General features: G+C 42.7%; 4 protein-coding genes and 1 non-coding gene across 10 annotated transcripts; 3 read left to right on the forward strand and 2 right to left on the reverse strand.

The window, feature by feature from the left end:
* Positions 1–4,186: 4,186 nt before the first annotated feature.
* Positions 4,187–163,476, reverse strand: pik3r3b (phosphoinositide-3-kinase, regulatory subunit 3b (gamma)). 6 transcript variants are annotated; one of them, XM_070908307.1, is made up of 19 exons: positions 163,162–163,476; positions 145,307–145,348; positions 130,138–130,155; positions 123,008–123,014; positions 111,797–111,844; positions 111,456–111,536; positions 93,678–93,797; positions 85,468–85,660; positions 59,980–60,027; positions 44,301–44,326; positions 23,351–23,356; positions 8,610–8,745; positions 7,973–8,071; positions 7,442–7,622; positions 6,254–6,379; positions 5,818–6,137; positions 5,110–5,184; positions 4,742–4,912; positions 4,187–4,385 (listed from the first exon to the last, which is right to left on the reverse strand). In XM_070908307.1, the coding sequence occupies exons 1-19, from the start codon at positions 163,474–163,476 to the stop codon at positions 4,187–4,189; spliced, it is 2,211 nt and encodes a 736-aa protein (XP_070764408.1). The 6 variants fall into 6 exon arrangements, with proteins under 6 accessions (XP_070764408.1, XP_070764406.1, XP_070764407.1 ...); XM_070908305.1 differs by lacking the exons at positions 23,351–23,356; positions 44,301–44,326; positions 59,980–60,027; ... (1 more) ...; positions 130,138–130,155; positions 145,307–145,348 and adding exons at positions 82,943–83,028; positions 152,733–152,739 and having other exon boundaries at positions 93,678–93,809; positions 111,797–111,857; positions 163,097–163,476; XM_070908306.1 differs by lacking the exons at positions 23,351–23,356; positions 44,301–44,326; positions 59,980–60,027; ... (1 more) ...; positions 130,138–130,155; positions 145,307–145,348 and adding an exon at positions 82,943–83,028 and having other exon boundaries at positions 93,678–93,809; positions 111,797–111,871; positions 163,125–163,476.
* trnap-ugg (transfer RNA proline (anticodon UGG)) lies at positions 134,257–134,328 on the forward strand. The gene has a single exon. It is a non-coding gene; the product is annotated as a tRNA-Pro (tRNA).
* Positions 163,477–235,715: 72,239 nt separating the features above from the next.
* Positions 235,716–249,966, forward strand: LOC139288267 (tetraspanin-1). The gene is made up of 8 exons (XM_070909544.1): positions 235,716–235,787; positions 236,093–236,155; positions 240,038–240,244; positions 242,572–242,646; positions 246,912–247,010; positions 248,132–248,275; positions 249,490–249,573; positions 249,907–249,966. Exons 2-8 carry the CDS (start codon positions 236,099–236,101, stop codon positions 249,964–249,966), a joined length of 726 nt encoding a protein of 241 aa, XP_070765645.1. The 5' UTR covers positions 235,716–235,787; positions 236,093–236,098.
* A 6,362-nt stretch (positions 249,967–256,328) lies between these two features.
* On the reverse strand, positions 256,329–267,773 carry pomgnt1 (protein O-linked mannose N-acetylglucosaminyltransferase 1 (beta 1,2-)). Its single transcript, XM_070908543.1, has 21 exons — positions 267,654–267,773; positions 266,874–266,976; positions 266,195–266,310; positions 265,604–265,669; positions 265,173–265,286; positions 264,957–265,074; positions 263,978–264,076; positions 263,622–263,749; positions 262,601–262,671; positions 261,921–261,996; positions 261,550–261,633; positions 261,324–261,365; positions 261,020–261,078; positions 259,764–259,836; positions 259,316–259,444; positions 258,684–258,809; positions 258,389–258,453; positions 258,227–258,271; positions 257,981–258,116; positions 257,517–257,626; positions 256,329–256,442 (listed from the first exon to the last, which is right to left on the reverse strand). Exons 1-21 carry the CDS (start codon positions 267,771–267,773, stop codon positions 256,361–256,363), a joined length of 1,962 nt encoding a protein of 653 aa, XP_070764644.1. The 3' UTR covers positions 256,329–256,360.
* Positions 267,774–269,474: 1,701 nt separating this feature from the next.
* On the forward strand, positions 269,475–271,292 carry LOC139287687 (interferon-induced protein with tetratricopeptide repeats 5-like). Its single transcript, XM_070908851.1, has 2 exons — positions 269,475–269,479; positions 269,984–271,292. The coding sequence occupies exons 1-2, from the start codon at positions 269,475–269,477 to the stop codon at positions 271,290–271,292; spliced, it is 1,314 nt and encodes a 437-aa protein (XP_070764952.1).
* Positions 271,293–288,358: the final 17,066 nt, after the last annotated feature.

Genomic DNA, 288,358 nt, shown 5'->3' on the forward strand with positions numbered 1-288,358 from the left:
GACAGCAACAAAGCAAAGAGAAACGGTGACATTTATCTCGTGATCCCTATGATGAGCAATCGCTTTGTGTTTTTGACATTTCCTCTCTGAATCGGCTGTCGTACAGAGCTCAAACCTGTGTCTTTCGTCAACAGAAGTTTACAGAAATGAAGTCAAGTTTGGGTATACAATAAAAAAAACACAAACTTTTGTCCAAATTAGGAAAAACAAAAGTCACATTTCTCGGCTGAATTCCAAAGTGGCCCCTGAAATGGGACACAGCGTTCCGTCCAGCTGTGTTGATGCAGTCTCTTCTGTTCGTTCCTCCACACTTACTAAAACTGTTTCAGCTAAACTGGGACGGTAGAGAGGGACAGCTGGCAGTACGCTTCAAGCTAAATCCAATTTGGCCCGTCTCTCACAAAGCCAAACAACTGCTTTGTGGTGTTTGAGTTTGATTTCTTTCATTAACAATTTACTCCTACACAGTTATGCATATTTTCATGTAGCTTTGTTTACTTTTCGTTTTCAGGAACTTGCTATGCCTGTCCGTTCCAATCTCGTCTTGGCATGGAAGCAGTTACACAAAAGACCTGGAAGTCACAGTAAGTACTGGACTGGATGTTTCCATCCACCTTTTCAGGTGCATTTTGATCTGGCACATAATAGACCAAAATGGACCTTTCCTTCAATTTGAAAAGATGTCACCAAAATGTTTTTACTCTTGGCTGAGGTGGAAATGTTTCCATTGGCGTTATTTAAACCTCGTCTTTATCAACATGCCAACAGATTGTTTCTGAAAGAGACACTGACATGAAGCCAATTTAGCTTCTGCAAACGCTCAAAAATGTAGGATTACAGAGGCGGCGACGAACCACAGCTACCGGCGCGCTTTTAATTACATATATTCTCTGGAATATTTGTGTAATCCTAGTTGCTGGAAACACAAACTGATTTGCATTTTCTCTTGTCAAATTTTAAGAAATGTTTACATCATTGACGTTAACGCGGCTGGACAGCAGTCTGAAAACAGGCCAGATTGGATGAAGTACTGCCGGCTTCAGGACAAACTGATTCAGTGTCCAGTCAAATAAATGAAGGGGAGACTCGCGCTTACTGTCAATGGCTTTCAGCTCCACAAACCTGCCTCCCCCAACTCCTCCACCTAATGTGAGCAGACTATATGAAGGGCTGGGGTGTGTGGGGGGAGATAAGGGTTACTACACTGTAGGGTGTTGAGGAGGACATTGAGACGGGGGTATAGATAAACACATGGTGGGTACAACCAAGGTTGTATCATTCACTCACAATGACTCCTCTGCAGCTTCTCAAACAATGGCCCTCTTCCTACAACCTGATACACTCCTTCAGACGTACCTGTGTGTGTGTGTGAGTGTGTGTGTGTGTGTGTGTGTGTGTGTGTGTGTGTGTGTGTGTGTGTGTGTGTGTGTGTGTGTGTGTGTGTGTGTGTGTGTGTGTGTGTGTGTGTGTGTGTGTGGCCCATACACTCTGAGGCAGAGGGAGGGCGGTGCTTTGTCTGACTTTGTAACCAGCGTCGTCTTTTAAAAGTAAAAAGAGTTTCTTGGTAGACGTCCTCTCAAATATTATCCTGTAAAGAACAGAAGAAGGGGCTCGGGTCGAGCCGGTGTGTGTCTCAGTTTTAGAGAAAGGTGGGGGCTAATTGAGAACAGCTGCCTTTGTTTGCCATAAACCAGGGTCAAAAAAAATCCCCCCCGCTTCGCAGCACTGCCAACTTTCGCTTCTTAAAGTAACAGACAATCAGACAGGCAGCGACGGGGCGACTGTCTGGGGACACCAGGTCCCCCCCCCACCCCCGAGACACAACGCCGACCCCGTTAATCTCCTTAGAAATGTCTCCCAAATGGAACGGCCAATGGTTGAGCAGTATCTTCGTGACGACAGCCAATCAGTAGTACAGAATTTCAAATTTCTAGGAAGAATAGAATGCAACTTGGTTGTGTTTGTCTCTTCAGTTTTTCAAGATGGTTTTTATTGTGTGATGCTTCCACTGGTTATAAAGTCGAGCACCGGCAAGAAGTTCGGAGTTCAAAAAAAAAAAAAATCACAAAATAAAAGAGGAAACTAAGCAATCAGACAAACAAATAAAACTGAATTTCACTCCAAAAGCTTCACTGTGCACTTTGATTATCTCTTGGACTTTAGTGCATCTCACTCTCTGCTCGACTGCTGAACTACACAACGCTAGATTGCACGTTCTTTCAAGTTTTCAGTATTTTCTTCTAAAGCCTATGTCTTCAGCTCGGGACATCCCCTCCGTCTACCTCCTCTCTCTGTGTCACACATAAAACATTTTATCAAAGCTTATTATTTCTGAAGGTTTTGTAACAAAAACACAAACAGTCCCAGTTTTTCCTCCCACAGTCGTTAGCATATATTCATGCATCTCTCACTCTTTTTTTTTTTTAAACCACACATAAAAAGGGTTTCAGGTTCACATGGTCAGACTTTTTGTTTCCTTCGTGCTTTCCTTCCAAAGGATGATTTTGGTGAAACTGACCATTTGTGACCTTTTCTTGTCTGGTTTAAGTGTAGCAACATTTGTTACCTCAGCACTCTGGACGGTATGCTGTGATTTGGTCACATAGCGCTTCCTGTGCAAGTGTTTCAATTCCAACATTTCCACAAACTGACCCGACCGGCCGCAGTGTCAGCAGACTTAATGTATGTCCAGCGAAGAAGAGCAGAGTCCGTGGAAATATTGGATTCAAACATTTTATCAGTCCCGGCAGAAAAGCACCTCTGGAGATGAAACTGACAATTACTTTCTCAATCAATCAGTTACTCGTTTGATCTATAAAATGTCACAAATAATGAATAAAAACCCACTGAGATGTCACGTATGCTTAGATTGTGCTGGATTATTACTTAACTATCATATTATTCTTCCATGCATTGACTGACTGATGACTCCAGCTTTAGTTTTAGTACTAGTTAGCTGGGTGAATCACAGCGTAGCGTTCAGAGGGCCGAGGTCACAGATGGGACTCGTTTAAGTGCTTCTTACTCAGCCATCTGTACTTACAGACGGTCCTGTTTCTGTTTACGTACCATTTGGTTTTCCAAAAAGGCTATTTGGTGCACAAGCACGTGGCCCAAAACTCGGTTTTATGTGTGGTCTCAAACACACCATTCGTTTGCTTTTCTTCTCTTCTTTCTCCATTCACAAAAAGAAAGAAAAAACTAAGAAACACACTGGCTGACTCTCTGCCCTCCCCCTTCCCCTCCCTCTCCACACCAACTTTGGTCTCTGGTTCTGATCTGTGACGTTGCCATTTACACATTGGCAAAAAAAAACAAAAAACCCAAAAACTATGTTCCAGCAAAGCAAAAATAATAAAAAAAAAAACCCTCTACAGTTAGTATAAAAGCAAGCCTTTTGTCCTCCTTTCAAAACTACAAAACTGTTTTGTGTCGCTTGTGCCCCCCTCCCTCGACTCCCCCCTCCCCCTAAACCCTTCAGCAGCAGTCTACATGGAGGAACACTTCATAAAATAAGTGTCCGTTGTCTCGTTATGCTACATTATTTTGCTTTTCGTACGGAGAGGGACAGAACAGACACTTGACATCATCTCCTCTTTCATTTACCACAAAGGAAACATCTGACACATGAAAACCAGTCCAGACACAAACAAAAAGGTCGTAATATAATCATCTGAGGCGGAAAAGGAAAACAGGGACACAAACAAACAAAAGTTTAAAATGGGAATGTTTTGTTGTCGTCTTCGTCGTCATTCGTGGTTTTTGAGTTTCTGGTATAAAGTCTGAGCTGGAGTTTAGGTAGCAGCGGGGTCAACCTGAAACTCTGAAGTCTCCTACTCCATTTCCTTCCTTCCTTCCTTCCTTCCTTCAGTCACTTTTTTTTTTCACATTCACAAACATTTAAAACTTCCTTGTGCAAATCAAGCAGTCTTTAGAAAGAATGCCCTCCGAAATTGTTCTTGTAAAAATATATAACTCCAAGGTGGCTGACGTGTGTGTTGCAGCAAGTGTTTAATTTGTTTCTATCTTTATCGGGTCTGGTGTTGGGGTCGCTTTGTATTTCAACCAATCCCCCCTCCCTCCCTCCTTCCTTCCTTCCTTCACTCTCCCCGTTTTTTCCCTTCCCCAAGAGGGGGTTGGTTTGTCGTCCGTGTGGGGGTGTGGCCGGGAGGGGCGGGGGTGGGGTTCATCTGCGTCCGGAGGGCATCTGTGCGTAGACGGGGTATGCGAGGCGCACGTTGAGCGAGTCGTTGTGCTGCACCAGGGAGGTCTGGTGGTAGTGGAGCACCAGGTCCTTCAGGCTGCTGTACAGGTTGTAGGGCTCGGCGAAGCCGAAGCCGCGCGGTGTGCTGTAGATGACGCAGTGCTTCACTTCACCTTCAACGCTGAGGACACACAGAGAAGACGGGTTCAGTCCGGAGTTTACACGATCGCACGTAAAACGCTGTTTCAGTGTGTGAATGTTTTAGAAACGAGCCGCTATGCTTTTCTTGCTCGAAAAGATGTCATGTGCTAATAATTACATTTCCATCCTACTATGTCAAACCAACATACTGACTTACTTCTGTGTCAGTAAGATATACATGTTGTATTTCTGGTGTTTTGAGCAGTGTTACACAGAGCTACCAGTGTGTCAGACTGCTTGATTACACTTGACAGTAATGTTTGAGGCTTCTACACTCAAACCGTATATATTACCGTGTGTGTAATGTAACATCTCAGATGTCTTGTGTGTACTCACACTACAGAGCAGGCGTAGCAGCCCTTTTTGCTGCTTTCCCGGATGAGAAACGCTCCGTCAGGCTTCCCGAGGAGCAGCTCCTCCGACTGCGTCCTGTTCAGGTCCCCGACGAACCAGCTCTTCTCATCGCAGTGAGGCAAGTTCTCGTCCTCCTCACTCACAAAGTAGCCTCTGCACCCACACGTACATTACACAACAAGGGATACGCGGTGAACAGGGAGGACTTCATCACAGAGAGACAGTTTATATTCTCAGTACTTGAAATAAGGACACATTTAATTAACACCAGTTGCTCTGTGCACACAGACATATGTACAGTTACAGCGTTGACCCCATTTTTGTTATGTTCAGCCAAAGCAGAGACTCACTCATCAGTGTTCTCGTTCTTGATTCCCAGCCAGTCGTTAATTCGTTTCTGACGAACTCCTTTGTGATTGAGCCAGCTAGAGAGAGAGAGAGAGAGAGACATTACTACCACTAGGAATCAGTTGAAAAGGCTAATTTCATTTACAACATTGTTTATGGTGCAGTGAACAAGCATGAGACTGAACAGAAATCAAATTAGCGAGCCTCCAACAAATGCCTTCTCAGAATGAGGCCAGCTCTGCTGAAATGCTGTTCCACTTGTTCCTAGAAATAAAGCAGGAAATCTCCAGCTGAACCTTCAGTAAGATGAAGCAGGAGTTTCTCATCGAGCAGCCGGAGTCACGTTTGAGGGCGTAGCACGTACGGGATAGAAACTTTTTGTTTCTTCAGTTGGTGGATTGGTTTAAGAATTTATTCAGCACAGTGACCCAGCTGAAACAAGCCCCGACATTGTTCGAATACACAGCCCGAGTCTCATCCACAGGCGACTGGTAGCTATTCTAGTTTCAACAGAAAGTGTAAATAAACTATATCAACCTCCAGAACTGACTCCAGAAAAACAAGATCATATGAGACGCTTCTTCCCCCACGGACATGGTTCACCAATATATTTCACACTCTGTTTAATAAAGCGAGTGTTCAAACATGGGTTATACACCACTGAATAAACTGAGCGTGTCCTCTGACGTCCTCGAGTCTTCTGTACTTACACTAGATACTGGTCCCTGATCTTGCGGAGCTGTATGAGGTCGGGCTTCAAGCTGTTCATCTTTTTGTCAGTCTCGCGGTTGTCCATGGCTTGTGTCTTCAGGTCCTGCTCCAGCCGCACCTTGCTGTCGTGGATCTCTCCGAGCCGAGACTTGAGCTTCTCGTAGTTCATCATGATCCTCTCGATCTCCTTGTCGTTGCCCTCGCGGCGGAAGCGCTCGATGTAGTCTTTGCTGTAGCGCTCCTGCGTGTGGCACTGCTCCTCGAAGATCTTGATGGTCTCGTTGAAGGCTTCGATGGCCGTCCGCTTCATCTGGATCTCCTGAGGGAGGAGAGAAGAGCAGGTAAGCGAGTGGACAGGATGGGAAACATCAACCTTTTCTGTTAAAACCATAAAAACAACAATACTTCAGTCATAACACACAAGCATGTGCGAACCTGCGACGTCTTGGTGTATTCTTCGTACAGTCTGTCGTACTCTTTGCTCTTCTCCTGGTACTGATTGTGGTATTCCTGCAGCTTCTTCCCCACGGCGTCAATATTATCCTCCTTTACCAGCTGGTCCTGAGGAATCGAGGAGGAGAAATAAAAAGCATTAGAGAGCGAGCGGCGCTCAGAAACTCAAGACAGGATGAAGAAAAAAGAAAAGGGTGCATATGAGAGCCTGAGGCGTGAAAGAACGAAGAGCTATTTGGACGGAGGACAGAGTGCATGTGCATATTTGCTCTCTTCACCCCCGATTCTGCTTAGCGAGGGTGACTCCTGAACAGGCTCGTTAATAAACCACCCACAATGCCCTGGGTGTACGGCGAGGTGCGCACCCTCGGAGATATTGCATCGCTCCGGGTAATGACTCGCCTGGCAAACGAGTGCAGCGAGGGAGGAAGGGAATAAATGCAACAGCGGGTCTTTGACACCGCGGATGTGTGCAATATTTCAGCAAGCAGAGATCTTGCTGCCGCTGCAGTTTGGAGTGGAAACACCCAACACGAGCCACCGGGTACGGAGGAGGTGGGGGTGAGGGGTGGGGGTGAGGGGGTTAGAGGAAACTGGTTGGAAAGGCGTTTCATATGTAATACAAACTGAAAGATTAGTAAGAGGGAGTTTTAACCCCAAGACCAAGAAACAACAAAACATTTAAGGGGAAAAACATTTTTTTCTCCTATTATTTATAACCTATATTCCTAACATTGCTGTCTAAAATATTATTGCATGCTGTAGAATAAAGACAGTGGCTCCACACCTTTTGTGACCCCTCCGATTTATCCTCATCTGACCCCTAATGTTGGGGTCCACTGCATTAAGATTTCCCTCAGCTTAACTTGCATGCTTTTGGCCAAACAGCGAATACCAAGTAACTCAGATTAAAGCTGAACTAGAAAACTGTTCTAGCTTGTTTCAGCCACAGTTCTGCAACATACTGGATGTTTACTGCAGGTAGTTCAACGCCAAAAAACATTCAACTTCTAACTTAAATTCTGCTGTTTAGCTCACATCAACAAGTCCTTGTTTTTCTACAATAAAACTGAGATTAAAATAAGACCCAGGTTGTACGGACCTTTGTTGGATGGGTGTGTGTGTGTGTGTGCAGGTGTAATTATTATATGTATGTTATCTTGTGCTGACCTGCTGGAATCGGGAGATGGGGTACATGAGTTTGACGTCCAGCTTGGTGTTGTACTGAGCCAGAGACTCGTGTCTGTAGTGGCTGATGAGCTCCACCACCGAGCTGAACGTCAGGGGGTCGGAGAAGCCGTACTTCCCGTCCCGATGGTAGATCTTTATCAGCTTGTTGTTGCCCCCTTTCCTGAACACGAAAAGGAAAAAAACAAAAAGAGGATACAGGCGGGAAGATGAGTGCATATCTACACCAAATGAAACCTTTACAGTGAAGATGCTCCTTAATATTCACACTTCAACAGCTTCTAGCTCGGGGCTCGCTTCCCCTTCAAGCACTTTATTTCCAGGGCAGTGGGCAATTTGCTCCAATTTACCAGGATGCTGCGTAGACAAAATACTTCTCAACACATGATTTCCCTCAATCTGCAGTTAACTAGAAGGATGGCTGCATAAAAGTTATCTACCACACCTTCCAGCCTCCATAAATCCCCTTGTAGCTTTAAACACACTCGGGTGCAAACTAAACTAAGACTTTACCTCAGTGTGAGCGTGTAGTCGCCCTGCATTTTGGTAGAAGCGTCCCGAACCAGGAAGGTCCCATCAGGCATGTCTCTGAGCTTATCATTCACCTCCTCCCTGAGGACAAAACAGGACAGAAAAGACAGAAAAAAAACAGTGTTTGAGTTGGTTGAGTGATCTGATACAGATGGTGCAGCCACACACCTCAGAGTAAACAATTCATCAATGATACGACGCAGGGAGGGACTGGACAGACTGGTCCCAGCCACCAGCGCCTCTGGATGAGTGTGTGTGTTAAAGGTGGCAGACTGGCTGTCTGCACGGTAGGTGTGGTTATCATCTGAGTGTGTGTGGATTGTGGCTGAGAGCTAACCTGCACTTAGGAAGGTAAGGCAGTGACTAAGGCCTAAACAGCTAAGACTCATCACTTTTTACAGGTTTACACACAGAAAATTACAGGATTTCTTTTCCCAAACATCAAGAAGTTGTGCTGGGAGACATCCGAGGTAAAGCCCAACTGATACTAGCTAACTTTCATTTTAACGTTATTGGTCGGTAATTGTTCTTTGATGAGGATCTGTGATGAGATACAATCAGCCTGTAGTGTCAGTCACTATCTTCAGACACAGCATGTGTGTGTTTGAGTGTGTGTTACCTGGATATGTCGCCCCAGTACCACTCAGCCTCTTGCAGTGAGCCTCCTGCTCCTCCGTCCTTGGCGTCGTTGCTGCTGCCCCCTCCCACCCCGACCGAGGAGGGCTGCTGGGGCTTCGCTGGCTTTGGAGGAAGAGCTGGAGGAGAGAAAGAGAGAATATGTTACTGTTGAAAAAGAGTTGGTGTACACACACACACACACACACACACACACACACACACACACACACAGTGTAACTTGACCTCAGTCTTTTTGTGTTTTCTACAGTAAACTTCCACCATCCATGACTGCAGATGGAGGCGAAGCTACAAGTTAACGACCGTGTACACAAACAATTACACCAGAAAAAGACAGAGAATTTTTCCCTTCATTTCCAAACATGCACTCGTACTTCATATGCAAATGATAACACAGGAGCTGCATTTATCTCCACACAGATGCAGCCGCGGTGCAGTTGGTGACCGTATTGTTATTAATCACACTGGCAAACAGTGGCATGACAAACACAGCCCATACATCATCACAGTAATTATTCTGTGTGTCGTACACCACGCTCTTGTTTTCATAGAGTTCCTCCTGTCTTTGAACTCATCCTCCCGCTGAGCTGCTGTAGACAAACGTCCTGTTAATATTCTGTAGTTCTTATCACAGCAGATGATGTTAAACATCTGGCAGAAGCTTGATTTTTAGCTTCTTATTGTTTGGTTCACTCAGTACAGCCTAATGGAGGATTGTGTATAGCTAATTATTAAAGCCTCTTGTGTGGCTGTTTGTGTGTAGAAAAACATATCCCTCAAAGTAAGGCGGAGAACATTGTACCATGATCCTATCAAGACCAAAACTATAATTAAAAACAAAAAATCTGCTCTACTGACAGAGTGTGTTTGCTGCCATGCTGTGTGCCAAACAGAGCGAGCCTGAATATGACCCACAATACCAAAACACACACTTATTGGAGCAGTAACCCAGGCACATCTGGATACAGTTTAAGGAACAGCAGTGTAATTACTGGAGAGCTCCTACATCACAAATCAGTTTACACACACACACACACACACACACACACACACACACACAGGACTGATGTGGACGGCGTCCTTTAAAAAGGGGAAAGTACGCTGATGAATGAACCCTGAAATGCCACCGGAGGAGCGCTCTCCTTCAGCAGAGCGGCCGGAGCATCCCGGAAAAAACACTCCGGCCTCATAAATTACCAGACGACACGCACACATGGATGACAGACACAGACAGGGGAATTCCCACAATGCACAGGGAGAGCTGAATAAGGCTGGAGAAATGAGACGCAATATGACTTCTGTGTAGTGCAGTAACATTACTCACTGTCCCAACACACACACACACACACACACACACACACACACACACACACACACACACACACACACACACCTGACTCCTGTTCTGTGTTTACATTCTACAATTTGTAATTAAAGCTGTTTTCACTGTTTTCTTGGCCACTTGGGGGCAGCAGAACGAGCTAAAACACGATCTGACGTGTTATAAAAACTATGATAAAGTTATTACGGTGGAAAAGTTAGCAGACAGCTATTACTTCCACATGTAGCAGACAGAGCAACATCCCCATCAGATTATCATGTGAGTGTTTCTGTCCACCTGCTGGTTCACTCCGCTTTTAGACTAAACTAGCTAGTTTGCATGGTTGAACTGAGGCAATCAGCAAACTAAAAGGCTGCTTCAGAGGACCCAGAAATAGCTAATAAACAACGTGAAGTGTGGTCTACAACTTCTACGTAGGGCCACACAAAGGCTTTGGCCGGCCCTGGATGCTAATGCTCCTCTTTGTTGCCTGACCGATCTGCACCTACTATCTTATAACACGCGTGACAATGTGACACTACAGGTCATTGTGTGTTATGAGCCATGTGACACAGTGGCAGCTCTTCTTCTTCTCTAGTTCTCTTTGTTCTCCTCGCTGCTGTCCTTCTCACTTTTTCCTCTCCCTCACTCTTTCCTCCTTTCTCTCCTTCCCTTTCCTCCCTCCTCTTCCTCGTCACCGCAGCAGTCAGTTCGTCAGTCAGTTACTGCAGCCAAAGCTGTCATTCTGCAGCTGCACTGTTCCCCTCCGTCAGCACTTTATGGGATCACTCACACACACGTGTCCATGTGCGCCTACAAAGATGGACGGAGTGGAAATCCACTTCATATTTGAATAAAATTTAAAAACTTCAGGAAAAAATAAATAAATAAAAGACGTAACAAAGAAAAAGATAATATATTCAAACTTCTCTAACACAACTGAAACACACTGCACTAAGTGTATGTGAAAGTACATGGACCACACAGAAGAAATCTGTCATTTACAATGATATAAAAATGCATAAATACAGCAAATCCACACAGCTAAGGACCTAAAATCAGTGACAAGTTGGTGATTTTACCTGATAAATGACTAAAAGTGATGAATTGATCATTTCTTAAAATTGTCATCATAAAAATGTCATTACTTTTTGCCTATGGCTTCTCATTTCAGCACTATGAGAAACAGCAGGACAATGAACAGGACCAACACACACACACAGACACACACACACACACACACACACACACACACACACACACACAGTCCTTTGTTGCAAAGGTCCATTGGAAACTTGAAGCATTAAATCAAGCAGCGTCAGTGACTTCTGCAGCATCTCCGGAGCCCGACGCTCCGACACACTGATTTACACAACTCTGCTCTTTTCAACATCTGTCCTGAATAAAACAAGTCAAACTTACTGATGACAGTCGTCCTACCAAAGACAACAGGGTCAGAAAATGTCATAAATATGAAAACTGTTCATATTGCTGTAACTGTATTCTTCTAAATCTGAAAAAAAAAATCAGTCACAACTACTGCATACAATTCTGAGAGAGCAAGAAGGACGGTGAACAAAGGCGACCATCAGTGCAGCCTCCCTCCCCTCCTTCCTCCCCCCTCCCCCCTCCCCCTCACCAGACAAAGGAGCAGCGCTCAGCCACACACACACACACACTGCGATATCACTTGTCATCACACATGCAGGCAGAAACCCACCGCTCTCCTGAACAATGACTGTCATCACGGACTGACACACACGCGATAAACACTCACACTTGACAAACACACAAAGCATCAATACGAGCCTCACGTGTGTGTGTGTGTGTGCACACAGCTGATCGGTGGCACAGTCCAATTTCAGGGAAGTACAACAGTGACCGTACACACACCAGTCAAAGTGACTGCACACACTGCAAAAGCAGCGGACAACTCAAACATGTGGCATGAATTAACTGTTCCAAAGACATCTGCGTCTCAGTCGGTTTTATTTCCACAACTTTACATCTGGACAAAGTGAGGAGCTGCAGGTGGTGTGTGTGAGCATCTACAATATGTGGGTGTGTTTCAGCGTCACGGCTGTGAAAGAACACACACACACACACACACACACCTCTCACACATGGAGATGCTCGACAGCGTGAGACTCTTTAGAGACTCAATCCAAGTCCAGATTGCTGCAACATCAAAGCTGCAACGAACTGATTTTACATTTTTGTCAACAAGAAAGAAAATAGTGAAAGTCCCAACTTCCGAGAGCAACATCTTCAAATTTCTATTTTTGAATGAGCAACAGTCTAAAATGTAAAAAATATTAAAGTGACAATATATAAAACAAAGAAAAGCAGCAAATCCTCACATTTGAGAAGCTGGAACCAGAGAGTGTTAAGTGACTTTCTGTGGATCAACTGCATCATCACAGCACTAATTCCAGATGTTGTACAGTACGAAAGCACGCTAAGCAACAGAGAAAGAATGAAGACCAATGCGCACACACACACACACACACACACACACACGTGCTGCAAGAAGAATCAACAGCAACAAAAAAGAAATAAGAGAAAGAAAAACACAAAAAGACCAAATCTGTGCCAGTCGTCTCTTACCGTCCTCAACCATCGCACTCTCAGTTAGCTGCATGCTGCCACTCGTCTCTCAGCTGTTTCCCTCCTCCCTCCTTTCTCTCTCTCTCTCATTCACTCTCCCTCTGTCTGCTCCTCCTCTACCTCCTCCTCCACCGCCACTTCCTCCTCCTCCTCTCAGCTCTATCAGACTGAAGAAAAGAGCGAGCGAGGCTGATCCTAAAAGACAGACGACGCGCTAACAAATCCCCGCATGGAGGCCCGCCCCCTCGGCCAATCGGGACGCAGCGAGGGGGGGAGGGGGACGGACCACACGAGAGAAAGAAAGAAAGAAAGAAAGAAAGGAGTGAGGGGGAGTTACCCAGTGGTATATCCATTCCTTCTGGGACAGCACACACTCACAGCCGCGCAGCATCGAGCGCTAAATCAACAGGTCGTCTCCCACTGAACACAATGCGACTGGCAGCTGAATGTGTGTAAGAGACTCTTTATTCACTCGCTTCAGTCTTTTAAATCCACACTAAATATACTCTGTAATCTAACAGTTAGGTCTTCTATTTTATAATGAATCCATCAGTCTATCAAACGTCCGAGATGATGTCTTCAAATGTCTTGTTTTGTTCGACCAACAGTCCAAAACATATTAAATTGACAATAATATAAAACTGAGAAAAAAAGCAACAAATCTGCACATGTGAGAAGCTGCAACCAAAGAATGTTTTGGTATTTCTGCCTTTTTGCCACAAAATATGAACACACAGCCAAAAACATAAAACAGTGAACAATACTTCAACATTTTCCCCCTGAGAGCTCCACAGCTCCACTCAACATACTGGGATACAGATCAAATCTTCTTTCATGATCGTCACCATCAGATCCTAAGACAAAAACTCCCAACCTAAAGAGAGTGATGAATTGGATAATCATGTCAACAGATCCGTTTCCATGACAACTGAGCAAACTATAACCGCAGATGAAGGCGGCTGAAAGCTCCGGAAGAGGCAAGAAATGGTGTGTTTCCAAGATGAAGAGTGAACTCTGCTCTCCATCACGCTCCATAGTTGGGACCTGGAATGTGCTAAAGGTTGTAAATCCATCACAGTGACCACCATCTCTGTCTTTGACCACTTACTTAATAAAATTGAAAAATCTGTTTCTTCGGTGGAATTGTCCCTCTGCAGGTGAGTGCAGTCATGCAGAAAAACCTATCATAAGCTGGTCCTCATTTCATACCAATGTGGGGCTGGTTGATAGATCACAATATTTTTCCAACGTATGTCACAATAAGGCAAATTACATTTCAAAATATTTCAACTGACTTTCAAAGCAGTGACAAAAAAAACCCCCTTATGACTCATTTCATTTGGCTCTAAATCATTAATTTGGAGAACAGAATTTTGTAAAACAACATAAAATGATCATGTCGTCATGACAGGATTCCGCTGATTACTCAGCTAACGGCACAAAAGGCGGATCTGCTGGTTTTATTGTTGTCAAAGTTACATTACTGCGCTGCATGCTAATGCAGTGTACGGTGCAGATAGCAGCTAAAATCAAATACAGACCTGGTGTAAACTGAAGAGCCACATGAGAGCAGGTTTCAAGCCCGTGCAAGTTGATTTTCATGCTACAGAAACGGTGTGCAGCACACGGGAGCAAAGACATGCAAAGAACTATAGTGTGGTCCTTTAACAATAACGTCCCGGTGATTTTCCATCGAAAGACAAGACTCATCGTTCACCCCACACACACACACACACACACACACACAAAGTTGCCAGTGGAAACGCAGGCTTTGCCCTCCCCTGGGGGGGCAGTGGCGCTCCAGCTGTGCTAATCACCCCGCACACAAAGGCAACACACACACACACACACACACTCGCCTTTACACACAGATACACACACTATAACTGTCACTGAAGCTTTCACGTTTCAATTCCATGTAATAAATATTCTAATGAACATCTGTGGGACCCTTGTCTTCTATTCTCCCCCCGTCTCTCCTCGACCCTTCATCATCCCTCCTTCCTTCTCTGTCGTTCCTCACACTTTCCCTCCTCTTTCAGCCTCTTTGCCTCTGTAGCTCTCTGGATTACATGTCAGGTACGTTAGGACCAAAGACAAAGACACGCATACACGCTCCGCATAGGACGAGACAAAGACAAGCTGAGAGTCGGTAATATCTGTGCCCAAACACAGAGATGCAGAGAGGTTTAAGCTGGTCATGTGATTGATGACAGGATGAGCTCATTCAGGCAACTAGGTGAGACACACACACACACACACACACACACCAAAAAGACCTACAACACTGTACAACACACGGCTGTATGAGCTACAGAAAAACTCCCTCTGCTTTGTCAAGAAGCTTGAATCAACCTTGATTTTGCAGAAGTCTAAAATTCTGTCACTATTCATTATTATTATTCACTGCTTGGAATGAGAACAAATGGCAAAGTTTTTTTTCTTATCATTTCTATTTTACAGCAATGACAATGACATATTTTATGCATGAATGAACGAACGGCTCTGGATGCTACGAAAGCCAAGGTCCAGTGGCAGTTAAGTGTGTGAGTCACCAGCAAAGAGTCAGTGTGTTTCATTTACATCCCGACGCATTGAGGAGCACTGTCCATTCACTCGCCTGTAGCTCCGACACAATGCTTCTCACACGGAGAGAGAAAGATAATCAGTTCCTCTCTCGTTCAGCTAGAAGGACGCTTTAACTTTAAATGAGCAGAAAGAGGCAGGAGAGATCGCACCAGTCCACTTCACTTGGACTTCAATATGCCTCAAATGAAAGAATCCACATTGCACTTCAGGATACAAACGCAATTTTTGATATTTCTCTCATACTCTCCGACACAAACTTCACACGGGGAGAAAATACATCCGGAATATAGTTTAAATCAATATGATCTAAAAGGTTGAAATATTCAGATGAGCATCTGAACCTACAGGAGTATATTTTTTGTTGCATTATGTCTGCAACATGCCAAAGATAAGACATGATGCTGCACTTTATGGTGGCTGCAGAATGTACAGCACATCTCAATAGATGGAGGGAGGGAGGGAAAGGAGGGGAAGAAGGGACAGAGCTATCGGGCAAACTGCATTCAACAGCGCCTCCTGGAAACAACACAACGTCCCACATCTGCGCCATGATCCATTCAGCGCACCGAGGGGAGAAAAGAGGGGGGGGGGGTAGGAGTCAAATGACACTGGCACAATTGCCGAGGAATGAATGAATGAATGAATGAAGGAACGAATGAATGAAAAACATATTCAATTGTGCGTGACAGTTGGCCAGAAAGGGGCACAAAGACTTACAGATGCGTGTCAGTGAAGGATGTTATGATTATGAAATGCTCGGGACCTTTTAGTCCTGGTTTCGTTCATTATTCCGGTCCTCTCTGTTCTCTGTGTCCCATCCCCCCTTCCCGTTGTCGGCACCGGGCAGAGCTGATTTCGGGATGATCCGGATGGAGCCGTTTCGTTTCGACTTTGATTGTGGAGCAATCAACAGATACAAATGCAGGTAGTTGCAGGAATGAGTTGCTTGTTTTAAAAAGCAGCAAATTCGGCTACAAAGAACTGCGTTGGGTTGTTTCGTATTTTTGCCCAAATGTATTTGGGCTGCGATGTCTGCCATCTTTGCCATTCATTGATCACATCACATTAAATGCAGATGGTCACAGAAGGATTTCGGCTGCCTCTATGTATAGACTACATGGAACTATTGTCTCCAAAATGAGTCTTATGAGTGCAGCTTTGGAGAGCTGCAGCTACTGTCCAAAGCAGAAACCAGCGTGTACAAAGGAGCAGTGCACCGGAGAGTATAACGTGTTTACAGCGTTGTCACTGCTGATGGAAACTGTTATACAAAAATCCAAATACAAAATGTCGCCAAAACGTTTTAATCAAGCTCAAGTCGTCTGCTTCCCATAAAAAAACGCACTATGTTTGGCGAATGCACAATTTCAAGCGGATGTCCAAACTGTGGCAAAAATGATGCACTGCAAAAATATCACCAAAACTGAGCAGACACACGTGAAATCCCTCGAGAAACACGACCCACATATCGCTAAGGACAGCCGCAGGGGGGGTGGGGTGGGGGGGCGTTATGAGCAGCAGCAGGATGTGCGCTTTAAAACTTTCCACCAATTTGAACAGACACCAAACCAAACACCCCCTCTCCTCTCCCCCATGTCCGACACCAGCCCCTGCTGTCACAGGCCTCCTTACCTGGCGGTTGGTCCATTTCCAGATAAAAGATCAGCTCTGTGGAGTAGGGCATCATCACGTCCCTCCAGTCCCCCTCCTCGCCGGCTTTTTCCGTTGTCCAAACTGTGTTATACATTGCTTTCCTGACAATCTTTCTCTTAAAAAGCTTATAAAAAGCGAACGGATGAAAACGACAAAACAAAGCGCCGTATTAAACCCCCCCCCCCACTTGATTAGATAAGCTAATCTATCTATCTATCGACTTGGAAGTCTTCGATCTGAATTCCTGCTTCAGACTGGAATAAATAGACGGACTGTGTACAGCGTGCACCGGGCTGCTCCCTCCGACATAATAATAGTGTTAATAACTCGGGGCTCTTCATGAAGGCCCTCTGTATGTGTATATGTATATATATATATATATGTATATATATATATAAAAGCGTCCTTTCAGTGGGAGAGTAGATGCCAGCTCTACATTTCAGTCCCCTCTCCTTCTCCTCCGCAGGTGCCGCCGGCTCGCTAGCTTCATTTTAAGAAGAGCACTGACGAGAGGAGGCTGGCGGAGGCTGACAACGGCTGGGACAAACCACTCCGCCGCGGCTACAGGGGGGGACCAAACTCCCCCAACCGTGACACGCCGAAACGAAATACCAGTGCTTCCTTGCCGTGATGGATAATAACACACTCTGTGCAGACTACTCTTATTAAATCTAAGGAGAGGAAATTATTCCACTCTTTAATTCTGCCTGGACTTTATTTAATGCTGCGCACCCCTCGGTTAGCCCCCTTCTTTCCCCGGCCCACCGCCGACAGAGCCTCTGTGCTGGCTGTGCGCAAGCTCAGAAGCTGCATTTCAAAGCCAATAGGGAAATTACTTCAGCCTCTGAAGAGCAAGTTGCAAATTCTGTGGTTTTCCAGTAAGATTCACCCTCCTCCTGACTGTCTGCCTGTATGTCACTACAGACTACTGGCTGCTGCTGCTGCTGCAGACAGACTGGGACGTGACATAACAGGCTTCATGAATAATGAGCTACCCAACATTATTAAAAGGACCGTTTTGTATGTTTTAGGCCATTTATTGCAAATCACATATGCTTACATTTTCCAAAGCAGACCTGACCTGTTTTTTACATTTGTGAATGTGCTTTTCCTACACTACAGGTGTGGAAATCAAGACTTGCTTGAGTTATGTAATCCATCACAGTGAACTACTGTACCGTATTTTAAGTCAGTTATGTGAAAGGACAAGGCAATTTTCCTACTGTCAGCTAATCCCTCGAAAATACCCTGTCCAACAATAAATTGATCCTACTAACAAATATTGTTTGTATGTCAAACGCCTGAAAGGCTGTATCTTCTTCTTCCTCTGTGCCACAGAGCTCCATCGTTGTCCAAAATCTCTTATAAAGACATCAATGAGCCTCACTGTTGCACTGGGTGACATGTTCCTTCATTACTGTTAGGACACTCACTGTGACTCAGTCCCATATACACCATCCTGCTGCCCCAAATACTCAATAGAGCACCAAATGTGGATTCATCCTCCGCTGAAAATAGTCCCAAACGAATGCACTATTTCCTCCTGTTTGAGTAATGTTTGCTAAACAGTGCCCAGCTGTTTTAGGAAATTACTGGGCCTTTTTAAAAAATAAAACTATACATTTGTGAGCCAACCAGTAAGAACCAACAGGCCTTTTAGCTCTCAGCTGACAGGATAGAGAAGTTGGACAGAATTCAGAGAAGGACTGACACGTTTGGTTTTGGCCTTTTCATGGGATTTGTTGACAATAGGAAATTATAAAATAATGCTAACCTCATGTTTTTATACAGTGGAGACTTCCGAAATGAATCTACTCTTCCAGCTGTATGAGCATGCAAAGTGACAACAATGGTGGAATACACAAAGGTCTCTGTTTCAAGTTAATTTCCATACCGTAGTGAAATGAATTCAAACAATGGCTGAGAAAGGTAGGAAAAACACAAATCACTACAATGTGGTTTGGAAAAGTGTCTACATTAATGTCGAGTAGAAAAACACGCAATAAGACAGAGACTGCAGTGTCTCTGAGATTATAGATCATGTCCTCCAGACTGTGTCATGTATCTTGAGTTTAGGCACCCATGTCAGCTGTAGTGTGCTGATCCTGATCCTGATCCTTTAAAAGACCCCCGTCCCAATAACAGTGGAACATGTACCCTCCATGATCATAATGTCCTTTTCCACTGTAGTGATGTGTTTCGGAGCTATAGTTTGTTTCTTCAGTGGGCTTGTTTAACTCCAGTGGAGGAAAAAGTTTCATTTACAAGCCGCCTACAGTGAGGAAAGTACAGCTACAGTAAATGATATGGAAGCTTAAACATGAGCTTAGGGATGCTGAAGAGATGCAAACACGTATTTAGGAAGGCTATAATAGAGGGATTACTGCACACACACATCAAAATACACACCTGCTAAAATGGATATTATGGATTTACAGGATTGTGGGTTCAGGTCTGTTTCAGGACTTTCAGATTACATTTTCTTGCTGCCCCAAAAATCGTTTGATGCAGGTTTATGTAACATTTTGGAATGTTTAAGCACTTATTTTGACTATGATAAACAGTTAAATCAGTTCAAAACATCTCAAATTCACCTTTTGCTCATTCTCTGGACTTCACAGCTCCAGTCAGTTCCCAGAAACTGAGACCTGATCTGGGATCAGAATGAGAATGGGTCCAAATCATATTCAGATTCTGAGGATTCTGCTGCTCTTTTGGACTGTTTGTTCATTGGAGGAGGATTATCACCTATCTCTATTATTCTCTCTCTGTTTGGGTACATTTTATATCGGGTCTAATTATCCTCTGAACGGGTCTCTCTGTTCTTTAGATATATGTTTGCATGCTGGGTTTGGGTAGGTTTTTTCACAGGCCTGTTTTTTAATTGTTAAAACCTTTATTCTTTATGTGCAGAAGTATATTCTGGGGTGCTCTGTGTGTGCAAACATAAAATTTAAATGTCTGTTTAAGTTGGTTAAATATTTCCAAACAATCTGGGCATTTTCTGGTGAAAACTGGTGACAGAAAATAATTTAAAACTGTAAGCCTATTAATCCCTCTCTCTGCCTCTATTCCTGTGCCAAGAACAGAAAGTAGAGCACTTTTAAGATTAAAAAAAAAAGAACAATGGCCTCCTCATCATAATCAGCTGCCCCCAAAGCACACAGTGGAGACACAGACTGGCTCAGACCCCCAGTCATCCACATGGTAATCTCCTGTTCACAGCCTAATATCAATACAATATCTTTAGATGGGGGCTGCTGCCACCAGTAATTACAGCTGCTCTGTCTATCTATCTGTCTGCCTGGTGTCCTACTTCAGGGAGCAACAATAGATGAAAGGTCTGCTCCCCAATCTGCCATCCATCCATTCTGTCCTCCCTCTACATTCACCCACCCACACATCCATCCATCCGTCCATCCGTCCATCCCCTCCCTAAACTTGTGTGTCTCGTCTGTCCATCACAAGAGAAGAAGAGGAGGAGGAGGAGGAGGAGGATGGAGGATGGAGGGTCTTCTTGCCCAAATATGAAAAAAAAGAGGGGGGCTGGGGGAATGTGAGTGAATTCTATTTAATGCAGCAGACACACACACACACACACCATGATTGTGTGTGTGTGTGTGTGTGTATGGGTGGTTGATTCACAGATGGCTCGTGCCGGACACACAGCCCAAAGCTCGTCTCTGTCAAGTGTGTCAAACAGGTTTAATTGCTGCTGCCGCTCTGTGAGTGAGTGTGTGTGTGTGTGTGTGTGAGTGTGTGAGTGAGTGTGTGTGTGTGTGAGTGTGTGTGAGTGAGTGTGTGTGCGGCCGGGCAGATGGATCCCTAACAATGACACAGGAACTGACTCTGCCCCTCGTCATACAAAAGAGAAAGAGAGAGGAAGAAGGAGGGGCAGACGGAGGGAGGAGGATGATGGGAACAGCAGTATTAATCTGCACTGCTCACCATTTAACCTTCCCAACAATAGAGCCGAGTGGCATCAAGTGGCCTATTTGCATAGCGTATGCATAATCACATATGAAGCATAGTCACATATGACCACATATAACCAACTCCTCCCACGACTGCGGATAAAACTTCTAATTCCAGTTCTATACGTTTCCATCCACATGTTTTAGGTGCGTCTTGAAAAAACTGAAATGCCAGAAATAAACCGAAAAATGTCAAACAAAACTTCTCAACCTCGGCTGAGGAGGAGAGTGGAACCTTTCATTTTTGCAGCATTTTTGTTCCTCGCTCAAAAATGTGTACTGCAGTTGTACAGAGACGTACCTGATTATCTATCGGTGATCTACTTGGGGAGCTGATTAGTCCAGAAGTTGAACGTAAAAACTCATATTTATTCAGCAATTCTTTTGGACGGAGCCAGGCTAGCTGTTTCCCCCTGCTTCCAGTTTTTAAGCTATGCTAACCATGTTCTGACTCCAGCAAACAAGCACCCAGCTGAATAAGAAAGCAGTCGGACATGAGACCAGCTGGACCAGAAACGACATTAAAGATAATCACACATAGTTTAGCACTCAGGAAGGGACCAGAGTTCAGGAGTACTTTGCTTTGGATACTTAAGTTTTACTTAAAATACATCCGTTTATTACTTGAGGAGAGCATTGAATGTGGGTTTCTGCACATCTTTACACTGTAGTTTTGCCAGTTTTACTTCTAAATAATTCCTTATGTTTGTGTGTGTGCAGGTGTGTGTGAGGCACAGAGAGTTTGAGAAAAGAATCTGCATGTGTGTGTGTGTGTGTGAGAGAGAAGCTCAGGTGAGCTCCTGGGAATCAGGTGTTGAGTTTGCCATTTCTGTCGCCATAGAGACCAAAACGTCCAGTGAGGCGCTAACAATGTCTCTTTTAAGGGGCTTTAAGCACAGACAAAGGCGCTGTCTGGAAGCTCATATCATATGCCACCTACTGAGTTAAATGCAGCAGGGAAGCACAAATCCATGCACACATGATTTTTTAATCGTGAAGGCATGTCAAAGCTAAAGTAACATGCAACTTTGATTTTTCTATTAAATTGTATTCTTAAATAAATATTTTTTTCCACGTTGTGCAACATGACATAAATATCCTGCATCTGCTTGTTCCAACACTTCATCATTTTCACCATATAAATAAGAATAAAGTGAATCATTTCATACACATTTCCCCCAAATCCAACCAAACATAGATTTTGTGAAATTTAGGCATCTTTCCAAGTATTTAAAATGAAGTTGTTCGAGGCTGAACCGTGTTTGGCCATGAAGCATATATTTGAACTCATAGACCCCACAGACAGTATCATCGCAGAAGTGATGTCTGTCCCTGGAATTCTAAAAACGTCAACTGCTGCTGTCGCTCCTTAAGAACAAGCAGTTCAGTAAACTAGATGTAATCTGTGAGTTTCTACGTGTGTGTGTGTGTGTGTGTGTGTGTGCAGAGGTTTGCGCCTGTTTTAACTTGTTATGTGCGAATGTGTGAAAAACATTTAAGGTCACACACACCACCTGGGCCCAAAGCAACGGCTTCCAAAACCCACATCAGAACACAGTGTCATTTCCTACAGCCACAGCATATAATCATTTAGCTGGAGCGCTCTTTTATTAGCAGCTATTGTACTTTGTGTGAAATGAGATAGAAAGCCAGACGCCATCGTGACCCTCCAACACCTGTGAACCTCCAGCTTATCTGCATTATTGTGTGTGTGTGTGTGTGTGTGAGAGAGAGACACAAACTAATTGATCTTAAAGAAGAAAAGAACTTAATACAATATACTGTATGGCCAAAAGTATATGGACATGGGTGTCCACAAACATTTGGCCATATTGTGTATAATGACCAACGTATGATGGTCTGGGACTGTTCCTCGAATGGACGCTTAGTTCCAATGAATCAAATATTAACGCTGTAGCAGTATACAATGATATTCTAGACGTCCAGCTTCCAGAGGAAGAACTTGACTGGCCTGCCCGGAGTCCTGACCTCAACCCCATCCAACACCTTTGGGATGAATTGGAACTGGACCGTGAGCCAGACCTGATCACCCAACATCAGTGCTCTTGTGGCTGAACGGGTGGAAAGCCTTAAACCAGAAGAGTGACAGCTGTTACAGAAGCAGATTCAGGCCCTGGGAGTAATGTTTCTGTGTCCACACACTTTTGACCATGTTGTGTTGTCAGCGTGGGTATTAGTGTGACAATAGCTTAACGCACTAGATCAGAAAATTGCAATCCGATAAACATTTGACAAATATACCAGGAAACATCGTGTAAATAACTTGTGAAGCCACACTTTGAGCACAAGACAGAAGTTGTACCAAGTCATGTGATGAGAAGAGGAGCCACTCCTACAGTTTCCAAATGTAGGTTATTAAGAAATGTCTCTCTTTCTGACTGTGCTAGTGATCTGCATCCGTGTGCGCCACGTGTTGCACGTATGCACGATGCATTGCATTAGCCTGGCGGGCTAACGGTCACAAGTAAAGCCACAATTTACATATAAGGATCCCAGGTCGGGTTTGGGTCTCGAATATGCCAGTGCTGGTTGGGTTCAACTGGTTCGGGTCTTAGACACCAGGGGCTGAGTGGGTCTGACGGGACTACTGTAGAGACGCTACCCAGCTGGACCCATTGTTTTTGGAGTTTGACAAACTGTGCTAAGACTAAAAGTCAGGATATCTCGGCGCCTGCTGCTCCGATTTTGACCGTTCTTTAATTAATGTCTTCCTTTGAAGTCACTTTATGTAAATGCAATACAACATCAGTGTAGTGTCGCTTAGAGCAATTATTTGACTTAAAGAAACTGAGTTTTTCTTCCACTGCCTGTGTCAACAAATGGGCATATGTGCAGTTTTCAGTCGTGTGTTTTATACGTTTAATTGGTCCCCTGAGTGTGCATGTGTCTGTGTGACGCTGAGTGTGCGTGAGTGAGCTGTAACAAAGCAGTGATTCAGAAAGAGACACAGTAGTGTTGTATATCTCCCCGACATGTTCCCCGGTGTCAGGGAGCCACTACTGTACAATCTATCAGCCACTGAGCATGTGGTTAAACCTTCCCTTTTCTTTTAAAGGAAAAGCCTACAGATTGAGCATTTGCTGTCATGGGAGAAACAGAAGCAGAAGACTGAGGGAAGGATGGATGGAAGGAGGGTGGGGGGGGGGGAGAGAGAGATCCTAATCTGCCCGGCTGCAGTGCTAGACTGAAGCAAACGATGCAGGAGAGACAGAAAGAGGACGGCAAAGGAAGTCCTGAAGTTTTGGTCGGGACATGTTTGTCTCATGGATTTAGAAACAACAGTCCATAAATATATGAGTGTGTGGGGGCGGGGAGGGTGGGATGTTTGACTGTACAGTGATGATGAGGCTGTGGTTTGCTCACTGCCTGCTCTATTTCTGTGCTTATTATCTATGGCCCTCAGCGCTTTTCATATTTCGTCTGCCTCTGTAATAACTAGAGTGGAAAGTACAATTTAACTGTGGACACGAATAGGCTGCTAAACATAGACATCGGTGGAGTGGGGTCTGAGAGAGCACACACACACACACACACACACACACACACACAGACAACGGTTACGTAATATGGCGCGGCACTTTTGTATATATTATGCATAAGCGTTTTTGGAGGGTGCAGGGACGTACACAGTGTGTCATCCGCCTACGTCACCTTTTTGTTCCCTCGCTCTTTTCAACATTACATTTGCTGTTAATGTGGCATCGCTCACACTGCAAAGCCATACACAACCATTACATACTCATGTTCTGCAGACAGCCAGTCCAATCCAAAGACACCAAACATATCACACTCAATTTGGGGAAAACGTGTAGAAAATGATGCACAAAATATCTAGAATATTCATAACTGATCTGACGGTGCAGCCATGACTCGTGCTGGGTTTGAATAATGAACTCAACAAGTGGTAGAACAAGCAGATACATAAGATATAGTATGTGATATCATCATACAGCGTGGCAAATGTCTTCTTTCTTAAAAGGGACACTTCATATTTAGACAAATATTCAAACTCAACGGTCAAAAAACACTTGGCTTGCCTTAATAAGTAAAAAAGACAATCGGAGCTCAGGGTGTGTCTGTGTATTTCTACCTCTGTGAAGACCACTTTAAGTTTCAAAGTGAGGACATTTTGTCCGGCCTTCACTTCTCCAGAGGGAAGTGCGATTAGAGGCCACGAGGGTCCTCACAGGTATAGAATTATGTGTATGTGGGGAACATGCAGCCATGGTGTCAGTGGGATTGAGCCACTGCAGTGAGCCATGCAGAGAGGCCATCTTTCCTTGCATATGGCCAATGAAACACCGTGGGTGACAGAAACCCCCCCACACTGCCGCTGATACGCGAAGGACACAAATGTTCAGTGAGCGGACTAATGTCATGCTTCATAAAACTGGCATAAACTAGAAAATGAACTGGAAAAAAGAACAGTCTTAAATCTAGAATTTATAAAATTATAATAATGATACAAGCTTGGCCTGTTGGTGTCACAGCACGGCAATAAGCTTTCTTGTTGTCTATGAAGAAACCATCATGTAACGTAAGCATCCTGTGAGCGGTCTTTACCCACATCCTCTCATCATGAGCACAGTAGTTCACTGTTAACGTGTTCTTGTGGAAAAAAAGAGCGATTTCAGAAACATATATGCAGTTCCCAGGTGAGAAAAAAGACTCCCAGCTAAGTTACACATCCAGAACAAAGAAGTTCAGAAGACCCCTGCTGCATTTCGTCTGAGTGAATGAACATCTCTGGGGGTAAGACCAAGCTTAAACATCATGGACTAGACACTATGCTGTAGTTCACAGAGGCTGGTTTGATCAGGTCTTTTGATGCACCGCTGTCTCCGGTGGATCCTGCACATTGGATTTACATCGGCTGCTTTGGTCTTAGTGAGCTGTGCGCTGGCCGCGAGCCATGTGCGCTCCAACTCAAGCACGCCGATTAGCTTCGCTGTCTCAAACTTTCCAGCTCAGCTAATTCAATGAGGAGCTCTGCTCTTCTTTAGCTCTCCTGATCTATCCTCTGTCCAACGAACCAGTGGATTCATTACTATTCAGAGTGGATTCAGTTCCTTTGCTGGCATTGACTGATCCTGTCTCACGCAATGTAATTAGTAGAAAATGCTCCACCTGTGCAAACTGCAACCTGTCTCACACTGCAGGCAGACAGACAGAAGTCTCAAAGTAACTAAAAGGATTTATATTAATTATTGAAAACGCCCTGCTGAGAAGCTTGTGTCTGTGTCTTTTCAGTCTACTGTAAAGCAGCTGATTGTTACTATACATGAATTTAGAAAGTACAGCTTTAATAAATACATAATGGCTGATTGGGAACCCCACAGGATCCTTCAGACCTGCACCTTTCCTGTGATAGAGTGCTGGTACATCAAGTCTAATTACAGGATCAGGAGCCCCCCCCCCCCACTTTACGCTCCTGGCCCACATTCATTTTAAGTCACAGATCACTGTATGCCAGTATGTTAGTATGTGGGTGTGGTACGAACTATGAGTACTGAGTAATGATGCAGTAACGACTGAGTACTCACGGGTTGGAACGTCAACATGCTGCTGCGATCCCATCACGAGATGCTCTCTAGTCATGTATTAATTGAAATTATATTTATACCCATGGACTTCAGACAGAAGCTCTGGAAATAATTATATATAGTAACAGGATGGGGTAAATTTAACTGGACAGGGAGAAATACACCGAGCGAGAGAAGAAGAAAATTTCACTCTCGTGTCACCCTCCTGTGTACTAAAAATATGATTTCTACTGTTGCAGTGAAATGGGTTTTTGCTGTTGCAGTCAGAAATAGGGATGATGACTCTCAACCTGCTCCCTCTCTCTGTTTCTGGGTGCAGTGGACAGTCAGAGAGCCAAACAGGGATACAGCTTTAGAGCTTGGCAGGAGATAGATGACACACACACACACACACTAATACACACTTTCCAACTGAACCAAACCCAAATCTCTAACCCCCCCCCCCCCCCCTCCTCTTCTCTCTTTCAGATTGCTATATCATGCTGGCACATAAGGCTGAAACTCTCCACGAGCATCTGCGTCTTTTTTCCTTCCTTTCCTCCGTTTATGTCGGTCTGTTCGCCTGTCGATCTCGCTCTTTGACAGACAGACAGGCAGACAGACAGACAGGCAGACAGACAGACAGGCAGACAGAGCCAAGCAGACAAGAGCTGACTCTGTAACGGGTGATGTCATCCTGCAATGCGAGCGTCCCCCTGGTCCTGATCCCATGATGCAACACTCCGGTGACACTGTGAAACAGGTTGCTGCTGCTGCTGCAGGCTGCATCCAAAACTGCTGAGCTGCGTCTCCTCCTCCTTGTTCCTCTCTCTCCTTTCTGTTTCTTCTTGTGTTTTTCGGATGCCTCCTCTCTTTGCGTCTCCTCTCCATTTCTCTGCCCTAAATAAAGAATTCCCTGATTGCTCCCTCTCTCCAAATCGTTCCATCTCTTTTTCTCTGCCCTACATTTCCATTGTTTCAGTTTTTTCACTTGATCAGATCCCCCCCAGCACCATCCTTCCTGCCCCCCCCCCCCTCCTTTCTCTTTTCTATATTTGCTCTCTACCCACACAGACACCCCCCCCCCACACACACTCACCCACCCCTCCTCTCCCTCTCCTCGCTCTCCACCGGTTGTCAAGGCAGCAGGGCACCATGGCTCAGCATTATTCATGCAGTAGCAGTCAGCCAGCCGCTCAGACAGACAGACAGTCAGACAGACAGGCAGTCAGATGGGCAGAGAGCCAAGTAGGCAGGCTACAAGGCTGTCAACTGGTCCAGCAGAGTCAGGCAGACCTGCTTTGGAAAAACTTTAACTCTTTCCTCTCTCTCCGTCGTAAAGGATAATTCCAGTTTAGCTTTGGCTCTGTATGTAGCTCATTGCTCACCATTTTTACTTCACATCAACATGCCCTGGGACTGGAAATGAAAAAGCTATTTGACTGAATGCATTGTCCCTGATATGTTGATTTCATTTTTGTTAACGTCGTCCTATGTTTCAGGTAGCCGTAGGCTTCTATTCATTTCACCACAGACTGAATCTCTTTGCAGAGAATCAAAGTCAGTATGTTTTGGCTCCCATTGCTGTTGCAGCAGTTATGTTATTTTGCATGGTAACGTCATTTTAAGTGCAGATTAATTTGAAAAGTAATGTAAGTTTGACCGAAATAAAAGGAGGCTGTAATGGATTCTTATTTTAGCAGGTTTATATCTATTAAAATACAAGTCTATAAAAGTTGATTTTTTAGTTTAGGCTGCCCGAAAAACCACATTTAGAAAATCCCAAACACTATGGTATGCTTTGCAAAATGGTTGACAGCAATGTAAAGTACACACAATATGAGCTGTGTTAAAAAAAAAAGCACTAAAAGTGCAAAAACACTGAACTAACAATCTTTTTTAATGCCACAGGAATAAAAGCCTGATAAAGACTAATGCAAATAAATGCACATGAGCCCATTTGAGCTTCAGGGGAACTGTGTGTGTGTGTGTGTGTGTGTGTGTCTACTTCCCATTCAATCCTTTGAGGCCTTGTTTTATCAACAGCTAACGAACAATGATCAAGCCCTCGGACAGACAGCAGCACTGAGGCAGAGCAGCCCTGGACGAGATTACAGCAGAGAACAAACACTCCTTATCTGATTTCTAATACAGTACATCAGTCAGGAGGACGACCTCCCATCTTCCCCTGCTCCACCCGGACCTCTCCAATGACTCTTTCTCATTCTGCCTCCACCTATCTCTGTTATCTGTGGAGGGGCACAAGACAAGACAAAACTGGGTTTTTAAACCAACTGTGCAGCTACTAAACACATCAAACTGCAAAGCTTCCTCTCTACAGTATAATCTGATGGAACAATACAACATGTGTTACTGAGGACACATCTTTCACATCGTTTTATTCCATGTCTAACCCAATAGATTAATGTGGGCATTGTGCCAGACTGTCATGGTGAGGAGGCAGCTAAGCACAAAGGCGAAGCTCTCCATTTGCCAGTTCACTTCCGTTCCAACCCTCGCAGATAGTCATGAGCTTTGAGTAATGACCGGAAGAATGATATCATGGATACAAGCTACCGAAATTAGTTTTCTTTGCAGGGTGTCCGGACTCAGGCAGAGATGGGACAAATTCAGTCACAAGTCTCGGCTATTAAGTCAAATCAAGTCAAGTTTCAAGTCCTAAACGAGCCATTATGTGTAAGTGCACAGCTATGCAAAAAGCTAAGCACACTTCCAATACAGGCTGAAGACTGCAACTGTGAAACTGTGAAAACAGTATTGATTAGACACAATTAATTTAACGATAGTGATTAGAAATCAGAAAAACACAAGAGACCATAAACAGAGTCAGACCAAAGGTCTTATAGAGAGACCAGAAAACCTGCGGTGCTGAAGTATCGACCAGCTGACCCTCATGGCAGGATGACGTACAGCAACAAGTCAGTCCAACACAGTGATTCATAATGATTACTACTTATTTATTGAACATTTACAAGAGTGAAAATAGTAAAAGACATTTAGCCCAAGAGCTAGTTAGAAGTTACCTAGAATGTTAGCAACACGCTAGCCTCAAACAGATAGTACGCTGGCTAGCTTGATTAGCAGCAGGAACCCGAGGCTTGTGAGAACGCTGTCTTGGCCGCTTTGCTTACCCTAACAGAGAAAACCCGTAAGCCGGTTTAGGCCGAGGAGCAGCACAGTTAGAGCTGTGCCAGCGATTCGGGGGAATGGATGAAGAGAAGGAAGCTCTTGCTCGCTCGGGGTGTAAAAGCAAAACAGCAGGTCATTTGAATGGACAGTGAGAAAAGCAGCAGCAACCCCCCAGCAGCATTTACAGGATGTTTGTGTGTGTGTGTGTGTGTTGGGGTGGTGAGGGAAATCTGTGGCAGGTGTACAAACAGATTCACCCTGAGAGCCAAAAGGGACAGACAGAGCCTGTGTTTGTCACACTCACACACTCCCTGCTGTGGGGACAAAGGTGGAGGGTCACCGAGCATGCAGGGCCATAGCAACCACACACACACACACACACACACACACACACACACACACACACACACAGTTACTGTATTTCCACGACACCCACAGCTTACACTAAACTAAATGAAACACGTCAGAGCGAGCCAAGCTGACCGACGCCGCCTGACATGAGAGGGATTCCAACACCCCCAGGGCGGAAATGGAGGATTTGCAGCCGGCAGAAAGGAAAAGTAAAGAGGAGGAGAGGAGGAGAGGAGCATGTGGGGTAAACATGATGGTCTTGCGTTGGATAAAAGTATGCGGTAACGCTGCCAACAGGTCTGGAGCTGCTGGAGCTGCCGAGCTGTGGGTGTTTGAGATCAAGAGCAGACAACTCTGAGTGTGGGCATCGACTGAGCTGATACCCAGAATACACCGAGGGAAGTGATGTGTGAGCAGGAATCACTGCTGCGTCCCAGTTCCAGTTCAAGTTTACAGTTTGATTATGGTATAATAGTATAAGTATATTGTTTTTGCAGAGGATTACTGGGGAGCGCAAACACTGCGTTGGTCTGTTCAGTCAGTGCCAGCAGCACCTTCTCCATCCCATCACAAGTTGGCAAAAATGAAAATGTCCCTGCTTGTTTTCAAATAATACATATTAACATTTATTTGATATCTGTTTAATGGAAATATACAACCTTATGAATGCATTTGATGGCAGTGAAAAGGAAAAATATTTACAGATGCAAACATCAACCAGTGAGCTGAGTTCATCAAATGACTGTGATTCTAAGAAAGTTCAAAGTTATTTTTACCTTGAAGATAATTTAACAAAACAATCCCAACTTAAGGAACTTTAAACGTCATCACATGGTTTGCTCAGTTGTCATGGTGATGGATATCTTGACATGCAGATGTCAAGATGAAGATGTTATTTCATCCACAGGACCTTCGTCTGCTGCCATCTGCTTAAATAAAAGTGACCGAACTCTCACTTCCTGAAGGTTTGAAAAGCACAGTCTGCTGCGGCAGCTGTTAACTCTGTGTGAGAGCTGATGTAGCTCAGGTTAAAAGAATAAACCACTAAAAATCTATTTAACTATCAAATACTCACCGTCTGTATGCCTGAAAGGTGGCTCTGAACAGTTTGTGGCTTGCATCGGATGGCAGCCACTTTGATAATCAACATATCGTTTTTTGTCAAGTATTCAGTGGAAGAAGCAAGTGAGGTGAAGATCTTTAAACTTAAAAGGTGAAATCTTTCTCACATTCGACCATAAACAAATCTCCCTGTTTTGACTTCTGACTATTAAAGGTCCTGACTGGCCTGCTGTACTGGCCCTCAGAAACCATATGCCCCTCTACGTTAGTACAGTACACTAATAATCTGTTACTCGGCCTGGTCTGTAGCATGCGGCCCTGCGAAGAGTTAACTCCGGCATGCCAAACAGAGGGTGAACAGAATGTGTAACTGAGCATCTGAATATCATTGTGACAGCCAAAGGCCGAGATAAAACAGCAGCCGGCCTGCCGTCCCCTCTCCTCCATCACCAAACGCCCCAACTCGGAAAAAAAAAAATCCCCTGGCTCCCGCTGCGCTGATCAGGGGTGCTGCGTTTTAATGAAACCCATTGATCTTTTTTTTTTATTTTAAACTTTCTCACCTCATTACTCATCAAATGTCACAAGGGCCCTTTGGTTAAAGCAGAGCAGTTGGACTGTGAACCGCTGACAGTGAAGTTGAAATGACCTGAAATGACTTTTAGCCTTACTTAAAAAGGACCTTTGGTGTCAAGCACAAAACTGAGGCTGTTTTTTTCATGTCAGGAGTACCACGATGCTCGATGCGTGTGTTTGAATTGAATTGCGAGCACAGTGTGATCAGCTTGTGATCCACTACATATTATATTAGAGGTGTGGAAGGGTGGAAGCAGGAGGGGGAATATGGACAGAAAGGATTGCTTAGTAATGTGGAAACAGCACAGTGCCTCTTTTTTTTATCCCCTCTTTTACCTCATCTCCCCTTCTTCCCCTCAACTCTGCAGCCAGCGCAGCAGAACACACTGAAAAAAATACTTTAGAGCTTTACAGAGCAAGAAAACACATAAATGCATGGAGAAACAGTTGTGCAGATGTAAAGGAAGCTCGATGGGCCACAGAAAAAGCAAATCCAATCAAAGTTTTTGCACAAGTGGACCAAATAGAAGATATAAGGGAGACAGTGGGCAACCTCCACACGACTAAACACTTCATTACATTTCCTTTTCCCCATTTTGTGAAAGGCTGCTGGAGCAGATTTAGGCCCATAAGAGCAAAATAATGATTAAAAAACCCTGCTCACACAGTGGTTCCAGTTTCATATTAACTGCTGAAGCTGTTTCGGGTTTTGCTGGATCATGCTGTAAAGGCATCCACCACGTGGAGACAAAGTTGAAAAACAGCTGATTATTCCTTTAACCTGCCAACGCAATTACCACTGAATGCAATGTGACCAGCTCTTCTTCCTGTTGCCAAAAATGCCACTGGATGTTATATATGTGTGTCAGTGTGGTCAGTCGGTGATCTCTGGTGCTGACAGAGCTGCACAGGGCGGGGTGTTAGTCAGAGTATTAGTCGAGTCATTGAAAAAAGGACGTATTATAGAACTGCAATAGTTTTGTGTAAGAAATAATCTTCCTCAGCAAATAGGACCATTAGCTGATGAAGACTGTGAGACGCAGTCGAGGGTTAGTAAGTGGACCTTTGAGCGTAGACCATGTTACACAAACTGTTTTCAAAGGTCAAGAATGAAATTCTATGCTCAAATGCAGCAGTGATAATTAGTTAAGCTGCAAAGAAAACTAATAATTTACAGTTATGTGTACAGGTAAAAAAGCTGTATGCTAGCGGACTGCAGGTGAAATAAACGGGACAAAGGGGAAAAAAAAGGTCTCCTGTAGTTAATTACATCTCCAAATCCAAGAAGTAAAAAAGTCTATACTCCAAATGATCTCATATACAGGAACAAGGTGCCTACACAGTGTGAGCTAAGCATAAATTACACACACAGCGTATGCACATTTCATTTAACTAATTAAAAACAAAGGACTTTCTACCAGCAGTTGTGAATGACAGTACTGGTAAGAATCCCCCAGTTTGAGAACCACAGACACTCTAAATTAGTACAAACTCTGCTTTGACAGCATTGAAAGTTGTATTTTGACGCACATTTATTGTTTATTTATCATATTATTAATATGTACTAGAGTAGAAATAAACACAACAGTAAAAGAGGCAAAACTTAATTGTGATTTTGGAGAAGTCTCAGTCTCTGCGTTGTCACTTGTCTGGACGGAAAGGCAAGTCAACATGACCGACTGACAACATGACGGTAGTACATAGTGGATTAATGATCGTGTTCATTTCTTGTGAATATTTGCCCTTATGCGCTAAGAGTGAGTCAGTGTTTTATATTCTGTTGAAAACTTAAATGACTGTAAGAAAAGAAGGGAGAGCTGAGGAGCAGTAAATGGATGGTTTCGCTAACGGCCAAATGCAGCGGTCCACTCAACCAGGGAGCCCGGTTACATAAGGCCTCCATAAAAGTTAACAGAGCAACGTCAGAGCCTTAACATCGGCTCTCCTATGAAAAGGACTACAGTACCGATGTTGTATTCTACCATGTGGCGTATAAAAGAAAGGCCTTCTCTCAGAGGTGGCCTGGATTTCCACCCTGGTTCAGATCGGGACAGCACAGTTCCTCGCAAAGGTAATCCAGGTGAGCTTCTTAGCTCGGTTCACTTTAATGGAAATTTAATAGTGTATGTTGTCCATAAATGAATGAATGTGACACACAGGCACAGATACACTCCACAACACAGTCACAAACACACTGAGCTGGTGTAATGAGAGGCATTTATATCTAATGGGATTTTAAGTGTCTCCTCACTTAGTCTGATTAAGACCTTTTGGTGGAAAGCTGCTTGTCTGCAGGGTCCTCTTATCCTATCTTTATCTGGATTCAATTTGGAATGTGGTGAAACTTCATTAGCACCATGTTTTGATGCAAAAACATCTTGGCAAAGTGAACATAGCAAGAGTAAGGTAAATAATCATTTAATATAATGAAATGTCATCCGATGGTTTAGGCTTAGTGGCAGCAGAATGCACATACTAGATATCTCCATAATCTAAGGTACACTATATTGTCAAAAGTATTGGCTCACCTGCCTTGACTCGCATATGAACTTAAGTGACATCCCGTTCTGAATCCATAGCGTTTAATATGACGTCGGTCCACCCTTTGCAGCTATAACAGCTTCAACTCTTCTGGGAAGGCTTTCCACAAGGTTTAGGAGTGTGTTTATGGGAATTTTTGACCATTCTTCCAGAAGCGCATTTGTGAGGTCACACACTGATGTTGGACGAGAAGGCCTGGCTCTCAGTCTCCGCTCTAATTCATCCCAAAGGTGTTCTTTCGGGTTGAGGTCAGGACTCTGTGCAGGCCAGTCAAGTTCATCCACACCAAACTCTCTCGTCCATGTCTTTATGGACCTTGCTTTGTGCACTGGTGCACAGTCATGTTGGAACAGGAAGGGGCCATCCCCAAACTGTTCCCACAAAGTTGGGAATTGTCCAAAATCTCTTGGTATGCTGAAGCATTCAGAGTTCCTTTCACTGGAACTAAGGGGCCAAGCCCAGCTCCTGAAAAACAACCCCACACCATAATCCCCCCTCCACCAAATTTTACACTTGGCACAATGCAGTCAGACAAGTACCGTTCTCCTGGCAACCGCCAAACCCAGACTCGTCCATCAGATTGCCAGATGGTGAAGCGTGATTCGTCACTCCAGAGAACGCGTCTCCACTGCTCTAGAGTCCAGTGGCGGCGTGCTTTACACCACTGCATCCGACACTTTGCATTGCACTTGGTGATGTACGGCTTGGATGCAGCTGCTCGGCCATGGAAACCCATTCCATGAAGCTCTCTACGCACTGTTCTTGAGCTAATCTGAAGGCCACATGAAGTTTGGAGGTCTGTAGCGATTGACTCTACAGAAAGTTGGCGACCTCTGCGCACTATGCGCCTCAGCATCCGCTGACCCCATTTCCGTCATTTCCGTCACTTTACGAGTCACTAGCGAGGAAATTTCACGGCTGGACTTGTTGCACAGGTGGCATCCTATCACAGTACCACGCTGGAATTCACTGAGCTCCTGAGAGCGACCCATTCTTTCACTAATGTTTGTAGAAACAGTCTGCATGCCTTGGTGCATGATTTCATACACCTGTGGCCATGGAAGTGATTGGAACACCTGATTTCAATTATTTGGATGGGTGAGTGAATACTTTTGGCAATATAGTGTATATATATATATATACATATATATGTATAATGTTCGATTATATAATGTTTCCAAAAAGGAGAAACAAGCTCTGTTAGTCCAGGAGTCCAATGTGAATCATTAGCCATCGTAGCGGCGGGGCTTTAGGGGCATCACTGTGGGTCAGTTGATTGGTCACAGTGAAATGTCTATTAGTGTATTGCATTATATATATATATATATATATCTACCCACTATTATCATACAATGAGCTTTTGTTCGGCTATCAGTGTTTCCCACAGGATGAACTGTAATAACTTTGGTGACCCCCTGACTTTTTCTCTAGTGCCATCGTCAGGTATCAGTAGCATAAAAATGTATGTTTATGTTTGTTTTCACTTTATGTATAGATTTAACAACAGGCGACCTAATATGAATCTGTGTGGGACACGTTTATCAACAATTTGGTGATTTTGGTTGAAACTATCTCAACAGTCTAAAACTGCATCGCAACCAGCTGAAGGCACAATTATCAAAATCAATAGAAAGCAAATTATTTAACTACTTAAATGCTTAAATGTGGTGATTGACAGAACCAAAAGCCTTGGACGTATCCACAGAAACGGACTTAAAAAAACCGACTTATTGTTACCAAAAACACGTGCACAACCAGTTACGCCAATTTTGTGAATTTGTTTCAGTGACCTAATTCTCCTGCTGGCTGCTCTGGCTTCAAATTTAGACTAATATTATAAACCTATTAGTTTCTACTTGTGTATCTCAGAGTTGACACGGGGCTAACACCTCATCTTTCTTTACCATTGACCAGCTGTTACTTTAGCCCCGGTCATTAACTATGCCCTCAAGCCAATCAGGCTAAGAGGCTACATGTCACCAAGGAGACGGAGCAGATACAGTAAATATCAGAAGACACGGACCTGTTTGCTTTGTTTCATATACCGTTGTCTCTCTTCCTCCCCCCTCTCTCTGACATACATTCTGTCTCTCTTTTCAGGCGTCTCGTCTTGCTCTTTGTCTGTTCTGTACATGGGGACCAGGCGGGCGGCGTACTTCACTCCAATCTAGGCCACGCTGTCACCCACATGTTGTCTGCTGAATAATTATAGCCGGGACGTGGGCCGACAGTGACATCCACAAATCCTGAGCACAAATTAAAAAAGATGAATGTAAACCAGAGCACGCACCAGACAGGAACACAGGGGCAGGACTGCTTCATCTGCTCACTACTGTCCATTAATATTTCATGTCTTCAAAAACCTTTAAGGACCATAGTAGTGCTTCAGGCACGTTATAGCCTATTTGTATAATTTACATTCCTACCTGCCATTTCTGAAAGAATCCTGCTGTTATTTTATGTTTTGTAGGGTTCCATACGGCAAAAAAAGTCTTAGGAAGCAACTGGCCAGTCCAGTCTAGTCTATTATATTTCTACCCACTACACTACTAAATTGCTTCCTAAAAAAAGGTTTTCAGAATTCAAATAGAAAGAAATGACTCTGTAAGATAAAGACCTTTGCAGAGTGTCCTTCCCTAGAAGACCGAGAATCCTTTAATGGACTGTAGCTCGAAGGTCACGGAGCTGCAAAGCTGCTTTTAAGTTTTTGGGGATAAATCCATCTCAAGTATCAAGTTTGTCAGAGCAAGTCTAAAGACACGTCTCAAGTCCTTTAGGACGGGTTCAAGTGAAGTCTCACGTCTTCATAAGCAAATTGCATAACTGGCTCCAAGTCCTTTTAATGCACGCAGCAACATTAAAGCTTTGAGGCTATGCAAGACCTGCCAGCCGCCGTCTTTTTTTCTTTTCATTTTGTCAAATCCAAGTAAAACATCAAGTCAGGTCTACGGCTCTGTGGAGCAGTCCTGTCCATAAAAACAATGTGTAGTCCTTATAAGGTTTTGTGTTGTTATATGAAGTGTCGTAGGTGTCAAACTGTGCTGCGTTCAGGGAAGAGGAGAAGAGGAAATCTTATAAACATCAGTTACATTTCGAAACGCTGAAACAGTTGAAACTAAACGGAAATCTACTTTTAGATTCAATTCGTTGATGCTGCAGACTTTGGGCTGCAGTTAAAGTCACCTGCTGCAGTGATTTCATTTCACCTTGTGTGTGTTTCTATTGTTGTGGGTGTGTGTGCAGCGACAATAAGTTCACAGCTTCACTTTTACAGTGGTGTGTGTGTGTGTGTGTGTGTGTGTGTGTGTTGATGTTGAATGAGCAGGTTTAGCTTCTCTTCTTTGGGCAGATTGTGTAATAAGATTAGAGAGGTCAGCTGTAACATGTATTAATCAGGCTTTACATAGAGAGAGCGACGCCACGCACAGTGTGTGAGTGTGTGTGTGTGTGTGTGTGTGTGTGTGTGTGTGTGTGTGTGTGTGGGTCCTTCATGTGCACAATCAAATACACAAACTCACACAGCTCACACTAATTCGCTCCATCAGAAGATTGTTTTTGTTCTCTTTAATAATTGCTCATGTTCAGCTTTCCAACATAGTGAACTTTTTTTCTGATGTTGCTGTTTAGTTTGTTCTTAAATTTAAGTGGCTGTTTATTTTGATTTCAACACATGCTCACATCTCTGTACTGGACACACAGAGTTGAAACTGATATCCATCTTCTCATCGGAGTGAGAATTAGACGGCTAACACGACAACGTCCTAAAGTGTTCCTTTAACATACTCCTGTAAGCTACGTGAGCTATCGGCTGTGTGAAGGCAGGTTGCCTGAAGCTCTGTTACTCAGTGTGACGTCCGTTCAGCCCATCGGAGAACTGACTCTGAGCTCAGGACCAGGAGATGTGTTAATGTAGACACACATGATTTTAAATGGACTGTAACTGTGCGTATATGTGTCCAGGGGGTCTTATCAGGTTGAGCAGCTGTTTCCTGCTTAAACCCAGCGGGCAGCAACACCACACCACTGACTGGCCACAGGGCAGATTCATCATGTGTGTGAGAACAAGTAAAAAATATATATTTACATATTTCAGGTTCTGTGTAGGAAAATGTGAAGGTGGGTAGCTTTGAATGCAAGTGAATGTATTTGTACGTGTGTGTGTGTGTGTGTGTGTGTGTGTGTGTGTTTGTACAATGGGCACTTGTGTGTCCAAAATGATGGATTAGTGGCTGAGGTTTGGAGGATTGGTGGAAATGTAGCATGAAAGCTCTGCCCTGGGGCAGAGACGCTACCGGCAACTGGTGACCAGTGTGTGTGTGTGTGTGTGTGTGTGTGTGTGCGTGTGTGTGTGTTCTCTGTATCCAGATGAACAGCTACTTGAAAAACCTGGACACACACATACTTAAAAGATAGGCTGGTATTAGTCTATATGTTTGTTTTTGTCAAACAATCCCATGAAAAGACCAAAACCAACAACATGTTAGTGCGTCTCTCTATACTGTCTGACTTCCTGTCTGTGGCTCTCAGCTCCAAACACATTGGTTCCTACTGAAGATGTAAATCTTTAAAAACACCTCACACATATACAGGAGTTTCCTCAAACAAACAGGAGGAAACAGTGCATTTGTTGGGGACTATTTTCAGCGGTGGATGAATCCACATTTGGTGCTCTAGTGAATATTTGGGGCAGCAGGACGGTGTGTGTGGGACTGAGTCAGAACAAACTACATGTTGAAGAAGGAACATGTGACAGTGTGGCTCATTGAGACTTTGGATACAAAGACATTACATTCATAACAGGTTTGTGTCTGAAGATGAGATTTGTTGACAGACAAATGTAGAATATGTAATATTTTTACACATGTAGATGTATCTTTTATTGTAGTATGTATACTTTATTTTACTGACAATCAAAGAAATGTCCTCCAGGATGAATCGAGTTCTATCTGATCTTTCATTAGATGGTGTTTTGGGGTCCTTCCACATGTAAATAAGCCTGTTTGTGCAGGAGCTGATGGATGGTGGGATTCACCATTTATCATTGTGTACAGGTGTGCCTACGCATGTTAGTCAAATGCCAAATTTCCTGCGCATGTGGTTAGTTCTCAGGCACAGATTCAGAACCAGTTCTATTGACACTTTGATAAATGAGGACTCTGGAGAACCAGAATCAATCAATATTCTGTGGAACATTTGATGGTACAGACAAGCAGAAGGAAGTAATGAACTTACTTTGATTGTGTTTCTGAGGAAAGATAGACACGCAATCGAACCTGCACCTTCTCTTCAATCATTGTAAACAGGAATGTAAACGGCAACCTGAGCCAAACACACACACACACACACACACACACACACACACACAGGAATGACATTCACTCTGAATAAGATGCCATGTGTCGCTCTCTTTCTGTTGTTTCTGTCCCAAAACGCATTTTTGTGCAAATCTTTCAAAACACAATCCAATCCCAAAGTGGTTATGAGAGGAAATGGAAGTTAGCTTTTTCCACAAACCCTGGGGCTTTTTCATTTAGGTATTTTGTGGATTAATAAAGTTGTTTCTCTGTCAAATATTGAGTCCCAGGCTGCAGCCTAAAGATGCCGCAGGGAGGTTTTCCCATGTGATGACATGATTCCATAAGTTGGAACTTTTTAAAATTAAATTCTGAGTGTTTCGGGGCCATGCGTGCTTCATAGGTTCGAGCCACTGTGGCAGGTCTCTTCATGGCACATATCTGATCTTTTCATGGCTGTCTAAACTGGAAGAAACACCAAGGAATCAGGCTTTTCCCCGTCCAGACAGCCGTGAAGAGATCAGACATGAGCCCAGAACTCAGAACTCAGTCTAATTAGATTAGAGCTGGAGAATGTAGTGAGAGTGCAGATGTTATAGAGCTTTGAAAAGTGAAAATGGTCATGTGTAATGATGTGTAATTGTACTTAATCCATGTAATTTTTACTTGGCGGAGTAACGTGATGTTTATCTTCATGTAAATGAGCCTCTGAGAGGAACAGCCTCCCTCAGACCTTCAGTTCCTCCAATCACTCTTAAACTACAAACACTAACACAGAGAGAACTTTATCCCTTAGAAAGTGTACAGTGCATGAATAAGTGTTCGAACTGCACTGTGTGGCTTTCGGGGGCTAAGCCCTCCCCGACTCCCCCATTATTAACTAACACTACCTGAAATGATCGTTCTCCTCAGTTTATCCTCACTTCAATGATTAAACCACGTATATGCACGTACATTGGTTTAGAAACGCACATCGTCGGCATATGATGCTTGTCAAAACGTTCTCTGTAAGCCCGTCCTTTTCCCAGAGTCAGCAGGAGTCAACTAAAGCTGAAATAGTTGGCGTTGAATTGATTAGTTGAAAGAAAATCCATCAAAAGAGATTTCATCTGCAGCCATCAATTAATTAAAAGTCTTTTTGTTTCCTAAAATCTGCCGGTTTCAGTTTCTCAAATGTAAATATTTGCTGTTTTCTCTGTTGCTTATGACAGTGTACGAATAGTCTATTTCTTTTTGGACTCTTTGTCAGAGCAGCTTTAATATGCGCACATGAGGTTTAGAAAATTGTGACCTGCATTTTCACTATTTTCGGACATCTATTAGACCAAACAATTAATCAATTCATGGTCAGATTACTTGATAATAACGCTTAGCTCCAAGATTAGAGTCTTCTGTCTGTATGGTACTTTTTTAGTCTAAACTGCCCATCGTTAAACTAAAATCATATCTGGAGTATATCTATTTTTCACATCATTTATTTATTTTATTATTTTTATTTTTATTCTTATTTTACCTTTTATATTCTACTTATTTGTTATCAAAACAATAGCACCTTCAGACCACAGCAAATTCCTTGTAATGTATGTTACTTGGCAATAAACAGTTTCTGATTCTGATTCTGATTTCTTTACATTTTTAGTCCAATAAAAACAACCAAAAGTTGAGGTTAAATCCAGCCGTTTCTCTGTCTCTGTACGTCTCTCTCCGTCTGTTTGTATGTGTGTGTTCCCTGTCAGTTTGCCTCCCTGCACGTCACAAGCTTCAGCCCAACATTAATGACGATGACGAGCCGGTGACATCTCTCACTCTGACACTGGCCAGATGCACCAACGCCTGCAACATCAATGAATGACAACCGTGTGTGTGTGTGTGTGTGTGTGTGTGTGAGTGTGAGTGTGTGAGTGTGTGTGAGTGTGTGTGTGAGTGTGTGTGTGTGTGTGTGAGCGTCTCAGATCCCCTACTGTGCCCAAGCAGGAGAAAGAGAGGGATGACAGAAAGGAAGCAGAGTCGTCAGAGAGACAAATAGATAGAGAGGCGTGGAGACACAAGAGATGCCGGTAGGAGGAGGAGGAGGAGGAGGAGGAGGAGGGAGGTTAACATAAAGAAAAAGATGATATGGAGATTTGTCATTGAGAAGAGAGAGAAAAAGGGTAAGAGAAAAGAAAAAGAGAGCGACATCTGCTCCGGCTCCCTTCAAACCAATGTGACACATGAGGGAGGACGTCTGCCCGGCTGCCTGAATTTATTACACTAATAAGATTCTCCTCAGTGCTCAATGTGTGTTAAACGAACACTGTCGGAGCTGCTCAACAGAAATCCATTCTCCCAAACTTTGGACCAACATTATTTCAATGACTGCTTTCTTTTAATTACACCCTCAACGTTACTGAATATCATTTTTAATAACTTACTGAGAATTCTTGTCCCTTTTGTTCTTATATTGACTGTAAGTTTTTTCAACCTTACAATTTGGAAATGGATGGAGGGGGGTGTTAAGGGTTCAGTATGCTTGAAATGAACTATTTTGTATGACTTGTCACAACGCAAACAGGCAAAAGTGTTTCCTCCTGGACGTCCACGCTGGAAGGCAGAGCTCAAACCCAGCCGTCACATCCTCCTCCTGGCTGCGTCCCATTACCAAGACCTCTCTTTCTCTCCGCATGTCATTGTCGGTCACTCAGATGAAGTGAGATTGTCAGATTTTCTGTTTCACAAAAACTGTCAGACATAGCCCCCCACAAGTCCAAAGGTGGAAAGACGTTTAGATGGTGAGACAAGCACTTTGTGTGAAGCATACTGAGGCCTTCAGCATTTTCAGGGATATACAGTAAGAACCATGTTGATGTCATTATGAACGCAACCTGTGATTAAATGAAAAAAACACAATGAATTCAAAAAGCTTTTGCCTCTGAAAAACACAAGAACAAAAAGTTGGCGATCTACACCTTCATTGTTGGTTTGTCTGTTGTTGTGAAGTCATGAATGGCATCTTGTAACATAGAGGAGTTAAGGCCTCAGTATGCTTCAAACGAGCTGCTTGTTGGGAACAGCTTTTTAAACCCCCTCTCTGACAGCGGGGGCCGCATCCATCGCAGTCCAACGATCATGCCCACTTTACACAGTGACAGACCAGGTGTGTGGAGGTTTTTCACCCCACCTTCGAGGGTGGACAAAGGTATTAAACGTGGTTGGATGACAGGTCGTACAATCGAATTTGTTTTGAAGCACACTGAGGCCTTTACTCTCCCACAATCCCTCAAAGTTTTCTTTTTGGGAGCACCACTTCAGTTCTTGAGGCGACTCCAAAACACCCTCGGGAAGGTTAACGAGGAAACCTGGCAAAATGGCAACTACTGTACCCATCAGACATGTATGATCATCTTGCTTGACCACCATTCCCGAGCGGGATCAGCGATTCGATGAAGCCCATGCCCGTCCAGCTGACTCCTCCCCCTCACACTGTATCCAGTCACGGCCTTCTTCCCTCCTTTCCCGTTCCTGATTTTATCGTTACAGGCTAATTGATTGTCAACAGTATAGAAAGCAACATGCAAATGAAGCTAAACAGCTCATTGTGGTGGTGTGTGGATAATTAATGACGAGGAAGGAAAGAAGTAGAGGGGATATTAGAGAACAATGGAAATCCCCGGACGTACACAACACCAGGCGAGAGAGGAGAGAGAACAAAAGCAATAGTATAGAGAACGAGGTGAGGCATCAGCCGGGTGGGAGGGGGGGCAGGAGAGCGAGAGAGTGTGTGTGAAGAGATGAATGAGGAAAAATGGCGAGGGCTCGGGCATTAATAATTAAGAGTGCGAAACACACACACACACACAGGATGGGTAAGCCATGACACAGATAAAGGATAATGCCCCCCCCCCTTTCCCTTCTCCCCCCTGCATATTGCTATGACTATATTGGGCTTATCGCCTGGACACAGGGCACCATTCACCACCACAATATCATCATTATTTACACCCAGATGGAGAGGGCCTATTGTTAGCTGGACCCGTGTGTGTGTGTGTTGTAGATAGGGCGGGGGGGTTGAGTAGATGGTGGGGGGTTCGGGGGATGGATGGCGAGGCCACAGATTTATGTCCGCCCGTGTCTTGACCTTGTGCCCTCGTCATCCATGGGAAGCCTCCTCAGGTCTCTGTGAGGGGAGTGAGGCGGGGGTGTCTGGGGGGGGGGGGTGGCGAGCGCCACCGCTAACAACAGGACGGACAGTGAGAGAGAGAGGTCTGGAGATCACATATGGAGGCTTGAGGTGGGGGGTTGAGGTTGGGGTGCAGGGCAGGCAGACAGACAGAGTCCATGTTCAAAGTAATTGAAGGATCAACATTTGGCATTTTCAATTAGTGTTCTGACCTCAGTGTTCCAGTCTGCTGCTGTTCTTAGACATAAGAACCTCCTGATAGGAAAGCCTGGTCACAATTAAGGCCAGGCGGAGGCAGGTGTGAAGCGAGTAGTCAGCCCAGGAAGTTTAATAAGTGACATCTGCTGTAGAAGATGTGGATCAGCGAGGATTATTGATCAATCTCAGTTTAGAATAGTTGGATTGGAATCAGGGAATAAGATAACAATATATTAACAACACATTTCAGTTCAGAAAAGAACAAAATATGTACACATATATATATATATATATATATATATATATATATATATATATGTTTGAGATTTAGAATAAAACCTCATTATCTTTTGGTGCTGACCAAAGAGAATAGAAAGCTTTCAAGTTTCTAAAGCTGCTCAGATCAATACAATACTTCTTTTAGATCAAACTTTTATTTCATATGATTATATAGGCAAAGTTCATGTAAGGCTGCTTGTGTTAACATTTGAGAACTTTGTCTTCTTTTGTTGAATGAAAATAAGGTTTTGCAGAAAAACACAATATATATTTAACACATTTAAATGTATCTGACGTATATTCATCAGTAAGGAGGAGAAAGGTATCAGAGAAAGTATTGTTTTCATATTGATACCAAAAGTCAGGTATCACATCTTAACCAGCCCGATTTAGAAACAGTTCAGAGCTCAGTACTGTACATACCTCGGTCTTTAATAGCCAGATTTAAGGGATGCTTCTGAAAGATATTTTCAGTACGGCCTGTATCGTTCGGGCTCTAATCTGCAGGTGGAAAGCAAATGAAACCACAGATTTCCACCTGCACTCTACAGTTTGTTCACAGATTCAGAACAGTTATCATGTCCTATGAGGACATAGGAGAGCTACTAATGCCTGGGCTGCTGCACTGAGGCTCTCGATAAAATCACTATTTTACAGTCGTGTAATAATCTGAAACATATGTCAGCTGAGGAAAGACAGGTGCTCAGAGAGCCAATGCTGCCCAAACATGGAAATGTCTCATTTTAATTAGAAATCCTTCGTCTGCATCTCTTTCCACAAAGTCGTATTGAAATCTGTCACCAGATTTATGAGATTTCCAGCTAATTAACAGACAAACAAATAGGACGGAAAACATCCCTGACAGCGGTATCAACACCGGATGATGTTTCATGACAAAAAAAACAAGCAATCAGAGTTTTGTAAAAGGCTGGTTTTCGTAAAGCTCAGTCGTCCATATCAGCACTACAACTGTTTGTTTCGGGGAAGAAATATCAGGCCACATCTGTTGATACAAATTAGTGAGAAAGAATCTTTAACTTCTGCATCAAGTGGAAGTTTTTGTTCAACATCAACATGCATTATTAATTTCTTCACTATATCTATAAGTTACCACACAGGGAATATAGAAAATGTCCAATACATTCAAGTACAAGAGCAACTGCTCAAGGAGCTCTGATCAAATCAAATGAAAGGATCTTCAGTGTGACTGAAGAGACGCTGCATTCAAATCTCACCCTAAAGCTATGTTTTTATGCTGCGAGAGGCTGAATACTTTGGGGAGGTGATTTATGAATAAAAAGACCCCTGGAGGACCCTGGCAATCAAATGTGGGAGCCCTTTATCTGCCTGAGCACAAATCAAGTCCACATGTGCAAAATAAATGTTGGAATGAGAGCGAAGGGTTATCAGGCAGATCTGAGACAAGCAGAGGACTCTGGGAAAATTGGGAAAATCCCACAAAATTGTCTGCCGATTGCAACTTACTTCATCATGCACTCTCGTATATATATATATATATATATATATATATATATATATATATATATCAGCGTCCGGTGTTGACCCCGTCTACATTTACGAGTGCAGTCTGAGCAGGAGACACAAAAGAAATCTAGGGTTTAGGTACATGTAGGTACAGGTTTCAAGGGTACTATACCGAAACCCAAACAGTCTGTCTGGTTGTCTGACCAGCTGAATGTGCATGGGAGTGTTTCTGTGTCTGTCTGCCTACCAGTGAGCAGTGATGTGCACACTTGGCTGCTCTGATGGACAACCTCACTCTGACTGTAACAGCCTCTGTAATTTCCCTGAGACACAAGGTCAATAATGTAAATCTGAAAAACTTGACTCTGCACTCGAGTAAACGCGTTCAGAGAGCTCTGTGGGCTGCAAATGCTTGTGTTGAGTTGCAATTCGATTACACAGATTAGAGTTACACAATCCTGCCCTCAATAACAAAAGCAATTTTGATTTGGGAGCACAGAGGGGAAATGGAAAGAGAAGGAGGAATGTGAAAGAAAGTGCTCTGCAGAGGAGAGCCTGCAGGAACCAGGAGGAGGGAGGAGGTTCAGACGCACAGGGACAAACCCAGAACATAGAGCCAGTCTAGAATCATTTCTATTTATCCACGAGTGAGATGATGAAGGGACAGAAGAAGAGAAATGCCACAAAGAAAAAGCACAAAGAGTCCTGGAGCATCGGGTTCCATGAGATCCATAAATATGTCGATAGCTTTGTCTGCTGCTGCTCACCAGCCAGAGTGTGGACATGACTTTTGACCGGTTCAACCAAGAAAAGCATCTTTCCTTTTCAGATAGTTTAAGTGAAAGTCTGGGTTATTATATAACATTACTCCCTGTATTAAAACCAGTCCGTCCAGTCTCCCATAGCCAGACCTATCTGCACACTTTGGATTTGCCACCAAAGGGCTGCGTAAAATGTCTTCCTGCAGAACTCCAATGAGGGTATGCAGATGTAGTTGTGCAGTACTGTGTGTGTGTGTGTGTATTTCTCTTGCACGAGTGATGTAAATGAATAGAGATGAAGAACTGTGCAGACAGGAACATGAATGGCACCTGAGGTAGGGTGGAGGGTAAAAGCAGCTGAGTCAGCACATGTACACACGCTACATACATATACACGCAACACACACGTGTATCTGTTTCTTATGTGCATGCATGTACAATGTGTTTGTGTGTGTGTGTGTGTGTGTGTGTGTGTGAGACTGTCCAGATGGGCTGAGTACATGTGACACAGCATGAACCGACCTGAGAGGTCTGAGAGGTCAAAGGTCACGTGAGAGCTGAGACATATAAAACTCTTCCCTCTGAGGGTAAAGTCAGGGTTAAGAAGTGTTTAAACATGGCCCACTATGGTCTCACATCATATGTGAAATAATATTCCTGGAGATGATATAATCCTTGCCTTTGTGCTTCATGTGTCTGATGGTTTATATTTACAGGTCAGGTTTTATTCTTCTGCTATTTTAATTTACCTCAATACCTATCCTTTTTTTTCTGTACTCGGATCAGCAGTAGACCATCATTATATGGGATTAAATAATAACAATAAAATAAATAATAATAAATAACTTAAATCAGAAACAAAATAAACTATTAAATGAGAGATTGTAAGATGTAGTATTTTCAATGACACTTTCCGTTTTTAAATAGATTTTTCATGATCTTAATTTACCATTTAAATATAAAACGCCCTTTACATTCATCTCCTTTCTTTAATTTGATACATGTCTTTAGTGGCTTGAATATCCGAAGTAGTAGAGTAAAAAAATAATTCATTAAACCAAATAATCTATGAAACAAGTCTAATGCCGCATGCTTCTCTGTGGGTGAAACGTTCCTTGCTGAGCCTCTCTGACCTGCAGCTCAGTGTGAAATGATCTCAGCTCACAGACAGGGTTACATTTTAATCAGAGGACAGACGTAACGAGAAGGAGACAGGCTGTACATTTTAATTAGAGGCTCTTCAGTGAGACAGACACACAGACAGAGCTAATATTCCCCCTCAGGACCCCCAGCAGGCAGTTGGGGCTTATAGCCGACCGCCTCACTGCCTGATTGTCCATTTTATAGGCCTATTGATTCCCTATCACCTCCCCGCATCAATACACCTCTGCTCATCTCTCCCTCCTTAACATGCATGGAGGTCATGATAAAAGATCTAATGGATGGAAAAGCTATTAGAGGGAGAGAAGGATGGAGGGAGGGACAGACTGAGGCTGAGGTGGAGGAGGTTCTGGAGTTTTCTATTGTCTGCAGTCAAGCTGCTCGATACAAACTGAAAGGGTCAAAAGCACCACTTTAGTGTAAATAATGCCTAGTTTAGAGGATGTTACCTTGATCCAAAAGATCACACATCTTTACACAATGAGCTGTGGAAGCTGGCATCAAATCAATTTCCTTTGATGAGAACAATCTTCCAAAAATGCTCTTTATTTGTATTTTTCCACAAAGTTAAAGCTGGAATCTCCCCCAGAATTGAAGGAGTTATTTCTTGCATCCACGATGTAAAAGAACTGTTCATTTTCTCATAGACAATGTGCGGCGGCTGAAACATGAACAGCCACGTCAGGAAATATTGGATTCTTTGATATCAAGAATCTAAAGCTACGCTAATAACTCTGTGAGGCTGCGCTGGCACAGCGCTGCTATGAGCTAAAAGGTAAAATCAACATGACAACATGTTCACAGCGACAATACTAACATGCTGATGTTGAGCAGTTTAGGTTTACAGCTGAGGCTGATGGGAAATATATTAGTTTCTGCAGGTATTTCGTCACAAACCAACGTATAAAGGTCAGTGGATCATTTCTGGAGACAATGAATATCTGTTCCAAATTTACCAACTGAGCGACACTGCCATCCATAGAGCCAGCTATGCTAACATGGCTAAAACCTCAAAGGTACAAGCCTGTGGACATCCGAAGAAACATCCAATCACTGAGCTTAAAAATATGTCATGTGCACCGCTAAAGGGATCAAGATACAAGAGGACACTAAAGATCTGCACCTCGGCCTGGCGTCTCCATAGAAATGGCTGCTGAGGTACCTATTTATTTATTATTGTTTACAGCCCTGACTTGAAACTTGAAATAACGGACTTTCAAAAGGGAATGTACCGTGGAAACAAAGACTTCTGGAAGCAGCAAACTCCAAAGACGCCAAATGTTCTCCCAGCTCACTGTTGATATTGTGAAACTAATCTGTAAACTGTGATTTGGCCGCTAAAACAAAACCAGATTCTTTTCTCTAAATAAGTGCAGGTGCAGTAACATAAACAGCAGCAGAGTTTATTCTTCAACACTGAGGAAGACTGGATGATGACACTGCAAAGTACTTTGTAATCTGAGACATGTGAATGACTGTAAATGAAAGAATGACTTCATCATTTCCAACAAAACACACACACACACACACACACACACACCCTCCACCTCCGTCAGTGAGTTTGTCCATGAAAGGTTTTCAGTCAGTCATCAGTCAGAGGTTCGTTAATGGAGAGAAAGAAAGGGAAAAACAACGAGGATTTATCTGAGTGACGTTCCATTTGTGCCAAAAACATGTTAATATCTTTAATATCTTTGAAAATGATTTGTGAAAGCAAAACAATCAACTTCGTCATACTCACATTACTGTACACCTAATACACATGAAATACTTTACGTCCACATTGTGATCAGTTACCTTCAGTTCTGTGTTTAAAAGTAAACTTTATTTATGAGAGCAGAAGAGATGTATTCCAAGAGAAAACAACAACATTAAACCTGAATGTTTTCTGAGCCGGACTGGTGACTCACAAGGACATCATCGGTGCTGAATGCAGCTCTGATGTAGCCCACATTGATTTCTCTCCTGCGCTGCTTATAATTTTTCAGGAAACACAATGTTCACCTAATCTGCCAAACACACACACACACACACACACACACTAACATGAGCATTATCATTAGGATGAGGCCTTGACCATCTAGTTGGGGACCGTGGACCAACATGACTGAGATAAGGGTCCATCAATCTAACCTCCCCCAGCCCGGGTCCACCTCGCTCTCTCTCTCTCCATACATACATAAGATTCATGTCTTCCAGGCGAGATGGCTCCCCCGTGGCTTACCCTCCGCTAGTTAGCACTGTGGCTAATCCGTTAGCCGAGGCCTCGCGGTGTCGCTACCTTCGCAGAGGTTACAGTTCAACCTCATCATCACAGCGAACACACTCGCTCATTTCAGCCCCTCATCCTTCTTTCCTCTTTCGTTAGCATTGTAGCCGGGGGTCAAAGGTCAACGCCAAGGATTTTTCCCTAAAACTGGAAGATATGCTGAGTCATTACAGTCTCCTTTCCCTTTAACTTTCAGTTCCTTTTCTTTTGTTTTACTTCCTTCCCCCTCGTCTTCCTTCCTTTGCTTCTCTCCTGTCCCCTTCTCTTCTTCCTTTTTTGCTTTCCTTTCCTTCCATTTCTCCTCCTCTCTTTCCTTTTATTTCCTCTTGTTTCTTTTCCTTTCCTGCCCTTTAGTTTCCCGTCCTTCTCTCTTCCGTCCTCTCTTTCCTGTCCTTACCTGTCCTTTACTTTGCTCTCCTAATTTGTAGCTGAGGCCCGGCTGGCAGCATCATTACCTCTGCAGGGTTAAAGTTCAACACTATTGTCACTCTCTTCAGTGTACGCTGGGTATTTGTCTTGATCCTGCCATTAGTTTCCCCTTTTCTGTTTTTACCACCTCCTCTTATGCCCTTTCCTTCCTTCCGTCCTTCCCTCCACAGCTAATTTGCTCCGCCTGTAACGGAGCATCATTACCTCTGCTCAGGGTCAATGCTGAAGGGTCATTAACGGCAGCCTCTTCATCCAGATCACTCATCTCCACCATGATGCTATCTGTCTGTCTGGATGACAGCCACGACCCTTTACTTGTCTCTCTATTTCCATGACATCCCCTTTCCTTCTCACCCCCTCCCCCTTTCTCTTTGTAGGTTAACCCCTTGTCGACCGGGGGCCGAGTGTGTCGAGTCAGACAGCGGAGCTCAGATTAGACAAAGGCCAGACGGCATTATGCCGGACAGCTGAACTAAGCCCTATTAGAGAGAGTCATTACCCGTCTGTCTCGTCCTGCACGCACACATACACAGCAAATTATCTGTAAAAAGGAAGAAACCTCAATGAGTCCGAACTAAACTGTCTGAGATCGTGATCTGCACTCTGGTCTGAAATACTTCAACTGTTGGTTCATGTGGATACAAAAGAATTTTAAAAAGTAAACTTGAACAAGAGAAGACAGGAGGGAGGAAGGAAAAAGTGGAAGAAGGAAAGAAAAGAAGAAAGGAAGAAAGAAAGGAAGGGGGATCGCCTGACAATCGGACTGAACTCTCATTTTGTTTTCAGTTCACTATTCAGTCTGACATTATGCCTTTCAAACCTGTGAACATTCACAATCATTTCTTTTCTGTTTCCTGCCTCCTATAAGACTCAGACCAACCAATCAGCTTTCATTAGGCATTGGGAGCTTTTTGCTATGTATCTGTTTTACAAACATAAACGCATCCCATTTGTACGTATGTCAAGTATGCTTTAATCAAATAAAAACTACCCCCATATGGCCGCTAACCATAGAGGTGGCAGATTAGAAAACGCACATATTGGTCAAGTTTGGAGCAGTCATATGGATCCTGTTTCAGATGCTTTGGCATGAGCACAGAGAAATAACCAAAATGGCTGACATATTTTTGGCTAAACGAGTTTGATTGAGCCTTTTCTCACAAATCAGCACAAATGTGCAGGATTTGTTGATAATATTTAAATGACAGTAGGGGCGTCACAAATGTCGTAATCTTCTGTCAAACATGTGATAGATTCTGCGCACAAGAGGCGGTGAGTCTATCTCTTCTCGAGCACCACGATATTGAATGTACTTAAGGTTTTAAGCAAGGAGATATTGTGGTGCATTAGCAGCATTGTGCTAAGATGGTACATAACATACTGCACACACACACACACACACACACACAACCTGCTGGTTATGACGGGGTGAGGAGATGAGAAAATGGATCGATGAGTTGTGATGAAAAACCATCAATAAACTTTAATCCTGTAAAAGCTGAGCCTCCTCTGCTGCATCTCAACACCCGTCACTCACACATTCAGCCTTTATGGATCGTAGCAATTACTGCATTGTTCTGCATTGTGCCTTCATCACAGTAATGTGCAACTGGTCTGTCTGGTTCTGCGGCGCTCCACCGCTCTGTACTCACATCAACAACATACCGCGATCAGTGGATATTTAGATTTGTGCATCATAGTGATCTTTTCAAAATTCTGACATTTTCAAATATTACAATAACAACTTAAATAGTGGCTCTTTATGTTGGTAAACTAATATACTGGTTCCAGAAGTCCATTTATAATTTTGCTCTACGTGAGAGCTGAGACAGCTCAAAACAACGTGGTAGCTCAGGTGGTTAGTAGTCTGAATACCATAAAGTGTTATCATACTTCTTAAATATAGGACCAACATTTTTATAAAAGTGAAACCAAAACACAAGAATATATTTAACAATTGACAAAGCACCAATCTTCCGCTTCAGTTACGCTACGTCTGACAAATGTATGATGCGTATTTGATTATGACTGGGATGGCCCTGACATCCCAAGCCAGCGGTAGCACAGATCTCAGTGCAGTTTTGTTCAGCAGTGGTGTGTATTTGTTTGGTGCTTGCACCTGTTGCATCTCCTCACACCTCCAAACACACTCCCTAGACACAACGAGGTGTGTGGAGTGGTGCAGCTGCGGATGTGTTTATGCTGATCAGGCAATGCAATTTTGGAGCTTATTTTGGAATGAAATTGCACTTTTTTGATTTCAGCCTCCTCAGGCCAACTCTAATCACAAATGCAATGCTCTTAAACTGCAATTTAAACTGCAGAAATTACGTATGTTTTTGCTGCAAGTTTGTTCTCGCGCCCAATTTCAGAAGAAGCATAAAGTCGGTATAATAACACTGCCAACATGCCAATCATGAAAACGAACCATCGTCCTCCCAGGAAGTAAGCGCCCCCAAAAGCCATGACCACAATCGTTCCAAAACCTTAACCAACTGTTTATTATTGTAACCGTGACGACGGAGGTCCCCTAACCTTTCCGAAGTAGTCATTTTAACCTAAACCACGATGGTTCCCTAAACCTACCCGAGTCGCTTTTCAGAATCAGAATCAGACTCAGAAATGCTTTATTGATCCCTGGGGGGAAATTACACTTCTTTCATTTTTGTTCCTAAACCTAACCGTCGTTCTAGAGAGTTTTTAATTTGGAGGACTTGTTGTGCAAATGAACGCCTGTTCAAACACATTAAGTTGAAATGTTCAAATTCATAATTTAACATAAGTTTGTTTCCATAAAGGTTTTGTTTGATTTTGTTTTTGATGGCGTGCATTAAAATCAAGACTACAAACACTGTTTTAACTACACTTGAACATCACATGTTCTAAATCATCGGAAATAGCTTCCAGTCAATTTCTGTTTTCGGTCACATCCACTCCCAATTCTATGTGACGACAAGCACACATGCATGCACATGGTTTTCTTGAACAGATGAAAAGTGTGTCACTTGTGCACAGACTCACTCTCTCACCGCCACGTGTCATGTCCTGACTTCACCTTCTTAGAAATAAACCCAGCAGCACTTTCATCTGCTGATCTGCAGTGAGCTCCACTGACCCGCAGAATTAGGATGTATAGAAAACACACTTCCTGCTTCATCACAGTAATCTGCTTTGCTACAGATGGCTGCCATTAAACCCCGGCATCTTTGTTGTGGAAGTGGGTATTATTTCACGCATGAATGGTTCGTGAGTCTAAAGACAGTGTGGGATAAAACCCTCACTGGAGTTGATCGATTAGCTGATTCACAGCAAATTCATCTGCTACAATTCTGATAGCTGACTGCTGTTCATCATCTCAGTAGACTTGGAGAATCTCTGTAAAGGAGTACTGAAGCTGTCCTGGAGACTTTGGGTGGCTCAACATCTTACCGCGACACTTTATATGACTTTTTCCTTCCGTTTGTGAACGCAAAGAAAAGGTTAGAAGCGTTGTGGCAAGTGCAGGGGCTCCAGTAGGAAAAATATAATTAGGTAGAAAAATGTCTCACTGCCGTCATGTGCTCCACTCACACCACAGAAAGCTTTAAGTGCTGGCTGCAGTTCAGTTGGGGACACTGAGTGGCTGCTTGACTTGACCCCAAGTGTGAACATTTAATCAGCTTAGCATGGCATCCCCCGCAGCCCTCTGCTGCATCTAAAACCATTCAGCAAGGCTAAGCCATACCCACTGACCCACACTGATCTCTGCCTCTCACTCTCCCTCCGTTTACACTCACACTCAATGATGCACTCACAACATACTGCATATAATGTATCTGCACACACACACACATCCACCCGCACACAGACAGCTGACGCAGCTGAAAGCCTGCCGAGCTTATAGGGGCAGAAAACACGGCAGACACGCCGAATCCTATTTAGCCAATGCTTTTAGTAATGTAAAGTGCATGAGAGTGCACGTAAAAGCAGGGGTACGTGTAGCGCTGCGGGAGCTTAGGCGACGTTATGAAACCGAGCTTAGGTTAAAGTGCATTAGAGCGGAGAGATTCAGAGAGAACATAAGTCCACAAAGAGAGAGGCAGGTTTATTAATTCAAGTAATTGTGTGTGTGTGTGTGTGTGTGGCAATACATAAAGCCGGAGGAGTTATCTGTGTGTGTACAAGAGAAAGAAAGAGGGTGGTAAAAGTGGGAGATTCCCACTCTCACAGTACAGACAGCTCATCTATGGAACGTCTGCCTCCTTGATAGGTTGTTGGACTGTGAAAACATCAGGGACAACGATGGAAATGAGTCCTGACAAAGTTTGGTATGTTGTATTTCATAAATACACCTATAAACATTTAGAAAGTTGTCAATTAACCAAATAAAACCCAAACAAAACACTCCCTGTTCACGACTAAAACACTGAGTGAGTGCAGAGAGGAAAGTAGGCCAGTGGTCCAAAGCGTTTCTGTCAGACAGAATTTTCCCCCAGAAATGAGGAAAACCAGCTTTATCCTCGGATGCATTTGACACAGCGCTGGTGAAACACAACATTGTGGAACATAAAGGAAATGAATGACAGCGAAACTTTATAATCAATAGAGAAAACACAAACACAAACTGAAGACAGGTCTATGAATGGTACATGCACTACATGATGTCCTGATACAAGAAAATACTGCTGTTACACTATGGACATTTATTGTTGTTGGTCTGAAGTTTCCGTATGTTGCACTGTTCCATGAAACGACAAAACAAGAACAATACACAAACGTAGACCAACTTTCCTTCAAGTATAAGTCAGTCACTGATTGACAGGTTGAGTTTCTTCCCACACAAGTGAAGGAACAACCTGTCAAAACCCAGCCGAACACTTTAAGGCATTAAAATGCTTTAAAGTCTTAAGATGCCAGATTATAACCTGTTGAGATGCTACAATTTAGCATGCGAGACACACAGATCTGCCGAGATAGCGAGCACAAGGCTCTTTGTCCCCCTGTGGACGTACAGGTCCAACTGGTAGGAAACCGAGCAGGCGGTCAAATCCTTGTTTCACTTGCTTCTTTCACAACAAAGATGGAATTTCACGTACTTGATAAAAACATTCAACGTGTCCATTTCATGACATCACAGGAGTCAGGGTGGGATTTCTCAACCTACCTGGTCCAAGCTGAAGCGATTGTGGGTGAGTTTCAACTCTTGGTTGAGGCGAGGAAACTCAGCGTCCTCTTGTTGCCGAGACTTTCTTAAGGTTTTGTTAAGATGCATGAAATGCAAAATCGCTGCTTGGGAGACTCCACTGACGACCAGCTGCATGATAAAAACATTAAATAGCAGGGTGTACAATTTTGTCTCAGACTTGGTGCGCATTACTCATTTCTGAACACACTCTCTTGTTGGACATTCATTTTTCCATCTGAAATTCAGTTGAGACCTGGATCTTTTTTTCATGGTAATCAAAAGCTAATAAGCTGCGACTCAAACTCAGTACATTTTCTGGACGGAGGTGATTTGATGCTCTTTTCTACTGCAGCCTGATCGCAGAGATGTTTTCACACAGAACAGTCTCGACTACTGCCGTTTCAAGGGGGGAAAAAAAAGCAGAGAAGAAGAAGAAAGAGCTTCTAGGAGAAAGTTCAGCTCGGCTTCATCGACCTGTCCTCTCGTCTTGTTGTTTACTCGCTGTTTACGCTGCCGTGCACGCAGGCAGAGACGATCAATCTACATCCTGTGTCACGCAAAGAGCAATGTCAAGAGCTATCCCTCCGCTCGCCGCTGCCTCCACCTGACACAGCGAGAGGAGGACGACGGGGAGAGAGAGGTAGCGTGAGAGGGAGACGAAGAGGGCACGCAATCCCACCGCCACACACACACACACACACACACACACACACACACACACACACACTATATCAACCTCACTCTCTGTTGGAGAGAAAACTACTGAGAAGAAAATCACATGTGCTGAAGTGCTCTCAAGACATTTTTTTTTCAATAAGCTTTCAGCTTTACACAAACACACACACACACACACACACACACACACACACACACACACACACACACACAGAGTTTCCCATGTCCCTGTCTATCTCAAACACTCCTGTGAGGCTCCTGTGGGCCAATAAGAGATCTCAGAGCTGTCAAAACCAGCGGGGCCCCCGAGGGCCATCCGTCATGTGAGATGGAGAGAGGAAGATGGAGAGAGGAGGAGAAGAGAGGATGAACGAGGAAAGGGGGCAAGGAGATGATGAAGGAGAGGAGAAGAAGGAAGCGAAGAGAAGAGGAGAGGAGAGGAGAGGAAGAAGAGGAAGGAGACGTGGAGAGGGGAGGGGAGAAAGAAAAAGTAGAAGGGAAGAAAAGAGGAGGAGAAAGGGGAGGAAGAGGAGAGAAAGAAGGAGAAAAGAAGAGAGGAGAGAAGGGAAAGGGAGATAAAGGGAAGGGATGGGAAAATAGAAGAGGGGAGGAGAGGAGACTAAAAGAAGGAAGGAGGAGGAGGAGAGATAGAAAGATGGAACAGAGAGAAAGGAGGATCGGGGTGATGGAGAGGGGAGAGAGAGAAGAGATGGTGGATGGGGAGTTAAAGATGGAGGAGACTCCATCCTCTCCAGGGAGCATTGGATCCATGATGCATAACCAACACCACACTGGTCTGCTTTAGACACCACACACACACACGCACACGCACACACACACGCACACACACACACACACACACACACACACACACACACACTGGAGTGAGTGAACTACTCTAGCGAGAGAGCTGAAACATGTCAGGCTCTGTCACGCAACAACACGAGAGCCCACAGTGTGTGTGTGTGTGTGTGTGTGTGCGTGTGTGTGTGTGTGTGTGTGTGTGTGTGTGTGTGTGTGTGTGTGTGTGTGTGTGCTCAGAGGGACTGTGTGACAGACTAAACATTTTTTCAGAGATAGAAGGTGGCACATCTCTGACTGTTCGCGTGCTTCAGTTCATCACTCTGCAGAGTGTTGTGTGTGTGTGTGTGTGTGTGTGTGTGTGTGTGTGTGTGTGTGTGTGTGCGTGTGTGTGTGTGTGTGTGTGCGTGTGTGTGTGTGTGTGCATGAAAGCAGTCATCACTTGAGGTCAGTGTTTGCAGTCAGTCGCTCCTGGACATGTTTTTTACATACTTACACACTCAATGACACTTCATCACCTTCATCTCTCAGTACAGTCGTTATCCTGAGGTACTTAAAGGAACCTGAAGAACATCGACTGCAGCTCTCGTTCTGTTACCTTCACCCTGGTTCTGACACCTTCAACCTGGTTCTGATACCTTCAACCTGGTTCTGACACCTGGTTCTGACACCTTCAACCTGGTTCTGATACCTTCAACCTGGTTCTGACACCTTCAACCTGGTTCTGATACCTTCAACCTGATACCTTCAACCTGGTTTTGATACCTTCAACCTGGTTCTGACACCTGGTTCTGAGACCTTCAACCTGGTTCTGACACCTGGTTCTGATACCTGACACCTGGTTCTGATACCTGACACCTGGTTCTGATACCTTCAACCTGGTACCTTCAACCTGTTTCTGATACCTTCAACCTGGTTCTGACACCTTCAACCTGGTTCTGATACCTTCAGCCTGGTTCTGATACCTTTAACCTGGTTCTGACACCTTCAACCTGGTTCTGACACCTTCAACCTTCAACCTTCACCCTGGTTCTGATACCTTCAACCTGGTTCTGATACCTTCAACCTGGTTCTGACACCTGGTTCTGATACCTTCAACCTGGTTCTGATACCTTCAACCTGGTACCTTCAACCTGGTTCTGATACCTTCACCCTGGTTCTGACACCTTCACCCTGGTTCTGACACCTTCAACCTGATATCTTCAGCCTGGTTCTGATACCTTCACCCTGGTTCTGACACCTTCACCCTGGTTCTGACACCTTCAACCTGATATCTTCAACCTGGTTCTGACACCTTCAACCTGATACCTTCAGCCTGGTTCTGATACCTGGTTCTGATACCTTCAGCCTGGTTCTGATACCTTCACCCTGGTTCTGATACCTTCAACCTGGTTCTGACACCTTCAACCTGATACCTTCAGCCTGGTTCTGATACCTTCAGCCTGGTTCTGATACCTTCAGCCTGGTTCTGACACCTTCAACCTGATACCTTCAGCCTGGTTCTGATACCTGGTTCTGTTACCTTCAGCCTGGTTCTGATACCTGGTTCTGTTACCTTCAGCCTGGTTCTGATACCTTCACCCTGGTTCTGATACCTTCAACCTGGTTCTGACACCTTCAACCTGATACCTTCAGCCTGGTTCTGATACCTTCAGCCTGGTTCTGATACCTTCAGCCTGGTTCTGACACCTTCAACCTGATACCTTCAGCCTGGTTCTGATACCTTCAGCCTGGTTATGATACCTTCAACCTGGTTCTGATACCTTCACCCTGGTTCTGATACCTTCAACCTGATACCTTCAGCCTGGTTCTGATACCTTCAGCCTGGTTCTGATACCTTCAACCTGATACCTTCAGCCTGGTTCTGTCAAGGTTGGAGGTATGTGCCATGTATTATTTCATGTCAGTGGTACTGACAGTGTAAACCGAACAAACAACAAAACAGGCTAATTTTGCGGCATTTTGTCACTGCAATGATCTTTTTTCTTTTATTTAGATTTTTAGATGGATATGTTTTGGGTTTTTGCCGTCAGGGTTGTATGATGCTTTGGGTGATTGTAAATAGAAGGCGTAATGTTGCCGTGAGTATGCTGTAGGCTACACTTTAGCCCCACTTTAAAGCCTATATTTCTTTACATTTCGGTTAATCTGCATCATGAAAAGTCACTGCACTGTAACCATCAATACAAACAATCATTTGACTACTTTCGACATTGAAGAAGATTTCAATCGTCAGAGAAAAATAGTGGAAGATGTTAACATTTCTAGGATTGGCACTAAAATCACCTGTTCTTTGGTAAACTAACCAGAATCTCATTACAATTTGTGAACAAGGTTTTGAAATATTCTGCTAACAAACAAACACATAAAATGAAGACAGCTGAAAACAGAGCCCTCATCAGAAAAACAACAGCACTCGTTGTCTGTCGACACACTTACATTAGCTCTGTTTATGTTTTCCTGACAAGAGACGTCTTGTGGTCGAGCTAATACTGACTCACCTTCTGAGGAAGTTGTGACTCATGCCTCCTATAACGGTCACATTTTGGTTCCTTTCAGACCTTAACCAAGTACTTTTTGCCTAAACGTGGCCAGACCTTCACCATAGAGGTTGCAGATGAGAAAATGCTCAAATTTGTCATCATGATCTACTTTGTTGTTTGCATATAAAGACTTTAGGTCTGGAACATTCTTATATCCTGTCCGCCGTCCGGATGTCAACCTTTCAGTCTCTGCTGTTACTTCATGTTGACACAGTTCCACACTCAGCTGTGACCGAGGCCTCTGAGCACTTTATTATTATGCAGAGTTATTTTATGAGCTAATGACGGAGCGAGCCGCTGACACCGTGGAGAGATTAACGCCTCGTAACTGGTTTATGTATTTAGGTCAGAAAATGTGAACAGTGTGAAAATTCTGATGAGTGAGGAAAAGGATTTCACACGGTATTAAAATAAACTTCTGCCTGGAGAGGCCTGAGGCCCTGTGAAGACTATTGACACTGTGTGTGTGTGTGTGTGTGTTTAATATGTGCTAAATATGCATTTGTCTGCGTGAAGCTGCTTTTGAATCTGTCTGACGAAGATCTTCATCCAGCAGGCTGATTTTGGGAAACAGCTTGAAAACAAGGGTGGATTTAGAGAGCTGAAGTCAATTAATCAATGAGTTGATCAAATGAAAATTAATTAGCAACTGCTTTGATGATCCATTGATAGTTCCCTTGTTTCAGCTTCTTAAATGTGAATACTTTCGGTTTGTAGGTCTGCTATGATATTAAAACTTCATATCTTTGGGTTTTGGGCGGTTGATTGGACAAAACAAGCGATTTGATAATCTGGACTTTTGTGTTTAATTGTGACGAGCTTTTTCAACTATGTTCAAAAAGATGAATCGACTAATCAAGAAAATAATCGGCAGATTAATGAATAATGAAAACAATCAGTGGTTGCAGCCCCACATTACAGTTTTTCAGCCGCACTTTTATTTGAGAAATGGCCACTGTTTGAATGCCACCTTTTATAGGTGGCACAAAACTGTGGATAGCCAGGCGGCCGTCATGTATTCAGGCCAATACAGTACCCTTATGAAAAACTGTGAGTGCAGAGACTGAGAATGCGAAGCAGCAGCTGTGAAACAGGAAAGCTCCTCTGAGTTCATTGTGGTGACACAGTGACATAACAGACTCAGACATGTCCTGTCAAAATGTTTCCGTGCATGAGAGAAAAAAACAACAAAAGAGAATGAGACAATGAGGGAGAATATGTGTCTACATGAGTGAGATTATTTGGTGTGTGTGTGTGTGTGTGTGTGTCCATGTGTGGTTATTGACAGGTGGGTTTTTATTCTAAGAAATCCCTGGGTGACGCAGGTATAGTGGAATTAAGAGAAAAAGAGGACAATGTTTGGAGACAATCGCACACCGGCATGAGCCCTCAGGACCAGCCTGGAAACCCAGGCAATGTGTGTGTGTGTGTGTGTGTGTGTGTGTGTGTGTGTGTGTGTGTGTGTGTGTGTGTGTGTGTGTGTGTGTGAGAGTGGGGATATTGACAGATTTCCTCTTGTAAGAGAGAGAGAGAGAGAGAAAAAAGTGAAAGAAAAAGACATGAATCAGGTTCAATTCCACCCTATAAATAATACAAATCTTGCATATTCATGGCTGCAGTATGAAAGAGGACATGCTGGCGTGTGGGTGTCAGCCAGAGGGCAGCCTCAATGAGTTTGACATCAACAATACTGCGTCTCTGAAAGGATCTTTTCTTTTCTGAGTGAAGAGGCTCTGAACCGGTCCTTCTCCTATTGGTCCTGACCCAAACATCAGTGCTGCCAGCGCTCACAAAGACCACATTCACACACAGTTGGAGCAATAATGAATAATGAAAATGATGTAGCTCGCTTAGATCGTTACGGGTACAATTGTAATTTACAGATTTACGAAAGAAATAAAGGTAAAAGGATTATACTGCGTTGCACATAGAGAGATGTAGATATTGCAGCTAGGGTTGGTTCGGGATCTCAAAGGAAAACAGGAAAACAGAAGCAGACAAATCCAAATGAGTCAAGTGGAGAAGAGTTTTACAGCTTAATTCTTAACAAGACGAAGAGTCCGCAGCCATGCTGGCGGCTCTGCGTGTACTGAGGCACGGTGGTGGTTCGGGCTAAACGCTCCCGTCGGCATGCTAACAATGAGAAGGTTAACTGACAGTGATGCTGATGTTTAGTTCATGAGATTTATGCCCAAGGAAGGTTGTTAAGCTCCGCACTCTCAAATGGATATCAATATGTCTCCTGTACGAATATGCTCGTGTTGTATGTATGTGATACATTTTTGAATGTGGAAATATTTTAAATAAAATGTTCACACACTTTCATAAATGTCACGTTATTCAAAATCTTAAAAAATGCTAACAGTGAATCAATTATTTAATAAAAACTAATAAATATACTACGACTACCACTAAGAATGTTATCAAAGGTCAGTGCTAGAAAGTAAAGTGCTTAAATTCCCTCCCTGGCACTGACTGTGTGATATCCTCAGGCTCACCTTTGGCATCTGGGTAAAACCCATAATATCCTCAAATACAAGATGCGCAGCAGATCATCCATCAGCCATCTGCAGAACCATGATGGACCATATGAAAAGAGATACGATGGCCCAACCCTATCTTCAACTTCAGATCACACAACAAAGCGCTGCGGGCAGGATCCAGACTGTCACAAAGTTTGATCTGGCCTGCATACAAATGATGCTTGTGAATTCAGTCCGGCCCTTCTGGTTGCAATTAGTGGTAATCTGTACGTCTTAGCTGCCACACAGAGCACGCTATAGCCCGCTGCATGTCAAACAGCTGCAGCTCTCGCTCGCTCGCACACTGATACCAGGCGGCTCGGAGCTCAGAGGTCGGCTCAAAACGGATCAAAAAACAGAAGGAAGGTTGATGCTGGAGGCTGACGGTCTCACAGCAGATGATGTGTGCACAAAGCGAACACGCTCTGACAAGTTAGAGGACGGTTTCTCAGCTTTAGAGCTAAGAAATTCAGCTTGAAACTTTTTTACAAATCCACTTGCAGTCGACGAGAGCACGCCAGAACATTTCCAGGTGGAGCTGAATGAAATACAGCCCGGAGCGCTCTGAGCTCAGAGTTCCACTCTGATCAGGACGGGTGTGTTTGCTCATTTCAGCTCAGGATATTCAGAAGCACACTCACTGTTCAGCGACAAAGAGGACAAACCTTCCAGTCTTAGGCTTTGGTCCAGTTCTCTGCCTTAACCCGCTCCCTCAGTTTGGAGTTGCTTTTCTTAAATTACCACTCTCTTCATCTGTTTTAGAGCTACTAGGAAGGCAGGCCACGAAGAGCCCCCCGAGAGCCCCCCTCTGCTTTCAGCGATCTCTCTAAAAAGTTTCTAAAATCTGAAACATGTTTGTGGAGTTCTCATATATTCAAAGCTGAATGGGTTTACTGCACTACACCGTGCTGCCATGAGGCTTTGAGCACCTTTGTGGCTGACTTAAGGTGGAATGATAATAGTGTTTATAGTGCGATGAGGTATGAGACTGCGCCTCATGTCTGCTGGATGTGATGTGGTGGTGACATGTAGGTGAGTAGTGACCCAGCAGAGGACCGAGAGGTCTGCGCGGGTCAAACCTGCTGCTCTTAAAGCAGAGAGGGAAGTGGATGAACAGGTAATGCTGTAACACCCAGAAGTTCAGACGAGGATGGATGGCCGAAGCAGCCGTCAGAGCGATAGGAAGAGCAAGAGACGATGAGATAAGACGGCTCAGGTTAGAAGATTAGAGAAGATTCTCTCCAGTGAAGAAGAAGAGGAAACCTGCTCGCTGTTGGACTCATGACGTCACTGCAGTCATGTGCCTGAACACACTCAGCTCGTCCTGATGTGTTATTTCTCGAGTGTGTGTGTTAAATGTTGCCAGTACGTCAGTTAGGCCGTGCCTGGGAAAAGCTGCTACCGCAGAGGACGAGAGGACGAGAGAGAGACTGACAGGGACAGCATGCTCTCTCTTTTTCCTAGAGTGACCTCGCCCTGCTGAGGGCTCCAAAATAAAACAAAAAATGTAGGTTTCCATGTGGGGAAAATTCCCAGGATCCTGTCAATTTGTCAGCAGCTGCTGTGAAAACATGAACATGTGGGTAGAGAGAGAGAGAGAGAGAGAGAGAGAGGCTGGACATGTGTGTCACAGTCTGTGTTTGTGTGAATGAGGGTATGTGTTTGTTTGTTTGTTTGTTTGGCTGTAGCCAGGGAGCTGCGAACGTTTAAAGGACTATTCAGTTGTTTTCTGTCTTACGTGTTATTTTCATAGTTTTGGAAATTGTAATTCGCGATTGCTGAAATCTGGAGAACGACCACAGATTTTAAAACAGACAAAAGAACAAATGCATTGACTCTCAGTAGTCTGTCTCCAAATTAGGTTTTAAAACGGGCTTGTCCAACATCAGTGTGGGACAGTAAGAGTAACGCATTAAAGTCATGGAGTCAGGAGGTAGACCGGGTCCTGATCCTCAGCTCAGGTCCAGATCCTCAGCTCCTCCTCCTAACTTGTCTGTTAAGTTAGAAAAGCACTAAATAAGTGTCGTGCATTGACAGTAATGTGATTACTTTGATCAGTAACGATAAGTGTAAGGGCTCACAGTTTGAAATTCAGATAACAAATAACAGAGAGTGTGTCCGTTCAGAACAGGTGGAGCTGGAAGCTTTGTGATGGCAGCTCACCTATATGATGATACTCAGTCCTGTTGGACAGCTCTTAAAAAGCCCTCCACCAGGGAACGCACTTATTCCAGCAAAGGAGGAGAAACACACCTTCCAGTAAATCCAAAAGTGAGTAATTGATTATATGTTCCAAGTACACCCACTCCCAGACGTCAGCAACAAACGCTGTGAGTGAAATGTTCAGTATGTGAGGAAAGGTAAGGAAACGAAATAAAAAACCCAGAAACATTCGGTGCCCTTCGATCAGTCGACAAACTCACAGAAAGTTGCTTCAAAAACAGCATCTGTGCAAATTTGTAACCACACGCATTGTTTATTTCTGATTTTTCGTAATTCAAGCTCTGTTCTGAATAAATCACGGTGTGTGTTTGTCTTGTGTGTCTTCACATGTGTGTGTTTGTGTGTCCATGTGCGTGCGAAGAAGCAGAAAGATCTTTTTGCTCCACATTCCTCTTTGACAACATCATTAGCAGCCCGGCTGACCTGGCAGGGAGGGACGGGCTGGGCGAGACACTGGACGCGCACACACACACACACACACACACACACACACACACACACACACACACAGCCATGTTTCCACTGTAGGGACACAACCGAAGCTCTCTATGTGCTAACACACAAACCTTGTGCATGAAACAGACACACTGAACCCACCTTTGACCTTTCATACCAGAACGTGGCTCATGGCTCCGGTTGTCCCTGTTCTATATGTGAACACATCACTGAACTGACTGTACATACCTGTGGAGTTGAAGAGGGGCCGAAGCTGCACTTTTGGATGTCTGTTTTTTACTTTTTCTCTGTGGTAGCTGAGAAACTATGAAAACCATCCTTTCTCTTTATTCTTTGGTCTTTCTGATGGAGTGAAAATGGGACATGGATGCTTTTCTCTACAGAATATCAAGGTCCATCTAAAGAAAAACATTTCAATATTAGCTTTTATCACATTTTCTCTTCCACAATATGCCTTCGTTTCCACCTCAGTCATGCATAAAAGCTTTTCTGCAATACCTCTTTAAATTCCAGTGTTTCCACTTTGTATGTGCAAGTTGAAGCTCTAGTTTTATTCTAGAGAAGGTTAAAGATCCTGAAAATCTCTTTACCTCACTTTTTAATTTCCCCTTCATCTGTCTCTCTGAAAAGAAAAAAATAATAACGCTGTTTCCCTTCATCCATCATGTCTGTCTCTCTGCCTCCTCTTGAGTCACAATCCTCTCGCTCTCATTACTTCCAACAAAGTCGTACAGTCTAACAGTAATAAGGCTCGAAGAAAAGCTACTTGTTTTTTCTTTTCAGCTCCGAACATTATTAGAGCCGGAGGGAGGGGGATTCACCGGGCTCAATACGACACACACATAATCCCACCCGAGTTACTATGGCTGCAGTGTATATGCAAACATTAATGAGCAACAGTATAGTATAATAGATATTAGGTGGCAGATTTACAGCGCTGTAGAACTGTGGGAAGTCCAGCATGCTTCCAGTCGTAAAACACATGAAGACACAATGCAGACAGTAATACTCACTTCATTCAACTAATGCAAACCAGACCACTTCTGCAGGAATGACATCCTTTTTCTCCTTTTTTTCGTATGTGAAGGCTCAATATTCAACATATGATAGAAGATATTCAGGAACTATATGAGCCAAAGTGTGTGGACACCTTAACATTACACCTATATGTGATAATTCCAAACCGCGGGCATGAATCTGCTGCTATAACAGCCCCCACTCTCCTCTTTCCACCAGATGTTGGAATCTGGCTGCATTACGAGGCCTGGCTTGCAGTCAGTCCGGTGTAGTACTTTTGGTCAACATAGAAGTGCTGTCAAAGCGTCGTGGGAGCTGTAGTTGTTGAACGCTAACAATTGTTTTATCTTTGTTAAATTCTTTATTTTCATTGGCCAAAAGGTGACATGGGAGATTGTGTGTGAAGTAATTCATCTCCAAAACACAGACCTTGCCCAGTAAAATGAAGTGAACTAAAAGACAAAAATATGTTAAAATAGCTCCAGACGGACTGTTTTTTGTGTTTGAACTGTCACACACTCATTTATGGATTCGGTAATCTATTGGTCGCCACTTGTAAAACTAGAATGAATTCTTAATTCCTGAAGAGCAGACACCAGTTTTTCATTTACATAAATAAAAAGGAAATTAATAAAAAAAAAAAGGGGGCCCAGCAGAGAGACGCACCTCACTGATTATTTTAAGATATGACATTTCTAAAAGAATTAACAGGCACCTAATTGACATTGAGGAAAAAGGGGACGTAGACCCCTAATAGGAAAAGTCCCAGGTTATAACACACACACATAAACAACAGACTGCACGTGGGTCATGATAATTAACCCGTACAATCAAGACGCGGTCCTTCTGTTATCGCTCAGTAATTGCAGACTTCTAATCCTCATTTAGAGTAATTAATCATATGTGAACACAGAGCTGCTGCCAATTATGACACATAATGAGAGCTCATTTAGCATTCATACAACAGAGCCAATCATTTACACTCAGCTCTTCATCATCACCACCACCATTGTTCTCCTCCTCCTCCTCATCTCCATCATCATTATCATCACTGTTATCGTCATCATCACTATTTCCATCGTTATCGGTATCATTATCATTGTCACCATCATCATCCCTATTTTTATTGTCATCATCATCGCCATCGTCACCAGCAACATCATCATCACCAAATGAGGACAATAGAGTCGACTTCTTCATCACCATATTATCATCACAACCAAGATCATCATCATCATTGTCGTCTTCATCAACCTTATCCTCATTATCATCATTATTGTCATCATCAGTGTTGCCATCATGATAATCATCATCATCATCATCACCAAATGAGGACAATGTAGTTTATTGTCCACTTCATCACCACCATGATCATCATCATCTTCATCACCAACATCAGCATTGTTATCATCACAATCACCATTACGGCCATCGTCAAACCATCATGAACTTCCCTGTCACCATTATCATCCCATCATCATCCTCTCTGTCACCTTCATCGCCATCATGATTATGATTATGATCATCATCATCATCATCATCATCGTCAACACTATCACGATCATGATTGTTATTATCTGTATTTTCATGTCGTTGTTCCATGAAACTGCTTCACCTGAGTTGCACTGGCAAACTCGATTTATCTCTGGGGGGGTTTTGAGCAGTGGTGGGGCTTTAAAGGTCCCTGCATTGTTAGGCTGAATCCAAATGTCCACCTCCGGACTAACGGACAAGGTGATTGCTCAGAAAGTACATTTCTGAACTTTGATATTGACAAATTGATGATATTTATAAGCTGCTGAACACAATATTATCTTCACATTAAACCCTCGACATTCACTACGTAAATGGATTAAAACCAACCAAATTATTCAGCCTTCATATGTATATTATATTATCAAACCTCACATATTTACATCAAAACCATATTGTTGTGGATTATGGGAAATTATCTGAACAAAGTCTGAAGAAGTCTTCACCCCAAGTGGACTTTCTGGAAGTCTGCAGAAAGTCTGCATGAGGCTCCTTGTGGACTTGATTAGAATGAATTGTGGATTTGGACAGCTATGAATATGATATCAGATATGGATTATCTCTATAAGGAGGCCCGACCGCAGTCGTCGGCTGCCTCATCACTTATTAAAGAGCCTCGCTGTGGATCTCTGAGATGAAAGCCGACTACCTCAGAGACTCCGCGGCGGCCGGCTCGGTCAATTCTCAGCCTCAATCAATAGAAAAGTTCTTCAACTTTTGACTCAAGTACAATTCAATAGGAAGTATTGACGCTGAAGGAGCCAACAAAGCGCACAATAAGACAACAGAACAACATTTTTGGCCACCGAGGAGCCCCAGCGCTCGTGTCCAGGGGTGAAAACTGGCCCGTGCTTCACTTTGACACTCCTCTTTTTATTCCTTCACTGCTCTTCTTGAATAATAAATGTATACAGAAATAGTGTGGGCTGCCAGCCCCTCTTTACATAAAACATTGATGTGGTCTGCAGATTGAAACTAAAACAGTGACCATGTGAATCTTTACTGGTGCCCAAAGGATACAGCTTGTCTGGAACTGGCGAAGAAAACAGGAAAAACACAGTTTCCTTTGAGCCGTGACCCCGTCACCTGCAGGTTTTATTGACATCCAAATGAGGCCGCTTGGCTAAAACTGCGAACACCTACAAATTCATCCAAAAGCTTTAGCTCCCTGCCAACTTCTCTCCTCTCTAAGCCGCCCTCGTGGTTTTGACCTGCTGGGATCTGGACCAACAGGGACACCTTTAAGTGTATTATCAGCTGACCTGGGACAGCGTGACACCCTCAGAGATTTGGACGAACTGGTTTTACTGACTGATGTGAGGGAGTTTCTATTGTTTAACCGTTCATATTGTTCCTGCGCTGGTTTCCAGTCAGTACGACAGATTTCAAGACATGAGTCCTCAGATCCGATTCATCACTTCATGGCTATCACATTTACTCACTCTTCCTTCTGTAGCTTTGGACCAGAACTCATTGAACATTAACTGAGGCTTTAAAGCTCAGACTAAAATCTCTCTCTCCTGAACCTGTTCTTTCAGTTGTGCTAAATTGTAAAATTGATCTTTTTCTCTCTCAAATGTGTGCTTATGCTTGTTGTTTTCTCTTGACGTAAAGAGCCGCATTCCTCGAACAACAGGTGGTATTTAAATAAAGTTATTCTTTTTCTTTGTGTTAAACTTTAAGAATTGACACAAGGGATTGTACAGTAAAACAGGAGACACATGCATTTGCATTGCAAAGATATTCAAATGTTAAATTCAAAAACATTGATGTACAAACTCTGATAGTCTCACTTCACACTCCAAACCCACACACACAGAATACTTCAGCATATCATAAACTAATGTTCAACAGCTCCACCAGTTACTTCATCTGAATCACATGTAACTGCAGTTCATGAAGCGTGTGTAGCCTGGTTTGTCTTTGCGATGGAAACAACAAATAGTAATGGAGGCAGCCGCACCACACTAAGTGGGGATTTACGTATCACTACATTAAAACAGGTTGCACCACACAGACTAGTTACCACGTATTCAATGTTCGATGTCACTGAATATCTACACATACACATAACCACGATCTTCCCCTAACCATGTCGTCGTTGCCACGCACAGATGAAAATGTAAATGTACTTTGCATAAATGTAAGGTTCTGCATAATCAATTTCCACGTTCAGCGTTCTTGTCTGTGCACAGAAAAGCTTCACAGTTCTTTTGAAAGAATCTACCAGATTCCCACCGAGACTTTAATTCTTCAGTCGACGCAGCACTGCTGCAAACTACAGCCTGAAGTGACACCAGAGCCACATTAACACTCTCTCTCTCACACACACACACACACACACACACACACACACACACACACACACACACACACACACACAATCCACTTGTTTGATTCGATCAACAGCAGGAACATTTCCCACTTTTTGACTAATTGAGTAAAAAACTCCTTTAGCCCTCTGTTTGTCGATTTGTGTGTGTGTGAGTCGTCGTCTGTAGAAGTGTGTGTGTGTGTGAGATGTGTGTGTGTGGACGTGGAGGGGAATCCCTTTGGGTCGGGCGAGCGGGTCGAGCCAGAATGAAGCTAATGAGATTAGTCAGAAAGTCGGGAATTAAAGTGTGCACACTGAGCTCGTTGAAAAGCTAATTTAATCAGGTCCTTGAACGCGGCGTTGGGCTCGGGACAGATCAGCCGCTCTCAGGCGCCTGATAACTAGTCGCAGCACAATGAGGTCGTTCACTGAGGGCCAACTGAGGACACGTTTTGATTGGTTCACATGTCACAGAGCTGTTGAAGGAGTTTGGCATTGTTTTATGTTTATTGCCTAATGTGGAAACACCACCATGGTTGTTTTTCCAATGCTTCAAATGACCAGTTTACACGTTCCTGACAAGTAACCTCTTGCGATAATGTAAAGAATGCCTCTTTTCCCTCAGTAGAAGAGCAGGAAGTAGTGAGACATTGTTATGGCAGCACAAAACCACGATTCAGTTATTTGTGCATGCGTGACAAAAGATGGGACCGCATACGCTCGGAAGCCAGACTTAAGTGCAAAGCCGCTGCCTAAACTTAATCAAACCTCAACCACAGAGAAGGCCGATCATAAAACGCTCATATAACTCATTTTGGAAGGCTGACTGCGACAGTGGAAAAGGAGAGAAAGGAGAGGAGGGATGGGGGGATAACCAGCGAGGAAGACAAAGATAGAACGACAGAGAAGAAGAGGGAAAAAAAAACCCCATCAGAGCCGGGATGGAAGAGATAGAGAGAGAAGGAGAAAGAGGAGAAGGAAAGGACATCTGCCGTTAGCTGCAGGGTCTGAGTCCACGCCAGAGATGAGGTCAGAGCAGCCTGCCGGACCGCCAGGCTGAAGCACACAGGTGAGACTCCTCGCTCTACTGGTTCCACACACTTTCACTGGCAAAATACTGTGTGAGTGAGTCTTCAAGTGGAGAAAAATATAAAAGAGTTTCTGATTCTTCTGCAGCTCAGTCCCTCCAAGAAATGTAAAAAAAATACAATGAACAGCGAAAGTACAGAATGGTTACGCTCTATTTTGACATCAGGTTGCATCATTTCACATATTTTATTCTCTGTAATCACAAACAGATTCACACCAACATCAGAAAATATCACTGCATCACACAGGGATTTCACCTCTCTCACACACACACACTCTCTCGCTCTAACTCAGTGGCATTATGACCCGTGTTAATGATGCATTATATGCATCTGGCCCTTTTCAGCGATGCCAACCTATAATATTGAATACCCAGCCTCAGCCTTAAAACCTACTTTTAAATGTACTTTTTAATTTTTGTCACAAATGGCTTCACATTGCTGTTTGTCCGCTGCTTCTCAGGTCAGATAAGCTGCATTACATCACCTCTGTAAGGGAGGGATGTGTGCCAACACACTGTACCTTTCCAAGGTCGCTTATATAAGAAGGTGGAGCATTCCAGAAAGGCTGATGGTGATCAGTTGTATCATACCAATGTCTGCATGCTATATATATATATATATATATATATATATATATACATTTGTCTGTTTGTCTGAGACAATGATAAGGAGAGATATTTTCATTATTCTGTTGAAAATACAAAACTCATTACTCTTGATCCCTCAAAGGCACCACGAACGCATCAGAACATGTGGCCTGGTTTTGTGTGTGTGTGTGTGTGTGTGTGTGTGTGTGTGTGTGTAGCTACAGCACATATGCAGCCACATGTATGTGTGCCATGAGATGCAGCAGATTACAGTCACCTGTGGTCCTGCTGCCTCAAAGCTCGGCCTGTCAGCCACCAATTACAGCTCCCCGGCTGCCCATAAACCTCCCAGCATGAGAGGAAAGGTGAGATTGTCTCTTTGTAGGAACCTAAGGAGGGAAATGACTCTCTCTCTCTCTCTCTCTCTCTCTCTCTTATCCATCTCAGTCCTTATAAAATCAGGCAGATTTCATATCTTTTATATAAAGTGCCCTTGACCTTCAAGCAATATGAGGAGCTTGATAGAGCATCATAATGGGGCTCTATAACTTTCCGTGTGGTTGAGCAAGCGGAGCACTGCAGGCTAGCAGGGCAGCTTGCTACAGATTAGCTGTTAAAGTGTGTTGCCATAACTCGTCGAGCCCGTAAAACATATAAAACAAAGCAGGTCAGGTGCTGGAGGCTGCAAAGTCAGATTGCTGGAAAGAAAAATCCAAGTCACGTCTTCGTCTGTTGAATGTGAAGATGTTAAAAATGTGATTGTTCAAGGATAAGGTTGACGTAATTCTGTATTCTTATTATTGTCCACAATCCCATGAAAATACCCAAACCAATCTGGTGGGGACTATTTTCAGTAGCGGATTAATACATATTTGGTGTGTATTTTTAGGATTGAGTCAAAATAAACTACAGTGTGTGTGTTCATGGTAATGAAGGAACATGTCACCCAGTGCAACAGTGTGGCTCGCTGATGTTTTTAATATTTTTTGGACAACAATGGAGCTCTACGGCACACAAGAAGAAGATATATCACTGCCACTGACTGCTAGCGTGTTAGCCATACCGCCTTTATATGCATGTCAGGATAATGTGTCCGTCAACATGTTGCTGCACACCAATGGCCAAAGGAATAAATGGATCCAGCTTTAACATAATGTCAGTTGACTGAAGACAAACAGATTTTTTTCTTTGCAGAGAAGCTGGCCGTAGAGGATGTAGAGGGAGGGGGAAAAAAAGAGGACCTTACAAACACCTACCTATCCCTAGACGCTCCTCCATCAGTGTATTTCTAAACTTAGCATGAACAATTCGTCACCTAGGTTAGCTAACAGAGGTCTAATTCTGATCATCTGGAGTCGTGAAACCCCGGAGGCTGAATTCACAAAGCCTTCCAAGGCTGAGAGCTGCCCCAAACTGACCAATTTAGGAGTAAAATTCAACAACAGAAAAAGCAGGATGAAGTGCTTTGTGCATACTGATCAGCCCACTCTGTGGCCAGCTGTTCCCAGAGCTGCCCAGAGGTAAAGAAAACCGACTCATTAGTAATTCAAATCGGGCTGAGTCAGGAGGAGAAAACTGTAGGTCTGATTTAAAAACAGAATTATTACTGCTGAAGAACAACAGATCCCCAGTGAAACGAGGAGGGAGAGAGGAGAGAAGATGTTCAGACGTGAAGAGAGAAACATACATATGGATGCAAACTGATGCCATGACCCTGTGTTCAAAATACAGCATGTTTCCAAAAAAACACCGACCAACAGGGGACGCCGAACCTGACGTTGAGAGATTTCCTGTGAGAGTTAAAGTGATATTCCGCCCAAAGTCTCCTGTGAGCCATGAGCATGCATGTTAGAGTAAAGCTTCCGCATCTTTGGAAAATAAAACTGTTATGTGTCTCTGTGAGACATTTAAACCTTTATTGGAGCTATTGGCTAAACCTGTACTGATTCAAAGAGTCATTTGGATGTGTGGCTGTAGACTGAGCCCACTAAAACCGAATTGTTGCATTGCTGACTGTTCTTAAAGGCTTTTTGTCGCGATGGATGTGTGTCAGTCACATCCTCATGTCTAACACCTTGTCTACACAGGATGCTATTCAGCTGCCTGTTTCACATGCAACATGTGAATCAGTATACTTGTCTACACTAGCTGAAAACCCAAAGCATATTTCGATGATTCAAGCCTTTACCTCAGACTTGATTTGCATTGGACAGTGAATGCTACCAAAATCTTTCTATGACAAACCATCCACCCTGACCTCTTTACCAGGAGGTTGTGCAGCGCTAACAGTTCCATGTTGCCTCCACTTTTGCTACTGAGAGAGGACAGTCATCTTTATTTGACAAAAGCACAGGTTGCTTAAAGTTTTTGAACAATCGACTGATGCTGTTATGGGCAGCTGAGTAGGAAGTGGAACAAATGAGCTGCTTTCGTTGGAACCATTGAGTCACCATATCTGGATTTTTATTGTTAAGTACGTGTATTGTGTTGCCCCCTTTAGGACTCAGGTGTTTTAGCTCCACAGGGATGTTGAGAAGGAACAGTGCTGACAGGAGTTTGCAGTGCGGAGGCTAGGATTTAGGTATTATTTTACATAAACTACTGTATGTTTCTGGCTGAACTTGGTCCAACAGTCCTGTCATTCTGCGAGTCCTTTCTCGGTCTGAAGAAGACAGAACATATTTTTGAGAACACTGCTGCTCTGACTGCCTCTGGCCCCTTCAGGTGAAGTCAGAGAAAGAGAACGAGCGCTGAACAAAGACAGAGCTCGGAAGAAAGAGAGAGAGGTGGTGGCAAACAGAGACATAGACAGGAGGCAGCACATTGGTATTCACGGCTGGTTTCAGCTCACCCATCCGTCCCTGCCTCGTATTCTTTACATCACATTTGCCCTTCAGTGCGGCAAATGTCTCACACACAGCTGGTGGAAACCACACATCTGCTCGCAGGGCGGCTGGACAGTCGATCACATGCACACGTCTGTGCTAACATGTTATCCCGCCAAGCTGAAGAAAAAAACAAGCTTTTTTAATTGCTACATGAGAGGATCAGATGTTTCATTTTCATTTTATCACATATTTATGTGCATCATTATAACTTTGGGTCATAAGTTTGTGCATTATTGATGGCTTGTGTGGAGAAAAAGATATCATTTAACCATAAACTGCCAGTGAAATAATTGCAGCCACTCCTTGGAAGTCTTTGCAACATTTCCATATTATTATTCTGTTAATGTAATGTTCTTCTCTCAGTAGTAGATTGCCTCGACATCAGAGCTCCTTCGACCGAGCGTCCAGATACTAAAACGTCTGTAGGGTTCTCACTGGTGAGACATGATGCAACATGAGCAGAACTCTGTTTTAATGAGGCTGCAGCCCAAGACAAGGTCTGAACTTTTGGTCTTGAACAAAATATTGAATGTGAACTATAAGTCCACTTTATTTAACACACGAGTGAAGAGCAGGGTTGTCAGTTAACACACACACACACACACACACACACACACACAGTTATTTATGTTATTATTCAATAAAAACAATGTCTTGTGCTCCACTGTTATGCATTAAACCAGACGAAACTATCTGTAAGAATCTGTAAAATGATTAATTTTAACCTGCAGGATGATTGCACTGTGAAACTTCCATGGCCTGCTAGGACTAAGTCTTATAAAGTTATATAAAAGTTATAAGAATATGAACATGTAATATATGAGTGTTAAAGGGCTAGAAGAAACATGATAATAAGACTCTGAACTTCACAAAATCATCGGATGTTTTTGGAGAATGGTAACAAAAGTGGAAAAAGAGAGATGGAGGGAGGAAAGGATGGAGGGAGATGGGGGCAGTACATGGCATGAAGTCTAGCTTCTGTGACCTTATGATCCTTAAAATTACATATGAAGGGATAAACACGGGAGCCAGGGGCTGTTTGATGTTAATTCAAGCTTTACATGAGCACATTACAGCAGAATTTGGACATTAACCAGAGAAGAGCTTCTTCCCAGAATACATCATAAAACAACTCAACCAGAGAGCAGTGTGCTGGATGATGGGTATTATAAGATAATCTTCTAATAGAGACTGAGCTGAGGGATAAGGCTGTGTAGGGCTGAGGGATGGTGCTGTGTCGTGGGGAAGAGGACTATGCCGCAGAATTTTAACCTTTTAAATGTGGCACTTCTGTACCGTCGGGGGAGGTCTTAAACATCCTGTCCTGAAGGAAATATCTGAGTCAAAGGTTAAGAGAAGGGAGCAAAATATTATGACATTTTCATATGTTCATGGCTAAAGAAGAAATATGGTTTTCAGCATTATCTTGGTGTATGTCTAAAGTCTGCGTTAACCTACGGTGTTTGCTCTATGTGCTGCTGACATCTTTGCCAGGACACTGCTGTAAAATACATCATGATCTCAGCTAAGCCACTTCCCCGGTTAAATGAAGTTATAGTAATAATAAATGTAGGGTAAAGTCACGGTAAAGGCATGCTAACATGCTCACAATGACAAAGTTGACATGTCTAGCAGTTACGATATTGACCACGTTACTAGCTTGGTTTGATGCGTTGTCATGTTAACATTTGCTACTGCTGAGGCTGATGGGTTTAATTTAGCAGGTATTTGGTCTTAAACCAAAGTCCTGGTGAAGTCGACCTGATGATGGCGCAAGATGAAAAGTTAAGGGAACATCAGAGTTACAACAGTTCATCCTGAGGAGACCATGAATGTCGGAACCTAATTCCATGGCAACATATCCAATCCTTGTTGAGATATGTCAGTCTGGACCAGACAGACTGGCCAAATCCTTAGAACCACTCTGGTGACGTGTCTAAAAATGACTGTCTGGTTAGCTGGCCTGCTACCCTCAGAGGGCATGGCCCCGACTTTGTTTGAAAATTTAGCCAAATGAAGAAAAATAAGAAAACAAAGTGAGTTCCAGGACAATGACGTTCACCATGGAGCGAATGTCTATGCAGGACTCCATTTTGGGAAAGGGAATTCTGAATGGTTGTGACAAATGGGGCTGGAGTTCATATTCAAAAATAAAGAATGTGCTAACAGGAACGAGGCGGCGGTTGAGTCAGGCAAGTTCTTCCACAACAAACTTAGAAAACCATTTCTTTATGGACCTGGCTTTGTGAATGGGAGCATTGTGGGGTTGAAATGAGAAAGGGACAAACACAAACTGTTGACCAAAGGTTGGAAACCAACTGTCTAAAATCTAATTTCATGCTGTAGCATTAAGATTTTCCTTCACTGGAACTAAGGAATCTAAAACAAACCAACAGGGCTGTCCGCACTCCAAATATTATATATATATATATATATATATATATATATATATTTATATATATATAGTGCAAATTGATGACATCATTAACCTTATCAGGAACATTATCAGGAGGTACTCGTTCACATGAGGGCTTCCACGATTTCATGACCCCCTTAGATTGACAGCAGCGGCCCTGACTCTGTCTGTGTGTGTGAGTGTGTTATGACCCTCACCTCCCGACCTCCTATTGGGACTGACCGGGCCACATGTCTCTCTGCATCCAGCTAACAAAGTCATTTCAAAGGCCATTACCTTCATCTCACGCCATACTGTGACCCCTGACCTCATGATATGATGAAAGAAAGAAAGAAAGCGCGAGAGGGAAGATCTGCTCGAAGATCAGATTTGTCAAAGATCTAAAGTGGATCTCAGTAAACCCTGATACATAAAATCCAGGTGAATCTTAGTCGTCTCCAGACAGCGAGCCAGAGAACATCTGCTACTCGACCGCTACGAAACAAAGTGATTCAGGAACAACAAAATGACATCAAGGCGAATAACAGTTTGAGGGGTAATGAGCTTGAACTCGCAGTGGTCTGTCCATCCTTCATCTTTCAACAGGATACTGGTTTTGAAATGAAGAAGGTTACCTGTCCATCATCACACACTTTGCGACTTGATTACAATATCCAAATATTTTATCTACATAGTTCCACAAAAAAAAATGGCAAAGCTGTCAATATAAAAATGGCCTGTGGTGCAAAAGAAAAGGCGTTAGAAAGCATTATAACAATGAATCCCTCCCAGTGTAACCCTCCACACGGCGTGAGTGTGTGTGCATGTGTGTGTGTTATTAGCTGGTACACTGAGCCATGTAATTGTGTGCAGCTGACGGAGCACAGGCTGGACGGAGACCCACAAACATGCCAAACACTAATAAATACACGCTAAAAGCGTAGGACTCGCTTGACCTTAATCACATTATACAATCATGATCCCCTACACATATTCACACACTGATGTGTGTGTGTGTGTGTGTGTGTGTGTGTGTGTGTGTGCACTGTTGCTGACCCCATACAGTAGGATTATACTGAATGTTAAGCTGGCACTTTCCTCCCAATGGGATAGAGTCAGGACATGACTTAACTGTGAACCCTTCACACACACACACACACACACACACACACACACACACACACACACACACACACACACACACTCAAATGGCTGCTGAACTCTCACACACATACAGTTGTACGTATATATACCTGTACACACATGTAATATTTATGTATCTGACATGCAGTCACACTCTCACTCTAATCTCTCTCATACAAACAAGCTCATGGGTGATCTCAGATCTGTCCTTGGCAAAGTATGAGTGAGTGTGTGAGTGTGTGTGTGTGTGTGTGTGTGTGTGTGTGTGTGTGTGTTATGAGTTTAAGATAAGGTCAAGGTCATTCTCACATTAGCAGCTGAGGGGCTTTAGATTTCTGATTTCCCTTCATTTGTTTTTACATCAAAGTACTAGTCCAACATTTTGGGAAATATGCTGATTTGCTTTCTTTCCAAGAGTGAAATGGAAAGATGGATACAGAGGTGGAATCAGGATGTAGTTAGCCTAGCTTAGCATAAAGACTGGAAGCAGGGGGAAACAGCTAGCCTGGCTCTGTCCTACCATCAAGGGCTGCAACTATCCATCCATCCATCCGTCCATCCATCCATCTTCTTCTGCTTATTCAGAACCTGTTCGCAGTGGCAGCAGACTAAGGTAGTCCAGATGTCCTTTTTCCCAGCAACATTTTTCAGCTCCTCCTGGGGGATCCTGAGGTGTTCCCAGGCAAGATGAGATATATAATCCCTCCAGCATGTTCTGGGTCTACCCCAGGGTCTTCTACCAGTTGGACGTGACTGGAGAACCTCCAAGGGGAGGTGCCCAGGAGGATCCTGATCAGATGCAGGAACTATACCTCAGCTGGCTCCTTTTGATGTGAAGGAGCAGCAGCTCTACTCCCAGCTCCCACCGGATGTCTGCGCTCCTCTCCCAATCTCTAAGGGTGAGCCCAGACACCCTGCGGAGGCATTATGGGTCGAAACACCAATTTCTCAATTAATTGATGAATTCATGTGGTTTAAAAAATGTCAGCAAATACTGTAAAATGCCCAACACAAGTTCCCAGAGCCCATAACATCTGCAAATCTCTTTTGTCCGATCGAAAAACCAAATATACTCAATTTACTATCACGAAAAAACAATAAAAACAAAAAATATTGACATTTGAGAGGCTGGATAAACCCAGCGGGACACAGAAGGAAGAGATTGAACAGAGGACTATAATGATGTGAACAGAGGGAGACACTGACAGCCGTAACAGCAGCCAGCTTTGATGAAGCTGATGAAGTCTCCGAGCAGTAGATTTTACCACCAAACCCTCCTCGGCTACATTACCAGCCAAACAAATGGCCTGAGAGAGCAGAGAGAGAGAGAGAACCAGTGTGTGTGTTAATGTGTGTCGTATTCTTGCCAAGCTGCGGGCACGGTTTGCGTGCCTGGGAAGGAAAACAGCTCATAACAAAAGCAGAGAGAGAGGGCCAGAATGTGAATGGGTGTGTTTGGGAGTTTGCAATCCTCCCTTTTTTCCTACTGATTCTGGCCTGCTGGCTGACACATTGGCTGAACGAGACAGAGGCTTCACATGCGAGTGGTGTGCACACACACACACACACACACACACACACACACACACACACACACACACGCACACACACACATGCATACGTTGTGCAGAGATCGGAGTCGGAGCACTCAGGTGAAGCAGTACCGGTCGTATATTCAGACTCCATTTGGAGAACATGGCTCGGAGGGCAGCTCTCCTGAGAGGTCAATGGGCATCTGCACACACACACACACACACTCACAGTCACAAACCTCTGTTAAGGGGTTAACATACCGCCAACAGGCACTGTGGTGACCCTTGACCTCCACTAATGCTGTCTGCAGGGGTGGCAGGGGAGGTAATGGCTGAGAAAAATGCTCACACATGAACCTGACCTCCCTGTTTTAGCCTGCCCCGCTCTGTCTCCCTCTCTCTCTTTCTCTGCCGGCATTCATCAAACAAAGAGAAGCTCAGTCAGACAGGCAGTCACCCTGTCCGGCCACTGAAACAGCAACATGACCTGAACACACACACACACACACACACACACACACACACACACACACACACACACACACCATTAAATGACATGACGTCTCACTGTTAGTGCTGACAATGGAATAATCATACAGAGACTGCAGAATTATTGTGTTTCAGGGCAAAATATCATACAATTCAGAGTGCAGTGTGTATGAATCTGTCCCAAAGCTCTGCGACGCATCGAGTTGAGTGAAAGAGTTTATAAATACAGCCCAGTGTGTACTGTGTAGGCTACAGGGCATTATTATTATGCATCCTAGCATCTAAAAGCCTCTCAGTCACATCAGAGGTTGTGAGTGGTGACAGTAACTGTCTCATACGATCTCAGCACAGACGTGATTGGATCATTTACAGATCATTTAAAACGTTATTGACAGAGTTAATGTAATGAAATTGAAATTACCATTAAGAGGTTTTTTTTTTTAATTATTGATCACACGTCACACAGAGGGCTACATCTATACGGTTAACAATCTCAAATCATTTATATTACAACCCTGTCTCCTAAATTACATTGATATACAAAGAATTTCATCGATTCCACCGATTCATCCATCACTTCATGCAGCGATTGACCACATGTGAAAATACGTTCTCTCTTCTGTCGCTTTTCGTGTCCCTTCAGCTGCTCTTCATCTCCATTTGTACGACTCATCCGTGAGTCTATTAATGTCCTGGCTGAATTCACGCCTGCCCTTTTAAGCAGCTAATTCACATCCGGGAAAAAAAAACAAAAAAACCCCGGATGCTCGAGACTCGTGACTACATGTAAATAAAACACTGACACTGATCCTGAGAGCATAAATGAAGAATTGTGTAAGTGTGTTACATCAGTGCCGTATCCCACATCATTCCCCCTGATTACAAAGCAAAAAGAGAGTTCTGAGGCTTTATTCAGACACCCCACAGAGAGAGAGAGGATTGTGTAAGATATGTTACAAAAGACACACTTCACAGACAGCACAAAACAGCTCCCTCTGGTCCTTGTGTTTCTGTGATGTAAGCTAGTCTGCCAACACACACACACACACACACACACACACCTATAAGAGACACAAGTAATCACACACTCAGTTTTTCTCTCCTGCTTATTTTAAAAGTAGCTTACCGATTTCACACATAACTTTCTAAATATGCAGCGAGCATGCGTTCACATATGTTCGACACCACAATACCGTAAGTCCTCCCACGATGTGACACCCAGAGGAGAAGCCCGGTGAAATGTCAACTGTGTTTAGAAATCTTAAAATCGACCTGAGCGTGTTGAATGTTCTCGTGTGGACGCTACACTTTAACATTTGCATTTAATAGATATTCGGGATCAGGACAGCCCGACCCCTGATGTATCCATTCTCTCCCCCCGTCCAGCAGGACAAAGGTTTATTCCATGAATTATTGATCGTCCTCCAGACATCATCCTGTCTTTTTCTGTGTCACCCACAAAAAATGAAAATCGAACAAACGACACCGGAGTCTGATTTGTGGCTGTATGACTCGTGTGCTGTCTGTGATCGCCTGCTGCACTGCTTTGCAGTGAGTATTCACCACCATACCATACAGAGCAACTAAGGGTCAGCAGTCACTGGCTCCAAAACTTCTTCTGACTCGACAGCAGATTTAAAGTCAGTATTTCTTTCCACAAGCTCTCAATTGATAGTTTAGCTTCTTCTGATTTTTTGTGAATGGTTCAATAAGATTTCTTAGCTTGATAAGAAATATGTTTAAGGAAAAAGATTCTGTATATTTTCCTCAAATGACATTTGTCAAAGGAAGTTGCAAACTGTCTTATGCCCTTGCCTGGTCATGTTCAAACCATAAATCAGACTCTCATCTGATTATTAGTCCAGCACCTCACCAGCATCACCTCTGAATGAACCTCTGGCCCATATAAAGGAAACATAACCCCTGAGCAGCCACTATAATCACTGCTACAACCAATATGTCGACCCTGGCCTTAACACCATGGCCCTCGACAGACCAGTACAACCATATACACATACACACTGACCTACTGACATCTATACACACACTGACCCACACACGATGACCTCAGCAGACTGGCTTAGCCCTTGCAATCAGCCACACACCTGCTATCTGACCTTTGGTTCGTCCTCATGGAGCCTGATTGATCTCTCCACACCAAAGACTCACGAGCAGGTTCAAGCTACCCTGTGCAGGTTCTTCACAGCAGTCTCGACATGTTTAAGGCCTGATCTAAAAACAGGAACTGCGGTGAGCATCTTAGGACATTTCTTAGACCTCAGCATCAGTTCTCAGACTCATTCTAAATGGAATAAAGAGGTCAAGTCCAAGGTGTCGCACAACAGGACAAGCAGAGAAAAACCGGTTCAGATAAACGATATCAGCAAACAAGTAGACTTGTATCAGACCAAACAGCCTCATGTGAAGGTCAACCAGCTGACTTTGTAAATGTTCCACCAGAAGCAACAATGAGAGCGCTAAACACTGACTTAAAGACTTGTAAATCAGGCAAAAAACAGCAGATTGGATTCCTAAACTCCATAAGCATGTTGCTTACTTCAAGAGTTCAGCAGTTTTGGATCCAAACCCTTTCTTTGCATTTCTTTCAATCAGAGATGATACAGCTTTTCTCATAATGGACTTGCAACTGCAAAGAGCACAATGGCCAGCAGGTGAAATCATAAATGTGAAGTTCTGATGGCCTTGTAAAATCTTCTGACGTCCTGCTGGGCTCCTGCACGGGCAGCAGCTCGAGGACCACGGTGTCCAACGTTGTCAATGTGATGTTTTTACTGTTTTTGTGTGGGGCCAGTGATGAGCATGACAAGGGTCAGGTGACATCAGCAGGCTACTTTCGTCTTTCAGTTAGACATATCATACTTGAGATCGCTTCACCTCTGGCCCAAAACCTTTCAGCCTAAGAAAGGATGTTGTTTTTCTATGCTTTCGGAGAAATTATGCTGAGGTCTGAGAATTTTTCGAAAGTGTACACTTTACAGTCCATATACACTAAACCAGACGTGCCACGCTCTCATTCATTCCCTCACTCTCAGCTGTAACGGTCCAGCAAAGCAGGAATGCAAAAAGAAAAACATCACAAAACCGCCGTGTTTTGTTACCATAAACTCTGTACATCCAGACTGTAAACTAAACTAAAGGAGAGCAAAGTTAAAGCTGTTATTTCATGCTTCATGCCCAATTTATCACAGCAGCTTGGGCAAAAGATTTGTGTTTTCCACATATTTCATAAACCAAACGTGTGTTTTCCGCTGCAGTTTGTGGTACAGTGGGGAAGGGAAGGGAATGTCATGTTTCCAGTGTGAGAAATGTATGGTGCTACACTTGAGAAACAAACTTCAGCCATAAGCTTTGGTGTGATTGTTCAGTGTCACAAAAGAATCCAAGCCAAGCGAGATCACATTGCACACTATTATGACACAATATACTGTTACACACCTACAAACAAATATAAAGGTTGCCGAGAGAAAGAATAAAAGAGTGTATGGGAGAAGGTTTGTGTGCACATGCATGTTTATTATCCTACCTGGTGCAGCCTGCATCTCCATGAGACCTCCTGTTGCGATTAAAGCCTCCAAGATCCTGACGTGATGCTCCGGGTTCACGTCCGCACTGTTGATAAAAACACAAACATGAACAGAAATTGTGGTCAAATTGCAAAGGACACTACTGAACTATGTGTATCCACTCAGGCTTTGGATTCACACATTTTTCTTTTGGTCTTTTCATGAGACGTGTTGACAACAAGAAGCCCAAAGAATAGAATATGTGTGACTGTCTAAATGCTTGCAGACAGAACCATCTCGGACTAATCAACATTTCCACACACGCGAAATAAGCTAACATGGTTGAAATGGCATCGCATGCTATGATCCGCCGCCCCGCTCTTTATCCGCCTGTTGTGCACGTCAGAGGTGAATAGCTTGACCATGCTATGCAAACAATCACTGCCTCTGACTCACTGACTACCTCCCCAAATCCACTACATCTCCACCGCACACTACGCCACAAGGAGAAATTCCTCAGTAATTTCTGGAAAAACAGACGCAGGCGAGCTTGTGCAGGGTACAGAGAAACCAAACAATACCATCAGCCCTGTTAATGCCATTCTTTCAGAGTTCAGACATCCAGCTCTTAAACTGCAGGATGTTGATATTACAGCGGAGCCAAATATCAGGCTCGAGTTTTGCTGTTAGCAAGGGCAGAGCTTTTACTACAACAGTATCAGATCTTTGTGCTGGATCAAGACGATCTCGCTGAACTGATGAAATGAGCGGTGCTTGTTTTGTGGATGGATTTAAATAAAGTGCTTTCACTTTCAGCGTCCTACATTCAGCCCAAATGTTTGTTTAGTTCTTTGATTGGCTGATTCACAAATGTAGAAAGACATGCAAATACCCTCTCCGCCCAAATGCAGTTGCAAGAGAAGTGATTGTGTTTGGAGTAATCAATACTTTTTTTTAGGCAGATGCTATTTGCACCCGAGTCGGAATAGCCAACGTGGCACTTGCACTGGTATTTGTGGAACCTGACTAAACTGCAACCGTTTCACCACGTTAACCACGTTAACCACTGAATCCCCGCGGCCGACGCTGAACACCCGGTCAATAACCACCCTCGGTCTACACTCGCAGCATCATCATCCGCAGACGACGCTCACATCGGGTGTAAATAGGCGAATAGCTCCTGTGTAACTATTCAGGGTGCTAATAGACACAAGTTTTTCATGCAACAAATGGAAAGAAAAAATAAATGGTTGAAATGCAAAAAGAGCATAAATGACATTTCACTGTATGAGAGGCACTCTCATCGGTTCTATTTTCATCATTTGTGTCTTGATTTAAACTAAAACGACATACATTTACATAATTATTCAACGACCATGAAACATGCACCTATTGAAATGTGCAAAAAGGAGAATTTACAAGATAATTAGACTATTTTCCTACAAAATGGTATAAATAAAATACCATCTTAGCATAAAATAATGAATGATTTCCCCTTTCCTGCTACATTTGTGCTGTACTACACATCTCTAATGATAGAGGTGATGATCTGCCCACAGCTGCCCACCAGCGTCTATAGAGAAGCAATACGAGAAAGGTCATTTTAAGCATCCAGGGTTCCGGAAATAAAAGTCACGTTGGAGCACTTTAAGACTCAGGTGGACATGAAACTCTCACAGTTGAATCAGCAGGACAAACAATGAACAACACAGTTAGAAAATATCTGGTTCTTCGATCAAAACAAACCTGTGGACATAAAAACTGAGGGAAAGAAATCAACTATGGTTCCCAAGATGTATCACAGTTACAGAGGTTAAGATTCTGTTGCTTCTGCCACTAAAAGCGAGATGAAGCTAACGATTTGTAATCAGTTCAGTTTCAGATTCTGTGTCAGTTTTGGATGAATTCAGAATCGATTGGGTGGTGATTTCTTGACTAAGCATTGTGAACGTGCTACAGCTCTGACTCATGCCTCCGACTGGCTTCTTCTCCATATCTTTGCCAGCTGAAGCATCGCAGTGTTTGGAGCCATCTGCCATCGCAAACATGATTTCTCAAAAACAAGCTTGAAATCATTTAAACGGGCGGCCATTACAGAAACCTATTTCATCATTACATCATCTGGGAGCCTCCTGTGTTTCTAGGATGAGGAACATTTAGGGTTGAAAATGGTCACAACTCACAACATGAAGTCCTGATTTGTGGAGATAAAGAACTACTTACTTTGGTTTCCTTATATGAACATCTGGACACGTGTTACGTCTCTTACATGTTAAAGTGTAGTCAGCTTAGGTTACTTTCACTAATGGAGCCTGAAGCTTCAGTACTGTTGCTATGGTTACCTGCAATTTGATTGACCTTGAGCACCGATTAAGAATGAAGGTTAAAGTGTTTAACTATGTTTTAGCTGTACCGGCAGACGATTTCAATGGACACCTTCCAGCCAATCAGAAATGTGTATCCTCTGTGGCTGAAAACTGAACCAACAAGGTAACAAAGCGCACTCAGTTAATGTGTAAATGAACGAAGGGTGACGCCCGCGTACCTGAGAGGAGAGGGCTTGAAGATGGCCTCGGCAAAGGCCTGACCCAGCAGCCGGGGACCGGCCTGGCTGTGCTGGCAGACCCGGGCCAGGTGTCTGCTGAGGTGGACCAGGAGCTGGTGGTTGGCCTGAGGGATGCTGGGAGACTCCAGGATCCTCTTCAGTCTCTCCCCGCACTCCTCCACACTGGCACTCTCTACAAGACAAAAGCAACACCAGAGTGGTTTCTTTAGACCGTTAAACCAGAATTAAGTAATGTTTCAGCGAATGTTGTTCCACTGCACTGTCACAACTGACACAAGATATTTTGTACGCTACAGCAAACAAAATACAGCTGTATGCTGGAGCATTAAGATTTCCCTTCTTTGAGGCCAAGCCAGCCACAAAACCAAAGCTCCTTTTGGCTGTGCAGTGTTTGTTTTCCATCCAAATGTTAAGATTTCCCTGCTAACCAACCAAAGGAAATACAAATGTTTGTGTGAAGTCCTACAAGAATACTCAAACTACAGGGATCACGCGTGACCTACACTGAATACTGTGCCTGAACACATCCAAAGTAGACTCTGCTCTGCTAACTGTTGCTCTGCTAACTCTGCTAAAGTCTTTTTTTGCATCTATACGTGGAAAAAGTAACATAACCTTTAAAAACACTATTAAATGATTATAAGAGCAAAATCAAAAAGCACATGTAACAGATGGATGGACGGTCATTGTGAACTGAGTGTTGTTGGAAGGTTGATTTGTTCATGTTTGACGGAGCTAAGCTCACAGTTGTCCCCTGGTTCCAACATTACACCTTCAGATCAAGTGTTTTACAGAAGTTAAGAAAATAAAGTGCATGCATCTGTGTGTCTTAGTGCTCGGTGGAGATCTGAGCGGACACCCTGAATGCCACATGCACAAACATCTCTCGCATTAAAAATCATTTCACACATATACATTGAACACAGAGCAGACGTCCTGCTGCGCTGCACGGTGAGCAGCACCTCCATCAATATCCATCCGAGCACGTATCCTACTGCTCTCCTACTTTGAGGAGATGCATGGTCTTGGCAGGACATCAGTGATTTGAATTCAGATCCAGTCCAGCAGCCAGCTGCTAGCCAGCTAGCCTGACAGACGCTATGGAGAAAATCACAGGGGCTTCGTATATGGATGCTTGTAAAAATGACACAGCGGGAGGCGGCGCAGGGGATAATACGACTCCTTTTCTTGTATTAGCCCGGGGTTCAGACAATGGGCCGTGTTTGAAGAGGACCAGACGTATTGACGAGAGCTCTCACCACAGGTCCTTTACCACCGCAAACAAGCTGCAAACAAGAAAACATCTGTGCCCGAGCCTGCTGTGTGCTCGGTTTACGACGGGGGAAACTCAGTGGGAGAGCACAGATCTGCTACTGAACACCAGACTTATCAGATCCATTTATCTCTGTCTGCGCAGGGATTCCATTTGTAACCAAGTTCTTCTTTTAGATTCAGTATTTTTATCGTATAAATTTGGATTTATAGTCCAGCTTGTCCTCGTGAGATTGACTAATTGAGACTGAAGAGTGAAATTAAAGCCATAGGTTTCAAACCAAAACCTGATTTGGACTCATCTTTGGTAAAATCATGCACTCTATGTATGTGTTTTTAAATCTTATGTTACATTCACAGCAATGGAGGATACATGAGAAGCAACATTTCATCCACAACCAGAATGTACTGACTTCACTTTGACTTCGCAATGTCCTGATTTAAAAACATCTTCTGTTATTCAAAGGATTATGAATGCGAGTGAGGAAGAACTGTTATCTGTGTCTTTCCATGATGTGAACATTCGTAAAGTCGGCTGTTGTCTGGAGCTTTAAGCGCAGAAACCTGAGGTGCATAAGAATTAGCCTGATCATGATAAACATAAGCATGAATGACCTTGAATATTAACCTCATACAGTGTGGATCTTTTGCTTTGATTTTACAGTAACTACAGGATTATGTCTTTTATTTTAATTGCAAAAGCATGCAATAAGAAGGAAAGCTTGAGTAACACTGAAGGTTGTAGGTTTAAACACAAGAATGACTAAATTAAATGTTCAAAACGGAGTGAACAGAAAATAAAAACTTGCACAAGCCTTTCCTAACCTTCCCTTTAAGATTATACTGTGTTATCCAGCGTAGCCAAACGCTGCAGAGTACAGAGCACAGTGCAAAGGTCATGAAAGGTTTTCTTTTTCAGTTGTAGATAAATGTGTTTGTGGACAAAGACAAACTGGACTGCTGCTTGACACACACACACATATATATATATATATATGTATATATAGTACAGTGATTTGTGTGACGCAGTGCTCTGCATGTGTACATGCTGTATGTATCCCGGTGTTAGAAAGCTGATATGTATTGATTGACCATGTGAGGTATTGGTGTATTTGGTCCTCTGTGCAGGAACTTAAGTGTTCCAATCGATCCCAATAACTCAGAGTACCAACTGACTGTATATCTGACAGCTGACTGATTGGACAGATGGAGGAAGAAGGAGAGAAAGAGAGGAAGAGACGACTTGCAGTAAAACAGCTCCAGATTTTCACAGAAAAATCCAGCCCTAAAACACGACATAACATTATGACGTCCATTTTACTGTCTAAACAGGGAGGGTCACTTTTTTAAAATACAAAGTAATATCCTTTTTAACAAAATATATTTATCTTTTTAGTGGCCTATTACAAGCACCACTCCCCACAATCCCAAGGTCCTCCATGAATTAAATATCAATAATGAGTCTGGGAAAGATATTACAGCTAAAAAAGATGTTTTGCCATGAGCATGTGTTACTGTGTACAGTATATGTGAAGAACCTTCAAGCATGTCGGTGTATCTATCTTCCTATGTGTTACCATGTTAGTCTTAAGCAGTGTCCTCATTTAGGATCCTAGTGGCCTGAGGGTAGAGGGTCTTTCCCAGCCTCTCAGTGCCGGCCTGGTGTATCCAGAACCTTCTTCTCGACCGCAGCAGGAACAAAAGGCTGTTATGTGGGTGACTGAGATCCTGAACACTTCGCCTAGCCTTAGTCCTTTATGCAGGGTTCACGCCTGCAGGGAGTACGTAACATAACAAGTTTAGTTATTAAGTCATAATCCTTAAGATTTCAATCCTGGTTGGTTTGGCGACACGTGTGGTTATTGGTGGTAATGGTGTTTTATTAATCCAGGTCCCAGAACACACATGTGTTTCCCACCAGGGGCAGCAAACAAGGCTTGAGCTGCTTCTCTGTCAACCTGCTTTTAATTTTTGGAAAGTATTCATTACAGAAGGTTTCCAAACTTCCAAGTATCTAATGTCATTGTTGGTATTAATCGGAACACCCCGAAACCATATCTTCAAAAACTCTCATCTCTTATATGAGCTCAACTCTCGAGCATCATTTTTGTTTTTTTCTCTCTTTCTCTTTAATATTTACTCAACAAAATGTCTGACGTGTGACGTTTGTCTGTGTCTTTACTGTCGTGATGGACGACGAAAACTACCGTATCGAGAGGAAACTACAGAATGCCGATGGATTTCATGACGACCATAAACAGTATGACAAAATGAGGCTTGATATAATGGTTATCATAAGGACTATAAATGTAACATTTACATCAAATGTAAAAAAGTGCATTTCAAAAGGAGAAATGTTGACATTTTGGGAATGTGCAACATTTATGGGATCATTTTTGTTGCTGTCAAGGAGCGCTGGGGGGCTCATGGAAGTTCAGGGATACTTGAGGTGTGTGTGTGTGTGTGTGTGTGTGTGTGTTTTAGGTGGGCGGTGATGGATGGCTGACAATCTGCTGCAGCCTGATGGGGGTCATGGAAGTCACCTCTCTCTGTCTGACCACTACTGATCATAGACGACCACCACACACACACACACACACACACACACACACACACACACACACACACACACACACACACACACACACACACACACACAGTCCTCCTCCCTCTGTTATTATGGATTGTGGTTGACCCCACTGGTCAATAGAGGTCAAGGCTGGAGAGGGAACTTGGCCTGTCCATCTGGCCCCACGGGACTCTGGGAGACTGGACAACTGGATATTGGAGGCAGGGAGGGGGGGCCAAGGGGACTTGAGAAAGGCTTCTGCCGAATAAGTTCAACTTAATTGCATTACACGAATTCCATTTATATACATAGATGCTAAATAGATGATCCAATCAGATGATGACAGGAATTAGGTCAGTTGTTGCATGAAACAGCTTGAGGAAACAGGAATAGCCATCCATGAAATTAAATCAAAAATAATTTTCTTCTTTAAAAATCTAAAAATGGTAAAAACGGCAAATAAGTCAAACAGTCAAATTTGAGGGATTGGGTTTCATTTCAGCAGTTATACCGAGGATGGCTGGCCCTTCTGATTTAATTCAGATAAAACAGGATGCAAATTATATTACTGAACAATCTGCAAGTCAAAGCTTGAGGAGACAGATTCGTGAGCACACGAGTTCAAATAATTGTGAGTTATATAAAGACTTTTAGCCGTGCTCGAGGTGTGGCGTGAGGGACTGCACTGTTGGTCTGTTGGTCGTCAGCAGGTCCAATATCTCAGTAAGATTACAGCTCAACAACTTTGGACTTCATGGATTGCCAGTTATGGTTTGGTTATGACCAAATACCTGCAAAACGAACGAGCCTCAGCGGCACACACTAAACTGTGATGGTGACAATGTAAATGGGGGGGGGGGGGGGGGGCGTCAGGTCTGGGGTGAGTAAACACATAGTATGAAAAGATATCCAAAAAGGCAAATTACATTTTGAGAAATAGGGAATAATATAAAGGAAACGTCATCTAATCAGATTGATGAAAAGGTAAGTTGGAAATGTTGATCAGATCCTTATAGTGTCATTAAACACGTTTAACATCATCTGGTCTCATCCGTCTGCATCAGCGTCTCTCCTCTGAAGGTCCAGATGGACAGTGGTCAGTCAGTCTCAGCCAGCTGGCCTTTATCCTCACAGACGATGACCTCGTGAGACCATTAAGGTTAACAAACTCTCGCAAAACGAATGAATGAGAAAAGACAGGGAGAGGATAAATAATAGGCATGGGGTGAGGGAGGCAGGGGTGAGGAAAAGGAATGAATAAAAAAGAAAAAGGGCAGAGGGGAGGAAGTGTAGAAGGTCTCAGATTAAATTATTAAGATTAGTGACCACAGGAGGATGGGAAAGAATAAGGGAGGCGTGAACTATGACTTTTATATTTAGAAAATAAAAACGTTGGGTTTCAGGCTACAACGTCCTACTGACCTCAAAACAGCATCACAATCGTTCATCTCTCCTCTGCAGTCATCATTACTTTAAAGTGCTTTAAGGCGCTTTCGCACATGTGACAGCACCGCGACCCTCGCGCCTCTCTTTAAAAAAAGCTGGAAATAATAAAACAGAAATATGACACGGGCCTAATAACAAAAGGCTGATTGTTGCCAGAATGCTGCAGGAACAGATGAGAGGAGGATTACAGGAGGATTACGTCCATCTGATGGCAACACATGTAATTATTCTGTTACTGAAAAAACAACAACAGAATGAAGATTTCTCTGAAACAGAACATGATTGGACTAATTTGAGGGTTAAATGGAGTCATGACGCACATAAGACTAAATTTTTAGATTTAATTTAGCTTCGAAAAACATGTTTTGCTGCCAGATTTCATATTCAAATGGGATCTTTTTACACACATTTCTCCAAATTCACCACGGTCTCTTCAGAGACTGCGTGATCTTTTTTACTCTGACTTTTTTAGGGCAGTTTAGGGCAGAATTGTGTGGAATGACTGTGACACCTGTCCCACTGGTGGGTCAGTGGGGTTGAAGAGGTATTTGAAAATATCCCTTCCAACTCTAGACATTTTATCTTTATTTCTAACAGTGTGTGGGGGTTTCCCATGATGAGCCACTGACTGGAAAAATGGACGCAGATCAAACAGATGAAAGAATGACATGTCTCCCAGACAGCAGGACAGCCAGAGGAAAGGTAACAAATGAAAAGGAATGAGGGGGATTTTAAGTGTTACAACATCAACAGATCTCAGGGATTAGACTAAGATAGGCCAGACTGTGTCTTTATATGAGGCAAATCTTACTGATTCCATCCATGTGGATATAATCAAAGACACCCACTCAAAGTCCAGTATGAACAGATCAGGGCGTGTTGACTAGCTGACTGCTAACATCCAATCATATTAAAACACATGTTTATAGTATGGCCATCATAATCAGGCACTTCTTATTATTGCCACAGCCCCCTCCTCGTTTGCTTAACTTTTAGTATCGTTGACTTAACTTAGATGTGAATGTTCATTCTCAGTCTTCAGAGTCTTTTCCGCCTCATCTATCTGTATAACCAGTCGTTATGAACGTGACTGACGTGCTGGTAGGAGTAGCGATGAAACGATTAGTCTATTAATTAACAGCTATTTTGAGAATCACTTCATTGTTGAAGTAATTTATCCATCAAATATGCTTCTCTTTGGTTTGTATCATTTTAAAGTGAATGTCTTTGGGTTTTGTTTGGACTCTTGGTAAACTGGAGATGTCCCCTCGGGCATTATGATGAGCATTTTCCACTATTTTCTGCCATTTTTCAAGTGTCCATCACTGGCACATATTTCTATTATTACCACTATTATCGCCTCCGGTCTATGCAGCTACATGCTCACTGACGGACGTATCCAGCAGAAGCTCTGGTATGTAGACCTGAAGGCTGAGGGCTCACCCTTTGAGCATAATAGTTTATTTTTCAGGGATCTCTCAGTATTATTGCGTGACTTATCTGTACAAATGAACTGCTTCAGTCCTCAAAACCTGTTTTATAATACCCTCTGATTTCACAGAGGGAATCACTCTATGCTCTTCAAGCGACTCCTTCCCAAATAAGAAGTTCAATTTCAGTGGGCTTGACCTTGGACGACCTGCGCAAAACACTTGATGCATCCTTTCAAAGTGGTTTATCCTGACTTAAAATGTTTCCATGAATAAGTAAAATAAAAAAAGGGCTGTCACTTAACGGGAGGAGGACCGAGAGAGAGAGAGAGAGAGAGAAAAGCACTTGCATAATTGAGGGTTTTTTCAGTTGGAGATCATGTCGAGGATCTTAGCCAAGTAACATTTTGGGAGGAGGTTGCAGGGAAGCTGGTGCAAACTTCTGGCAAGCTCAGGCGATGCCACGGTCCTGACAAACACATGCTAATGTGCACAATGCTAATACACACTCGTCAGTCTGTTCATCTGTCTGTCCTTGACTCTTTTTTATTTCCACACACCGGCACGCACACCACCCACGCAAGGCACGAAACGCCTAATGTCAAGGTAGGGTTCATTAAAAATAGATAAGAGTGTGAGAGTCTCTAAAAGCCTGAGAGAGGAGGGCCTGCTGGGCGAGGTGGGCGGCAGGTGAAAGGGTGAACAGGCAGGTCAGCTGCACAGAATATGAGAAAAGAGAGAGAGGATGGCAGCGAGCCATGTTTCAGCTCAGAGTTTGCTTTTATATAATCCTGAAGCTGTCAGGAGATTAGAAGAAATTTGACGCTGACGAGAGGGTACAGCCTTGTCGTCTTTACATCCAGATATGGCAGAAGTCTGTCAGGTGTGACGAGTGTCGGCGCTCATGCCAAGTGACAGAGGCAAAAAAAAACCACCCTGAGCTCAGATTGAGCTCCAGAGTTTAAGCCTGCAGTGCGTGAGAGAGGAGAGCATATGACTGAGGATGCAGCCGGAGGCCTGAACTCACACCAGTCCCCATCCATGAAAATGCTGCTTATAGCTACAGGAAAACTCAAAGTTTTATGTAGGTCATAGTTGTGTTGGTAGTTTTGCTTCCCAAAAGTTTCCCAAAACTTCAACTTCGGCCTTACCTGGTTATGATTTTATTCATAAACACTTTTACTACTTGACTAATTAAAAAAAAAAAGACTTCCCATGCAGATGGTTTTGGTGTTTTTTGTCCAGGATTTAAGATCTCTGAGATTCTGATTTTGTATTGTTCTGGAGGCAGTAACAAAACCTGCCTGGACACCACTAGAGGTACGACAGTGCAACAACATGTTATTTTGTGATTTGACTGAACTGACCCTTTAATAGGTTTTTAGCCAGGGCTAACACTAGTGCAAACACTAGTGCTAACACTAGTGCTAACACTAGTGCACCGGTGTATGTCGCAGTGTACCACACTGTACCTTGAGCAGTGTAGACCAGCTCGCTGTAGAATGTGGCGGGGATGATGGGGGCTGGCAGGTCCTGCAGGAAACCTCTGAGAGCATCAGTCAGAGAAACCACATCATACTGGTCCAGGTCCACTGAGACTGGATCTGAGAGGACAAAAGACAGACAGGAAGAGAAGAAGTGTTAGAGATAACGTATATGATACATGGATGCCAGATCAAGGTTATTTCAAAATATAAAGTATATATAATAGAACATTTTCATAAACGTTTGCTGTAGATATTCATGGTCCCTTTGAGAGCCTGATAATCAGACTGACTTACTATTTCATTTCTTTTCATTTATTCATTCTGACACTGACGCAGAATTTTTCTAATTTTCTCTGGAAACCACTGTTACACTGAACACTACAGATTGGGAGCAAAATCAACTAAAGTCCCTGCACATATAGAACGATTCACTACCTGAAAGTGTGAATTCAGTGTTAAATTTAGTCTCTAAGTAGTGACCACATACTGTAAACTGACGGGGTGTTAACTAGCCAAAAACTCTACATAAACGTGGGACTGGGTCAGTGGTGATCTGACTCAAGTCTCACGGTCAGCTGTTTCTGGGAAAAGGGGGAACACTGTCACTCAGCCACAGATAAAAAGATGCTGAGATGTCCAACACATAAAGAGAATTTAGGAATCTCTCCTCCGGTAGACGAAACAACAGATAACAAGCCTGCGTGCGTCTGCGTGAGCGCTCCGGCAGATTAGCAAAGGACAAACCTCCATCTTTCACCTCAACCTTCCTCCTCTACTCCTCTCCACTTGTCCTTCCCCATTCCTGCTCTTAACCTTCCTCCCCCAGCTTCTCTTCTTCCTCTTCCTCCTTGACCTTTCCCCTGGTTGCCTTTTATCTTTCATCTTCCTACACAAGCTCCACTTGCTCCTCATTTTGGTCCCCCCCCCCTTGCTTCTCCTCTTTCTCTTCCATTTCCCTCCACTCTTCATCTTCCTCATCCCATCCTCCACCTCCAGCCCCCCTCCGCACTACATGCCCCCGACCCTCTGGAGTCAAAATGGCTGTTAAATCCCATTGATTTGCCCCTCTAACTAATGCCTGAATAAACTTAACCAATCACCACAGGCCAGTAAACCACCAGGCCATTAATATCAATGGATGACCTCTTCACACGGCAGAGCGGAGGCCTGTGTTATCGTGCAGTGATTTGTCTGGGGGATTCGATCATCCCAACACCCAGACAGAGCAAATTTGGTGTTGCCATGGGACCCAGGTTCATGAACAGATATTAATACTTTTTATTGTGTGTGTGTGTGTGTGTGTGTGTGTGAAGGGGTATTAGAGCATATTGTAATTTGTTAATTTGACAGTGCTATTTTTTATTAGGTTGGGATTTGTTTTGGTGACAATGACAAGGGTTATATCAGTCTGAGTTCAGGCACAAAAGATACTGGAAATGCTAATTATGATGCTTGCTGCAATTTCCACTGGGGAAATTATACAACCAAGCTCCTTTCTCCCCCACTCAGGTCTATAGCTGTTTGGGTGACTCATCTAGGTTACCTTTAACTGCACCTTGACTACTTCTTCTGTCTGTATGACATGTCCACTGTGTCCTGTAATCATCAGCTGACGTGCATGAAATGACGCAGCACTGTGTGTGTTCCACGGGGTTATGTTAGGATATGTGGAAATGTCCGTTTATGAATGGGCAGAGGAGAAAGTCAGTCTTCCAGGGATATAAGAACAATGTTGTTTGGACATTATGAGATTAAGTACTGTCAGAAATGTAGTGACAGTATAAGTATGATGTTACAATGGTCACCATATAAATAATGCTACTTTTTACTATTTGTATGGCATAGTGAAGGGGTCTTCAAATTAAACTGTGTTATCTGCTAGGTTAATATCAATATATATAGATGGAAATATGCTAAATGTTTTGATTATTATCTTGTCAAGTGAGAAATCAAACCGATCCCCTTTGATTTGTTTGTGAAGTTAAAAGCACAGGCACTCTGTACAAGGAGGGCTCTGTGTAACTACTTTGTGTCAGACAACAACAATATTTAGGTCTGCAAAACAGGAGTTTCAATAAAGCAGATATTGTATGTATGAATCAGACAATGTGTTGGCTGGTCATGAGTTAGTTATGACTTCAAAGAGTGGCGAGAGGCAGCAATGACAAAAACTTTTGCTGAGACATGACTGTCTGTCTTTCCCACGCTTAGCAAAATGGCACGATTGTTCTGAAGGAATGCACATGATTTTTGTTTGAAGTCATTGGGTTCATTATTTAGTGCTGTGAAGAATCAGACGAACATTATCTGGACACAAATAAATAAGATTTAACAAGAATTTACCATAGGCCTTTCACAGACTGTTAAGAATGACTATTTTTAATCCATGATGCAGACAGTTGCTTTGTGCAAAACAACAGCAGCTGTTTGTTTGTATCAGACACCAAGAAAATGAGTGTCTGATATCAGAAACCACCTGATAAATTGGTGGTCTCTTCTTTGTGGCCCTGATGTCACTACAGAGCTGTATGAGTGACCCAGCTGACCTTCTGACCACGAGGCCTTCAGCCTCCAGGCAGCCTGGTCAGGATGAACAAGGACATGCAAATTTATTTTGGTAGGCTACTTTCTCGCCTGTCCACACACACTGTTTTGATATACAGTGTGTGTGTGTGTGTGTGTGTGCGTGAGCCTGAAGAGTGTCTAAGCCCAGAGGAGTTAAGGAATCTACAGGCCTGTGTTATATGTTTTTCTGCCAAGGCGGAGAGTAAGTCTTTGTTAAAGAGAAGCAAGTGTCTGCTGACTTGTTTACTGCAGATGAGGACCAGACAACTGTTGTGATGCCAGCTAAGAGACAGATGTAGTCAGCATTAAAACCAGAGGTTCCCAGCAATGTTTCAGAAGTCCAGGAAGAGAACACATTTTATTCTGCTGATGACCTAAGAGCCCATTTTAATATCAATAATTTACCGTTTAATTCAGTGCTCTGATCAACCGTGTTTCAACCCGTAGAAGCAGCTGTTTTCTGCAAAAACAAAAGGAAGCTACGCAGCACCAAATGGCAGACAAAGACTAGCCGGTGAGGAAAGTGGAACGTCTAGCAGCTAAAGAGCCAGATCCTTTTCTCAGGAGTTGAAAGGAGAGTGAATACTGGACTTACATTCATCATGTGGACACAAACAGGACTCAAATTGAATGTTGCTTTCTGTCTGCTGGATGCATACGTAGGCATTTGTTTGCTAACAAGTTAGCCTTTAGAAGACGATAATAGCTTAAAAATGATGTTAAGACAAAAGCAACAGTAGGTAGCAGAGGCCTGGATCTGCTGGGCTGAGTTATGTCAGAGGGGTAAGGTGAGGTGTGCCGGGCAGGGAGGCCTAAGTCAGCACGGCAGCTTTAATCACACCTAATGAAATAGAGTCGTACTCTGGGACCACAGCCAATGCAGCATCATTACACTGCTCACTGAAGGTTTGGGAAAGAGAAATCCCCCACATCAATTCAATCCTCTCTCCCTCTTTCTGTCTCTCTATCCAAAGTTTAAGTCTTGGTTCTCTGTCTCATTCTCACCTTCTAGTTCCTCTGCAGCCTTCCCCCCAAAAACATCTACAACAACACTTTTTCATCATGTTGTGTCACAAATCTCCACCTTATCAAGTCATGTCTTTTTTCTTTAAAGAGACGAACACACAGAGTCGTGGGAATATGTCAACACACAGCAGGAAGACTGATAAGCTTCGGAGATTCAGGTAACATTCGTTTGCTGTTTAACATTCAACCAACGTGACCTGAAAACAGACGCGTCGAAATACACTCACACCCAAATAGGTCATTATTGATTATCACTTCATGTCTGGGTTGTGATGCAACATCTTTAACCGGTCACTTCACCTGCTGACAACATATCATTGACCATACGCTTACACACACACACACACACACACACACACACACACACACACACACACACACACACACACACACACACACACACACACACACACACACACGCGTGGCCAGTTTCCTGTCCATACTTGATCTGTCAGTCAAGCTAATCAAGGCTTTGTCTGACGCTGACTATGGATCAGTCGGCAGATGGGCAGATGAATGAAAGGATTAATGAATGAATGGATTAAAGCTGGGTCAATAGTGAAGAGCAGAGTCTAGTTATTGGATTGCTGCATCTTACACAGGATCCATTTGGCAGGAATGGTTGATTGGCTTGAATGAAACTGGGAGGAGTCTTGATGTACATGGATAATAGTTGGATAACAGAGCATCAAGAGCTAGCTTATCATTAGCCTCGGTGACAGCACGCGACAACATTTCAGAAGTCCTGTCCTCACCGTGGAGCTGCGGGGGTTCACACACCCTCCAACACTGAACCAAACCAAGTGGCTTCTGAACGTGGTCTTACCAGAAGCTGCAACGTTAGCGAGAAAGGTGAGAATACACAACATTTACATAAGACAACTGTGGAGTATCTAACATTATAGTATTTTATATGGTGCTAAACGTGGCTATCATAGCTTAGCTTCGTTGGCCAGTTATCAAAGACAATATCTTAACTGTTTGATATGCACCTTTCCCAAAACTCCATCTTAGCCCTCCTGGTCCCTGACACAAATGTTAGCATGCTAACAGGCTCATCCCACATTAATGTAACAAGGGAGTTAACATGAATATGTTTTTGACTTGTAATACCCTTCACATCAACATCCAAGTCTGGGAAACAATACAGATGTCAGCAAAAGTACGCTGCTCAAGATAATAACCGCCAATTGAATAGACAAAGTACGTTTTTTAACCCTCACACGACCCTCTCTATTTGTTAATCATGTGAATGCTCACGAGGCGTAACGATAGGAATCTTTTCTACGCTAACTTCTATCCCACACGAAGGCAGCATCTACACAGCATTTGCAATGACTACTGGGTATCGTAGTAGCATAAAAACAGTGTCAGTGTTTGAAATACAGGCAACACTGAAGGAGAGAAATGCAAGGCCTGTTTGATTTTTTTGAGATTATTGTTGAGGTCAGGGCAGCACACTGAGCGTGTCTCTGTTATCTGGAACCAGAATGTACAGGTACAGCAGATATTACAGAGGTCGTGTCAAAGACGTAAAAGGAGGCTCAATGACCCGGCGAAGGACCCCGTCTCTTTTGAACTAAAGGCTGCCTCGTACTGCGCGCCGTCCAAGGCCGTAACATCCAGAACTGACACAGAAGACAGACGCACTCTGGCTGAACTTGAATTTGAGCCACAGGAAATCTGAAGGACAAAATCAATCCTCTGTTCATACACAATGACGGCAGTATGGCTTAACACGATAAAGCTGCACTTTAATGTAATACAAAAAACCTGTGTTCAACTCTGCATTGTGTTTGCCTGTTAGGGAAGTGTGTGTGTGTGTGTGTGTGATAGAGTGTGTGCCCTTGCAGCAGCATTCCAATAAGAATCTCATTACACTACAAAAGCTGTGTGATCATCTGCTCTCACCAGCATTACGGCACTCTGATTCAGTCGAACAAGCAATTTTCAGACGAGAAGCTGCAACGGAATCCAGTGGATTCGTGGAAAAGTTGATCCGGGCTAATCCAATAGCAGTGATTAAACTAAAGCAGGGAGAGTTAGAGACTGATAGAGGCAGAACTAGCTGTCAAACAAAGAATTAGAGTACAAGAGAGACTCTCATTTCAATTCTCCTGGAAATAAACAACAGTAACATAACGCAGCTGAAAGTAAAGGAGGCATCATATGTTTTGTCTGTTTGCTGTGTCACATAATATTAAGCAGAGCTGCTTTCTGAGGTAGGTGGTACAACAGTAGAGAAATATACCATCTGAACATGACATGCAGTGTAGTAAACGTGTTAAATTAGATGCACCGATGGATGATTCCAAACTTTGATTGGATTAAACAGACAAAATGTTATAAAAATCAAACAAATCAGCAGGAATGACCAACAGCTCAGCTGCTGAACAACATGAGCAACACCGTGAACACGTCATTAGAAAACTGCAGCCTGATGTTGATTGATGCAAGAGTGAAACCAAAGTTCATTTTATGTTTCACTGTCCATTACATCAGGATTTACAGTACATGACATGAACTTTCAACTATTTGGGCTGAACCACATGAACTAAATGTTGAACTCCACCGCCGTACCCTCACTGCGAGTTGTTGACCACAGAAAAAAAGCTGACATGTTCAAAAAGAAATATAAGGCAGGATTTTCACGTCCTATAAATGTTTTGTGGCTTCGTGTTGTCGTCGGATCTCTGAGATGATCCTGTTTAACAGTAGAGCTTCTATTTCTTACGGCATCAACAACAAAACTTCACTGTGTCTTTTTATTGAACTAATTAATCTTCATCCTCCATCTCACACACTCACACAGAGAGAGAGACAGACAGAGAGAGTGAGACAGAGAGAGGGAGAGAGAGAGAGAGACAGAGACAGAGAGGTCAAGAAATGTTCAAGTTAAAGAAAGATGGAGAGAGAAAAACAGTCAGGAGGTTTTTGGTCGTATGACTACAGTTCATTATGCTTTCACATGTACACAAACACACATAAAGACACACAGAGGAGACGGACAGAGGAGACGGACAGAGGAGACGGACGCTGCAGAGGAAACACACCGACACACTAATCTACATCGGACACCAGTCGAGAACGCTGGAGGTGACAGATGACGGAGGATCCTCACTGTGATGAACTCGGCTGTTTTCAAGTATCACCACAAATCTAAAGCAGCTGAGCAATATTCAGCTGTGCATGAAACACACACACACACACACACACACACACACACACACACACACACACACACTTGAACTTCTAAAAACACAACATGGATAAACCTCTTAGACCGCGCTGACTCGTCAGAAAGCGCAGCCAAAATGTGTTCACATTTTTCTCTGAGCACTTTTCACGCACGTTGGCCTAAAGAGTTGCACTAAAACGCATCTACAACACCGTGACAACTCGGCAAACTCCATCTGCTGAGGAAGATCATGTGATGTGACCGAAAACTCCAGCTACAACTACTAAATAGATGTTGTCGTGAGAATATTTTGTCAACTGCTGTTTCCAAAGTCAAGAATAAAATCTGAATCTCGTGACTAAATGTGGAGATAAGTTCAACACTTAATACACATAATTACTAAATCAGAAATAGATTAACAGAACAAAATAAAAAGACAACTGCAGCCTTACGAGTTCTGGCAAAACATAATGAAGCTGTCATTTACAGTGGCCGGTGTGCTCTGTACCTGGTGCCTAAAGGCAAGAGGATGAAGTGAAGTAGGGCCCCACAGTTCATTTCTGCCCCGAGGCCTCCTACCGGCTTCATCCAGCCCTGGTCCTGACAGCGTAACACTGAGGATTTGAAACCGCCTCTGGGAATGAACATCTCCTGAATATTTTGATATTATTAATATTTGATTCCTCACTTGTTTCAGAGCCACAGAGACATGACTCTGCTTGAGATGAGTCCGTCACCAACATGTGAGGAAAAGACGTCAAAAAGTGATCATTAAAGCACAGAAGAACGTTTTACCACATACACCACATAAAAGCCTTCTTTCAACACATTATAATGCTGTAGTTCTTATGTAAGAAAGAATGCATATTTAAGTAGTCAGTTTCAGTAATTTCTCCACTAAAACACACAAGTTTGTGGAGCCTAAACACGGTAAAGAAGGCGAGATCTGCAGGATCACTGAGGAAACATTAAAAGTAACTGTTTGTGATGAATTTCCTGCTTAAATCTTTATTACACATTTTAATAGACCTGCAGATGCGTTTATGTACATACAGGCATGTTTGATTGCTTTTATGTGTATTTGCCCATTACAACTACTTCATATGTATTAGGGCCATATTTTCTTGTGTGTGTTCTTCCTCCGAAGAATTCCTGCTCTTTGAAGCAACTGAAAGGTGTATTTTTCCACTTTTAACTTTTGGCTCAACACATTGTAGACCCGTCTCTGTTCTGGACACACGGCTGAATATCTATCTGGTATCTATCTCCTGATGTGAGGAAGATGGAGAATAAAAGTGTTCCCTTAACGACTGGACGATGAAAAGGCCTTTGTATCATCTCAGTAAAAGGCCCGTTCACAGTGGAGAGCTTTCCCCTAATGTTCAACTTTGACCGATTGCAAAATGTCTCGACAGCGCTGACTTCTGACGGAGCGGACAGACAAAGAATCCAGACTCAAGACACGCAGCGTGGTCTGCAGTCAGTCATGAGACATGTCTCTTTAACACACTGTGTGATTCAGCTAGCTGGCTTGCTAATGACAGTTAGCTAACTGGTACAGAGCATACATATTAGCTTGCCAACTAACCCCCACCAAGCTTCCAGCACCACCTATTTTGTGAGGATGCAGAGATGTTGCTGTGCCACCTTCTGACAGGGGCCCATTACCCACTGTTGGTTATTTTGGTTATATTAGTTAGTTAGTTGGGAACCTAGTTGACCACAAGGAACACTTTCAAGTAGCTCAAAGGTGCTTTTGTTTTCATTTAAGCACAACATGTTGCTGTAGTGAGATCCAGGTAGATCCTGCTGCGGCACGAGTAATAAAAAACAAGTGTGCGTAAATGATCAGGGGGTATTTTTGGAATTTGAAAGGTGGTTTAAATGGCTTTCAACAGAATGGACCCTCCATAATAATCCTTCAGTGGGACTTACTGACTGGGAGGACATGAACAGTTCTATGTGTTTACTTTTCGTGTCATTTAGGGACATTTCTAACATTGTCCTTCTGCTCTGAGCAGCAGCTTGTCAAGAGAGAAACTATGGAGTAAAGAAAAAATGAGGGAGGGAGGGAAAAAAAGGGGGAAAAGAGAAGAAAATAGCGACAGAAACATTCATTCCTTACTGACCACAGGACAAAGTGTACAGGGTTCAGGGTGTGTGTGTGTGTGTGTGTTTGGTCCTCAGGGTGATAATCTCAGTTTGAACCCTCTAAACTTATTCTGTTTCTATACTGAATACAGTCAAATATTTCCCATCACAGGAGTTTGTGTGTGTGTGTGAACCCGCTCACCTCTCCGTCTACCCATCTGTCCTCGGCATTCTGCTCACACACACACTGATATCACAACATGGACTCAGAGAGATGCAACAGGAGGACGGAGAGACAGAAAGGAAAGAATCACATACAGAGAGAAAGAAAGGGAGGTGCAGAAACTCTCCAACGGGCAGACGGAACAAAGAGAAGTGAAAAAACTGAAACAGGCTGCAGAGGGAAGTTCATCCAAAGGCCGACATTTAATAATAGTTGAGAAAGAATCTGCATTAAAGGATATATCAGCTGCTCTGTAGAAAAAAAAGCACATTTCCCACACAGATCTGGTTTTTGTTTGAAAGTCTCACAGACGCAATATTCTGCATCCAACCAGAAACCTGTGTTTCACTTTTCACTTCAAATACTGTACGTCAGATGTGAAAAGCCATCAATCTGATCTGAGAGAAGTCTTGACATTTTTTGAGTTGAGGCAGAGTGTGAGAGTTTGGTCAAAGTGCAAAACTTGACTGAGTCAGGATTTAAGATTTATAAAAACCATCAGACCAAGAGCGCGTTTGTGCTTTAGATTTGAACAGAAATACGACTTTAAAGGGAAATTCTATTAAAAATGATCTGATCCATCTCTACTATATATTATTCAGTCTTCATGCGTTTGGATAGTCTGAAGTCTGGCACTAATGTTGATTAAATCATCCACACTCGACAAGTAATTAGTGAAAACATTAAGGAATTACCTGTGCTAACAGAAATACTTTACAATCACTTTGCTGCTTTTTTTAAACGTCTGTCACGTCAACATATCCTTCAGATGTTGTTTCAAATTAAAAGCCTACCAGGAGAGGGAGGGGTTATGTCTTTTGAGGGACCAGAGTAAAGCGGCTTAATAGTGAATGAATGAAAAAATGGCAAAGTAGAACTGACTCAAATTGAACAGTGAGGGAGGCAAATGAGACAGGATGAGACTGGGGGGCTTATTTCAGAGTTACTGCACCATCAGGCCACCGATCCCAGCCAAGGAGTCTGGATTTGTAAGCCTTAAAGGGAGATCTACCTGTCAGGTTAAACACAGGTAAATGCACCTTCTCTGCGACACACCGTGTGCTTGTGGGTTGGGACTGAGAGTGAGAGGAAAAGAGAATAAAAGATATCACTGTGTGTTTCTAACAGACGGTGAAGCCACAGGTATCGCTTTAGTCGTTCATGTTACGGGGCAACATATGGCAGAGATAAGAATCGGGAGACAGGAAGTGAGCATACAGAGACGGAGAGAAGAAGAAGACAGGTACATATGTGCGGTAGATATATATGCAGCTTATCAAGGCATTCACACACAGCAAATAAATCCACAGTGTTCGCAGTGTGTCAGCTTGTGTGTTGTCAGACGACACACCAACGCTGTGCGAGAGATGACATCATTGAATGGGATGCTGGGAGCTTGTTCAGTGTTCAGGGAGGAGGAGGAGGAGGAGGAGGAGGAGGAGGAGGAGGAGGACAGTGCTGGAGAGAATTTTCTGTGGGTGTGATGTACATTTCTGAATTTAGTCGACTTTGATTACTGCTACCAGAAGTTGTGTGTCATCATATGGTTGATATGATGGTTTTCTTATTCCACAGAAGTATACATTTGTGTTTAGACAACTGTTATTAGTATTCAAGCTTTCCGTTTATTTTGACCACACAGGAACAATGACTTAATTCTGGATTTATCAATCAGATATCTGCCATCTTGACTTTCATCACAGCACCCATTACAGTGAATCCTCAGTTAGGCAGCCGTCCAGCAGAAAAAAAGCTGAACCTGGATCAGTTTCTTGGTAGATTACTTTGTAACGTGAATTCATAGTTTAGCTGTTTACATGGCGATCATCGCGTCGTAAAAGCCTTTCTCATACTTTTATAAACAGCCGTGCAGCGTTGTGAACTTTGGTCTCCTGCGTGAAAGTTAGAGAAGCTACGCGCCCATCTAGCACCCCGACCTCGCTACATCAAGAACACACTACTTCCTGCATTTGCACTGAACATTGGCACTGGACGTGAATAGTCCAGGTAGGTAGAAAATTGTCAAATATGAACGTAATTCCTGTGGATACAGCTGCACATTTGCAGCTACAGTTCAACTCTACAGACAGATGAGTAACACACACACATGGATGTGCATCTCTACATCTTGTTTTCTCTCCCAGGTGATAAAAATGTGAAATATAACCACACAGACAAACAATAAAAGGCTGCTGAGAGGAGAGAAGAGGCAACTTGCTGCATCTGGGACACAAAACCACTCATCAATTTTACTAAATACTTCCTATGAAGACACACTGACACACCTCTGCAGCCAGAAGCTTTTATGTTTCCACCTCACGTCCGTTGTGCATCAGTGTGTTAGTGTATGAGTGTGTGTGTGGTTGCACTTCTTCGTTCCCCAGCTGACTGTAAAGACACCGGCTTCTAATAGGTTATTGACGGGCGCCAGAGGAAGATGATGACATCACCTCCGACCAATAGCAGGGCAAGGGCCGACAGACGAGAGGGAGGACGGACGTGGAGGATGGAGGGATGGAGACGGAAGAAAAGGACGGAGAGATGGAGCAGAGGAGCTCTTTTAATTTGTGTTTTGCTGAACTCAGCAGCTCCTGTCACCGAGGTAGGGAGGGGAGGAAAAGGGACGGTGATGAATGAGTGAATAAAAAAAAGGAGAGAAAGAGATAGAAGATGAGAAGGGAAGAGAGAGGGGGGAGATTGAAGAGTACATAAAGGAGGTGCAGTGAAATAAAATATTCTTTAATGGCTCCAGGACTGCAGATTGGTTGATCGGTTGTTAGCGGCGAGCAGTTAACAGATTGGACGGGAGGAAGAAAGAAAGTATGTCTCCATCTATCTGAACCAAGAGGTGGACGGAGAGGAGAGAGAGGATTCTCATTATGTCTCTTCAAGTTTGATTATTGTTTGTGTGAGCTGCAATATGTCTCTATATGTTTGTATGTACACTGTGTGTGTGTGTGTGTGTGTGTGTGTTGTGTATATCAGTGTACAGTTTGTATTGAAGTATATTCTGCTACAGTCTGAGCCTACATGAGTCATCGTTTCCAAAACAGAGACCGCCCACTCTGTGCCCGACCGGTTGGCACAGTGTGTGTCTGAGTGTGTGTGTGTGTGTGTTTGTGTGTGTGTGTGTGTGTCTGTGTGTGTGTGTGCGTGTTAGCACATCCATGTAATCATCATACAAACTCTAACTAGGTCAAAGTGTACAAACAGACACACAAGACACTGACACAAAAACACACAAACCCAGCAGTGATGAGAATGCCCACTTATTCATAAACACACACAGACATGTTTGTGCTTCCATACTTGTGAGGACACTCTTTGACATAATGTATTTCCTAACCGTCTAACCCTTCGCCTGAACCTCATTCTAACCTTAATCCAAAAACCAAGTCCAAACCCTCAAACAGCCCTTTGTAGGAGTGAGGACAGGTCCTTACTCTCCCCATTCCTTAAATGTCCCCTCTCTACAAAAAATAACCTCACTCTCCAAAAACTGATGTCACTTTGCAAAAATGTCCTCCCTGTCCAACAAATGCCCTTACCATCTAAAATGTCCACACTTTGCAAAGATGTCCCAACTTTCCCAAAGAATTCCCTTACTGTTCAGAAACGTCTTGAGAATAAATGCAAAATGTCTTTGCTTTTCAAACTAAATTCCTAATTTCCTGCAAATGCCCTGACAGTACAAACGTGTCTTCACTTTCAAAAATGGTTCCTACTTTCCAAGCTTGTCCTCACAGTTGAAACATGATTTCACTTTCTACAAATGTCCTCACTTTGTCCTCTTTTTTTGCTTTCCACAAGTGTTCCACATTTTCCAAAATGTCCTCAGTTTTGCAAAATGTCTCCATCTTCCGTACATGTGCATGCTTTACAAAATACTCTATACTCACTATCCAAAATGTTTTCACCTTTAAAAATGTCTTCACTTTAAAAAAATGTCCTCACTATCCAAAATGTTTTCACCTTTAAAAATGTCTTCACTTTAAAAAAAATGTCCTCACTATCCAAAATGTCTTCACTTTCCACAAATGTCGTCACCCGCGAGGTCTAAAACTCAGTCCGGTCCTCACAAAGATAGAAGTGCAGTCACACACACTCAGAGCTACTGGGCCAACACACTGAGCGATGTGTGGGCACGGCAGAACCAACCGGCTAAAAAAGGCTAGCTATCACCATGGCAACGTCCGGGCCGTGTACCAATCGGAGGTCAACTAGATGAGGTAATGTTCTAGAAAGCTTTCTGAGCCTGTGTGACTCTCTCTCTCTCTCTCTCACACACACACACACACACACACACACACTCACTTTGATAGGAAAATACTGTACATATGCAGCAACCAACAACATAGACAAATAAAACACACACACACAGATCAATTAGGCGGGATCTGAGGCTGTGGAATAACCTGAGAGCGCCTGTACAATGCAACAACTCCCTGTTACGTAACATTATTCCATAACTCATGCAGCACAAACACACAACAAAGAGAGGCAGAGCACTGCAGCAGCCCTGATACTCTCCCTGCAGAGTGATTGATGTTGCATCATGCTCTAATAATGATCCATGAAACACACCAAAACCAGTTCTGTGAAACGCTGATATCGGTCATTAACTGCAGCGTCTCACCTCATCCTACATGCTAACAAGAGATTCCATTTTCTTTTTGTTGTGGACATTATTCCTGTCAGTGAAGATGACACTGACGCTGAGAGGATCTGGTGAAACTGTCTGTTGTAAGTGTCCAGATGTGCAGGTCTCCTGGTTAACCTTTGACCTCTGTAGCTGAAGCTACATGTACTTTTAACCCCTCTGATGTCACTTAGATTGCAGCAATGAATTCAGAGAGAAGAAAATCATAACTGATGAGTATGATGGGCAAAACTATGAAAACAAGACATGTCCGAGATGTCAAGAACACAAAAACAAAACAAAATCCTTTATTACTTTAGAAGGCAGCTGCAAAAACGTGACGTACCACTCAGCTACCGGTGAGCTATGACAGCATTATTAAAGTATGAATCTTACACTTTTAACAGGGAAATCTTTAACTTTTAATGTTTTCCACACTTGTGTTAATTAGTTCATAGCTGTTCTACCTGTCTACTTCTCTTTGTATAAGATTCATGCTTTTTGGTCATAAAACTAAAACTAAAATCAGAGAATTATATCTATTAACCCTTCGAACCTGATGCCATTTGCACTAAAATGCCACACGTTCAACTCAGCGTCATAACTCACTCATTCAAAACACACAGACATATTGGTTGAATCAATAATCAGCTGACTCTTTCCAGTGACAGCAATAATGAATCTGCTTAGAAATAACAAAAAATGCTTCTTATATAAGATTTGAATGTCTGCACATCCATGGCCACAGGCAGGAACTGCTTATGGCTAATGCAGCATTTTTTATTGTGCAAATTCACTAGTGGAAAGAAATTATTATTTATTTATTAATTTAATACCACAGCTCTGCCATGACTTCCATCTTTATTACGCTTATAATGTTTATAATGAAACAAAAACAGCTCCTGCTAAAAAGGGCTCATTTATTTACTTGTGTTGAAGTAATCATCAGGTCTGACTGCACTGAAACCAAGACAGAGAGACACTTTACACACGGCCATTATTTACACATTTTTACATATCTTTCCTCTTTACTTTCATCTCATCTGCCTGCGCAACTCAGACAGACAACTCTGACGATGATAAAAGACAGAAAGAGATATTTCTAAATGTGACAACGAGGCAAAGAGAAAGAAATGTCTTTCTGTCTTTCTCTTTGCCCTCCCACTGTCCTTCCACATCACAGAGTCATCAGACCTCCAACATTCAAACCAAACTTTTCCTTCGTGTGTGTTCATGTAACTTCACAGCCACATGTCAACACAAATCTGCACACAAGCTACCGCTTTTCATATATATTCCATAGGATCTGTCCATGTCTATTAGACCACTTACTGTACATAAAGCCGGTGTGACTGCGGGATGTCAGCGGCTGCACTTCTCTGCATTTTCCACCATAACATGCGTAGGATTTCTCTCATGCAGCCCCCTTTCTGTCTCAACATATATGTGGGTGTGCGTGTCAAGCCTGCATGCTAAATTCCTCTGAGTGCCTACATGTCAGCTCCTTTCAGTCAATTACTTTGAGTATGTGCACATCTTTGGCCCCATGCTGACCTCCCTCCACTGCCCAAGAAGGCCAGGTGTGTGTGTGTGTGTGTGTGTGTGTGTGTGTGTGTGTGTGTGTGTGTGTGTGTGTGTGTCTTCTTCTACTCTACATCTATTCTTGATGCTCAATACACTGTATTGGGTTTGCAGAGTTGCTGACCTTTTCTGCAGAGAACAGGATGAGCACTGAGAAAGTCATTTATTCTCATTGAGGGTCTTTTGATCCTGACTGCTTAACTTAAAATGAAAGTAGACTTTTATCTTCTGGATAAAACATTTAAAGGGAAATTCCCTATTTCACACAACATCGACATCCCATGAGTTCAACTGCTACCTCTCACAGCTGCCAACAGGCTGATCATCTGCAGATTTAACTCAGTGTGTCAGGTTTCATACTCACTTGCATTTCATCAAGCTAAGAAATCTGTTTCTGAACAGCTACAACAGGACGACTCACTGCTCAATAAATCCTGTTGAATATCCACTTTGAATTCTGACAATCCAAACTTTTCTTTTACCTCAAAACTTGGGGCTGAGTTTGTTTAGACGACATTATATCCAAAGAAGTCAGCCGTATCTGGGCCCTCACCGAGGACAAACTCCTTGTTTCTACGACTCGACTGGATGCAGCAGTTTGTTAGTTGTACGCTGGATATTCTTCACAATGTTGTGGCAACGTTGCAAACCTGGGAGCAAGACAAATCTATCCCTCAGGGTGCTCTCAGAACCAACTCGTTTGGTTTGGGTCATTTAGGCTGGTGTGAAAACTGTAAACTCTGAAAAGGACGGTCTCAGTCTGCTTCCAAGTGACTCGTTCGTTGTGTGAAAGCAAACAGACCAGCCACAGATTTTATGATAATAGATATGTGTAGCATATTTAGCATGAACCAAATATCCAAGATCAATCAGACAGTGAAAAGACATTAAATCCATATTTTAGCAGTTCCTCCTCAAAAGGTAAGTGAAACATAGCGACCACATGACTACATCCCTGAATATGACAGTACAGGACATTTCTTGACATTCTGTTTCTACCTGTTAACACTCATAATCACTTATTGATGTTGTGTTGATTCCCCCCCTGGGGTCCGTGTAGCACTGATGATGTAGACCACCACACCACCAAAATAGTCCCATCAGTGAGACTCATCCAACCTTCTTGGTTTGATTGTAATAAGTCAGTATGAACACAAAACAGACTAAAAAGCAACAATGAATATTGTTTTTCCTCGGTCCGATTGAAGTGAACCGAACTACAGGTGTGAATGTGGCCTTCGCAGTCGAAAGTTACTTCTTATTGAACTGCAGAAAAAGCACAGGAGCAAATCAGACTAATGATTTCCTTTAGATGTGCCGGGTGAGTCAGCGTTAATAAGATCAAAGATCTATATTTCATATACGAGTCACACCATACAGGTAAGGACGAATGAAGTATCTGCACTAAATAACCCTTTTGCAATGACTAGCATCATACTGTCTGTGATGATACGTGTTTTTGTCCTCCCTCTCTCCCTCCTTCCTCTCCTCTCTCCTCCTCAGAGCAGAATCTAGAGTCTAGAGTTTGTGAGTTCCCCACCTCGCTCCCAAAATAAAGTACGGAGTCAGAGCACTCCCTGGTGGTGCCAAACCTGAACTTCAGCAACTCAAACTTGGCCAACTTTTTTGTGCGAGTGCCTTCAGCTCCATTCAGCCTCATCAGCCTGAAACGAGCCGGTACAGTCTCAGCAGGAGTTTGTGTTGGTGTAAATACAGAGAGGAGAGCAGGAGATCAGATTTGGGAGCTTTGCCTAATGGTGATGAGCCACTTGTTGCTTCTACATGTTACTGTGCAGAGATTCACAGCACTGTAGCTTTGTACCTGCAGATATCACACCACTACACATCTTTAAGGTCTGGCCTTTTCAGACACGGACTCTGTAACATCGCTGGTTGTGTTTATCTGTTCAAATAAAGCCTTATAGTCCTTCAGGGTTAGCTGTCTCTTGCGTAAATGTTCGTTACGACTCTAATCAAACATGACAGGGCAGTTACAGATGGAGCCACAATCTCACCTGATACATAAGACGGAGTGGTGGTATTGAGTTGTAATATTGATACGAGGGAAGAAGAGTGTTCTCTGTTCTCTCACAGGCTGCATCAATGATGGATACAACTTATTTCCCCACTGAACAACTGAATGTTTCTCTGCATGGCATAATTAATGACGATTATCATCATTAACGATGATTAATCACGTTTTGAGTGTGAAGGACACTCGTCCTGCATTTCACTGGTGGATTCAATCGTACACCTCTCTCTCTCTTTTGGTCTGTTTCCTCCCTCCTTTGTCTCCTATGGGAGGGCTCTCACCCCTTTCCTTGACCTGCCACACTTCATTGTACATTGTACATTTATTCTGAGTGTACGAGATGTGTACAGTTATAAACAAATAAAGCAAATCCTCACATTTGATAGAATTTCTGTTGTTCAATAATCGACTAATTTGAGAGCATGTACCTGAGTCCAGAGCCTGTCGCAGCTCTGCAGGTCCACTGGAGGCGACTGGAGGAGCTTGATACAGAGACTCGCTGTTCAAACCTGCAGAAACAAACAGAGGTAGAAGAAGAGAGAGGAAGTCAGCTGAGAAAGTTGCTGAGTGTCAACATGGTTATCCTTTAGGCAACTACTGACTGATGTACTATATTACACTTTACAAATGATGTTAAGTCTGCTGTTGAGGTTACATCCGGGGCTGGAGTCAGGATGTTGTTAGCTTAGCTTAGCATAAAGACATAAAGTATTTTCAAAAAATGTTGAACGCTCGCTGCACATCTGTGTTTATGTTTGTATTCTCTCACCGTTTTTCTCGATGGCCTCGATGAGTCTCAGAACAACCACAGGAGCCGCTTCAGACAGAAGCTCCGCCTCCACACCTGAGAGAGAGACGGGGGGGGGGGGGGACAGAGAGAGAGACTTTTTTATTTGGATTCATTAACATAAAACCAACCACGGCTCCCTTTATGATTTTCTTTCTTACGACACCCCAACTATTTATTTATTAATGATGGTCAATAAACTACAACTTATTCATTTTTAATGTGCCTGCTTTCTTTGCTTCGCATAAACAACTTTTTAACAACATATTTAGGAAAGAAAAACACTACTTTAGGTGCTATATGGTGATATATGTAGTGAAACAAAGGAGCAAAAAGCAAGAAATGTGCTGTTAAAGGCCACGATGAACAGCTTCAGAACAGGTCAAATACCTCCCTCAGCCAGTTATTAGACCAGCAATACCAAGAGCCTTTTCTTAGCCATTTCTGTAGTCCATCCATCAACAGATAACCCAGAAAATGTGTGTGACTGTCACACACACACACACACACACACACAGCAGGGTGAAGACCTTGTAAATGTCAGCATTGAGTTCATACTCAGGTCAAAACTTGGCATGTCACACATTCACACAGTCACACACACACACAGTCACACACATCTGCAGCTCGTTCTGCATCCTCTGAAAACTAGTATCCAGACATTTTTCCAGAGATCTACATGTTTGCGATGAAAATAATCAGATATCTACAAAAATGTAAATATTGTGCATGTGCTGCCTGACAGCAGCTAATCAGCTGGAGTGGATGTGAAAAGGTTAAGCAACATGTGGGATTTGATTAAAGCCCACAAGCCGCAGCAGCAGCTGTCATAACATCCACTATTGGGAATCAATTAGGTAGAAGAAAGAGAGGATTTTCCAATTAAGGATTCATATGCAAACTGCTCAGCTAATGCAGGATGTATTGTGATGGAGATGGAGGAGAACAGAGAAGGTGGAGATGAGGTGACGGAGGCATCAACAAACTCCACTGTCACAATCACACAGAAACTTTCCACTTAAAAATCTGAGGATACCATATCAGCGGGTCAACAAATCTGACATAAAAGAACCCCACACATTCGGTATTAATGGATGCCCATAGGCTGTTCTGTTCTTTATAGATATCTGATTATTTTGTAGATATCTGATTATTTTCATCGTAAACATATAGATCCCCCAGGTGGGATAAAGAACAGAACAAAGCAAGCAGAGAGAGAGTGGGACATCGTCGGCATACAGGGACATTTGGTTGTCCCGCACATTCTACAGAAATACAATACATTAAAATACCCAAAAAGTTGGGAGGCCAAATATGAATTAATATAGACATGAAGGGGGTGGAATTAACAATATGTATAGCTGAGGTATTATGACAAATGCCGTTGATTTTAGCCAACAATAAATGATGTAACAGTACAAAGCAAAGGTTATAGGGCTGGTTTTTGGCTGATTGAGAGCTTCTGCTTACAGGTCAGCGCCGACAGAGAACAGAGAGAGGCAGCAGGGTGAGACAGAGAGAAACTTGTATTCAGAAGGTATGCGGTTGTATTTTTCTGTTTAATAAGGAAAGTAGTTTTGTGAGTTTATTTATTAGACAAAAAGAAGCTAAGAGAGTTTGTGGAGCGTAGCGAACTCGCTGCTCGCACACATCTGTGGGGCTTGCCGGTGTTGTTTCCGGCTCGTTGCACAAACACACCTGCATCAATATCGGCTGTTGGGTTGACTTGTATATAACTAACGATTGCTGTCTACTAGCCGAGAGCGATGCAAGGCAGGAGTGGATAACTCTAACTGTAACCTGAGCTAAGGTAACGTTAGGTTTAGCCTGCTAGCTATAACAATGCTGACTACAGTTACGACGACTTTCTGAAACAGGACCTTTAAGCTGTCAATGAAACTCAACACTTTCTACAAATATTTCTCAATAAAGGCCTACCCGGAAAGGAAGGAACATCCATTATATACAAAATGTTTGGTGAATAATTAATGAACTAATTGTTTCCAGTCTAGATGGAAAGATTTTCATGTGAAACACAAATTTTATTGGCAGCAGAAGTGACAGAAAGTGAAGTGAAAGAATGGAATAATATGATCATTCCCACTTTAAATACTTTGTTTTCTACACATTTTGTTAAAAAAGCTAAACCTATGAACTCAATAAGGGAGTCAGTGAGGGATTCAAATGGATTTGAAAGTTTTGAAACTGAACCTTGTTCCTTCTGGCTTGATCTCTCTTTGTTGTACATTGTAATGAAAGCCTTCCAGTTAAGTCTAATCCATATCAGGGCACATACAACGTCTCTACCAGCGTACCGTTAATAATCTGTTCATGTCCTTTTTCCGTTGTTCTTCCTCTATTTCTTTCTTCTTTCATCCGTCCAGCCTCACTCACGCTTTCTCTTTTCCTCCCTCATTTCCTCCACAACCCGTTCTTTCATCCTCTTATTCATCATTTCTTCTGCTCATCATTTCCATCCCCGCTCACTCTCTTCTGCTCACTTACTCTTTCTCACCCTCATTTCCCGGCTCAGCTACTGCCTCGCTCTTTTGTTGTGCTGTTGACACTCGTGTCATATCACAGCGCGACGCACACGCAGCCGAGTGACAGTCGAGCCCTCTGATGCTCACGCACACTCGCATAAACACAAGGATCCAATAATCTCATTAATCTTTTCTGGAGGAAACAACAACAACAACAACAACAACAACACATATCTGTTGTGTTTACAGGTGTACAGACCTGTGTCTGCTGCACTGATTATTTTGTATTGTTTCAGGTGTGTGTGTGTGTGTGTGTGTGTGTGTGTGTGTGTGTGCGTAACGAGAAGCGGCAGAGGAATTTCCGGAGATATAGGTCGTTAAATGTACAGTGCTTCCATTAATGTCACTGTCACAACACATCACAGAGGCAATATCTCACCCAGAGCAGAGGGAGGGGAGGAGAGAATCAGGGAGGAGGAGAGACAAAAAGAGGACAAACAGAAGAGGACAGAAGAGAAGAGAGCAGGACACTGAGAAGAAGAGATGGGAGGGCAAAAGACGACAAGAACAAAGAAAGGAGAGAGGGAGACAACAGATAAGGGGACAGAAGAGAAGAGGACAAGGAGAGGGACCAAAGAAGAAGACAAAAGAAAAGAGGACAAAAAAGAAGAGGAGAACAAAGACAGAAGAGAACAAGAAAAGATAAGAAAAAAAGAAGAGACAGGGAGGGACAATAGAGATGAGGACAAAAGACACGAGATGAGAAAAAAGAAGAAGAACAGAACAAAAAAGAGCAAAGACGAGGAACAAAGGGATGAGAAGAAGAAAAGAAGACAAAAAAAACAAGGACAGCAGAAAAGCAAAGAGGACAAAGAAGAAAAGCAGAGGGCAAAGGAAAAGAGGAGGAGGGAAGAAGACAAAAGGGACAAGGACAAAACATAAGAGAAAAAAAAGAGGACAAAGACAAGAAGAGAACAAAGAGAGAACAGGACAAAAGAGTGAAGAGGAGGAAAAAAGAGGATTAAGAGAAGAAGAGAGGGAAGAGGACAAAAAAAGAAGAGAGGGAAAACAAAAGAAAGATCAGAAAAAGAGGAGAAAGGAGAAAAATGGAAAGAGAAGGACACAGAGAAGAAGAGACGGGAGGACAAAAGCAAAGAAGACAAAAGAAGACAAGAAGAGAGGAAGAAGAGAGGAAGACAACGGAAAGAGAAGAAGAGAAGAGGAGAAGAGAAGAGAAGAGGAGAAGAGAAGAGGAGAGAAGAAGAGGAGAGAAGAGAAGAAGAGAAGAGGAGAGAAGAAGAGGAGAGAAGAGAAGAAGAGAAGAGGAGAGAAGAAGAGAAGAGAAGAAGAAGAGAGGAGGAGAGAAGAAGAGAGGAGGAGAGAAGAAGAGAAGAGGAGAGGAGAGAAGAGGAGAAGAAGAGAGGAGGAGAGAAGAAGAGAAGAGAAGAAGAGAAGAAGAGAAGAGGAGAGAAGAGGAGGAGAGAAGAAGAGAAGAGGAGAGAAGAAGAGAAGAGAAGAGGAGAAGAGAAGAGGAGAGAAGAAGAGAAGAGGAGAAGAAGAGAAGAAGAGAAGAGGAGAGAAGAAGAGAAAAGGAGAAGAGAAGAAGAGAAGAGGAGAGAAGAAGAGAAAAGGAGAAGAGAAGAAGAGAGGAGGAGAGAAGAAGAGGAGGAGAAGAGAAGAAGAGAAGAAGAGAAGAGGAGAGAAGAAGAGAAGAAGAGAAGAAGAGAAGAAGAGAAGAGGAGAGAAGAAGAGAAGAGCGGCAGATAGGAACAATGAAGCTGAGCAGTCGTTCAGCTCTGCAGCAGATCAGCTTCATACCAGCTCCTATAGAGGACGTATGGAGCTGCACACAAAGACACAAAGACACAAAGACACAAAGACACCAACACACAGCAGGTAACACATTCACTGTGCAAGCCAGATAAACAGGCAGAGACACTCATACAGTAAATACTGTACATACACAGCTGTGACAGTGAGAGACAAAGAGAGGGGAATGCACAAAGACACGTGCGTGTGTGTGTGTGTGTGTTTGTGTGTGTGTGTGTGTGTGTGTGTGTGTGTGTGTGTGTGTGTGTGTGTGTGTGTGTGTGTGTGTGTGTGTGTGCGTGCGTGCATGCGTGTGTGTGCGTGCGTGCGTGTGTGTGCGTGCGTGCGTGTGTGTGCGTGCATGCGTGTGTGTGTGTGTGTGTGCGTGCGTGTGTGTGCGCGTGTGTGTGTGTGTGCGTGTGTGTCGGTCACTGAGGTGTTCTGTCATTAAAACATGCTCCATTGCTCTATGCTGCATAGCCCATATACTGCACTGGTATACACACACATAAACATACACACATACTCTCCTTCACTCGCTGTCATTCCCTTCCTGCTGCATGAACACAAAGACACACACACACACACACACACACACACACACACACACACACACACATCTGTGTTACCCTACAGACAGCTGTGTTCTTCGATCAGCAATGCTTGAAAATGATTTATTGATCCGTGTTGGCACCATGAAGTAGACTCTGAATCACTGTTCTTTTCAATTGGAACTGATAATACACACACACACACACACTTGTACAAAAGTATCTGAGTATGAAGATAAGAGCGTGGAGTTATAGATTGAGATGCCTATATTACACAGAGGCGTATGGTGCCTATGGGGTTGCAGATAACTCATACATTAGGATATTCTCTTGATGTGCAATGCATCACATTTAGGTCAAATACTTAAACACTGAGTATGAAAGGGGAAATTCATTTTTTTTTATGTTCACAGGAGATTATAAGTAAGTTTGATCTTTATCCGGAGTCCCTCTGCAGAGCTTCAAAGTCTCTGATCTTTCTGCTTTTTCTCCATCAGACAGGAGCGCAGCAGCAGGCAGGGTTCAGTCCTGCAGTAACATGCAGTGGCACCAGGGGGCAGCTGACTCCAGCCCTGGCTGGACAGTAAAGTGGCCTTTTCACTGGAAGCTGCTGCAGAGGGACGTCACAGTTAGCAGAGAGAGTTTCAGGAAGATAAAAGAAACATCTGCACTGAATGAAACAACTATGATGCCAAAATAAAGTTTGACCTGAAGGTAAACTGACTTTGACTTGTGGCACACACAGAATTGCTGAATCCATGTGCATGAAAACTGTTGCTGTTGTGAAGTATGAAGGGTTCAAGTTTATCTTTATTCAACCTTTTTTTAATTATGAACCTAAGTCAACTTAAATACTGACGTTGTTTGCGTTGTTTTCCCACTAGAAGAACATTTTGTGTCAGACTTGAATTTAAACGTAACCTATAAAATAACGGGGACAGTGGGAGCTTTACAGGTAGTGTTCATGGAGAGAGTTACCCCTCATCCTCTTGCTTCAGCTTGTCCCGGGTGTCCTGACCACATGCCCTCTGTGTGTCCCGTGTGGCCGCAAAGTCACAACCAAACACGAGTTTCCCCTCTCATTCTGTACTCAGCTCGTATTGTGATTTGCTGAAGGAACGCCAACACTCTTCTTCTTCTGCTGCAGCCAGACCTTCCTCCTGCTCTGCCTCAGCGTTACAATTAACTGCAGGTCTGGATGTGAGACAGATAGACAGGTAGGTAGAAAAAAAGAGATGAGGTGGAGAGCTGAGGTGACCTGCAGGCTGCTGGAGCGTGACGGTCGTATCCTGTTACCAATGTGAAGGCTTGAAACGACCATCTCCTCTGTACCGCTGCTCATATCATTTTTTCCCCCTTTCCTCCTCCTCCTCCTCCTCCTCCTCCTCCTCCTCCTCCTCCTCCTCAGGTTGCCATTTGCTCCGATTGCTCCATCTCTTACTCTTCTGCTGCTCGTCTTCCTCCTTGTTTCTTTGTTCTGTACTGTTCTTTGCTTCTGGGCTCTACGGTCCTTCCTCTTTTTAACTCTGTGTCTCCAGAGCAGGTCCAAGTATTTAAGCACCACGTTAACTGGGAAATGAGGAGGTGCTTTACGTTGTACTTCTTTAGATAAAACAAAAGCATCTTGCCATGCTCATGTTGAATGTTTGCTGTTTTTACTTGACATGAATGTCCTGCATGAGCTGAATCTGCAGCATTAAGACAACAGCTGGAGGCACCAAAGCACTACGCTGCAGAAAATATCTTTTCATGTTAGACCACCTTGCTCAATGCTCTTATTTTGGTGCAGTGATTACGTTTCACTGCACTACTGTAGTTTAACAAATGAGAGCAAGTTTAAGTGTGTACTGTAGTAGTGTGGTGACCCATGCTCAGCAGGCGCAGAATTTGCTGTCAGGAATCAATAAGTAGAATCAAAAATCCTGTTTCTTAAATGGTCAATTTCTCAACAGCCACATGACTTTCCAGACAGTCCTAATTAATCAATTCCTTTACGTCGCTATTGATTTCATTAATAGAAATTTGTTCCCATGAAAACTTTTCACCTTTAAAACGAGTGCTAGCTTTGCCTTTTTCATCCCAGTTGATGTAAACAGAAGATATTTCTTCCTCATATGTGTTGAATCTTAAACAGCACACAGGAAAGACCCTCTGCAGTGGTGATATCAGCAGCTAAGCCTCCGTAAAAAGCCCAGTGAAACCTTGATCCTCCATCTCCTCCTGACCAATCTCCCATGACAGCCTCCTGCTCCGAGGAAACCCCGCCTCCCTGCTCCCCAGGGACCCTGACAGACAACCAGGGCCACGAGGCCGGCACACACTCGCACAGCCTGTATGTGACACAGACATGGATCCACAGAGACGCATACATTACCACACATGCATACACATACACTCATATGCAGGCATGCAAACATGGACACTGCCTTTGTCTGGAAAATTCAACTTTAAAAAAACACTGATTTACATTCATGAAACTGAAAACAGTCAGACGCAAGCTAAATGCTACGGATGATGTCTCTCACACAAACAAATGCAAGTCATTTGTCTTGTTTCGTGGCCACGTGTACTGCTGTGTTAACATACCCGTACTCAATATGCATCTTAAATGCACATTATATCTGTCTTCTAGGCTGTACAGCACCATTTTCACTTTAATGTGAGGTTCCATTTGTGCTAAAAATATGTTGATGCATATTTTTATTTCAGTTTTCTTTGTTCACAGCTTCTGGCAAACAGAAACAACAACATTAGTCCTCATTAGCTGGTAAGGACGTCAGACAGATGCAGATACACAGCAGCACTGTAGGCATGAACAGAACCAGCATCAGTAATGCATGAGCCAAGGACAGTGTAAGAGTAGATGTTATCACTTCTGGCCCAAACAGAAGCTCATACATTAAATCATGCATTGAGCTCATGTACTTGAAGTTACTGTTGACCACATTTCAAATCCCATCGTGGAGTTTTGATGTATCGCAGGCAGCCATACATCATTCAGTGTTACTCACCAAAACACACTGTGTGTATCCTTGAGGTGCATTTCCTTCCTCATCTAAAACTGCCTTGCAGTATTTTAAACTCAGCATTGTTTACATCCAGGTGTACCAGCTAGCACTCTTCTTCTTCTCTGTCTTTGTTGGCGCATTGCAGCATATCTTTGGCGTGTCACTGCCACCTGTAGGTGAACTGTTCAGGTCTCTGCACGGTCAATTTCATGCCTTATGGAAGTTACATGAATGGCTGCTCTGAAAGACATTCAAACATTTAAGACATTGTTTTGACGTTGGGGATCAATGTTGCATACTGTCTCCTACCAATAATCAGTGTTTTCTTCTATCCATGACAACAATAATTCCCTTACCTTAACCAACTACTTGCCTAAACGTAACCAGCCGTTCACCACAGAGGCAGCAGATCAGGAAAGATAAGGCAATGGAAGGCAATGACAAACAACCTGTTGTTTATGTTGCAGCTGCGCCTCTGCACCCCCCCACCCCGTCAGTGATGTCATAGCAGGTGTTTTCAATCAGCTGTCAGAGGCAGAGCGATCGCTGTGACTCAGTGATTCTGTGTGAATCAGCCCAGTGAGATTTAAATTACTGCCGACTGTACGCCCAGCAGCCACTGGGCGCAGGACGTTCCAGTACGCTATAAAAACCAGCTGGCACAGAAAAGTAATTCATCGCAGTAATTCGTCACATTTATATAATTTGGTCAAAGTTATTGCTGTGTGAAAATGCATTAAGCAGTGACTGTTTTGAAAACATTCGGACATCTGAGATGAATAAGAGAATTCTTATTAATGCAAGAAACTATGAAAGACTGTGGATTCACTGCTTTTTGTCTAATATTTCTATTTCTAGAACAGCTAACCTAACTACAAGTAACAAGTCAAGTATTTCAGACCACGTGTATCAAACCAGTAAATACGGTTTCAGTCAGTAGTTTGATTAAAAGCCGACTGAAGGTTGAACACATTATATCTATTCTGAGCCCCTCTGTAACAGGCAAGGACCCTACAGAGAGTCCCTCTAATTCATCTTCATCCCTCTTTCTCCTTCCTCTCATTTATCACCTCTGATAGATCACCCACCTCCTGCTACTCATCATCATACTGGCATCATGTTACCAAACAACCCGACATTCTGCTCAACAGGGTCTCAAATGCATTATTAATGGCACATGTGAGGACATGCCACAGGTTCACATTCATCATCTAATAGACTTTTCTCACAGCAAACTAACTACTCTGCTGTTTGGTGCTGGGCAGGTAGTTTACTGCTGCTGCTGGAAAACCAAAACTAGGAGCTAAACGAGCTAAAAGAGGCTAAAAAGTACAGTAAAGTTTGTGCTTTAAGGATGGAGAAGATAACGGACGATTTCCACAGTCCGTGTTCTGTGAAAAAATGCATGAAAAGTTTAGCCGAAGCCAAAATGAGGCTACAGTAGTGGAGTAGAGTTCGCTAAATCAGTTATCCTGATAGTCGTGTGCCAGAAACGTCTTCGCTCTTCTAAATGTTCTGGTTTTATGTGATTGGTCCCCACAAACACACGAGGAGAAGAAATGACACAAAGACAGAACAAAGAAAAGATGCGCCGTCGCGTGCGTTTGTATCCTGATGCATTCGTTGCATTAAGCATGAAGCTGACTGGCACACTGACCTCTGACCTTCAGGGTGCGTTTGTGCATGCGTGATGTGTGTGTGTCACACTTCACTATTTACACGTATGTATGCATGCAAGCAGCAGCTGTCATACATTTGAATTCCTCTGTGCGAGCATGTGACATTTCGTACAACACACAGATCGTCGAAGTGTCCGGGACCGAACCCATCTCCAGCCTTCTGCGTAGGATTCACTTTATTTCTGCTCCAAGCTTTTGCCTTTGGCTGAACTCGTCTTATTTGGTAAACTCCCATCATGCCTCACTCTTTTTATTGGGCAACAACTGAGAGAACAAACTAGAACAAAGTGTCACAGCCAAACAGAGCGAGAGCCAAGAGGCCGAGCCCAGAGTGAGGGTGAAACACAGGGCAGAGGGTGTGTGTGTGTGTGTGTGTGTGTGTGTCACTGCAGTAATGATTTGCAAGCCATGAAAGATGCGAAAATTGGGCCACAGGTGTCATATACAAAAAAATTTATATATCAGGTCACCTCAAACACACCTGTGCTCAACCACTGTTTGACCTGCAGGTAACCATAGCAACAGTACTGATGATTCAGACTCCTTCAGAGGTTAACTGATCCTAACTATACATGAAACTGACTACTAACACTTTAAAGGGTTAAAATTTAAACACAGCTTTTTGGTTCCTGTGGTAACGTGATGGTATGAGAGACATGATGTTCTACAACATTAACTGTACTTATTTATACTTAAAATGTGTAAACATATGGGTGACCTCTGATTTGCAGTGTTTACTTTTTTTCTGAGAACTTCTTCCACCGTTAATGGTACACAAACAGAGGACAAAGCGAAAGGGAGAGGACTCTATACCTCCACTAATTGCCACAGTTCAGGATTAGAGTGCAGAGACCACAACCTTCCTACTAAATTATTCTTCCATAACACACAGTATACTGCAGAGTGTGTGTGTGTGTGTGTGTGTGTGCAAGTGCATTCACAATCATAGACCAGCTCCCGTACCATTTGTCTGTATTATACATTAATGAGAGCACAAGAGCCGGCGTGCATTCACAACTAAACACAAACACAGAAAAACGATATCTCAACACTTTTCCGCTCTTGAAAATACCCATCAGCAGATTACTGTTGTTTTCATGAATACAAATGCGCTCGGCGGCCATCAACCTTTAACCATTTTCACTCACCTTCTGCAGACACACAAAGCAAAAACACAATCACGCTCCGAGAGTCTAAAACAGCAAAAGACTTGTTCTTAAGTACACTGTGCAGGCTAGCCTTGCAGGAGAAATGAGCAGATTTTTGTAGTATTTCTCCAGAGCCTTTCTCTGAAAGTGCTCTGAATGTAAGATAATGTGCGCCAGACGCCTGGAGAGCGAACAAAGAGGAGATGAATGAAAAGAGAAAAAGAGAGGGGACAAAATGGAAAGATGAATCAAGTGAGAGAGAACTCTGATACTGAGTCTGGTCCCATTGATTAAATGTTGATTAAATGTGTATCTGACATATTGAAACAGCGGTAGCCTTTTAAATTTGGCACGCCATGTTTATCACAAGCTACCGGCTGCAGAGAGCTCTTTAACCAGACAACAGACAGGTGGTCAGGTGGTCTGTGCTGGCTAAAAATTAGAAGCTGCTAGTTGAACGTGCTATTTGCTATTTGCTAATGAGAAAGAGGGAGGAGAGATAACAGATGTTTTACTGTCGGGCTTAAGGAGTTTTTCAAACCTGGGTGTCAGAACAGAGTCAATCGCCAGAGCAACTACATTATTTGTTGACATTTTCACCTGGATATGCAGTGAAGTTAAGCAGAGCAGCGCTGCAACACCTGCAGGCTGAAGAGGATCAACACAGTAGAGTTCAGTAGAGATTTTAATAATAAGGTAAATGGAATATGCCCAGATTGGCCGTGATACGGCTTGCTAGGATCGGCTTGGGATATCGTTAGTCTTTATATTTGACACTTGTAGCACAAATGCAGTCACGATGCAATTTTCTTCAGGCGGTAGCCAATTTCTTTTTGTTTGGGCCTGTTTGGCAATTCCCAGGTTCTATACAAATGCACTCACACCGTGGCGGTTGGAGTGTATGCTGATCGGGCGGCGATGTGCAAATTCATTTTGTTATGAAACAGAAAACCACCTCGAGTACAATTTCCATCTCTGAAGAGCAGCGCAGGGACAGTCCCATGGTAACAGGACGAATGACAGACACCGACCGTAACGAAGGAGCGCGTCAGCTAGATCAAAGATGTGGCTCATTGATGTGGTTTTAATCCTTTTTGGAAACCATTGCACTCTGTGGCACAGAGGAAGACGCTACAGGACATGAGGCTTTAGACACACAGACAAAATTCACTGTTCATTGTTGATTTTTGTGTATTTCTGGAAACTAACACCAGACTTGTTCTTCACATCTTACAATAAAAACTTGTTCTTGTGATGAAGTCCGGCTACATGAGGGACACCAACTACAAAAAAAAACAGTAAAATAATGTATAAAGTATAATAAAAACGTATGATGATATGTCCATAAATAATTAAAATATAAACATAATAATAAAAATAAACCCAAATCAATGTTTCTAACAAAGAACACACAGGCTCAGTGGACACACAGTTAAAGTCTAAGTGTCAGCTGCCTACTGAAGTGTGTATAATCCCTATAGCGAGCTCGCCTATAATGCTGTCACAGTAATTGCAGAGAGGTAAACAGCAGCAGCTCGCTCAGTGCTGAGGGCTGATATTACACTGCATGTGACAAAGCTGTGGGCACCGACTCACATGAATATTTGACTAGGACTGTTGACATGCTACGAGCGCCTTTACTGGTCACACACACACGAACAGGGAGCCTCAGATCTTCATCACTCCAGGCAATCTGCCGTTCTTTATGTTGGAACAAAGCTCGTTAATGGAGGCAAAAACAAGACAAATCTCTGTCTAAGATAAATGAAGACAGTTATAGAGGCAGAAAGAAAACACACACACACACATATATATGCAGTATATACATATACATACACATTCTCCTTGAGGATAACTGCAGTCATTCCTTCAACTTATCCCTGAGTAGTCAGGCAGCTCCACCTCGGTACGGTGGAAGTGAATGGAACACGTGGTTCCCGACCGGCCGACGCTGTCTAAGAAGCTGCTTTATATTTCTTCTCTTTAGGAATCCATCCCAGGGAAGTGTCTCTAATTTCTTCTCTTCATATTAACGCGGTCCTCGTTTTCTCTGCCTCAGCAGGGCGGGACGGTGACAGATTGCTGTTGACCCCCATCACAGCTCTCTGACCCCCTCCAGTTTTCTGAAGGCAGAAGGAAAGCAGCAGAGACAGAGAGGTGGAGACGGCTGATCTCGGGAGGAATTTAAAATGGTTTATTTTATCTTTATTCAGTCCGTTGCCTCTCATGACTTTGTAGATTTCGAGTCCATTAACCATTCATTTACATACTCAGTCATTTTCTGACGCTGCCATTTTATGATGTCACATTTCCATCCAAATGTAGCACAAACTTTAACCGCTGCTATCACGAGATAAACAGTTGGTGGGGCTGATCCTCCAGCTGCAGCTGCAGACGCAACAAGGCGATAATTAGAAGAGCTCCAGTCAAAGCAATAATAATAATAACAATAATGTAATAATATTGTATGGAAATTGAAAATGTGCATAGAAACAGGTGGAACCACAATGATCTGCTTTTCCTCCAATTTGCTTAAAGTGTCCTGGTGCTCTCAGGACAGAGGGTATGTTGTACAGATTATAAATCCCATTGAGGACAATTTGCGATTTGTGATATTGAGCTATATAAATAAAATGGACTCACAGGCATCAGAGGACATTTGCATGAAGTCATAATGTCTTTTGAGTCTTGACAGTATGTGTGAATTTGTGTATTGAGGCTTAAAACTCATTGGCATCCTGTCACTGCTCCCTAACCCTAACCCTCTCTTTGTTTATTTTATTTTCTAGAGAGAACAATGCACGTTCAACATCACTGTGAACGTGCCAGCGATCGCCACGATGCTGATTTTTGACGGTTGTCCCTGTGACGGATGGATGGATGGGGGGCTTTCCCAGAATGCCGTTGGTGGATACTGTGAATGACAAAAGCAACTAAAGCCGCATTTCAACAAGCTTGAAGCTGCTTGAAAAAGCTGCAGCCACAGAAACAGAGAGATAAACAGAATAAAACGGCATCATTAACTACATGTTGTAAATAAACTCAATTCTTTTGTGTAAAAGTCAATGTCACAACGAACAGAATGAGCCTAAGTAGGAACAGAGTATCTGCACACACACACTCACACACACACACACACACACACTCTCTCTCGGAGGAAGCTGGAAATCAATTGTAATTATATGAATCGGTCAGAGTGAAACAAGGTTACAGTCAGAGCACAACCCTCCACACTGCAGTGGTCCGCTGATGTTATGTCACAGTTTGGACTCACACACAACCACAAATGAAAAGCACATAGCCTTCAGACACACACACACACACACACACACACACACACACACACACACACACACACACACACACAATTGGTTTTAATAATTCAGAGGAATCCCCGTCTTTCTCCAGAGTTAAACTCAAAACTAAACTGTGTCTTGCAAAAGTTTTAACGTGAAAACAAAAAAGCAGGAAAAGGAAGTCAAAGCGAATAAAAAAAATGCAATCTCTCATTTTGAGGGAGAATGTGGTATAAATACCGTTAATGAATTCCTACAGTGTTGGTAATAAACTTTGATGACCAGATCATAGACTGTAACACTGACAGCAGACAGGTCTTGATATGAGACAGTGGAGCCCCGGGCGGGAACAAAGCAGCAGCAGACAAAGAAGCTGTGCAGGATGTTTGTGTCATGGCGTCTTGGTAAGTATATACATGAATATTCATGCATACAGAACGTACATTAATATAAAGAGTGCTGGGAGGTGAAGGAACACTGTAGAAGGAGTGTGACGTTGTGTAGGCAGCAGTTTATAAATATACTGTACAGGGCTGTACTGTAAAATGGTGATAATAGTGGAGCCAGAACCCGTCGACCACACGAGCGTTTCTGTGAAATTAGCTTTGTGTTACAAGCTACAAAGGCAGAAAGCACCATGCCCACATACACCATGTCACCCAGGGGTGCAATGGAGCATAAACCTGCTAAACCTGAATGTATTCACTTTTGCAAAGCTGACACTTTTTCATGACGTGCGGTTAGAGAAGAAAACAGCAAGCAGCAGGAGGCTGATGCAACTTACGTAAACATGCAGGTCGATCAAGGTAATAATGTGACTCTTTATTGATCCCTGAAGGAAAATGCTATTTCCACTCACTCCCCTGTAGCGTGACAACTAGGAGCTGCCTGCAGAGTCGCACTGTTGTGGGTGGCAGCAATTCAGTGCCGGCACTTCGGCAGAGTAGATAGCTGTCAAGAGTTTCTCTGGTCTCTAAATACGTGACCTCATGCCGTATCATGTTGCCATGATTTGATCAACAACAACTACTGACAAACACACCCACTGTATAAAGCTGGAATAACAGTTCTGAGATGGTACACGAAAGGTCTTTTCTGATCTACACAGAGGGTGTTACCGATGACAACAGGCTGCAGGCGCTTCCAGAGGAGCTGACGTCCCTACAGGACGACTCTGAATCTGAAACTCCTCCAGACATCCTCCAGCTCCTCATGGGGGATCCCCCTGGTGATCCCGGGCCAGATGTTCGGGGTCTGCCTCTGGGTGTCCTCTGAATTGAATGTGCCTAGAATGCCCCCAAATGGAGGAGGGGGGGGCCTCTGGACCAGATGCAGAAAACCTCCACAGGCTCCTTTCAGCTGGTCTGGTCTGAGCTCACCTGTATCCAGGGTGGGGCCAGGTATTAAAACTCAATTATCTTTTGGTACAAACCTGTGTGTCATTATTGTTATACATTATTGATACCAGGTTTGAAAGGTACTTTTAACAAACGTCATTTTGTTATAGGCACCGACAACTCAGGTATCACATCGGCACTAGTGTTAAAAACGATTCCCAGCCTTAATCTGCGATCTCAAATCATTTTTACATTTCTTACCATCAGTGAAATTCACAGTGGAGTCATAAAAGGACAAACATGCCTCTCAACTGTGCTTGACATGTCATTAAGTTGAGGGAAGTCAGAGAGATTTTTACATTTACACTAGAATCGGTGCACTATAGAACATATCGCCCCTGCAGACTGATCATCATCATGTTTCACAGGCAGATGACTAACGAGGCAGTTCACAGGAAAATGAGGAGGCGACATCGGTTACTGTTTGTCAAGCTCATGGCGGTTTGAAAATATTCTAGACAGCTGATTGTTGAGCACAGAAATGGATCCTACTTCTGTGTAATTCCACTGAAACTGGATTCCGATCACCGACTAAAACTCTTGGGTGAAACTTCCACTTCCACCTGACAGAAATCCAGCATGTAGCCTGCGAAACAGCAGCGGGAGACCGTTACCCCCGCCCACTCCCCTGCTTCACTTCATTTACATGCTCCTTCTCTCCAACCTCATACAGTTAAAGAGCCCCAGCAGGTTTCCTGCAGGCTGAATCTCCCCCAGGCTGAGCTGTGGATTAATCTAGCCTTCTCTAGCCGGCCAATGGACCATTAAATTGAGAGTGAGATAAATAGAAAGATGTAGAGGAAGGAAAAGCTTCATTGTCCTCTCAGTGGGGAGGCAGCACTAACAGATGGAGTCATCTGGGCTTAGCTGTGTTATTTTATTATTTACTTATATTAGACATTAATAAATGCACACACACACACTGCACAACCAGAAAGCACTTGGAGAGCTCAAACATTCTCTAAATCTACAATCATTATTCAGTGAAGTAAGTGCAGCAGCTCATAAGAAAGAGATCCTTTAAAAATGACAGAAACGAAGCCAAAAAATAATCACTTGGTCTCACACGTGGTGGAACTTTATACGACATACAGCATAAGGCAAGTTTTTATAATATTAATAATATATTCTGCCGACTAACAAGGAAACATACAAAGCTTTATTTTATGGTTCCGCATAATAATTTCTTACGACATTTTCTGGAACAAATATATATAATTTAGTATAATTTATGGTAACATGATAGTAAACTGTATATCTGAATATACCAATAATTGATACATAATGAAAGAATATTTATTTGTGTTTAAAGACAAACGTAACAAATAACGTTCGTGAAAATGATAATTTATAGGAAATTATTAGAAAATGACAGACCCATAAGGAAGTGAGTCTATTGATAAATGTTTTTTTATTTTTCACCTTTGTTTACTCCTAAATTGGCTTTTTAAAGGCCTTTTTTAGTCCAGCTGAAGTTATATTGCATGTTCTTTTCCTGCTGTAGTGTCTTTGGAGGTTTCAGGTGGACTTTTAGACTCTCAGGTAATAAAAGCAGGCTCTGCTTTCCCCACTGAGATGATGAACCTCTTCGTGTCGCTCTCTCTTTCCCAGCCGTCTGTTCTCTCACCACATCATTTCTCTCCTGTAGTGGCTACTGAATGTAATTACCCTTTCTGTGTAGATTAGACCAAGTGCTCTAACCCTCTCCCTCCGTCCAGCTCTAACCTTGAGGATCAGAGGAGCGCTGGGCGTCCTCCCTCCCGGCTCCCCGGCTCTCATTAGCTAATTGAAATGGCTCTGGCTGGGAATGGGAGCAATATGTCGGCTTAACGAGGGAGCCGTTTAGAAGTGATTTGGGAGGCAGAGACCGTCCTTCGGAGGAACCAAGCCGGCCGTAAAAATGAAAGGATTCTCTGGAAACACATTTCAGATGCAGCCGATGACATTCACACTTCTTATAAAGAGCTAAATCCAGACCCTAATCCCGTCTTTCTTGGCTTAAAGTCCATTCAAAGGGGAGATAGTGAACTTCAACACAGCACACAATGCCAGATAAATCCTCTATGTAGGTTTTGTCACCTTTAAATCCTGGATTATTTATCGAACAGCTGAATATGAACTTTAAACTTGTTTACAACACAACAGCTTCCCATCTTTTTCATTATAATGCATCTAATGCGGAGAGGAAAGGACAACATAATGCATATCCATTATTACTATACTTGTAGGGACATTGTGTTGACTTGCACTCATAACTAAGAGCCATATTTTAATAAGAACATACTATACTATACTTTACTTTGTCATAACTTTGTCAGCCTGAATTTAACCTCTACTGTTCCCCAGATGCATCTGTGTCACGTTTCTGCTCCATTGTAGATGCAACAAATTGAAGTTTCTTGGTTTTTAATATTGTTTAGAGTTGTTTTGTCAACATTTTTATGTTTCAAAAGCATACTGAGTAGATGTTTGCAGCTCATCAGTAATCAATGTGCTAACACTTGTCATCAGTTACAGTTCACAGCACACCTTCTTCGTTCCCTGAACAGCAACAAAGCATCTTAAATACTTAAAGTAGAGAAACCAAGGGACATCTCACTGGAGTGCATGATCACTTGATCTTCCTCAGCAGATCAGTCCAGACCTGCGACTAACGATCATGTTGTCTTCATCATTTAATGTCGATATTTTCCTCTAGCCCTTCGTCTAGCCTAATGTTACAAAAACCATCTTCAGATTGCTTGTTTTGTCCGACAAACCAAAGGAGATCCAATTTTTAATTGTATAAAACAGGGAAAAGCAGCAAATCCTCACACTTCAGAAGGTGCAAATTCTTTTGCAGCCACGTCCAAGTGGTGGAAGACGCCGGGGTAGACCCAAAACACGCTGCAGAGATTATATATGTCATCTGGCTCGGGGAGCGCCTTGGGATCCCCCAGGGGGAGCTGGAACTGGACCACCTTGTTTAGCCTGCTGCCACCGCGACCCGGCCCCGGACAAGAGGCAGAACATGGATGTTGTTTCAGCACAACATTAGCTAGAAATACACAGCATACAAAATGAGTACAAATTTCCTGCACCGGAATATTTTGTGATGATCTGGTGGATGCCGTCTCACCACAGACCTCCAGAACAGTCACACACAAAGATCTTCATTGGCTCTGACTGCATTAATACAGTCCAGCGAGAAAAGACTTGACCACAACATGAATGAAATCACTGAAATCCTCTGCAGCAGCACTGGTGTGTGTGTGTGTGTGTGTGTGTGTGTGTTTTACACTTCCATGCTTACTGAGACAACAGACACTGAGGGATGGAATGAGGGAGAGCTGGAGGAAAGAGGAGGAAAAAGCAATTAAAGCATCATCTCTCATCCTCGCTGCTCACCTGGTCTCACGGGACGGAGCAAGCGCACACACACACACACACACACACACACACACACACACACACACACACACACACACACACACACACACACACACACACACACTCTCACACACACACACACACACACCCCGGGGAAAATGAGCTGATTAGGGGAGTCAGACAGGTTTATTAGGTCTGTGCGGACGAATGTGTGAGTCTGTCAGTGGTCAGCGTCAGACGGCCGCCGCACGGCGAGCAGCACAGCTGGGTCATCGTGTTTATAATTAAGATAAGACTAAGAGGCTGCTGCTATCGCTCCTCTTTAATTTCCATTCCTTTCCCCCTCCTCCTCTCTTTGTCTGCTACTTCTCCTCCTTCCCTCCCAGCGTTCCCATTTCTCCCAGTCTTCTCCCAGCGTTCACCCCCTCCCTTGTTCTCAGTACAGGAGGCTGATGGTGACAAGTTACAGGTTACCTCAGATAGGTTACAGCCACCTGCTCTCTCTCAGATCACCTGAGTGAAAACTGAGAAAACTTCCTCTAGAGAGGGAAAGAAGGCCCTGGTTGTCTATGAGGAGAGACAGAGACTGAGAGGAAAACAGAGAGAAAGACAGAAAAAGACAGAAAGACAGGATGAAAGACAAAGAAACAAAGAAAAATGGAAAGAGAAGAAAGAAGGAAAGAGATAAATTAAAGCAGGAATAGAAAAATAAATACATAAAATGACTGAAAGCAAAAGACAGAAAGACAAAGAAAGAAAGAGAAATAGAGACAAAAAGAACGACGAAGAGAAAACGAAGAACAATGAAATAAACAGAAAGACGATGACCAAGAAGAAAAGAAAGCAAGTAAGCGAGAAAGAAAAGACAGGAAGCTCATTTGCAGGTTAACAGCAGCTGCACAGTGATATCAGCTGCTGTGCCTGACTGTATGGGAGACAATAAGAACAAAGGGTCGGGAGAATGTGAGCAGCTGTATCAGCGCTGCTGTGGTGGTATTTGAGGAGGTGGTTCTCCGGCCTGAGCTAAGGGAGATGAGATCCCACCATGTGTTATATCTAAATGGTAATCTTAATGGTGTCCTCGAAACGCTCTGAGGCAGAGCTGGACTCTGAAAACCTGCAGAAAGCCTCAATGATGGCACTTAAACCTGCATAAATCATTATTTTTTGATACTGAAATTGGATAAAATGACTCTGTGTAATGTGAAATTTTCTGCTGTGTTTGCAGCATTTCTTGCCCCTGGTGTTGAAAAGAAAATCACAATGCAGCTTTTAAATAACCTGCACATTATTCTGTATGTCATACAACACAATTAAACACACTTGTAAATCTGTGGTAATGAGCATTTAGAGTTAAAGCGGAAAACCAGTCGACAGCCATGCTACCTGTGAGGCTGCAGGCACAGCAGTGTTTACCATGTTTACCATCTTTGTTTAGCATGTTAGCACTACACACTGAGGCTGATGGGAATGTCATTGGTTTTGCAGATATTTGATCCTAAACCTGAATGTCTAAACCAAACTTCAAGACAATCCATCCAGTAGATGTTGAGACATGTCACTCAAAAACCACCCAAATGTTGACCTCGCAGTGGTGCTACGGAAAGAGTCAGGTGATCATCAAAGTCAGGGGATTTATCTTCTGTGGAGCATCAACGTCTGGATGAAACGAACATTTCTCTGTAAAAACAGATTCTCATATCACATCGGGACTTTGGCAGAATCAGACCGGCACTAAGACCTGAAACTTAAAGACGAGGAAATATTCCAGCAAATATATTTCAGATGCATCTGATAGCATTCAGACATCTTATAAACTGATAAACCCAAATCCCGTCTATTTTTCCAGCCCAGTGGATACAGTCAATACAGACAAAGTGAACAGAAGCTCCTGTGTATTTCTTCAGCCCTGAAAGCTGCTCTTTGTCTGGTTAACAGGCAGGATTAAACTTTAAAATGTGTCACGGAGTCGCCAGATTAGTCAGATGCCTTGTATTAAACCAGAAGAAGAAGCACGTGAGTTTTGCGAGCATTTTAATTACAAGACACTTTAAATTCTTGTTGTAAATACCTGAACAACCTTTTGACACCGACATACACACTCGCAGTAATTGTCGTCAAAATGACATGAAGCTCTCACCGTTGACGCTGTAAGAGTTCTGTGAAGGATCTGTGAGATCAAAGCCGAACGCAACACGCTCCCGTTCCACTCCTCTCATCACCACGTAAACACTGCAGGGTTCAAACGGGCGGGTGAGTAAACGGAGCTGTTTGCCGCCGAGATGACTTCCCGGCTCGCTAATTGGCTCAACTTGTCCACGTTGAGAGCATAACTCACATAATTACTGCCAGGGCTTTTCAAGGGACGACAAAATGGAATTTATGATTGAACGTGATAATTCACTGGAAGCTCCGCAGCTATTTGACTGTGTCACTTTGCAGTTTTTTTTTTTATTTTTTGAAGTGTTCGTTTTACGTGGCGGCGCGCGTAAATCAGCCGCCGCTCGCCTCGACAAACAAAGAGAGGCCAAAGGAGCACGAGAGCGCTCTGTCCCCCTCCCGCCGCCTCCCTCTCCCTCCCTCTGCACACCTTTCAGCTGGGTGATTAATGAAACATGTAACTCATTTATCATCGCTAATGTCACTTTCCTTAAGACCTGATTTTAATGCTGACCTAGTGGAAAAGACATCTCAGTGGAAGAGAGAGGGAAAAAAAAAAAGTAGAGGGAGAAGCAGCTTGCAGCACAACCTTGAAATGTCTGTCCCTGTCATATGTGAATGAGTGTGTGTGTGTGTGTGTGTGTCTTAATGGGGTGATGTTGGACTATTAAAACCATTAGCGCTGATCCTCCTGTCACTGGCGTTCGTTCAACTCTACAGCGTTTGATTCACTTCAGAGGTCTCGTACTGAATCTTTTCCCCTCACACTCTCACTGCATGTGTGTGTGTTGCCCTTATTTACATATGCACATTTTGCTGAACACACATATGTTTTCACGAGGACACTTCACACTCACACCTGGACTTTCACGGCACTAATATCTTATCGTTGCGGTTGCCCTCACTGCTCAGACTTCTGCTGTGCCTCAGTGAACATACAGACTATCTTCTGCTTCACACTACAGCTGATCATTCTGCTGTGAGGCCTGTTTCTACTACGGAGTCTGCTGCTTATTTTATTCATTATGAGGACATTTTTAATGAATCTGCACTTAAAATGTATTGAGACATGTTGATATTGTAATATTTATCCATCAGAAGGAACACACTGAGCAACGAGCGCCCTCTTTTACACGTCTTACAAACAAGAGTGGACACAAAACTATTGCATGGAAAAGTAATGGAAGCAAACGGCTGCCCTGAGCAATAAGACCAACACGTCCAAAAGTCTTAAACTATATAGCATGCATTTGACAATGGTCAGCAAAAATGTAAATTATGAACGATTGGTTGTCTAGAAACTTTCCGAACTGAAGTACCATGATCACAATGCAAACTGTAATCCCTGTATTCTGCATTATATTTAGGTAAACAGGCTCGAAAGTAAGAGTGAATATTGAGAGAAGAATTGTTTTAAGGTGCTGCGTCAATGCTTCACATTGTTCTGTATCAGCTGAAAACCTTGTATCTCAAATACTGGAGCCTTTCATGTCTTTATATCAGTTAAATGACTCAATGATGAGTTGAACTGACATTTTTTGTGGCTCGTTGGTCTAGGGGTATGATTCTCGCTTTGGGTGCGAGAGGTCCCGGGTTCAAATCCCGGACGAGCCCTACCTTTGTGTGATTTTTTTTTCCCCCAAGGATCAATAAAGTATTTCTGATTGAGACACAATTTTCACTTGCTTATCACAAACTCTGAATCTTGAAAGTAACTCTTGCCATCAGATAAATGTAGTGGAGAAAAAAGAACAATATTTCATGTTACTGCAGTACATGTGAGTACAAATACTGAAGAGCATCGTAGCTTTGCTCTGTGGTGACATGTTGTTAGGATCCTGGTAATGGAGTCAGAGGGGGAACAGGTGTGTGAACAGGCACTGTAGCGCCCCCCCCCCCCCCCCCCCCCCCCCAGTAACCGATGTGTCTCGCTCTCCTTCACCCTCCCTGTGTGTGTGTGTTTGTCTGGTTATTAACCTGCTGTCAGCGGGAGGTACGGGGCTCCATCCATTAACCCTGAGCACCTCTGGGCCCCTGGCCACCCTCTGTATGTACACACACACACACACACACACACACACACACACAGGACCACAGGAAGTCTTGTGGTACATACGCTGCCCTGATGGAGGGCATTACTGCATTACTGAGGTCACTGTCCACCTGCTTGTGTGTCACAAACACACAACAGTATACTGTAGCAGTATACAGTATTACAAGTACAAGTACACACTGATGCATTTGTGCATGTACAGTATCAAGGTGACCGGGGCTGGTTGACAACGACTCTACAAATAAATGTATCTATTGAGTTTAAGATCAAGTCAGTCTTTTGGTAACTCTTTCACACTTAGATCCTTTGATTAACACCATTTTCTGTTACCTGAATTACATTTTTAGCTTCAAACCTTTGAGCCCGAGCCGACTATCTTATTAATTGTGTGTGTATGCCAGCCGCCATCTTGCAGGGCTGAATTAAATTGTATTAAACTGAACTTTATCCTCTGTGAAGTGGCCATTTTAGAACATCTCAAAATAAGCTTACAGGCTCAGCTCTACGTTTGTATGCTAGCTGTCTGCCTAACAAGCTATTAGCATGCTCACGGTTGTTAACAAATGTTAAATACTAACATGCAGCAATTACCATTTTGCATTTTAGCTTGTTAGCATGCTACGTTAGAATTATTCTCAAAGTACAGCCAAGTCTGACAGGAATGTAGTCTTTAGGTGTCATGAACTGGAATGTTAAACCTGTTGGTGGCACTAAATCAAAAGTCTGAGAATCATAAAAGTCATGAGATGTCATATTTCACTTTGGACCAAAATGACTGACGGACTGGCACTGACATGCCGAGAGCTAGCCACATCCGAAGCTAAAAATAAGGTTGACAAGAAGTACACTGTGACCAACTGCTGTGGTTGATGTCCAAGCTATGACCAGTCTTCTAAAGACAGCAGGGACGACCAACTCACAACAGAATGACTTTATGGATGGACTCTCACAAACAGTATTTGAAAAATACAACAAATACACTCACTCCCATGGAATACCCAAAGACTTACACATACGTCTCCTAAATGAAGTGACATTGCTAAAAACAATGATAGTAAGATCATTTCTAGCATCCCAAAATATGGCTGCAATAAGCACTGTGACATTGAACCCCCACACTTGTCTCAGTAACATGAGAGCACCACATTCTGACAGATGTTGGCTGTTACACAGTACGCCTATAACAGTTTTACTGCACTCATATGTGGTATTTCCACACACGCTGAAGTGTCCTTGTCTTTGTGTGAGAAAGAGCTGAAGGTCAAGTGACATAAAGCAGAGAGAGAGAGGGGGGGGGCGCAACATGTGACAAAGAAGAGCCGAGGCACAAGGTCCTGACAACACCTGGAGAGCACACACATCCACTGTACTGCACAAGGACAAATAGACCTGAGTGATACTGGTAGTATCCAATATCCCAATATTTATATTACTATATTTACTTCGATATTAATAAATCGACCGTATATTGGGACAACTGTAGATGCCTTGCAAAGCCTTGTTTCCACTGCGAGATACAAATCTGGAAAATATCCTGGGAGAGTTCATTCAGCTCTGCCGTCCAGAAAAGATTTAGATGCCAGTATGACGTATAAGTGTTTTCAAACACAATGTTCTACACCAGACACAAACAGAAGAGTCTGATGCAAGAGACGAAGACGGAAGCAGAGAGGCTGCTCAGTGACGAGAGCGAACAAAAAGCCTGGATCCAAACGTCTGAATCGCAGCAGTCGCGTTTATTGATGCTGTTTTGGAATAACAACTAGCCAATCAGAGCTTCAGAGGCGGGAGAGTGAGGACGTCGTCTTCCTGAAGATCTTATGGAAATCATAACTGGACATATTGTTCTGGTCTGAGTGGAACAGGATGTGTCCTTTTACACAGTGGTGGCTATGGAGTTTTAGCATTTAGGAAGTCCAGTTTACCCTTCGGGGGATGTTGTTGTTGCTACGTGTTTTGCTTCCACGTGGGAAATAAATTCTTGACAAGCGGAAAGTCTACAGACGTCTTTACAGAAGCAGACTCACAGCAGCATGTGAGTGATAAACACAACTGAGAGTTAGCTGCCTTCAGACAAGCTAACAGCAAGGCTTCTTATCTTTGGAACAAACAAATCGTGCTTTACTAGATTACACAACAATCATGGTCTTATTTCATCATGACAAACACCAACTCTCCTAGCTTCCACAGTGTTGACTGAAAATGATGACGACAAAACAAAAAACCCTAAAAAAAAAGGGTCCACAAACACTGTGTCGTCATTCTAGCATGAAATTATCTAACAATCCCTAAATTCTACAAGATATCTACTCAAAATATTGATTATTTAACAAGGAATGGCCGGGCCCGACACTCTCTCGCTCTGTCTACAAACAGGGACGTCGAATGTGACCACCTCTTTGTCTCTAAGGCATACAGACACTGAGGACGTGTGTGTGTGTGAGAGTGTGTTTGTGTGCAAGCTGGAATCTAATCACTGTGTGTGTGTATGTGTGTGTGTGGCAGTGAGGTCAACAGTGTTTTTGGAGGCAGAAGACCTCGGACATCAAACATTTATGGTGGTTGGCCGCGGCGTTGGGGGCTACATGTGTGACAGCGGCAGGCGAGGAGTCAGGAGGCGAGCAGCATGAAAAATGGATGAACTTCCACAGAAAAGGGACCATCTATTCTGAGACAGAGATAAGGAGGCCAGGAGGGGGTGGAGGCAGACAAGAGGGGGGGGGGTCACCTCGTATGTGTGTGTGTGTGTGAGCGCACACACGTGTGGGAGGATGTCAGTTGTCTACCCTTGTGAGAACCAGTAGGGAGTTTCAGACCTTTTGGAGTCAGAGGACGTTGTTGCAAAGTGAGGTCAAAGTGTTGGTACTGTAGGTACAAGCTGAGGGTCAGTGCACTTTCTCAAATCAGTCCTTTTATGAAAACGTCTGTGTTTTTTGTTCATATTTGAAGATAAATAACTATAATAGTACTGAATGGTAAAATCTGAACACGTCACTGCAACATGCATACTGCACTGAGATGTGTGGTATGCTAGCTGGAGCACTCTGATAGGAACCAGTTCTGCTCACATGTGCACGTAGTGGATGGTCAGAAAAGCCACAAAGAAGTGACAAAGGATGTCGATGATGTTCACGCTGACAGTGACTGTTCGAATTATGTACGCGATGAGTTGAATATCTAGGTTTCTCATGTTCCATATAATAAATATATTATCAGAACCACAACACTAGTGTGCATGTAAATCTATTTTGGAGTGTTCCAGGTAAGAAATTAAATTCTTAATTTGACCTTATAACCTTCTTTTGAAAAGTGGCATTTAAATAAAGTTTATTATAATTATTATTGTAATCATTCTGTCCCTTACAGAGTCAACAACGTGATCCTGTGAACGAAGTTTCATACTCAGGTCTGAGAAACTTCATGAGCAGTGTCAGTTTACAGGAAGGGGGGAGCAGAGTGCACTGAAGCTGAAATTGTCATTCAGCTGAGTATACGCAGGTGGATGGAAAGGTAAAGAGTAGGTGGGTGAGGGGGGAGGTGGTGTCGGTGGAGGAAGAGCTGGAGTTAAGTGGCATTAATGAGAAAAAAGGGGATCAGAGTGAGCGGGTTTGGCTTGGAGGCAGAGATAAGGAATTAGCACCAGAGCAGCAATCGTCTGAGCTGTCAACTGCAAATGGAGGAGAGTGTGTGTGTGTGTGAGTGTGTGTGTGAGTGTGAGTGTGTGTGTGTGAGTGTGTGTGTGTGTGTGTGTGAACGTACTGAGTAGGAGGACAGGGAGAGGGTGGCTGTGTTTGTGTTCGCTGGGTGCAATTAGTGTTGTTATCAGGTGTGCAGTACAGCCGTAATAAAAGCAGCTGTCTGGAATATTTAACAGGCTGGTTGACTGACACCTGGGTGGGGGGGTGGGGGTGGGGGGGTCATATTTAGAACATTACCATGATAATACGTGCTGTTGTCGTGTGATGGCTTTGGTCACTGGAGGAAAACTGAAGTTATTATTGAAGTTTATTTCAGTTCTCTTGTACAATGATGGATTATTTTCAAGACTTCAGGAGGCTTCACCTCCAGATCAACTGGTTTAGGTAATCTGGATAAACTGTTGTTTCTTTAAAACCTGTTGGATCATCTGCTGACTTTGTTGTGTTCACAGTTCTCTGACATGAGTCCCATGTTATCTCTATGGAACTTCTCATGGACAGTGCTTTTCAAGTTTAAAAGACTAAATGATTAATAACAACAGAATAAATAATATTGACCGTACAATCATCCTTCACTGAGCCCCTAAATTAAAAATTATATTCCCTTCCACCACGGTCTGAATTTAAGGTATATGTGCTTCTCTTGTTACGTCGACTGCACATATGTTGGTGTGTGGAAGCAGAAACAAACATGCGTGTCTCTGTGGACGGTATGTGCTCTTACTGTATGTGTATTTTTGAAAGGACGCCTGTGAAAATGTGTGAGCATCATCAGTTGTTGCATGTGCATGTTTGAGTAGCTAAATATCTCCAGGCTAGCTTCTCCAGCTGAGCCTCTCCTCTCAGCGGGGGTCTCTGTGTGCATCTGCGTCCTTTTTCCACTGTCACTTAAAAGACACAAACAGCTGAAACCTGGATGTTTTCACCCAATAAGATTTCATAAAGCCTTAAAAAGATGTGAATGATATCGTCTCCATCCACCTGTTCCTTCGAGTTTGGCAGAGGAAATGTCCAAACCTGGGATTATCTCGTGTATTATCATTACATTTACAGAGCGGAGCATCTGTTTCTCTACAAGATAAACCCCCCTGATAATCTTTGAAAAACTCGGAAGTATTTCTAGAATCCTCAGAGACTCTTCTGTCCATTATTTTCCTCATCCGAACAAAGATGACATTACTACACACGCAACAGCATTATTGTGTATAAAACCATAAAATCATTTAAACCAAAATTAATACAGACAAATAAAACGGGTTAAAATATTTTGTTTTATCATGAAGCCACATTTCTTGAACCAGATGGCCAGAAAAGGTCTGTCTGTTTTTCAAATATTGATGATTTTATTAAAAAAAGCACTGCTAAGCAATAATGTACAGTTTCCTTTTAAATTGTGGGGTGGGGGCATTAAATGAAATTCTGCTCTGGGCAAAAGAAAGGCTTTAGTCGGCCCTGCATCAGCCGGCAAGGTAGAGTTAATCGTATGTATTTGGCCTCTAATGAGTGAAACCTAATATGCAAACAGATTCTAAATGTCTCATTATCATTATTACTTGTGCTGCATGCAGAGACCAACCTGTCATTAAAATACAGTTCATGTGCCTGGAGACCAAGAAGGACGAGGACAGACAGGGAGAAAACTATGAAATGGTTCATTTTTATTTGTCTTTCTTTGTGTATTTAGATTTCCCTCTTTAACTTCATCGCTTGTTCAGCTGCATCACTGCTTCAAAACTGCTCGTCTAAACTATGAATTTACATCATTTAAAGATGATTCAAAACAAGGGCTGGACAAGGAGGTTGTCTTGGTTTAAGTGGGGGGGTGAGGAGAGGAAGAAGAGGGGAAGACATGAGAAAAATGAGAGATGATGAAGAAGATAAAAGTAGACCGGAAGAAGAACAGGAGGAATAAACACAAAGAGAGGAACAAAGAAAAACAGACGAGTAGGAGAAATAAAAATGGAGGGAAGAGGACAGAAGGTAAAGTCATTTATATGAAGACAAGTAACAGGCCTGATGATAACACACACACACACACACACACACGCGCGCACACACACACACACACACACACACACACACACACACACACACACACACACACACACACACGTCACCTTCCTTGACATCAAACCCACAGGGACGCCGCACACTAGCTGACGTCTTGGCGATTAATGTGTGTGTCCATGGCCAGTGCTGTACCTTATTTACATACATATTACATATATACATAGAAACACACACACACATTCATACACACATATATGTAATGCAGGCGGCGTACAGCACCGGCACAATTTCAGGAGGCATTTTTCAGCCGACGCTTAATGTGAGTTTGACATTCATGCTCCATCTTCTGTTTAAACATGCAGAGCGCGTGTGTGTGTGTGTGTGTGTGTGTGTGTGTGTGTGCGTGTGTGTGCGTGTGTGTGTCAGACAGGTGTTGCTGCCGGAGATAAACCAATAATAACTCAGACTTCATTGCTTATCTGTTTAGAAATGCTCCGAATGCAAATACACAAACACATGACACATGCTGACAGACTGATAAGCTCTCAGGCAACACTGCTGCCCTTCCAAAATTAAAAAGAAAAAAACATCAACACTATTCTGCATATTGATAAGTTCTACTAAGCCTTCACACTGCGTATCTCCCCCATAAAGACCATCACATTTCATGTCAGAACATCCCATCAGGATACACTGAAGATGCAGGAAACTATTGTCTCAATGCTGAATGCTAATGATGAAACCTCTTTTAGTAACAAAAAGGAGATAAAAACATCTCCGGGACCATCCCACAGGGCAGCAGGCCAACACTGACAAGGCATCAGTCTAGCGAGCTTGCTAACAAGTACTTTAGCAAGCTAACATGCTAGTGAGCAGACTAACTCGACGGGTAGTGAGCAAGCAAATGAACAGGTGGCTTTTAGCTAACTAGCGTTAGCTAGAGATTATCTACAGAGCCCATCAGGGGTTAAATAAAAGTACTAATAGTGCGTGCACACGGACTCACGGGTTAATAAAGCCAGGCAGCGTGGGATTGTAGGATATGTCAGTGTTGCAGTGTCAGCCCACGACCTGCATCAGCAGCTTTTATAAATAGAGCTTCCATTCATCAATCCAATCATTGATCCAATTAAAATGCAACAGCAGCAGGCTAAGCTGCACGAACACCAGGAAACTGGACGCCGAAGAGGACGCTAACATGTTAACTTTGCTGTGTTTGAGTGCTTGTAAGACCGCCACACTGCATACTATCCTGAACTTAAACTTGAAGCCTGACTTTAATTAGCCAGATGCATTCATTTTGAGAATGTCAGCCCGATGGAGCAGTTGTTTAAATACATACTGTGCATATTCCTGCCAATGGTTTCACACTATCCCACTGATCCACAGGAGGCAGTAATGCACCAAAATACGCAGCAATGTGCCAGCAAAGGCAGGGAGGAAGAAGAAGACATGGATATAAACAACGCAGGTTTCAAAATGTTAAAACAATCAACTGAAATGCATTCAACACATTTGTTATACCTCACCTTTGACTTCATCTCATGCTGCGTCTGAACTGAACACGCTTTGCAAGAACCAGGCCTCTATTTGAAACAGGCTTATATTTTATATTTTATCATGTTTTACTGAGACATCTCTGTTTTCTGATCTGCTGCTGTTTGATTTGCTGTTGATGAGGTTCTCACATTCTTTCCCTCAGTGATTAATTCCAATTACTTCTACTGAAACTTCCTGAACAGATATTTCACATTAAAGTCAAAGAGTCTCTCAGTCTTTTCTGTAAAAGAAAATCTCTTTTTCACTGATTGAGCAGATTTAGCGACCGGTCTTTTCTTGCTTGTGCCGTGTGTGTGTGTGTGTGTGTGTGTGTGTGTGTGTGTGTGTGTGTGTGTTTTGCAGTAAGATACAAACCACTGATCTGCTGCAGAGACGGACAGTTTTCCATCACCCAAAACTCTGCTGAGACAATGGCAATGACTCCTGTGTGTGTGTGTGTGTGTGTGTGTGTGTGTGTGTGTGTGTGTGTGTGTTAGGGAAGGATAATGTGGGATGCACAAGTGTGATAAACCAGGATTTTCAGAGATTTAGCTCAGCGCTAATACCTCGCTATCGCAATAGACAGATGGGAGTTACTAATCTCAGGTGATGTGTGAGTGAGGGAGCAACGTTAGCGCCATCAGATCCATGACAGCCGGGAGTGACACAGACTTTAAGTTCCAGTAACTTGAAGGCTCGTCACCTCCACAAAACACTGATTACAGAAGGTGATTCCCTTCATCTGGTTGTTGTTTTTTAATATTCAAAATAAATACAATACCTGTCAGCTCATAAATGCGTGTGCTCTTGTGTTTCTTCAATTTGAGTTTTAGACTCTGCAATTGACTTCATTTGTTTAAATTTAATCAACATTTATAAAAGCTAACACTAACAGTCACTCATCTACACTACAGCCTGTAGAGGTGAGATAAACCAGTACCTAAATATTAGCAAATGACTCATACTTTTATTCTTTATTTGTTGTTTCACCTTTTTGATATTCTTATTTTCTTCATTCATATTGTCATATTCTGGCATTTTATTTTGAATGGCGTGTGCTATACCTCACAATGTTTCACTATTGCTATATGTTTTTGACTTTGAGTAAAAGGTGCTTCAGAACATACATTTAGTTTGATGGCTTGAGTTGGATGAATTAATGAAATCCAACGAGCAGACTTCCGTATGAGGGACGCCACAAGTCCTTGCGTGCGACAAGGTGTCAACACTTAAATGAGATGAAGATTAATATGATAAACACTGTGAGATTAACACGAGAGGTGAGATTAGGATGCATGCGAGAGGGAGAGAGAGTTGGGATTGTACTTTAGGAAGGATGTCTTGGAAGAGGAAGCCCTTGATTTGGTTAAGCTTTGTTCTCTTTTTCTTGTCAAGGTTTAATATAAATTTTGATCTGATGGTGGGAATAGATGTAAAATCAGAGGATCACCAAGTTATTAATTTATCCTGAGAGGGAAATGAATGTCTGAACCAGATTTCACGACAATTCATCCAAAAGTTGTTGAGATATTTCAGTTTCCCCAGAGCTGCTAGTCTGGCTAAAACAAACGGTCAACATCAGTGAGAGATGTGGTCAACCTGAACCCATACCTGGAGGTTTGTAATGCAGGCTCTCCAAGTTTCCAAGCCAAGGCCACAGAGGTCAGCTGTTCACAGGCTGAGTGGCAATAACCATAAAAAGTTCAATCCCAGTTTCCTTTCAAGATTTACTGCACTGAACGATTGGGCTCGATCACCTCCCAAAAATGATGCTCACCATCCTTGGAGCAAATTCACATAATCATCTTTTCTTCTGTTTCTCCTCCTGTTTCTCTTTGAATTCCTCCACTTGTGATTCCTCAAAGGGTTTTATACTTTTATACTTCCTCCAAAAGTACCACATCGCTTCCCCTCATCCCCTTAAATCACATCTCTCTCTTCCCCTAAAGACATCCGTGGATGTAAGTAACATTGTGAATATCTGCCGCTGCGAATTAAACAAAAAATAATTTGGCTTCGCTCCTCCGTACGCCTCTGAAAGTTTTCTGGTCTGATTTCAATAAGAGAAGACAGAAATCCTCTGGGTACCAGGTTCCCCGTCTCCAAATGTCTAAATTTAAACGTACAATCCTAATCACTCCGCCATCCTCTCTCTCCCACGGGCTTAAAACTCAACACTGCACACACACACACTTTTAAACCTATGCCTGGAATCCCCCCCCCGCCTGCTGTTTCATGTACCCACCCCTCTCCCTCCTTGGCTCTTCTTGCCAGCACTGCAGGACTGAGCCAGTGTTTCTGTTTGATCTTTTTTCTGCAGCCAAGTTCTTTTTTTTGGGTGGGGTGGGGGGGTGGGGGGGGCTTCTGCTGCTGCTGTGAGATTCAGAGCTTTTAGTCACCAAAGACGACAGCAGAGTGTTTGTTTGTGTGCGGGGGAAGAAAAAGGAGCTGCAGGGATACATAAAGAGAATTATTAGGGTGGAGGACGAGGTTACATAACTCCTCACAGCTGGAAGGAGAGAGTGCAGAGTTTTTAAATTCAGAGTGGAACAAGTGGGAATAATAAATGTGAAGGAGTGAGGCAGTTAGCAGGAGAGCTGCAGGATGAAGAGAGCATCAAAGACATGAAACTAAAATCTAAAAATATTGTTCCTCAGTGAGTCGCTTTGTAAAACTGGCCAAAGAAACGTGTTTTCAGATGAGCTCTGAAAGGCTGAGGGGATTCTCTTTGGTTAGAAATCCTCTCCGAAAACATCATGAATTAATAAAAAAAAAAGAATTGTCATGAAGCTAAAAACAATGCTATGTTTATTATTTAACAGTTGACAATTTGGAGACACATACTACATATCAACATATGTATTGTAGCATTATCTGGGATTTATTTCTTCGTCTCAATTTAAACCAAATGGAAGAAGATCCAAAGGTGGTGCTCAGAAATGTTAGTAAATGTCAGAGTGATGGACTGAAATGTGTGATGAATGTGGAGCTAATTTCCACTATTTTACAAACTGTTGAACAGTTTAATCTATATTTATAAGATATAAGACAACTCTGAACTATAGCTGTTACATAAATGTAGTGAAACATAAAGTACAATATTTCCCTCCTCTGCAAAACAAGAGAAAAGGCCAGCACAGCCGACAGAGGCAGTATTTGCTGGTGAAAGTTGGACATTTTTAGAAATCTGCCACTCGCTGACTGTTTAATGACGGTAATCTCCCCCTGCAGCTCCCAGGCTGTGACACTTTCTGTCTTTATCACCCCGCTCTCTCTGTGACAGTGATTGCACTAAGCGGGGGTTCAGAAATCCCTCTGTCCTCTTTTTCTCACGCTCCTCTCGTCTCTCACTTGCTTACTCCAGTAATTGACGGCGATTGGCCCTTTGTGAAGAGCAGGAGCCGGGCGTTTCGAGTCAGTGATGAGTTTCTCTCACCTCGATCCTCTCTAATACCTTGCTCTTTTTCTTTGTCTCTCTCTGCAGCTGCTTTTCAGCGCTCTTTTGAGATAAACGCTGCTCTTAACTGTTTCTGGATTTGCAGAGATTTAGTGTTCGCTGGTTGATACAAGCACAGGGCTGCCAGAGCCGTCATCAGGACCATCAAGGCCGCTCCTCCCTGGACGGGAGGTTGTCAGGTTTCCAGCCTGATCTATCTGGGTCACTAAGGAAAACGCATGAGCTTCCATTTCAGAATTACCCACGGATCAAGGGCTCTGAAAGATGGATTTACAGATAGATTTACAATTCAGGAGACATGATGAATGATACGTGAGCCAGGGAGACGAATGGATGCCGCTTTTCTAGGGTTTAAAGTTGAGGGGAATCACACGGTTTGAGGTCGAAAAGATGGCTTTGGTTCAGGTATTGCTGCTGCTTTTTCCATTTCTAAAATCAAGTCAAACAGATCATTTTTCTTGGATTGGATACTGTGAAAAAACAGACAGAATTATGAACAAAAGAAGCACCAGAGGAAGAGGGAAGACAGAGAAGGGGGGGGGGGGGTTGCTTTAACAGACAAGTAATGAAATGATATATGGGAAGAATGAATTGCTGAATGCAAGATGTATAACAAAATTTTCCACAGAGGAGAGCGAAGATGGGCTGGAGGTAGGATTAGATAAGAGGCGAGGGAGGAATGGAGGAGAAAAAGATAAATGAGGAAGAGATTGTTTTAGAGGTAATGGTGTAGTGAAGTGGTGTTTTATTAAATGAGAAAAGTAAGTGATGGAGGGAGTGTTCGGGCGGAGGGGGGCGTGGGTGGATAACATGAACCGGAGCGCTTCAAAGTGTGTGTGCATGGACGTTTGTGTGTTCTAAAACAGCATGTAATTGAATCTCTCGCGGACGCAGTCGGCGGGCACGCAGCAGAAGATGCATGGGTCGGCTAATGCGGGGTGACAAATGCACTAATACGCATGCACACACATACAACAATTGCATGCTGCAAAAACGCATGTAATCAAAAAGACACCTCTCAAATTTAAATGTCATATTTAGCACACGTGGAGAGCACCGCGCGTTACGTTTGATACTCTGCGTTTTCAGTGTAGCAAGGAAATAAGCAAACAGAGCAGCCAAGGGGAAGTGCCCCGCTGAGCGAGGAGGAAAACAAAATGGGTTGGAGAGAGGAACCCCAGAGGGACTGAATAATTAGCAGAGGAGAGGAGAGTGACGGAGAGACGGCTGAACAGAAAGATGGAGGCAGTGAGTGAGAAGAGAGGGGGGAAGCCAGGGATGTGAGAAATGGGGTCACAGTGCACAAAATGAGAAATGATGGGGTGTGAAACAGAAGAGAGCGAGTCGTATAAAGCCTAGCAGACTCGTCTGTCAGTCTGGGGCTGAATACCACCAACTGATATCCTGGTATTTATAAAATCTACTCCCAGGCATGTGTGTGCATATACATTGCATGTGGTGAAACAAAGACACCTTCTCCAAACCTTCATAACACTAAAACAAAACTGTCATCGCTAAATACTGAAGCCCATAATTGACACTGTGAATACTTCCCTGAGCTCTAACTCGCTGATGGGGGACTGTTCATCGGATTAAAGCGCCTGTTGAACCACCTGCACAGTTTCCATTTACAGGTCTTTCTCCCTGTTTTGTTGAAACTCGCTCTAAACTAGACTTCAGCATTAAGATGTGACAGCTGTGTGGTAACATTAATGAGGTTCGGAGGAGGCGTCTTTGCTTCAGTACATATGATAGTCTTACGCAGAGGTCACACATGTACATGCTAACATAGGTATAATTTTTACCATGTTTGGGGTATTAGCTTAGCATACTGGCATGCTAACATTTGCTAATTAGCGCTAAACACAAAGTACGGTTGAGGCTGATGGGAATGTCATCAGTTTTGCAGGTATTTGGTCATAAATAAAAGTGTTGGCCAGATTGAAATTTTGACCTGATGATGGCGCTAGACCGACCAAAACTGACATGGCGAGGGCCATGACATGGGCACGCCACAAATTACGGGCTCCCACTGGTACTTTTCCTGGGAACAGGAAGTATGATCTGAGAACATTCGGTAAGAATAGTGGTTCAGCATCATACATCCAAGTTCGATAAAACACTTTCACCTGTGACGCTGATGGGAATCGCCTGGTAATCATCGGCTACCTTCTCCAGTCATGTGGAGGTGGACCAAGCCCCATAATGCACCAACATTGTGCAGTGAGAAACACTGATGAGGTGAAACACTGATGTAACTGATGCACTTCTATTTAAGACAAAGAGACAGTTTCACAACTGAAAATCAGTCCCTACGAAGGTCTTTGCAGATAGGCGTATTAAGTGTCTCTCCACACAGCTGCTAAAACATTTCTGCTACTCTAGAGTTTCAGGTAAAAAGCTCAAACTGGTCCATTAACAGTTGTTCTGGTTCCAGTCTGCTGTGGCACACTGCCCTCCCAATAAATCAAGAGAAATGTGCACTAAAGTCTTTTTCAGACCCGGCCAAGCTCTTTACTCTCAGCCATGATGGTAAAAATGTCCTTTCCACTGATTTGTCTTGGGTGACAGAGAAGAGAACAAATCCAAACTTTTGTTCCCACTTCTGTTTTCCTTCAACATTCAGGGCCTCAAATGGGCCGAGACTCGTCTTGGAGAGACTCCGGAACGTCCTGAAGTATAGCAGCTGATCTCCCCATGAGCCAGTCAGAGAGGCCTCCAGAATGCATTAAAGAAACACAAGGAGAACGGTTGACAGCCAGCTCTGCTCTGCTCTCGGTGTATTTCAACACTAATGCTGACGTGAAACTGGGTTTCTGTACCAATACTTGTTGAACAATAGTTCAATACTTTGAGGAATAGATGTTTTCCTTTTCCCTTGTTTTCCTTTAACAAAAGAAGTTCACAGATGTGTAATGTTGTCTAAACACAACTTCAAAGTCTGTTTACAGGTGTTGGAGACCCCTGTAGGGGGGGGCTAGAGGCTCCAGGCTACATTAGCTAACTAGACCTAGTTTAGATTTTATCAGTATCAGTAAAACTGTGAGATCCATTGTGAGATGACTCCATTGCCAATGAAAGGAGGTTAAGATAGGAGAGAAGATTGAAGATAGAAAGAGAGCTCATACAGGAATACATGGAAGATGAAGTATAGTCAAAATGGGAAGTAAAGGTGTGGGCTGCCCTGAAAGTCAAAGTCCAGGGCAGCAGTGGGACAAAAAGACAACATTATGGAACTCTACAACTTTCCTGACTTGACAATTAAAACGGAGGTCAAAGAAAAAGAGCACCCCCAGGTTTCGAGCAACAGGTACGTTGATGGGAGGACTGGGCAGAAAGAATAATCTAAAACTGAATGTTGGACACCTGATAAAAGATCAATAAAAGACTGACTGAGAGACGGAGAATCTGGCCAGATATTAGATGCCAACCTTCAGTACTTGGCTGTTTTTAGGGGGTTTTTTTGTGTTGCGTACACTTTTCCATCAGTAATCAACACCCAGCTCTGCTCCCAGCACGACATGGATCCTCGCTGGGATTACTGATATACATAAAGTCCCACTGGAGGAAAAGGCTCATGGGTTTTTCCTTTGTATCAACTCACCACAAAACTCTTCTGTTTTATTTGCACACAGTCTGCTGCCAAAGTGAGAAAAAGGGCGAGAAAGTCGTCCAATATTTCCCCACAGTGAACTGTTTATGTGTTTTATTTAAAGTGGTTTTAGCCGGAGCGCTGTGAAGCCAGAGGGGATGAACGAGGGGATGACAGGGGGAAATAGAAAGAGAACTAAATGACATTGAGATAACAAGAGAGAGAATGATGGGGGGGGGGGCAGAAGAGCAGAGATACGAGAGATACGAGCCAGACATCAATGGACCAAACCAAGCGAGCCAAGTGTGTGTGTGTGTGTCAGAAGTGGCGTGGTGAGTTCAGGGGCAGTTCAGCTCTACCCTGGAGTGCAGCAGCAGCGGTGACTTTAAACCAAGAAAAAATGAGATCACAACAAAATCCGCAGAGGGGACGAGAGGAGGAGAGGGAAGAGGAATGACTAATGACTGGACGGTAAATATGTCTCTCATCTGTGAGCGCCTGTATTAATAAAACATTAGACTGTCTCCACAGAATGTTACTTTTCATCTATAATTATCTCTCTGCTCCCCACGCTCTGTAGATCTAAAATCACCCCTTTTCTCTCCAGATTCGAACGGGTGTTGTGTTCACATGTTCGAGGAGGGAGAGATGGAATAATAATCAGGAGGATCGGGAACAGAAAGGTTGGAAGGTGAGATTTTGTATACAATTTAAGCGAGGAGAGAGCGAGAAAAAGAGGGAGAGAGCACCTTCCTGCCTGCATCGCAGATGAAGACAGTAAATACAGGTATTATCTCTTATCTGCTGCTGTAGGTGTTGCCTTGTCTCAGGCTTCGCAGGCTGATTGCAGAGCTGAAAGGTGACGTTTTTCCCACCGATTACAGAACGAGACTAAGACGAGTCCACAGACATGCAAGCTGTTTTGCAAAGGTCATTGTCAAGAAATCATGTTGTAAAATGGAAAAAAAAGGTTTGTTTTTGATCCTTAGTCCTTGGTTTTGGTGTCTAACCTAAAGTACTGGAATTTCAAATTGTCATTAAGATATACTGTCCTGGAAACATGAATATTTAAAACAATACATATTATATATAGATATTTCACAGAACAATTGAATATGTCGACCTGCTATCGGGGGCTCAGGGACAATGAACGTCTGACAGGATGTCATGACCGTCCGTCCAGTATTAGTCAAGGTATTTTAACAGCCCTTAAACAACACTACCAGTATGGGTTAAGCACATAGATGTAGTCTCTGTGATGTTCTAACAAAGCCTGACTGATGCCTATATCAATAGCTGGGGTACAAAAATATAATAACGATATAACTTTTTTTGTGTGCGTTTACATCCCAAATATGTTATATAATAAGCATTGTATGGCTTCAATGAAGAGACTGAACAAAACTACTACAGAGGTAAGATTTCTCCAACCTTAAAGCTACTCAAAGTGGAAAAAAAAGACTAAGAAACGTTTGAAAAGTGGTTAAGCCTTGATAGCTTCTTGAGGAAACAACACGTTTCTAGTTTGTGTGTTTACAGTTTCCTTTCTGCCGTCCCTGCACAAAATATCCCTCCGTTTCAAATACTGGTCTCCGAGTCGAGCGGCTTCAGAAAGCTCAGATTCTACGTTTGCAGTACTTTTCTTGCCATTTTAACCTTAAAAAACAGGGTTGTTCTTAAACTTAGACCGGGGACACGTGTTACACTGTGTGTTCGGATGCTTTCAGAAAGAGTCGTATTAATATTGTTCATGTGTTCTGTGAAAATGAGCGTGTTAAAACGCAGTCGCGCTACTCGCTGATTAATGCATTAATTAGTAAAATAAAGAGCATGTTAGCGTAACTGGTTATGTTTAATAAATGATGGTGATTCTGTGAGGACATCAGTCAGCTGCACAGTGTGAAAACAGCTGAGAGTCATTAAACTTCCATAAAGACGTCTTGTCTCCGCGTGACAGAGGGAATGATGACACTGAGTCAGCCAGTGGAGCAAACACACACCGACACACACCTGCCTCCATACATGCATCAGTGTAAAGCCACGCAGCGTGGCCAGGAAAAGGCAAGGTAAGGAATTCCAAAAGGCCAACAGGAAAATGTTTCCACTCAAATTACAAACGTGGCAGGAATGAGGAACAATGGATGGAGAGCGAGAGGCAGGCAGGAAAAAAAGAAATCAGTCAGGAGGAGCAAAACGCTGACCTTCAAAACCAAACAAATGTGTAACACCGCACCATCCGCCACGAGGCACCACTTGTGTTTATGCTTTGGTTTTCACAAACACACACGCTGATTCAGCCGACACAGCAGAACTGTCACAGGGAGGCTCCCACAACCTGCAGCATCTACAACTCAGATTCCCATGTTTCCAACCCACAAGTCAGATCAACCACTAAAAACAAACCCACTGAGTATTTATGATGCACGAGATCAGAAAAGATGAAGATAAATAACCAGCTGGGACACAAAGACAAGCTGAACCTCGTGATTAATGAAAGCGTGATGAAGTAAAACATGAGGTGACTCTGTGAAAAGCCACTTGTGAGATGATAGATGATGAAAATGGATTTTTTTGAGAAGCTCGGTAGAAATGAATAATCATATATTCTAAAGTGATGCATTTTGTTTGTTTTACTTTCAATTTCAGAAAAAGAGAAAATCCACTTTCATGCCGTTGTGTCAAGCTATAGAACATTTATTTGTTAAAGCAAGAAAATCACAAGTGTAATATCAGGCAATAGGTGTTGAGTGACGCCAGTGTTCCAGTTAGCCAGCGAGCAGCTAAATAGAATGCAGCCATTATTAGTGTTTGTAATGAAACCTGTGTTGGAAAACAACAGCCTCAACCTTCAGTCGGCTGGTTGTTGGTGATCCAGCAGGTCGGTCTCAGTCTCAATGAATCTATGAAGCCGAGTACTTTTAGTCTGTGTTTGCTGGACCACCGGCTGTCCTGGGATCTCTCCCACGTCGGTGCCTCATGTTTTGGATCTGGATCTTTGTCCTCCAGGAGATTCAGCCTCTCCTCTGTCTGTCCAGTCTGTCCGTCCCGGGAGAGGGATCCCTCCTCTGTTGGAGAGTTTTTTCTTTCTCCCAATCGAGCGTCTAAGGATAGAAGGTGTCGTATGCTGTATATACCTCCATGTTTATGGAGTGAAAAGCCCCTTGAGGCAAATTTGTGAGGCTGGGCTGCTGCTGATGTGAATAAAATTGACTTGAATTCGAACGAAGCGCACTGGCCCGATGTTGGGCTGACTGCTGCTCACTGGAAAGGACTATTTCCTCAAACTGGTCCAAAGTCCAGATGCCACATTTGGTCCTGCAGTCCAACAACCGATAAATGATATGCCGTGAAGCCAGTGAGGGATCATATCCTTGCTGCTACAGTAGCGCCTCCTACTGATTGGAAAAAGTCAGCAAAAATAAATTAAAAGAAACAAGCAGCATGCTGTGGCTGTGAGCTCCAGCATGAATTACATTATAAACAAATCCACTCAACAGTGACAGCAAACTGCCCGCTGTCATGTATCACTGCTTCAGTTTTATCTGAACATCCTGATGGATCACGAGGGCAGAGCTCAGCCACAGGCCGGTGATTTGTCATTTCAGCCATCAAACGAAGGCTCCCCCCTCCCCAGCCTCCAGCCACTGTCTCCTCCACACACACACACACACACTGACTGTGTAAACTCAGACCTGTGTGTTTAACCTCACCCGCCTCCACAAACGCACAGGTGTGTGGGTTCGCCATGGTAAAATGTGTCCTGTGTAAACAAACACACTTTCACTGTGTTTGAGTGTGTTCTCACATATTGGACGACCTGCTGGAAGGACTTGAGACACGTTCATGTCACGGTGGAGGGCAGCAGGAGATAAATGTTTGGAGGATGAAATAAACTGAGGCCTGAGGTGTGTGTGTGTGTGTGTGTGTGTGTGAAGATGAAAGCTGTCAGGAAGAAGAAAACAGTGTTTGACCTGTGGGCTCGATGTGGGCAGAACAGGACAAACTGCTGACCCCCTTTTCCTTCCGCACACAACATCTGCATTCTAATGATGAACAGAAACTGTTCTCCTGATCAAACCAGACAAACTACAGAGTCAAGATTTAGAAGATGCTCTCCGTTAGTGTGACCTGCCTGCACATTTACACTGTCGAGTATTCAAGATGCTTCGGAGGCTGAAACCAAACCCCAGCCAGTCCCTAACATCCACAATAAAGAAACTGACATTAACTGAACGGAACTCTACTGCAGCCTTTAGATAAGATGTCAGTCAGCTGTGTTTACATGCGGAGAGCCTTTTCTTCTAACTGTCATCAGAATGACAAACAGAATAGAGGTCCCTCCAGGAAACACCATTAAAGCTGAAAGAAAGAGGTAGTTTACAGCATGTAGAAGGGAAAGATGATTCGTTCTGTCACTCAGGATATCGTGAGACTGTCGGACCAGGTGTGATCGGACCCTGTCACGTTCAGTTCAGCGTCTGCAAAATAACTCTGAGAGTCACTGATCATATTTCTCACAACGTTTGAACTCATTTTAAAAATCTCAATGATCCGCCTGTAAAAGGCAGAAGCTTGTGTGTGTGTGTGTGTGTGTGTGTGTGTGTGGGGGGGGCACACATCTGGTTTAAAAGAGTCTCTTTTCACCTCAAAGCTCTCCAGTTGGCACCACAACTGAATCCCAACTGGCTTCTGTGGCTGACACAGACCCACCCCCCCGCCTTTCTCTCGGTGCACCAGTGGTGCCAAGCACTACAATGCTCTTCTCGTCAGCTCAAACACAAAACAATGGCTCCATTGAGAACAGACGATTGGTTTATGGATGGTGGATAAGCGTCACCACAAGGTGCAGTGCAGAGCGCAGTTCAGAGACAAAGTCTAACACACAGTCAGCTTGTGTCACCAACCTGCCCAGACAACAGGAGGGCACCTTTATCTGCCCCCCTCTGACTGTTCCAGTCTTCCTGCCCAGATCATGGTGCAATGTAAAGCTGATGTGGGGCAGTTACGGGCCTCCTTTCCCAAAAGCATCTGAAGGCTAAGAACTGCAACAAGGTTCGCTGTTCCAGCGTGTGAGAAGTGTCAGACATCCACAGCTCGACGGTCAGAACAACTTTAAACATGAAAATTAGATAAAAAGGAAAGTGAAACAGACTGAACCAGGTCAGGCTGCTTAAAGACAAAACATATTGGTGATGTACGTATGTTAACTCTGCCAACAATAACCTAAAATACTACAAACTGGGTTGATCAACATCCCATTCAGCACAGAGAGTACAAGCACTAACAGCATCGTACACCAGCCAACACAGCGAGAAGACTCTGGTACTTGACAAAAGCTGTTTCACAAGAAGAACCTTCCGTCCTATGACCTCAACAGTGTTTACATGAGTTAGTCCCACAGGAGCTTCAAAAGCTTGCAGCCTCTAGAGGGAGCTAGCGAAGCCTACTTCTCATGTTTTCTTATTGTCTTATGGTTACTATTAAGTAAGTATGCGGTGGTATTTTTGTGCAGTACTGTCTCTCTAATGTTAACGGTTCGACCGGAGCTGTGGGAAGAAAGAGTGAAATCTCCGCTCTGCTTTTTTACCTTTGGGACCAGAGTGCAGTTTGCAGTTTCACTCCACTGTCAACGCACAAACGTCTGCTTCAAACCTCAGAAATCATTTTTAGAGATGGCAGAAAAGTTGTTTGCCTTTGGCTTAAAGTTGAGAGTAAAATGATGGACTGAGTAAACTACAGAAAGATAAAAGTAGAAAACTAAACTATTAAATGTTGCTTTCAGGACATTTTGATTGAATACCCATCTAAAGTTTATTCCAGTGTTGCTAAAAGGTAAAGATTTAAGCACAAGCATGAATAATAAACAGACAAAAGATGTTTTCTCAACCCTTCACATATGCAGATCTTCTTTTTATTAAGACATTATGTTGTAATGTGTTGTAGCCCTTATAAACTGCTCATTAATACTAACATTGCGGTAACTTGCAGCTGCATAAATGTAATGTATCAAACCCCTGAAACGTGCGACTGCCTCCGAGACAAAAACGAGCTGCTTAAATTATTTTTACAACGCCTCCGACTGCTGAAATTAAAGCGGTCAAATGACTTGTACCCGAGTCTATCGAGAGACTTCAGAGGGCATTAAAATGCAGCGAAGGGGAGGAGGAGGCCGTAAAAAGCAGTGTGGTTTTATAGATGCCTATGAACAGGCTGCAGGACGGGGGGGATACGGGAGAGAAAGCAGATCTCCACTGGTCAGAGCCATTTCTTTCACTCCTTGATTCCTTTTTACACATAAAACCTGGTCCCGAGTCGCTGCACACGGATCAGGGTGGACGAGGATTTACAGGTCTCAGAGTCTCAGCTCCTGATGGCTCCGAGTAAATCTTCCAACTCTGCAGGAGGAGCAGGAACGCCACCGCTGAAGAAGTAGAAGTCGCGCCAGTCCAACAGTAAAAACCAGAAGACACTGAGGTCATGTCTTCAGTATTCTTCCTGGGGTTTTGGGGATTTAACAACTTGGGGGAGGTTAGAGTTCAAACAACGGCTGGTTTAATCGATTAAAAATTACTCTGCAATTACTTTGATAATCAATTAATCATTAAAGTTATATTTTGAAGGACGAATACCAAATAACCACTGGACTTATCTAGACTAAATATCTTTGGGTTTTGTTGGTTGGACCAAACATTTAATCAATTAATCAGGACAGTGATTGTCTGACGAAATTGATAATGAAAATAATTGTTAAATAATTGGTGGGCATTTTTCAAGTATTTTTATACTGAATACATGTAATACTTCTTTTAGGCCAACAACATAGTTTGTATGTGGAGAAAGCTTTAAAACAGATTACAGACCTTTACATTGAGAATTAAAATGGTAACAGCTTTAGTTTACAGGTTTTCTATTAATTTCCTCGAGGGTTTACTGGAGCTTTATCATCTGGTGCCAATTAACAGGAAACTGGTGCCAAGTCCTTCGGCAGTGACGTGCGTTACAATTGTGTTAGTTGAGTTTATAAGCAGCTGTTGTTTTGAGAAGATTTTTTTTTTTTAAAGAAAACTTCAATTTAAATAATAATTGCGAAAACATATATTCAAACAGCTAATTCAATAAATAATACATGAATAATAATAATAATAATGAGGCCCACTTAGCAGTTGTTCTAGAGCTTTCAGTCTTACCACATGTCACCATCAGTCATGATTAGTATCTTCACCTTCCCGTCTACACTGGATTAAAAGCTGAGGTGATGATGTGAACATCTACAACAGCACGACAACCCGGCAAACTCCATCTGCTGATGAAGACCATGTGATACAATCGAAAGCTCGTTTCCTCAACGGCTGTTTCTGAGGCCAAGAACGAACTTTGAGCCTCAGAAAGGTAGAAAAGAGAGACAGAGAGAGAGAAACAGGTTTGAATTCTATTTTTGTTTCCACAGAAATAAAAATCATTACGGCCCGTTTCTGTTTTGTGGGTGTGTTCGTGTTGTTGTGTGCTTATTCTTTTACTGCTGACAAGTAAATCCTCCTCAGCTCAGGAGGAGAAGCCTCTCGGCTCAGCGCAGTGATTCCAAGGCCAATTAGGCAGCCAGTAAAATAAAAGCTTTATTGACAACAGCTCTCCCCGACGGTCCGCCTCGCTGAGCTTCCTGCAGCTCTCCACTCTTTGACCTGAACCTCTCACAGATGTATTCCCAGAACAGCAGGCTGCAGTCGGGATCTGCAGTTTAACAGACTGTGCGGGTGGGTCACCGCCATGCAGCATCAAAGAATTAAAGTGCTGCATCCTCGCGGTCTCCCAGGATCCTCTGCTCCTGTTTTATTCATGGCTGTTTGCCGTGTTTATTTGTATCACCTTCTCCTTTCAGTGAGCGACTCAGCAGCTTCACCCCGGTCATCAATTTAACAGAGGCGCTGTGTGGACCTCCGTAATTGACTTTCAAAACAGGGACAATAAATCTCACCTCCTCCACAAACAATAGCACTTCAGAGATTAAAGACATTAGCATGCAGCGGTGGGTGTGGCAGGAAAAAAAAAAATACTCATGCTTTTAAAAGTAGTTATTGTAAAAGTACTTATTGTGAAGAAAAGTACATGAAAAAATATTTTTCATTTTCATGCTTTCAGATGAGCAAGGATGGAACGAAGGAAGAGAAAATACGTGTCATAAGAAAAAAAGAAAAACGAAAAATGAAGATGTGAAAGGGCTTTTATTTTGGAGGTGCACGTTCTTGTATAAATCACACCATCTGGTTGGCTGCTGCTTATTATTCACCACACTTGTCTATTTTCCATTCTTTTATTAGGACTTTTGTATAAAACCTGAGGCATTTACTTTTTGAAAGATATCTTGTTTATAAAAGTGCATGTTTGAAAAAAATAGTGCAACAATTTACTGTCAATATTACGTTCTTATATATATATATATGTATATATATATGTATACACACACATTCATCTCCCTGCACTATGTAAAGCTGATTATCTGTGTGTGACCTTTTCATTGGCAGCGTGTATTGTCAGTGTGTGTGTGTGTGTGTGTGTGTGATGGGGGTTATATTGACCATATTGAGTAAATTGCAGACTGCGTGTGCCGCAGCAGTTCGTTAAGACGCTCGTTACGACACCCTAATTGGCATGCAGCCCTGGCATCGCGCCGCATGGAGTCGCAGTGAGGGAGGCCCACTGACGCACTGCACCGCAAAGCACTGCTGTGCTGACTTTAAAACAGGAAGCAGGGCATCAGCGTGTCTGTGTGAATGTGTGTTACAGTCCAGTAACTCTTTTTCTTAAATGTCAACAGAATGAAATTATTTCAACCTGTTTCCAGTAAAAATCCACTTGTTTTAGCAATTCTGTAGAAGTTAGTGACTTTCCTGAAACCAGTGCTGTGATCAGACTCCAGCCACTGCATTCGAATCAAGAAAGCGGAGTAAGGAAGTGAGATTAGCGCATATAAAAACACACGAAATGACTTGTTCAGATGGAGGACTGAAGACGAGAATGAAATCAAAGACAGACAGGAAGAGAGAAGCAGCCAAAGGATGTTCTGCCAATTCACAACTGCACATTTCCACATGGGTGACACATGTCAACTCCAACAGAGAAAAAACCCCCACAAACAATCTGCCAGTAGTTTGAGATGATTCCACTTGTGAGAGTCAGTATATTGAATCAAGACCGAATGAAGAAGATGGAAATCCCTAAACAAGTGACATGCTGATTTGTTACGTTGGCTCCAAATGTGTGTTCAGATTTAAATACATTTCTTATTACATTTTAAGCTAAACTAGGTATCACAGAGACAAACAGACAGAAACACCACAAAGATTCCTCTCGTCTCACTTCATCTTCACACTGAGACATGAAGACATCTGTCCTTCAGGTGGCTACGTCTCTTTAGAATAACACTCACACTTCACTGCACAGCATTTACACACACACACACACACACTGAAGGCCATTAGAGTCTAACCAAACAGCTAAGAGTCGAGCTAAATATAAATCTACAAATGAGGCCGCTTAGCCCGGTTAGCTTGTTAGGCCGATGCTGCGATCGCCATCGATCCCCTGAACTCCTCGCACAGCAGCGAGCGCAGCGCTACACACACTTCCACTCTCGTCAGTACACAGCCACAGTGCAAGCCTGGCAATTACTGCTGTGTGTGTTTTGTTCGGTCGTCCCTCCCGCCTCTGTCTCTGTCTCCGTCTCCGTGTGTCTGATCTCTCAGTCATTATCCAGTGCAGCGGCGTTTCATCACCTGCCTGATCACATTGATCCGCTGCCCCGCTCGGCACCGACGCGCCTCTGAAGACACGGAGACACTCAAACTGCCTGGTGCTCAATTAAAAACTGTTATTGCTATTGACAACCTCTGTTTGATATGCATGTGTGTGTGTGCGTCAGGTGAAAAATGAGCCGACCAAACTGAAGGGAATGATGTGCTCTTTGTCGGGCCTCATCGCCTGCCATCTGTTATCTTTATCTTATTTACCTTCCTGCCTATATTTATCTTCAATATATCAGATAGATTTTCATATTATATGCATCCTTTATTATCCAACATGTTATCAGTTATGCAAATGTATTAATCTTACTCACAGACATGCTGTTTTTACACTGCGATTCATTCCAGTTGTTTCTTTGCCGCTTCGCTGTTTAAGCCACTGTCACTGAGACTCAACACTTCCTGTGCAGATGTTTCATATTAAAGTGTATGACATGACCTTGTTACTGTACTGATGAAATTAGAGCTTCGGAGCAACCTGTGTTATCTGAGACTCTGCATTCATTGAATACCAGCTTCTATTTGAGAACTTAGAGAAATAGTTATTTGTGGGTTCTTCAAGAAGTCTTCTTCCTGTGAGTGAAGGAAGGTCATTGAATGTCCCTTGAAGACGTCGAGAAAAGTTTTTTCCGGCGCTGGGAATTTCACTTTCAGGCTTCTCGTTTTTATGCGCTCAAAATTAAAATGGTTTCACAGATTTTCTCTGATTTCAGATGATTTTGGATCTCAGTGGTAAACTGGAGTTTTACAGACACAGCTCTGTTAAACTGACTGACTCTGTATTGGTAGAGTGACCACCTACACAGCTCATTATCTTCAACAGCACATTTTGACGTAAAACCAGAGTGCCAGAGTGCATGTGAGTGTTCTTGTACTTCTATCTTTGTGAGGACCTATTTGAGTGTTAGACCTTCAGCGTAAAAACACTTGGTCCAGTCCTCATCTTCAAAAAGCTGTTCGAGGGTTCAGACTTGGTTTCAAGGTTCAGGTTAGAAGGTGGCCTCTCAGTTCTTGTCCAACACTAAATCTCTCCGCCGTGATGAAATGGAGGATGTTGTGTTACATTTATTTGACTTGACCAAGCTCTTCTGATCAAAGCCTCTGAGCAGAACGTACCCATGACGTCTAGTCTTCTGGTTTACATCTAATTGCATCCCTCTTCACACAAAAGAGCAACAGGGCTCATCTGCAGTTAAAAGACGCGAGCTGCCTTATCACAGGAGAGCAGACGGCTGCATGCGATTAGTCCGTTATATTCAGCCTAAACATTTCTCTTATATACCTGCAGGTATACAGTGTCAAGGAGACCATCAGGGGATTCATTAGCTTACTGTCATAATTAATGTTGTATGGAGCCGGCAAACAGCCCCCCTCAGGGAAGGGTAAGGCGTCAGGTTGGTAAATGTAGGAGGGTGTTCACAATCGCACCGTGTCAGACAGTGTTACACATTGATTAGTGCTATGAGCCCCATTAGAGCTATTACATATCACACCTGATTCAATCAGTGCGGCAACCAGGAGGGAACTGAACTGTTCAGGACAGCAAGAGGAAGAGGAGGGAGGGGGAGACAGAGGGAGGAGAGGAAGAGAAACCAAGGATGTGGAGGTAAAGAGAGAATAAGGAAACAAGGGGAACAAAAAATGTTGCTCAACTTTGGGGTGAGAGCTGAGAGTCATTCGTCTTTAACTTTATATTCTTTGGTGCTGGGCAGGTAAACAGTCGGTGTATCAGAGCTTGTTTGATTCATTGTTAATATAAAAAGAAAATAGATTTGTACATCTCTACCACAAGTCAAGACAATCCTCGCTCTCACTTTGATCCCCAGTTTTCCAGCCGTAGCCACTATACAACATGCTGCACGCCTGCATGGCCGGATGTTGCACACTCACTGACTTACTGCATTATATATGACTTTGTCTGAATTGACCAGTGATCCCTGATCAATCCTGTTCCCGGAAAAAATATAAAACCCTCAGCAGTGTTGTTCCAGAGTGCTGAAAGAGAGCAGGGCGTGCCTGAGTGGGAGCAGTGATGGAGGCTGCAGATGAGTTAGCTTCCCTCTGCACAGGCCTCCCTGTGCTGCTGCTGCTGCTGCACAACTACTGCTACTGGTGATTTGTGACTGCAGGAATGTGGCATGTCAGGCCGACATCATTTATTTAGGACAAAGACATCCCTATGTGGCTACAGGATGCTGGATGGATGGATGGATGGATAGAGGGGCAGAAGGGAGGGACGAGCGGCTCAGCCAGCACACATGCTATAACTAAGAGCATCCACACAGCGAGCAGGGACATATGGAAATGAGAACAATATTTACCCAAGCCTAGAGCGGAGTGGATGTTATTTATATAAGACGCACTGAACCCACTCCCATAAAAAAGACGGACAACCAGACAATTAAAGAGAGCAGAGAGGCGGCAGAAGAAAGAGGAGAGAACATTGCTCTGCGTCTGACCTATTTAGCAAATGAAGAGCCATAAACACAGCAGATCTGAACTCACCCTGCAGCAGACAGCCAGGGCTAAAACAGAGCTAACCACCCCAACCCTGTAAAAATGCTAATCAAAGCCTGCAGGGTTCAGAATAGGTTTTTAAGTGGGGCAGCCTTTTTTTCGCGATGCCTTTTACATTCAAGTCCTCCTCGTCCTCGTTACCGCCTGTTTCTGCTCACTCCTAAATAAATCATCAAAAATCCAGCTGCACTGAACGAACACACAGAGCTTGCACGCTAGTGTACAGTATGCACTCAGAACTGGAGTCAATACCAAGAGATACTGTAAGAGACCATGAACACATACACAGTGGAGAGAGCTACTGGGGCACACTGGGAGTCAATGGTGAGCCACAACACGTCTGAATGCAATAAGAGCTTTTTCAACTTTGATCTTAGTTTTTAAGTTTTTGCAATCATGAAGTCAACATTATGCTATCAAGTCATTATCAACATTCTGTCAATTGACGTTTGGGCTGTATGCGTTCTTCCTCTTCTGCTCTCTCTAGCTCTGCCCAGGTGTGCTACATCATGGAGGTGCACCTGGCCAGGGCAAGATCTACTTCAAAGATCCTGAACCAGCATCAGAAAGGAGTCTTCTGGCGTGGATATTTTCAGGATATTTTCTTGGGGGACTAACACGCCCAGTATGGGCTGAACCCAGAGAAGAAGAGGCGATACTGAGGCCCGGTAGGTTTCACGCAGAGCTGGTATTTGACTGAGGGGTTTGGTTGGACTGGAGCTTAAAGATCTGGGTAGATCAACACAGCAGCAGGTTATCAGCTGATCATTCGCCCGATGGACAGGCCTGCAGGCAGTGAGGCTAGGAGGTGTACACTATGTACTAGTAGTGACAGTGCATGTTTGTGGTTTAAAGGGTCATTTCGCCCAAAGCATCTACCCAAAACTACCTCTAGTGGTCTAATGCTTCAACTGAGGTACTGACAGAATTGCAAAGTATATTTCATCTCTTTGAGCTCCCTCACTTCTGTTGTGCACGGCGTTGTGGAATAATAGAGTACGTCAAGACCAAACTTGAATAATTCTAGTTGCACTCCGGCATTGTAAGTACTCTAAATGTTGTGAATATTGAGTAAATGCATGTTGAGGTACGTTTGTGAATCCTACAGGGTCGAACAAGTATGGTGTTTGTTTTGATTAGTGGAACGTGTCACAATGACCTCGTGTTGCAAATCGCAGCAAGTATCTTGCACATTTTCTGAAATGGACCCCAGGACGGCGGCAAAGACGCACAAGGCAACCACCTCAGGCCTGGACCACCCTGACGCACACAGAGCTTTAGTGTCAGCATGATGGTTTTGTGAAGGTGATTGAGATGCGGGGGGGTCCTCCAAAGGAAAATCTCAGGAACACAGAGGCCAGCCCTGATAGGCCCACATACAACCACAGACAGTAAGAACGGACCTGCAGACTTTTCATTCCTCCAACCCTGAACTCAAGTTCATGCTACACAGTAATTTCTTACTCCGATCAAACAACTCCAGCAGGCAGAGTTCACAGTCTGCAAATCAAACAGCATCACCAACATGCTTCATAGCAACTGAACCAGACTCACACACACACACACAAAAATACTTGACACATATTGAAGTCCAACATCAGGTTTTACAGCCCAAACTGACTAAATGTTTTTGTCCTGTTGATTACAATCCAACTGATCAGCCACCAAAAAGATCCAAACAGAGAACCCAGAGAACCCAGAGAACCCATCCACATGAACTGTTCTATCCTGTTGGGGCAGCACTCACCTGAAGCAGCAGCTGCTCCAGGAGGCTGAGCCCCCACAGCGGTCTGTGGCCCCCCCGGGGTCGGTGGTACAGGCCTGGGCCAGGATTTAGCCGCAGGAGGGCTGATCCTAACCACCCCGACGTACTCCACAAAAGTCCCTGGAAAGTCTCCCTTCTCCTTGGTCCTCTCGTTGGTGCCGTGCAGCCAGCCCTTGGGGCTCCGCTCGTCCCCTTCCTGGTAGTCTAGCCCCGCCACCACCATCAGCGAGGCTTTGGGGACGGTGAGCAGGTCGCCCGGCTGGAGGCTGATGTCATCGCCGCGCTCCCGCTTGTACTCAAAGAGCGCCCGGTACTGGAAACTGTCAGATGTCATGGCAACAGAAGTTCACTTCTAAAGCCAAGAATACAAATGTTGCCTGAGATTTGCTTACTTAAAAGTGAAATCAACTTCTTGAAAAATACCAAACGGAAACTCTGTTAGTTCAAAATCCCTGAGGTGAAACTGGAACTCAACCTAAACCTGGGAAACCTGTACTGGTGCCTGAGATTTGCTGTGTCGTGCTGACTTGGATGACACAGTGGAAAATATAAAAATCTGATCCCTGAGGGTGAATTCGACACCTTCTTTAGTCCTACAAACCCCTGAAGAGCAGGTCCATTCTTCTTAATCCAAAAATATAAGTCCTCCAAGAGCAATGAAACTGAACTTATCGGTCAGCTGGTCTTTGCTTTAAAACTGCAGATTTGGTTAAATCTCCATGCATTTCTTTAAAGATCCACAGTATGAATCCACCCGTCAGTCACAGCTCTCCAGTCTGAGGCCTGCAGGCCTTTGTGATCCAAATGGACAGACAGACTAACCGGCCACCACACTGAGTCTGTGATGGGAAAAGAAAAGGAGGAGGAGATGGAGGGTGGAGGCTGGGTGGTCTGGAAATTGGAGGGTGGCACAGTTCTCTAGGACGGGGCGACCTCCAGACGATGCCCCAAAGCTTCTGCAGGTTCTTCCGTTGTACAGAGCTTAAACTGAGTGTACTGTCACGTCAGACACCCACGCACACACACACATATACACACTCACACTCACACACACACACACACACACCTGAGGAAATCCACTGCAGTGCAGAATTTGGCTTCTTATCGGAGCGCCCCTGTGTGCACTCTTCTGTATGAAATGCTGCTGCCTCGCCGGTCCTGTGTGTGCAGCTTCCTGACGCAGACAGAAGCTCCTGCAAACTTCAAATGGAGTTAAAATGTTAACATCACACACTTTTAACCACTTTCACATTCACATGTGAGAACATATTGATTCAGCTCAGGCCTGAAAGTCTTTCTAAGTAAATAAACATGATGCACATTTGAGAATATTATAACTCAAATGCACTCAAAGACACTGAGACTATCAGTAACACCAAGCGTGACGAGGCGAATATGAACTTCAGACAGACAGCGTGCCCGACTAAACTCGCCCTGCGCCAGTCTGCCCTGCTGTCTGCTGCCCGCAAACACGCCGCAAACTCACCGTTTGAACTGCACGGACGAGCTCTGGTCCTCCAGCGGCGCCTCGGTGCGCGAACTGTCCGCTTCGACACGACCTGAACCCCGCAGTGCGAGCCCAGACATCCGTAAAGCCCGTCAGGATAAATGGATGGCGTGGCTGGTCCCGCAGACAGGCAGCCTGTTCGGTGCTGTAGTGAGCGGCAGTGCTGATGTCAGTAAACCCCTCCTCCTCCTCCTCCTCCTCCTCCTCCTCCTGCCGTCTGCAAATTATGCCAGCGAGCGGCGGAGACGGGACGGGTCGGCGTGGCGCACCGCAGCTGCAGAAAAACACCGCGTGACCCGGTGATGATGATGATGGTCGTAGTTTGTGCTGCATTTGTGATTTCATCTTTTAACCCGAGCTGTTGTTATTAAGTTACAGAGGCGGGAGGGCGGGAGAGAGTACTGGATGTTCAGAAGCTGCAGAGAGGTGATGAATTATGGAACAACTCTGTGACCTGGAAAAGAGCCGCTGCATGTATCCCAGTGCCCGGGAGTCGCATTTTAGGACAAAACGAATGCATGGAATAAATAATATAGGGTGGAGGGATGATACTTGGAGGTGGGCGGTGGGAGAACAGTGCAGTCTGGGTCGCTGTCTCGTGCGCACATGACGCAGCAGCAGACAGAGGCAGACTGCTGCGTCATCGGGTGCGCACAGTTTGGAGCCGCAGAGCACATTTAGGTGCAGACTAAATTTAGCCGGAAGGAGAGGTGCAAGCCTCAACTGCTGTCTGACAAAACCAAAAGAGAATAGTGAGATATGATAACAATATGACAAGTTTCAGATAAAGAATGCTGGACCTTTCAAAATAAGGCTCCAATGTGCTCTATGATGCCCCTGTATTTGTTTGGTGGATAGTTGGTCTTTATGTCATTTATGCATCCTAATTTGTCAAAACACTTATATTTACTTTCTCACAATTGTCTTTCAGTTTTCCTGCTTATTCTGAATCTATTTGCTCAAATGAAAGTACTGATGATAAAATATGGCCGCCAACAGTCATGACCTCTCATCTTGGTTAGGTATTATATGCTGCCCATTATTTCTTTCTTTATTAATAAAACATTTTAAGGCCTCAAGATCAGGTAATAAAACAGGACGGCCTGGTCGGCCGGTCATGTCACTTCATACTGAGCATGTTCCCAGACTCCCAAACAAAGTTACAGTTGATCAAATTAATACAAACCAATGAAACTCTCGGGCCCAAATAAAGATGCTATTTTCATCTGGTACTTTTTTCATGATTAAACTCTCATGATGTTATTAGGAATGTGAACGTGCCCAGAATAAAAAGTATGAAATATTGTCTGGCAATTGTGCATAAAAAGACAAAATCAAAACCTTCTGAGGATTCATCTAAAGCTGACATTTAGCAAGCAAGTACTCTTAAAGTCTCATAGCTGAGGACGACATGTTAACAGCATGTAAATATAATGGCAGCTTTGGTTTGTCAACAAAATAGTTCCAACCTGTTGCTCTATTTCAACACCAGTTCAATAAAGACGGGACAGCATGCTAGCGAGACAGCTTAGGAGTGGAAGGAAGGTGTATTTTCTATCTTTTGATAGAGTGACACGAGCAGGCTCTTCCTGTCTTGACGTGAAGTGAAGATGTGTCCTCGATGTATCTCTGTTTGGGATGAAACTGTTATTTATCCTCTAACTGTGGAGAAGACGGTGAACACGAGGATTTCCTAGAATTTGACTGTTTCTCGACTGATGGAAGTGTACTTCTGGTATTTTCAGCTCGTATAACGATATAATTTACTTGTATAATAATGATCAAAACCAAACTTTAAAAGTGTTTCATATAAAACAACAAAACAGTACATCATAAAAGAAGAATCTAACATGTTCAGTATAGCAAACAAAATGAGGGATCAGGAATGAAAACTTTGATACCTTTAGCTTGAGGAGGCCTTTCAAGTAAAAACTGCTTCTGAATTATTGAATATAAAATCAGGCATAGCCACTGCATGTCTAAGCTAGCCTGGCATATATTGTTCAATAATATATGCCAGTTATACTCTACAAGTTATAGGACAGACTTTGTGAAAAGTTCCCTGTATGTCCATGTTTTCAAGCAAATATCTGTATATGAGTGAATACATGATGGTGTCAGTGCAGGGATACAAGATACATTCATTGGACATTTTTAGTTTTGTCTAAAATGTATTCATGGTGTATTATTTTCCTATTGTTGAATCCTTATGAATTCATATATTTTGAGATTTTGCGATGGTTTTTCTGAGCCATCATTTGCTCACAGTTTAAGTAAACTGGATTACTTTTGATACCGCAGAAAACATCTCAATTTGATTCTCAGCATCAATCTGGTTCGTGTGCGTCAAACTCCCAAAGGACTGTCATGGCAGCGTCGTCCACTAACACAGTAAATCTCTGTCATTCAGTCTGCAGAAATATATGCAAATGTAAAGTGACAGAAATCAACAAAGCACTAACTGAGAAATCGAGAAGATGTAATCAGGATAATACAGACGTTTAGTCATGCTTGTGTCTCAGTGTCAGACGGGGTTGATTGTCTTCTTTGTGGCTCTCGAGCTCACGTCTTCCTCTTTGTCTTATCTGTCATAGCCACGGGCCAATCAGAGGGAAGACGATCTTCACGAGAGGAAAGTGTGGCTTCCCAGAGGAGATGGAGGCTAGTTGTCCCAGATTAAATGTGTCAGATTATACAGGCATCATCCACCTCTATCTCAGTGAGAGTGTGCGGCTACTGCCACATGCAAATAGTCTGTGTACACACAGCAGGGTTCCCATGGAAGCACGAGAGAGTATTGGCTGTAGGCAAGGACAGAGTACACATCATGGCAGACAGATCAGTGTTTGTCCACACTCATGCTGGTTGACTGTTTCATACAGTGCTTGAGCATTTAATCAACATCACAACATTTTGAATGGGATGAGAAGGTCCAAGAAAGGGTTGAATAGTGGAAATTGATATTTGATATTTCAAGGGAATTCTCGCCTTCATATACCAGAATAATTCAGTACATGTAGCGCAGCATTCTGGATCAACTGCAAAGTCTTAAGGGACTTATTGGGGCAGCCTGATGATAAGGAATTGCATTAATCCAGTCTAGAAGATACACATTTCCTAATCAAAGATTACTCCGAGATAACCGTTCGCTGGTGCTGGAGGCCAGAATAATGCCGTCTAGAACTGTATCTTTAGGTAATGTGTTTCAGAGGTGTTCAGGGCCGAAGTAAAACAAAAAATATACAATATATTACCCAATGTATTATTATTACCCAGGAGAGAGGCACTGTTGCGCACAGGGTACCTTAAGCTTGTTGGTGTTTGAGGCCAAGTACAGTAACTTCAGCTTTGACGTCAGATAATTGCAGGTCATCCAGGTTTTTAAGTCCTTAAGGAACGCTTGAATCTTAGCTAACTGGTTGGTTTCATCTGGCTTGATCGATACATATAATTGGGTATCATCTGCATAACAATGAATGAGTGTTCCCTGATAATATCTATAGTACTGGTCCAAGCACAGAACGTTTGAACTCACTTTGGATTGCATGGACGGTTCATCGTTAATATGAACAAACTGAGATCGATGTGATTAATAGGATTTAAACCGGCTTGGAGCAGTTCCTTTAATTAAATGTTCCAGTCTCTGTAATAGGATGGGACCATCGTTGTCATGGCAACCTGATATGGTCAGAGTTCACTCACACAACCTCAGTGTGTGTGTGTGTGTGTGTGTGTGTTTGAGTGTGTGTGTGACAGCTGCACGTCTGAGTGGCCTTTTTCACCCGGCCGTGACCTTTGGTTTGATCCCGTCTGCATGTGGAAGCGTGTCCTCATCAGCGCATGTGAGCGCACGTCGCGACCTCGCTACAGCTGACGTTTGGCAACTATAACGAGATGCCTTCACAGAAGCAACAATGCCCTGCGGATCCACACACACACACACACACCTCATTTATATAACCCCCTCTCCGTGCTCTGTGTTAGGATGTGCTCCAGTGAGCAGCAGGGGTCAAGAGCTCATTGGTGGCCCAGGAGCGTTTGCTCCATCATGAACTCGCTCGGCATGTAGCTCCTCTGCCACGCCTGGAGAAACCCGCCAGATAAGACCTCGCTATGTTGTCAATTCAATTACTCCCCATATTACTGCAGGGAACATTTGTTTTCCTTATCATAGGCAAGCATGCGTTTTGAATTTGCAGAGAGTCGAAGGAAGGAGCAGGGAGGATGTAAATATACAGAAACACCTGGATTAGTGACCAACCTCAGGCCAAATTTGGTCACAATCTGAGACGAGCGGCGGGACGATTACAGAGTTTAATCTGTGGGATTGTGTGTACATTTTGCTGAAGGCTGTGAGTATCCAACTAGGTTTGCTCACAGAGACATGTTTTATACAGTCTTATTACAACCTGAACCTTATTTTTGTACTTTGGGCCATTATAACATTGCACTCATCATAGTAACTGTGAAGGTCTGGGAACATGGCGACATCCCTGCAGAAACAGGAGCAGGTTGGAAACAAATCAACAGTTTATCCAGATTACCTAAAGCACTAGGTGCGTTTCCATCCTCCTGTTTTAATGCACATTTTCAATTTGCACATAAAAAAACCTGACTGGAAATTCAAAAAAAAACAATTCGAACAAAATATTGCGTTCAGTAATTCACACTTTCTACTGATGATTTTCAGGAAATTCAGTTTAAGTGCTACATTTGGAAGGAAACCTGGCCACTTAAAATGAGAACAACTGAAGTGTTGTTAATTAATAATTGCACTCAATTATGGTACGCACGGGAGGTGAAGCACAGCTGAAGTCAGTCTGTAAACTGTGATAAAATAACTTTCTGTCGTTTGGTTTCATGAACTGTATGAGCTGCGCGTTTCATTTCAACATCGTTTACAACATATAATGGCTCTTGAAACCAATGCTGTTCAGTGAGGGTCTTTGGTCACTCTCCATGCGAACAGGTACACAAGTTATTCTGGGTGTCTTTTGTTGAATAACTTGGGTGGAACGACTGAAACAAAAACAGACATCCGCTCAAAGCTGGACTCCTGAGAGGAGCCACGTCTGCGCTCATCATACCAACCCTGCTCTCCATGTGATTTATGTCTGTAACATGAGATTAGACTGGCAGGTAAATGTCACTTCATATCAAATCTGCTTCCAGGTGACCCACTTACACAACATGATTGAAGTATCAGGAAGCAGGATGTATAGCTCTGCTGTCACGCAGAAACTTCATACATCCTCGAAGTGGAGGAAAACTGATTTTCTCCACGTATGGATACATACGTTTGATATTTCATTTAAATATGCAGCAGTTCTGCTCTGTTCCCAGAGGCTTGAAGTGTTCTCTACACCTGGTCGGCGACGCTGGATCTCAATTTTGAGGGAAAAGCACCTGCCTCTGGAGATCATCAACCATGTGAGGAGCGTTCAAGTGGAAAAACGAGTGGCAAGTGCTGCTTGAAATTGGCACAGATTCCCAACAGCATCACAATTTTCCTACCTCTTTAAATCCCTCACCCTCCTCCTCCTCCCTCATCAAATCCCAAACAGCAGTGTGAAAGATGTGCAGAGTGTGATCCTCTTCTGATTCACCGCCGACGGGAAAAACTGGAGAGAACAGATGGACGGAGAGCTGGAAGAAGGTGATGAGAGGGTGGAGAAGATGCAGATGATGGAAGGCGAGGAGAGAGATTGAGAGGGGTTTTTTTAAACTTCATTTTCCTTGAGTTGTCCTTTTATATCATTTTATCCTATTTATTTATTTTATAAAATTACCTTCAGAAGAAGGTGAACAGTGACAGCACTGAGTGTACTGAAAAAGCTTCGTTCAAACACCGTCGTCAGGCATTAAACTCACAATATGAGTAAAACAACGTCTCCGTGCAAAAAAAGCAGCTGAAAATGGGATCAATTCATACAAACCAGAGACATTTACACCATCCTTAATTGACAAACTTAGGTGAGCAATGTATCTCAAGATCCCCAGAATACAACAGAAACCTAAAGATATAAAATAGGTATAATAAGAGGAGGGGGGGGGGGGACCAGGACAACAACAAGCCAGGTATCCTGTCCAAACTACGACAAACACAAAAACAACTGAATGGAAGTTTACTGTCGTCTATATGTAGCTTGTATAGAGCCTGAGAGGTGTCACTTGCTTGTTATTAAGCTTATTGCTATCAACTATTGCTTAATAACTGTAAGCAACATGGATCATTCTATTAAGTGTGTGTGTGTGTGTGTGTGTGTGTGTGTGTGTGTGTGTGTGTGTTGGTTATGTGGATGAGACAGAACAGACTAAGCCAGAATTGTGTCATTTTTCCACGTATGAAATGTGATGAATGTGATCCATTTTTAAACTCACTTGTTTGATGAACGTGTAGGAAACAGGGACCTTTAAAGAATCCATCGATGTTCAGTCACCAACACATGCAGGAGGTGTGAAGAGTGTGATGATGAACAACATGTCCAGGCCGCCAACAGGAACACACGCTGAGTTTATCTGAATTCATCAGGGTCTTTGTCACGTGATGGACTCATGGTGAGTCGTGACCATCTGAACACCTGGAAAATATCACTTGGACAAATCATCAACATTTCATCCTTTAAATCTTGGCAAAAGAAGACGGACTGTGAGGACTTTGACATGCTTGGTCTTGTAATGCCCTCTTGGAAGGAGTCAGAGCCTGAATTAGGATGCAGCACGTACTGCATGTCCGGCCCTAATCCCATCAACAGTAAAGAATTCGGTATTTTACAGTAAACACTGTACAGGCTTCCTCTCTGTAAAGACCCTGAAAACTGAAGGATAACAGGATGGACAGGAGGGAGGGAGGGAGAAAACAGGCTGTTTATGTGCAGGATCACAGCAGGTGGAGGTGTCTGCCCCCACTACTGCATCTGAGAGGGAGGGACGTCAGCATCACAGCAGCCTGATCTTTGTCTAACCCCGACCCGGCGCTGCGACAGCCTCAACACAGAACCAGACAAGTTCATTAATGCTGCAGTTTCTACGACTGGGTGTTGTTTTGCAAGATTGGATAATTGGTGGAAAACAAATGAAAAGTGTTGTCGGTGAACATTTTATTGATACATTCAGTATCAACATCTTGCGACTTGCCACAATTGACCACATTTCCAAATTATGTTAATAGGAAGTCGGCCAGTTTCCTCCAAAACCTGTTTGCTGTCGCAGATCAGTTGGATATAAATGTTTTAGGAGAGGTCACAGAGTTCAAACCAGAGCTAAAAAGGAGAGTGAACAATGCACTTTCATTCATCACGTGGACACAAACACGAGTCCGATGGGATGATCGTGCTGCTCTGTGTCCGCTGGATGTCTACATACTGAACATGTGCTGCTTTTTATCACTGCTGTCGGAGATTATCCCCCGTCATGCTGCAGCTAACAGCTATATTCAGACAATAGTGTTCTTCCAACTTAATGGCAACACGTTGGAAAAGGCTCTTCCCTCTTTCAACATGACAATGGCCAACGGTTCTCCCAGTTTGGAGTCCGGTTCCAAAACCTGGTCTAAAGCTTAAAAGCAGAAGAGTGCAGGCCGCTAGCAGCATGTTCAGTTACCACATATGGGCGTAATGTTTGGGCGTCCACATACTTTTGGCGACGGCGTGTTGTATGTTAGAGATACTGTGAATGTGTGCAGTTACATCATGATGTTAACATGACACGGTGCTCATTATGAGCAATTACACAGTCTCCCATCAGTGGTGTCTGACACTCAGTACCAACACACTCATCTTCTCATCTTCCTGATCTTTTCCTTTGACTCCCTGCTGTTATTTCATCATGCTGCGCTTCCCCCCCCCCCCGTAAAAGTTCATTAACCACATAATTATTAACGCAGCACAAAATGAGCGAACAACTCTCATTTGAGAAATGAATTAGGGTAAGCTTAATAGTTAGTCGTGGCTGAAGAGACTTGAGCTCAGAGAGATTTGGAGAGAACATCTTGTTTTCTAAATGAGCAGTTTTCGTGGATGATTTGTGTCATAAATATGCTGTTTTTGTCTTGATCTTTTAACACTTTGCTGTATGTCTTGTCAGTTTTATACTCTGGTCCTGAGTACGTACAGTTTTATTTCATTTCAACTGTATTATTTACAGTTAAAATGACAAATAAACTTGAACTTAACGCTTCGCACTGAGTTACTGGTTGAACTCACTGAACTGTGGATTACACCGAACATTTTTAATGAATGGCCATGTTTGTTAGAAGCTCCTTTCTGTCTCTTTATAAAGGACAGATGTGAGTGTAACAAGTCACTTTTCAGTACTTCATGCTTGTTGTTTACACTGGCTTTTTGTTTTTCTTTCTTTCTGTGTTTCCGTTCTCTTTTACTTTCCCTTTCTCTCCTTTTTCTTCCTCCTGGCTTTCCTTCCCCCCTCTCTTCTTTCTTTCTGTCAAGCCCTCCTTCCTCCCTTGTTCTTTCATTCCTTCTATATTTTTTTCTTTACTTTGTTTCTTTCTGTCACTTTTAACAACTTTTGAATAAGCTAATGTTAACAATTTGTGGCGGTCCTACCACAAGTATTTTACTTTTCACTCCAGTATAATCTCTAAACACAATTTCTGGTTAAGCATGTTTCGTTGTATTCTGGTTTACAGTATGACATTATGTTGCCAGGTTGAGTGCACGCATTTTAGTTAATGATCAAAGGTTTGAAGAGAGGGTGGTTTGAAATGTGTTAATATAGTTTACCTGGTTTTCTTTGTTTCTCCACATGCTGCTGCTGAGTCGTCTGCCCAAAAGATGAGCTGAAGGTTCAGGAAGACTTTTATGCTGAAAACAGGAAGTGGGAGAAGCCAACTGTGGTGGGCGGGGGAGCTCTGGACTAGATATTCTTAAAGAATGGCAGCATGTGGATATTTATTTTGGGTTTTATTAGTATTACCATTTTCAGTATTTACAATTACTGTTAGTTTTATTGGTACTTTATTGGGTTTATTTTGGGTGTTTATAATTGTATTGAGTTTTGTTATCTAACCCCCTTGTGTTCATGTAGGCAAGCCTATGGGTATATATACCCCTCTTTTTTGTGTCATTTGTAAGGTCAGGTTTGTTAAGTTCAGACTTCTGTTGGATTATTGTTTTGTTGACCTCAGTCTAGTTAAACGGCCCAGCTTTAGTATTTGTGCTTATGTGTTTTAAACACTTGCAAATAAAGCCTTTACTTTCAAAAATGATCCTTGTGTCCCACAATTATTATCTCAATTCTAAATATCACAATTTCTCTACCTTCCTCTTCTGTTCTTTTAATCAGCTGAATACACACACACACACTCACACACACACACACACACACACACTCACACACACACACACTCACACACAGACCTGTCAGAGTGCTTGACCTTAATTTCTGTTTCTCAGAGAAGAGTAAACACGAGGAGAAGGCATTAATGTCTGGAATATTTTACATTCATGCCACATGTGTTGCAGCGTAAACACTCTGTACATATGGAACAGAACGATAACAGGGATGCACTTAGAGAAAAGCAGCAGCAGTGATGCTCTTATCTCTGCACAAAGTGACGGGAAAAGGCTCGAGGCAACTTGAAAAGTGTTTGGGGGCTCAGAGCTGAGAGGCGTGTATATCATGTAATTAGTGGAGGGAAAACACATTTGGTATGTACACACCATCCATATTTCACGGTATTCTCTCCTTCTGATAGCAGCACTCTTCACTTGAAATAACAGTGAATTAGCTGTGACACTGTAAGATCTCTCTCTATATGTCTGTGGCTGTAATTTGACAGGTGAAATCACATGAAGTTCATTAAAACTTTATGTGTGATAGAGCTGTTGGCTGCATCCTCTTTCTATAGGTTCAGCTTCGATTTGGCAGCATACAACTGCTGCACTGCTGCAGCTCCACACAGTGGGGAAAGTACATTTACTCAAGGAACTAAAGCTTTGAGGTTCTTGTATTGTAAGTATTTCCATTTTATTGTACATTAGAGTAGATTAGACTCAACTTTATTGTCATTCCACAGAGTACAAGTACTGAGAAAACTAAATTAAGTTTAGCATGCCAGTAGCATGTATATGTATAGAAGTATAAATATAATAAACAGTAAGGGGTAGATACAAATATTCTAAGATATGAACAGTATGAACAGAAGTTACAGTAGGCATTAAACTTCCACTTCCACATTTCAGGAGGAAATACTGTACTTTCTATTCTCTTTTATTGTCTTTTATTCAATAGATTTCATCTCATGAAACATGACGCAGGCCCTAGAGAGAGCTCTAAATCCTTTGGAGTCTGCAGAGCACTGCTTAAACATTTGTAGGACTCTGTGGGGGGGTGCAGCTCTATCACCAGACTAAAATATTGATTTTGGATTATTCTGCAAAAGTGATACTGCGCTGAGCCGGGGCAGAAGCATCTCCGCAGCAGACAGGAAGAGAGTGGAAGTGGCGAGGTCTCTCCCAGGATGCGTTCTGGACTCCACCGGGCAGATGGGACAGAGAAGGATAATGAACTCCTGGCCGTCATGGACCACACCTCCCCACCGTGACATTTTAAAAGATCAATAAAGTTGATCCTTTCTTACCTTCAACTACGTAACAGTTAATAAAGAAGTGAAAATCTCAACCAGCTGTAATGCACAAATGCTTGTTGCTCTTGCTAATATAAAAGATCCTCAATCATATGCTTTTCTATATTTTTACTATACTACTATTTTCTCTCCTCAGTTTGCAGTTAATGCAGTTCCACAAACAATTTCTGATTCCTCAGTTCCTCTGCTGCATGTGACGCTTGTTTACCGTTAGCAGGAATTAGTAATTCGAGGAAAACATTAGTGATTTGAGGCTATAGACCGTCAGAAGGTTTCCCTCCCGACACCTGCAGACGGAGGAGCAGCAAAGTCAGAAATCTTTCCAGGCAGCGTCGGTGCCGTATTAAAGCTTTTCACAGCGATTTATACATTCAAATGTATTGAAATGATGCTGCATGTCAGTAGGTGGGGGGCGAAACTGGAAATGCCGCACATAGAAGGGGAGAGATGACGTGATGGTGCTCAGCTTGGCCTCCCTCATTATTTGCTTTCAGCTCATTTTAGTGATGCTTCACTGGCTGTGCATTAAAATACAATTAAATATAAATCAAATAGGGTTGAGTTGTATTAATAAAGTGGCCGTCTCTCTCCCTGCGTCTCCATTTCAACTTTTTCCCTTTTCTGTCTCCTCTGAAAATGAATATATCATCCTTGGCATATGTCAAGGATGATATCGTCCCTCTTGTCTTCTTTCGCTCTCCTTGTTTCTCTCAAGTTCAAGTTTTTTAAGATGGTGGTGCACATAGGGTCCCAGTAAATGTATGATTTGATGTTAAGTTATGACTGAAAGATTTCTGCCACATGTGTATTTTTATATGGACCTCGTTGGAATGGCAATTAAATAAACGTGAACTTTCAAATGCTTTCTTTGCATGAAACGGTAGAAGCTGTTGTTGAAAAAGCAAGTATATAATAATATAACTTGACCGTAATATAATATAATATAATATAATTCAGAGAGAATACAAAACGAATTACCAAACAGAAATTAGTCAAATGGAAAATATCATACATAAATGTATATACAAACATTTACATATACATACATTTGTGAATACAGTCTCACGATACTTCTGTACACAGACGCCTTAGCTTCAGGGAAAGGAAATCTGAAAGCGACACCATACAATGATATTTTTCCATCTTTGTGTCGACAGTTTGTGTTCGTCCCTTTCCTGTTTCACCACGACAATGTGCACAAAGCCAGCTCCATAACGAAGAACTTGACTGGCCTGCGCAGAGCCCTCCTGACCTCAACACCTTTGGGATGAACTGGAATGTCGACCGTCAGCGAGACCTTATCAGCCAACATCGCTGTTGGACCTCGTTAATGGTCTTGTGTCTACATGGGAGTGAATCCCTGCGGCAGGTTCCAAGAATGGAGGCGGTTATGCAGCATATTAAGGCCCATGGTTCTGGAGTCAAATGTTAAACAATGATATATGGGTTTAATGTTTTTGAGATGATGGAGGCTCTACACATTCATCTGCATGTACGGTATTTATTTCACCCAAACAGAGACATCTGCTCTTTACTGCTTCATTCTTAAGATTTGGGATTTGGGAAATATCTGGTATCTGGTTTGTTTATATTTTTAGCAGCAGAGAAAAAAAACCTCGCTCTTGTGCACAAATGAAACAGATGTCAAAAACTGCTTCCCACGCGCCCAAAGCCTTTTAATCTAAGGGAACCCTCGCATGTTGTGACAGTCAGGCATCATGAAGACCTCTTTCTGACTCAGTGTCAGGATGAAAGCGCTCCGGTTGGTGTGAATTCTCCTCTTTGTCGCTTCGTCTTTCCCCTCGGCTCTTCATGACTTTCCTCCCGTTGCTCTTCCTCCTCTCCTCCCTGAGGGTTTCCTCTCTTTTACTGTCACACTAACAAGGACGCAGACTTGTTCTGCGTGTGGACATCAGGTAAGGCTGTGTGCTGTTATAAAGCTATGCATCTACTTTCTATGTCTACTATATGGAGCATGGGAGATGTACAGTCTCTGCTCGCAGATGATCATGCGCAGCAGGAAGCAGTGGTGTCCTGCAGAGAATCAGACTGGACAGATCGGACTCAGGCAGCAGCTGAATGATGGTCTTAGAATTCATTTGATTGGTGCACTTGTCACTGAAAATCAGGGTTGTTTTGGTTCATAAAACCCAGAGTGGATGCAGTCCGAGGAGGTTGTAACGTGCTGCACATCAGCATGTTACATTATTATACATTTTAGCCATGTATTTTACTACATCTCCTGCTTTTCATGTGAGTCTGTTCATTCATGAGCCTCTAAAGCATCAATTCAACATAATGTTTTGCAAGTGAGGAGATTTCAACCTTCCTAATATTTAAATCAGTGGCTTTCAAAATCACACACAGCATGAGCGCCCCTTAGATGACTCATATGACCATTTTCTGATGTGCCACCTGTATTGTTGTCTGGTCACGTTTAGGCAACTAAAACCACTTGGCTAAGATTCAGGAGCGTTCATAAATGGGATACGAATCATGTTCTCTGACGTCAAAGTCACACATTTTGCGGACACAACCATAAGAAGTTAAGTGAAGAAGTTTGTTTATCTCAGCTTTTGTTTCTGAGAGAGGACGGTCACTAATCAGGTTACAAGTCAGGACTCGTTACTGTTAGCAGAGCAGAGCTCAGGGTTCGGTGGTTTTGGGTCCAGCGGACACCTACAGTATCTAATATTTATAATCATATATATTTATACCAGAAGAAAAGAATAGAGGACACCAGCAGTAGTACTGTCTATGTGTTCCAGCTCTGTGGGGTCTGTAGCAGCGGATAGGATGTAGATAACCAGGAAGTCATTTGGGAGAGGCAGCAGATTTATCACAGGTGACCCAGGGGAGGAGAAGGACACCACTCTGCTGCACTGCTGCATCTTTATCTCTTTTCTCATTCCACCACGCTCACATTCACTCCTTTCATGCTGTCGGTGCAGCAAACATCCTGAACAAAGAAAGCATCCATCCTCATTGTTAAATATCTGAAAAGATCATTTTATCAACAAATCTTCAGTTTGGATTTTCTGCCTTCTGTTTAGGCAACCAGACAAAATGTCCGATAACATCCACAGTCGGTGCATAAATACGATTATTGTGATGGCAGATTAACAACAGTCTCGGCTGAATGGGATCGTAATGACAAACCACTCGACTACACACGCAAACACGTGTTTGTCCTGCGTACAGACAAAGCAACATCTCAGCACAGCACTGAAATCTGCAGACGAAGAGAGAAAGAGACGAGCATGAGGAGAGACATCAGGATAAAAATGATTGAGTGGAAGGAAGCTGGAAACACAAATTCTCCTCATGAAGACGTCATCGTTGTAAACTCACCGCTGCTGCCATCACTGAGGAACATTATTGCAATAAAATACTTGTTATATTTCCCCCAATTTCTGCATGCTGCGTTTTTATTGTTCCATTTGCATTAGGTATGGCACCTCGGGAAGCACTCAAATCGCATTTGAGCGCGCGGAAATGAAATCAGAGGCCACGTATTGATGTTTCCCCTGAAGCAATTAATTCTGATTTATGGCCTTATTGGATGAGAAAGCTGAGCGACGAACTCAGCACACACAGTCATAAATAATGTTCCTCTAAAATGAAGCAGCACTCCGTCAGCGTTATATGGTCTCACGTCACTAAATGAAGTTTTGTTCCAATCTGAGATTATTTGAAAAATACAAATGACAACATGAAGCTGAAATAAAGTCGGGTAATTTCTTAAATCTAATAATAATTAATTGTCAGAATGGTAATGCTGTTTTTAGACTTGATTCATTTTAATTTAGGGAATCAGATAAAGAGGTTAAGGAGTTGTGTATCCTCAGAAGTGAATTGAATGTTACAGCAAAGGAAAAAAAAGACTAAAGAGGTAAGAAACAGATAGGAGACATTTTTAAAATGTCATTTATCTAATATACATATGTAATATATAATACAAGAAATAGTATATATATCATATTGTGATTTAATATACAATAAAACATGAAAAATATCAGGCCTATAATATAATATATTGTGAAAAAATCAAAGAGTAATTGACAAAACAATCTCACCTCAAGGCCCATATCACACATGGCAAATGAACTCCATCAGCTGATGAGTGACATGGTCGAAAGCTCAAGAACAGCTACTAGATAGACCTGGAGGTGAGATTGTTTTGTCAACTGCTGTTTCCAAGATGAAGAATGAGTTAAGCTCTCTTGAGCGATGGGGTCGTACGGGAACGCCTTCGCCCCATCGATGAGTTCGAGATGTTTTCATTCCCTCTCAAAGCTTCCAGAGCGTAAACTAAGAATCAAACAGGTTTGCAGGATGGAATAATAATATTATGTGAAATGTAAATGGATCACTTCCGTGTAACACAAGTCCAGCACATGCAGTGCTACAGTACACAGCTTCAAGTGTGTCTGCACTGAATATAAACATAAAGCAGGCAAACATAAAACACAACAGTTTCTGAGAGATTGAGAACTGATTGGTTATTTGCTGATAGTGAGAAAGAGCGCCATGTTATCTTGTTCTCTTCCGCTTGATTTCCAGCTGAGATGTCAGAGCCGAATATCCGATTCTCCTTCTTCTACCCCTCAAACATCTCAATACCAGATAAGAGACTACAGAGAAACTGGGTTACAAGGAGGGGTGAGGAAGACACAGAGGGGGGGTTTGTTATTTTACTTTGAAGCAGCGGAAGTGATTGTACCCTGTGAGACTTTTCCTTTTCCCTACATGTGCTTTTTTTTTCCTCACTGATTCACTGAATCACTGATCTCTTTGACATCCAGCCGGTGGAAAGCATCAAATGTTGTCGGCTGCAGTGAATCTGCACCTCAGACAACGACAGCACGGAAAAGTCTGCAAATAATGTATGAGATAAGGAGACTGTGGGCAAAGTGCACAGTACTGGACAGGTACATCGCACATCTAACATCTAACAATCTACTACAGTACCTTATGTCTTTATGAAAGTATAGCTCTGACGCCAAGGAGCATCTCTGAGGTGAAAGAGGTCACAGTCTCCCCCCACGTACAAGCCACCTGTTATTATGTCATCAACGTCCCACACTTCAGTCAAGAGTACCGTCATTGTTTCTAACAAATATTCATGACATTTTCCACAAGACACTTTTTCAGAAAGCAGCAAACCAAACAAAAAAAAAACAAAACCAAAAATTCCCTCCCTTTCTTCCCACGTAGCTCTCTTTTTACACCTAAATAATTCAAAAATAATGGCATCAGTTTTTTCCTTTTCAAGCACTTCCATATTATTTAGTGCCACGTTAATGCCAGACATATTGGAGTAGGAGAAAAACCTAAGTTTCCCAGAATGTAATTTGGACTACAACTTCCATGGCATGAAACATTTCAAAAGCATCTACTACATATAAGAAATGTGTGTAAGATTATTTGTTAGTTGCCAGTTTGGGCTTCTGTCAGGTTCAGAACACAGGAGAAACAAACAGGTGCAGCTCTCCACCTCCTGCAGCTGCAGCGACCCGCCCGCAGCAGGCTGAAACACTGATTCAGCAGCGTCTGCACTCCCGCATCACCTCGGGGAAACGGCCAGAAATCCCGCTGCAATAACAGCACATCAGGTGCCTCAGCGGAGAGCAATCAATTAACAGCAAGCGGTCTGTGGCCGCTAATGCGTCCATCTTTTCTCTCTGTCGTACTGTAAAACCTCGCTCTGCTGTTCTCTCCATCCCTCATGTCTCTCTCTTTGTTTGAGGAGAGGACTTCAAAGCCAGCTGTGGTCACAGCAGCCGACTCACAGCTCGGGCATAAATATCCCATCAGCAGTGAAAAGCGCACGGCGTCCCGACTGAATACAGTAAGCTGCTCCGACACTTTCATTAAATATTTAGTGATCCAGGCAACTGTGGGTGCACAGCGTGTGTGTGTGTGTGTGTGTGTGTGTGGATGGGTGGGTTGCAAACAGAAAATGATTGTGTGTGTGTGTGTGTGTGTGTGTGTGTGTGCGTGACGGTGTTGGACTGTGGGAGTGTGATATGATGAATTAAAGACAGTTGGGGGTTGAAGAGATACAACAGCTATAAAACATCAGAACAACAGAGAGGAAATTAGAAAAATCTGAGTGTGTGTTTGTGTGTGTGTGTGTGTGTCTATGCTTCTACATATATCATAGTATCATAATCATTGTGTCCCCATTTACGCTCTGCAGCCAAACTAGCTGCTCTGTGAGGCTGCACTTGAGCTAAATGTTAGTTTAGCATGCTAATTAGCACCAATCACAAGGTGCAGTTGAGGCTGATGTGATTAGTTTTGCAGTTATTTGGTCATAAACCAAAGTATTGGACAATGTGACATATTGGCATTAAATGAAAAGCGAAAGGGGAGCTGCACTGATTGTACGTATCAAAGTGTGTTGGGGAGTATATATATACATATCTATATATATACATATCTATATATATATATATACGTATATACAGCCGTATACGAGAGCCCCAGAGGGAGCTGTGTGAAGTCTGATAAAAGTCCTTGAGTTGATGTCACTTGAGTCAGTGTTTGAAAATGAAAAACATCTTGGGTTGTGGAATTAGAAAGAGGAACACACCCCAGTCTCTGTGGTTTTGCTGAAGCAATTTTTAATCCTCAGTGTTACAGGAGTTCACTGCTAAATTGGTGAAGTACTCTTTTAAAGCATCCATCCTGTGGGTTTCATTAATATCTGTACCAATTTTAATGCCAAGCTGTCCAATAGCTGTTGAGACCACCGTGAACCCAAAATGTAAACCTAGTGGGATCAACAAAAGTCTGCAGGGTTCATCGCCTGGGAACCTTCGATGTCTGTGCAAGATGTTGCGCTAATCCTTCGAGTAGATGACGCGATATTTGGCTGGAAAAACTTGAATCACTTGATTGCGCTACAGGAAGAGCATCACCAAAGTAATTCATCCAGTAGTTGTTAAGATACTTCAGTCTGGACCAAAGCGGTGGACCGACCGACAAACAGGCCGACACTACATCCCCAGAGCCACGCATTCACAAAGACAACCAAAACAAGCATGTAGGAGAAACAGAGTGATGTTTGAGAGAGTGAATCATTTGTTGTGTGTGTGTGTGTGTGTGTCAGCGGTGATGAATGGCCGTGTGCTGCAGGACGTCTCGGGGCCGGTGGCCGTGATGATGGCAGAGCAGACTGTTCTAATGAAAACTGACTGCGAGGCTCAAGTTCAGCAGCAGCAGAGACTTCAGGCAATATTTCACTTCAGTATCACACTGTCACTTTTATAAAAACACTCTGCCGGCTCCGGATGAATCCACCTGCACTCAACCTCACACACTTTTTCCTCTTTTCTTTTGTTGTTTACAGATCTGTTGGAGTCCGTACAAGAGTGCAGGAGACTGATGAATTGTTCATTTTCCAACACATTTGATTGTCTGTGGGGTACGAACAGGTCAACGAAAGAGTGATTTCCCCCCAAAGTAATATAGTTGGATCATTTTCAGAAATCTGAGGAGGTCAAATTATTTACAAAGGAAACAGCAAAGATGACAGAAGTCTGTCTCTATATATATATATGTGTATTGTCATGTGTATAGACTCTATACATGTATCTACACACACACACACACACATATCCTTTCTTCTCTGTTTAAAAAAGCTTGTGAAATCAATGCTTTCACATGAACATGAAGCGTCTAATGACCTTAGGAGACTAACATGCATGTAATCATGAATCACGTTCATGTTAGAGAAACGTTTAACTAATGTTTCCAGTGCGAAATCCTATAATCAAAAACAAAAACCTGTTCTCAAGCTCGTCTGCTCTTCTTTCCACGTGAACCTGAGTGATCCGTGAGTTTACCTTCAATACAATCCTCCTTCTCTGGGATGCAATGGAAACGATTAAAAAGAGCTTTGAAACCAGTGTGTCAACAAACAGAAGGTAATCCTGAACAGGATGATTGCTGAGCGTCTGTGTGTGTGCATGACTTCACCCTCGTACGTCCAGCTATGAATCACTGTGTACAAGATCTTTTACGGACGTGCACCTGCTCACACTCTGCTTGTGAATGTGTCTATATGGTCCCCACTCATCTCGGCCAAGGGCACTGCAGTCGTTCCTCCTGACAGACGAGTCCCTCAGAGCCGAGAAGCTCCTCCCGCCCCCCTCCTGACAACATCTCCATCAGTCCTCTGTCTTCATCCGGCCATCTCCTGCTCGTGCCTCCTTCTCCCCCTCGTGTTTCCCTCTTCGAAGATGAAGAGGGGTAGACAGACGAGTATATGAGGCCCAGCATGGAGCCGTGGTAATGACGCCTGTGATGGAGACGATGTGCAGGACGAACGGATGGATGGATGGTGGAGGGAGGGGTGAGACAGCACAGCAGGAGGTCGAGGCAGAAAAGATGAGACGAAAGTTGAGCTCAGCACTGAGGGACTGATGGAAGAAGAGCAAGGCGGCACTTCAAAAAACATTATTTAAGACTGGACTTCATGTATCCTCCCCCCACCTCCCATTTCGCCTGCTCCCTCTTTGCCTTCCACTGCCAAATGATGAAATGCGCTATCAATAGTGAATGTGTGAATTCTGCATTTTTCAGGCACTCAGGCAACATAGAGAGCTGTACAGTAACTTCATATACGTGGTACATATGGGTGAGAAACGCACTCCTTCACGCCCACCAGGAGGCTGCCAGCCAGCGTTATCTAACTCCCACAGACGGCCAACGGCTGAAAAAAAACCAGACTCTGCTTGAAAATGGACTGAAATTGGGTCATGTTCTAATTTGCTGAGAGTGAGAGTGGAGAGAAGAGTGAAAGGCAAAGATCAGACTGACAAAAAGAGGAGAATGGAAGAATAAAGCTGCTTTCATTCAGCCCCATCAAAACACCCAAAAGCGAAGAATCTTCTTTCGCTCGAACTGTATTAGAGGATCTTTTTAATGAATGACCACAGGCTGAAGAGGGAGGCGTGGTGGGTTTTATTTCCTTCTTTTCTACATTTTGATCAACATTTTTCTTCACAGCAAATGATGAATATTACACTACGAAACAAGTTGCAGATGTCACGTGTTATTTCTTGACCCACATCTCAGTGTTTCACACGATGTGTCACTGCGGCTCTGCACCAGTTTTATTAACAGACATTTGGGAGGGAAAAAAAACAAAACCGTTCACACGTCACAGAGATTCATCAGCCATCTGTGAGCAGCTCGAGACAAAGAGTCACTTACAGAGCTGGCACCTTGTCATGATGACAGCTGGAAAAACAGAACATTTACAACACCATTTTTATGTTTTATGTTCGCTCCAGAGCTGAAATCATTAGTTGAGAATTCAATCAACAGAAAAATTGATTAGCAACTGTAATTAATGAATCGTTGAAGTCATTTTGTAAGCTGAAATGTCAATCGCTCCCTGGTTACATGTTATAAACAGTCAAGTTTTAGACCATTGGTTAGACAAAACACGGTATCTGAAGATGTCACCTGGAGCTCTGGAAACCAAATAATGAATTATTTAGGTCCAAACTTTTCTGTCTTCTCTGAGAACCGTGTCGTATTCTTCTTCGCATCACAGAACAACCGTGGGGTCAAATTAACAGCTGAATGGATTGTAAATGTCGAGAATACAACCTGACAGCAGGATACATGTAATGAGTGTGAGTGAGGGAATACAAAGAGTAATGTGTGAGAATGCAAAGGGTGTAGCCGCTGTAGCTTTTCTATTTGTGTCCTGCTCCTTTCTGCTGTAATCTGTCCACGAAAGCATGAACATGCTGCAAAAAACAGCTGCATATTCTGACTTTTAAAGAAGACAATCTCTCTCCTGCTGAGAGAATTTATTTGTATCTCAACAGGTTGAACGGTTCTGTAGATGAAGTGCATCGAAAGGGTTTTGCTGCATGTGCAAGAGACTGGACTGCTCATACGGAAACTTAATTAAGGTCCAAAGTTTGGGAATGTCGTTATTTTTTCAGGTTATAAAATGAGGAGGTGCCTCAATTTATGTTTTGACCTGATTAGAGGGGAAGTCAGGGGGTCTATCACGATTCATCCTGTAAGGACCATGAATGTCCAATTTCACTGAAATTCATGGCACGCACACACACACACACACACACACACACAAACTGTCAAAAGAAGGAAAGGAATAAAGTGCATAATCTCCCCCCCTGTCTCTCTCTCAGTGGTCATGAATAATTTCTCTGCACGGAGAAGAACAGATTTTCTTCCCAGGTAAGAAACATCTAGGCCAGAGCACTTCAAAGCTCATGTTTTCATAATGTGGAGTTACTGTGAGAGACACACAGAGAGAAGCTGCGTGGATCAAACACAGAGCATCATCATCATCATCATCATCATGGAGGAACAGGTCATATTCTGATTCAAACACACACACACACACACACAGCTGCTGACATTACAGTGTGTGAACTAGGTTTCAGTGTTTTCCCATGATTTTAAAATGACTACTTCACGCAAAAAACAGGATTTTACCCAATAAATACATTTTGATTTTAAGCACAGAACTGCAGATAATTAACCATAAAATAATGTTTTGTTTTCCACTTATTTCTTTGAAACACAACCATCTAGTATTGTCTGATCTTTTTTGACCTGTTTTAATACATCTTAGCATGCAGCCATTTCACAGCTTTGTTTTGGTGGTTTGGTTTATTGTTTTCCGTCATATTTAAGTAGAGTTTGTGAGTTGTTGTTTATTGTGTCATGCACATACAAGGGAGCATCACACGTGGCCTCAGGCTCTACCACTAAAACCTTCCACAAAAACGTCCTTCGTGTGTTTTATGATCATCCGACCAGAGGAAGTCATTAGAAAAGGACATTTTTATTAAAAAGTGTAGTCTTTCAATTATTATATAATGAGCAATAAGACTGAAATACATCTCATCCTCACTAAAGTCACATAACAAAGTTTTGTTCTTCTCAGAGACCATTAAACCGACTGGTAATGTCCCTGAATATGACTGTGGACAAGAGTGATGCCATGTGTTATTTCGGCTGTTTTAATCAGTGCTTTGAGCTTATTATTTGGTTTCAATGAAAAAAGAAAAAATCTGTAATAAAAAATGAGCAAAATAAATATAAATAAATGAATAAATTACATAAATAAATGATCCATAGAGACAAAAACCTGCTGGAAGAAGCAACAGGTTCCAGGCAGAGAAACGCACCAGAATCCCAGGGGAAATTTGGGAAACAGTGATGGCAACACCTCCCACCCAGACCTTTTTACACACACACACACACACACACACACACACACATTGTGGGCCCGGGGATGGCATCTGTTCATCTAACAGAGAGTGATCTGATTTGACAACAGGCATCTGTGCCCTGCAGACTCCCCTCACCTCAGAGATCTGCCACCTTCACTCTTATTTACCCAAACACACACACACACACACACACACCGACTCACCCGCTCCCTCTCTCTCCTCCATCACTTCCTCTTCCCTTCATTACATGCAGACCTCCCCTCCTCCTCCTCCTCCCCGCCTCCTGTCCTTCATCCTCCCATCATTTTCACTTCTCTGTAATTCAAAGTGAGGCAGCAGATCACAGGAAGAAGCTGAGGGCTGAACTGAGACGTGACTGTGAAGATAAGGTACTGTATAATGTTTCCGGGAGCTGTGCAATATGACACACTGTGTCTCCATCATGGATCGAGCTCTACAGTCAAGCTGATGTTGAGCTTATGAGGATTCATGTTCATTTCAGACTGAAGTCAACTCATTTAAGTGAAAGTGCCACGATGCCTGGGTGGGCTTTTGGAGGTTTTGAGTTCAACTTTGGTGAAAACTGGCAAAAGAACTCACACTGTTGACAAACTGATCAATCCAGCTAGCTTGCAAACTGTTGTGGCTGACTAGTGCTAGCATGTTTAGCGTTTCCTCCTTTTCAGAATGTCACGTGTGTCACTGTCGGTGTAGCCTCTTCACTTCGTTTTTCAGGTTTGAAACCTTGAAAATGGTGATCTGTTAACTGGTACGCATATGTTGGGAAATAAGCTTTGAAACTTACGTTTCAAAGGGGGAAATCTTTATTTTGAAACATGTACATTTGCACTCACATTGCTGACTGTTGAGTTTACAACACCCACTTTTCAGAGATCTGCCCATACAGCTGCGAGCTTGTGAGTCACATGCATTTTCTTTTCAGCTTACAAACAAACGTAAACATGCTGAATATTTTGAGTAGACCCTCTTTTGTCACTCCTCCAGTATGAACACAAAGCCTGTTTAGGATTAGTGTATGGAATTAGTTCAGAGCTTCAATGTCTCTCGGACTTACAGACTTCCAACAGCACCAAACACACTTTCTGCTCGTTCAAGCAAAGGGGGGAACTGCTAAATATCTCCGAGTGTAAACTCACACCAATACACAGTCAGGTGGACTGAGTTCAGTTGATTCGCAGGATTTGTTCCATACTTCACTCGGGGAAAATAAATAAATCAGCCCTAAAAAAATGTCACAAATAATTTCTTTAATGTCAAATTAAAGCTCTTTAAGCGTATCTGACACACACACACACACACACACACACACACACACACACACACACACACAGTGAGTAATGAACTCATATGATTACTTGTCACAGTTATAATTACCAATGAGTGGTCTTGTCACTAATTGCTAAATTATCAAAGCTGAATGCAGAAACAGAGTGAGGTGTAAGTGCAGTTATATAACAACTCTGTTTCACAAACTGTAGACACAGACTGGCACACACACACACACACACACACACACACACACACACACACACACACTCACACACACACACACACACACACACTCACACACACACACACACACACACACTCACACTCACACACACAGGAGCCACATGTTCTGTAATGGTGCTGCTGATGGGGATGTCACGGTGGGAAATTGACACCTGCAAGGAAGTGTGTGTGTGTGTGTGTGTGAGTGTGAGTGTGTGTGTGTGTGTGTGTGTGTGAGTGTGTGTGTGTGTGTGTGTGAGTGTGTGTGTGTGTGTGTGTGTGTGTGTGTGTGTGTGTGAGAGAGAGGCTGGCTCTCTTGTTAGATTAGTCAGTTACATGACATTTCATTTAGATATTAACTAACTTTGCCATCTTTATTCTAAATCTGACATGACATCACATCACAAAGACGTCATCACTCACATTTAATTTGGTTTGTATCTGTTGCTATGGGAAACAACAAGGGACACAATCCATAACATCTACCCTCCGTCCGTCAACACACACATAAACAGACACACGCACACAGTTCGATCTCAGCAAACATGTTAAAGCGACAGCTTAACCTCTCTTTTGTCAGCGTGTCTGATAGTCGGCCAGCTGCAGAGAGACGAAGCCTTTTGTCTCGTATAAAAGAAAATAAACCCGGCATTTGATCTCTTTCCAAGTAGAAGATTTGTGTTTTTTGGACAGATATTGCGTTCACACCTGCAATCTCAGCTCAATTCGGCATTTGTCGACAGCTTACTGCCTCCTTTCTTATGGGAATTACAACGAGACGAGGAAAACTGGAATTTGAAATGAAGATTTTCTCTCTAAAGTGGCAGCAAATGCCGCCTCTTGTCAATGTTGCACCTTGCATGAGATTTTAGAGCTTTACAAGCTTTACATTTTCTTATCTCGACCTGTTGTTACAAACTGATTTCGTTTAGTGTTTAATTGCACAACCCACACACGGACACACCATCTAAATACATGATCTTTCTCCTTTAGGGTCTCTGAAGAGGTAAACAAGCTTTGTGGTGTTCACCCACGTCTGGGCAACAAAAATCAATTCTACTGTTGATCAGTGTGCGGCTTCCTGCCCCCCAGGGACCACTGTCTAATCCTTCATTTAATCCTGAATACGAACCGGTCACTTTTGTTATAATGGAGATGTTTTTTTTAAACAAAACAAGAAGACAAATCTGGACATTTATCAGAAATGTATTTTGAACATTTACAGTGTTTTTGATTACTTTGAAAACACTGTATGCAGAATGTGATCTGGCGTGGGACCGGTCTATTGTCCACAGAGAGTGAGTACCGATGGCATCAATACTTTAGGCATGAATTTATTTCTTTGCCTTCTCTGACAACTTCTTTGACGTGCTCCAAGATGCAAAAATGTATGAATCCATGTGTGTGCACTGAATTGAATTATGATCTCCGAATCTGAACACAGTGACCATCTCAAAATACAAAACTATCTGTTGTCTGATTCTAGCATTAGTCCAAAGTCAACCAAGATGTCACCTGCAAATAACCAAATCTCTGGTCGCTTGGCTCATAAAAGTGGTGACGGTGAAACTTGTGATTTGAATTGTTTTATCAGATCAGCGGGAGGAAATTACACATTTTTCTGGACACTCCTGGGACCGCTGGAGAAGCTGGAATAGAGTTAGAATGAATGAGCGAACATCACGTTGACAGAGAAAGTGGAGGAAAAAGCATGTGTGTGTGTATTGATTGTGTTCAGCAAGAGGCCTGATTGTCTGAGCTGACAGAAGAGGAGGAGGAGAAGTGAAGGGCATCTCCTCCACCATAAGGTCCAATTTGTCCCCCATTCACCTGAAACTATGATACCATCAACCGCCTTCCTCACTGCTGATTGAAGACAAACGTGACCCACAGCAGTTCCACCACATGTTCACCAGCTGCAAACAAAACATGCAGCAAAAAAAAAAAGACAAAGCCTTCAAAATAACATCAAGCCATCAAATAAATTGTGATTTTTGAATATTTTTGATCACACTGTTGGTCACTTGTCCTCACTTTAGTTTCTCTGGATTCTTTGGTCACTTCTTAGTTTTTTTATCCTAAGCACCTTAGTTCAATTTGTTGTGGACGACAGTCAGTCCTGTAAGGTCCAATAGGAAAGCAGCGGGAAGTGCCTGTGCACTGTTCTTTAACGGAGGTGGGGAAGTTAACCCAGACATACACATGCCAAACTAACCAGTTACACCCACTGTTACTTACCGGCTGGTGAGAGCCGCTGCTTCCCAACAATTGCCAATTTCACACTTGAAAACACATTTTGACAAACGACACAAAGGTGAGATTTACGCTTTATCGGAAATGGGATTTTTTTGTGTTTTACCAGAGAAAAAGACTTCAGTGTCTAACTAACTGTCCCTCCTCCGTTAAAGAGTAGCACACAGCCACTTCCTGGAGCTTTTCTATGGGACTTTCCAGGACCGTCTCCCATGCATTGAATGAGACAGCCCTGTTAGTTTAATCACTGCGCGTGATATATTCAGCTAAATATAAAGCGTATTGGTTGTACATGAACATGTACGTGCAGTATTAGCAGACACAGACAAACAAAGACAGCCTGGTTGTTCTGAACATTTACTAGCTAACGTGTTAGCCTCTGTTATAACCCTTCTCATGTCCCAATCCACCTGTTTTCAATAAAGATGAGAAATTACACAATGAAATAGCCAACTCAGGGTGGGGGGAGGACTACGACTGTTGCTAACTTGCAAATGTTGGCCAGGAGACACAATCTTTGATAAATATCTTCTGAACAGCCTCAGCCTCATTAGTGCAGTATAGTGATAAACTCAATAGCATTTAATAAAAGAGCCACTCAACTGAATCCGTTAATTTTTAAAACCACTTAATTAATATGTTTCAAATGTAATTCGTTGACTATTGATGGGATTTCTGGCAACCATATCTAACACCTCAGAGGTCAATTAAGGATTAATTAGTGATGACCCTCTTAATCCCTTAACATACAAACTGGTAATTGAAGTCAAGTAGCCTATCTCTTAATATCTACTTCATTTGTTAGTTAAGTGGTTTTCAAATTAAGGTATTTTTAAAGGGTTAGGAAAATGAAGCGAAACACCTTGTTTCATTGCGATAACTTTACCATTTTCAGTGACTCATGTCCTTTGTTGCCTCATTCCTGCTACATCCTCCATTGTGTTCAGCCGGACAAAATGGGACTCCAACTTCTCCCCCTGCACCATCACTTTGATTTGAACTAATAAACTGTCAAGTCTCTGTCGAGGAAAAAAAAAACCTGGATTGGTTTTTTATTGAAGCTCAAGAAGGCAAACACCGCTCCACCGACCACAGATAATCCCTCATCACCACATCGCTCTCCTCCCTCTGCCATCCCTCCGTCCCTCCACCCACTTTAATGTTTTGAGCTTAGCTTCAGGACTCCACGCTCAAAATCAATACGATTACTTGAGCAGACCTGTGACCACACATTACACACAACACACACACACACACACACACACACACACACACACACAGGCACTCTGAGACAATTTGTAGCAGGAAAATACAGAATGAAGTATGTAGGCTCAGACTGGAGATAAGCAGACTTTGAATAGCTATCTGGCTTCTGGAGAGAGGGAACATGAAAAAAACTGTTAATGGCAATGACACACACACACACACACACACACACACTGATATACACCATGCTCTGTTTACTTAATTATGTGTCCTTCATGCTGATAAAAGTGTTTGTGAGGTCCAGAATCCATCACTGACACTATCGCCTTCTACTTACTGGAATTGTGTGATTGGAGGTTTCCCGGCAACGCTGTCGCCAATCGATATCAAGAGACTGCAGGAACTTATGCCGGACACACACAAACATCACACACACATGTACGTGCTTCAGGAGGTGCGGCAATATGTTTATAACCTATTTTTGTACAGATTTAAAGCGAGAGTCTCTGTTTTATCTTTTTTTATGTAGCTTTGTCTGTAACTTAACCTGCTTAAATATAAGCCAAGTAATAAAGTCAAAGTAGAAATCTAGCTAAGCTAATAATGCTAATACTAATCGCTCTACAATCCGACACACTTGACTGAAGCGTATTGTGTCCACAGCTGAAGGGTCGACGTACAAAGAGGAGAAAAATATAATTCAGGCTGAGTGAGACATTTCACAGCAAAAGACAAGATGTGCTGCACGGATGAAGATGAGGAGAAAGAAGGATGAAGTCAAATAAAGGTTTCACACACTCGTCCCTTTTCATCCAACACACTAATATCACCTCCCACACACACCCACACACACACACACACACACACACACACACACACACACACACACTTATGGTGTTGCTAGTAATGTTGTCCATTTGTCTCAGTGGCCGGTCCTGTCTTTGTGCCATCAGAGCGCTATCCCAGCATGCTCTGCTTTATTCTCTATTTGGCTTAATGTGGTTGGATGTGTGTGTGTGTGTGTGTGTGTGGGGGGGGGGGGGGGGGGGGGGGTCTTTGTGGTGGACAGGGTGAGAGGACTATGATGAAATGAGATACACTGGTCACTGCCTCATGCAGCACTCTTGGCCTCATCATCTTGTGTGAGTGTGTGAGTGTGTGTGTGTGAGTGTGTGTGTGTGTGTGTGTGTGTGTGTGTGAGTGTGTGTGTGAGAGATGGTTATTGCATGAGGACAGCAGGAATGAGGAAGTGGGGATGTGATCAGCTGTCACTGTGATGCAGGACAGGGCTCCTTCCTCTCTCTCACACACACACACACACACACACACACACTACGTTGGACTGTAAAGGACATGTTTCACTATTTTTTTTAAAAATTGTTTTGATTAAATTATTGGAACGAAGGATAAATGTACAGAAATGAATGATTTGAGTTTGTGATTATATTTATAATATTGCATAGCTCTATTAATCAAACTATTATAATGGTTCTGTGTATTGTTACTGAAATGTGTTTATTGCATGCAGTTTGTGAATGCCTGTATTTCTGAACGATGAGGTCATGTGGTGTTGACTTTGTTTTGTTGTGTGTTTCTAAAGTCAGGCTTTACGAACAGCTCAATGATGTTATGAGACGTAATGGACTGAAAGGTGCTGCTAGCAGGACTTTAGATTGTTCTCACATTAAGCCCATCACATTCAATGGTTTGATTATATTCACTTCAAGAGGAGGTATAATGTGAAGGTCTTGGTGTGTTTGCTTTGTGCATCTACAGTGTGCGCCTTCTCAGCGGATCTTTCGTAGTTTGAGACTATTTCTATGGTGTAGATCTGGTCCACTTCTTCCCCAGAGGCCAAGGTCAGTATTAATTATCACCAACATAATGATTCGGAGTTTTCTAACACGCCTTTGACCTTCGCTCTGCCAGTGAAATCTACACTGTCACATGATTTTTCCGCTTCGTCCATTAATGCTTGATTGGGGCCACAGAGGAGGCCTTGGCAGGGGGCTGACAGCGCTGTCACACTCTTTAAATCACAGCAGAACGACTCATCTCGTAGTCAAAGTGTAAGATTTATCTTAATACATGTAGAGGATTGAGATTAATACAATGACGACATTATTTGGTGGGATTTTTGACAGCTATTTTCAGTTATAAATTTAAAAAATCTCATTTGTTAACATTTTTCTGCTGCTATCTGTATATCCTCGGGGACCAAAGCTGCCATCTAATCCCTGTAATGGAAAATCTTTACAGGCGTCAAAGAGGTGTGATCACACACAGCTGCAAGAAACAGCCCAATGAAACTACAGAGCCTGATATCAAGTCTCACAGTGAGATCACACATCAGCAACAACTCAATGAATCCACAGAGAACGAACACACAAACACACGCGCAGTGTAACATGTCAGCTGTAAAAACCAGGCTGGGATTGGATTAGTTGTAACACAATCAGATTTCTGCCCACACTGACCACACTGTGAAATGATATCTAATCGGGGTTCCTGCCGAGGGACCCAAAGGTGAACGAAACACACACACCTCGCAAACACGCGCCTGGCCTTACCAACAAGGTAAGAAAAAAAGTGACATATGAAGGAAAGAACTACCTTCTCTCTCATAAAACATCTTTCTCACACTCTCACACATTCCCATTAGAGCTCTGCGTCTTCACTAGAGCTCCCATAATGTGCATGTGAATCCTATCATCAGCTCAACAATAATATACTACGTGTCTCCATTTGCGCCCTTTGGACCATTACACTCTGTGTGGGATTCAGCGTGGACAGAGCTCACACACACACACACACACACGTCTCAAGGAGGTTGATAATAGGCCTATGAATCACGCCGAATCCCATCAGCAGCCGAACAAAGCCGGGTCTCAATTTGCAACCTCTGGACCGTTCCATTCGGCAAGGATTCTGTAAGAGATGCGGAGGGTCAGCTCTCCATCAGCCCCGGCGCTGCAGACACGCCGCCTGCAGCTCATTCCCCACGGCCCTATTCCCTGTTTAATGGCAAATTCAAAAGGGATTCACAGCCGGGAGGTTCACAGCGAGCCGTGGCCTTGAATATGGTGTAATCTGACTGTCTGCGGTGCATCCTGAACAACCCAACGCTCCAAACTTAATGGATACCTGAATGGCTGAATATGAATTGTGAGTCTCTGAATGTGTGTGTCAGTGTTTGATGAGTGTGTGACCCCGCGTTGTAGTATCCTTCTAAAAGACTACTACTGCTGTGCATCACTACTGTATGGAACTCTTCTACTTCCACATTATCCGCCTGTACCATTTTCAAAAGAATACTGTATGTAGCTTAATTGAAGTGCTCATTAGTTAAAATGCCACAGAAAAAGCAGTATGAGATGTGATTTCAAGACTCATGAAGGATGTAACAAGATCATTAAAGTATAAGCTTTGTGCTGTTGTATATTTTTCCTTATTATCAACAAATCCCCTGAAAAGACCAAAACCAATAACGTGTTATTCATCCCTCAATACCGATGACTTCCCTATTGTCTGTGGCTCTCAGCTCAAAGCCCATTGGTTCCTACTGAAGGCCATGTTTTAAAAAAACAGTTCATTCGTTTTGTAAATTAGCTGGGCACTGCAGTTAGCAAACTAATGCATTTGTTTGGGACTATTTTCATTGGCGGATTAATCCACATTTGGTACTCTAGTGAGTATTTGGGGCAGCAGGACGGTGTGTGTGGGATTGAGTCAAAATAAACTACAGTGTGTGTGTGTGTGTGTTCATGGTGATGAAGGAGGATGTCACCCAGTGCAACAGTGTGGCTCATCGATGTGTTTTTAATAGTTTTTGGACAACAATGGAGCTCTGTGGCACACCGTTCTGCTGCCGAAAATACTCTCTAGAGCACCAAATGTGGATTCATCCACTGCTGAAAGTAGTCCCCAACAGGTTTTAAGAATCATTAAGCATAATATCGCACAGCAAAAACATAAATGTGTATAAATATTGACAGGCAAGAGAAGGAAACTCATCACTTGTTGTCCTCTTGCATTAATCTTTGCAGGACAAAAATCTGCCGACATATTTTACTCATGTCACAGGAGCTTGTGAGGGGCATTTTACTATTCCTATAACTCAGGGACGACATGGTCACAAATCCTGAAGGGGCTAAAGGGGCAAGTGTTCGTGTGTTGGTGTGTCCACATGTCTGAATCTAGTTGGTAAAATGAGGCCAGCGTGAAGCCAAGTCGATCTAGCATCAACTCGCTGTCATTTGTCACTGTCTGTCCCCAGCTGTCAATCATCATCTCCGTTTGATTGACAGGAGCAGAATAGAGGGTTCAAAATGCTCCGTTACGATGAACCAAACTACAGGCCAATGTGTGCGGACAGCAGGTCAGCTGACGCGGCCTGGCAGGTGATGCAGAAACACATGCAGGGGAGGCCGTGTGATAGATGATGTGAAGCTCCACACAGGTGTGCAGTCCTACAGGACACACCGGTCTGATGAAGGACATGTATCACAACACACAGGGAAGGTTTCATTAGACAGCCACCACTTCACAAACACATCCTCTGGATCCAAGATCATCACTCAACACCCGGTCTTCTTAACTTTCTGTTATCCTCACATGGCTTTCTTCAGGATTTATATTGTCTCTTGTTAAGTCTTTTATGTCCCATCTTGGTTTTCTACATCCCTCTGTGGTCTTCTGTTGCCCTCACGAAGCTTTCTACTGTCCCAACAATGCTCTCTAGTGTCCGATCCTGACAGTCCTATCGTGGCTTTCAGCTGTCTCATCATGGCTTTCCACTGTCCTCACAAGATTCATGGATCTCTACTGTCCTAAAATCATGAATGTCTACTGTCCTCGCAAAGCTACAGTGGCGTTGCCCTGTCTTGATGAGGCTTTCTACTGTCCCATCATGGCTACTGTCCTCACAAGGCTTTCTACAGTCCGATAATGATCTTCTACTGTCCCAACAATGATTCCCACTGTCCCATCGTAGCATTCTCCTGTGTCCTCACAAGGTTTTCTACTGTCCCATCCTGGCGTTACTACTGTCCTTACAGGATTTTCAAATGTGCCTAATGTGCTCACGAGCTTTCTACTGTTCCACCGCGGTTTTCTGTTGTCCTCGCGTGATTTCCTGTTGTCTTCATAAGGCTCTCAGGTTTTTGGTCATTTTCTACTGGGATCTTTCAGAATGTCATGGCTGCATTTATCAACGATACTGATGCCCCCTACACAGGCATTTGGGAAATAATTATTAGTAAACGCATTTGTTTGACGTAAGAACAGTATTGAATACACAGCCAGTTTTCCACAAATACCTTCATCGGGGCTCAGTCTCATGAAGAAGGAGCTGCCAGCTGTGACAAACAAACTAGAAACAATAACAGAACAAAGCACAGAGGAGCAGGAAGGGTAGAACACGACTGTCTGCACATGAAAAAGGAAGTTTGGGGGGTGAGATGAAGGGAGACACAGGGGGGTGGACATGAGGAGAGCTACTGCTGTCATAACTGACACAGATGTTAACAAGACCCACTGCATAATGCAACGTATGGGCTTCCTGCTCCTCTGTTCATGTACACACACAAACACACACACACATGCTTTTACACATGAGCACACACACACACACATGCGTCACTTCGAATGAATGTACATATGCAGAAAATGTATTCCCTCCTCCCTGTCTTTCTTTACGTACCGAGAGCCAGAACTCACTCTGCTCAGACAACAGAAAACAAGGCGGCGAGATGCCGGAGGAAGCAGTGCAGACTTTAAATTTGGTTGCTACTATTTTCTTCCCGCTCATGTGCGTGTCTGAAGTTGCTGTACAGTAGAGCTGATTTCCCCAGGGCTGGCTCAATATGCCGCTTTTATTGTTATGGCCTATTAAACCCCTGTGATAGAGGGGCTGAGCTCAGGGTGGCATCTGCTTACCACACAGACACGCACACACACACACACACACACACACAAACATATGGATCTCATGCCCCAGGTGCATTGTGGGGCTAAGTTAACCAAGGAGGACATTTGATGTGGAGCAAATAACATTCTCTAAAAAGGTCAGAGCAATTTAAGAGTCTTTTTATTGTTTCCTGTGATGGCCCACAGCTGTGGCAGGCAGAGTTTATGCAGCTTTTATGTGCTGCAAAGGTGAACTAGTAGTGCAGCGTATGCAGTATGTTGGACAGATACACAGAATCAGGAGGACTACATTAAGACTCTTTAAACCGACAGTCTGCTAAGGTCTTTTGACTGGTGCACGTATGGCAGATGGACGATAGACGTATGGATAGATGGATGTTGGAGGCCCCCGCTATGCCATAACAATGATTGCTATATGTAAATTTAAAAATGCACAACAAGGTGTTCCAATAAAAGAAAATGATGAATGAAGTGGAGGTGTGTTTTATTAAATGTGTTTAGTAATGATGTATTTGTGTTTTGTGTCAGTATGTGGAAACATAAATGTGTCCAGCCAAGACATTCAATCTGAGCAGCAAGCTTTTATGCAATTACAGTTGTTGCAGTGGTGAGCACTGTCGCACGGGAGGTCGAGCAGTGCAGAGCGCCACGACAGGACAGCACCTGTCAGAAAGGTGGAAGCCACGCTGGGGTTGTAGTTAGGCTGGTAGAGGACAGTAGAAGGCCAGAATGGACAATACAAAGCAATGACAGGACAGTAAAAAAGTCTTGTGAGGACACTAGAAATCCACGATTTGGCTGTGGAAAGCTTTGTGAGCAGCAGGAGGTCTTGTAAGGACAGAAAGCCACATTGTGAAGGTAGAAAGCCTCAATGGGACATTACAAAGCCTTGTAGAAAGCCTGGAAGACACATTAAGTAGCCGTCAGTAGAAAGGACAGTAGAAAGGCACAATGGGACTGCAAAGCCTTGTGAAGACAGACAAACGATGGGAGAGGAGGAAACCTTGAGAGGATTCCATTGTGGGGTTGCAGAAAGCTTTTAGAGGTCAATAAAAAGCCTTGAACAGGTATTTTCACAAGGTCAATCTCACTCCCTTTGAGTAGAATGTGTTTTTGAAGATAGGATCTTTCACATATTGAATATTTGATTTTTGTTTATGGAAAATGAGACAATCCAGGTGTAAATACAGCTTATGTCTCCTCGGGTCAGATCCCCCTGAGGTTGGCGGTGGCGTACATTGCTGAGTGTCACAGTGACTTTTCTAATACTACAAGTAGTCTAGTGTGTTAAATCCTTCACACAGAAACTGTAAGGTGTGGTTAGGTTCGGGAAACTAACCCTACAGTACTTCCTGTAAACACTCACAACACCACAACCATGAGAAATGATCCTCGGCTGGCTGAAATGAAAACCCACACTGTGGACTTCAATAAGATGACTGTAACAACATGTATGATATAATACATTTAAGCATTGACCGTGTTTAATAATAAATATTGTATAAAAATTGGAGATCCTGGCCCATTTCACATGGTATCAGCTTTAAACCAGATGTTCTAAAGTGTGCTTGTTAGGAGTTAAACCCAAGGCTAGGCTAGTTTTAACAGTCAGAGTTCACTGAGGGGTGAATAAAAGCTCTTTCCTTCGTGAATCTAATAGGATTTCTGTGTTTGACTGCAGAAAAGCTAAGAATACCCACGGAGGGGGCTGCTGTGTCTGCCTCTACACGACAGATGGCTGCTAAACTGGGAAAGCTCAGGATTAAATTTGGAAACACTCCACTCACATCTTGCGTTGTTAGTTATGTAAAACACTTTCCTCTGCTGGAGCAAAAGTCCATTCAAACAGAAAGTCCTCTTCCTCTCTGGTTATGTAAGAGACCAGCAGCAGGAGTTTATGTGAGGTGACCCGTCCTCGCACGTCTTCACACCAAATGAACCCATCAAGTCTACATAGTTAAGTCCCGCGTGGAGATTCAGTGATTCTCTTACATTCACTTGGGAAATGTACTCGTGCTGCATATACAGTATGTGTATTCATGCATACGTTACTCCACAAACTCCAACACCCTCAGTTACGACAGGTCAGGTCACTGCATTTTCAGGGTGTCTGCTGAGGTTGTTTTTTTTATAATTATTATTTACAATTGTTTTTGATTATTTTTTCATAGATATATTTATATTTGTCTTTATCTTTTCTGATGTATTTTCTTCATATTTTATTCTTTACAATCTGTTGTTGTTCAATTATTCATTTCTCTGTTGACTCTTATATCGATTTTTTTTAAAACTGTTTTCCTTCATTGTAACATATTTTAAAATGTGTGCAAATAAACACTTTAAATGCACCGCACCTCATTTCTCAAACACTCCAAACTCAGCTGTCTCTCCCCATTAATAAAGATGTGATATAAGTGATGATGACAGGGGCAGCTTGACAACTTTGTTCAGCTCAATGCATTTTTAATGTAGAGATGTGTGTTGAATCTGTACATGAAGGATAAGATCAATCTGTCATACATAAAGGAGGAGAGCGGGTAAAGGAGCCATAATTGCAGCTCATGTGAACGGACAAAGGCTGAGTGATTTGATCTACGTGACGTAATTTAAAGGGCGTCAGAAAGAGAGAGAGGATGGACTTCATTCGCCGACACGTCGACCAGCTCGGCTCACTGAGGAGAGAGAGAAGGAGGCGGCTAAACAAAGAGGCTGCTGTGAAGAGATGACAGAGAGTGGATGGATGGATGGATGGATGGATGGATGGATGTTGTCCACTTGAATGTGAGTCTTTATATGAACACATCGGCCTCTCATGTAACCACTGTTTTTATTTTTATTTTCTTTGACATTTAGGTCACAGAATAAAGCAGCTGTTGACGCCAAAACTTCAGAGACGTAAACACAAGCACAAAACTAATGAAGACATGTCTCCAATCTGCACAGTATCTTGAGGTCCTGCAGTGACATCGACATCTAGCACCAAATACCATATTGAAGGGCAGAGGCAAAGCACCGGGTCCATAAACAACAGTGGCTGATTCGTTGTTTATTCATGAATCACTTATTAAATGCGGGCAGTTTCCATCCTCTGACCTTTTGTCTAACGCAAGAGGTTCAGCGGTAAAGAGAGAGAACCACCGACCCAATCAAACACAGTGAGACATCTTTAAAACAACCAAAGCCATGGGATTCATTTCATGAAGACATACACAACCAAAACACCAAAGCAAGACAGCAAAAAGGCACAAAGTCAAAGCACGAAAGCTACTCAGAAATCACAGGCTGAGAGGCAGCAGGTCTAGCAGCCCCCTGCCAGAAGCTTCTCCCTTCTGATGCTGGTTAGGATCTTTTATGTGCTTCCATCTCCGGCCAGGTGCACCTTGTTGAGGAATTAGATGTTGCACCTGGGCAGAGCTGGAGAGCAGAAGGAAAACAGGGACACACACAGGGAAACAGTAACAAACATCTACAGATAATCCTGCATTAACTGCAGAACAAGCCGTAAACACAAAAGTCAATAGGGTGTACGTGTTAGCAAAGAGTTGCCAATTTACACGTCCAGCAGACAGAGTCGTGTTTCTGGGGAATGTAAACCCAAAGTTCACTTGCCTTTTAGTTTGGTAAGGTTTACAGCACCTCCTGTGAAGTATATCTGGGTCTTTAGCTGTTAAATGCTCCACTATGTTCACCAGCTAGTCTCTAACTTGGGTGCTGGCGGGCGGTGTGCAGAATCAGAATCAGAATCAGAAACTTGTTTATTGCCAAGTAACATACATTACAAGGAATTTGCTGTGGTCTGATGGTGCTATTGTTTTGATAACAAATAAGTAGAATATAAAAGCTGAAATAAGAATAAGAATAAAAATAAAAATAAGATAAACGGGTTCATTAGAGATTTCTTGCTGAAAACAGCTGCCTGATGCTGCTGGAGATGATGCTGATGAGAGTCGTAAAACCAAAACAATGAGCCGAAAGGTGTTAAAAGGCTCTGTAAACCTGACAAACTGCAGAGGTGTGTAATTAACCTCTATTGGTTTGTCACTACAAGCAACACCTCCCACATCATACATCATTTGAGCCATTGTTCATAAGAGAATGACTGAAAGAGGACTATTAAATAAACAATGACGTTGTCTTTAAAACAACGTTAGATCCCTTTTTAGATTGGCTGAGTGGACCACATGGCATAATGTTGAGCATGGTTATGTCGTAGGCTGAATCTTAAAAGTGATTTTAAATTAGGATTTCTCACCAACAAGTAAGCAGCTATCATTTCAGGGTGTCGTCTTTAATTTGGCTAGAGGAATCAAGACTTCACTAAACACCAGAGGAAGTGTGTTTTGTATCAGCAGGACAGACAAGTCTTTGAAAAGTGTGTGAGTCCATGAGAGGCACAAGCTGGGACCATGCAGGGTTAGATATTTGTGTGTGCATGTGACAGAGGGATGTACCCGGGTCGTTTCAGGTATGTTGCCACCTCCAGTTGGCTGTTTCCCTGCCGACTGTTCTCTGTCTCTATTTTTCTCCTGCTCTGGAGTGAACTGGGGTCAGTAATATTTCATTGAGCCCACCTGTCACTGCTGGGTCTTTGGAAACGATGTGGCATCATAAAATATCCAGAAACCTCAGACGCCTGTTTCCTTCAGAGCAATTTGACGATCCATTTTTTATTTTCCCACAAACCACCTTCTGTTCCAGACCCACTGCTTTAAACGTGTGTTGAAAATAGTGAGAGTTGTTGGCAATAATCACAGGGGATTTTTCTCTGGTGCCACACGGAGGGTGGAGGAATTAGAGAGGGACACATTCATATTTTTAATAATAAATTATAGAGGTAATATGTGGAAGGAAACCAGCTGGAAATATACCTCTCCCTATGTTTGTGTACTGTACTGTATGAATTATATGATTATATGTCACAATGTCAAGAAATCCTTAAATATAATTCTTGTAGCTGCTTTTTACACCAAAGTTCAATGGAAGGTTTGAGCAGTTATTGCATCTGCTGATGAAGATACGGCCAAAGGCTGTAGTTCATTATTACAGCGTTACGGTGGCGATATCAATGTGGAACCAACGCTGAACTATAAATCTATGCCGTAGGCTCTGTGCTTCACTGCTGAGATCTCTGACAGCTCTGCTTTAACTACGACAACCTGGAGATTAAGTTGTGGTGTTTGTGTCTCAGACGTCCCTGGGTGATGATGTCATGATGGTGTCTCCTAGAGAGCTATTGATCAGTTTGTCATCTCTGGAAACACGTGGTGGAGCTGAATCGAACAGTCCAACACTAGTGGAGGCTAATTGCTTTACCCGGCTGCTGTTGAATCTAATACAGCCGCTGTGTTTGTGCTGATGGGAGCGAGACGGTGAGACCTTGAGAGAAAGAGACAGATTGACCATATGAGCCTGTCTGGGATAATGTAATCTGTGTCGACTGGTGCTCAGGAACTCATCACAAGGGTCACATCACTCATGCTGCACCAGCGAGCTAATGGAGCCCTCCTCCATTTCAACAAGAAACCATTAGTGTTAGCATTGCTTAAAAGATTATTAATTCTCTCACTTCACCAAACATGTAAAGAATGGGTGGGTGGTTGGAGCTAGAGGTTATGGGAATGGGAGTCCTGAATCAGCGGCACCTTTTTGGAGGTGGTTTCACCCCGGGTCATAGCCAAAAACGCTCCATGAGCGAGGTCAAGCTGGGATTTGGGAATGCTTGCCTGTAAATGAGGCGTGATGTGCGGAGGGATCTGGCTGCCGTGTGGGTTCTGGTTGTGATAAAGGGAGAAAACAGAAGCCAGAGAACAGCTCACATCAGGACAGCATCAACATTCACAGGTTTGCAACCTCGGAGAGATCAGCTGGGCTGCTGCCGAGTAAACTCTGATGTGCCGTGATATCTAAACATAAATAAAAAGTCAAACGCAACTGCGTTCATTAAAAATCACTTTATGGGGTAATAAAATGCTTTGCAGGCAGTTGGAGCCAAACATAACACCCCATTAAGTTTGCTGAATCTCTTCTGTGTTCATAATGTTAAAGTCACTGTGTGATATTTTCAAGCAAACAGTAATTAGGTGTGCCATGAAATTTTTATTGTGCAACCAAAGCAGGCTGCACATGGGAGAAGTTAGCCCTGAGAGCGTTCTGCCAGGAAGTCTAACCAAGGAGTTTTGGTGCCTAAACCGAACCAAACTGCGATAGTTTCACAAGTGATAGAAAGATTTAGGACAAGATCATGGTTTGGTTTCAAATAACAAGTCAACATTGACTTTTAGTTTCACACAGGACACAAACAGCCGTCTCCTGGGTGAAAGTCCTATCCATCCACCCAACGTGCTCCCCGTGTGGACTTTGTCGCTCTTTAAACTACGTCATCTGAAGGGCTTTCTGGCAGAAAGGCACGAAGGCAAACTTCTCCCATGAGCAAGTCGGCCTCAGGCCACGAAAAACACACAGTAACATGCGCAGTGGTTTTGAGGGGCAGTGGCTCAGTTCAACCAAAGGCACCCCACCACGCCTCTCCATTGTCTGTCAGGTTGTTAAAGCACAACTCATGAAATATCTCACATGAAAGTTTTTAAAGGCGGGAACTGGACGCCTGGATTATGTTCAGAGGCATCGTTTTTGGAGTGACTACTGGAGTCACTGGGAGGTGGTCGGGGTGGGCGTACAAAGCGTAGGACTCTGACTATTATGTTAATAGAAAACTTCATCCTGTCTGCATTATGTTTCCTTCAAAATGAATTTGCTGTTGTATATGAATGTAACTTCTAGGAGACGGGGTTGCTTCACCACATCCTCCATCTCATCCAGATTCAGAATTATTCCTGTTTCTTTCCCTTTTTCCGTGCAAATTGCAGCGTACATTAGCAATGCAAACTGATGATGCCTATTTTGGTGTTGTTACAGGAACGCCGGAAAAATAGTATTCTTGCAGGATTTCAGCACTTTGTTTTTTAGAAATAGGCTCCAAACACTATAATACCCATGAGCCTCAGCTGCCGTTGCTTTGGAAAAGAACAAAGAAGCCAGTCAGAAGCATGAGTCAGAGTAATTAATTAAAATGCTAATTTATCCAAACTTGATCTAAAACAGAATCTGAAAGTGAACTGATTCAAACCTCTGAATATTTCTCAAAGCGCGATCTTCAGCTTCGGCTCGCTGTTAGTGGAGCACACAACAGAATTGTTAACTCGCTGTGATTGGATATTTCTTACCAAAATGCACTTTGGGAGTCGTAGTTGACTTCTCTCTCAAGGCAGACAATGAAAAAGGCTTATTTCAGGAACCCTGGATGCTCAGAATTACTACTTGATCTTCCCAACTCTGTAAAAGTTCCTGCGAACACTGACTGACGGTATGACCTCAGAGATAGTTTTGTTTAAAATCTGGATTTGTGAGGAACTTGACAAATGCAGTAAATATGGTTGTTTTTCACTTTTTCCCGTCTCACCCTCCTCTCCTCTTACGTGCCAGTATCTATGGTGCTGAGAAAATAAAATAAGGGTGGAGAGCTGTACACGTCTCGCAGCATTAGCTCGACTCACAGTCACAGTGCACAGACACTATCCGGAGCCCCGTGCACACACCCGGTGAACGCCCTGCCATGAGCGCAGCCAGACGTTAGCGTGACTGCAGTCAGAGTTCAGGAGTTGAGCAGCTGTGGCAGCACTTTAACGAGAGCGTGAGTCAGAGCTGCAGGAGGACGGAGGCTGGGCACAGGGCAACCTCACCACTCTACAGCAATTAATCCAGCTGTGGAGATCATACATGACATGAGGCCCCTTCACCAGATCCACATCTCACCACATAATGATCATTTATTCATGTATTATGAAGCAGCTCAGACAGCAGTTTGTTCTGGCCTTTCATGGAGGGAAGATTTCTGCAGTGAAGATGCAGAGCGAGGGCAGGGCACGTGATGGAAAAGTTTGGTCTTCATGACTAAATATATTTGGCGGTAAAACAGTCACTTGGTAGACATATATTAGCAGTGGCATTTTAAAGCTGGAGGCGTTTGACAAGAATCAAAACACATTCTTGTTCTTGGTTCTTTGCAATCTAAAATAAATAAATCTGTTTAGAGAGAAACTATTTCAATTATTTTCAACAACTTAAACTAGAGTGCAATTTCTATCTGATATCATCTGTTTTCCACAGATGCCTTCAGTGAAGTGTAGAAGTGTTGGATGAACACCAGAATAATGCACCAAGAAGCCAAGAAGGTCACTTTTTTTTTGCACATCCAGGATTTCTTTTAAAGAAATTGAAAACAATGCAAAGTATGTTCTCATTAAAGGGTATTTTCCGAATTTTTAAACCTGGGCCCTATTTTTGTTTTTCCATATTTTTGGGCCTAAATGACCAAAGTTACCAAACGTAGATCACCTTCTATATTGATGCAACTCCAGATGCATTTCCAATTTTAGCAATAATAATTCAAAAATAGTGAAGCCTTGGATTGTTATGAACTAAGTGACTTGTAGGAGAAGGAACTGCTTTTCATAATGTGGTCTGTGGACCACCCAGACTGTGACTAGGACACTGGTTTTGGAAAGAGATGTTGCAGTTGAATTCTTTAAATTCAACTTTTCATGACAAGTTGACATTTTAAAGTCAACTTAAATAAAGTGAAAAACACCTGTCGGGGTGAACCGTGCGAGTTTGGGGTTTATAAATTTAGCGTTAAGCCATGTTGGTGTTCACTTAAATCAGTCAGACACATTGCAACTGAAATACAGGCAAAAAAAATCTTATTGTCCTCAAAGGATTTAAATTGACTTGAGAAAAGATAAATCTGCACAGTGAAACAAGAAATGTACATTCAATATTACATTGCATTCATTTTGCATTAACATTTCCTTATTGAGTTTCCATGTTTAGTGGATCTCCTTATGGGTCGTCTGCAAAAAGGTTGCACAACATGAGCATGAATATTTCTTCTGTCACATTAACTTGGCTGTTTTCATGAAGCCAGTATTGTTGGATGATTAAAGGTTATTGTAATGGAATCAGATTTTATTTTGATTTGTGTTAAACTTGCAGAACAGCTGTCAAACCTCTGTCATGGATTAGACAAATCCGTCAATTCTATACATCAGCTCCCTCAAATAACCACACGGGAGAACAATCCTGTGAAAGCAATGAGACTAATTTACAATTGACCTTTTCCCCGGACGGCCGCAAATCTTTGAAATTGTTCAATTTTTCATGGTATAAGATGATGTGTCGGAACACAGAAATATGCAGCAGTAGCAAATATCTGTCATAATGAAATGGGTTGCAAAAGTCAATTGGCAATTTTACATATGTAAATTACACATTACATTCATATATTGTAACCAGAGTCATAATGCACGTTCACTGCTGCAGATCTGTTTTATTCAACGGGGACATTTACATTAATACCGAATGTTGGTGTTCAGATTGACGTGTGCAGTAATAACTCTGCTGTTCTGACCCTCTGAGGCTCCTGTAGGTAAGTGTAATGCAGTCAATGGCTTCCATAGAAATACAATAGACTCAATGTGACTGCTACTTTGTTTTACTTCATATTACTACTTCAGTGAGCAGGGTACAATAAAGGTTGGATTTGCATTTTTGCATGTGTTTAGTTTTGCTATTCTTCCTTCAGAATTTGTTCCTTATTTGAATTTATTTATTGATTGGGCTATGTTGATGTGGGGGTGTTGTTTCAGGCATATCAGAGATAAATGTTAGGCTGCCGGTGCTCTGAAAACAACAGGAAGTTCGTTTTTGTAGTTTGACCGCTTTGATTTGGCTGCTTATCGACATGGTCAGTAGTTGGAACTGCAGCAGAGTGTGCTGTAGTGTCTCATTTATACACTAAACATCCAGAAATCTGCTTAGAAATGATCCTTATAACTCCAGAACTTGCCTGAGAATCATCACATTTTTATATCAAAGTAATCCAGTGACAGCTGTCTGTACGTGGGTACAGGAACTGCTGACTGCTAATTTCGGCATACTTTTAATATTATCAATTGTCCAAAATGTAAACACACATAGTCTAAAAAACAGTTGAAGCCTGCAGCTAACTCACTGAATGTGTGGCAACAAGAGGTGTTGTCTTGGGGGGCACTTTTATACACTGCCTATTGTTCCATTGCGTTGCGGCTAGTTGAGCCAGGTTCAACTTTTTTGTGGGATGACCCTTTAATTGTCTGCAAAAGCGTGAACAGACAAACAACTGACAACATATCTAAAAGGTATCAGAACTAAACACACGTGTGTATTTAATGATACTAGAAGCCCACTGAAGCAGTCTCAGCCCTCCACCACCCGCCGTGCACACGAGCTGCCAAAGAGCACATCAATATTAGATCGACCTCCCAACACGTACAAACTTAGAAACCCAATGATTCTGCCAACACACACACACACACACACACACAGCCTGGTGTTAGAAACATGGAGCCCTGAGGTGATAGATTTCAGTGGACACTAACTCTGACACCATTAATATAACAGTTATCAATATAATCTCCTGGGGCAAATACTAGACTTCTGTGTGTGTGTGTGTGTGTGTGTGTGTGTGTGTGTGTGTGTGTGTGTGTATGTGTGTGTGTGTGTGTGTGTGTGTGTGTGTGTGTGTGTATGATGAGGTCAGGATCACACCAATCAAGCCTCTAACGACCCAGCAGAGTAATTAAGACTCTAACAGCTAACTGCCCTGCAGGAGCATGCACACACACACACACACACACACACACACACACACACACACACACACACACACACACAGGTTCCCACACTGTTAACTACTGTATTGAGATTAGACCAGCAAAGTCTAGACATGGTTAGCAAAGTCAAAGTCGTGTGTTTGGTTTCTGAAAAAGAAACTCATGTATAAATTGTTGAGTGTGATTTATTGATACAACAAAAACAAAACAAATTGAATACTGTATAAATTGTTGTATTAATCACTCACTAAATCTACTTAAAATCATATTTACTTTGATTAATAGAGACCTGATACAGTACTTAGAGTGCTGTCTGCAGATCTTCCTGCTTAGCACCAACAATGTCTCCCAACCTGCCTGACAGGTGAAACCCAGGGCAAAAAACGTCCGTGGTGTGGACCGTCTGTCCGAGGCAGCTCCCTCACCAAAACCAAGGTGTGCCCGGTTGAAAGAATTCCCTTAACTGCTCATTCATCTTAGCAGCGATCAAATTAAAGGAGTGGCACCATGTGTCTGTCAGGAACACACTGCCTTTAACTGTTTATCTTCAAGTGAGAAGAACAGAAGAAGGAAGGTTAATTGGACCATAATTTACTGCCAGGGAAGTAGAAGCAGAGCAAAAGTAGGAGTGAGGAAGAGGAGACAGGGATGGAGTGAGTGTGACAGGAAGAGGTGGAAGGTTCAGGCTGACGGAGGAAATACAAATCCATTGATTAATATATGTGGAGGCAAGAAAGACTACGGGCACTAAGGGCATGTTCTCAGTCTTTCTGCTGCGACTTTGGGGGGTTTTCACCACCTGAGATGGAGTTTAACAGTCTAACAATTTCTTCAACAAATTCTTTTGAAGTCTGATTTTATATATATATATATCTCAGAGACTAATAGAGGGAGGTGAAGGGAGTTTTATTTAAGCATTCGACATTTACATGCTTTAAGTTTTTCTTTTCACCTTTTTCATTATCGCCACCATCTGGTAAGAAGTCTGGTTGAACAGACAGACAAACATGGTTCATCCCAACATCCATCGCTACCTTCTTCTGTGTTTTCAGTGTTTCTGGGCTTGCATAGTTTTTGTGAAGCTTCTTTTTCAGGGAGACGTGCTGTGAGTGAGTAAAGACATCCAGAGACAAAAAATGCCGAGCATTGATAAAAAAGACAGAAGAGTACAGTAGGCGTGGACAGACAGAAGGAAAGACGGGATGTGCTGCTCTTTGAGTAATGTGATGTGGCGTGGTCCCCTGAGTCTCGTGGGTCGAGGAGAGAGAGATTAGCTGTCGAGTCAAACACAGAACCCCCCCCCCCGCCACCACCATCTGAACCTTCCTCCATCCTGACTCCATCTGTCAGACACCACAGAGACGTCCACCAGCCTAACAGCAGGATGTCCACACGCACCTGCATCTAAACAAACACACGAACGTGTTCTCCTGCATTTGTGAGGACATGCTAACGCTAAACCTACTGACATTAACCTCCTTCTGCCAAACAAAGAGATTTCATTCCCTCATAGTTCATAGTTCTGGTCAACTGTTTAACTACTGTTCCCAATCAGAACTCAGTGTATATTAAACTAGTAACCATAGCAACCGCACTGATGCTTCAGATTCCATTAGCAGTTAACTGACTTGTGAAACGAACCTAATCGTGAGTTAAATACGCTTTAAAACATCTCAGAACCGTGACTGTCTGCCGCACCAGAACATGGCAGACATTAAAGAGGGCACGGCGCTCTACTTTGTGTTTGAATGTTTTTTGTCTTGACCTCAAGATGCATGTTGTAAGTGAGCGGATATGAGTACGTTTAGGGGGTTTTGTGTGGTCGTGTGAATGTGTTGGAAATTGTTATTGATTGGATGGCTGGCCGCCGTATTGATTTTTCTGTAGTTTTATGGTAGTTTGTAATTATGGTGGATCAGCAGGGCTGTGAATTCACGATAAGTTCCCCCACAGGACCAGTAAAGTATTTCACCATATCACCCTGTCTATTATTTTGTTATGTTATTGTTGATATAAAGGAGTCACTATATATATCATATATATATATATATAGATGTATATATGAAACAGCTCCTCCTCCAGTTCAAGTTGTATTTCATTCGTAAAGAGTTACGTTACACTAAATCCATTTTTTCATATTTGGAATTGTAAGAAAGCGGAAACTGAAAAATCTTTAGGATGAAATGGCCTCTTATATATGAATATGCTGCAGCAATGTTGAACTTTAACACCAGTGACTTTATGGGTATGATCTTATCTTAAACTGCTCACTGCAGTTGTTTGGCTTTTGATTGTAGGATATGAAAACTTTGGCTTTATGTTCGACATTGCTTTAGTTGGCTGCAGCCGCAGGAACATCTAAATATGACCCACTGACTGAAGCAGGCATCCGTGGAGCTCAAACATGCTTTTACACAAACTTCAATACCCAATAAATGGAGCAATCATTTTCAAAAGCAGTACCAACACACACAGGAGAGGACTGAGATGTAATAAAAGTTTCTACCTTTTGAAAGATTTCTTAGCGCAGTATCTAGTGGCCACAGGTGGTAACACAGCTGAGGGCAATATGGCTGCTTCAGTCAAACACACACACACACACACACACACACACACACACACATCACTTCCTAAATTAAAACAAGGTCACACACCCCCACACCACTCAAGCCAAGGTCAAGGCTCAATCAATTTCACCTCAACACACCAATTTCCTTTTTTTTCCCTCAGAGGAGACTTTCATTTCTCTTCTGTATCTCTGCCTTTCTTTTCTATTACCTCTTGTCTGACCCCCCTCTTGTCTGACCCCCCCTCTTGTCTTGTACCTCAGGTGAGAATCTGAATGATCAGTACGTCTTCCTGTCAGGGAATCAGCACTAATGAGCTGTTTACAGCGGTTTTCATTTCACTGAGTACTCACCTGCACATACAAGCACAGAGACCCAGAGGACAGCAGCACGCTGCATGTCGGGCTTTCAGTCAGAAGCCAATAACGATTAGAGTGCTCCGAGAATATGATTCTATGAAATCGCTGAGCCAATAGTCCGTGGCTCGCCAATTATTGGGTCCTCTGCTGTATATCTGCTGCTCGGTGCAATATCTGCTGATGGATGCTGAGAGCCGCCTTTGACCACGAGGTGAAGCTGCATTTTGGAGGAAGAGTATTGTTTTATCACAGCGCTTTGTTCCCTGTCAGCCGTGTTATTCATCCAAGCGACCGATGGGGATCCCTGCTCAGGAGCACAGCATCGACACACTGTCTATATACTGTTGAAAACATACAAGATATACTTCACTGCGAATTCTATTGTGTGTCCTACCATCGCAGAATATAATATAAGGCCAATAATATCCAACAAGTTGTAATTCCATAATTATAATGGATATAAAATAATGTTTCACCTCTGGAACCAATTAAAATCGTGGAATGTACAACTGTGAGAGTATTATCTTGCTATGCTATAGACACTTCATTTGCTCATATATCAAATTGTTCATCTCACTTCTTTGTTATACATATTTGAGAAATATTTCTTAAAATTCTAGCATTTGACAATGGCCCTACGTCTGCCTACAGCTATCATCACCACATCTACCGACTGCCTTCTGATGTAGCTACAAGTGCGGAGTCACAGGCGACTGTGCTTGCTTTCGGTTCTAAAAGACGTTTTTCAAAAGGCTTCTTCAGTTAGCACTTCTAGACACTCAATGTACAAGAGTGGAGAATGTGCTGCATTCTGTTATTAACATGTGGTCCGGATGTCTTATCTGCATTAAGAAAAACACGTTAATGCAGATGTAAATGCATGCAGAACACGCTGCAATCAGATGTGTCTGACTCCCTTTGTGATCTGATCTCAGACAGGCGAATACACACAGCGACAACACATTCCAGCTCCGCAAAGGAAACATAATAGAGCCCACGTGATCAAAAGCAAATATTGTAAAATCTGAATCAGGATGCAGATCATATCGAGGTGTTTAACTCCATTACACACACATGCACACACACTCAGTTCTTCATTGCCATTGGGTAACCAAATCATGTGACAAATGCACAGTTGAACAAAGAGGAAAGAGATTTGTGCTCAAAGCAAACAAGAAGCATCACGACTATTTCCATATTGAAAAGCAAAGCTGGGGAAACACACACGCACACACACACACACACACACACACACACACATTATCAAGTTTGAAAGCTGAAGAAAATGTAGTGTTGAAATAAAATCTCGCCACAGGGCATCGCTGCATTAAAACACACACACACACACACACATATATATCTATATATCTATATATATAGATATATATATGCAGGCAGCCAACCCACATGAACACACACACACACACACACACACACACAAAGTGAGACACATACAGCGGGGAATGGGCTCTGTCAGAATGTACAATCCATTCTGCAGCCGTGGCCTGAGGCGGGGCTGTTAAGGAGACAAATGGAGGGAAATAGAGTCTCAACAGCCACTGCTCTGCCTTCATCCTTACACTCACACTCTTAATCACACACACACACACACACACATACACACACACACAGCTGCCTTCCATACATTACCTGGCCCCAGTGGTCCCATGCGTCCAGCAGCCTCTGCTCGTCCTGCAGAGCCATCACACTTCGGTTCACGTGAACTGCCACAAATTAACCAGTAGCCTCTTAACCTTTCCAGTGAAGGAAATACATCAAGGCTGCCCCCACCTCCCCTGGTCCCAGTCCCTTCTGCAGGGTCCTGTAGTCTGGCTAGTGGGCATACACATTGACGCTGTGTTACTTCACAGTACATGCAAAGAAAATAACATATGTAAGTATATACTGATTCTATCTGTGCGTTTGATCCCGTGTGTGCTACGAGTGTCGATGGACGAACGCCAGATGAAGCTATGCGACGCGATCTGTTTGTGTTTCACCAAAAGGATTTAAAGGGTTGGCTGGTCAAGGAGGACAAAGTGATGAGGAAGAGGCAAATAGCAAAGCAACAACCACCAGCAACTGAATTCCTACTTAAGGCCAAAAGACAGAAGAAAAGATGCACTTGGAAAATAATGCAGTTAAACTGAACTATGCTCTCTGTTCAGCGTGGTGGGTTAGCTGCTAATGAACATATTCCTAAACGCTACACAATACAACGCTATCTGAAGCCACTTTGTCCGAAACATCTTGTTTCTTCTGAAGAAGCTCTTCGTGCCTTTACATGCCAAGTTATTGCATCTTCAACAGGTAAAAATTCACCTCATCACCACGCCAACATGTGTGCTTCTGTCGGGCCTGCCGGCTTTAAAAGCAAGCGCTGACCGATGCCTGCGTGTTTGTCATGTGACCTCTTGCATGGTTCAGGATTTGGAAACCTTATTCCTCCTCTATCCTGTTCGCTCCTCTGATGCCCTCAGTTACGATGCTGAATGCTGGACTACCGTTGCTCCTCCACTGATGTCCAGATCACTGCTTTGACAGCAGCCACGCAGGAGATGCAAGTGATGTTCTGCAGGGAATGCATCGGTAACAATGCTGAATATTTAGACAACACACAAATACTCAAAGCATCGGCCCGAGTCGACAAATCAGAGTTGACATACAGCCCTACTCAAAATTGTACTTAAAGGGAAGATTTTTCTTGTGTTTTCAAGTGTATCTCAGTACATTAGTCACATGCCATACATATACTGAAAGAGTTATTAGTCACGATAATCATTCCTCCTCTCCACACTGCGATCCAGTCCTAATGCATGAACACTGTATGAGATAGGGGGCAATGTTCCCTCCCCTTGTTTCCACCGACATTGTTTCCTTCCTGTCTAACTCAGACTGCTGAAGTCTTAGATGAGCCTTTGCATTAGAAAAGTACTGTGGGTTTCATCCCCCATCTTTTACAGTGTAGTCTCCATAAAGAAATGGCCAGTCTGGAGAGGAGGAGTGAATCAATGAATGTTTAAATGTATATATGAATTGAAGAAATCTGAACACGTGCATTACGTACAGTACTTGAATACATATATTGATGCTTTATACTTATTTTCCACTATTGCCCACATTCACACGCAGCCTGGCCTCCACCATTGTTTCAAACCTTTATCTCCATCCCTTCATCCTCCCCCTCCGTCCTTTTCTTTTCATATTCTTCACACACTTTTCCATTTCTCAGCAGAGTTAAACTTGAGAGAGAGTGGGGAACAGAAAGAGAGAAGGGTTTTTTTTGGGGGGGGGGGGGGTTTGGGGGTGGCAGAGATTCTTCTTCATGCTTTGGAGATCCCTTCCAGGCATTTGTATGACAGAGGGGGGCTTTGAAAACAAATTAGGCTCTTTTTAGGCTTCATCGGGCACAAGCCTGTGTACTCCAAGGTCACATCTAATTTGATATGGAAGTGGTTTTAAATATTCATCCATGACCCCAGGTGCTCCCCTATGTACAGGCAGCGAATGCATGGAGCAGTGATGGGTACCACGAGCCCCCTTGTTAGCTGCTGTCACTGAAAACACAGTGTTTCCAACACTTGCTCCGGGCAATCAGGCAAGGAAGTGGAGGAAAAAACGCAACGCTCGACTTGAATTGCGTCGGGGGAAAATCCCGGTTGCATCCGAACAGGTGACATTTCTCAACCCATTGAACATGTTTTTTCTCCCTCCAAAGAAGTCATTTGCATGTAGATTTGTGGAGTTGCTTCACAGCCAATTAAAAACTTGCCCAAGGAGTGTGTTCTTTTATTAATAGTTTAACTGTAGGCAGGAGGGATTTACAAGTTCTGGCGGGCACTTGGCACATGCATGAACATCACAAAGGGTTTACAGCAGCCAACAATAATCTTAAAACTCAAAGTATCTCTCTATAAATCCTGCTGCATTATTCAAATTGATACTTCATTAGCTTGAGCTTTTTCTAACTGGTTTTCTTTGTCTTTGTTGGCGGATCATTTGGGCTTGGTTCTGCAGAATCAGTTTAACATTTCAGGGTAGATAAAAGCACTCGCCTACAGGTATGTAAGTATTTCGCTCCCACAAGCTTTATGGGGTCAGTTGGTCTGTTGCAAGATAAACAATTTTGACGTTGATGTTCATGCTTCATGAACAGTTGAAGCATTACAATATTCTGAAGTCAGTTCTTATTTATTTATATATCAAACCTACAAAACATAAACAGATCCTCACTAGCCTGAGGTCTCTCAGAAGTCAAGGAAATAATCCCCCAAAAGGCAAACGACATAACGAAACAAGAGTCTAACACTGACTAACATTATCAGTGAAGGAAAGGTAATTACAAAGAAATATGTATTAAGCTGTAAGAGAGCAACAATAGGATTGTTCATCCAGAACTGGGTCCACTACAGGTTCAGACAGTTTTCTAAATCTTATTAGATAACAGGTTCTATTTTCTTGCCAGTGCAAAGCGGATGATGGTACAAACACTCACAATGCAGTTTCCTTTGGGTAGTTGTAGTGGTTTGTTTCCTCCTGCTCAGACCACTTCTTATCACAGAGGCAAAGCAGAGTTTAGATTGACCCCCACAAACTCACAAAGCAGCTTTCATGTAGTACGTTTTGTAGTAGTTAGTTTGCACATATTCTGTTTCAAAATACAACAGTTTACACGATTAAGGCGGAGTCTGATACACTAGATTACCCACACCTGTCGTACAATGTTGGATCCCTTCTTTTCAGTCAGTTAAATACCTGCAGCCGTCACACAGGCGTAATAAGTGTGTTTCATCAGTTCATATGAACTGGACAGCAGCGCTAACTTCAGAGATTATATAAATCTGTGTGTATCGGTTGAACAAATGATCTCTGCTGTCGTCTTTCTGCTGAGGACAGTTTCACTAACTACAGCCGTCATGCCTTGTCACCAGAAGTGTTCAGTCGCTGGTACAGAAACAGAACAGCTCGTAACGCCTTCATTTTCTGTTTAATTGCATAACGACAGAGAACAGTGGAGTAATGCTGAATGTGTCGCTTTGAAATGTGGGAAAAGTAGAAAGTCTATAAAAAGGAAAGAGACTTCTCTAGAGACGGGACAGTGATACCAGGGACAGTGTGAGTACACTCCTATGAGCTCACTGACAAATGAACACATGCATCAACACACACATTCACACACTCACACACACTCACACACACACAGCACTCGGTGTGGCAGCCCCAGAGGGCAGTTTTGACAGATCTCTTTGATGTGTGTCGGTGAGATCACACAAATATTTAACAACGACAGCTAAATCACCAGCAACTACTGCTGCTTTATATCAAATGTTTTATTCAAAATGAGAAGCATAAATATGCACACATATACATGCATACAGGACATATCTGTGTGCACACATTTATATGTACATTTCAAAGAGTTTGCAAATATATTTGTGCTGTGTTATCGGTTGACAACAGTATTGAGGTTGATTTGTTGGCTTAATAATGCTGTCAAACACACACACAGCCTTTTTTGGTTTTTGCAGGGACGTGCAACTTCCATGTGAGCCGCAATAATCACATGCACACATCACACCGAGTGGGTTCAAGTACAATCATAATGTAACTGACGACTCCCCCGTTATGGCAGGATTTAGTCATCCATCAATAATATAATGCAAATAACATAATGCTCCGCTAAGGCCTTTTATGAGCAGGAAACATGAGGAGGGATGAGATTTAGACTCACTGATATCCTTTAGTATCCTCAGATGAGCAGAAGGCTTGAGTAATCAACCATGAGTTACACAGGCTTCAGTTGAAGTGAATGAGAGGGAGGGAATATTCAAAAAAGGTCCAGGTGCACCTTCAGCTGGGCCATGTTGTGCTCCTCCCCAAATGAAATGTTCTAAGCTCGCTGAGACCAAACTAATGGATTGTTAAGGGGCTTCTCAGTTTATTACCATGAAGTGAACTGGGACACACTGTACACTCTTGTCCACATCCTTCTGTTCTGCGGCTGTTTTCCCAGGTTTGGGCTCCTTAGTTCCAATGAAGGAAAGTCTAAATGCTGCGGCATACCATGATATTTTAGACAGTGTCCTTCCAGCTTTGTGTCAACAGTTTGTGTTTGTCTCTTTCCTGTTTCAACATGACATTTGTCCCGTGCTCAAAGTCAGCTCCATAAAGAAATAGTTTTCCCGTCTTGATGTGGAAGAACCTGACCGGCCTGCACAGAGCCCTGACCTCAAGCCAATCCACCTTAGGCATGAACTGGAACGCCAAGTGTGAGCCAGACCAGATTCCCCAACATCAGTGTTGGACCTCACTGATGCTCTCGAGCTGAATGGGAGAAACTCCCTGCAGCAGGTTCAACATCTGGAGGAAAGACTGAAAGCCACAAGAGTGGAGGCTGTTAGAGCCGCATGTTAATGAAACTGTCAGAATCACATGTTCGACTATCACATCTGGGTCGTTTACTTCCTTGTTATGTAGCCCAGTGAACATGTGTCTCTGTACCTAAACCCACGACCTGTTCCAACAGTGTCTAGGCTCTGGGAAAGATTTACTAATGGTTTAAAAACTTTCATACAAAGAGTAACAACGGACCTCGTATGCAGTTTGTGGTTTCGTGTCACAGAGATTTTTTTTCAATGGCGGTCTGTAAGAAAAATGTGTTTCTGGCTGCAGGTGAGTTTATTGCTGCAGTGCTGCCTTCGGCTGCTCCCTACATCATATCCAGTGTTCTTACAGGATAAGGATTGCGCTTAGTGAAGTCACTGCCTTTCTAATTCAACCAAAGCAAATAAGATCCGAGCTGTAATGAACCACAATTTAGATGCGTCAAAGGATTAAAGGGTTGAATACAGTGCATCCGGGGTTTGATGATACCAGAGATTATAGCACCGGTTGGGATGATTAACTTCAACACCATGTCAACAACATGTCTCCATAATTAATATCCAGCGCTGGCTTTTCATTAGTTAAGTTAATGTTCTCACCAGGTGACCAGCTGAACACAAACACCTGGAATTCACAATACAGTCATGTGATATTTCTATATTCTGATTCAGTCGACAAATGTGGACGTCGTGTGGACTGAGTCTTGTTTCGTAACTCTGCAGCTCTCTTTAACAATGAACCCAGCTGAACATACGGTTAGTCCTGCTGCACACACACACACACATGAGCTCAGTTACACAAAGCAGAGCACAACACCAGGATACACTGACGATGTCTTCACGCTATAAGTTCTTCATTCACCTTTACATTTATACATTTTCCTCTACTTACAGAACATTTATATGTGCCGTATGTTTTATAAATAAAGGACCATCTTCATGTATTTTCTTTCATGTTGTCATTTTCAAGGTAAACTCTTCTGGAGGATCTCCTCATTCTTCTCCTCCCATACATCCCTGCAGGGTTTTTTTTTTTTTAGCTCAAACAGCATGTAAACATGTCTCCATGAAAAGTGGAATCCTTTTCAGACATGATGCTCACACACATTACCGACTACAAAGGTGAATGTCCTGACAGTCTGTGCACAAAAGAGAGGAGAGAAAAAGATTTTTTTTTGTAGTTATTGTGCAATTCCCATACATGCTGCATTGGAACAAGGTTGTCCTTTTGTCTGACAATCTTTGCAAACTGAGAGACAACATTAAACTTTGAAGTTTGTCTCAACTCTCGAGAGGATGTTTTTCAGCAAAGAGATGTAATATGCAGTGAATGCAGTGGAATGGAAAAGAGTTTGAACACCTCTGCTTTTCTTTTGTTCTCTCCCTCTGCATCCTATAGGCTCTATAAGGAACTTCTCTGAGCTTCTTATCCTTTGTGTTCTGCAGAAAAATGTCCTACAGTGCCCCCTAGAGGCACTTTGGAGAAGTACACCCCCATTCAAGTGCGCTGGTGTGAACCAGTTTCTTTGTTCCAGCTGTTGGATTGAAATGAAGCTCTCTGCTAAGCATCGGATAACAAATTCAAATAGTTTCCAACACAACAAGGACAATAGAAGCAACAGAGGGAAAGACTTCTGGGAGGGGGGTGGATTCACATTTCCTTCCTCCTACAGGTACTTGCATAATCCCAAATTTCCCTGCATGAGGCACAAACACACAAACATTATGAACAAAGACACACACATCCACACAAAACCTCCATCTGTCACCTATTCAATGTTTTTCTCTCTCCGTGTCTCAGAGTTTAATTCTGTTTCGGTAATGAAAAAACATACACGCCTCCCCCCAAAGCCCCTGATCCCCAAACTAAACTCCACAGAAGATGAAAAAAAAAGCAACAACCAACAATGAGATTCTAATGTGAAATCATTAGATGTGTTTGGTTAAGACTTGATTCAGTGGGAGTTCGCAATTTTACAGTCAGTGAGCATGCAAATAGGCAGGTTGTGTTTCTGTGATGGGACAGAGAGGCAGGAGGGGGGTCTCTGTTGGTATGTATTAACACTGACACACACACACACACACACACAGCGGTACAACTGGTACATCCTCTTGATAGGTCAACCGTACAGAACCAGATCAGCGCACACACACAAACACACCCTGGGGCTCCTCACGTCTCACAATCACATTCAAATTGTTTATCTCGCAATCCATCCATGTTAATGACTCTGCTCTGTAACACGCTGATTATTCCAGCAGCACTGAGGCCAGAAGAGGCAGCACGTGTGTGTGTGTGTGAAGACGTTTTAGAGGGGGGGGACTGTTTCGGAAAATGAGGACATTTTGAAAAGTAAAGACATATTTTGGATAGTGCTTTTGGACAGCATGGACATGGAAAGGGAGGACATTTTGGGAAAAAGATGAACATTTTAATTAAGGACATTTTGAAAAGGAGAAAATTGTTTTTGACAGTGACAGCATTTTTGGAAAGTTAGGAAATTTTGTCCGGATATGTCTGGATGCAGCTTTCTGATTGGCTCGTGAACTTACATCATCTCTCAAGCAACATTTAACCCACGATTGTCTGTTAATCAAAGGTCGCATGAAACAGAGATATTAAGTAATCACTCACATTAGATTTTTTTTTTCATTAACACTATTGTCTCGACATACAGTACAGAGAGACCTGCATACTGTAATATCAATGTGATTTTGAACAAGGTGTTCTTCCTTATGGAACAGAACCCAGATGTTCCAGTTACCCTTTGACTCTCTATAACAGCATTTCAAAGTCTGACTTTAGTATTTAACAGTTGAACGTTAGTTTGGAGAAGTGATAGTCTTCAGTATGTCAGTGCACACATAAAAATGGGTCCCGCCAGTCTGGTTGTCGTTCAACAAGTGAATGTCCTCTGGGACATGTGACATCCTGTGTGTGTGGAGGCGGGGTCATATGTTGTATGTATTGCATCTCTATGGTCCATTTAGTCCTGTTTACAGAGGGATATCCAGCAAAATAAAGAACAATGTGAAGGTTGACACTCATTATCTATGTCACACACACACACAGGCAGGATCAACAGTGAAAGGGAATCTCCCTCTCAGGAGACAAACCAGGATCTACCTGCCTGAGAGACGTGGTCTTTCTTCTTCCCTCCTCTCTTTTCATCTCTCTTCTCCTGATTCGCTCCCTCAGCACTTCAGTGGCCTTTTCCATCCCCGCTGAGGTTTCCACAGTGAATCAAAACCTCATCTAATCCGGCTGTGCTGAATCCAGGGGGGATACACACACCAATACTGAGCAGTAAAACTTGGTTCTCTTCACAAGACGACAGAAACCTCGACTAACAGCCCTCCGGGGTCCAAGTCTTCGGGAAGAGGGAGGGGGGCGCCGCCGCTGCAGCATTATGACCAAAACAAACAAAGATAATTTGCGGGTCAACACACTGAACTTGTCTCTGCATTTGTGAACACAGAGAGTTTCATATCCTATTGACTATCGATTATTCACTCAGTTTTCACCTTATCAACTTTGATCCTCTCACTTTTCATTTAGCGCCATCATCAGGTGAACATCTTTTAATTTGTCCTATACTTTAAACACCCGCAAAACAGCTTTTCCATCACCCACATGAACAGTCAGAGCTTAGCAGGCTGTAGACTCTTGGTCTTGTTTTTTGAATAGTTGATTAGTTATTTGTTTGGTCTCCAAAATGTCCCAGAGCCTAAGATGACCGACCAATGGCCCAAAACCCAAAGATAAAACAGGAAACACAGCAGAGCACCAGAGAAATGAGTCACTTATACTTGATAAATTAATTATCATCTTAAGCGTCATTCAAAGGTTTGTGTTTCAGTTTCTTTCACTTTCTGTACATCACTGAATAAACGTGTGTTTGTGCAGAGCCAATAAAGCAAAAAAATACAAGACAAATTTCACACCAGCCACTATAAGAACAGACAAACATTAATAGACGGGCGGGTCGTGCAGCTCGTCATTTGATCAGAGGCAGAATGAAATGTGAGTCTCTTCTTACAGCTGCCCTTTGATTCTCTCAGTGTTGTGGTATAATAATAAAGACAGGCCTCTTGGGGATGCTTTGTTCGAGTGTCACATGGTGTATTTCCAACAAACGTTTGTGAAGGTAATCCTTTTTTTGTTTGTCTGTTTGTTTTAAAGTTGTATGTATGAAATGTGTAGAAAATAAAATGAATAAAAAACGTAACATCAGTTTGATGAATAAAGCCCCACCGTGAAACTAACAATAATCGACAGTGCAGTGACAGTAAATCAGGTGAAAGTGTTGAAAAAGCTGCATTGACAGTTGCTGGGAGAGTTATTTAAAGGATACGTCGATCACATTCATAGTTTCTCCATTTCTCCGGCACAGGAAGATGACGTCTCCATTCTTAATCCCTCCCACAAAGCTCTGATTGGCTCGGCTGTTTGTCAACGAGCGCAGCAGCAGAACTTTTAAATCGCTGAAAGAATTGAAGATGTGGCCCGTAATTCAGAGGCCTGGAACCAGGCGAAGCAGTTCTTACAAAGTTCAGTCTAACACTTGTAAGATATATTAAGTTATCATCTTTTTGTCTTCGTTGAAATGACAACTGTTCTAATTTCACTGTCTAGTAAAATATTAGATTCTAATTTTTCTTTCTAGTCAAAGCCAAGGACCATTTGTCTTCAGAGGGACGGATGAGAGAAAGACGCCCGTGGAGTTAGAGCTGGCTATGAGGAGGGGGCGGGGCCTCAGCTCTCTGTAGGATCCATATAAGTTTCCCTGAACAAAGAAAGCGACCCCTGCCACCTTGATTCCATTTCCTGTTGTCTAATAAAATCAGGGATGACCCTGGCTAGTCCCTTGTTAATGGTTATCATCTCCACTCCTCCTTCTCCTTTACCCCCCACCCCTACACTCAACACACATAACCCCCCATCATCCTCATATACAGCAGCCCAGAGGGACCGGCCCTGATATTTACACAAAGACAAGAAGACGCTGCTCGCCTGCTGCACCAGCTGCATTCTCGTGAAAAAAAAGGTACGTCAGTGCTGCGACTTTAAAGAGGGATGGGAGGTTACTCCCCTCCCATATTTAGAGCAGGTTATGGGACACAGAGGAAGGCTTAGAGAAAATGACTATCTCCCTACACACCATCCTCTGTCTTAGATTTGAGCAAATCACCCCCGAGTGGGCAATATTCTGGCTTTACTGAAAACAAGACGTGCCTTTTTCAAAGGGACTTTGATCAAAGGATAACAGTCCGAAAAGACAGAAGCCTGAGTGTAATGGTTTAACCCAAATCAGATTCAATCCTTTTAGTAAAGACTCAATGCATCATAAACTCTCAAATTCTTCCTACACTTTCTGTTAAATCTATTTGATTTCATTTATCTTTGTACTTATATATATATATATATATATATATAATAAAAAGCTTTGCAGATGTAAACTGAACTAAACTGCTTCTGCATACCAACACAGTTAACCCTTAAATGCATTCAGATGCATTGTTCAAACATCCCTACGTAACTCGGGTCTTTAGCGTACCGGTGCTAAGTGAGTAAGCTAAACACGTTTTCACCAACAGTGATCAAACTTTCAAACCTCGGGTCTCCAGTGACCCGATAAACTTTTTAGAGAAAGCATTGTTAGAAACAAATACTGTGAGGAATACCAGGAGATGACTTCACTGAATGAATATAGTGATATAATGTAATATAGTCCCGGGTTGCTAAAGACCAGCTGCATGCCTTTAAGGGTTAATACAGCTTTTCTTAATGGTTTCTTTTCCTAATGGGCAACTAGAGAGTTGTCTACTAGCCAAGTTGTCATGTTAAATGGTTAATTTAAACGTAGTCTCTTTGTTTTTCCACTGGTAAGTGGCCATGGTATGAGAGCCATAATGCACTGCCAGGTGCTTTAATATAAAAATTAATGGAATCATTTGCGTTCTAGTGCCTCCAGCTTGTCCATTAGGTTCAGCTTTGATGTCATTATACAATACAGGAAGGCACAATGAAATGCAGTTGTTGCCACTTCCACGCTACACACATGTACATGTATATACAGTATATAAATACATACATAAGCAAGCCTCTGAGTGGAAAGGGCCAGTGTACGTGTAGCGCAACACATAATAAGCAAAGTCAGCAAAAGACAAACAGCATTTTACTAGCAGGCGTGTTTAAGAATAAGGTTTAATACGTGTTATTAAGCTGTTCAATAAGCTTAAGTCCTAAGTGCAAGACTTTGACACGGTGATCAGGGTTCTCACCCTGATTCCTGTGTGTTCCTTTGTTTAGGAAACAGAAGCACTTTGATTACAGTTATGGCTTAAAATATACATTTTGTGCTTCAAGTGCAGTGAGAGCCTAAACACAAACATAATCATGTTTTTGATGCCACGAGCAGATATTGTATTGCAAGAGCAGATATTATAGAGAAAATGAATGAAATGTGATATAAAGGTACTTTCAGTATGAACAGTTTGCAACTCGGCAGACACGTTCATTAAAAACGTTCCCTCATTATGTTGACAAAAAACATAATTTGAGCAGCATTACATTCATTTCAAAACCCATTTGCTGTTGCAAATGAATCATTCATGAGTACAAATTTTATTAGTTAGAAAGTTAATTAAAGTTAAGTTACGGCTTAAAGTCTGAAGCTCCTTCTGTCTCTTGTCTGTGCCACTGTCAGCCATGGCAGGGCGGTGATTGGCTACTGCTTTAATAATAGTATTCTGGCAGGTTAAATCACAGACAGGGAGCGAAACTGGATCCTAAAAGCTATAAAACATGAATGTCTCCTATTTGGGAACTGATGTTTTTGATTTAATAAGGCTCAGGACATGTAGGCTAATTAGCAAAGCAGACCTGCAGACCTGTATGCTGTAGCAGAAAAAACATACAAGTTCAGGTGGACTTTAATCATCCCCAAATGCCATTTACGCAGTTGGGTCTACAACCCCCATCTGTCTATACATGTGACAACGCTGCTTTTTGGGATCTTTCTCTCTCAACAGCAGCTCGGCATTGTGTGCTTTGTTGAGCAGACGGACCAACTCTGTGGACATGAAGACGCGACTCGGTTTCTCCAGTTCAGCGTGGACCCTTCAGAGCCGAGAGCAGCTTGATGAATGGAGCATCGTGCGTGACTACAGTCCCATTCTTTGAGACAAGTTACGCTCCGCACTGAAGCATTCATAATGAGGCATATGTTGTGTATGCGTTCGGACAAACACACGATCTCTCTACATATACAGCCCGGACAGGCAGGTCGGCAGCTGCAACAAGCATCTGCTTCTTGTGGAAGACACACGGCACTGATTGGCTGAGTCAGCACAACCCTTTGACAGATACATGGATAGCTGTCTGCCAGCTAATACACACACACACACACACACACACACACACACACACACACACACATATATATATGCAGACAAAGTCGTGTACAGCAAAATAAAGCAATGATACATGCACCTACTCAGAATAAACACATTTTTGATTGTGCATGCACATATGATGCACATATACAGTGTGCAGATGCATAGAAGCACACATACACACAAAGGCAGTGATGGAATACTCATCTCTCACTGCTACATAGAAGGTCAGGAGGAAGTAATGAAGTAAAAAGTTCAAGGGGAAAGGCAGCAAGAGGCAGATGTATTGCTTGTTACCGGAGATGGACAGATATGTAACAAAAAGTAGGAGTGAGTCAGAGAGATGCAGGAAATGAGACATGAAGGATTTCAAGAGCAAATGAGAGGAGAAGGTGGGAAAAAGAAGAACAAAGAAGAGGACAAAGAGAAGGTGTCTGAGCACAGATGGAGAGTATGAACCCATCAAGGTCAGCTGATGTGATGTAACTCGTCAGAAAGGAATAGTCTCCTCCGTCCATCCTTCCTGGCACTGCCATGCTTTCATGCCATCCTTTTGGCGCTCACACGCACATATTTCAGGCGTGATGAGAACCATTCATTAAGGGGCGAGGGCTTTCGTATGCAGCGGCGCTACCTTGCAATCACCTCCGTGGCATCCCAATTACCTCCGGTCTAATTGATGTTAGATTTATTAAAGTTAATGAGCCAACTGGCCATCTGTTGAGCAGCCCAAGCAGCACAGGGGACGGTCGGCGGCGAGGGCAGAAGACGCACGACAAAAAAGCTGCAAGAGCAGATCTCGCTCGCTCAGGGGGGGGGGGGGGGGGGGAAGCTGAGAGGAGAGACAAAGAGATTCACTGCCAACTCCTTTCCTCCCTCCCTCCCTCCCTCCTTTCCTCCCTCCCTCCCTGCAATCAAAGACAAGCTCTCACATCACACAGTGTTTTTTTCACTCTCCCATACGTCTTGCATCCTTTTTATGGTGTTCATATTTCAACTATATGGCTCTATATATGGCGGGTATATATATGGCATATGATTAACAGCCCTCAACCGGCTCTGTATGTCCAATAAATCATAAATATATATATTTTACAGACTTATATACTTCTCGGAGCCGGAGATGAAATTTTAATTTTAGATAGCGGTTCTGCTGCTGGCCAGTGTGTATTTTATTTTTTCTCACAGGCCCGGTGGCGGACTGTTGGGGCTCCTCTTAACTCCCTTTGTTGTGGCTTCATCCTCTAGTGGCTTTTAAAAGGCTTCAGAGACTCCGGAGGGCACAAATCGCACTGTATTTGCGTGTGTATATATTTCTTTGTAAGTGTATATTTGTCACATGCATGCGTTTCAATAAACAGAGTCCTCGTTCTCATAGTAAGTTTATTGTATGTGTGTGCAACCTGCTGCCTGCAGGAGCCACTACACTATTTAGATACCGTTATTAATCCCTGTCAGGTGCAAGTATATGAAAATCTGTATGACAGGTGTGTGTTGCAACAGATTATCCATTTTGTCACATTTATCTTCCATCCAAATATAGCAGCTACCTCTTCACCATCTTCTTCTTTCCAACACCACCCCACGTCCAAAAAAAAGAAAAAAAAAACCCATCTGGGCTGAGAACCCGCAGTAGTTATAAATTATCGCCTGCAGCAGTTTTTTTTCCCGCGCACGTGGATCCAATCTTGTCCAAGTCTCAAGGTCAGAAAGTTGAAGGATTTGGAGTAGAAATGTGAAATTTGGTGTGACAGTTTGAGCTATTTTGTCATGTCATTTCGAGCTCCCTGCTGTGTAATTATAACTACAGCAGACCACATTTGGCTCCAGCGTCAGTTTGGGCTCCATGGATTTAATAAATAAATCCCCACTGGGAAAATTTGAAGAGCTAATGGCCCTGGTAAGTAAATATCCTCTCAAGAGTCCAATATCATCCTCACTAGGTGCCTTCATTCTGTAGGAGCTGCTACAGGAGTGTATGTGCACATATTATTTGTTTTTTCATTGGGTTAAATTAAATACGTGTATCCACCGGCTCCCATTCAGTCTTTGTGTTGGGAGCACCATCCTCCACTTGCCTGTAGGGTTGAAATTAAAAGAGCCATTTCTATGTTATTATAATGCATCTGGGGCTCATTATTTTCAGGTTATAATTTTAAATAAAGTCTCTGAACACAGGCAATGCAACGTGATTATGTGCTCAAAAAATCTGCTGACTTTTGAGGGAATTTTGAGGTTTCATTTTTATAACTCTGCTCTGTCTCCAGACAGTCATTAATCAGGACTCGATGGTAAAAATGTGTCTCCTGAACTGTTAACTTATTGTCCAGATAATGGCCAACCGAGTTAGCTTAAATGGCTGGCTGGTGCTAGCATGTTCCATTTACCAGCTAGCCCTGCACATTACACGTAGTAATGCCTAAATGTATTGCTGTGGCTAAAACAACCCACTGTCATGTTGTTCTGAGACGGGAAGAGACAGCCAAGCTCTGGTGTCCACGTCGTACATATTACCATCACTTTTCGTCACGCTACGTAAATGTCACACTGCTTCCTGCGTTGGCACTAAATTAACATTTGACATAAATCGTCCTGCAGATCCGGTATGAACATAACTCCCAGGTAGGCCGGGCTGCACTGAGCCTCACCAGCATGAAATGAGGAATTATGACATATTTTGCATGGTTTCTGACCACTTTCTAAGATGCAGAATATGAATGTATCTAGTAAATATGTATGGTATTTATTTCAATGCAGTCATTATTTGAGACTGTTTCACTTAATTCTTATTTTTATTAGGTGGATTGAGACTATAGATTACTATAACACACCTCGTCACATGACATTGTTGCAGGATTGCGGTTCCTTCGGGGGTCCACGTGCTGTTCATGTGTGTTGACACGTGTGTTCACTGGAGCTGAGATGTTCTGCGGCGTCCTGCACCTCTGAACTGGTACTGTAGTGAGCAGCAGTACTGTACGTGGGTGATTATCTGCCCTGAGGCGGTTTATACAGAAAGTCTCCTATGTGACAGTCAGCCGCCATTTGCTCCAGATGAAAAACATGAGCACACGCTGTCACTGTAACGTCCATCTTAACCTGTTTATTTCTTCAAACCAGTGAAACGACCTGACGATGAAACAAATTCTCTTGTTTCTAATACGGCATGTTTTTGGACTTTTCTAGATGTGTGCGTGTGTTGTCTTTTACAAGTGCGGTGAACTATCAACATGTTTTGAGAAAGGTTGAAGGTCACTTGAAGGTTGAATATACTGTAAGTCTGTCTATAAATCAAAGCACACCTGAGACTATCTTAACTATAAAAACGTTTTCGTTTGGTTAATTTACTTTAAATGACTAAAACTTATGTTAACCTTTTGTTGACAAGTGACTTCTTGTGGCCAATAATGATGGTCATCTCTGAGAAACAAAGGTGGAAGTGGTGTACTGTTAGATGTGGTTCTTTGACTAAAATAAGCGTCTAACTTAAACATCGGAGACCACTGTTCTCGTATCCTGCAAACAGCCACCAATGAGGTCCATCAGCCATGACCAGGATCTTACCCTAACCATCACAAAGTCATTTTAGTTGACGTTCTGTCGTTGGAGGACGGGTAATAATCATTTCATATACCTTCACTCCAGTTCACTCTAAACAGTGAAGGGAAACAGAAACATGCCTCAAACCACTGAGCCACCCAGACGGCAGCTTTTAGTGCTCAAAGAGTTGAGGGGTCATTGCTTTATGGAGGGCGACATGGGGACGCCATCTACTAAAGCTGGGCCTAATGATAACCATGTGAGCGTATGAAAGTCATTCTACTCTTCTTTGACCAGCCGAAATGATTCCCCACTGTAGCCCCACGGTGTAAATTGTGGTCGAAGGTACACCCTGAAAGCCCTCCCTAATGTGGGACAAAGCCATAAAGGACGCCACAGGGATGAGATGTCAGTCTCATCACCTTTGAACTCGTGTTTGGGTAACAAAAGAGAAAATGGAAAAATGAAGATAAAGTGAACTGCGAGGGTGAAGGGGGAGCGAGAAAATGAGGACGGCAAAGATAGAAAGAAGGAGGAAAATTAGAATGATTGAGGGAAGTGACAGGATGCTGCAGACGAGCGGAGGTGGAGGAGGAAAAGAGGGGAGGCAGCCGATCAAATTTTATGGTTGACTTCTCCCTTTCACAGCCCCTTGAAATAGCCAAACAATTTACAATCATCCAAAGCATTAACCTTTCACGAGCCAGAGGGACTCATTGTCCATGATGCCGCGATGAGACGCTTTGCATGCCTGATGAAACGACGTGGGGAAATAACTCATCTAGCGGGCAAAACAAAGAAATGAAGAGGAAGAGAAGGAGTAGGAAAGGGAGACTAAAATAAGGAGGGGTAGATCAGCAGAGGAGTGATGTTTTGGAGAGCCTTTTGTTAGGGATTGGCTCATGCATCAGGGTGAAGGATGGCAGGGAGGCTTCGCAGTGGCTTCGCTGCCCTCCACGGTCCATATTTAACGTTTTTTCAAGTGAAGAGGTGGGAGGGGGTCGAGAGTTACAGTGAAAGAGGGGAGAAGAGGGGAAGCGTTAAAAGCACAAGAAGCACGCTTGATTCCCATCTCGTGGCGGGGAGCCAATGTCCATGCTATTTACTGCATGACAGCCTCCCATATCTCCATCAATCCCCTGCACAAGCCGGGAAACAGAAAGGGGGGCTGAAGGGCAGAGAGGGACAGTGTGTGTGTGTGTGTGTGTGTAAATGAGGAAAAAGGAAAAGAAGAAGAAAAGAAAGACGGAAAGGAGGGAATGCAAACTAAGAAGTGGTAGGAAGAGGGGAGGGTGCATAATCAGACAAAGAAGAAAAGAGGTCTTCACAGGTCCAGCATTTTGGACCTGATCAGTTCAAAAGCGGACTCTTTCACTTATACCAATAGTCTGCCCTTAATGTGATCAGAGCTGATCACAAGTCTGCTCGGATCCACTTGGGTGTGCCCGAGGTCGACAGCATTAAAACGTGACCCTATGCAGACCAGATTAGATTTGACTCTGGTCTCAGGCCAGGTCTTGGTCACTAGGAACTGAGCGGACCAGGAAGACCTGTATCTCTTAATCGGTTTAAAAATGAACCCTAAGTTTTGTTAGTCCTCCTACAGAGGAGACATGTCACAGATTAGAAGGCGTCACTTCTTCAAGTAGATAGAGGCATTGAGGAGGAGGAAATGAAAGTTTCTGAACTCTAATCTGTTAGCGCTAACAGCCAAATTATTAGACTTGAGTTACGCTAATTATTAGACCAGATACAATTACAGTCGGGGAGACAAATTGAGATAAGGATGGGGGGGTGGGTGGGGGGTGGATTGATAACAGAGAGAGAAAAAGAGACAGAGACTAAGAGAGAGACGGGAGATAAAGAGAGAGAAGCTGCATACAAATGACCCCTTTTAGCTAATTAGCAGCGCTGCTAAGAGCCCTGTGAGAATTGGCCCCTATATGCTGCTGCTGCTCAGTGGCCCTATAGGTGGTGAGATCGAGCCCGTGGCCACAGGGGCTCATAAGCAATGTGTGTCATCGCCGAATACCATCAGTCATAGAACAAAGGAGGCGCAGGGGTCAAAGGCAGCGACACACCGCTGCACACTGCTGCTCCTCTCTTCCTCCTCTTTTTCCTGTCCTTCACTTAATTTTTCATTAACCCCTTCCTCTTCATCCCCTTTTCTTCATCTCTTCTCCCCCTCCTCCTATCTCTCCCCATCTTCTTCACAGCCGCCCTGTTCCTTTGTGTGCGAGTCAATTAGCCAGCCCTTTAGTTTTGATTTATAGACCGCGGACCTCCTATGGCCTAATGGATTGCTGTGAATTAATATGCAATGCTTATGTATGTGTGTGATAAATTAAAGAGCAGGAGACACAATAGAGGTCACAGAGGTATCACTTTCCACACCGACGGCGTTTAAATCGGCGGCACTCCGACTCCTGATCTTCATCCCTCACTTGAAAGAAATGATCAATTTGTAATGTCGACGTAATGGATTACGAACAATAATAAAGTGACTGCTGTGCTCGTTTAGATGAAGTCTCTTGATATCATTTGCCATGTGGAAATAATTAGGCACTTCATAAAGACTGGGACCAGTGATTGTTATTCTGTGAACAAAAGGCATTATGGGATGTCAGAGCGACGCGTTCGGAGACGATTCATCAGCTCGTTTTTTTTATTCCATTTGTTGACCGAGGACAACGACACGAAGATTAGAGACACATCCTGCTTGGGGGGGTTATAGAGAGGAGAGGTCAGGGTAGGTTCAAGTATACATCACCATCATCGCCCTCATCATCATCATCTGACTTTTGTAACAAACATGACCAGAGGCTATTTACACCAGTCCAAAGCCATGAGGCCCCGTACTGGTGGCTTATAGTTCATGGGGTCATGAACTCTGTGGTCTATATCAGAAAATGTCTGACAGAGGTTCTGTCACACACACACACACACACACACACACACACACACACACACACACACACACACATGCTGGCAGTGTATCATCCCGGTCAGGTGAAAACCTTTCATCTCCAAAATGTCAGCTTTTCAGGAGCAAACGAAGAAAAACAACCATGTTTTTTTACAGGGCTATGAGAGGGTTTCAGCTCAGGGGGGAATCTTTTACGACCGTGCCTTCATCTTTTTTAAAATCACATAATAAGGAAACATTTTTAAAGAACTTATCTGCAACGGTTTCCTACAATATCCACTAAAGCATGGTTAACATTTTTTGTGGTTATGTTCACCAAAGATCTTGAGAAATATCATCAAGACGATGAAGTAATTAAAAACTTCCCTAACTATAACCAAAGTGTCTTGTAGTTTAAATCCAGTGGTTGCCAAGCTTTCTTTTGCTTGCGACCCCTTAATGTGACCCCTTGCGACCCCTCATGATAGGATGCATGTCTTTGGTGTCGGGTGTCAGCAGTTCAATCCAAGGGTGAAACAAAACTCTCTGTGGACTGGAAAAAACCTTGTAGGTGAACATAATCTATGCAGCAATTATAGCTCCTTCAAACAATATCAGTCAAAACTATTGAGCAGAATATAAACTTCATTTTTAGGAGACTGGGATTAGATGACGCGAGTGTAAAACACACTGGCCAAGTCACAGAGTGTTGTGTCCTTGATGCACTGGACGTGTACGGAGGAGGTGCTGTTTTACTGGAGAGATGAAGCGTGTCAGTTCTGATGACTTGACACCACAGACTGTATATAAAGATGGACGACGCGTCTCCACTTCCTCCCACTGTACAAAATCTTGCACTGAGTCTGCACAGTGGTGATCGGGCGTGGAGCCGCTGTGCGAGGTCCCGCCCATACACCCGCCCGACCCAATCGTGGTCACACCACAGTCAATCTCAGCTGTCAATCATGACGTTTAACCCCGTTTTTATAGCATGAAATAACTGATTAAAAGCAAACACTTGGACAAACATCAGCGTGATAAGAACTACCTAAAATGACAGAAACCATCCAGTTATTTGACTGACTAACATGGAGGGGGCGGGGTTTATGACCAAACTGCAGCCAGCCACCAGGGGGCGATAGAGATGTTTTGGCTCCACTTTTGGGGAGCTGTCATATCGTCCATATTTATATACAGTCTATTGCGCAATTTAATTTGAGGCTATCATTTGGACTTTTACTAAACGGAGTGCAGTGAACAAACACAGAGTTCTAAGAGATTTTCATGTGTCACCAGCTGCTGTGTGATAAACTAAATGATTCCTCATTCCCAGGCTGATTACCATGAGTCACAGAAACCTTACCAAGGATCCTGAGAGCTTTTAATGAGCATTAGGACCATTAAAGCAGCTGAGCACATACTGTATGATATTATATCAACCTTAGAACCATGAATCAATGCTCATATGGGATTTACAAGGTAGGCTATACATGTCATGGCAACAGCCCGGCAACAGTAGATGTATAATGGTGGCAGCTGCCCTGGAGGGCCACTGATAATACTCAATCTAACAGACCTCATTAAAGGGACCCTTGTTTTTTGCCTTCTCCATCTCGCCCGAGATCTCTGCGGCCCGTCACTGCTTTCATCAGAGGTGATGAAAAAGCACCCGTCTAATCATTTCTTTTTCCATGCGCCGCGGCCGCAGAGTGTGTGCGTGCCTGGACGCGGGCAGAGATTATTAACGGTTTAATGGCTAACGAAGCCTGACAGGTGCTCCTCTTGCTGAGATTAAGGACCGGTGGGTTAATGACGGTGTGGGTGAGATTGTCATAACTCACAATAAGGCCATTAAAGTGATATTACTGAGAAAGACTTCAGCTGATATGAGTTCAACTCTCCAACAAGGTGGCATTGGGCGGAGGGCTTCTGCCATTTTTCAAAGAGTTTTTTTTCTCTCGCCTGCAGCTCAGCGTAAATGGGCTTCAACTCAAGAAGAATCTGAGGAGGAAACAAGTGATGAGACAAAGGAAGACACTGTAAGCTCCCGCTGCAGCATTCACCCATCAGATACTATTTCATGTAAGGACGCAGAAAAACTGTCAACGCATGCAACATCAACATCAAATATTTAATACTTTAGATTGCTATTACTTAGACAATCTACTGCTGATTGGCTTTGAAATGTGACTTAAATTTACCTTTGAATCAACAGCATCATGAGGTGGTGACGACAAGTAAACATAAAGAACAACACAGCACTTTATTACTTCTTTTCTTTCCCTTCTTCGTGGACAAAGAAGAGCACATTCCTCCACTGAGAGAAAGGCCGATCACCAGTTGAAGCTGCAGGACAACAATGTCGAGAGGAGGCTCTGACAGCTGTCTCTGCGGTTCACTACTCCCCTCTGGTGGTCAGCAGGGGCCGCTGCAGTGTTCAGGAGCCAGAGGAACAAAGGAAGGAGAGGTGAACAAAAGAGTCGACAGCAATAAGCGACAACAGACCCACAGAGCAAAGGCAAAGGTCCAAGGTGGGTGCTGTTGCAGTATTTCCTGTGTACTGTCTTTTAATAAGTTAAACCACGAGCTCACACATTTAATATCAAGTACTGTACCTTATATCTCAATAATCTACTAAAAACAACTAAGAGGTTATATTTGAAAATAGGCCCGCAGAATACATAAGATAGATATGCAATATGAATGTGCAATAATTGAGATAAATTTTTTATGTCTTACTGTTACAGTTGTTCTGGTTAATGTCTTGCATGCCATGTATTTGATTTGGATGTCTGGTTAATAAAGCCTACATACACCTGTGTGAATATGATTACACTGGGGAACACAGTTTTTGTTGAGTTAGGTCTGACAGCTGTTTTTAACAAATTTTTGGGTGCGGAATCCAAAACTGATCTCAGTTTTTCTCTATCACGTCAAGTTTTTGAACTATAGGCTTAAAAAATATGAAAAATACTGCACTTAACAGATATGTGTGTGATAGTACTGACCTACTGGGAGCTGCACACACCTCTCACCGCACCGTCTCAGTTGTGACTGCACAAACAAGTTGCCACGTAGCTGTAGATGAGTCCAATCGTAATCAGCTGGCAAGTCTTACTACAGCTAATCAGTGGAGTTTTGCTTATCTGGGGGGTAAGCTGTGGATAAAAAACTTGACGTGCTAGAAAAAAACTGACTGCAATTTTGGAATCAGCATGCCAATTTTAGTTTTAATCAGCATAAAAATCTAACTCAAATTGTTCCCCAGTGTTATCATTTGCTGACAACTACTACTTTACTATTTACTGCCACAATGACTGCATTATGATTTTAAAATAAAAAGATGACAGTGCGACATTGTACGTAACATTGGGAAATCACCATATTCATGCCCAGTAAAGCTCATTACACACCAGTTAGCATAGCACTAACACAGTTCACAGCAGAGAATGCTAACATTAGCATGTAATTAGCATCGCCAGACCAATCCACAAATGCAAATTTCTCTGGAACCTCTACGTTCATTTTTGATTTCCAAGGGGCGCAGACCAAAATGCCTCTGGACGCTACAGCCAATCAGAGCGCGCATGAAGCGTGTGACGTAGCGCCCGGCTGCTAGGCTAGGTAGCTAGTTCCAACATCCATCATGTCTTCTAGTTCAACATAATACGCAGACATGATTTAGAAGCCAACACTTGCTTGTCTGCTGAATGTGTGTAAATGCGACTGTTTGCTAGCATAACAACAACCATAACGTTAAGCTAATAAGGTGTCAAGTTTCTTCTGTGCCCTAGTGGCCAAACCCCCCCCCCCCCCCCCCCAAAACAAAAAACAAACAAACTATAAGACACATTTATGGGGAACACTGAAGGCATAGGCTGGTTTTAAACAATATGACACCGTTGTAAGAAATGACAACCAAGCTTGACAGACTCAGCCTAAGAGGTTGAGACTACAGCTTCATCAACATTATGCAACATATTACTTCACCTCTCACTCTTCATATCACTCTCCAGTCTCAAGTTTTGAGGATTATTTTTGTCTTTTCAGAGTCTACAGCAGAGACACTGTAGACGTTCATCTTTTCACACCTCAAATCCTGGAAAAGGTGATCCTGTTCTGTGAATCTGGGTCACAGTGTACCTGCAGGAGTCTGAGCTGCCACTGAAGCCTCTGTACCTGCACCTGAACAACATTCACCTGTCACCTGTATCCTCAGGGACCACACCCAGTCCTCTGCTCCCTTCACCAGCAAGCCTCAGGAAAAGCACTCATTAGATTTCTGATCTCTGCCACAGGCTTGTAGCTACGTGGACATCATCGCGATACGGATATATTTAGATAGTCGTCTTTGCACTCACGTCGGCTCACCTGGAAACACCTGAGCTGGACGAAGAAACAAAACGGCATCTCTTTAAAATTGTTTTGCTGCTTTTTTTTTTAGGTTCGTTTTGCTTTCAGAAACCTGGGACACCGACTCTTAAACTGGTTTAAATCTGCTTTACTTTGGATATAAAGACATATTAGCACATTAAAGGGTAAGATTTGTATTTTCTTAATGTAAACACTTAAATGGCTTTCCCTCTCCTATAGATCTCCCATTAACAGATATCTTCCTCACAGCTGTGTGTGTGTTAGCATTAAGACTCATTGTCAGCGTGTAATTTTCACAGTAATTTCACTGGGATGTGGGCTGAATAGCACAGCATGTGAAGATTGACCAAGTCGACTTTGTTGCCCTGTGTGTGTGTGTGTGTGTGTGTGTGTGTGTGTGAATGAGAGATAGGAGGTCTCGGCTGATGAAAGAAGAAATGCAATAATTTATCTTCTCCTTTTATTACAGATTAAAATGGGCTGCTTCACATTCATCAAATTGATGATGGTCTTGTTCAACTTGTTTATCTTTGTGAGTATGTCCCCGCTTTGAATGAATGCTCATATAGGAGGAGGAGGTTGGGGAGGGAGGAGGAGGGTTTTGGGGGGGTCGGGGGGGGGGGTGTTCAATGATTGTGTGAAATCTTTACATGAAAAGTGACGTGTGAAGTAAAAAAACAAACAATAGCTTTCATCACAACGCATAGAAAACCATTTTGCACGTTACGTAAACATTTCAGATCCCTGAGACAGAAGACCTGAGTGATGCTTCTTTCTCCCCACCGAAGCAATTTTCACCTCATTAACTTCAAAGGCTCTAATTTTGCCACCAACATCTTCGGCTTAATGTTGATAACTAATGTGGTTTGTGAAATGGAGAGAAACTTTGGCAAGGGTAAGCTGAATGTGCCCGCCGAGTCGGGCCCACCTGGGCTCCCACTGTCACAGATGAAGCTCCCAGCACAAGTCATCATTTTCCTCACATTTCCCATTTCTGCCTGAGTGCTGCTGCTTGATAAATCTGGTGCGGCAGCTCTAAAAGTCACAGTAGCACACTGATTGTGATGTCCCTCTGAAATGTTAGCCAGCAGAGCAGAATGATAAAATGATTCTCTTCAGCTCGTAAAGACAATGCTTTAATGCGAACGCTCAGCCACTGCAGCCGCATTTCAAGTTCCGTGTTGCAACTTCATCAGAGGAGTCGTCTCCAGTGGAGATCTGCATTTGGAGAATCCTCATCTTTTGAGGAAATAATGCCTGTTGTCTATAGGGGGAGGGGAAAAAATCTATTCACGTAAGAATCAATATTCTTATGTTAGTCAATTCATAAGTTCCAAACCTTGATTCTTGCACATTAATATACGTTAATAACAATGAAAAAGCAATGAACTTTAATATTGTTGAGTCTATAGGTGCCTTTAGAGACGGTCGTCACGACTGCACCATAACCTGGCAGTTAAGATGACTGGAGTTAAACAAAGTTGTTGTCAGATTGAAAGGAGGTGTCATGAAGCACGCGGATTTTCTCAGTTCAGTTCAGGATCTCAGTTCCATTAACAATTAATTATTTTTTAAATACCTGAAAATAAAACATAGCTAAACAACACCCATCAGAGACGGAGTGAAAAATGAGTTTGTGCGATTTTAGTTCCAAACGTCTTTCCTCTGTCATGAGGCTTGGGCTCGCCGTCGCCCTGGGGAGGATCTAAATGCATTGGAAATTAGAAGCGTCTCTGTGTATGTTCTATGTGTGCAGATCTATGGTGGAGTGTCGGGAGTTAATCAGATTGTCTGTTCGCGGTAATATGACCCATGAAGATGGGTTTTATACTCTGACGTCTTTCTCATTCCAGCCCTTTCAAAGAGAACCAATTCCATTTCAATTGTGGTGGGACGGCCCGTTCTCTTTTCTGCTCCCTCTGTATCTTTCTATCTCTTCTCTCCATTCACCTCCCCCCCTCTGGAGGCCGAGGCCTCCTATTCTGCAGCCTGTTATTCATCCCCTCTCCTCTAACCCTAATAGGCTATATTTCCCATCTCTATAGATGGGAAGATGTTTCTTCTTTCCCCTCCTCTCTTTCAAAAACCTGATTTACTTCCAGTCCTTTTGCCATGTGGATGTTCAACTGACAGGGCATCCACCTGCACATGGCACACCATCAAAGGGATTAGCCATCTTAAAAAAAGAAAAAAGACAGCGTGCCAGCTATAATTATACTTGGTGAGGGATGATGGTGGCACACACCGAGTTAGAGGGGGAATATGCTTGTCGCATCACATTTAGCCAACGGTGCAATAATGGCACAGAACAGGTTCAAAAGACAAGAAAAGAACCCCAGACTGAAAGGTGGGGAGAGGCAGGAAAAATGAAGGAGGGTAACAAATAGATAGGAAGAGCGGTTGGAAAAGGTAGAGACAAAGGAAAGAAGGGGGAGATGATCCCATGCGGGAGATGTCAGCATCTGACAGGAGATTTGGAGTGTCGGGGCCTGATGGGGAGCAGAGGGGGCCCCCTGACTGCAACGAGTCTGATGAAGCCTGACAGACAATATCAGGTTTCAAACATGGTTTCTGCAGAGGAGGAAAGAGGAAATCACTCAGTGCGAGAAGTGCAGGGTGAAATACACAAAGGGGGTGGAGGAGGATAAAAGGGTGGAAGAGAAGAGGAAGAGGAGGTCAGAGGTGGAGGGATGAGGAGGGAGAGAGAGAGAGGAGAGATAATGACAGTGAGATCAGGTGATTTCCAGACTGTAATGTGAAACATGTGACATAGTTCTGATTTTGTTTGTTATAAGCAGGTTTTACAGGTTTTGAGTCAATAGATCACTATGAATGCACTTCAGCGTCCCCTCATGAAGGGACTGCTCATGGTCAGAGATCACCAAGCAAGTTCAATTACTGTGAAATATATAACTTCACTGCAGTGGAGTGTTATATTAGAGACAGACCTTTATTTCATTTTTTTAATGAGCATTATTCCTAATTTCTGATTCAATTTTAATTTGCTTTTCATGCAAATTTAAAATTATCTCGACCTGTTTTCTTGATACTTTTATTTTTTTTAATTTTATATCTACACAACACTAATTCAATCAATTCTTTCTGCACAAATATTTCACATTAAAAGCCTTCCAGTGGCTCAAAGGGCACAATCCTTCCTTGGAGGAAACATTTGCAGGAAGTGTTTCATTCAAATGAGTGGAATTACTGTAACACTTCACGCAGTGTAAAGTAGTACAATCGCGTAGTATTACACAACTAAACAACCACACCCCCATCTCGGGTTTTGAGGATTATATTCGTCTTTTCAGAGTCTCATCGGGAAGTCGTGTTGAATTCACGGCTCTGGGATGGGACCCAAAACAAGCCTTCCAGCTCACAATGCGTGTTTTATTTTTGCCTCCTGAGTGAGACTATAGGCGGGGAAACGCATTGCAATTATTGGGCCGTTTATAGTTATGATTTGGGCATCATGACTGATGGCACCAAGCTGGAGTCTGTCTGTTCTAGTCTGGGTCAGTCGGTGTTGACAGAAAGGAAATTAAATCATACAGGGACACCTGATTGTTGTCCCGACGATCAACAATCTGGCTGCTGAACAATCTGGTGGTTCTCTGGCCTGACTCACATTCTGTCCGGCTGTCTTGAAGGTTGTGCGCCTGGTTTGATTTCCCACAAGGCTGCAGCAAACAGATCTGTTGTAAATAAAACAGTGTGCACAGCCTATACCAGTGGAAATCATACCAGTGGTTACATATGGGATGTCTAGTCCAGCTTAAACTGTCCGAATTTAGTTAAAAAGCTGAAGAAAGAATCACCAAAGGCATGTGTCTTTAGAGGACAGTAAACGTCTCCCCCCTTGATGTCCGTGCCATAATCCCATAGCATACTTTTGTGCACCCCAAGGCTGCATTTATCCACTGGCACAAGATGATCACTAAATGGATTTCTGTCCATTATGCCTGTGTGATGTGAGTGAGATAAAGGCAGCCATGAAAAAGGGCAGCCATTTCGCGTAGAAAGGTAAAAAGGGGCCAAGTTGTTGCTCGGCCTCGATACATAATGGGAAGCCTGAGGCAGCACCCCTCTCTGTCTCACAAAAGGAATCCTCCCCTCTGAAAGGAGTGAGCGATATTGAGGTGTCATGGTGTCACTGAGAGGCAGTAGTAAGAGAGGGTTAGTGATGTCAGATGGCCTCTCATTTCCAAAACCTATTACCGCCTCAAGAGCTGTTGACCCCACCCTGAATGACTGCCAGGCAAACAAATGATTGACGTTTTCTTCGCTGTTGTTAAGTTTCGATTACATCCTCCAGAAAGATAACTGGTCTCACTTTCATGAGGGATTTGTGTCCCGTCCACACGCACTTGCATAGAATGTATGCTGATCATGTTTTTCCTGGATCCTCCTGCAGCTGGGCGGCCTGACCCTGCTGGCCATGGGGATCTGGGTGAGCGTAGACGGGGGCTCCTTTCTCCAGCTGCTGGGGCCGTTCTCCAGCCAAGCCATGCAGTTCGTCAATGTGGGATTTTTCTGCATCGCCGTCGGGGCCGTGCTGGTGCTGCTGGGGCTCCTGGGCTGTTGCGCCGCCCAAAAGGAAAGCAAGTGTCTGCTGCTCACGGTAAGAGTAAAAGACGTGGTGCAGAGGCAAGCTGAAGATGTAGTGGAGGTTTACTTCACCAACGTGCCCATGATAGCAGGAAAGCACTATTCTTTACTTCCTGCCAACCTCTGAAAGAATTTAAGGTTATGATGCATCGTTCTGGAAACTCTGAAACAAAGACGTCGACCCTTTTCTCAAATCGCTTTCAGGTAACGTCACAGCTGCCGTCTCATTGGTTGCCAAAGGTCACAACAAACATGGTCAAAGTTGAAACGGATTGAACTTTGAGCAGCGAGATGTAAAATCACTGCACCGAAGTTCAGTGTCCTCCCCGTCACTCGTCCTGTGTAGGTGTGCTCCCACTGAACACAAATGTGATGATAATGTTGTTCTGTGCCTGCCGGATGTTTCATTGTGCTCCATGTATTCTAACAGGGATGATTTCTCGAGGTGTCTCCCAGACTCAACATGGTAAAACTGAATAGGAAAACCAGCCGTGTGAAGCCGATAGTGAGACGTTTCAGCCGTCTTCTCGTGTGTTGTGTCTCATTGCCCTTAAAAAAAGAGTTGAATGGTCACTTGTATAACCGTCACGGCGCCTTACAGTTAAGTCTCATTCACCCATTCACACACCGATGGCGACCAAGCTGCCATGCAAGGTGCTGGCTTCCAACCCCCAACCCTCTCCACCCTGCTGTAGCTCCCGTGTGACATCGACACTGTGATGTAAAACACCCCATGTGTGGGTTCACGAGGTGCTTTTGCATCCAGTTGCTCCACATTCAGTATCTCACCCATCGCTGCATTTATCTGCCCCTCCTGCCTCATTCAAAATCAGCAGCACCACCAACCCCCGAACTGCACAGTGTACATTATTATGCTCATTAACGGCAGGGCTAACTACCTCTTAGTCCACTGCAGTGAGTCTAATGAGGAGCACAGGCAGCACCCCCCCCGTAGAGCCCTCATCATGTCCACATCTCCCATTGAGTTGAATGATGACGGTGCAGCCGATCCTGCGCAGGACGCAGCGCATGTCTGCAATGGATGAGTTGATAGAAGGATGATTCAGGCTCTGTGTCTCCTCATTGTCCGCCGGTGTGATCAGCCACGCTTTATCAATCTGTCTGTGATTGTTTGGATATTATATATTCAAGTTGGTGGTTACAAACCTCAGAATCAGCTTTTTTGAGTTTAATTTATTAATTTATTCTTTTTTATTATTATTTTACCAGAGTTTTGTTTTTGAGAGAGGCTCCACACTCGTAGGTCCAATACAGTATTTCATAAAAAAGCTTACGTTTCAGTTTATCTAATTGTATTCTGGTCCAGGGCTGCAACTAACCAGCAGTTTCATTACTTTTGATTAACCTGCCTATTAGGTCATTAGATCAATTGTTTGTTGTGTAGAATGTGATACGATATGCGGTGACATCTTCATCTTCTTTATCAACATTTCATTTAAACAGAGAAAAGCAGCAAATCATCACATTTGAGGAGGTGGAACAGCTCTAATCTGGTGCAGTTTATTGCCTGTAACTAGCTTTGATCATTTTGTCCATCGTTCATCATCAGTAGTAATAATGTTGTACTTAGTTAATAGCTGAGATCTGGGAACATGTGACAACTCTCTTCACCCAAACTGTCTGTGGTAAACATCCATCACAGTTTACTGACTGACTTCCTGCTTTAACTCTGACTGACTGTGCAGCTCTCTCCTGTGTGATGAGGGGTAACTTTCAGTTTGACCTCCAAACAAACTGTTTCCATGCTGTCTGATCGTCTGACTGACGAGGATTTGCTGCTTTTCTCTGCTGTCATTTGAATGTTATGGAGTTTTGGACAGATGGGTCAGATGAAACAAGACGTTTGAAGACGTCACCTTGGGCTCTGGGATGGGTATCTTTTACTTTGGCACGTTATTAGACAAAACAAATAATTGATTAGTCAAGAAAATAATGAGTCACAGCACTAATGTTATCATAAACCCAACCTGTAATAAACCAGAATAGTTTCTTTTCTTCATCGATCTTAATCTGCTGATTATTGTCTCCACTAATCAACGAATGGTTCAATAAGGTCGTATTCAGATTGCCTGGTTTATTCGAGAGCCATTCCATTTAGTATTGAACATGATGAACAGCGAACAGTTTGGCATCATTGCTTAATGAATTACTAAAAAACTATGAATTGATTATCATAATAATTGCATATTTATTTTCTTTTGATCTGCTAATCAATTAATCAACAAGTCATTGCAGTTCTAGACTTGTCTTTGGAGGATTTTCAATTATTTTTAAACAATTAAAAACACTTTTCCTCCTCCTCTTCTTCCCTGGCTGCAGTTCTTCTCCATCATCCTCATCATATTCATCGCTGAAGTGGCAGCTGGAGTCGTGGCTCTGGCCTACTCTTCATTTGTAAGTTCTCCACTTCACCTCATCCCCTCTCTTTTCATACACTGCCTCATCACCCCCCCTCCCTTCTCCCGTCCCTCTTTCTCTTCCTCCACTCCTCCTCTTCACTCCCTTTCCTTTGTCTCTTAATTCTTCTGGTCCCTCTCACTCTTTCTCTGTCACCCTCTCACCTCCTCGTCCCACTCCCTGGATTTTATCTCCATGTAAATTCTCCATTATAGCCGTGGCCATCATTGAATTACTGGCTTTATGTCCGCCTCACTACATTCGGCTACTTAATGACTCCGGGATAGCCCGGGGCGTGAGCGCTGTCTCTAACTTTGAGCAATTTATTATTCTGGAATATTGAAGCTAAAGCATTTTATATGCAAAACAGCCTATTTACATATGTGTCCCCCTCACACACACATGCACACACACGTGCCCCATTTCCATTTAGTGGCACGTATAATAATTACAAGGACTTCAAATGAGCTATGTAAAAGGAGGTTAGTGAAGACTGAGATCCTAATAAAGAAAATACAAATGGAGCTTTTTTATCCAATCAGAGGATGTATCTGAGTCCCTAGGAGCAAGAGAGGTAATCTAACAAACATCCATCTGCAGGGAGGAGCTGATGAGCGGAGGAGAGTGGACTCTGACTGGGAATCTCATTTGTCAGTGCTGGTGTTGTTGGTAAACCAGTTTGAGCTGCACACTGCAAAAAATCTTAGATGGTCCCAAATCTTCTTTTGGGAGCATCAATTCAGTGTTTGTAGAAACTGTTTAAATTTACAGACACTCCTGAAAGTTGATTTCTGTTGGAGACGGGTGCAAATATTTTCACTGCTGCAGCAAATGTTTTAATAAAGTAAAGTTTTTAGGACTCAACGAGAGACACAAATGATGTGACTGGGTTTTTTTTTTTGCAGCGTACAGATCTGCCTTTAACTTCTCCCTCTCTCTGTTATCAAATGTATTCTGGTCCTGTCCAACCCTGAGTGTGCCTGCTCTCACACAAAGAAGCTAAGCAAGTCTGTGCGTGTGTGTGTGTGTGTGTGTGTGTGTGTGTGTGTGCATGTGTCCTTGGAGGCTGAGCTGGGAGCGCTGCTGCTGCTGCTGCTGCTGCTGCTGCTGCTGCTCAGGCGGTTTTGTTGAGATAAATCTGCTCCATCTCTCGCCTGTCATTTACAAGAGCTGAGCTAACCAAGGCGAGCGATGTAAACGGCATCTGGCGAGAGGGGACTCGACAACTGCCAGCATGCTGGTGTAGAGAGAGAGAGACAGAGAGACAGAGAGGTGTGACCCATTGTCTAAAGCTCAATGAAATGCAAGCCATAACTCATAGATTTGTCTTCCTTAGGGCGTTAAATTGACTCTAAACCGTATCTATGATCTCCTTGTGTGTTAGCTTTAGCATCATCCGTTCATTACAAACACAAAGGCCATTGTCAGTTCCATCACGGATATGAGTGTGTGAGAGCAGCTGTCCATCTCCTGCTTTTGATAAGACACAGTAAACACAATAGCATCAGAATAATGAATATGGGCAATATCCATCTAATATGCATATATATAGCCGCCTGTGTCAATAAGTAAGAGACAGAGGCGTAGACAATGAAAGGAGACGATAAATAAAGCGTTGATCTATTCTGTTCTACTTATCTGCGGCATAAATCTGCCTTTTGGCCACAGGGCCTCTGCAGCTCATCTAACCCAAGAGCCAATAACCTTCAGGTGGTCGGAATAACTGAGATTTAATAAGCAATTCCAGCAGGCATTATGAGAGGCCGTCAGTGGTCATGGTTGTTCTTTCTCCGCCAAGTGATTCGGAAGTGACCAGGGTGGAGATTTATTACCGGGGCTGATATGGACTTCACAGTGGATGAATTAAATAGATGTGATGTGGCATTTAATGAATCACACCGACCTCCATGAACAGTGAAGGAATGTGCTCTCAAAACGTAATCCAATACAGATTGCTGTTCGGGGGAAATATTAGCCGGAGTTAATAATGTAAGGTGATTAACTTCAATTACTTCTGCTTTAAAGCTGCACCAATCAATGTCTCCATATTATCAATGGGAAAACAATGAGTTTTATAATCAGTCTGAAGTGATCGGGTTCAGGTTCAGTGTTTCCTGGTGACTAGCTAGTGAACATACTGAAGCACTTAGCAGCTAAATGCTTTTCAGGAGTTGGTGGAGACCAAACCAGAGCTAAAAGAAATGCTAACGCTGCTCTGTGTCTGCTGGATGTGTAGAAAGGCCGTTGTTTGCTAATAATAAAAGATTTCTAACTTAAGTTGCAGATCTAATATGAACAAACCGATTTGTACAATGTGAACCAAATTAAAAACCTCCTATCTTAACTTTACTACTGTTATACTATACTAACTTTACATTACATTTTGTCATTTCATGGGCCAAACCAGCTACTTGGGAAACGTTAGAAATCTTTTACATTGTGCGGGAGATGGAATATTTCTTTTATCCAGATAGTTAGAAGAGTCTTTAAGGATTCTGGAAATTCCTTCAGAGCAGCACTAAAGATCATCAGGCAATGTTAATAAATAAGGGGCACAAACTATTATTATTTTCAAATCATATTTAAGCATACAAACACATGGATGGAAATGTACCTTATGACTGATGCCACCAAGCATTGCCTTTGATTATAACAAAGCAACTCTCTACAGAAGGTTTTCATTTATTGCTTTCCCTCTTAAAATAACCAATTAGCAGCCGGCGAGTCACTGCAGTAAAAGATATCAACGATTATTACAAAAACAGCAACACACTGTAAAGCAACAAGAGATCTATAACACGTGAAGCTGAAGCTTTTTTATCGGGTGTGTAGAAGGTGTTCATTCTACTGTATTGATAGATGTGTTATCGTCCCCCGTCTCACTGTGCTGTGTGTTACTATAGGCTTTGTCCTGCCTGTCCACCGTGTGTGTGTGTGTGTGTCAGCATGTAAGTGAGTGTGAGTGTGAGTGTGTGTGTGTGTGTGTGTGTGTGTGTGTGTGTCAGCATGTAAGTGAGTGTGAGTGTGTGTGTGTGTGTGTGTGTGTGTTTAACGGGATGTGGTGAGGCACGCGGCCGAGTGACAGTGATGAATTAGCCGGCTGGTAATAACCCTCTCTGATCTCAGCCGCTCTCCCAGCTTCTTGGGGGGCACTTTTAATTGTGGCATGTATCCCAGCATCCCCTCGGGCATCTCATATGCCTGCCCCCTTCACTGTACACATGCTCACACACGTCCACGCACACACACACACACAGAACGGGGGGGGGGGGGATGCACTTTCACATACACAAACCTGACAGACACGGTCGCACGTGGCCACATGCACGTACAGTAAACCACACACTCTCCCTCCTCATCAAATGGGTCTTTGGGGGACCGGACGCGACGGGATTATTAATCAAAATGGAAAAAACAGACTGAGGAAGGGAGGGGGGGGCGTGAAAGAAGGCTAACCTGTGTGTTTGTGAAGGAATTCCTTCATAACAAAAGACTCTCCTCCTGCCTGAAACATAACCTGCCTTTTTTCCCCACTTTGGATAAACACAAACAGCAGACAAAATGTGTCCTGACCAAAGCCATCAGGAGCATCAATATATATGTAAATGTCCCCCCGTTTACGGCCGTAAAAAGGAGAAGAAGAGTGGAGAATAATGGCTCGGTCAATTTTTGATTTATTTTCATTTTTTTCCAGGTGCCAGGCCCGGGCTGTTTATTTCCCAAGTGCTTTGTGTGAGAGAAGATTTATTTAATTTCTGATGAATAGGTGACTCCCAGAGAATTACCTTTCCTGCCCGTGAAATCAGCTGCAGTATTTTATTTTCAGGGGCTTCCACAGTCTGTTGTGTGCGAGACTGTTGAGAGATTTCAGACAGAGGACATGTTTGTACAATATGAACATACTTGGAAAGTGAAGTAATTTTTTAAAAGGAGAAAGGGACAGTTTTTGCAAATAATGACTAATTCAGCAAGTATGACATTTTTGGAATATGTGGACATTTTAGAAAGCGAAGATGTATTAAAAAAAAGGGGGGATAGTTTTGGAAATTCAGTAAAATATGAACATTTTGGAAAGTGGGGATAGTTTTGGCGGAAAATCTAAGAAAAGTGAGTTTCCTCTTTTGCAAGTGGGGACTTTTTGCCCTGTCCTCACTTTCAAATGTGTTAAAGGGGATGAAGCGTTAGTTTTGGGGCTAAAGTTAGAATTGGCTTCACTTGAAGGTTAATGTCAACGAGAGTCCTTACATGTGTGTTTTCCTCAGGCTGAGGGGATCCTCAGAGCGTGGGCGACCCCTGCTTTACAGAAAGATTACGGCAGTGACCCTGTGGTCACTAAGATCTGGAACACTACCATGACGGAGGTAAAGTATCTCTGGAGACATGTGCACGTTTAGAGCTTCAAGGAAGGTTCTGGTTTTGCACGTCTTAGCTCTTACTGACAAACTACATATGTATGAATACTTAATATTCATATTCTGTAGCATACACTACAGTATAATGTTGTCAGTGCAGTGTTTAGTCAGTTAGTATACCAGAAATATATTTAACTATTTTGTAATTACACAACATGTGCGCCAACGTGTGTCAATGAAACTACAACTTTGGAAAACTACTGCCAGTTTATCATTTAAAAAATGTACAAATAGCAACCAAAATATTAGCGGGGCCCTGGTGGCATTTTATACGTAGTGTGAACATAGTAAATACTTGAAAATGTTTAGAATTACTGTGGTAAATAATGGAACATGCAGGGTTTCACTGACTTAATTGAACTGACTAGTTCAATGTCTGTAACACTGCTCCGCTGTGTCCTTCACTGAGCTGAACTAAAGTACAAAACTCTGCACTGTGCATGATATCTGCCTACTTTTGTCAGCTCACCTCAGCTCACCTGCACACAATAGCGTCAGTCAAGGTAACTCAGGGAGCTTCCATCTCTTATCTTAACTCAAGGAAAAGAAGCTGTTATTCTCACTAGTGCGACAGCTTAACAATGGTAAGCAAAGTATAATAAAACTGTCAAGCAATGTCAGACCTTGTGTTGTGCAAAAAACATAACCACGTTCACCTCATTGTATGCAGCCGATTGTTTCGGTTTTATTATTTATTTATTTTAGGTGAATGGAATTTAGTTCACAGCACTCAAAGCCTCTAAAAGTGGCATTTGTAAAACTAAACATCCGTAAAAGCAAGGTGGTGCCTCAGAAACGATGTCATGGTTACTTCAGACAACAAACAGACGTTACTGTTAACAGTTTTTAATGGTTGAACACTTTCTGTGCACACGACGCAGTAAATCCTGATCTGCTCTGAATGTTAATGCACAAAAATACAGAGCAGCAGCTGAACTGACAACATGAACTCACGCAGCAGCTCTTCCTAAACTTTAACTGACAAAAGTTTACTTACAAGAATGCACAACGGGGATGGATAACGCTTTTTCCTGCTGTGTGATGATGCTCGGTTTTCCTCCCTCTCCCAGCTGAAGTGCTGCGGTTTCACCAACTACACAGACTTTGTGGGCTCTAAGTTTGAAAAGGAGAACAGAGGCAGCCTGCCGCCCAGCTGCTGCTGGACCAACAGCGCCCCCTGCAGCCCGGGGGAGGCAGAGCGCAGCGCTGTGCAGGTGAGATTGAAAACACCCCTGTAATTTAGTATCAAAACATAGAAAGTATAGGCACATAAGGAAAGTATATTTAGTGTACCCTCATTGTATTGTATTTTAATAGCGTTTATTAGACAGCAGTTTTACCCAGGTGCACAGAATGAAGAGGCAACTGAGTGTAGAGTGTCACCAGTGTTACTCTTGTGTTAAGTAATCTATTCAGTCACAAGACCAAGGCTGTATTAAAAACCGCCTACTACATACTACTGACAAATGCAGTATGCAGTACACACAGCATACTGCTCTTCATATCAGTATGCAGTATGAAACTTTCAAATTGATTTATTTTGCAGGTATTCTGCCCCCGCCTTACTGCTTATTTATCGCCTCAACAGATTTTGGTGGACTGCTATGGTGAAATAAGTGAAGGTTTACGTGAAAGTGGTTTATGGCAAACGCGCTTTGCATTGTGGTGCACAGTATGCGTAGACTGGTGCGATGCATATTGGAGATGTTTTCATCCGGGTGTTTTTGACATACTCCAAATCAGTACGTACTGCTAGCATAGTGGGCAGTTTTGAATACAGCCTAAGAGTCTGCAGCCCTCTGAGAGACTGAACTTAGGCACAGCAGTGCTTTGAGCTAAATGCTAATGTCAGCACGCTAACATGCTCACAATGACAGGTATAGGGGCCTGATGGAGGATACTGGCCCCTTCAGGTTTTCCATATTCATATCTCAGTTAAGTGTGTATGCTGACATTTGCTACGTAGCACTAAACACAAAGTACAGCTGAGGCTGAATGTCATTAGTTTTGTAGATATTTGCAAATGAAGTGAATGAATAAAGCAAATGATGAGTCAGAGGATCACCAAAGTTATTACAATTCATCATAGGGTGAACAGAAGCGGTGAACAGGCCAACGTTGCCATCCCTTCAGCCCCGTCACTCGCTAAAAACTACCAGTCAGTTTGTGGACTGCTTCTCAGATGAAATTAAAAATTAAAGGACATAATTTTGAGCCTGAAAACGGGTGATTTTTCATGATTTTTTAACATATTAAATATGGCCAATTGATTCATTAAAAAGCATTCGATACATTAACTGGATTAGCTGTATTAGCTACTGTATATTAGTCAAACCAGCTCTAATTTGCATACACTGAAAATTGGTGTTACATTGCAACATAGTGAATGTCTTACTTTTGGCCACTGGGCCAACACTTTCCTCCTCAGGGCTGTTTCAAATATATCCTGGAGGCCCTCAAAGAGCACGCCAACATTGTGGGAGGCATCGCGGCAGGAATAGGAGTCATAGAGGTAAAGTAACATGAAAAGGAGCACGCATGCAAGCAAGAGGGGATTCGAACCCCAGACACAGAGTTTAATTAGCTAAACACACCATGAGAGCTGGATAGTCTTGTGAGAGCAGTTATGACGGAAACATTATTACTATTCAAGAAGTATAAAGTGTGCATGAGATACAGCAGTTTCTCTGCTCGTGAGTTAAGGGTTAGAGCTCCAAATCTGTAACTTTTGTTTCATGTTTACGTTTTTAAGAGAAAGGATGCATGTTATAACTGTTTTGGTGTCTGGTTTTAGTAGATATGATGCAAAAAACAGATTAACATTTGCATTATCTTGTTTCCTCAGATTGCTGCCATGATAGTGGCCATGTACTTATACTGCCACCTGGACAACAGAGTCAGCTGAGACTCCTTCAGGGAAAACATGACAGGAATGACACGGACGGATCACACGTTATTTAGTTTTCTGCATTATTTAACAACCGATCACTGAGGATAGTCTCTTTTCTTTCTGGTTCCCTACTTTTTTTTTCAGGGAGATTTCTAACTTTACTATAAAGTCATGTTCATGTGTTTAAGTGATTGAATTTTATATTGAGCAAAAAGTTTTATAGCAACAAATCATGACAGAGGTCATCTATAAAATATACCAAACGGCATTCACTGGGTGCTGACTGCACTTACTTGATTGTTCCCTGTGAATTTCAATCAATCAACCTATCAATCAATCAACCAACCAATCAAGTTTATTCGTCACATGTAATCATATATCGTACAATCACAGTGAAATGTAATCCTGGCAGTTCCTTCAATTTGTGCATTAAAAATAGTTAAAAAAAAAAAAAAAGACAAGTAATAAATATATGTGTATGATTTTTTTTGGGGGGGGGCTGAGGGTAGAAGCTCCTCCTTGGTGTATGTAGGCCAGGCTTGTGAACATCTTTTGTACTGTTTATTCCTACCATTGAAGACTGCATGCATTGTGACACGAGGCTGAATAAATATTGACCAATAAGAGGCCTGACAATAGACAAGAGGCGGGACATTGTTCGGCCGTGCAGCAGGTTATCTATCACTCCTGAATTAGCGCTTTCATCACAAATCCTCAACCAGCAGGTTTCGTTCAACTGTTTCTGTATGACAGAAGAGAAAACTGCAACGAGTCATGCTAATAAAGCTCCTTTAAATTTGAAATGAGGGAGAAAGAAAAGAGAACACAAAGGGGGTGATACCAAAAGTACAATACAAAGACAAGACATGCTATCTATTAAACAAAACTGGCTCAGGTATATTTTATTTTTCATAATGATGGTTTGAATTTTTCTGAAATTTCTACAGTTTTCTTCTTTATATATGTTTATTATACAACAATATAAAATAACCTTTGTCAAGGCCATAAGCTAATGTGTGTCATGACAATGAGGCTTGTTGAAATGGAGGGACAGGGAGAGGGAGCGAGAAGACAAACCATGTTCGTTCTTCCATCCAATTATACACCCGCGAGGTATTTAGAGTTAAATCTGTCATCATCTCACTGCTGCTGAGCTCCATGTTTAACAATAACCCCCGGCTCCCTCTCTCACACACAAAATCAATATTCCATCTACATCTCAGCCATCAGCCTCTGAGCTCGGCTCATCAGGATGCTCAATAGGTCAAAAATGACATTTAAAAGGCGGCAAACACACACACACACACACACACAGACACAGACACAGACACCGATACGAACCAGCAACTTCTGACTGACAGGCACAAATGACCAGGTTTGGAGCTGGTGATGACAGAGTGAGACAGGGTGTGTGTGTGTGTGTGTGTGTGTGTGTGTGTGGACAATCAAACAAACGCCTCATGTGGAAAAAAAAAAAAAAAAAAAAAAGAAAAAGCTACACGACCCTGTTGACACTGTGTTAGTGCATAACACACACACACGCAGTGACGCACACATCTGCACATTCAGTCTGAAACTTAATTAGACCCGATGCAAAAGTGTTCCAACAGACACAAACACATGAACACTGGCCTGGTCCCTGTTGATGAGAAAGATAAAATGGATGAAATGAGTTTGGCAAACATTGTTTACTGCCTGTCCGCTCGGGTTTCTTGACCAGTAGCAATATAATATTCCTGTATTAATATATAGTGTTATCATGACCAATAGAAGCGCAAATCTATCGGTCACTGGTCAGGAACAAAACTACAAAAATAAGACCCACATTTTAAATAAACCAGACCACACCATTCACCTGAGTGCATGACGATTTGGCATACTCAAAGCCCTTTTATTTCTCGGGTAGCTCATCCCAGCCAAAAGTCAAAACGGATGCAGCAGAAGCAACGATATCCTGACTTTCAGTCCGAAAACCGTGATCCTACACTTCCCATGATGCAACTCGATAGCGTAGCTTGTTTAGATGCTCATTGCCTTGTAAAAGGCTTTTCAACTCCTCCCTCTCAGACTTCCTGGTACACATTTTCTCAGGTTGCCGGTTCCCCCAGAGACAACATGACAACTATTTTCACATGCTGACTAGTATTTACTGTTACTGGTAAGTAAAAATAGTGCATTTTCTCCTGAAAGTCACAAACTTGATGTCAAGACTTACATTAGATTTGACTCCCTAAAATATTTGAAAGCAAAAACCTCAAATTTTAACCTGGTAAATAAAAACTCTGAACAATAAAATAAGACTGATGGGCCATGCATTGCTTGAACATTTAATTATTAGATGCCGGTGTGGAAAGAACTTAGTCTCAAGTTTTGAGTTTTGAAAGGAAAATGTTTAGACGCGGTCTATTCTAAAGATTAAAGATGGAAATGAACGGAACGTTTTCCCCATAATTAGACTTTCACCGCCATCAGGGGATACTGTACGTGGTCAAATCTTTTCCGGCTGATTGCATCACAGGTTTTGAAAGTCAAAGCTCAAAAGGGCAGGAAGCCACATTTGTCCTTGGTAGACCACAGAAACCCACCGGGCCCTGAGGATTTGCATACTCTTTGCCTGGAGCTCTCCTGGGAAATCTGCAGGTGGCACAAGGCTACACACAAACACAAATCTGAGCTAAAAACAACAATAGCTCCAAGTTTATTTCATGAAAAATATGCACTAATAAGAAATTATTCTGTATGAATGATTTCAACAACATACAGTATGGCCTCAAAAAAAACAAAAACGCATCACTGTGAAACCTCAGTAAAAAACATCTTTATTCATTTCCATGATAGAAGATAAAGAAACTCATACATGTCAAACTGCATCAGAAATCCATGGATCCTCATCGTCACACATACAACGTACCTTCCAGTATTTTCCAAATAACCTCACAGCATTCGACAAAATCAACTGTATTGCTGAGGAGACAATGATTTGGATCCAACAAAGAGAAGCACACGCAACACTACAAAAATTAGAGTGAAATGAAAAAATGAAAAAGTAACTTAAAAAGTGGGCAGATTCCACTTCTTCATGTGACACAAATGAACATTAATTAAGTCACAACACGGGCTGTAATACTGCTGAATAAGTGGTACTGGCCGATGTCAGATAGTAAATATGTGAACACACAAATACACACATTAAATCAAACAACTCTCTCAAATACTGATGGAGCTGCACTGAAACGTGATTGACACACTCATTCATTTAGTCGGTACAGTGTTACGTCAGCTGGAATCACTGAAAAGCCACGGTGAAGACATGAAAACACTCTTCTTCTACTCGAAATGGTCAGAACACCGCTGGGATGGGCACTGAAAGGATGAATCAATTCTGATTTCTGTAATAGTAATAATGTATTTGTCTTCTCCATGAGGCATCTGTAACTAGCGTATAAACAGATAATGACAACGATACTGCGGCTATGGGGCACATTGATTCTTCTTTCAAAGGAGGAGGAACTGTCATAACCCACATTGCGTTGCATGTTCAATTAGTAATTTAATTTAAGCCCTGTCCCCATTCGTCAGACAGAAAGACCACCGTGTTGCTCATTTTGCGGAAGTGGAAGCTAGCAAGCTAGGCTAATCAGTCAGAAGGTGGAAGCTAGTTAGCCTAGCCTAATCATTGCTAACGTTAGCCCTGATTCCCACCACATGTTACTTTTAGTTCTTTTTATTTCAACGCCTGCTGAGTAATTGGCAGCTCCTGCACATTCAGTGGGGAGGGGGGCAAGCGAGTGTTAGCTGTACCTCTGTTATGGGTCTACGATGTTGTGATTCAAATCAGGAGGAAACACACAGAGTAACATACGGAGCTCAAATCATCCATCAGCCACGTCAGCACACAGCTGGTTAACTGTCCACCTGGGCGTTAAAATGCTGGACCAATCAAAGTACAGCACCAACAACACTAACATTCATAAACCTGACTGTGAATGATTTGAACTTGTATATTAAGAGCTAATAAATGCTTTACAACACACAGTGAGAAGCTGTTCATGTGTGTAATCACACGTCATCACATGTGATTACAGCTATGTCGCTATGTGTGTTCATCATCTGTTTATACACCAGTTAGAGATGCTTCATAAGAGTTATGAGTGTTGACATATATTCATTTAAAAAATGGCCCTATGTTTGCTTATAGCTAATTATAAACTGCTTAATGTTCGGATTTTATTACTGATTCTGCTCGTCAATCCCTTTATGATAAACTGTGAAGAAAAATAATGAATCCAGATTATATTGTATGATTTTAGTGTTGTTTGATCTTTAGTGTACGGAACATATTGCAAGTGTGGTCAATTAACTAGTATCTAAATATTACGGATTCATTATTATAATTATGAGTCTCTTATCACCAGATAACAAGATAAAGTTATGTCTCACTGAGATAACAGGAAAAAGTTTTTAAAATTCAACGTGAGAACCACAGAAACATCATTTATCTCATAAAAATAAGATGTTAAGTCTAAACAACGACAAAAACTGCTTGTTATTTTGGAAGAAAGTTGTGATCTTGAAATAATGAACATAATATAATAGCAGCAACTACTCTTAGCCTCCATGTAAAGATTTAAACCGTTTCATATTCACATCTTGGAGTTGACAAGAGTTGACAAGGTGTCCTTCATCCCACCACACGATGAAGGACACAAAGAATATAAAATAGCTCCTTCACACCGTTGGATGTGTTAATGCTGCTGTTTTCTGGTCAGTGACGGCAGTTGTTTTAAGTCATAAAATAGATTCGGTCTGTCTCTTCTGTGACGCGGCAGCTCCTTCAGATTTCAGCGATGTTATCTGCAGCATGATAACCCCGACGGCCTTTCTGTATTCTGTCTATATGACGAGTGTATGATGTGGCTGAAGACGCTACGCTCTGATCAAGCGTTCTATGGTGGCTGAGGGAGGCCAAAACTGTGCACACTGAGAGAACGAGCACATTTTCCACCGATTTCACACATACACTGCCTTTAGGAGCATGCAGCAAAATTCAACACTGCAACACAATGAAATGAGCATTTCTAAAAGAAAAAGCAAATAATGAAGCAAGAAAATGCAGCTACAATTTAATCTGGGAACTCAAATTATAATCTGAATTTAATATACAACTTTAGTTTTTAAATGTTTATAATTTTCCACTTTTATTTAGTAGTGTAAATATTAGGGCTAGGCATTGTTTGAAAATATTTGATGCTTGAGCTGATGACGGACTTTCAATACAGACACCGAAACAATATTTTTCCTGATACCTAACTTTAAGAAATATATTTTTTTCTTCATTTAACAAAAGGAGCCACATTTCTGTTCTGTGCCTTCGGTGTAAATGCAAGTAGCTCTGCAAGAACTTTTTATATCTAGTCAAAAACTGGATTTATTGAATTTAAATCAGGAACTATTGGCTCAAATATATACAATATAAATACCCAGCAAGTCTTTTTTTGCTGTTAGGTTTCTAATTGGAGTGTATGCAGCTGATCTGTGAATATTTTCAAATTTTTGTCTCTTTCAACCACCATTGTGTTTTCCTCATGAAACCGAGGCAACTGATCAAAGCAGTCAATAATAGTAAAAACCCACAGGGCTGTTATCAACTCTTTCACTCAAACTCAGTATCTGATGCTGAAAAATATGCTGACCCTTTAAATTTTTCCATCAAAAAATATATATAGGCATGTATATACATTATCATTTCATTATCTGTAAACGTTAGGCTCTTAAAAAAATGCTTTTATCTTGATAAAAGTGGATCTTTTTTTTAAAAAATGCAAACAAACCACTAAACTCCTTTTTGATTGATAGATGTAAAATAAATAGAGATAAGTTAAAACGTATGTACAAAATGGTCAAAGCACTCAGTAGTTAAAAAACACAACAAACTAAGAGAAAGATTCTGGTAAGTGTGTTTGTGTCATTTGCACCGTTTTTGCTGAAAAGTCACAACTTGAATTGAAATTTAACAGACAACCCACAGTTGTCACGGAAACCGTTTTGGTTGTACAGTCTTGTTTAAACCGCTCTAGTGTCACCGTTCCTCCTCAAGCTGCTGGGCGGATTTAGTGGTGCAGTTTGTAGTGTTAATCCCTCTTTCGTTCATGTATAGTATAAAAAAAAAAACAAAAGCACAAAAAAAGTCAGGACTCCATTTCCCAGGTATCCTCTCGTACACAAGCTCAACATCTAGGAAAAGTCTGTTTTGTGGATGTGGATCCCAGGCTGGATTATTAGTGGTTGTTGATGAGGGGAGAAGAAGAGTTAAGGCCTGGGCTCTGTGTGTGTGTGTGTGTGTGTGTGTGTGTGTGTGTGTGTGTGTGTGTGTGTGTGTGTGTGTGTGTGTGTGTGTGTAACATCAGGTCTACATCTGCTCCACCGGTGCTCCTTCTTCTTTGGGCGGAGGCTCTAGGTGAATGGGGGTGACATTGGCTGGTTTCTTCACACTGGTCATGAGACAGAGAGTGGACAGAGAGGACAGAGTGGACAGAGAGGACAGAGACAGAGTGGACAGAGACAGAGTGGACAGGCAGTGGTAAAAGATAAGAAAGGGTAGTAGTGACATATTCGTTGTGTTTGCTGCTGGGGATGGGGATTGTCATCTTTTCTATTCTCCTCAAATTCTTTGTGAATAAAAGATGTTCTGAGACATTTTATTTTTTATCTATTGCAGAAATAACAAAAACAAATATTCAAGATCAAGAATTGTGGACGATGCTTTACTACAAATAAGAGAAAAGGCCACGAGGAAGCTCAGGCAAATGACACAGTAAATCTCTTCTACAGAGTTTCAGGCTGCGGTCATTAAACTATAATGTATAACTTGGCGATAACTATAATGAGTTCATCTCAGTGAAATGGGAAGTGCTATGCTTAAAAAGAGCAACCTTAGGATTTCAGGTGCTTCTGTTTTTGTACAGTAGCTTAAACATTTTATAACAGTTATATAAGTATACAAGCCAAGCTGAAAACAGGAGGAATGCGCGTTGGGTCAAGTTTGATGTTGGGTTGTTGCTAATGTGTCTGTCGTCCTCCACATGTGGCACAATAAATTCATGACTCAAATTGTCCTCTTCAAATTTAATCATTACAGCTGTCAGTGACTCCTGTACCTAGAAGACCTTTTTTGGGGGGAAATTTATCTTCAGGGTGAGATATGGCAAAATATTTTTAAACAACTGAACTAAATTAAACCAAACTTTATCTATAATTACCTGTAAAAAGTAAACCAAACTGTACAAGTGTAGCTGCCATGTGTATGGTGTTGTGTTGATTGTGTATTGGGCTGTGAGTGCTGCTATAACACTTGTAGTACACAGCCGAGCTGTAGCCATGTAAGCGCATTCAGTGTAGATACTGACGGAGGACTGCAGCTGCGACTGCTAGCATGCTGCTTTCACTACACAGACAGTGTAGACGCTAGCCTTCTGGTCTGCACGCCAACATTTTACGAGCAATTTACGTCAAGCGGACCGGCGCATCTCTGCGAACGCACAAACTACAATTTGAGCTTTACTTACGAGTATGGGGAGATTGGCACGGCCACCACGAGGACATGATTCCTTTTTCTGAAGAGCCGCCAGAGGCCTCTATGGTATCCCCGAACATCCAGGTCCCAAACATGGAGGCACTGAGCAGAAGACCGAGAGAGTCAAGAATGCTTTGAATGATCCTGTTCCTTATGGCAGGCTCGGGTTCATTTCATTAGCCAAAATATGAAACATACTTGTCAATAACTTTTTTTTTTCAGTGACAAAGACGAAACGTTGACGAGACGTTGATGAGACAATATCCTTACTATTAGCAAAACTGCCATGTAAAGATGTAGTGCTGAATGGACCGACGAGGAGGAGTTTACAAATACACCTACCTCACGATCACAACGTAACTATGACAAAATATAAAGCCTAAATCTAAATCAATCTAAAAACCGATGGTATGACATGGACCACTTAAAAAAGGTCCACCAACCAGTGACGAGTACCTTGGCGAGCTCTGTCCAGGTGGATGTGTCTGTCTCTGTCTCCATTTTAATGAACATGACGTAGGTCTTCCCCTCAGAGTCTGGCAGGAACGAGTCCTCACATGGGTTCTTAGTGTGGTCCAGCACCTCTGCTTCCCTGGATCACACACACACACACACACCATAAATAGTGTAACATCTATCTAAACCTCATAATGTAATCTGAAACCATCTACAGGCTCAGTGTCTCTTCTGTATTTAACTCACTTAAGCAGGTTTTGGATCTCCACTTCATAAGCATCTTTCTTTAAGCTGTGAGGAACAAGCACAAGAACACCAAGATGATTTTCCACATACAGTTCAGGAACTCATGGTATGAAAAACAGCAGTGTTCAGTGACCAGAAATCACAAAACCTGGCTGTGCTCACCTATCAACACTCTTCAGCTGCACATTGGGGACAGTGTTGAACTTGTGTTTCTTGAAATATACCTCCTATGAGACAGAAAAGACAGGCAGAAAATATAATCAGAGATGTCTCTTGACCTTTGCATGGCAACTGTTTTACTACAAGAAAAGACTTCAATTAGACATTATGTTAATGTCAATTCAAGTGTTTCACCTTGAAAATGAAGAAAAAAAAACTGAAATAAAAACAGGCTGATAAAGACGCTCTCCTTTGTTGTTTTAAATAAAATGATAGGATTATAGTGAACAGATCTTACATGGAAATAGCCGTTCATGTTGAGGCCGATGATGCCGAAGTGGTAAGAGCGGGACACGTCGGGGATGATGCACTCTCTGCCTTTCCTCTGCTCTGGCATTCGCATCCACATGTCCCAGTCCCACAGCTACGAGACACAAACATACACACAGTTTATAACATCATCAATACAATCTCACCCACACTTAAAGGACCATGCATTTGGCTTTAGTCGACCATTTTCCAAATTATACCATCATCCTTTAGACTGATTCCTTTCAGACAGCCGCTGGTTTCAGTTCATTCTATGAAAATCAATTTGCTGATATTAAAAACATGCTGCAGGTAGACAGAACATCCAACATCAAAATTCACAACATCTGTGTTTGGTTCCACTTTCTTTAGTAGCTTGTTTCTAACTTTGCCTGCAAAAGTCAATACATGAATAAATTAATAATAAAATGTGATCAAATGACTGTGATGGACTTAAGAGTCATTTGTAATTTGAGAAATGAACTGAAACCAGACTGGAAGATTGGAACTCGATCTGGGGTGATTTGGAAAATGGTAAAAACACATCAACACATCAGTGTAGGAAAACCTCTAAAAGCTCTGGTTAGGGTTCTTTAAACACAGAAAAGATCAATCCTGCACCTTCTCAGGTGTCGGCCACTTTGGCTCCAGTTCGTCCTTGTAGAGGCTCTTCTTCAGCACCCAGCCCAGGCCGGGCATACTCTCCACTCTGTACAGCAGTGCTGGGTCCTCCGCTGTGTGCTCATAGCCCTGCACAACAACAACAACAACAGCTGTCGGTGACACATGCTAATTTTCTGTGGGCATCAAGTCTTTCTGCAGGTCATTCAGTGGGTGGGAAATGAAACAGGCCACAGGGAGGAAAAAGAAATGAGGAGAGCAAACAAAGGAACATAGAAGAAGATAAACACATCCTGTGGTGTCCCCACAATGTTAAGTTACACCCTCAGGTTAGAAGAAAACTGATTTTTGAATAGACCAGTCACAGAAAAGAGATGGACAGAGTGGAGGCTTAAGGACGAAGGGCAGGTATAACATGAGCAGCTGAGGCAGTTGTTGAGGCATTCACCTGGTCGTTCCAGGCTGAGATACAGTACAGGCTGTCATCCTCATCCAACAGGTGGACGGTCTGACTCAGGAAACTGCAGGAAAAACAGAAAAGCAACAGCAACACTGTAAACTCAGGGAGGATAGATTAATAGTTTATAAAACACCTTTTTAAGACAAAGCCTTAAGTCGCAAAAAAGGCAAAGTGACATTTTTCTCAAACCTAAACCACAGAAATGTTGTAGTTTGTTGAGAGGGGCAAACTTAAGATCTTACATTGTATATCTAAACTGCAGGGCCAAACATAAGTACGAGCAGCACGTCAGTATAAAGTCAGTAAATTCGTTTTTTGTAATTGAGGGAAGCATTAGGTTAAGGTGAAGAAAGGTAATTCTGACAAAGAAATCAAAAACCAACTCATTCAAATCTAAGACTTTTTACAGATTTCCAGCGTCTGATATTTATAAAATTGAATTCAGGACTTTGTAAGGACTCCCAGACAACCTGGAGAAGCAAAGTTTATAGAAATAAACAAAAAATAACAGGCTTGTTTTTGTCGACAGGAAGGCACACTTTGGTTTTCACCGCCCTCGTTTCACCGGCATTAAAACTGAGTGAGATGACGGCTACGAGCGCTATTTTAACTATTTGAAGTTGACGCCTGAAACAGGTCGGTCAGCCCAGGAGGGGAGCTGGAGCTTTTACAGCAGCAAACACACCGTTCAAAGCCACGTCTGTCCAACTAAGAAGGACGGGGTTTCTGGCAAAGCTGACAGCAGCTTCATTACTGTGGATCTACTGCCACCTAGTGGTGATTCCGGCAGCTGGGAGGGTTTATGGGCCTTTTCTGCTGATCCAGAACCTGTTCTTATATCATAATATAATTAATTAATTATTAAGTCTAATAAAGGAAGGCTGCAGAAAAGCATTACTAACTAAAATTACACACCTGCTGATATAAAGCTATATTAGTATATCTTCTTGTCCTTATTTTAGATACTTGTCAAGCATCAAAAGATAATTCATTTCTATAAAATGTAAAAAAACAAAAAAAAACATTATAATTTCCCAGAGCCAGACATAATTTACTATCATGTAAGCGATCGGCCAAATAAATGACTGAAACAATTAACGGAGCATTAAAATGGTTGTTGATTACTGTTTTGCGCATCACCTCATTGATAAGTTCACTTATTGTTTCCGCTTAACTCACATACATGATAATTACTCAGTTATCGGTCTATCTTCGGTAGTGGTTGTACATACTGGAGGACGTACCTGAAGAAGTCGATGGAGATATCCAGGTCTTCTTCTAGGACAATGGCAAAGTTGGCATCCTGATGAAAACAGAAAATAACACGTGCTGGGTCAGTGCAGAGATCTACTGTAGTCAGCAAAACTCACAAGCCAAGCGACACCTGACAGTTATAATCAATGAATAAATGGACCAATAATACAATAAATGAATTAAGAGATAACCTAAAAAAAAAAAGCCACCCTTCTTTTACAGCCCCCTTTACAGCCTGAGTGTTTGACACTGAAAAGATTTTGGGTGGAGCGTCACTTAAACCAAAGTACTCACTGGGTGAAGGTTGAAGGTTGCAGTCAGACTCGCCTTGTAGTGCTGCGACAGAGAGCGGAGACACACTGTTGACTTTCACAACAGAAACAAAAAAAAAACAGCTGGAGGTCTTAGTTACTTTAATGCCTTGAAACAGGGCTGAACCTCAAAACACTCCTGTGATCTCATTGATGTGAATTACTCTGCGTTAACCCTTCAACGAGTAGTGTTTAAGGGTGCCGTTTACCTGGGACACTCTGGCGTTCTTGATGCTGATGGGTGTGTGCTGGACTCCCTTCAGTCCAAACAGCTCTACAACATCCATAGGCTCCTGGGTGGAAAACACACACAAAAATGTATGAGCGGTTGATCGAGCCACCAGGGGAATATGACGCAGCGATAAGGCGAACACCAAAATAATACTTTTTATTCAATAATACTTTTATGTCTAAAAGTAAGGTATCACATTGTATAGTAACACAAGCATAGTCCTGGTATCAGTACTGGAACTCTGGTATTGTATCAACACTATTACACCCATTGTGTTAGTGTAAGTGGAGCACTGACTGGGTGGATGTGATGTGAGAAATAACAAAAGAGGAAACAAAAACCTGGCACCTCATAATATCCATCGATGAAGACTGTGACCATCTGCGGGTTGACGCCGTGAGCTGAAAGAAGTGACCTCAGCATCCTGAAAACAGACGACGAAAGCGGTCGTAATTTTGTTTTAGGCACAAAAGACGAATGAGGGCAATTTACTTTTTGGTTCTGTATCGCTGTATGAATGTGATTTGTTCCAATTTAACAAAAAGTGGACAGCTAGATTGTAATTTCCCCTCATATTAATATCAAATGTTATTCTGAGGGAGGGGCCCCCCCATCTGTCTTCATCCTGCTTTCACAACAGCAGCTTATTGCAGCTGTCACATCGTTTATAAACTATTTTCTGTACGATGCATTTAAAATGTCAAGTAGAGCAAGCAATTTACTTCTAGGACTATTTACAGTCCGTACGACTCATTTATCTTCATTTGTTTAAGGGTAAAACTCGGAGACGCTGAAATGCAGCTCATCTATGAAATACCAACAAATCAGCACAAATATTTTTATAGATGACAAGTAAAAATCAAAGGCGTAACCTCCTCTCTACTCACTGTGTGTGATGGGAAAAAGAGTGCTGAGTAACTCAAATTCAAATCTGGCTTTCTGAGGCAATTTGTGGATTCTGTTTCTGCTTCCTTTCATAGAAAGAGCACCGAAGAAAATCAGTCATGTCATTTATTTTCACATCTTACCTGTAGAGATAGTTGGGTCTGTTCCCTGCTATGACGGCCACGGGGACATTGAAGACGTTACTGTTGGGAAGCTGGAGAAAGAAAATATGGTGAGTAAAACAAACTCACCGTCAGTTTGACACTGTGACGTCCTCAAGCAGAGTTTTATTTTGACGATAAAGTGTAGTGTGAAATTTACTGTGGAGCTGATGACCTTTGTGGGAAGACATAAGGAAGTGTCGGATATCGAACTTCTGTAGTATCAGAGACTATTCTAATCTTCAACTACAAAAAGTATATATATTGTCTCCAATACTCCAGAGGCTTTCACAGTGAGTGAGTCACTTTAGGAGGAATACATTTTGGAAAATATGCTTCTTTGCTTTCTGGCAAAGGGTTAGAAGAGATGATCGATACGACTCTCACGTCTGTACGGTAAATATGAAGCTACCGCCAGCAGCCGGTTAGCTTAGCATAAAGAATGGAAAGCATGGCTCCGTCAAACAGTGGCAAAATCCACCTACCAACACCTTTAAGGCTCACTAATTTATATCTGGTTTGGTTACAGGATAGGTTCACAGCTTTTCTTCTGTCTTAAAACAATAGTTAGGTGCCCGTATGAACACTGGAACAGGTCTGACTTGATATAATCATTCCTCCTGTTCATTCTGACAATTGGGAGATCCCTTCATAATGTGCTTCCAATGCAAGTGACGCGGGATAAAATCCAAAATACTTCTGTGCGACAATACCGTTTGCCAACTCTCTGCCAGAAAGCAAATAGGCATATTTCCCAAAATGTCAAACAATGTCTTAGTGCAGCTGTAAAATATCATGCCAACTAACTAAACTGAAGAGGTCTTTACCAAAAATGTCTTTAATGTCATGTTGAAAAATGATATCAGACTCAAAAATCCCAAATGAGTCGGGCTTAGCTTCTTAGTTTTTAGGCTCTTCTGTCCTTCTCTATTATGTGCAGCTCAATACGCTGGTCTGAAAGACGATCTCACAGTGAAGTAAAGAGTTCTGCTGTGTGTCTTACAGGGTCAGGGTTGAACTCGATGGGCGCTGGGTCTTTGCAGCTGCAGATGCTGCCGTATCCTTCCACTTTGCTGCAGAAGATCTTCCTCCTCCTGTTTAGCTCGGTGTCTGCCCAGTGGCACTCTGCCTCTGCAGGTCGGAGGATCACATTCAGTTTGTTAGACACTAATAAGAAATCTTCACCAAGTAATTTAAAACATAATGCCAAAACTGGCCGGCAGGTGTAGCTCTGATTTAAGACCTTTTTACAATCTGGATCTTTTGGGTTGGTTAGGTTTTGGCCATCAATGAGGCATTGTAACATGATCAGTTAGACATATTTGACACTTTTCCAAACATACAAGAACTGTATCTTACCTTCAGAGGCGGTGAGCTGTACCTCAGTCTTCAGCAGCACCGGGTCTCCCCATGTGGACAGGGCTGGAGACTTTGAGTGCTTTTCTCCATACACCTGACCTGGAACCCCAAACACACATCCAGCGGGTCAAAACAGGTAATCTCACAAAGCAGGCTTTATTAGTTAATTCAAACTTATTGTGAAGTCTAACTTATTCCTAACCTGCCCCCACCCAATGAGCTCTTACTATCTCCTCTTTTTTTCCTTGTTGACTACATTGGTGTCATTGGTGACATTTTCCACATGTAATATGCTGAACTGGAGGGGAGAGTGCATCTTGTCCTATAGCCAAAATGGGCCTTTAGACCAAAAACAGCACTGCATAAAAAAAAAAAAAACACACCGCATTTATGGGCATGTAGCTACCTGAACCAGTGAGACAATCCAGACACTTTAGTTTGAGTAAAAGAATCATGAGGTAAACAGCAGAATTACATTGTTCATGTTACAAAGCAATCTACCAGATATGTGTGCTTGTTTTTTTGTACTTTATATGCTCATCATTTTTTATTGAACTGCATTATCAGCTGATGTTCTCTAGACACTAAGGACACAGAAGGGTGTCCATGTTCTGCAATGTCCTCAATCAACTGCTGGCTAATCAACTGATTAATCATTGTATTTAATAAACAATGATGTACCAAAATGCAATATGAATGCTTTACTGAAACACAACTACAGTTTGACAGATATCTGAAACACAAATGAAATTATATGAAAAAATGCTGTCATTCAAAACTCCTCTTGTTCTGCGATGTTTTCATAATAACTGCCCACAGTTTATAGGTTTTTCAGGAAGACTTCATTTAGATAAAACTGAACATGCAGGTCACTTAAAACAAACCCTGATTTACTCTTGTATCAACAAAAAGATCGGAAACCTACAAATACCCTAACACGACAGAATCACGTCAACAAAGTGAAAGATTGCTCCTCTACCTCCTTTCTTCACCACCAGAGTCCACATGTCCCTCCAGCTGAGGTTGAGGGACACCTGGCTCCCCAGACTCTTCAGCAGGTTCTTAGCAGCATCCTTCAGGTGGAACGTGCCCTCATCCTGCAGGACAAAAACAGGTTTCTAAACCCATTCCTTCAGATTGTTCTTTTCATTCGTCACCTGTCCATGAATATAACATGAACATGGCAGTCACTGACCTTTATGGTGAAGATGAGGACTCGACCCCGGGTCACCATGTTGAGGAAGAGGATCATGGCTTCATCCTCATGGGGAGAGTAGGTGTCAAATATCCTCTTGGCCATCACATGACCCTGAGACACACAACAACAACAACAACAATAGACCGTGACTGATTTAGCTGAACTTTCTGATTTGACCCCATATAATTAAAAATCGTTATTTTTGACTCTGTCTTTTTAATTTACTTCCATTAAGGAGCAAAATTGTTTCATTTCCATAAGACTGCAAGACACTGTCATTAACTCAGTGCCTGTTGTTTGTTGGTTATCACACCAAGAAATAGGTACAGAAATATTAACTACAATTACAAACAAATAAAAGCTATAAAACTGAAGTGAAAGAAAAGTCAGTTACCATTAAACATAAGGAGCATACAGTAAATGCTTACAGTTGCCTGGTTGAGAACGATCACATGGATGCCTCGGCCCTGCTCCCTCATATCATCCTCCAACACCTGCAGGAGATGAGCAAAATAAAGATACGTTTTACCCGTCCGCTGGACTACATAGCACAGTCACACATTTAAAAAGGGGTAAGTCCTCGTATTTACCATCACACCCAGAGTCAAACAAGAAGACATATCATCTCTGGAACAAAGACAGTTCTAATAAGTTAGTGTTTAGCCTAGCTTAGATCAAACTTGGGGGCGGTTACGTAAACGTATCTAATCAAATGTGACGGTGTGACAAGCTAACCCCATCTAATATATAAAATGGCACTTGACCGGGTAGCTATCAGAGCAATATCGTAGTGGGAGGCGTGTGTTTGGCTTTAAGCTGGTACACCTGGAAAACAAGAATGTGCTTTAGCGATGTTGCGGTGTTTCCAGATCTCAGAAATTAACTTGGTGAGTAAAACACTATTATTACTGATTGAAATGATGGCCAAAAATATCAAATAAGACCCAACGTGTATTAAGGTAGAATTATTGATTTTGACTGTGCACCAGTCAGTCAGTCAGTCAGTCAGTTGAACTAACAGTGGTGCCGTCGACTGCCACGTAGACCTTGGAGCGGCTGGAGTACACCTCAATGTCCAGGACCTTGCGTCCATTAGCCGGCCTGCGTGGTGTCTCCATGTTGGGTATTACGTCGTCTAAAAAAGGAGCATAAGACCAAGATTAGCTACTCCACAGAAAGGCCATGCAGAGATGTCATACATTTACATACATACAAGAAATGTTTGATATTAATGAACAATTCTCTCTCTCATCAGGCTTGAAGTTTTTGCCCTCAACAACAGGTTTGGAGAAGCCAGAAAATGTGAGACTTATACTTTGTTAAAACTATTTTGTCTGCCAGACCCACCAATAGATCCACCTTTATATTCTAACATTGAGACAAATCATTGTTCAGCTTCTAGAAAATAGATTCCAGTGGACATCCTGAAGTTTCCAAAGGGTGGGGGAAAGGTACATTGCCCATCTACAGTGATACTACAGTCTTTTTCGCCTACAGATCTTATTGGAATGCCAATTATTAACTTAACTTTGGGAAAAAAGCTGATGGACTGATGCAGTCACCATTTTCCATAACATTTATCAAAATATGTGACCATAATGACCGTTACAGAGTCCCACTTAAGCCTAATGCTGAAACTTGTGCTGGTACGAAAGTGAAAGAAATGTAAACAGAGTGAGAAGTAGACATGTTTCTTACCGTATTCTTGAGCCGCTGCATCTTCATTAGCTACTCTTCTTGTGTCCAAGATGAGCTTAATGTTGACTATGACAGTTATCAGCAGAAACAGCACAGCACCAGCCTGTGGAAGGAAAAAAAAACACGTGAAGTTATTTCATTACTGGTCAGGGCTTTCTTCTGTTTGACACGTGGGTTCATGTTACACACTGTGGTAGAGTCGACAAGCAGCGTCTGTATGGAGCTCCAATGAAATACTATTGAGGATCTGCACACACTTGTCTGTGATCGAAATGTGTAACGCTGATAAATGTGCACTCCCGTCACAGAATGAGAAAGCATTCACCTCTTTACCATGACAACCATCTTGCCTGTTCATCTGTACCATTGCAAAAAAGGTGCCAAAAGAGGTGTTAAAGGGGAAGCTACTACGGTACACGTGTGGCAGAAGATCTGGTTTCTGATGAGTAGTTTCGGAAATCAAATTACAATAACTAAACCTCCCCCAAAAAACATGATGCATGAACAAAAGCTGAATAAAGAAAAAGAGGAACAGCAATGTTTCGAGTACCTTTTACTTTCCATTTTGGACAAATATGAGCTAAAATGGAGAATAACGAGCCTAGTACAGTTTTGTTAACTTAATGAATACTAAAGTGTCCGTTTTAGTAATATTTAGATCAAAGCCCAGGATGTGCAGTTTTGCAGACAGCAAGTCAACGGGGCTGTCTTGTCCCTCTGCATCAACACAAATCAGGACCAGGTTTTAACTCCATCTTCAGAGACAGTGTTTTTATCTACCTGACAGAAACGACGAACCGTCCTCTTGTTAGTTAGTTTGTATTTCCAGGTGAGGTACAAGCTTCTTTGTTGACGGGGGATGAAAGGCTTGGCTCGGGGATTGGGGGTCCAGGTCTCCATCCCGGACGCCGACAGCCGCCGACACACAGCTCAGACCCTCCGCCTGAACCTCCTCCACCTCCTGCGGCCAGGACATGCACTGCTCCACAATACCACCGAGACACGGCTGCCTGTCACATCGTCATCTGAAAACAACACAAATAAAGCACGACACGGGTCAGATATAAAGTTAGCTAATCACCAAGTTCAGCTGACGATAGCTAGCTGACTATTTTTAAACCAGCGAAGTAGCTGGGCTCTTCTAGCTCACTGTGCCGGAGTTTAACACACTCCAGCCGTCTCTTTTCTGTTGAGATACTAACGTTACTACTCACAGAACTGTCAGTAAACCTCGCATTATCGTTTTAATCCCGTAGCCAGCAGCAAGACCCCGCGAAGTCGCTCGTAACTGCTACTACATGCTACATGCACGGCGTTTCTGTCGCAGAGCAACCGACGTCACCGCGCCGCTGCTTCTTCTTCTTCTTCTTCTTCTTCTTCTTCTTCTTCTTTTGCGATGTTCTGCAGTATAATCGCTGCCAGGCTCATTACTGCCCCCGACAGGATAAATAATCCTGAAAAAGAGACTTACAATACTTGGAGTACAATGATGTTTATAATAATAATAATAATAATAATAATAATAATAATAATAATAATCATTTCTAAAATATCTTTTAAATGTTCCCAAGTTGTTACTTTTTTTCAGAAATGACATATCTCCTTGCTCGTTTTGAAATAATTCCAGTAGTATTGTGTATAAAAATGTTCTAAAAAGGTCCTTTTTAGTCTACCAATTGAGCAAGAGTGTATATTTCCATCTACAATTTTAGTCTGGATTAGTTGCAATTTGAGAAACTGGTGAGACAAGTTATATGTCTTTCATCACAGGTATTTTACAGCTACTCTGCTGTTAAATATATTTTAATTAATTTATTAATAATTTGCAGGCTACCACAGCCTAAACATGCACTTTGCAGCTGTATTATCTAGGGAAAAAATAGATCACCCTAACCCTAAACGAAGCATTGATAACATCATTAAGAAGGTTGGATAAAGCTTTTTACACCGAACAGTTTTTATATGGTGCAAGACAGAGATGTGGACTCGAGTCAGACTCTAGTCGTAAATCTGATGACTTTAGACTTAACTAAATTGAAAAATGCCTCATAACTCGACTTTGATTTTAACACCTATGACTCACGACTTCACTTGGACTATTGCCTTTTGATTTGGTATGAATTAATATATCCACGCCCAAAGATTCAACTTTTGTTGTAATAAAAAGTGTGCAGTTAATTTGACAGCAGTCAGTCATGTTGCTCGAGCAGGAGGGAAAGGCCAGGATTTGGATTTGATTTTGTTGGTCTTGGCTCGGGACTTCATAGCCAAGACTTAAGACTTAACTGACACCTGCTGACTGTGTCTCACCTCGGGTAAAAGACAGAAACTTTGAGAGGACAAAGTTTAGATCTTATTTCTCGAGAGGCCACGGGATAACCTGAGCTCCATGCAGATCTGTTGAGTCATGACTTGTTGTGCTTGTAGGTTTCATAGAGGGAAAAGAAAGTCCGCTGAGTCCAAAGCCAGTGCTCAACACGACTTCATTTACAACGGCATAAAAGTTGATCATTACTGATTTTATGGTGCTGCACCCAAAGCAGCAGCGTACATAAAGAGCAGAAACCACAGACTCTTATTTTTGAATGCTACAGCTGGATGATGAGGTGAGTATCTGCTTCTGCATGTCATATCTGTCATCAGTAACATCGTTCATCGATTAAACCTTATGGATTACGCTCTGTTTTGTCCCCACTTCCTTTCTTACTTGACTCTTTCTTCCTCTACCTTTATGCCCTCACTTCTTACCTCATTCCTTCTTTTATTACTCTCATTCTTTTCCTTGTTTGTTCTGATCATTGTTTTCTTCATTCTTTCCTTCCCTCATACACTCCTTCCTTTCTGCATTCCTTTCATTGTTCCTTCCTTGTTTGGAAAGAAACTTGTTAACCAACTTAACAAGTTAGATCAACATATGCTTTGAAACTGATTACATTAAACTTAATAATTTGTGTGTTACCAATCGAAGTAATTTTTGAAAGTTCTCTTCTCAACAGCTCTCCTTCCTTCCTCCACGTGAGGTGTTCATCCAAACACTGCATGCCACGGAGCACATTATATTACTGTGCTGCACGTTTGATTTAATATTTGTCATTTTTAATCTCCATCAGTGCTGCTCAGAGGCAGTCGACACTGGAGGCCAAACTGGAGGCTCTACAGTGCCACTTCACGTGGGATCTGGACCCCAGCAGGTCCAAACTTTTCAGGTTGAGGGACAAGCTGGAGGACATCGGCACTGAGGAGGGATATAGCTGGCTGGGTCACATTTACAACCTGCAGGGTTACATCCACTACCAGCTGGGGCTCACCGGTGATGCCTGGCGTTTCTTCAGCAAGGCTGCAGAGGCCTTCCGCCAGATGAGAAACACCGTCTCAGATGAGGGTCCCTGGTTAGTGGTGAACTACGGGAACCTGGCTTGGCTGCTCCACCACCTGGGGGAACAAGCAGAGAGTCAGGCTTACCTGTCAAAGGTCGACGCCCTGATGAATGAATACCCATCTCCATCCCAGGACGAGCTCCATCCGGAGATCTACGCTGAAAAAGCCTGGACCCTGATGAAGTTTAGTGCAGACAAAAAGCTGCTGGCTGCAGATTACTTCCAGAGGGCCATCAGGATGCAGCCGGACACGGTGGAGTGGCGTACCAGCCAAGTCGTAGGGTTAGTGAGTGCTTCTAAGCACAGCAAGACAGGGCTGGACGCTGACGTCTTGGAGAAAATGAAAATCGCCAAGGAGCACGATCCAGAGAACTTGTACCTTGCTGCTCTTTATCTTGAGGCATGTGCTAAGAAAGGGAAAAAAATTCAAGTTGAAGCACGAGAGTTGGCCAGAAGGGTTTTAAGAAAGCCTGTCAGCAGCTACAGTGGTATCAAACCATTATTACGTGTTTACAGAAAGTATGTATCTGCTGATGAGGCTATTGATTTGGCAGAAGAGGTTCTGGAAAGACATCCAGATGAACGTTATCTGAAGAGGTGTGTTGCAATCTGCTACAAGAAGAGGTTCTTTTTACACCGGGACAATCCCCTGGAGCGCAGCATGATCGACAGAGCAATCAGTCTCTATAGGGAAGTGATTTCTCTTTACCCTCATTCTTCACTTCCAAGAAAAATCACTCTCGCAAACATATACGCAGAGTCCAATCACCATGTTGAAGCTGACCAGATGTACGAGGAACTGCTAGAAAGTGATCTGGATCCTGAAGAGGCACAGATGCTTTACAACTACTATGGAAAATATGTACATTTCATTCGGAAGGAGAGCTACAAGTCGATAGAATACCACATGAGGGCAGCAAAGATACCGTTACAATCTTTCTATCGTGAGAACAGCGTCAGAACTCTGGAGAGGATTAAAGAAAGAAACAGAAACCGGATGTGTAGAGAAATAGAGGAGTTTCTGGCTAACCTGCAAGACTAATAACATTTGCTGTCTAACTGAGTGTTTGTAACAACATCAGACATTTATTGTACATTATTTATATATCTAGTTTATAGTAATAATATTATTACTTAGTAACTTACTAGCTTTTTATACTTGTCTACTTCTTTCTTCTGTGCTAACCTTATTCAACTTTATTTTATTTAAAGTAATTTTTCTGTGTATGGCAATCAGCAAAAGCCTGAATTTCATCACACAGTGCAATTTATTTTCTGTGCATATGACAATAAAGCTTGATTTTAATTCACTCGTGCATCTCTGTTTGTCCGAGTAGGCACGGTATAGTTTCATTTTCATTCACAAATGTAGCTGTAACCCAGAAACTTTAATGTTTCCGTTCTATTTCAGTTGGTGTGTATGTTTCAATATGATTAGAACACTGATAAAGCTGCAAGAAGGGTCAAAGTAGAGAGCGGTCTTCACTGGCAATCCGTGGTTATCTTATATATATATATATATATATATATATATATATATATACACACACACACAGCCAGTCATACTTTGGTCTGGCCAGTGTGGAAAGTGGTATCCCACTATCAGCCAGTCTGTATTGTTGCAGTCTGCACTGTGATGTGTATTTTTGTATGTTGTGGACAAGATATGCCATCACACATTAAATCATTTCGACCAGGAGAGGGCGCTGTAATCATTTGATAGCCAGTAAAGGCTTCTGTCGCTTACATCAGTCCTGAAATGTATTGGTTGTAAACACAATGAGGGGCTCTTCTTAACTTTTCTATTGTGCTGTGTAACTATCAAAATATGAGGAAAATCATCCGTTAACATGAGGGTCAGCTGAACCTCCAGCTGCCCCGTGGGCCCTGTGGGTAACCCACTCCTCCCATTCTGCATTTAAAATCACGTGACTTCCAACTGATTTGTTTTGAAATGAAAGTGAACTGCTGTACTGGCTATAAACACAGCAAGCAGTAATTCTGGAGCTGAGAAAAAGCACACTAGTATTTATCAACCCTTTGGTTTTGTCACCACCTGAAAATTTGCATCCAGAGATTCATCATTATTCTGACATCTTTAAAACTCAAGCTGATACGAGAAATACGGGATGGCTGTTTTGGCAATGGCAAAGAAACTTTCACAAAGCCCACCTTTAGCTTCTGAATTCTGTCAAACTTGATCAATGCTTGGCGATCTCAATAAGAAATGTATTCCCAAATCCGCAGAAAGAGTGTACAGAGGGTTCATCAGGGCTTGTTTGCTAGAAAACTGTCTGCTGCTGGAAACAAGGTTGCTGAGCGCAGTTAGTCTGAACAACAGTAGTCAGGTCACAGCTGATACCGTCATAGCATAATCATTTTCCTTTCAAGCTTTGAGTTGCAGCTTGGACAGATAGACTCTTCCATTTCATGTGCCTGCAGTCCAGTTGGACTTGGACGGTCGGGCATCTGGCATTAAAGACCTGTTGATTTCCATACTGCAATCAAATGAGCTGAAACCATGGCTGCCTGCAGAGAAGGAAATCAGTCAGAGCTTATGGTCTACTTTGAAAGCGGTAATAATGACAGTTAATCACAACTGGTATTTAATGGGCTAAAACATGAAAATGTAATGGTTTGGTCCTTAAAGTAACTCATACAAATACATATGAAAAATATGTAAAATGCTTAGATTGATGTTGAGTTTTCAAGAAATTGCAAATTACATCTGACTTTGTTGGTATGAAAATAACGCTATTCCTTCCTCCAGCTGAATCCAAATGTCCACCCTCCAGACTTCACAAACTTGTCTAAGGCTCGTCTATCTGAAACCCTAGCTGGATTTCAGGCCGTGAGGGGATGGAATACGCTATGTGAGAAGGCAGTCCTTCAGGGACTTCCGTTTGTATGGATATAAATGCAAGGTTTTGACCCTGTAAGCCGGCCCAAAGTATTTTCCTTCGTGGTTTCATAACACTATGGACATTGACAATTTATGTGCAGGGTTTGCTGTTTTATATAACACACATAGATAATAGTTGATATGCACAGTAAAACTTTCCATTTACCTCATATCATCTTTTATGTTTTTTTTTCTTTGTCAAAATATTAGGCCTGTGCATATTCTATATGTAAATCAAATATCATTACATCTAATAATGAAAAGGAAATATCTTGGAGATATGGAGATATGTTAATTACCTACTTACACATCCAGTCTAACATATTATTTTCTAATTGTATTGATTATTCTTCTCAGTTCAATAACTCTGAACAACACAGATAAACCAAGAACCATTTTATTATGCTGGTTAAAGCGTGTTACAGTAATCAATATGTAGCCTATTCCGAGATTACTGCAAGAAATATGACAAGTATCATTGTTATATTAAATAGTATGGCATATTACATGACATTACATCATTGTGAAGAAAGTGGAACATGTAAAGTGCCAGATGTTCTTCTCAGGAGTTGGTGGAGACCAAACCAGAGCTAAAAGGCCGTTGAATACTGGACTTACATTCATCATATGACACAAATGGGACTATAAACGAATGTTAATGTTGCTCCCAGTTTGGTGGATGTGTGGAGAGGAGATTTGTATTCATGTTTTGTATTTATTTGTATTTCTTTCTTTGTTTTAATTCAACTTTGTTCAGATTCAATAATATATAACAATACATTTGTCACATATAAGGTAAATTAAGAATTATATTCTTATCACTTAATCTATTGAATCTTAAAGTTCTAATCCATTTTTTTTTTCAATTGACCTTCAGGCTATATCATGGCCTGCTCTTTGTTCTAATAGACTATACGCATAATGAGTCCCAGCAAAAAAGGGACAACATTCAGTGTGACAGTGGGGGCTGAATTACAGAGGTTGGCTGCGCAACATTCTGGTCCGCTGGTAAAGTTAAAATAGGACAAGAAAGGCAGGTCATTCAGCTCAGAAGCAGCGTCACACAGGTTTCTCGAGATGCAGCCAAAGACTTGGATGGTTTTGTTCCAAACTCCCACTGTGGATGACAAAATCACTGTTATACTAGACCACAGTTTTTACAGATCTCAGAAACAGGAAATCACAAGGAATAGTTGAAGGCAGCACAAACACATGTTGAGAGACAGCGTGAGGGCTCACCACTCCCCCTGCTGCAGCGGTCCTGGACTCCCTCACACTGTACTGTCTTGTCACAGACGGTACTTTGACCATCCTCACAGCTGAAACACTGCAGGCTCTTATTTGTTTGAACGCCGGGGTCTGAAAAACAACAGGAGACATGAAACCATCAACGATTGACTGACAGTAGCTCGATACGTCACTTCCTTTCTTGAATATTAACACAGATTCTTCTCACTTTACTTACAAGTCACATTTTCGCTGTCGCAGCTACAGTGAACAAATGCAGTGAGGTTATAAAGCCCAAAGTTGTATGAAAAGGTCTGATTGCAGGCGGAGGACGGCACACATGACTGTTGTTTTTCTGAGCAGCCTGTAAAATCAAAGTGCATTTGTAAATGTTGATGAAAAAGATACACAGAGCAAACATCATCATCATCACTTTTTGCTCACCTTGTATGGCAACTTTTGCACAATGTTCATTGGATTCACAGGATTTTGTTTGATCATTCTGACACTGAAGAGCTCCACCTGCACCAAAGAAAATATTGATCGGTTAAATGACGATGGTGAGCTCAACAGTGAGCATGAAGAACTTAACCGTGAAACCACAAATATACAATTTTATTCAATTTCTCACATACCTGTGTGAATGGTGTCGTACAGAACCTAATTCATGCACATAAATTAATCAATCCTTTCTCTCAAATGAGTAATTTCAGCTCACAAATGATTTATTTCTTGTCCTCAAATTATTCGTTCCTGAACAATGTACCAGACTATTTATTAAGCAGCATTAAACATATTGTTGGCATTTTAACACAACATTGTTTAACAGGCAAAATCAAAAGTATATCCATGTAAGTCCAAAAAAATTAAATTAAATCCAAGCGGCACGTTTAGATTGCCCATAACGAGACAACTGGATCAGTCTGCTCTTGTGCAGGTGGTGGTGGTCCGTTGAGACATTGTTGTGACTACCATCGTAGTATCTAGTCACACTGATACTTTTGGTTTTATTTGACTTGGTAATGAGATATCTGTTGCCTCCACCACAATACAATGAATGTGAATAGGACTGAGTTTGTGACTATCAGCATTCAAAAAAAACTAAAACTATATGCATGACTAGGCACCACTAGAGGTTTCTGTAAATTGGGTGAATTAGCTCTTTAAACCAAAGTAAATCCAATAAACAGTTTTGGGTGGATTTCTTAAATATCAGAAATTACTATGTCGTCATTAGCTGCAGCATTTACTGCGTCTCATTCTGTCTCAAAATCCCCTCATCTCTGCCTCTCGGCTCAGTATCAACATTTTTAATATTCTACAGACTTGAACTGACCTCTCCTACATCTTCAGTCACTTTGTTAAATGACGTGTTTTCTGGATTAGAGGCATTTCTGTAGTTCATGTTTATTTAACAATCTACTTAAAATCACTTTGGTTCAATTTGAAATTATATTCCTGGCAGCATTTAATATATTAAATATTATGTATTAGACACTGTCATACCTGCATAAATTCTGATTTAGGGGTGAGTAGAGTTACCTGTGCTGGAGAGCATCCAGATGAGCGTGAGAGACAAAATCAGCTTCATCATGATGAGAAAATGTGAAGATTACTGCTTTTACTGTGGAACTACACCTTATACAAGGAACCTGTGTTTAAAAAGAGGAAGCTGCTGTGCACACATGAAAGAAACAGGAACTGTATACACTACTTTGACTTCAAAAGCAATAGTAATCTGCATTGACCAGTTAAACATCCTCCACTCATCATCCTCATTTCAGTCTTTATAAGTGCAGGAAACTCAAAATCATGAATTTGTAGCTAGCTAGTAGCTAATGTTGTCTTGCTAACAACTTAGAAATGTCATCAATCGCTGTGAACTGCTCCTATGTTTCTTTAGTTAAATGTTATTATCTTTATTTACAGGATTTTAAAACAGTTGGTCTCTGTTCGGACATAGAGAAAAATACCTGGGTGTCTCCTGTGTTTGACAGTAATTAGACTAATTAGTGCTGACAGAAAGTTACTTCCACATTTTAGCTGATTTGACTGTTGAGTGATGAAAAGTGAAGGACTTTGAAGGCAGATTTCTCACCATAAAGAAAAATGATATTTGTGTGTAGCTGAATTTCAAACTGAGCAACAATTTGAATTTTGTGGAGCTCAGTAGTGGGTGAGGTCTTTACTAATCACTGTATTGGCCTTAATATAAGATAAGATATCATGTTTGAAAATGTAGAGAGATGTAGAGACTCTCCTACAGAGAGTGGTGCATTATGGGTCGCTTTATAGTGTGTCTGTTAGAGTCAGTCAGCACTAAAAGTTTTTGGTTAGTCCAATTTAACTTTAGGAGTTTGTGTAACGTGTTTTGCGGCTACAGAGGAAATATATTCATGATGAGTGAAGACAAGTTTCAAGCTTAACATCTGTCAAGCAGCCATGAATCACTGCTGCGACTGTTGATGTTTCTGATGCAGAAATCTGAGAAAACCAGTCTGACTGCGTCCAGAAGCCTGACAGGAGAGAGTTGGTGACTAATGCTAAACAAATGCAGAACCAAAGTTCTGCTTTAATTGTTCTAAGTCTAAGTGTTCCAGTTACCCTTGACCTAGGACATGGAACTAGTTGTAACATTTCAACTAACCTGAAAATGTGCATTATGAAATCTGGGCTGTAGATTGTGGAAAGATGCTATTCTGCTCCAAAGTTTTAAGAGGATAGACAAACCAACTGACCATACAGTTGATGGCTACTATCACACCAAGACACACTTCAGAAAACTGTGTTGCATATTTCATCAGATCTTGGTCCAGGTTTCCTCGGGTGAGAGAGCCAGAATCAACTTTGTTGGCCAGGTGCTGCATGTTGACACAAGGAATTTGACTCCAGCTGTCAATAAACGTACACATTGCATCAAGAACAATTAGCCTACTATGTATAAGGATGCAAATATAGACATACAAATTAACAAACACAATAAAGCTTGACAAATTGATTAAAGGATTATAAACAGGATCATTACAGCATAACTGTCAATTTATGTGGCAAAGTAAGGAATGGAGTGTCCTGTTCCCTGTCTGTCCTGCAGACTAAGTTTCTAGTTGGGAAAGCTCTCCTTTAATTTTAAAATGATCATAATGAGAAATGTGAGTCCCATGTATAAAAAAGCATATTGTCTGACAAAAGGCTGTGCTAAAAGAAGCCGAGCATTGGGCTGCAGAGTTGGTGATCATTCTCTGTGGATCTCTCATTATGAGCATGATGCATTGTCTGTTACAAAAGAAAACACCGATTTGTGCAACTTTAAGTCACAGACACAGAACAGACATCAGTCAACTTCTGGTTAAAACCCCCTTGGTCTGTTTTAGCCTCTGACATCTTGTTTTCACCACAGTTTTGTTCAATTTCCATGCAGGCTGGTGAATGCACTGCAGTGAGACATTATGCATTGTGATCAGGTCACAGCTGACACCAGAAGGATTTTCATATTTTCACTTCCTCCTCTGTTTCAGTAAAACTAGCCATTCAAAAAACATCTGCAAATAAAAAAATAATAGTATGTGACAACCTACCTAGCAATAGACCTTATTCTGATTCTGGGTGTGTACATAATAACAACTTTTTATAGCTAGTTTTCAACACCTGTTTTACCGTGGCTTATTTCCTCATACTTTTGCATAAGTTGACTTTTGATGTTGGCATTCTGGAGTCAGTGTAGTTATCAGATAAGAATGACAGATAGCATCAAATGTCTCTCCTTGATTTATCCTGGTGATATTCATACAGCAGTAAAATGAAATGAAACTAATATCTTCCTGTAAACAAAAAACCCAGTGGCTTTCTGGTTTCTGTACTTTCTGTGGCTAATGGAGAGAGAGAGAGACAAAGTCCGTCTTTGCCTTGTACTGTGGAACTATGTTGGCAGTTGAGTTGGTGGTGATGTGTATAGTGTCTTTTTACAATACAGCCTCCACAGCCAAGTTTTATTTTAGTTCTAAACAAGAGTTTCATTTGACCCTGTTGAAGGTTTTTAACGCATCAAGTAGTACATTTACGGCACCCACAACTCTAAAAAAGAGGAACTCTCACGCTTTCTTAAAGAAACAAGTTGGCCGATAAATTGTGTGTGAAAACCACATGCACGTGTAATTGCAATAAGAAATACTGCACACTGCCGATCACTTGTACTTAATTAACATTTTAACAAAATAAAACAAGTACAGGGGTTGTTGTTTTTTGTCCTCTGCACCTGTCCGTAAGATTTTATGATGTACAAAAACTTAATTACTGTAAACTCACTGAATTATTCTAAAAAAATCAGCATATCCATATAAAGAATCTTTACAAAGAATTGTTGAATTTGCTGTGAAAGGTTTCCCCAGCTCATACTGTACTGTGGATCTACACCAAAAACTGGTTTGTCATCCAGGAGAGAAGTCTGTTCTTCTTCTCTGGTCAGAATGACACTTAAGCACTCTGTCAGGAACTCAAGAGGAACTAATTTAACAGGCCTCCTCCCTTTTCCCTAGTTTGATCACAGTCACTAACAGCCCACCGGCACTATTTCACTTGACAACAAGACAGACAGTAAATTATGACAAAGTCCTTCTGCTAACACACAATGTATTCAGTCCTTAAAATACAATGACAATTTCATAACAATAGCACCTAATCATAACATAGTAATGATATCTTAATGTCATGGGAGGAGATAAAATAACCTCACTTTTAACTAAAACAATGTAAAAAATGAAAATGTAAAAAAGATGCAATACAACAAAGCAAAAATACGCAATTAATCAGAATCAGAAATACTTTATTGATCCCCGGGGGGAAATTGTACAGTACCGGTGCTCCCATTCAAGAGTAGAAAAGTAGCATAATTTAGAACTAAAAGTATGTACAAAATATAAAAATAAGAAATAGAAAATAAAAAATATACACATTTACAGTATTTAAGTGAACAATGAGGTAAAAAATATATACAATAACAATGTATGTGTATGTATGTGTTGCACTGAAGTGTATGACTATACATGTATTGCACTTAAACATTTAGAGTAAATAGTGAGGTAGTGCATGAACAGGTGAAGTAGATACAGATTTCCAGTCTCTTCCTGAGTGTCTGACACTCAGAGGGAGGAGTTGAACAGTCTGATGGACACAGGCAGGAATGATTTCCTGTGTCGCTCAGTTGTGCATTTGGGAGGAATGAGTCTCCCACTGAAGCTGCTCTTGTGTCCGACCAGTACATCATGGAGAGGATGTGAAACATTGTCCAAGATGCCCCGCAGCTTAGACAGCGTCCTCCTCTCTGACACCACCGTCAGAGAGTCCAGCTCCACCCTCACAACGTCACTGGCCTTGCGGATCAGTTTGTTTAGTCTGTTGGAGTCCGCCACCCTCAGCCTGCTGCCCCAGCATGCAACAGCATAGAGGATAGCACTGGCCACCACAGACTCATAGAACATCCTCAGCATAGTCCGGCAGATGTTGAAGGACCTCAGCCGCCTCAGAAAGTAGAGACGGCTCCGGCCCTTCCTGTAGAGGGCATTAGTGTTCTTTACCCAGTCCAGTTTATTGTCTATGTGGACTCCCAGGTACTTGTAATCCTCTACAATGTCCACACTGGCCCCCTGGATGGAAACAGGGGTCATCGGCGCCTTGGTCCTCCTCAGATCAACAGTCAGTTCCTTTGTCTTTGTCACGTTGAGCTGTAGGTGGTTCTGCTCGCACCATGTGACAAAGTTCTCCACAGCAGCCCTGTACTCCTCCTCATCACCCTTACTGATACATCCAACTATTGCTGAGTCGTCAGAAAACTTCTGAAGATGGCAGGTCTCAGTGCAGTAGCTGAAGTCCGTGGTGTAGACGGTGAAGAGGAAGGGAGAGAGGACAGTCCCCTGCGGGGCCCCGGTGTTGCTGACCACTCTGTCTGACACACAGTGTTGTAAGCGCACATGCTGTGGTCTGCCAGTCAGGTAGTTGACAATCCAGGACACGAGGGGGGCATCCACCTGCATCTCCGTCAGCTTCTCACCCAGTAGAGCCGGACGGATGGTGTTGAACGCACTGGAGAAGTCAAAAAACATGACTCTCACAGCGCTCGCCGGCTTATCCAGGTGGGCGTAGACGCGGTTGAGCAGGTAGATGATGGCATCCTCCACTCCAAGAGTTTCATTTGACCCTGTTGAAGGTTTTTTATGCATCAAGTAGTACATTTACGGCACCCACAACTCTAAAAAAGAGGAACTCTCACGCTTTCTTAAAGAAACAAGTTGGCCGATAAATTGTGTGTGAAAACCACATGCACGTGTAATTGCAATAAGAAATACTGCACACTGCCGATCACTTGTACTTAATTAACATTTTAACAAAATAAAACAAGTACAGGGGTTGTTGTTTTTTGTCCTCTGCACCAAGTCGGGGCTGGTAGGCGAACTGAAGGGGGTCCAAGTGTGGCTTGACCAAGGGCCGGAGCTGCTCTAGGACGAGTCTCTCCAGGGTCTTCATGATGTGGGAGGTCAGTGCCACGGGTCTGTAGTCCTTGGAGCCACTGGGTCGCGGCGTCTTTGGCACAGGAACGAGGCAGGACGTCTTCCACAGCACGGGGACCCTCTGAAGACTCAGGCTCATGTTGAAGACGTGGTGAAGTACTCCACATAGCTGGGGGGCACAGGCTTTAAGCACCCTGGGGCTGACACCATCAGGGCCTGCAGCCTTGCTGGAGTGGAGTCTCATCAGCTGTCTTCTAACATGGTCGGCAGTGAAGCACATTGTAGAGGTGACCGGTGGGGGAGGGGTGGAGTTGTCAGGTTGAAGAGTGCCGTCAGCCTGGGGACTGGGGGACGAGGTGTGAGGAAAGCTCTCACAGGGGGATGGGGGGCTGTGAGGAGCAGGAGGGGGGGGGGGGGGGGGGGGGGGGGGAGTGGAATAGGTGAAGGTTGGAGGCAGACAGCAGAAGAGTCATGGGGGGGTTGAGCAGGGCCCACAGAGTCAAATCTGTTGAAAAACAGATTCAGTTCGTTGGCCCGGTCCACGCTGCCTTCAGCTCCTCTGTTGTTGCTCGGCCTGTAACCCGTGATGGTCCTCATTCCACTCCAGACCTCTCTGGTGTTGTTCTTCCTCCTGTACTTCTCCTTGGCCTCCCTGATCTTTACCTTCAGTTCCCCCTGGATCGTTCTCACCTCGTCTCTGTTGCCAGCTCTGAAGGCCCTCTTCTTTTTGTTCAGTATGGCCTTGATGTCCTTTGTCACCCATGGCTTGTTGTTAGAATAACAATGGACAGTCCTTGCTGGGACAGTGGAGTCCACACAGAAGTTGATGTAATCCTTGATGCACTCTGTGAGCCCATCAATGTCCTCTCCACGCGGCTCACAGAGTGCCTGCCAGTCAGTCACCTCAAAACATCCCTGAAGTGTCTCATAAGCCTCCTCTGACCATCTCCTCACTGTCCTCGTGGTTGCAGGCTGGCTCTTGACTAGAGGCACATAACAGGGGTTGAGGTGCACTAGGTTGTGGTCTGACCTACCCAGAGGGGGGAGGGGAGAGGAGCTGTATGCATCCTTGACGTTAGCATACAGTAAGTCCAGGGTCCTCTCCTCTCTAGTGGGGCAGCTCACATACTGTGTGAAGGTGGGAAGTGTCCTAGCCATGGTGACGTGGTTGAAGTCACCCGAAATAGCAATGAGTGCATTCGGGTGTTGAGTCTGTAAACGGGCTATGGCGGAGTGAATGACGTCACACGCCGACTTCGGGTTGGCAGAGGGGGGGATGTAAACAGTCACAACAATGGCATGTGAGAATGGCCTGAGTCCAACAGCCAACAGTTCAATGTCCGGGCAACAGACACTCCTTGATGGTGATGTGGGAAGGATTGCACCACCGGTTGTTAACGAGAACGGCAAGCCCCCCTCCTTTGCGCTTACCGCTCCCGGTGCAATCCCTGTCGGCCCGGACGGTCTGAAAGCCGTCAATGGAGACGTTGTCGTCGGGAATGTCCTGGTGCAGCCATGTCTCCGTTAAGCACATTAAACAACACTCCCGGTACTCCCTCTGACTCCTGGCCAGCGCCGTCAGCTCGTCCATCTTGTTTGCCAGCGATCTCACGTTGCCCATGACGAGAGAGGGGAGACACGGTTTATATCTCCTTTTCTCCATAAACCTCTGCTGTCTCGACCCACCTCTCTTCCCTCGTCGCTTCGTTCCCCCTCTGCATCCTCTGCGTATTCTTCTCCAGATTTCAGCGGGGATCTCCGATGATCTGGTCTCCAAGCCGGCTGGCTTCAGAGCGATCAGCTGATCTCTGGAGTAAACAAAGCGGCCCAGAAGTTGCTGCGCGACCGTCCGATGTTTGAATGAAAGTAATACCAGAGTGAAAAAAAGTACCAGAACTCTCTCCACCAGCATGTTTGAAGAGGGCACAACTTCAAAAGTCAGTACTTAAAAAAGTTCTGAGTTAAATAAAGAAATAAAGGTGAAAAAGAAGAAAACAAACAGGAGCGACTGTAACAGGCTGCATGCACGTCGGCGCATGCGCACTACCAGTTAGTGATGGGTCATGCGCACAAGCATCGGCTCTGAGAGCCGGCTCTTTGTAGTGAATCAGAAGAGCCGGATCGCATTGAGTGAGAGCCGGCTCCCAGTTTTTTTCCATTCGCTGCTTAGGTTTCACTTTCAGTGCTCAGTCCCAGCTCTGGTTACTGTTAAGCCCAAGAACAAACTGGAGCAATGTTCAGTTCACAGATGTAAACTTTATTTCGGTCACAGGTAAAGTAAATGCAGCGCTGGGCTCGGAGTGACAGAGCTCTCACAGGATCTCAGTCAGAAGGAGCCCCGATGTCCAAAAATGATTCACATTTATCTTCTTGGGCTGGGCCTGCCCTGTACAGAGGTTGGACTTACTGAAATGTGGTATGAAACGTGTGTGTATGTTGTTGGTACGGCGTGTATCTAAAGTATCAGACCTAACTGATAAAATAGAGGAGTTTCAGCTGTCTCCTGGTATGAAAACCAGTTCTAACCAGTCATATTATCTTCAAGGACGTACATTGTGCTCAGTATAAAAGTACAAAACAAGATCATAAGTTCAGTGGAGAAATACAGAATCAGAATACATGATAGCTCGAAACATAGCCAATTATAACATTACGACAGAGCTTTGTTATGATTGGCCAGCATGGCGACCAGCATGCGGCATTCACGTGAGAATTAAGGATGTGTAAACAGAGAGGGGGGCGGGGCAGACACTCCACTTGACTCCACTGCAAGTGAAGAGAGAGACAGAGCGGTGAGGACTGAGGAGCGTGTGTGCGTCTTGCATTGTCGTGTAGTTTAACTATGAGTGACACTAGAAAGCGACGCAGCATCTGGCTGCAGTTTAAAGATATTGGGAACAACAGGGCAGATACTCACGGAGAGGCGAAATCGTATCAGCCCATCCAAGCTGAGGCATCTGATCTTTCTGAATGCCAACCTGCCCTGAGGACTAATGCTGTTTGCTGGAGTTTGGTTCTGGTTTTGGTTCTGTTCTGTGGATTTGTTTGAAGTTTTTTTGTTCATTTGTCCAATAAAAAAGTTTAATTGAGGACATTATTAATGTTAGCTTGAGTTTGGTTCTGTTCTGTGGATTTGTTTGAAGTTTATTGTTAATTTGTGCAATAAAAAAGTTTAATTGAAATAAACAAATGTAAGAGTGGTTTTGTCACAGAATAAATGCACAGAATTAGGCAATTATAAGGTCTCTCATAAAAACACTGAAAGCAAAAGGGTTTTCAACACATAAACCATGATTTTTTTGCAAAGTTAAGGTAAAATATAGGCTACAAAAGATCCTAAATAAAGAGCCGTTCGGGAGTCGAAAGAGCCGGCTCTTCTTTGGGAGCCGAGTCAAAAGAGCCGGCTCTCGGAAAACTTCCCATCACTACTACCAGTTGTTATACTACAACTGAACTTAAGCAATGGTTTTAGGTACTTACTTTACTTGAGTATTTCATTTTTTTGCAATATTCTTTCCTTTTAATGCAATGCCATACTTTGTATATTATATACATATATTATGTACTTTGTACCCCACTAGATTTATTTGAGCCAAGCTATAGTTAGCTACTTTGCAGGTTCATATTTTACATGCAAAAGGTTCATATTTTACATACAAAGCCTATAAAATACAACAGTAAATGAAGCAAGTCTCCACCTCGACCAGATACAAAATGCTTCTTACATAGTAAATATTTGATTAAGCTAGTGCACAAGACATTATTATTTATCATTACTATTCTGATGATGATAAACGCCATTCTCCTGCATAATGACATAATGAAGAGTTTTACTTTTGATACTTTAAGTACATTTTTCTGATAGCAGTTTTACCCAAATGAACGTTCAAATGCAGAAATTTTAACCCACTTGTAATGAATTATGTTCATTGTGATATTGCTAAGACATGAACGCATCTTTCACTATATTGTCTATTACAAGTAAAAGTCAAGCCTTCAAAGATTTACTTGAGTAAAAGTACAAAAATGCTATAATTGAAATGTACTACAAATGTGAAAGTAATCATTATGCGGAGTGGCCTCTTTCAGAGTCTTATATTACTAAATATTACATACTTTATATTAATGGATTATTGTGATATGGTCAAATATATTATATTATTGGATTATTATAATTGCTGGGATGTGTCAGGTTCCCTTCAAGGTCATCATTTCTTCATGTCATCTAGTACTTTTCAGTGAAATACCGTGAAGTTATGTGTGCTTTCTAACAACAACAACAAACTGCACAATGATTTTCTGCAACTCACATTCTCTTGAAATAGATAACTATCTAATTTAAGCCACACATAGTTAAGATAAGAACACAGGCATCCTGCCATCTTCTGACATGTTCTATTTTCAATTTGTGATACTTTAATATTCACTGTTGCTCCTATTAATCATGTCACTCAGGTAACTCAGCCTACAGTGTTTTTCTTGTAACCCCATCACCTCTCAATTCACCTATTACTTTGGAATACATACTTTATATTATTGGGTTATTGTGATACTACAATATAGACAAGTTGTACAACAACAACAAGTTGTAGCTGGTCAAAACGGAACGACAGTGTTTTTAACTATATGTACTGTTAAATGTATTATTATAAGGTAGTACAAGACAAGGCAAATTTATTTGTATGGCACCTTTCAACAACAAGGCAATTCAAAGTTACATAAGGCACAAAGGTGTCGTTAATTTCTTCTTCATTCCCCAGATGTAGGTGATGATTCGATGATGGAAGGAAACTCCGCTGATACTGACTTTTCACGTAATATTCTTTATTTGCATCAAAGATCAGGATCAACAGGCATGCGCATCTTAGCCTGGACAGCACCCGTAGCCGAATCAGTACTGCTGCCCCGAACACTGTTCAAGCTCGTCTTTTATACCTGTAGACATGCATGGGGTCCTACTACAACACACAAGTCTGTAAACTTCTGTTCCCTATCTAGGGGTCAGAAAAGAGACCTCTCAGAATGATGTTTCACGTACCTTTACCTCTCAGAGATAACTTTCCACATACCAAGGAAGATCTCGTCTAAACAACAATGCATCTTATCTTTAAGGTACCCCAACGTCTGTTAGTTGTTTACCTATTGCATACGTAGCAACTTTGTACTGCATATCATTGTCTGAAAAGACTACTTTTATGATTAGTATCAAATAATACAAATCAAAGGCATCAAGACAATACATAAAAGAAACACAAAGCAATATAAAAAGACAACATGAAAGACATAGATATGATTTAAAAGGATCAAAACAAAGTAAAACAGAAGATTAAAACAAGCTATAATACAACAAAACAGATTAAACAATAACACAAGAGTTACAGTGCAGCTACAGCGTAGGTGTGAATAAACAGACCCACATTTAACTTGTGGAAGCAAACAGTTCAGTCGATGCAATTAACGGCATCACATGAACAAAAGATCGAAAAGATATTTTCAGAAAGCAGAAGAGGGGTAAAAAGTATCTTTATATAATCCTGCACAGGTAAACACTGCTGAAATTAAAAAAAGGGTGTGGGAAGGTGTGTTGACGTGCAGATGTTTCAGGTGACAAAAAGAAGACGAATGCCTGAATGACTACACAGTAAAATGGGGCACACCCAACGCTTGTGGTTTTTATACATGCATGTCATACTTTTATTCAACACCGGTACAGTATATAAAGTGCAGCGGCGCTCATGAAGTGTAGTATCACAATCCAGCAAATCTAATCTACAGTACTTACCTGATCATCATGATGAAGCTGATCCTCTCTCTGACTCTCGTCTGGGCTCTCTCCAGCACAGGTAACAACTTATTCTTATGTCAGCGTTTCTGCAGGGACGACAGAGCCTAGCTTAAAACCTTTAATATGTTTTTCATTTTAACACAACCGATTTCAGAAAGGAATTTAAATTCTACAATTAATATCACCAGATGATTTATTTTAATGAACCAAAACACTTTTCCAACCTGTAACAGTTGTAGATAAGACTTGACTGATCCCCAGGGGGTAAATGCACATGTTACAGTACAGCAGTACAAGAAGCTGTCTAAAGAGGTTGGAAACAGATCATTTAGATGAAGAAATACAAAGTATTTATAGGAAAATGAATTAAATGACATTCAAAATGTATAGATTTTATAAACGTGACGAGACAAACAAGTATTTATGTGCAGAAGTGAAGACTCTGGTTGTGTATATTAGACACTTTAAACCATTTTAACCATTACAACCTCATGTCATTTAAAATCCTTTTGCACAAGAAGAAGAAGAGTTTTCAAACTATACAGACCATCAAAACATCTCAGACAATCCATTTGAATTTTTGAGATGTGATCATCGTTCTCTGACTGTTTTTCTCCCCATTGCAGCTGGAGCACTTCAGTGTGAAACTTGCACAGATGAGCAGTGTTCAGACACAGAACAACGTACATGTCCCTCAGAGACGATGTGTATAACAGCTTCCATTCAAGGTAGTCTTTTTTCTTTATGTCATCTAGTACTTTCCAGTGAATTACATGTGCTGCAAAGTTATATGTTCTTTCCACCACCAATAACAAACTGCACTTTGATTCTGTTGCCACTTCAGTAGGAATTACAACACAGCGAATCTACAGGGCGTGTGCATCGTCCTCCCTGTGTCCAGCCACAGGCCCTCAGACATTTTCAGCCGACATCGGTGTTTCGAGTGCAGTTGCATCTGCTGAGTGCTGCGACACAGATAACTGCAATGCACAGACTCTACCCGGTGAGTACACATGGATGAGTAGTTTATTAAAAAGAACACCAGCCTGCCATCTCCTGACATGTTCTAGTTTCATTGTGTGACGTTTAAATGTTCTCTCTCCCTCAAAGAAAATGATGTTCTTATTTTCTGTTTCAGCCCCTGCTGCTCAGACATTTAATGACCTATCGTGTAACCATTGTTTAGCCAGTGACCCTCCTAATTGCATCTTTCAATTACGATGTCAGGGAGTGGAGGACCGCTGCTTTCAAGCAAGTGGTGAGTCTTTATGATACATAGTTGAAGTTTGTCTCTAAATATGTTGTGCTACCACAAAGTATTTCAAACAAATTACTAATGTGAGTAACTTTCAGGTACTTGTACTTAAGTTTTTCCGTAATATGTGACTTTATACTTCGAATCCACTACATTTCAGATATAAGTATTGCACTTTTTATTTCAGTACATTTGTATGACAGCTATAGTGACTACTTACTTTATTGATATTTTATGATTTGATCATCTCACAAAAACGTTTTAAACAATCCACAGTAGATAAACACATTAAAATTAGCTCCACTTTGACCAGTTCCACATTGGTAATAGTAATCCAATTATATAAAGTATTTCTAGAATACTAGAATAATAATAGAATAGTCTGAAAGGGATTATTGTGCATAATAAGTACTTTTACTTTTAACACTTTATGTATAAT

This window comes from Enoplosus armatus, chromosome 7 (genome assembly GCF_043641665.1).
Source record: "Enoplosus armatus isolate fEnoArm2 chromosome 7, fEnoArm2.hap1, whole genome shotgun sequence".
Lineage (NCBI taxonomy): Eukaryota > Metazoa > Chordata > Actinopteri > Centrarchiformes > Enoplosidae > Enoplosus > Enoplosus armatus.

Coding starts and splice junctions, on each gene's coding strand:
- pik3r3b (XM_070908305.1), bottom strand. CDS start 163,476: ATGACATCTGACAGTTTCCAGTACCGGGCGCTCTTTGAGTACAAGCGG. Junction 83,029..85,467: donor TTCAAGCCCTCTCCTCTCAG/GTACGCGGGCGT, acceptor TTTTATCAACAG/TGCGGACGTGAACCCGGAGC. Junction 7,623..7,972: donor GACTACACGCTCACACTGAG/GTAAAGTCTTAG, acceptor TTTCGTGTTCAG/GAAAGGGGGCAACAACAAGC.
- LOC139288267 (XM_070909544.1), top strand. CDS start 236,099: ATGGGCTGCTTCACATTCATCAAATTGATGATGGTCTTGTTCAACTTG. Junction 247,011..248,131: donor GGAACACTACCATGACGGAG/GTAAAGTATCTC, acceptor TCCCTCTCCCAG/CTGAAGTGCTGCGGTTTCAC. Junction 248,276..249,489: donor CAGAGCGCAGCGCTGTGCAG/GTGAGATTGAAA, acceptor TTTCCTCCTCAG/GGCTGTTTCAAATATATCCT.
- pomgnt1 (XM_070908543.1), bottom strand. CDS start 267,773: ATGGAGACCTGGACCCCCAATCCCCGAGCCAAGCCTTTCATCCCCCGT. Junction 265,670..266,194: donor TGGCAGTCGACGGCACCACT/GTTAGTTCAACT, acceptor CATCTCCTGCAG/GTGTTGGAGGATGATATGAG. Junction 259,445..259,763: donor TCTCAGCCTGGAACGACCAG/GTGAATGCCTCA, acceptor GTTGTTGTGCAG/GGCTATGAGCACACAGCGGA.